Source organism: Prionailurus bengalensis, chromosome D4 (assembly GCF_016509475.1).
Source record: "Prionailurus bengalensis isolate Pbe53 chromosome D4, Fcat_Pben_1.1_paternal_pri, whole genome shotgun sequence".
Lineage (NCBI taxonomy): Eukaryota > Metazoa > Chordata > Mammalia > Carnivora > Felidae > Prionailurus > Prionailurus bengalensis.
In genome coordinates, this window is record NC_057359.1 from 92,019,707 (window position 1) to 92,296,153 (window position 276,447).

The following is a 276,447-nucleotide window of genomic DNA, read 5'->3' on the forward strand; positions in this document are numbered from 1 at the left end:
GACAGCCTCCCCCAGGGTCACACCCAGTGAGGCACCTGGTGAGGCAGGAGGGTCTCTGCTCAGGTCTGGCTCATCCACACCCTGCCGTTGGACCTCTTCCCTCAGAGGGAGGGTCCTTGCTCTGCTGACTGGGGGTTTGGGAGGAAGACAGGCCAGCTGTGGGGGGTGTGTGGGAGGGGGTCGGGCTGGGGGGACGGGGAGCAGAGAGGGAGGGGCACTGGCATCTCCGAGGCCTTCCTGGCTCACCTTCTTTTTTCATTTTCATTTTTATTTTTTTAAAAAATGTTTTTAATGTTTATTTATTTGGGGGGCACACACACACACACACACACACACACACACACGAGTACAAGTGGGGGAGGGGCAGAGAGAGAGGGAGACACAGAATCAGAAGCAGGCTCCAGGCTCTGAGCTGTCAGCACAGAGCCCGACGCGGGGCTCGAACTCACAGACCGCGAGATCGTGACCTGAGCCGAAGTCCGTCGTTTAACCGATGGAGCTCCCCCCGCCCCCGCCCACCGGCGCCCCATCACCTTCTCATCTATGTTCTACTGGGTTCGTGGATGAGGGGTCCCTCTTCCCTGCTTCTCAGATAACAAAACTGAGGAGCAGAGGGGAGAATTCACCTGTGGCTGCCGCTGGGGCCCTAGCTGAGTTGGCCGCTCCCATCCCAGGACACCACCTGCAGGTGTGGGATGCGGGGTAGGAGCGTCATCCCTGGGTGGCCGGAGGGAACCCAGCCCCAGGCTGTGGACAGGTGTGGGGGCCACTCATCTGTTGGGCGGCAGCCCCCCAGATGCCTTGGGCCCACCTGGGTGCCCCAGCGGACCGTGAACTCTCGGAGGGCAAGCAGACACCCGGGTCCCTCCCACCTGTCCGTGGGGCCCTGAGCTTCCACCCGCAGCGGGGAAAGGAGGGTGGGAACCCGGCTGCCTTGGAAGGCTTCTCGGGAACGGGCCGGCCCTTTCCCAGCCAGGCAATGACTCTGGGAGGCTGAGTGGCCCCTTAAGATGGGAGGCTGGCGGCCGCAACAGCCCAGGGGAGGGCGATGATACCTGGTGCTCGCGTGGACGCTCTGTGGAGAACCACAACTCCGCTGCGTAGATAGTCAGTAGAAGAACTTACGGCAGCAGGGGGCGCGTCGGGTGGTCGGATCGCAGGTGCAGAGCTCGGGGCACATCTGGCCTGTCCCGTTCTTCACCGGGCACCGCGGGAAGTATACTGCGACCATGGCCGGGGTGCACAGAGCCCCGGATCTTGGTGAGTCCCTCCCATGGCCAAGTGCCACGACTGGAGGTACAGGCACCGGGATGGGCCAAACTGGAACCTGGCACGAATGACAGAAGATGTGGGCTGACAGGCGGCCACTCCCCACACAGGTGATGACCGAGTCTCTGTGCAGCTGTCAGGCCCACGCCAAAGGGACCCGGGTGTGTTGCTCACTGCAGACTCTCTAGGGCCCAGAGCAAATTAAACAGTTCTCAAAGGCCGTCTGTTTTAATCCGTTACGGGAGGGTCCGGGGGATGCTGGGCTTGGGGTCAACCACCACCAGTCACTGTTGCGTGAACCCGGGCGAGGTGATCAGCATGTTTCACACCCAAAAGGGACATCTGGGTGCAAACTCTGGCTGCGGCACACATGAGCTGGTACCTTGGGTAAGTCCCCGTACCCTGTTGGGTCCCCTGTGGGGTGGCTGACCTTTTCACTGTGCTCACTGGAATTCAAATCGTGACTCAGACAGTCAAGTTGTTCTAAGTCCTGGCCTGGCAGGTCAGGCCGCTCAGTTTAGGGACTTTTCTCTGCATTTCCTGGCGGCATGGAAACTGGCCTCCCCACCCAGCTCCGGGCTTGGATGGAATGGAGACGCACCTTCATCAGCTTGGCCAAGACATCACACCCCTTGCTCTCCAGGGATAGGATAACATCTGTCCTGTCTGCTCAGGGCCACGAGGGGCAAGCTTTCTGCGCATCACTGAGAGGGACTCCGGGTGGCTGCCTGATGGAGGCGCACGTGACTGAGAGGTGCCATATGTCCTTGGGGAAAAGCTAGAACCCCGAAAGTTTGTACTATTTCCTGGTAGCCAGGCCACTGACCTGTGTCAGCACCCCAAGTCATGGAGAGAGGCTGGCCTTCCCACTGGTGGGGGGCACTCTCGGGGCCTGACAGGGCTGGGGCTGGGGGCTGAGAAGCGTCAGGTAGAATCTCATTAAGGTGCATACAAGTAAAGGACCAGCTCTAGCTTGCACACACACACACACACACACACACACACACACGCCCCTCATGCATAAACACGAGCATGCACACCACTCACACAATTCCCATCATACATACGACTTACACAGAAAAAAACAACAGCAAAGAAATATAAAAACCGGAAAGAACAATTTGCTTTACTTAATGCCCCCCAAACATCTCCCCGTCTCGTCTGTCTGTGCGGCCCTCCCCGCGCATTAGTGGCACCAGGAAGGGCACATGCGGCAGATACCGAGCCGAGCTGCTCAGCGGTCAGCCGCCACCTGCCACCCACGCAAGAAGCCGCACGTGGCCATCCGTCCCAGCAAAGCTAAGTACGCCCCACCCCCACCCCAAGTCCCCGTTTCTGGAATGGTGGGCAGGACAGGGCGTTTGGGGAATCTCGCACCAGTCTGGAGATGTAACAGGGAGCAGCTCCGGCCCTGGCCCAGCACCCCTGGGGGAACTGTGTGCTCTAGGGGGTCCGGATTGGACGACTCAGGAATGGCAAGCCCCTGAAAACGCCTTCGCCCCTTCTCTTTGTAAGAAGGGCCCTGCAGTTGTCCCTGACGGGAGGCTTTCTGGGCTGAGGAGCCTCGTAGAAGGGGCAGCCTGCCGTCCAGTCCAGCGGGCCCTCCCCAAGGCTTAAAGAAGTGAAGGCGGGTGCCCGGCGGGAGTCCCCAGGGCAGTGGGTCCCGACCCCTCACCCCTTTGCCCGCTGTCACCTCCCCGAGGGGCACCTTCCCTCTGATTTCCTTTTGTTGCAGAGGGGTCACGGGGGAGGGGGGAGGGCGCGGGAGGGAGCGAGGAGGGGCGTGGTGGTGGTGGTGGTGGTGGTGGTGGGTTGCCGGCCGACCTCGCCTGATTAAGATCCCAGATGTGCAACCTCCAGGCTCCTTCTGGGACCCTTGGGAGGTCAGACCCTAACTTGGGCTCCCACGCCCAATCCTCAGTGAGGGGGAAGGTGGAGGGCGGGTCCTCCGGGCGGGTTGACAAGTCGGCCTCAGTCTTGGGCGCCCCGATCTGGCTGAATGGGAAGTTCAGTCTCCACCCAGAAGAGGAGCTCGGAGCTCGTCCACGTAAAAGAAAAAGTTGGGCTGAGCAGCAACTTTTTTTTTTTTTTTTTTTTTCGCAGCCCAGAGTGAGCAAAGCCGGGGCCCCTCCACGCTGGCTCCCCGGGTGGGCCAGGTGCGGGCACCTGGGCGGGGAGAGCGGGGGGCCCGGGGGAGCGGCGCGGGGCGCGTCCGCGCGCGCTCGCCGAGAGCCGGCCGCCGCCCCCGCCCCGCGCCCGCGCCCGCCCCGGGCCCGCCCCTTCCTCGCCGCGACTCGCCCGCCGGCCCCGCCCCCTCGCCCGCGGCGCCCAGTGGGAGGCGGGGGCCGGCCCGGCAGAGCGCGGCGCCGGGCTCTGATTTGCTGCGGGCGCGGGGGATCGACAGCCGCGGCGGGTGCCTTCCAGGGGGGAGGGAGGGAGGACTAGGGGGGAAAAGAGCACGGCGCCCAAGGCGAGGTCGGCACTCCCCGTCCCCGCGGCTGGCGCAGGACCTCGCTCGAGCGGAGCGCGCACGGGGAGCGGGTCGCGGGGCGGCGGCGGCGAGGAGGCGGCGAGAAGGAGTCGGAGGGGGCGAGGAGGCGAGGGCGGCGAGCCGATAGGGGTCCCGGCCGCCCCGCGGGCCAAGGTCGACCCCCCGCGCGTGGGCGAGCGCGCCAGCCGGCCCCGGTGCGAGGGCCACCGCCACAAAGACAACGCCGGCGGCTGCTCCCCATGACTTCCTAGAGCGCGCGGTCCCCGCCGAGTCCGCTCCCTCCCGGGCCGCGCCCCGCGCCCCCGTGCGTCCCCGCGCGCCCCGACCCGCGCCCCGCCGGCATGGACGTCCACACCCGCTGGAAAGCGCGCAGCCCGCCGCGCCCGGGCGCCCCGCTGCTGTCCCCACCGCTGCTGCTGCTGCTGCTGCTGCTGCTGTGGGCGCCGCCTCTGAGCCGCGCAGGTAAGGCGCTGGGGCGCGGGGGCGGCTGTCATCCCCGGCCTCCCGGGCGCTCTCCCCCCTCTCCCCCCCCCCCCCCTCCGCCACCCGCGAGCTCGGGGAACGCGCGGGCCGCCTCTCCGAATGCCAGCCTTGGGGCCCGGGGAGGGAGACGCGCCAGCGCGGTACCCCTGCGCGCCAGAGGGCCGGCCGGGTGGGGCCGCGGCGCGCGCGGAGGAAGGGCCTGGCGCTGGATCGGCGAGAGGGTCTGTCCGCGAGGCCGGCAAACTTTGTCCCGAAACTTAGTATCTCCGTCCCACATCACTCGCGCCGGCAGAACTTCCTCTCCCGAAAACTGGGAAGGGTCGCCCCCTAGAGTCGCAGCCCGTCAATTCCGGCCGGGCTCCTGGGGCGGGGTGGGGGGAGACACTGGCCCCCGGCCTGGGAATCCCAGAAGCCCCAGCCCCTCCAGCCCTGCTCCGAATCCCCCCCCCCCACCTCCTGTCCCCCGGGGAGGCAGTTGTTCTTGGGTTTGCCTCCCAGAGATGGGGTTTGCGGGGCAGAGCTGGGAGGTGGTGGTGGCGTCTGGGCAGAGAGGCTCAGATGGTCCACAGATGGGGCCCTTGCCTGCCAGAGGTCTGACTTGGAAGGAGCCCCCTCCCCTGGGCGCCTGCCTGGACTCTTGTAGCTCTGACTCCCTCCCACTCAGCTCCCTGATGGGACCGTGGCTTCTAAGCATCATCTTGGTGGTTACCTGTGGGATGGGTCTTTGCACAGCCTCAGACATCGGAGGTCTCAGAATGTCCCAAGTCCCCACTAACAAGCCTGGAGACGAGGCTCAGAGTTGCTGGTGCGAGGTCAGGGGAATTGGGGGGCACAGCTGGCCAGCCGCTCCACCGCCCGCCCCCCTTGTCCCCGCCACTTTGTAATTTGAAGCCATGTGGGAAGAATCACTTTCCATGCTACACTTCCCGGTGGAGATACCCTTTCCCTTTTTCCTGGCGCGATGGGTGTGTGGTGGGCCAAAGAGAATGAGCAAGAGTCGGGGTGTCCAGCCAGCACTGGCCTGTGGGAGCCGAGGGGTGCCTAGCCCAGCTCTGGGGACTTGCTGTCTCATCCCTGGGCTGCCACCAACGTGCCAAGGTCCTGGGCTAAATGACTCCCCCCCCCCCCCCCCCGGGGATCAGTTGAAGGCAGGGTGGGGGGGACAACTGTGGCCTCCGGGAAAGTGAGCTGGAGTCGGTGGGGGCCCCATGGTGGCCGAGGGCCTTAGCCCCGTCCTGCTCCTCAGATGGGCTTTCCCCAGGAACACAGGACGGAACCCTTCAGGGGAGTCGTCACCCCCAAAAGCCGGGGCCGGGTGCAGGCTGGGGCTCATGCCTTTGGCGGTTTTGCAGTGGGCCCCCAGCTCCATTCCCGGGCTCTGTCTGCGCCTGCAGTCCCTGCCCCCTCTCCGACCCCCTCTTTCCCGAGGGCGGCCCCTTGGAAGCAGAAACGTGGCAGAGGGGATGGGGCAGCAGCCTGGCCCCTGGCCCGGGAGTTGCTCATTTGGCTTTTGGTCAGAAAGACCGTTAGAAGCATGTGAAGAAGCCGCTTTCCTGAGCGGGTTTCCCAGACCCGTCCCACCTCCCAGGGCGGGACCCGTCTCGAAGTCATGGGCAGTGCGTGGCCAAGGAGGGCGGCTGTCCACCGCAGATGCGGGCAGGCTGGAGCGGTCCTCCCAGGCGCCTGTCCTTTTCTCCGTTGTGGGATGAGCCAGATGTTTTCCGAGTTTTCTCTGAACATGGCTCTTTTTCCTACCTTCTCCTTGGCCAAGTGTGTGAAGGAACGAAAAGTTAGGATTGCATTTGGGGCCCTTTAACATTGTAACGGGTGGAGGGGAGTATGTGAAATGAAACGTGACCCCAATATTTGGAAATTGAGGTCATCTCCTCGGCCCGTCATTGGTTGAGTCCAGTCACGTGCCTGCTTCTTGCAATAATTTTGTGGGAAGAGTCGTCCAAGCTTTGTGGGACTTGACAGATACGAAACGGTTAAATTTCCTCTGACTCAATCAAGTTGGCTGGAAAGACATCCTTTTCCATCCTTCCCCCTTTCCCTCCTCCCCAGAAGCGAGCAGTCAGTGGGAGGAGTTCAGAGGCCAGGCTGGCTCCCTGGAGCCCTGTCCCTCATCTGGTCCAGATCTCAGTGGCTGGAGGGGCCGGAGCTGTGGTCACTGCCCAGTGGCTTTGACCACCCAGCGGGGGCCCCAGGCAGGAGTTTCTTCGGGTGCGGGGCACGAGGTCCCTTCTCCTGTGATGTTGCTCCAGGGCTGTTCCTGGGGTGCCGGCCAGAGCCTGCCCCGTTACCCCACCCTTCAGATATTTCTGGACAAGCACCGTGGCCACGCCCTAGCCCAGCACAGCTGATGCCCGCCTGCCCCGCCCCTGCCTTCTGGCCGTCTGGCCCTGCCTCCTCCCTGGATCACAGACACTGTTGGCTGGAGCTGAGGGGGTGGGGAGCAGACTGTCCCCCCCCTCCCTCCCCCCACTTAATAACAGAACAGTTAGAGGGCAGACTAGCGATGATCACCTACACCCTGGGGCGCCCTGGGTTTGCATTTAAGGAGCAAAGCAGGGTCCCCCCCCCCCCCCCCCGGCCCCGCTCCAGACCACTGCACGTGTTAACTGCACATCACAACGGATGTGCAGGCATCTGCCTGGCCCTGGGCCCGCATCATGTCACCGGACCCTCCCACAGGCCTGCAAGATGCGGGAGCCCAGGTTCTGGGTCTGTGTGACCTCTGCATCTGGGCACTGAGCGAGGGTCTCCTTTCTGCTTAGCATGGCCGCGCCTTAGCGCCTTTGACTTAAGGGGGGCGGGGGGGATACCTTTTCACTTCACATCCATTTATCAGCTCTCCCTGGGGGACGCCTGGTGCCCAGAGCAGCAGATGCGGGGGGAGGGGGCGGTCCTGCCACATGTGCGCCCCCCCCCCCAACCCTGGGGCGAAGGATGAGTTGCCTTTGGCCAACAGTGTTTAGGTCCCAACTTCCTCCGTCCCTTATCCCTCCCTCCCTCCCTCCCTCCTTTTTCACTGGAATGCCTTCAAGAGGAACCAGATTGCAAGCAGTCTACACTGTCCTGTTCCTTCTCTTTAGTTGGCCTTTCGCTCATCTGCATGACCTACCTGGACCCGGAAGGCCTTTGCACCCTGGCCTGGAGGGTTATGGGAGGACGGAGGTGAGCGGGGGCGGGCTTCTCGGTGCAGGAGCCCCCAAGTCCTCTGGGCAGCACGTGTGTTTGTTTCAGTGTTCATTTTGGTGCCAAGTGTCACTTTAAATCATCTGGGAGGGTTGGTCCCATTGGGGAGACCTGGGGAAGCTTCCTGGAGGAGGTGACACTAAACTTGGCCTTTTCCTTCTTCTTCTTCCCCTCCCTTAGCAGGTGCCTTCATCCACCTCTGGCTTCACTCCTGTCCGCCCCTCCTTCTTGGCAGGACATCCCAAACTCTGCTCTGGTGTTCCGTGTTCTCTGGGGCTGCTTCCCTTGGCTGGAAAGCCCCTCATTAGCTTGGTTGGCAGGGCGCCCCCAGCACCGCTTGTCCAGGGAGGCGGTGCCAGCAGAAGTGGCTGCAGTGACAAAAGAGGGGGTCTCTTGGGGGACGAGTGGAGACCTGGGGGGCTGCCCTAACCCTCTCTGCCCGTGCGCGGGGGCCCGTGTGCCAACTGACAGTCTCGGCTCGGGTGGGGCGCCTCTGGCCACGACTTTGGGTTCCTGTGCGGGGGATGGGCAGTTAGATGTGAGGGGAGATGAGCCCCAGGAGCAGTGTGGGCAGCTGGGAGGTCAGTGCCAACTGAGCATTTGCCTCAGCTTTCCCCTCTGGAAAGTGGGGAGAATTTGCTCCCCACTTTGACGGTTGCTTGTGTGGAATGTGCCTGATGCACAGTGAGCCCCCGAGTTACGTAGGACGTTATTCCGCGAGCTCTTCTGGGTGGTATTTCTGCAGAAGGGACAGAGCACAGTTGCCACGATGGGCTTTAAATGTGACTGCTCCCGAAGAAACGCAGCGGAAGGAGGCTCGGTCATCCCGCTGAGTCAGGGTGGGACCCCGTCTGCGTGGTGGGGACGCTTTCCCACCCGCGTCGCCTCCTGGGCTCATGTGGCCAGGCCACGTGTGGCCACATGTGCGGAAATGTGCTACGAGCCCCTTTGAGGGCGGTACACCCGTGTGCGTGTGGGAGCAGGTGCGTGTGTGTGATGTGCCCACGCGCGGGGACCCACGTGTCCGGGCGAGTGTCGGTGCGCCTGCGCGTGCCTGTGTCTGCGCGGTTTCCCGAGGCTGTCCTGTGTGCCGGGCCTGGTGTGTGTGGGGAGCCGGGGGCCAGGTGACATTTCTCTCCTTGCCGTGAGCCACGCCCGCCCGATGGGTGGTGCTGAGATGAACCGTGGCCGTGGAGCCTGCGGGGGGGGGGGGGGGGGGGGGGGGGGAGGGGAACGCCGGGGCTGTGGGTCCTGCGGTGGGGCCAGCGGGGTCCTGCTGGGCCTGATCATTTGAGGACATGTTTTTCCTCACGGGGGGGGGGGGGCGGCGTGACACCAGGGTTTCTCTTTTCCTCCTTATTTTTGTTCCCCCGATGAGCCACTCCTCCGGTGTCCGCACTTTCTGGCCTGGCTCGGCGGGAGGGGAGCCTGAGGTCCTGAAGGCGGAGCCTGCTTTGGCCCTTCTCGCGGGCAGACGTGCCCTTGCTGCGGGCACAGCGTGAGGACTGGGGTGTGGGTGATGCGCGGGGCGGGCGGCTGGAGCCGGCCAGTCTGGGTTTGCTTCCCCGCGGCCCCCCTCCTACCAACCGTGCATTTAGCCTCCCCGTGCCTCAGTTTCCCTTTTTTTTTTTTTAGAAGGGGGTGATGATCACGTGTCCTGCAGGAGTTTTGGTGAGGGCTCGATGCATAACACGTGCAGAGCGCAGAGTGAGCTCAGTATCCACTTTGTGTTTCCCGGGCCCTGAGGCGACACGAAGCCGTGTTATGGGGTCTGGTGCCGGGCGCCTGGCCCTGCTCACCGGCTGGCTGTGTGAGTGGCTCCCTGTCTCTCCTGTGGGCAGTGGAGCCCGTGTCCCCCTCCCCGGAGAAACAGGAGAACAGGTGACACGGGAAATGTCCCCCCGTGAGTGAACGAGACCAGCTCACGAGCCTGTGTGACTGACCGCGATGGCTGGCGCACCGGGAGGGTTTTTTCTGCGGTGGGTGCAGGTGGCGGCTTTGCAGACCCAGACGCTGTTTTTGCGCCAGCCCCGCGGAGGTGGCTGGAGAGCCATTTATGGAACGAATGAACGCCCGGTCGGACGTGAGTGGATGTGCGTGGACGTGTGGTCGTGGGGGTCACACGGTCTGACGCATCACCCCATCAGCTTTGACTCACCCAGTAGTTTTTCTGGCCGATTCCCATCCTAAGTAATAACCCCACATTAGAAGCGAATGTCGCCATTCTTCGGTGACTCAGACCCAAGAGATGGACCCAGTCTGACCCAGTTTCTCCCAAATCTCCTTCTGCGGAGCTCCAGGGGGCGCTGCGACGTCTGCGTGCAGGACTCGGAGGGTCCCTTTGTTTTCTGATGCCAGGACCTGTGTTTCATGCCTGGGACTGTCACCCTTCTGGCCTGGTCTTCCCTGCCAGCACTTTGGCAATGGGGATCCTCATGTCTTATGTCGTTTTACCGAACGCCACAAATGTGTGCCTGCACCAGGAGTGACTTCCATGTTCAACCTCCCAGCCTGCGTTGTAAAAAGAGCGATCTCTCAATGACAGAAAGAGGGCGTTTCAACCCAACTGGAAGGTGGGAAGTAATCGTCTTGCATCCTGCCGAGGGTGACTGAGAGGCGCAGCGGGCGGCTCCGGGGGGGGCGCTGCCCGGGAGAGGGGTCCCAGGGAACCGCCGGAGAGGCTGGCCCTTGCCGGGAGTGGCCGCGCTTAGGCCGGAAGTGTTTGCGGACCTCTAACGCGACCTAGGTCTGGGCCGGGCACGCGCGGCAGGTGCAGGCGAGCGTCCCTGCGGCACAGGAACTTTCGGCGCGGTGCGCAAATCGGACTCCAGAACAGGTGATTGTGTCCAGGAAGTGCGAAGTGGGAGGTAGTGAAACATTGGCCAGCAGGGAGCGAGTGCTATCGACCAATCAGAGAGAGGAACTAGCCGGCCCCATTGGGGCGCTGGCCAATCAGAGGGAGGTACCTACCAGCTCTACCGGGCGCTGGCCAATCAGAGGCCAGCCTGCTTTGTCAGGCCCCGGTGGTTGTTGGGGTCGGGCCCTGGGTGAGTTTGCCCTCCTGCTGGTGTAGGACCCTCACGGGTGCTGGTGAGATGCCATTCTCAGATCCAGGCGAGGGGGTCTCGGCAGCTTCTGGCTTTTGTTTCTGGCCTTGTGCTTGAAAGCGAGGTCTGCGCCCCCCGCCCACGGTCCCAGGTGGGTAGCCTGGGAGCCTCTGCCTCGGGTCTCCTCCTTACTGATCCTGGGCTGGTCTGTTCCCAGGGCACTGCGCCTGGCTGAAGGCCAAGACCTTCCTGGGGAGGACAGGGGGTGGCTGTGCATCCAGTGGGCCCTTGGTGCCCTTGGCCAGCTTGGGTCGGTTCCCGGAACCCGGGTGCGGGGACAGCCGGGAGCCCAGAGCCCTGAGCCCTGCGCAGGGGCGGGCAGTGCAGGGAGCTGAGGGACAAGGAAGGGCCACCTGGACCTCAGTGTGTGGTTCAGGGAAGCCAGAGCAATGTTTGTGCCTCTGGGGAAGGTGTTTTCTCACGTTCTCAGGGTGTGCCCAGGCTGCAGTGACCGAGATCTCTTTCCTGTTCGGTTTCTTCTTTGCTTTTCCCAGTTCTGTGTTTCCTGGACACAGCGTGAGATGCTTAGGGGAGCCCCGGCTTCCTCCGGGGGCTGCTTCTGCAAGCCAGCTCCCTTGTGGACGCCGCGTCCTCCTGAGGACAGTGTGGCCCAGCCTCAGCCGGTTTCATGCAGGGGAGGAAGGGACGGCGTCCCCCGTGCCTCCTGGGCCAGAGAGCGCTCGCGCACCAGAGGGCCGGGGTGGCTGGCGCATTCTAGGATGGAGGTGCGGGAACAGGATTTCCAAACGGGGTTATTTTCCAGGGACTTATTTTGTTGTTCAGATTTATAGTTTAAATAAGGCCCGTTGCACTCAGTTCTGCTGGGAGAGTGGCTAGGTTTCACTGACCGCAGGGAGTGTGTGGGTCCTCCTTGGGCACCCAGTGTGGCGGGGCCGGCTTGGGGGGTGGGCACTGCTGATGAGGCGGGCAGGGAGCTCCAGGGGAGGCCCTGGGGTCAGCCCGAGCTGGAGAGGGCGGGACAGGCCAGCGCTCTCTCAGGGTCGGCCTCCCTCACCTGAACATGTAGGCCGTAGGCTTCCGCATAAATGGTGGGGGACGCCTACAAGGGGAGCAGGGCCGGGACGGATGAGGAGGGGGCAGAGGCTCCCCCCTCCCTGTGTCTGCCCCGCATTCTTCCGGATGGCCCCACCTTCCAGAAGCAGCGATTGGGGGAAACGTCAAAGGTAACACAACTCCCCATAATCCACACGGGGTCGAGTGGTGTCAGCGGCGGCTAACCTCGTGCCATCCAGCCCCCTCCCCAACCCCGGTGACCGTGGCGCTGGCCCCTGACGTCACGTCACGCTCAGCTGGAGACTCTGCCCAGCACGTTCAGCATGAGTACTTCCCTCTCTGTGACATGTCCGTGCGGGAGGGAGGATGCACGGATGAGTTCAGAATTCAGGGGCCTGGAGAGGCGGGTCGTGCGGCCGATGGCCATGCTCTCGGTTCCCTCGGGAGCTGGGAGGGCAGGGTGCTCGCGTCTTACCTATCCCGAGTGCCTGGGCTCAGCACGGGTGCCGAGGCACCTCTGAGCACCTCTTTGTGCCTCAGTTTCCCCATCTGTGAAATGGGCATAGAAGCAGCACCTGTCTCAGAAGACTGTTGGAAGGGCGGGGAGATGTCACACAGGAATTGCACCGTCACATTGCCGGCTCTCACAATTATTATTGCTCGGTGGTAAGTGCAGGTCGTCCGTGTATGTGGGTAGATGCAGGGGAGCTCATTCGGGCCGCGGAGCTGGGCCACAGGGGCTCATGAAGGTGCCGCGGGAGAGAACTCAGACCTCACCCTTCTTGGTGCTCCTTAGGCCCAAGGAAGACGTGGGCTGGGCTCCTGGGCTCTGGACTGTCCACCTGTTCCAGGCCCTGGGTGGGACACTCCCGAGACAGGAGGACACCGGCAGTGCTGTTCCTGCGTGGCTCCGCGTCCCCGGGGTGCGCCGGCTGCCGCCCAGAGCTGGCTGGGGCCAAACAGCAGAGCAGGGTGCGCAGGCAGGCGAGGCTTGGTCTGCAGGCTGTGGGTGGGGTCCCCTCCCGGCCGCCCCAGCGCCTGTGCGGCTGTCACTCAGCTGTAGCACGGCTTCCCCCAACCCTCAGGAATGTCCTCGCCCCAAGGGCTGGTCCCAAGGCTGCAGCTTTGCTGGCGTTTTGCAGAGGGTTGGAGTTCTCTGGGTCTGGGGCCCTGGCTTGCCTGGTGCTTTCTGGGACTGACCGGGAGCCAAGGAGGCGGGCGGACAGGTCTGGTTTCCTGCGAGGTGGGGCTTTGAGTGGGCTCCACCGGGGATCCCCGAGGACGAGAGCAGAGAGCAGACGACGGAGCCCGGGTCTGCACCTCCCCCGGCCCCCGCTCTTCCCGTCCCTCCCGAAGTCTGCCACGTCTCTGGCTTTGAAAGGGAAGTTCAGGGGATGAGTGTGGGAGACACCGATGAGCCAGCACACAGGGCCTAGGACAGCGGCTTCAGGCCGTCCACCCTTCTATGGCACTGAATACCAGGGGACTACCGGGGGCCCATTTCCTTGGCCCAGCAGGGCGAGGCCGGGACGGCGGACATGCCTGGGCTCCTGGGGAAGGAATGGGATGTCTTACTGGGAGTCGGTGGTCTGGCCTCTGCCCTCGGGGTTGTTTTGCAGATGGATCAACTCAGAACTAGAGGGCTTGGGGGTTCCTGGGGTCGAAGGCTGCTGAGAAGTGGTGCCCTGGCATCCAGGCCCCATGTCCCACGGCTGGGAGGGGAGCCCAGCGGTCTTGGGTGTGCACCGTGAGGGCATGGCATTGAACCTCACAGATTCGTCCTGGGGCCCGCGGGGCTGGAGCATCTCAGGTCTGCCCAGGGCGGGTTTGGTGGCTGCCATCTGCCAGACGCCTCACGGCAGCACCCACGGTGGAAAGTGCTGGAACCCAGCCTCCAGAGCCTGTGGGTTTCACCCTTATGCCACAAACTGCAGGGCCTTCGAGCTTCCGAACGCTTCCTTGCTCACCGGAAATAAGTGAAAGTCACTTCAAGGTGGAGACCCTCTCCGTTTCCCTCATTTCGTTGCCTTCTGATTGTGTCAGTGACACGAGGACCGGCATGGGGAGGGGGAGCACGCTGGGGGCAGCGCAGGCCAGGCCCGAGGTGGGTCTCCCGGGGCCTGTCCCTGTGGACAGGTGCTGGGGGGGCTGCTGTGCGGGGGCTGGAGGGCACATGCTGGCGGGTTCTTACCACCCCCCCCCCCCCAACCCCGAGAGGGCCGGGGACGTGGGGACAGGCCGTCTGGCCTGACTGTCCTGCAGGCCGTGGGGCCCACCCGCCATTCTGATCGGCCGGAGGGCAGCTGAGGGACAGTCAGACCCTGGGCTCCACAGGCCTCTCCTTGGGAACAGAGGCGGGAACAGCATGTGGCCCAGATGTGACCCAGGTGGGAGGTGTGCTTGCTTGAGAAGTTTCTCTGAAGGCCAAGGGTGAGAGTCTCTAGGACTTTTCTTCCTTCTGTTTCCCGTCTCCTGGGGGCTTCTGTGCATCGTTTTATCCTGATGGCATCCTTCCAAGGGAAAAGGTGTCATCTCTATCCCCCAGGCCCGGAGACTGAGGCCCACAGAAACCCCAGCGCTAGTAAGTGGCAGAGTTGGGGCCCTCGATAGCGTTTCCGTTATGGAGCTCCCATGTATCCAGGCCCTGTCTGGGGAGTCGGAGTCCAGAGGGTAGACCTCACAGCCAGGGGAGGGGCTTTCGGCCCCGTCGGAGGCATGATCGCCGCCTTCTTCTCTGGGGTCTCCATCTAGGCAACAGGCGGCTGACGGGGGAGGTTGGTGAAGCCTGGGGACCACCGTGGGTGACCTCTCTGCCCGCCGTGTGCCTCCCCAGGTCCTGGTTGGTGGCGGGTGCCGGGCCCGAGGGCAGGACGAAGCCAGCCTGGGTCCTGGGCCCCACGGCACCCTTCTCATATACTTCTTAGATGAGGTCTGTGGGATTAGGTCTTGCGCCCTGCGTTCGGCTGCGAGGCCAGTGTTTGTACGAGGGGTGAGCTGCCCTGGTCTGACTCATTCTTTCCATTTAACTGGGAAGGAAAGAGAGGGGGAGAGGATCCTAGCCAGGTAGGTCTTGCCTGTTTAGTGTCAGTTGACGCCCGATGAAAGGGGCACGTGGGGGTCTATCTGTGCCAGCCACAGCCAGATGTTGCGAAAGATCAGGGTGGGGTCGCTTTAAGCAGCCTTGCCCTCTGTGGGCAGCGTGGGGGTCGAGCGGTCGATCGGGTGTCCCAAGAGGCAAGGCGCTGTGGCCCAGCCGCAACCTCTCCTAGGTCAGGGAGGCTGGACCAGCACCTCATCTACATCTTTATAAACTGTCAACATTCCAGGAAAGGAAACTAAAAAGCCCCGAGGAAACAGATGCCCTGAGCCCTGATTTCTGGGCCCAGACTTCATCTTATTGGCAAAATGCCTGTGAGGGGTCCCAGCAGCCAGGGAGGGTCTGCGGGCTTGCCAGGGACCGGGGATCAAGAGAGTTCTCCTCTTGGTTTGCTCTTAAAACGGATCATGCCTCCTCGAGCACCGTTCTGCTGCCTCGGGAACTTTGCTGCTTGGGTAACACAGCTGCCCCACCGCACGGGCCAGTCCCCTCTACTTGGAAGAGTCAGGGGTTTCAATTTATTTGAGACCAAGGGGGCACGGTTCTAGGCACCCCTAGGCGTGGGTTCCGTCAAGGGGCACGATTCGCCACACGCGGTGTCGGGGGTGGGGGTGGGGGGCTCTGTAGGTAGTCGTGTGGGCTTGAACCCAGAGGGCTTCCCAGACCCTGAGGGAAGGATGGGCAGGCGAGAGGGGGCCCGGGGCTATCCTGGGGGAGGAGGAGAGTGCCATGCTGCTGGCAGAGACGGCCGTCCCGGGTGTGGTACCCCTGGAGGGGCCCAGGGAGAGAGGAGGCAGAGGGGTTGGGATTTGGCCACGCAGGTGTGGAAGAACATCTCGTCTGGGTGCCCAGCCTGGGGAACGGGGCCCGTGGTTTGGCGGATCGGAGTCTGGGCTCAGGGCTCCCCTGGGTTGTCCTGCCCTGACGTGAATCTGCACTTGGTGACGCTTCACACGGCAGTCGGACCATCCCAGGTCTCTCGAGGTGTGCCCCAGCAAGTGACCAGCTTGTGCACGGTGTGCGCCTGTGTGTACGTGTGCCCTTAAGCGGGTGTGAGCACTGTTCTTCTGGTGTCTCTGGTCCCAGGGACTCGTAGCTGGCTGGCGTGCCGAGCGCCTCCTCTGTGCTGGGGGCTTTCCACCCGGGATCGCTTGCTCCCACCAGGTCCGTATGGTGGGGATCCATCCAGTGACTCAGCTAACGAGGAACAGACCTGAGATTGGAACGTGGCTTTGAGTACCCCAGGCCGCCTCCTCTGGCCAACCCCTTCCCACTTGGTCTTCTGGAAAATTTCCCAGTCGTCACCCAGCTCCTTAGCTGCCAGCTCTCCAGATGACCCTCTCCAGGCCTCCTTTAATTCTGGGATCAATCATCTTACCCCGTAAATCACTTCCAGAATCTCTCTCCACCCCGTTTCGGAATTCCTTAAATAGGCTCTGCCTGCCCTTCTCCAGGCCTCTGTTTCTTTCCTGAGCCCTTACCTTGAACCACTTCGGTTCTGCGGGATGTCCAGGGGGGTGACGGGGTCGGTCCTGTTGCCTCCGGGACGCTGCCTCCCGCACGCGGACCCCAGGATCGCAAGCGCGACGCTCCGAGCCGTCTCCCCGGGGCGGCTGCTTTTGCAGAGCCCGGGCTCACTCCTCTGTCCACCTCTTGGTTCCCATGACCTAGTCCTCCCTGTGCTGAATTTGAGCCCCAGCGAAAGCCCCGGCCTCCAGGCTTGTGCCTTTCTCCATAAACACTGGTGCCTGGTCAATATCTCGGCAAGAAAATAAAGATGAAAACCCTCCGAAGAGGGGTAGTCTGGTCTTTTTCCAGTCACTTGTTAAAATATTTCCTGATCTGATTTCGGCGGTAGTATAAACAGCCCGTGAGCGACTGCACCCGAGCAGGGCCCTGAGGCCCGTGCTGTTCAGAGCAGCGGCCCGTCTCTGGGGTATGTCAGGCACCAGGCTCTCGCACATTTTTCTCTGACGACTCATGCTTGCTCTCTGTCCTGCCGCCCCTTCCTCCCCACCGTGACTTCTCTTCTCGGCCCCTTGGGAAACTCTGAGCTGGAGGGTTGGCCCAGCGGGGCCCAGCTGCACGGGGTGAGCTCCCTCCCTGAGTGCTCCTGACCTTGCCCAGCGCACAGCTCAGGGCCCAGGGCCCGCGGGGAGGCCGTGGGGCGGGGGTGAGCACGGAGACGGACAGCAGGCCCGAGGGAAGGGCTTCCGGGGTCCTTCTCCGCCCCCACGTCCCACGGCCCCTGGGCCCTCCTGCCTCTTCCGACCCGGGCCCGGCCTCAGCCGTCACTTCTCTGGAAGGAGGGGGCAGTGTGGCAGCTGCCCCGTCGGGATGGGAGGGAGCTGACTCTCCCGGAGCGCTCTGGCCCGGAAACGGCGCCCTGGACCTGGCGTCCGTGGCGTCTCTGCTGGGCCGCAGACTCCGCGTCCGAGTCTGTAACTGGACTCTGGGGCTGTGGGCGAGCGTGCAGCTCGCCTGCTCTGTGCGCTTGCCCGCTGGGCGGGCGCCGTGCGCAGCTTTGCCCAGGGGCTGGTTGAAGGCAGCTGGGCACTTACCGAGCACCAGAGCCTGCACACGGCTGTGGGGCTCAGTTGGATGCAGGGACACGCCGCCTGGCCCCGGGGCGAGGGGGAGACCCAGGCTGCCGTGGTCAGTGCGTGGCAGGCCCTGGCGTGCCTCAGTCTAAGCAAGGCTCACCTCCCTCGTGCTGCCCCGTCCCGACCCCCCAGCCCCCTTCCGCCCCGAGAGAGGAAGAGCAGTGCCTGTTGAGTGCTGGGGAGACCGGGGGTCAGAAGCCGGTCGAAGACCCCCGCTGACGGCATGGGCCGGGCCAGGACCGGGCTGGCCCCCGGCCTGTTTCCGCGTCCCCATCCACGTCCTTCCCGAGACCTCCCAGCTGTGTGCACGGTGGCTCCGAGGGCATGTTGTGGCCAGGCTGCTGGTGTGCCTGGACTTGGGACTTGGGACTTGGGGGTGAGCTGTGCCGCCCAGGGCGTCCGGGGGACGCGGTGTGGATGCTCAGAGGAGGGGCGGGGCCGGGAGGGGCGGGGGAGCTCCCACCAGGCCGGGTGTTGGGGGGGGGGGGCTCTGCAGAGACGCCAGCTGTGTCCCGTTGAGGCCATGTCCGGGAGGGAGGGGCGCACCCTCTCCTTAGATGCCTTCCCCTCCTCCTCCTCCTTTAATGGTGTATGTTTTTTGATGAAGGAGGATGCATTTTTGTAACAGTCCTTGTGGAAAAAGAAAAGTATAGAGAAAATAAAACTCACTGGTAATCCCCACACTCAGACTCTACTGGGTCTGAGCGCAGAGAGGAGGGGACTGAGGGAGAGGCGTGGCGGCTGGCCTGGAAATCAGGGCGCAGCCCCGGCCCCGCCCAGCGCCCTCCCCCGCAAGGAGAAGGCTGAGGAGTCCCAGCACAAGTCCTGATTTGGACGTTCTCCCCTCACTCTATAAGGACAGCATTCCGTCCTCCGTCACGGCCGCCGTAAAAAGCCCGATTCCCTAACAGTGTCTCCTGTGGTTGGACGTGGGTCGTTTCCATCTCCTGATATTGTAAGGGACTGTGTTCGTGGGGCACGCTGCCTTGGACTTGACCCGAGCTGCATCTACCCCGGTGGCTCATGCTTCCTCCCTCAGGCTAGTCTCTGGTGGGGAGGAGAGTGTGCTGGGGGCTAGGTGAGCAGCAGACTCCCCCCCGCCCCACGTGGGCATGAAGGGGGGCTCTGGGTGGCCTTTGCTCTGTGGGTGTTAAGGCACAGCCCCCGCAGGAATTCAGGGCTTGATAAAGGTGGCCTTCACGTTGGCCGTTGGCCGGGAGCGAAAGGATTAGTCACTGAAATGGGCTGGAAGAGCGAACACACCATCTGGACCCTGCCTTCCTCTTGCATCTAAACGCGTTCCAGATGGATCAGAGATGGGAACTGTGCAAACGAAATCGCAGAGCTCTCTCCCAGAAGGAATCATGGGAGACTGGGTGTTACAATCTGGGGGTGGGAACGCCATTCCCAGTACGACAGAAACCCCAGAAGTTGTAAAAGAAAATAAAAGTTTTATTCCGTAAGCGTCAAGAGTTCCAAAACAAAACCCAAAACAACCAATCAGAAAGAAAGAAAGAAAGACTGAAAGAAAGAAAGAGAGAAAGGAAAGGAAGGAAGAAAGAAAGGAAGGAAGGAAGGAAGCCGGAAAAAGAAAACGGAACGTGAGCGTGTGTCACAGAGAAGGGGTTGATCTGCTGTAACACTTACAACTCCTCTAAGTCAGTAAGAAAAGGCCAGAACCACCCCTCCCTCCTCCAGAAAAGGAGTTCTTAGGAAGGAGGATACGGATAGGCTTTAAACGCACGAGCGGATGCTGGCTCCCTGGCAAGGAACGCGGGCGAGACCCCGGGGGACACGCTCCCCCCTGGGCAGGCGGACGAGGACCCAACACAGACAGCACACGCTTCGGCTGCAGGGAGGGAGGCGAAGCGGGTGCCCGCGCACGCTGTGCGTCCACGCCAGGCGGTTGCGGTATCTGTCAGAACACGAAAGCCGCCTGGCAACTTCCGCGGGTCTTGGCTTTTTCCCCATTGATACGCGAATGTACGCAGACACCTGTAGCGGGCCGGCGGGGTGGCACGGGCTGGCAGGGCAGGGGACCGAGGTGGCCCGTTCCCGTCGCCAGAGCCGCGTAGACCGGAACGTTCTGCAGCCACAGCACGGAACACAGCGCGGCAAGGAGGAGGGCCGGGCTTCCCTGCCTTCCTATTTCCTGCAACCCATTGGTCTCCCGGGTCTGAGTCCGTCACCATTAAAGGGAAAAACACATCCGTGGGCTTGTGTGCGCGTGGGTGACGAGGACGGAGGCACAGACGTGGGGACCCGTGGTTTTTCGCTGGAGTGGAGGGCTGGGTGCAGCCCTGTCAGCATCTCGTGAGTCGGGTGAGGGCTCATTGGAGCACGTGGGTGGCGGCAAGGTGGGCAGGTGTGTGGCTAATGGAGACGGGGGACAAGGAGGTGTGGGCTGGCCGCTCCCGGAGGAGCCGCGGGCCTTTCCTGCTGGCAGGCGGCTGCTTTGGGCCCCAATGCCTTAGTCAATTGAAAAAGTTGTGGTTGAAAAGAAGGGGAGGGGCCCGGGGGGCTCAGTCGGTTGAGCATCCGGACTTCGGCTCAGGCCACGCTCTCACAGCTCATGAGTTCGAGCCCCGCGTCGGGCCCTGTGCTGACAGCTCGGAGCCCGGAGCCTGCTCCGATTCTATGTCTCCCTCTGTCTCTGCTCCTCCCCTGCTCGCGCTCTGTCTCTCTCTCTCTCTCAAAAATAAATTGAAAAACGGTGGGGGGGAGTGAAAAAGAGACAGAAATGAGCAGTTCGGGAAGGGACTCTTACTAGATGGCTGTGCACGTGACAGTCGGTGATCTTTTGACGAGAGGAGCACACACGCATAGATCTGTGGAACCAAAACTGTCCTCACTCATTGTGCAGGTGGGGAAACTGAGGCTGGCCCGTACCTCACCTGGAGTCCCACAGCGGGTTGGGGGCAGAGCTCCAGAGGCATCGTCTGGTTTAATCCTCGGAAGTAGGTGCTGACAGTGTGTTCGCTTCACAAACGTGAAAAAGTGCCAGCACTGCGTGGCTGAGAGCGGGGTCTGAGATGTGGCCCCGTTCCTGTGGGAACCGCACAGCACGTGGAGGGCCGCACACCCGCCTGGGGACTGAAGGCTCGCGCATCTTGCCTTCTGTGTGGGTGGCAGCGTTCAGGCTGTGAATGGCACCTGCCCCGCCCCCCAAAAACCAGCCGGGACATGAGACTTTGAAGGTCCTTCATCTGGTGAGTTGGGGGAGGGGCACTGTGACGTCAAATGACAACGGAGTCCCCTCTGCCCTAGAAGAGCTGACATCCCCACTTGTCCCTTAGGGCCCTTTGTGTCCTGTTCCCACAAGGTCACTGCTGGGAGGTAAACTTTGGCCCCCAAACCTTAGCCACTCTTATTCCCACCGGGGAGGTGGTCTGTCCTGGCAGAGCACAGAACTGTGGGGGAAGGAGCTGAGACCCCTTCATTTGCTTGCCCATCGTGAGAGTGTTATGGGCGTGCCAGGCTCACTGGCAACTCACAGGAATGTGCGACCGGTCTGTTCGGTCGAACCATGGGGAAGTGCCATCTTGGGGGCCGAAATGGTTCGGCGTCCATTTCGTTGGTTTAATCTAATACTCGAAGATTGAGTACAGAGGAGGGCCACCGGTTCCCCCACGTGGGGCCTAGGGATACCTTTCCAGAGGTGACACCTCTAAGGTGAGGTCCACAAGATGAGTGGGGGTTCGCCACGAGTGGCAGTTGGGGCAGCAGGAAGATTCCAACTATAGGGAACAGGATGTGCAAACCCCTTGATGCTGTGTGACCTTGGCCTTTGAATTCGGAGTTGGTGTGACTGAAGCATAGTGAGTGGAGTGGCAGAGAAGAATGTCGAGAGATGAGGCTTTCGTGCCTTTAATTGGGTTTTCGTTGGCAAGGGCATATTGCCGTCTTTATCCACTGATCCATCCATCCACCTACCCAGTGTACCCACCCACCCGTCTGTCCATTGCTTATCCGTACCGTTAACCCACCTGCTCATCCATCCGTGTATCCAGACCAGCAACCCATTCCACCACCCACCATCCATCCAGACCATCAACCTATTCCACCACTGACCATCTATCCAGACCATCAACCCATTCCATCCATCCATCCATCCATCCATCCATCCATCCAGACCATCAACCCATTTCACTACCCACTGTGCATCTAGACCATCAACCCATTCCAGCCTTCCATGTATCCATCTACCCAGCCCATCAACCCATCTACCCAGCCCATCATCCCATTCCACCACCCATCATCCATCCAGACCATAAATCCATCCACCCACCCATGAATCTGGACCATGAATCCACCCCTGACCTCCATCCCGTCTTCTGTCCTGGCACTGCGCTGCCCCGTCCACCACACCACGGCCCGCTCTAGTGTCAGGGTGGTATGACCACGCAGACGTCCACTTTGAGGCTCCCTGAGGGCGAGGAAAGACTGACTCACTTGAGCTTCTGAGTGCTTACTTAGCACGGTACCAGGCACAGCTGGAGTCTCAGGCTGTGTGCGTTGACTTGAATTGAGACACAGGATGCTTCTGGCTGTAACAGCAGCTGGCAGAGCAGCCAGGATAGTGGTGAGGAGCTGACCGTGTCTTAGGAGTTAGTGGGGGCAGGGGCTGGCTCTGGAGTAGCTGGGGATGTGGAAGGAATAGGGGCTCTCAGCAGAGGCGGGACGTGGACAGGGGGCGAGAAGGAAGGAAAGCCGTGTAATTGACAGTAAATTGTCAGAGAAACATCATCTACGGAACAGGGAAGTGGCGAGTCAGTGTTTCAGGATCTTTGGTTATAGATTCAGAGATTCTACTAATTCCGCAAATAGTCTTGTTAACTGTTCTTGGCCATGAAGCATAGCATACTTACTACAGCAAATTGGGAAAATACGCAATCTGCTTTTACTTTTCCATTCTGTCTTGGTGTGTGCGGATTGCTATAACAGGACACCACCAACTGGGTGGCTTATAAACCACAGGAGTTTATTCGTTCCGATTCTGGAGGGTGGGAAGGTCTAAGGTCAAGAGTCGGTGTGATTGGGGGAGGACCCTTCTTCCACTGTGTCCTCGCGCGCTGGCAGGGGTGAGGAAGCTCTTTGGAGCCACCGTCTTTGGGGCTGACGATTTCACTATATGAGTTCTGGGGGGACACAGGCATTCAGTAGCCCCGTCCTCACGCTTTCCCCTTTTCCTGGCTGAGCTCGGGCAGAAACAGTATGGCGCCTGCCTTGGTCGTTACACTGTAAACACCGCCATGGCTGCTGGTCACGGACTGTATACGCCCGCACTGGGGTTCATGTCTCTGTTGCTCTAGTGCTGGACTTGGGTCACTTCCAATTGTTCGCTTTATACATAACACCTGGATGAACATCTTTCTGGTAAATCCTTTCTGCCTCTCTTATTATTTCCTTGGGGTGGATTCCTAGACGCTGACTCACTGCATCAGAGCACAGGAACGTTTTAAAGCCCTTTTGTTGCAGATGACATTCCAGCCAACGGCAGGCATCTGTCGCCTGAGCCACTGCACCCTGGGCAGCATTATCCCCGGGTACCGACCCCCTGGGGGGCCCGTGGGATAGACCTGGGCTACCCACCTGCTGGAGGCCGGTCACTGCCTCCTTGCTGCTCCTGGGAGGCAGTGGGGGGCTGTCGTGTAATGCTCGGGACCTGGCTGGGCTGCCTGGGCATTGGGGCTTCAGTTTCCTCATCTGGAGAACAGAGTGGTACTTCCTACCCCACGGTGTTACCGTCAAAAGTGGGTTATTGATAACAGTTATGACTCACATGCATCCAGAGCTCCTCCCATTGAGTCAGAAAACGTCAGGGAATCTTCTGGAACCGAATGGGCAGTCAGTAGTTGCTCACTGTCACCCCTCTGCTCCCCCTTCCTCTCTTGGGTCGTCTGTGCTGTGTCCCTGCTGTGGCCCGCGGAGTAGACGGTGATACCAGGTCCTGCTGCTGGAAGGATCTTCTCCCCACCAGGCGGTCACATGGGATGAGCGTGGTCGGGGCGTGCGCTGGGGCACTGGGGAGGGGGGCGGGCTGGAGCTGGTGTCTGGGGCGTCCCGGGCTGGCCTGGGCGGGGAAGGGCCGAGGCATGAAAGGAAGGGACAGCAGCCTGGTGTGGGGCTGCGGGATGAGTTCTTGCCAATGATCCGTCCCGCCATGCAGGTGGCTCCACGTAGCCCTGCCCGCTCTGCACCAGGGTCTGGAGGTGCCGACCGAGCCTGGGGACCCGGAGTGCAACTCTCATCCCTGGCGGAGGGGTGGCTCGGAACCCCAGTTCATCAGCACATGGAGCGTGGGCCCAGGGTGTTCCGTGGGACTGGTGGCCAGACTGGGGCGTGACCGTGGTGCATACCAGTTGTGAGTTCTGCCGCCACTTTGTGGTGCCTCCTTTGAGGGAGTTGATACAGTTTTGCACCGTTAAGTGCTCATTTTGCGTCCCTGTGTCTGGTTTTGAGTCATCGTCAGAGTGTTCTAAAGACTTGCTTGGCTCTAGTAATTGAAAAATGCCTTCTGGTCCTGAGGGAAGTCACGTAACGTATCCCTCCAAAGGTCAGAGTGACCCAGTGCAATACTCTTTTCCTTGGATCGCACAAGCCAACAACATGATTTCAGCGCCGAGAAAGATCTACTAGCAACAGAACTCCACCAGGATCCTTCCGCGGCCCGCGCTCCGAGAGCCGTTCCATCTGGGCCGCGTGAGGAGCATTTGGGCGGGTGTGCAGGGCTCGCTCGCACAGACGGTGACTTCGATTTGTAACAGGAAATATTTCTCTTACCTTCGTTTATCACGTTGTTTGCTTTGTGACATTTAATAGGTGTTACACCACCTCCAAGGGCTCATTTTCTTCCATTTCTAAAGTTGTCTCTTCCGACGAGGATTTCAGGGCAAATGCCAGCTGATGTCAGTGTAGAAAACCGGTGAGCCAGCAGATACATTTGCCTTTTGTCCACATTTCAGTCCGGAAGGGCAGGGGTAAGCTGGACTCGGGCCTTAGCAAAGGGGGGGCCCGTGAGGATACGTGGTGTCGGGTGGCTCATTCCAAATGCAGACTCTGGGGAATGTTCCTGAGAAGTGCAAACACAGTTTTGCTTTATAAAGTTAAAAATTACCCACCACTGGGACGCCTGGGTGGTTCAGTTGGTTAAGTGTCCGACTTTGGCTCAGGTCATGATCTTGTGGTTCATGGCTTCGAGCCCCGTGTCGGGCTCTGTGCTGACAGCTCGGAGCCTGGAGTCTGCTTTGGATTCTGTGTCTCCCTCTCTCTCTGCCTCCCCCCCCCCCTTCTCTCTTTCTCTCTCAAAAGTAAATAAACATTGAAAAAAATAAAAAAGAAGTATCTTAGCTCATATATCCTCCTATACTGTTGTCTTTACATAAAAAAAATTGTCCACCATGAAGGCAAAGGTGAAAAGATCTGTGACTGACCTGCGGGTTTACTTTTAGCTGGACATGGAGAGAGGACAGTTACTTGATCATAATGCCATTTCCTGTTGGACATTAATTGGCATTTATTATTCTGTTGATTTGTTATGAAAACAATACACACCCATCACAGAAACATTAAAAGCTACTGAGCAGTACGAAGAAGAAAATAAAAATGAACCTTAATCCCTTCCTTGTTTAAACCATGATCCTGGTGATAGTTTCTATTCAGTGAAGCCAAATAAATTACCAGCTGAACATTTTGATGTGTTTATTTTCCAGTATTTGTTCCATGCCTACATTTACAAAATTGGGATTACAGGCCACTTTGTAATAGTCTTAAAATATGAGCGAATCTCAATAAATGAGGAGTAAAACGAAATTCCCTCAATCTGATACAGGACATCGATGTAAAATCTACTTCTGAGTTCTTTCCCCCCCTGGGATCAGGGACAAGGCAAGGACATCTGCTCCCACCATGCCTAGTCAGCATTGCATGGCGAGCCTTAGACAGTGGAAGAAGGCGAGAAAAGGGAATAAAGCATGTGAACTGGAAAGGAAGAAGTGAAATTGTCTGATTTCCAGACCACATGATTATTGGTGTTAAAAATTCTGAGGACTTCACAAAAAAGCTTCTAGAAGTAATAAATGAGTTTAGCATGGCCACAGGAGTCAAAGTCAATTCAAAAAGTCACTTGTATTTCTAGAGAGTAGAGGTGGACAATTGGAAATAGAAATTTAAGCAGCCATTGCAGTAGCATCAACGATATGAAATGTTTAGAGACATATTTGACAAGATACTTGTGCACTGAACATTGTAAAGCATTGCTTAGAGGTCTTAAAGGAGGTCTCAAGAATTGGAGAGGTATACCATGCTCATGGACAAGAGGCTGTAATATTTCGAAGGTATCATTTTCATCCAAAACTGACCTCCAGATTCAGTGCAATGTCAGTTAAAATCCCAGCAGACAGGGGCGCCTGGGTGGCGCAGTCGGTTAAGCGTCCGACTTCAGCCAGGTCACGATCTCGCGGTCCGTGAGTTCGAGCCCCGCGTCAGGCTCTGGGCTGATGGCTCGGAGCCTGGAGCCTGTTTCCCATTCTGTGTCTCCCTCTCTCTCTGCCCCTCCCCCGTTCATGCTCTGTCTCTCTCTGTCCCAAAAATAAATAAATGTTGAAAAAAAAATTAAAAAAAAAAATCCCAGCAGACATTTTCAAAAATAGACATTGATAACACGATCCTGAAATTTGTGTGGAAGGGCAAAGGACCTGAAAGAAAGAGAATGTTGAAAAAGAAGAATGCAGAGGGCTCCTTCTGTATGATTTTAGGACTTACTCTAAAGCTACCACGATCAAAGCATTCTGGTGTTGACATAAAGACATGTAGACCAAGGGAATGGAAGAGAGTCAATAAATAGTCTTGTTCATATGTGATCAGTTAATTTTTGACAACGATGCTAAGGTATTTCACTGGCAAGAGGGTAGTCTTTATCAGCAAGTGGTGCTGGGAACAGCTAGACATCTGTTTGCAAGCAAACAAACAAACTTGGACCCTTATTTCAAATCATATATAAAACTTCGGATGGGTCGTAGGCATACACGTAAGATTTAAAACTGTAAAGAATCAACGAGAAAGAAAACCCTCTGTTTAAATCTTGATTAGGCAAAAATGTCTCAGAAAGCACACACAAAGTACGATCTATAAAAAAATCGACAGGTTGGACTGGATCAGATTAAAGCTTCTGCTCTTAAAAGAACCTGTTACGAAACTGGGAAGGTAAAGCCACAGATTGGAGCAAAATGCCTGCAAAAAACACACTTACATCTAGAGGAGAGAAAGGAATGTTGTAGCTCAACGGCGAGAAGATAGACGGCCCCGTTTGAAACTGGGCAGAAGGCGGGCGCAGACACCTCATCAGAAAAGATGTAAGAATGGCCCATTTGCAAATGGAAAGATGCTTAACAGCTGCGGGCGTCGGGGAGCTGCAAACTAAAGCCAAAAGCCAGGGCGCACACGAGCATCGGCGACGACGAGGGGAAAGTGCCGTCCGGGGTCGGCGGGACTACCAGCTGGGGCCATCCACTCGGGAAGACGGTTCGGCAGGTTTTTATAAAGCCCATCATGCTTAGCAGGGGACCCAGCAATTCCACTGGGACGTGTTTACCCAAGAGACGTGAACGTATGACGTCCGTGGAAAGACACGTGTGAATGTTCACATGCTGCCTCGTTACCCCCCAAAACTGGGAACAACCCAAGCACCCGTCAGCAGGGGGATGGCTGAACAAATTGTGGTTCACCCGAGCGGGGGGGATCCCGCACGGCGGTAGCCAGGGTGCGCACGTGCAACAGTGCGGGTGCAGACGCGTTTCGTTAAGTGGAACACACAGACGCTAAAGATTGTATGCGATCCGATTCTATTCGCGTGGCATTTGAGGAAAGGCAAAATTGTAGAAAAAAGATCACTGGTTGCAAGGGGCGGGGGGTGGGAAGAGGGACACGAGGGGCCCTTCTGAGGTGATGACAATATTCTGTATCGTGACGGTGGGTGGTTCCTGGACCACACATTAGTCAGACTCCCTGGACCGAACGCTTAAGAAGAATGAATTTTACTACGTGCGGATTATACCTCCAAAACCCTCACTTAAAATAAACAACAAAACCCAGGAGCATTTCCCCATACAATTAAATATCCCTCAATCAAAGAAATATCACTTAATCAAACGTTAGTAACATCAGCTAACATTAATGTGACAACAAATGAAACTCATGAGTGTGTGATGTTAATGTTATTTGGATGCACAGTAATATTTTTGACACCCCCCCCCCCCGGTTGCAACATTTACTTTCTTTCAACGTTCTTGGTGTTGTGCCTGATTTCACGGCAAGCGTCTCTAAGTATTTATACTTCTCCCTTACTCGGTGTTGGAGGTAAGTTCCCACTGGGTGAAGGGAGTGAATGCTTCGCGCAATCTCAGCCCCGAGCATCGCACTGTCTCCTAGAAAGCTGCAGTTTGGTACGTTAAAAAAATATATCTATACTTGCCAGTTTGGTGGGAAACAAGAGTCTTGCTTTAACTTGGGTTTATTGAACTCCTAGCGACATCAGACATAATGTATTTGTTTGTTTCCCTCCTTTGTAGCTGTGAGAGTTTCACATACGTCTGTCATGAGTATTGCTGTTAACAAATTTCCCCTTTGTTGCTCGCTTGGTGTGGTTATGCTCTGCCGCCTTAAAACCACCCAGAACTTAGCACTAGCTCTGCGAAAGATAGCAGTCTTCTGCTCGAGCAACCTTAGTGGGCTTGGGAGTCCGCGAGGGGGAGCGGCCAGTGGGGACCACGCGTCTGCCACTGGTGTCCCGTCGAGCTGCTTTATTGGAGCCGAATGAGCCGTTCCCAGGGTGGTTTCCCACACGGCTGGAGGGCAGCCCTGGGTGTTGGCCGGGGGCCTGGGTTTCTCCGCACATGGGCCCGTCCGGGGGCCGCTTGGGCTTCCTCCAAGCATGGAGTCTGGTTCTCGGCGTATCGCAAGCCGCTCAAAACCCAGACCCACAAGTTCGCACCCAGCACCTCCACCGCCTTCCCCTGGTCACGTGGTCCCAGAACCCACCTTGAGTCAAGGGAGGGGACGTAGACCCCGCCTCTTAATGGGCACTCGTGGTAAAGAATTTGTGGCCATTTTAAAACTGCCACGCTTAAAAAACACATTTTGGTATTTCGTGGGGGTTCATAAAATTACGCGGGTTCTATGTGGCTGTGGACTTCGAGCATTTTTCAGAAGGGGAGGTGGAGAGAGAGAGATGGGCAGACGTCGCCCTTCACCCGCTACCAGCGCTCGCCCCTGCCCGGACAGAAGCCCCTCACTATCCGGCTGGAATTGCTCTGGGCCTTTCTGTGTGTGCATTTATACGATGTGGTTTGCGATTGCGTAGACAGCTTTTATTTAACAGGAGAAGGGATGGGACTCTTGCTGTGTGATTTGCTCTTTTCCCTCAGTGACCTGTCTCGGCGGTCTTCCCGGGTCAGGCCGGCTGGACCAGCCCCTTCCTGTCCAGCCTCTGCGACGGGTTTCCTACACGCACTTTACTTTACGTGACGGGCCCCGGCCGGTGGGCACTTACCTGCTTTCCATTCTTTGCCGTCGCAGACGCCTCCGCCTTTGCGAGCTCCCTGCAGAACTCAGCCCTGAGGGGGCGATGGCGGGTCACTGTGCCTGCACATCCTGGTTGTTGCTGCTGGACCGCCGCCCCCACCGAAGGGTTCCCTCCCGCTCCGGATTTATCTTGGATCCCTAGAGCACGTCTCCTCTCCACTCGTACGTTGGTTGGTTCTGTTCACCATACGCATACGCTCTGGGCCAAGCGCTCCCCTCCCGCCGCGATTACGGGCGACACCTTTCTGACCGGGATCTCACAGTCCAGGAGACGGCAGGCCCCCCGGGTCACCTCCTGCCAGGCCAGTGGGGGGAGGGCGTGGCGCGTGCGGGCTGGGGCCTCTTGTTCTCCTGGAGTTTCGTTAAGCCAAGGGGTCTCTTCTGGATACCGCGTTGACTCGTCACAGTCGCTCTTGAGGGAGGAAAGGAGCCTGGATCCGGTGTCCATGCTGGGGACTCCAGCTACCGTTCCTGGCCCTGTTATTACAGCCCCTTCGTAGCAGGGGGACTGAGGCTCAGGGTCGGAAATGCTCGGGCCAGTGCAGCCTGCGGATTCCGGAATGTCGGGACGGTCAGTGCAGAAATGGTGCAGGCCCCCCATAGGTGCTGGATGCCCGGTAGGCCTCGGAGAGCGTCGCTGAACGAATGGGGTGCCCGTAGCCCCCCGGGCCCGCTCCAGTGACGGGTGTCGCTCGTCCATCACCGAGCCGTTGGCGAGTCCGGTCTGGAGCCGGTGCCGATCTGTCCCGCGCCCGCCCTCCCTCCTCAGCTCGGCGCCCTGGGCCCCACTCCCGGGGTGCCGGGCCTGGGCGAGGCCGTGGATGCAGAGGGCCCCCTGCCAGTGTGACCCCGGCTGGCCCGATGGCAGCCAGCCCGCCCTCCGGGCCTCGTGGAAGCAGGTGGGGCGGTGCGGAGAGCCTCTTGCCGCAAACACGGCCGGCCCGGGCCGTGAAGTCTGGCGCTTGGTGCCATCCCTCCCCCGCCCCTTCCCTCCAGAAAGAGGAGATAAATTACCTCCGGGGAAACTCAGATTAATCATCTGGTTCCCCCTCATGCCCGCGGGCTCCGCTCCTGGGCTGGCTCCTGCCGGCAGTGTGGGCCGGCCGCGGCCCAGCCCGCCCCTCTGCCCCACGCCATCCCTGCAGTGGGCCGGGGGTTCGCGTCCAGCTCTGCTCTGTTCCCAGCCCTTTGTGGGACGACGGGAGAGATGTACATACGTCCCTCTGTTTCTGGAAAGCCAGATGGAGAGCAGGGGGGGGCGGAGTGGAGCAGGCACGCCCCCCGGTGCTCGGGTCGGCGGGAAGATTCCTCTCGTCCCTCGGTGGTGCCCCGTGGGGCCCTCCCCGTGTGACCCTCCCGTGTGGCCCTGGCAAGCCCGGGCGGGGGCTTCTGCCGGCCTCCACGCGACGTCGCCTTCCCGTCCACTCCTCCCGTGGGACTCCTTCCCACGTGCTCTGACCTGCCAGCCGGTCCTCGTGGGAGTCCTGGCAGACAGCAGGACTCCCTCCCAGGAGCGTGAGAGGGTGTGACTGAGAGTGTGTGTATGAGTGTGTATGTGTGTGAGAGGGAGTGAGTGTGAATGTACGTGAGTGAGTGTGTGTGTGTTGAGAGTTACCTCCTGGTGGGGAGGGGCACCAGGCTGGACCGTATGTAGGTGCCCTCGGCCCAGGTGATGGCACGTACGTGTGTCTGGGCCCCATGAGGGCACCTGGCCAGCATTTGGCCACAGCGTGGGGTGACGTGCGGGGGGCAGGTGTCCAGACCCTCGGGTCAGCCGCGGTGACGGGTGGAAGATGGGGGTCACGGTCCGGGGCAGGCTAGGAGTTACCTCCCCCCTGGGGCCCTCCTTAGCCACACTGTGTTCCTAGGGAGGAAGCGACGTAGGTGCACGGTGGGTGTTCGGGGCCTCAGCTGCCTCCCTCCCCAGGGTTTGTGGGCACGCGGTGGGTGCCCAGAGACTCAGCTGCCGCCCTCCCCCGGCCGTGGAGGTGCACGGTGGGTGTTGAGGGCCTCAGCTGCCCCCCTCCTGGACCGGGACCACTGCACTCACAGCCCCAGTGTGCCCCCTGTTGGGAGGCCCTTCAAGGAAGGGGCATGAGCTGGTGCCAGCTCAGGGAGGCTGTGCCTGCCTCTCTACCTGCTGCCCTCCGTGGGCTTCCAGAACCTGTTTGCGTCCTGGCTGCGTCACCCGCTCGTGGAATCCCCGTGTGCTGAGGACTCACGTCCCGCCCCCCCCCCCCCCCCCGCCGCCCCCAGGACCACAGTTGCTGCGTGGACGGAATGCCACGGGCATCTGCTGGAGGGAAAGGACCGGCCAGGCCACTGCGAAGGGACCGGCACCAAGTGTGGTCCTAACTGGACGGCCCAGAAGCGCCCGCTTTTCCCAAGGCTGAGCTGCAGCCTGGGGGGTTTCTGGGCCCCCGGAGGACGGAGCAGGAACGAGGGAGGTCAGGGTCTCCCGCCAGCGGGACGGGTGCGGCCTGTGGGCCGAGGGCGTCCCGCTTATGAGCGAGGACCCGGCCGTTTGTGTGCGCCGGCCGAGCGAGGTCAGGCTGGGGGGCGCCCCGCGCGGTGGCCCTGGCCCTGGCCCTGGGGTGGGCTCCGGGTCCCCTGTGCCCTCTGCTGTCTGCAACGCCGTCCGGCTTTCGGTTCTGACGGGTTCTTAGCTCACCCTGCCCCCCGCCACGACTGCACTTCACCCTTAGCGTGACACCATGAGGTCAGAGTGAGGAGCAAGATGCGGCCTTCCCGCTCCCCGTCTCCCGGCCCTCGTGTCGGCTCACGGAAGGAGTGCTCCCAGGGAGCCCGTCCTGCGCCCCACAGTCCCTGCCCTCCTCCCCGCACACGGTGGGGGCGGTTGGGGGGGGCACGGGGCAGGTGCCCCGTGTCGTCCAGCAGTCCGATCTCAGGCCGGGTGAAGGGAGTCAACGCTGCTTGCGCCGTGGCCGTGGCCCCTGCCGGCCGGCATCCCGGTGCCGGCCACCCCTTGCGGTGTCCCTTCCCTTTTGCCGATGGTGACGGGGAGCCTCCGGATGGAACCCACTTTCCCCAGGGCCGTGGGGCTTGTGGCGGGGGGGAGCTGGGACCGGAGCCACATTTGCCGAGCCCTAATCCCGGGGCCTTCGGAGGCCCCCCGGGGGAGGCGGCTCGAGGAGGCCCGTCCTGGCCGTCCGGTCGAGGACACAGATGCTGCACAAATAGTCACATGCCACGAAGCTGAGGCCGTGTCAGCGCCCCGAGCTCTCGCTTAGAAACCGGAAAAGGGGCCAGAAACACCTGACAGACGGTGTCATTGGGCACGACGAGCTCCGTGCTGGGCTCACCCCCAGGGAAGACAGACTGGCAGGGGGTCAGGGATGTCGTAGGGGAGGCTAGTGGGGTCTCTCGGTGGGGGAGGGACGATGACAGCGAGCCCCCGCCGGGTGCGCCCTCACATCTGTTCCCGCATGGGACCCTCCAGTGCCCATAGGGCAGGGTGGGCAGAGCCAGGCTCCAATCCAGCCCCCTCTAGCCTCAAAACTGCCTGAGTTGGGGTCCAGGGGTGCTAAGGCCCTGCGGCAGGTCCCTGGGGGCTCAAGCAGGGCGGTCGTGCTGCCCGCCGCACAACCCCAGGACTCTCTCCTCAGGGACCGTGTTGGAGTGGTCCCCGCAACGCCGTGGCATCGGTGGGGTGGCGGCCGGTGAGAGCCGGGGCCTCCTGGACGGGACCGGGCCCTGATGTCCGCAGAGGAGTGATGGGAGCCACCGAAAGGGGTCACGGGGCGGCTTCAGGCACAAGGAGCCCGTCTTCCCCGTGTGGCAGCGAGCCTGGCCTGCCCCCAGTTGATGTGAGCTCCAGGGCTCTGCCCTGTGGCAGCCCCGGGGTGCCGGAGGGGGAAGGACTTGGAGGCGGTCTGAGCGCATTTTCCACCCCTGCCTGTTTGCTTTGTTCCCACAGTTTGGTCACTGAAGAGGAATTTCTGTCGGAGCCTCCGAAGGCCTGTTTGTTTTCCGACCTGCTGGGCTGACCTTCCTGATGGGGCCACGGAGGGCTGGTGGGAGGAGCCTCGGCCCTGGGTCGGGGGGGGGGGGGGGGGCTCTGCCCCCGCTCCCTCGCTGGTGTCCCTCGTCCTTCTTGCTTCCCCGAAGCGTAGGAGGGAACTAGTATGGACAGGGCAAGGGCTGGTGCTTCCGCGGGTGACCGTGTGGCGCTCTGCTGACACGGGACAAGTGGAGCCCTGGGGGGCAGTGGCCGTGTCTGCCGGGACCAGGGGTGCGGGGCTCCTCCTGAGGTTTGCAGCCCAGGGGAGCAGACCGCACACGGGCCTGAGGTACCTGAACTCACGGAAGGGCGCATCTCTGAGAGCAGCGAGGTTACCGCACGCGGGAGGCGGACGCGCCGTGATTCGGGGACCGCGTCCTTGAGCTCCGTGTGGCCCCTGCCTGTGCCGAGTGGACGCGGGTTCGGGGCTGGCATGGATCAGAAGCTGTGGATGGCTCTGTCGTGGCCCCAGCCGGGTCCCAGCCTGCTGGGGCCACTCAGGGTGGTCACTCCCCGTGTCCGCCCGTCTTCGCTCTCGGAATCAAGGGCGCCGGCACCCAGGTTATTTATGACTCCTTCTAGCTCTAAAATTGGACGGTTCTGAGAATTTTGAAGATGTAAACCTTGGTGGTTGCTTAGAGAACTCTTCACGTTTTCTTTTGGCGGTAACGGTGTTGACTCAAGGGTGCAGAGCGCCCGCCACTTGGCTCGTCCCATCGGGTTTGTCCGGCAGCCCGCAGACACCTGGCAGGATTTGGCCCTGGTCTCCGTTGAGAGGAAACGGTGGGCTGTGGGCCTTGGAGGGTGAGCCGTGGCGTTCTGGGGCCGGTGGCGGGGGTGGGGGGGTGGCGCGGGGCGGGGGGAGGGAGTCCCAGCACGCGGATGGAGTCCCTACAGGAAGGACTGTATCATCCCCACCGGGGTGCCGAGGGCACAGGCTGCGTGCCCCGCTTCTCCCAGCAGCACTGTCTGGAACCTGGGGCCTTCAGCGCTCCATGCATGTGTCACAGGAGGGCCGCAGGAGGGCCACCAGTGAAGGCAGGGGGGCGGACAGGGGCTGCGCAGGTGAGCGCAGGGCAGGGACAGAGCCGCCCAGATCCGCGCCCGTCCTCAGAGATCCCCGAGCCCAGGGGCCGATGGAGCCGGTCACCGTGGGGGACGGCGCTGATGGTCACCTTTCGATGAGGTAAAGGTGCTGTGATGCCCCCGCCCCTGCCGCCCGGCGCCTGGGGTCTGGTGGGAGCCCGTCACCCGAGAAGGGGACCCGGGGTCCCGGAGACGTGGCAGGTGGACGGGACGGCACAGGTGCACACTCCCTGGTGATAGAGTCACGGAGGGCACTGCTCTGGCTTCGGGCCCCGGGACTCGGAGGACTGAGGAACAGGTCCTCTCCCACGGGGCCTCTGTGACCTGGTGGAAACCAAAGGCCCCTGATGGTTCCAGGTCCAGGGAGAAGGTTCGGACAGCCCACGAGCTCCTCCCCGAGCCCGTAGGACGGGGTCAACAATCAGCCGCCGCGCCGTCCGGCCGGGATGGGCAGAGCGGGGGCTTCAGAGGCCGTCTCCACCCTCAGCAAGTGTCTGAGAACATGTGTGGCCTATTTAGGGCAAAGCGAAAAGCGAAAAGCGAAACAGAAGGGGTGCAGTTTGAGCCGAGCCAGACACAGGTGCCCTGTGCAGGGGGTCTGACTGTCGGGGCCCCGCGCTCGTGCCTTCTGGGCAGACTTGGGGGCTGTGCGCCCCCCCACCCCCCCGACGGCTGGCCAGCTTGGTGTCCGTGTGGCCCGCTGGCGGTGGGGCCGCACGTGCCCCGGGCGTGCCGGGCTGTGGGGTCACTCCCGGGGGCCGCTTTGGGGTCTCGCGCCCTGCAGTGTGCCGGGGGGCGGGGGCAGGAGCCCCGGTGGCGTGGGGCACCCTGGCTCTGAGTCCCCAGGGGCTCTGGGCAGATGGCTTTCGGAGTGGCTGTGGAGGGTGCAGAGGCCGCCCCGTGTGGTTGGTGGCCGCGCCGGTTGATCCGTTAGCCAGCCGGTTGTGAACCGTGTCCGTGGCGCCTCCGGGCCCCGATCCGGGCCGTTCGTTTCTGCTTTGGCTCCTCGGTAGGCCACTCGGTCCCGTGTTCCTTTCCAGGCTCCTGGTGCCGCCTTTTGGGCACAAAGCGCCTGTGGCTCCGCCCCCCGGGTGCCAGGACCTGGTTTGCTCCCCGAGACCCCAAGACCGCCCAGGAGTCTGCCGAACGCGGTTTTCGGCTCCCTGGGCTCCGCAGAGCCTGAGTGGGACGCGGGTGCCCGCTGCTCCCAGCGCACGGTGGCCCGCGTGCGGCGAGGGTGGCGCCGTCTCACCGTGGTGGCGGTGGCCTGGTTTTCACACTGGCGGCCTCAGGCGCCTGAGCGGGCGCTGGGTGGGTGCCGAGACGCGGCCAGTTCCCTCTGTGTCTCCACGGGGTGCTGAGACGCGCAGGGGGGAGGCCCGCCCAGCTGTTGTGGAGGGAGGAGGAGGGAGGGCTCGCGGACTGTCCGGGGAATGTGCCCCGGGCAGCCTTTGCTGGCAGAAGTCCTCTCATTGGCCTCAGCGAGGCGGTGACCTCAAGACCTTCTCCCTGGGGATGGTGGCGGGGGGGGGGGGGGTGATGCTGGTCTCAAACCAAAGGGCACCTGTCCCCAGAGCACCGTTTCCTGGGGGCGTTCTCATCCTCACGGAGGCACCGAGGACCTTGGTTTCTTAAGAAACTGCCTTTTGACAGGGAGGCTGTGTCAACGGGAGGGAAAGTCCACGGAAGCTCTGTCCTGCCAGATGCCTCCCAGGCCCTTCCCACACCTTTTATAAAACTTCAAAGTATTATTTTTTTTTTAGCTCTGGCACAGGGAGCCCCTGGCCGGCAGGAGGGGTGGCGTTGGGCCTGGATGGTCTGGTGGCCTTTTCAACTTGTTTAGCAGAGGCCTGTGAACATGTCCCGGAGGCTTCTGGAAAACAGCTCTCCCCCGCCAGCGATGGAGAAAACAGGTTTGCGAGCTGCCCATCTGGGAAGAACACGGCCAGCTATCGGGATGGGGGCCCCGAAAGCCCAGCCGGGATCTCTGGTCCCTCCCCTGGCCACCGCCCGTGCTGGAACCGAGTCTCAGAGATGAGCCAGAACTGCGTGCCATCACTGTGGCAGGTGAATGGGCGGCTGGCACCGGCCGTCCCTTCCCACGGCCCGAGTCCAGGTCTGGGCTCTGCCAGCGCCTGAGCCCGATGTCAAGTGGACAGACGTCCGGCAAGGGTTGTGGGCAGCCTGTAGGACGGTCGCCAGGGCCGCGAGCTTCAGAGGCGCCGCCCCCGCCGTGCGAGGGGGTGACCGCGCCGTGTGGGGGGCTGGGTCCTGGCAGGAGCCGAGAGCCACCCAGGGAAATCACAGAGGCCACAAGAGGCAGTGATCCCGTCCACGAGCGGAGGTCAGTCTGGACCGAGAGTGTCCTGGGTCCCCACGCTGTCCCTTCCCCCACCCACCCCTGCATCTCCTTGGTTACAGCGACAGGGGTCTGTGGCAAAGCCGAGTTGTGCAAACGGCCGCTGGCGGCAGAAGTCTGGGATCGAGGTGACATGGTGCCTTGCAGGGAACTGAGGGTGGGGGCGTGCTTCGTGCTGGAGAAAAGCAGCTTCTTCTCCTTGTGGCCCCGGTGTTCTCGGAGCCTGGCCCGGGCTGCCGCTTCCCCCATCCCGGCCCGTCGCCGTGTGGGGAGGGTAGCCCACGGGATGCCCTCTGCACCTGCCGCTGCCCTGGACACTCCCCTCCGGGCCTGCCCTCTCGGGCACGGGGTCTCTGTCAGGGCCTCGCTGGGCACGCACTGAGGCTGCCCAGCCTCTGGGGCCCCCACGCTCTCCGGCGGTTATGCTGAGCTCCCAGTGAGGCGGCTGGCTGCAGGATTCCTGGGATGCGGGAAGGGGAACCGATGCTGGGGGTCCTTTCTCACCTCCACATCCTCCACCCTTGTTAGGAAAGTGGGACTTGCCTTTGGAGCAAGCCTCGGGCCTGTGGTGAGCCCTCTGGGGAGGAAGGCTGGGGAGCTGATGAACTGAGTAGTTGAGGAGGGCCCAGGATCCAGGACAAGCCTGCGTGAGTCCACTCAGTGGGGGCTGAGTTTTTAGTAGCAGGTGTCAGAGTCTAATCCAAGTTGTTACGAACATAAGGACGGATGTATTGGCTCATGTGGGCGATGGCTTCAGGCACAGCTTGATCCAGGAGCAAAAGCCGTGTGGCAAGAGTCTGTCTCTGCTCGCTGACACTCCCCTCAGCCCTGGCAGAGGGCTGCCTGAAGCTCCTGCCTCATGGTCCCCAGTATGTGGGGCCAGCAGAGAGGAGAGGATTCCTCCTTCCCAAAGGAAAAGCCCCAGGATGGAGCTCGGTTGGCCTGGGCCAGTGTCTGGTCCACTAGGGCGCCGACCATCTGGGACCAGCTGGTGCTGTGCCCTCATTGGCCTGGTGGCAGGGGTGGGGCCAACCCCCTACTCCCTACCCCCACCCCCATCCCCACAGGGAGGTGCTGGGGCTGGGCTCCCCTAGCTTGGGCATCGCCCACTGTGATGTGGAAAACGTTGGGGTTCGGAGCCTGTGGCCGAGAAAGAATTCTCGAGACGTCTTCAGTGTGAAAAGGTGGCTTTATTAAAGCACGCGGACAGGTCCGGGGGCAGGAAGAGCTGTGAGAAGCGACTGCTTACCCACCGCCAAGTCGGGAGGGGGCTGGGGACAGCACAGGCCTCCAAGGGATTTGGGAGCAAGGTTTCCAGGGCCCCGAGAGGGCTCACTATTGTTGGGAAAAGGTCACGTATTACTGTTTAGCAAACCCTCAGTCATGAGACCTTTCAGATGCGTATCAGGGGACCATACGCTTGGAGTCTGATTTGCTACCTTGTATCTTGGGGGGTAGAGGTGAAGGAAGTTTCCGAAGGGATTTTTACGCGATAAAGGACACTTACAGGATCCCGGAGGTCGGGATGAGGTCAAGCTAAGATCGCCGTTTGCCCTTAGCGAAGTGTCATCATCGAGGCAGCTGGGCTCCCAGAGGGCGGTGACTCTGCCTGTCCCAGGGACTTGTCCAGGGGCTGGACGCAGTGAGGAAATTTAAGGTTTTCCTTCTGACTCTAAGTTGGAGTTTGTTTTCTCCGCGGGGACTCCCGGGGCCTCTTGCAGTAACGTGAGCTGAGCTTTCCGTAGGGAGCCGCCTTTGTTTGGGGCAGGTGTGTGGACAAGCCCGTGGTCCTCACAGCCTGGAGGTCCCTGCTCTTTCTGATGTGAAGGAGGGAGGCCACGTTCGGGCCCGAAGGCCCTGGGGCACCGCTGCCCTTCTCGGAGGAGCCCCCACCGGAGGGCCAGGAACTTTCCGGAAGGGAGGCAGGGCCCTGCTCCTCGCTCGTTCTTGGTTCTGCTCTGTCTTGTAGGCAGAGGTCTTCTGGGGGCAAGCGAGAATTGCATCTTTGCTGTAAACAGTTATGGGACAATCGTGTGTTAATCGGGTGACAAGGGGGATAACACGTGCTCAGGGCGCGTGGGGTGTGCGGGCTCCAGCAGAATCCGTGCACGGTCAGTCTGTGTTCCGCCACCAGGGGGGTCCCACCGGCCCCGCAGCTGCCGGTGGACGAGGGAGCCGGGCAGGCGAGGGTTCGTTCCTGCGACGGGAGCTGGGCCTGGAGCACGGCTCTGGGGGCCGCAGCGCACGTCCCCCCAACACCCGGCGTCTGAGCTGGTTCTGAGCCGCCTCCAACTCCCCTGAGCCCTCCGGGCGCTCCTGGGAAGGTGGGGGTGCCCTGTGCCGCTCCTTCCCTGCCTGTCTAACCCCACACCTCCCTTCCTTTGCCATTTCAGCTCAGCCAGCAGATCTCCTGAAGGTTCTAGATTTTCACAACTTGCCTGACGGAATAACAAAGACAACAGGTTTTTGTGCAACGCGGAGATCTTCCAAAGGCCCAGATGTCGCTTACAGAGTCACGAAAGATGCTCAGCTCAGCGCACCTACCAAGCAGCTGTATCCTGGTAAGAGACGGGCGTGTGTGTCCTCGCTGGTGGGTGGTGGTGAGGGGATGTGTGTTCTGGTGGAGGGCACGGCTCTCCCCTCCTGCCTCCCGCCCGGGCGCAGAGCTGGAACCCCATGTGGCGGGAGAAGCACCCTTGATTTCCCAGGAAGCTCTTCTGAGGAGGCCGGTGTGAGCTCGTTATAGTGAAAAAACCCAGCAGCCATCACATGAGCCCTCACCACCGAAGGTGGGGGCGTGAGGCCTCGTCCGTCCGCCTCGCTGTTCCAAGCAGGTGTATCTCCAGCTGTAGACAGACTGCCAGGACCCCAGGTGCAGAAAGGTGATGGACGGTTCTCCGGTGAGGTGGAGAGAGACCCAGGGTCATGGGAAAGGAAGCCCTCGCACACAGAGGCTTAATTGGGGGCAGTGACATTGAGAGACGCGTGAATCGAGCATCACGGCTCGCAGCAAGAGGGTGCAGGCTTTTAATGAGAGGTGATTGCCAAGCGCCAGGCCTCTGCTTTTAATGACGCGCCTGGCACGGGGAGCGCCGTTGGCTGCTAAGACGTGGCATCCGAGTCGTCCCGGTCCCCCGGCTGCGGACCAGTGTGGCGCCCCCTCCCCACGCGCCAGAGTGAGTTCAACCCTCTGGGCTTATCTGGCCGCGGGGAGACAGCCGACGGTCGGTCGATAAGCTCTCCCCCTGCCTTAAAGGAGCCCTTTTCGCTTCGGGTCCGAAAGGGGCCGGGGCTCCAGGCGGATCCGTTCACCTTAGGAGATGCTCTGTAATTATTAGAAAACTGGGCGTCATCTGTTTGGTGACCTGGCTGTGACCCCAACCTTGGGCGGCCCTTTGACAAATGGCGGTGTCTCTGCTCCCGCGTCCCCCCCCCCCCCCCCCGGGTCCCGAGGGACACATTCTTCCGGGGGCTGCTGTCCGCTCCCTGGACCCCTTGGACTCAGCCGGCCTTTAATCCGTGGGCCCTTAGGAGGCTGTCCCTGAGAGGGCCCGGGTCGGCCCTTTACAAGAAGGTCACTCTGGGTAGATGAGGTCAGCCAGGGACACCGCGTTCCCTGCGGAACCGTCAGGAGCCCACCTCTGGGTCAGGGCCCCCTCGTGCTCCCAGCAGACGGCCGCAGGGGCCTCCGTGCCCAGCATCCCGGGAGCACTTCCTCACCTTTGGGGCTGAGCCTAGACACGCGTCTTAGGATCGCCCTCGTTCTCGTCTTCTCCCAGAAGCTGCCTACATCCTGCCCCACGTCCCCTGCCCTAGAGAGACTTGGGGGGCTGGGACCAGAGAAGGGCTCGAGGCGGAGCGGTGGGGGGCTTCCCCAGGCCCCGGCGGCCGCGCGGAGCGTGTGTGATGCTGTCCCCGCGTAAGGCCTCCTGGGGAAGCCAGGTGGGCCGCCTGGGAGGTAGCCTGCTGGACGCCCGGCTCGGGGGGTCTCTGTCACGACAGACTCCTGGGGTTTCTTTCCTTCTGTCTTCCCGGCCTCCTTACGTCATGTCAGAGAGATCGCATGGACCTCAGAATAGAGACTAATTATCGGAGGTCTGGTCTGAAGTCAGGAGTAAGGCACGGCACGGTTTTCAAGCCCTTGTTTTCCCTAAGCTCTCCAATTAGTAACTTGATTACACAGTTAGCGTTTGAACGCTCCGACGGGGTGCTCTGGTTGCGATTAGCCTGTGGAGTCGAAGGAGCCTAACAGAGCCAGACAAAGCTGGGGACTTGCCTCGGGCTGATTGGAGCAGGGGTTTCTGTGGGGTCCCTTCTCTGAGTGTGGAGCCGCTGCGGTTTGCTGACCCCCGTCAGCCAGAGCGGCCCAAGGACGTTCTTCCGGGTCCGTGTCCTGTGACCGTGGCCTCGGATGTGAGGAAGCACACGGCTTCTGTCCCTTCTCGCGGAACCTCTGAGCGAGCCAGACGCCGGACGTCCTTTGCGCTGTGACGCCCGCCTCCCGGGTCGGGGGACAGTGTGGCTGCTCGGAGACGCCTGGGTCAGCTGGGCCGGCCGTGTGGTCCGGTGGCCACATGCACGGTTTTAAACGTGTCTTAGAGCAGAGGGAGGTCGACGTCCAGGTGATTGCTTCCATGAGGAGAAGGCCCCGGACTTGTCTGCAGCGGGCCACCTGGATCCTCTGGGGAGCAGTGGCCCCTTCACAAGCCGGTGGCCAAGGCTCGCGGGTATTTGGGAGCCCTTGTGGGGACTCTTCCCCCAGCGTGGGCCAGACACGGGTTAACCCAGGTGCCCGCCTCGCCCGCTCATTTATTCTGCGGCTACGTACGAGCTTCCGCAGCACAGGCTTCTCTGGGGAGCCCGGGTACCGTCGGGGAGGACCGCAGGCGGGCAGCCTGGTGCTGTGTGCACCCGGTAGCCGGACAGAGACCCCTCCCTGACCCTCAGAGGTCTTCCTCGTCTCCTTGGGCCCAGGGGTCTGGGTCCTGAGGTCAGTGGACCCGGGACGGCAAGCGGGGACCTGTCCCGGCAGTTGGCCCTGGGTGGCCCTGATGCCGTGTAAGCAGTCTATAGGGATTAAGGCAGAGCCCAGAGCTGTGACGCTTTGGGGGGCAAGCCGGAGAGGGTGGCGCTGCTTGCCTGGGGGTCCCCGGGCCTCGCCACTCTCTGCTTGCAGGAGGGACACCGTGTCAAGGAAGACAGGCCCGAGACCCTAGAAGATACCATCATGGATCCCCGTGAACGCAGGAGACCAGTGTGTCCCATCAGGCTGCCCCCACTTCCTGGACGGGCGTCTGCCCTGGGGCCCCAGTGACAGGGGCTCCTTTGTCCATAGAACCAGCTCGGCCACATCCACACTGTGCCCTCTGAAGGCTTCCGGAACATGGCACGCTTCCTCATGATCACGGGCCCCCTCCTCTGTTCTTGTGCCTTGGATTGGGGTCCCCTCTCCATTTTGTCCTCCACCTGGTACCCTCGGGGCCCCTGAGACTCCCTTCATGTTCCGGATCCGAAGCAGGGGCGGGGTGTCACAATGTGCCCCCACCCCCTTTTGCCTCCCCCCCCCCCCCCCCAGACCTTCCCTCCTGGTGGGCCTGGGGCTCCGGATCAGCCTCTGTCCAGAAGAACGTCCTGTCCGGGAGCTGTTGGCGAATGAGGATTCAGTTTAATAGTGATGCCCTTATTAAACTCCTACTGTATACTCAGACTGCCCCAGTGCCTTTGGGCCTCAGCAAAGTAGACAGGAAATGACTCAAGGAAGTCATCCCTTAAGGAAGTCATTCGTTTGCCCTCTGTCTCCACCTTGGGACCCCCCCCCCCCCCGAGTTGGCCTTTGGGGGCTGGTTGGTTTCACCGGTTGAAGCAGCCACAGCACCTTCCTGTTGGCTCGCCCTGGCAAGATCTCCGCACCCTGGGTCCTGCAAAGGTCACAGAGGCTGCAGCATGCAGTTTTCCGGCCCGCCCCTCCCCCCTTGGCCTGGTGCCCTGGAGGTCCCCTTGTCCCCAGCATGTTACCCTGCAGCTAGCTCTCTGCTCCAGTGAGCAGAAGCAGGGGCGGTGGCCTGGCCGTGCAGCTCTTCCGTCAGCAGAGGGCGCTCACGGATAGCTTCTGGGCTGGACGCGGCCCCCCACCCCAGCCCTGCCGCCCCTCGGACCTTGGGGCGGCTGCTTGACCGGGTTGCCATCCCAAGGAGCGGTGGGTCTGATAACAGAGTCCCTCCGCGTCCAGGTCCGTGAGCCGGGTCCACAGCCCCGCGTGACGCTTCTCGCCCCCGTCAGTCAGGGTGCGGGTGCCCCACACCTCTCCGGGTGCCGCTCCTGCCGGCCGGTTCCGCAGAGCATTTCTGCGTGGCTCCCCTGTGTCAGGACCAGCCACGCTCTCTCCACGCTCCGGGCCCCGTGCAGAATTGCGGGCTGTGCCACTGTCGCGGCCAGAGAATGGCGCGTGCGAGTGGGGAGGTCGGGAGCACACGGAGCGGGCCTGCGCGCACTCAGCGGGCCGCGTGGGTCTGGCTGTCAGTGACCTTGTGTTGTTTCCGTCCTGAGGTGTAAAGTGTGTTTTCTGCCATTAACATACAGGGTTGGTTTTTTCCTTTCTTTTTTAAAAGTTTGGGTTGAAGTCCTTTGATTTCTTTCTCCCTTTCTTCTGGTTTGCACGTCAACCGGGAAATGGCAAAAAGTATGGTCCCTGCTTCTTGCCTTCCTTTCCTCTGCCCTCTCTCCCCCTCCCTCCCTCCTGCAGGCACCAAATGAGACACAATCTGCCAGGTCCAGCTTTAGGAGCAGTGATGCATCTGGAACAGCCCCTGCTCAGAGGAAGCTGACATTCTAGGAGGTTCTAATTAGGATTTATACGCAGTATGTGTTGAGGAACTCAGGAGATGACATTGAAGGCTCACAGCTGGAAGGAGCAATCAAGTTTGCCTTTACTGAGCTTCAAAGAGGATGGGCTCGGTCACGTGGTGATAGGGAAGGGCTACAGGAACGGTTTGATCAAGGGGCAGATGTGTAGCAGATGGCTGTGCACCACCATATGCGTCCGAAGTTGCCAGGTCCCGAGCTGGTCTGTTTGCAGAGCTGTGGCTGCGTGCAGCTGAGGGCTTCCTGACTGCCCTCTCCCCTCTGTTTTCTGTTACAGCGTCTTCATTTCCCGAGGACTTCTCCATTCTAACCACTGTGAAAGCCAAGAAAGGCAGCCAGGCCTTCCTGGTCTCCATCTACAATGAGCAGGGCATCCAGCAGATCGGCCTGGAAATGGGCCGCTCTCCGGTTTTCCTCTATGAGGACCACACAGGGAAACCAGGGCCAGAGGACTATCCCCTCTTCAGGGGCATCAACCTGTCGGATGGCAAGTAAGTGGGCACCGCTCGGCAGCCCAGTCCTGCCCCCGCTGGAGGGTCAGGGCAGGCCGCCGAAAGCCTGCTGGCTGCTAAGGGACCTCACGGCAGGACGCGCTTTATAAAAAGCAGGGTAGGGCCAGATGCGCACAGGCGGGCGCCAGGCAGAGGGAGGACGGGGCTCGAGTCTGGAGGCCTGGGTCCTGGTCTCGGGTCGCCCTGCGTGCCTTTGGGGAACGCTTTCTTCTCCCTGGGCCTCTCTGCTTCTCCTGTGTAAAATGCGCTGAAGTATCTCAAATGCCAGGCTCCTGGTCTCAGCAGGGACGTAAAAAATTGTGTGGTTATACCCGACTCCTTCCAGAAAAGATGTAAGATACCCTTAAGGACACAGACACATCAGAGGCGGGAGCACACGATTTAAGAAAAAACAAAACAAAAAAGACAGGTCTTTCCAGAATTCTCTGCTGGGGGCATACCTCCACCCTGGTAGTTTGAAAGTCAGCTCGTCCGTGGCTGACACGTCTGAGGCCCTGTGCGTGATCTTCGAAGAGCCTCGGGATGTGGTCCCTGTGCTTGTCGCTGAGAACTTCACACAGGCCCACCCATCCTCCCCCTCCCCTGCAAGCGCCGTCTTCTCCAGCAGCCCGCAGTCTGCCGGAGGGTTCGGGGGGCTCTCGCGAGGCAGGGCCACTGTGTCTGCCTGCCCTTGACCCGCTGGAGAGCCCGCGGAAGGTTCCAGAGCCCGTGCCCAGGGCTTCCCAGGGAGCTCACGGGGGCAGACAGCTGACCTGGTGAGAGGTGAGAGACGTGGAGACCTCCACGGCCCGAGCGGACCTCCCAGGGCCACGCCGTGTGGCCGACATCTGCACCCAACCTGGTCTGATGGCAGAGGCTCAGCTCGGAGCTGCCCGGCCCCGCCCTGACGGTGCGGGAAATGGCCGTTTGCCGCAGGGCCGCCTGTGCTGGCCTTCCGCGACACGGGCCCCCTTCACCCGCTGGGCTGTCTGTTTCTCTGCAGGTGGCACAGGATCGCTCTCAGCATCCACAAGAAGAACGTCACCTTGATCCTGGATTGTAAAAAGAAGACCACCAAGCCCCTCGACCGCAGCGACCACCCCGTAATCGACGTCAACGGCATCATCGTGTTTGGAACCCGGATCCTGGATGAGGAAGTGTTTGAGGTGAGACGGGGGAGGGGAGGCCGGCCCACGCGCCCCCTGGGCCCAGCGCTGGCGGGTCGTCACTGCTAGATACGGCCGCCGCGGCTGCCCGGCTCCTCCTCGGGGACGCTGGCATCCCAACACGGCCATGCTTCCATCGGCCGAAGCCTCTACTGTCCCAGATGGGGTTGTGGCCTGTGGGAGCGGAGAGGCCCCTTGAGGACAGCAGTCCCCAGCCCCATCCAGGGGGTCCAGGGACAGGCTTGGGAAGGACACGGACTTCGGTGAGCGGGGCCCGAGGCTTGTGGACGCGTGCACGGCCCTGCCTTCTGGTATCTTCGGCCGTTCTGGGGAGGGGGCGGCTGTGACCGGGTGGACTGGGAGCCAGAGCCGGGCCGGTGCATGGGAGCTGCCGGAAGGCACGAACCGTGCCACCTGTGGCCTGGAGCCCAGCTTTCCGGGAGAGCGCCTCAGGGACGGGGAAGGGGCTGAGCGGAGCATCCCATGGAGTTCTGCGTCTCTGTCCTCCCAGATGGGGGTTCAGCGTCAGGGTGTTAAAGCACTCTGTCCCGCTGGTGACCAGGGGCAGGTGACCAGCGGTTTCCGGATGCCCCGGGGGAGCGCGGTGGCATCACCTGGGGACCTTTTAAAGCACAGACGCTCGGGCTTTGCCTCCTGAGGTGCTGGGGCACAGGCCTGGGATCTGTCTTCTAGAAGGCCCTCAGGAGACCGGTGGCCCCTCCGGCTTGGGTGACGTGACAGCCAGGACCCCTCCGCTGGACGTCTTTTCTTTTATGTTTTGCTTGGGCTTTTTGCGGAGGGAGGAGGTTCAGCTGCCACCAGGGCCCCGTGGCTGGAGCGTGTTTGGAAACAGCTGTGCTGGATGGTCTCTGAGGGCTTTGCCAGCTCTCAGGGTTCGCCCGTGGGGCCCCCAGAGACGGGAGGATGAGGCAGCATCTCCTGGCGGAACTCCCCAGCGCCAGCGTGAGCTCCCTGCTCACACACTTGGCCGCGACTGAGAGGTCGGCTCTGTGCCCACCGCTCCTGTGCTCCCCCCTGAGGTGGGGTCTCCGGGTCGGTGCATCTGCTCCGTGACTTGGAGACCCCCCCCCCTCGCCCAGGGCTGGACGGGTGTTGACCGGATCCGGGGCTCTGCGGGGGCCCCCGGAGGGCGAGAGAACACACGCCGGCCACTTCTGTTTCTGTGCCAACGGCAGGGCCGTCTGCTGCCGATTCCAGGCTCTTCCAGCGGGGAGGGTGGTCACACTGCAGCAGGCGAAGAATGACTTTCTGAAAGTGTCATCCTTCCATAAAGTCATAACGGTGCGTGTGGCATCACCGCAAAACATTCGGGGACGGACGGCGGCCGGTCCGCTGCTGGCTCCCCGGGGCCACGCCCCCTCCTCGCGCGCACGCTGGATCTGGGGCCTCAGGCAAGTGGCTCTCGCATTTCCCGGCCTCGGCTTCCCCATCTGTGCAATGGGGTCACGGATCGTGAATGCAGCCGCGGCAGAAGTGGCCTGAGGTCGCACGTGATAGCGCGTGTCACGCTGTGTCCCTCGGAGTAAGCGCTCGACGAGCGTTAGCTGCTCGTTCTCGATTTTAGTTCAGCGCCAAGGCAGGTGCGGAGGGGGGACAGAGCCCAGGGGCATCGGACGCGATGCACCAGCAAGGAAAGACCAGAACGGCGGCCTCTACGGGAGGGTGGGGCGGGAGGGTCCGCAGAGGGAAGGCCGGGGAGCCAGTGCGTGCAGGCGGGGCCGGGGGCCCTGCGGGGTGCGTCCCGGGACGGCGGGGCGGGGTGGGGCCCGGAGCCTGCTGGAACCGCCAGATTCTGCAAGTTACGGAGATACACCCTTTGGGCGCATTTCTGACCAGACTTGCCCAGAAACCCGGGATGAACTGTGAGACAGCCGGGGCCGTGAGCCAGGCGGGAGGCGGCTGTGGGGTCCCCTGGGGAGCTGGTGTCAAAGGCACGGGGGCCACACAGACTGGGTTGAGCTGTCGCTGGTTCAGGTCGCCTGCTGGTGGCAGGACCCGGGTAAAGCAGATGAGCCACAGGAGCTCGTTTGTGTAATGGGGTCCCGGTAGCGGCACCTGGGAGGTGTCGGGGGTGGGGGCTGCTTCCCTCGGCTCACCTATCGGAGCCCTGGCTGTGGGTGCCCGCTGGGCGACGGGGAGCCAGGGCGCTGGGACTACCCATTTCTCCGTTGGTTAGGAAGTTCTGGATAACCGGAGGCGGGAAGGTGTGCTGAGGGAGGGCAGTGACCGCGCGCGTTTGAGTTCATTCGTCGTGCGGCGGCTTTTCTGTGCCGGGCAAATTCTTGGTGATTTCTAGTGCCCTTTGTGCGTTCACGGCGTAAAGATTCGGGAACAGGCTTTATTTCTCTTTAAAAAAAAAAAATGATCCTAAAACCAATATTGCTTCCTTGATATCCCGACCGAGCCCAGAGGCGCTCAGGAACACGAAATACTGAGACTCCGCGGCCGTCGGGAAGGGCCGGGCGGGGCCAGGGCGGGGGCAGAGTCCCAGCTGTACCGCTCACCAGCTGGGGGACGCCGGGGGAGTTGCCCGGCCCCTCCGAGACTCGGGGTCCCCATCGGCACCGCGGTCGACCCCGTTGTCACGCGTGTGCGTGAGGCAGTGCGGGGCTCGCGGCGCGGCTGAGGACGGGCCACGTTCAGTGGCAACGGCAGCTCACGAACCCTTGCCGTGGCACTCGTTCTGAGCGGGAGGGGCTGCCGGGGTCGCGAGGGCTCGTGGGCCACGCACGAGGCGTCCGTGCTCTGTGGGAGGTGGTCCCCCGGACCTTCCCGGCTGGGAGACTTGCTCACGTTGGAAAACGTGACCTGTCTTCCGCAGTGAGGACTGTGGGGTGCAGTGGTGCCACGCTGGGGCGGAATCTGTGTGAAATGCCTTCACCCGCCAGGCCACGGCGGACCACACTGACCTGGACCCTGGGCCGTTGGAGGCCAGGCCGTGCCGAGGCCCTCTGGCCCTTTGTCAACACTGACCAGCCAGTGTGCTCCCCGTGTGGCGGCTCGGGGTCGAGAGCTGTCCCTTGCCTCCGCTTTCCCAGACTCCCCTTGCAAGTTCAGTGCCGGGACTCCTGCCTTAGAGACCAGGGCCTCCAGCTGGGCAGGGCCGGCCGAGGGCGTGCAGGCCTGAGCCCCGGGCCCTGCGCTGGCCCCTGCCTGCACACCGCCGTCTCGGCGCCCTGGGGGCGTGACAGCTGCCGGCTGCTGTCCTCGCCTCTCGGGCAGAGTCCTCTGGCCAGGCCGGGCCTAGGGAAGGGTCAGGGGCGGGCTGGCCTGGCCACTGCCTTCCACCCACCTAGTAGGTCCCTGCCCGCATGTTCTCAGGAGGAGAGTGAGCCCACAGGGCTGCTCAGGGGCACCGTCCACCAGAGGATTCCTGGGAAGTTCCGTGTCCTCTTCCTTCCCCGGGATGTGCCTGTGTCCTGGGACCAGCAGGCAGCCGGGGTCCCGGGGCATTGCTCCTGTCCCCCGAGGTGGAGTGGGTGCCGGGCAGGCCGAGGGCCCACTGTGGGGAGGGGCTGGGGAGCTGTTCTTTCAGAGGAGTGGTGCTGCGGCCTCCCCGTGCAGAGAAAAGTCTTGTTTTCGTCCGGGGCTCAGGAACGAGCTTTGTGCGTTTGGAAACACGCACAAGGGTGCCAGGGGGAGCGAGTGCGTCTGGCAGGAGGTAGGAGTGGTTGTTTCCTTCAGTGGTAGAGCTGGGAGGGAGGCCGGCCAGGTCGGCACTGGCCAGCAGGGCCCCGCGACATCACCCGCCGGCCTGCTCTGCCCTCCCATCCAGCCCGGCCACTCCGGGGACACCGGCACCAGAGAGGCTGCATAACCTGGAGAAGGTCACCCAGCAAAGCTACAGCGGAGCAGGGCCGGCCCCCAGATCTGTTGTCGCCCAGAGTATGTGACAGGATGCTGTCGCAATGCACAGCAGGTGCCACACTCCCAGCAGCCCCTGCGTGTCTTCAGCGACCCGACCAACAGAACTGGGTCCTCAGAAACTGGGTCACGACCTTCCCCAGCCAGGGTGAACCCCCGGTGGCCCAGACGATGCTGGTGGGTGCTTGTTCCCTTGGCCCCACACGGGCCCGAGGACGTCGGAGTCCCCTGACCTGTGGGGTCTGTGAAACCCCGGAACCTTCCAGGAAGGGCCAGCGCAAACTGGGTTCGCAGGCTGCCCCACCTGCCCGGCACCCTCCCAGCCCCGTCTCTGAACCGTGCGGAGGGCCCGGCATGGCCCTCCCCACCCTCAGCTCAGCTGCTGTTCCAGAAGGAGGGGTCAAGGGGTGGGGCTCAGTGGGGGTCGGGGGAGGGCCTCTGTGGTGGGAGGACCCTCGTCTCCAGGAGGGAGGCCCGCCCCAGGGGACGGGGAGCCAGTGAGCTCTGGGCCAGGAGCCAAGTCTGCTTTTAAAGCTGCTGAATGTTTCAAGGGGAAGCGAGACCAAACAGGCTGTCAACTGGGGCTTTCTCTGCAAAGCTCCGGGGGCCTGCGGGAGGAAGACAGCATCAGACCCGGGTGACGGTCCTGCCGTCTGTCTGCCTGCCGCTCGTTTGGAAAGACCAGCGATTTACCTCATCCCTGATGCCCATTTTCCAGAGGCCTGGCTTTTCCACTGACATGTTCTTTCCTGGAATTCAGCTTTTCTGGGGCAGGAGCGGGGCCTCCGCGGAACAGGGCTTCCCCAGCGATGCCCAGGGTGGCCTGGGATTCCTCCAGGGAGCACGGAGCCACCCTCGCTCGATGCGCGCGGGTGCTGGCCTCGGGATCTCGCCGGGCTTGGCGTCTGAGGCCCGGGTCCACGTGTTGGCTCTCGCTGGCCCAGCCGTGAGCTCTGCAGCCGTCCCGTCACCTGCCACAGGGGCGCAGGCGAGGGACCCAGGGCTGGGGAAACCGCAGTCTGGGGGCCTCTGGAGCCGCCAGACTCGTCATGGGGCAGCAAGGGGGGAGTCAGAGAGTGAAGAAATGCCACAGGGACGGCGGGGTGAGCCATTCGCGTAGCCTGGGACTGCCGGAACCGGCAGGTGGCCCCCGTGCCCTGTGACCCCGGCGACCGTTTGCAGGCCGCCTGGCCCTGCTGGATCCGAAGCCCCTCCCTGACCGGCGCTTTTGGTCATTACGCTTCTGCCAGCCTCCCCGTGGCGTCGTCGTCTCGACCCAGATGTCTCTGCAGAGCGGAACCGCGGACACGTCCTAGGGTGTGCTTTTCCTGTCCTTGGAAGGTGGCCGAGAGGGGCGCACTCGTGGGGCTGGCGGGGCCGAGTCCGCGTTGGGTTTCAGACGCCAGGTGGACAGACGCGCACGCGGTGGGAGGGGACCCGCCCGAGGCTCCCGGCTCTGCTGGCGGTTGCCGGTGTCTCCCATCCACGTCCCCACTGGTTGACGGTGTTGAGGGGCCAGTGCCCCTGCCCCCCACCCCTGTCCGCAGTGTCAGGCCCGGCGGGGACCGCGGCTCTGTCCCCCTGCTGCCAGAGCGAGGTCCGGGCCGCCCCAGACACGGCCCCCTGGCCTCTGCACGGAGCCCGAGCTGTGCAACCGTGCGGGACGCTCTGACTTAGCCCGTCATGACCCCCGGCGGGCTAGACCCCAGGGCTAGGTCGAGGGCCTGGGGGAGAGGGCAGCTCAAACCCGGGCTTTCTGACCGCAGATCGCATGTCCTGGACGGGCGCCCAGCAGGTGGAGCCTGCAAGGGCCCGGACCCTCCAGCACGTCCGCTCCCGTTCCCGCCTGCTCCTTCGGGCCCCTCTGGGCTCTTCCTGGGAGCGCCCCCCTGCCGTCCGGCTGTGTGAGGGGACAGCCCTGCGCCCCCGGAGGCGGTTCTCGGGCTGACCCCACAGGATGTGGGGGGACATGAACGAGCAAGGTCAGGGCCTCTTGACTGGGTCTTCAGCTCCCCCCACTTCCCAGGGACCTTCCCTAATTCCTGGAAGGGCAGTGATGTTGGTGTCCCCACGAGTCTCCACAGTTCGGTGGCTTAAAAATGCAGAAACTTATTCTCTCCCGGTTCTGGAGGCCAGAAGTCTGGCCTCAAGGTGTCGGCAGGGCTGTGGTCCCTCCAGAGGAGCTTGGTGGGGGTCCCCCTGCCTCTCCCAGCTCCTGGTGGCCCTGGGGTTCCTTGGCTTCTGGCCACGCCCTTACGGTCTCTGCTTCCATGCGTATACCCCTTCCCCTCTTCTCGTCTGTCTGCTCCTTCTAAGGACACTTACTGGATTCAGGGCCACCCTAATCCAGGATGGTCTCATCTCGAGAGCCTTAACCTTGTTACATCTGCCAAGTCCCTGTTTCCAAGTAAGACCCCGTTGGTTCTGGGGGTTAGGATTAACACTTGGAGCTGTCTTTTGGAGTCGCTATTTAGCCCGTTACCCAGACCAGTACGGAAGGGGGTTCGCCCATCAATTCCCGTAGGACACGTGTGGGTAATGACAAGCTAGTCCCTGGGCGTGGTTTCACACTGAGGCTTTCTTGGGCCGTTGAGTCGGGTCTGGCCAAGGCGGCAGGATGCTAAGGTTTTCCCAGCTGGAGCGGGTGGTCAGGGGCAGTCCTGTGCGTGGCTCCTGGCTTGTCTGGGCGCCTGACTGGCCAATGAGGACAATGTGCAGGGAGTTTGGGGTACATTTCTGTGTCCAGTTCAGGTCCAGGAGGGGCTGGGCAGCGGGCAGGTGCGGGCCTGGATTCTTGCCTGGTGGCCAGCAGCCTGCAGGCTGGGGGCCCAAGACCAGCTGGGCGGCGGGTGGGGTGGCTGCCTAGCGGAGGCTGGCAGGAGCAAGGGGGCGGTGGGTCTCAGGCTGATGGCCACGCCAAGGGGCTCTCATGTGGGATTGTGCGTCGAGGGGTCAGGGGTGTTCGGGGTGGGGACCGGGCTCTGGGATGTGCCCCTGAAGCTGGCCTGGGTCATGCCGGCTGCTCTCACGGTCCCTGTCGAGCCAAGCAGCTGGGGCAAGTGTCTCTACCCGGGGGTGGGGGGTGGGGGGCGAGCTAGGAGGGGTCAGAGAGACCCCGCGGGGTCGGACGGGGCTCGCTTCTGTCCCGCGTTGTGGGACCTGGCATTTGCTGTGGCCTGGCCGGAGAGGCCTTCAGTTTGTTCCGTGGAAACCGTGAGCGCAGGACCCCGTCCGGGCCCAGGGGGCTGATGCAGTGTTGGGAGCCCGGCCTGTGGGATGACCTTCTGGTGTGTGGGTCCCTGGGGAGGGCCGGCACCAGGGTTCCAGGGAGCGAATGTCATTTCGCGGTCGCCTGCGGTGCTGCCGCGGGTACGGGCTAGGGCACATCAGGGGAGGGGGGGGTGCATCGGTGGCTCTCCTGGAGGTGCGGGGCATCGCGGCCGATGCTTCTGGACGCAGGTAGTGGGGGGCAGTGGCCCAGGAGGGCCCCCTTGCCCAAGCTGGGGAGCCACCCGTGTGGGCAGCTGAAGGGCAAGGGGGTCCCGCTGTGTGCGGGGGGGTCTTTTTCTTGGCCGCCGCCAGCAGTCGGGGGGCGTGGGGAAGCTTCAGCCTCGCCCTGGCCCCCATGGACCCCGCACATGGACTCGGGTGGGCCTGGGACCCCAGGGCGGAAGATGGAGCTGTGAGGCTCGTGAGTGGCGAAGGTAATGCCTGACGAAGCCTCCAGCGCCGGGCATCAGTCCACCTCCAGGGTGCTGTCCGAGGGCCCCGGATGCGGGCGCACGTGTGGCCGTGACTTGTCGGACTCCCCCGACCTCCGCGGCGGGGGGTGAGCTGCTTGTATCCGGACCATGCCTTCGGAGAAAGAGCCTCCGGTGCTGGCGGGTCCACGCGTGCGCTTGTGGGGTGCCCCCTTCCTGAGCGCGTGTCCCAGCCTTGGGGGGACCCCTGGGCTCTGAGAGCCGTGAGGAGTGTTTGTTGGAGGGCGGTGCTGATTGGCCTCTGAGTCTGCGTCTCCAAGAACGTGGAAAGCCCGTCGCAGACGCATTTCCTGCCCGAGTCACCCCGGACTCGTCTGGAAGCTCTCGGCTCCGGGAGGGACAGGCGCTGGGGTCTCTGCATCGGAGGAGCCCAGGCACCAGGCCGAGCGAAAAGGCTTGTTCAGAAAACCCGAGGCCCCGAGATGGGGCAGGGGCTGTGCCTCCGAACGTGCTTCCTCTGTTCCGCTTGGAAAAGCAGATAATAGTGACGTCCCTCCCGGCGTTCCGGAAGGTGCCTCCTGCCCTAGCTGCTGGTGGTCTCATCCTGATAATTTCCTGACGATCCTTCGTAGCAGCCCAGGACACGCGTGGCGTTGGCTCTTCAGCGCTCGCGGGGTACCTAGAGTCCAGAGAAGTAAAGCCACCTTCCCCAGGTCGCACAGCCGGGAAGTGCGGGGCCAGACTTTGGGCCCAAGTCCGGACCCTTTTCCTGGATCCGAAGGGCATCCTGATTCTCAGATGACGTTGGGCCTCTGACGTCAGGCTTCTGTCCCTGTCCCTTAGGTCCCTTTAGGCAGCACCGCTGCCTGCTAACTTTCCTCTGGCGGGGACCCTCCAGCCGGCCTTCGTGGCCCCAAGGCCCTGAGTGCCCCACTCAGAGTGACCCTCCTCCTTCCTGCCCCGGCCGTCTCAGGCCCCGGATCTTCCCGACCTCTCCAGGCGGCATCTGTGCAGCGACGGCCAACCCCACAGTCCGTGCCCTTAAGCACGCCCTTGAGCAAGGTCTGGGAGTGACCAGCCGGCAGCCGGGGGTGAGGGTGCATCGGGTGCAGAGTTTTCTCAAGTGCGGGAGCGCCCGGCCCCTGAGCCCCCCTCCCGCCCCCCCGAACCTTCGCAGCAGGGATGTGCGTGCTCTGGGTGCAAGTGAGAACCTGACGGCTGTGGATGTGCCGAGGGACCCCGGTTAGGCCTGAGTGCCACACATGACCCCAGGTGACTCTCGGTTGACAGCGTGTGACTCAGAAAGGTCTTTGGGGCTGGGACCGTGCTCTGGAACCGAGGAAATGAAGTTCATTGGGGATGAGTGTTTCTGTATTTGGGTTCAAAACAACCCGCTGCACCAGCACGGGGTGGAGAGGAGTGGTGGCGAGGCATTTCCTACGGAGGGCGCGGAGGGGTACGTGTGTGTGCGTGTCCATTAGGGGCCACGGTGTGATGTGCCACCTTAGTACATTCGGGACAGAGGGCGGGGTGGTCGCGGGTGCGGGCCGTGCCCGGTGGAGGCTGAGGTAACGACCTGGGGTCTGAGCCTAGGGTTGGCGAGGCAGGGGAGGGAGAGAGCTGGTGCCCGAGGGTGGGGAGTCTCCTCCGGGGCGTGGGGATGAGCTGGTGGGCGAGCGAGGACCCGAATAGGCTCTGGACCTCGTCTGCCCGGGCCCAGCTCTGAGGCCGCTCCTTCCGGGGTGCGTTCCTTGAGCCCTCGGTGGTAGCTCATGACGACGTCACCTGGGCTGCCCCCCGAGGCAGCATTAAAGCCCGAGGGTGGAGGCTGCAGACGCCCACCCCCTCATCTTTGGGTCCGTAAGCCTCAGGACGGGGGTGCCGTTTGAACGAGTGAGAGCAGTGAGTGGTGGTGACGGCGGTGGCCCTCGTTCACCTGTCCCGGCCTCACTGGGTTCCAGGCCCGCCGAGTGTCCCACACAGGCCATCACGCTTCGTCCCGAGCACGCTCCTGCCCGGTGGGGCTCACAGACGAACACGCGGAGGCCCGGAGGGATGAAGCGATCGTGCTTCAGGCCCCGCGGCCGGGGAGGGAAGGACCCAGCGCCCCGGCCACCGCGGCCAGCGCCCTGCGCCTCCCTGCCGCGGTGCCCAGGGTCCACGCTCCTTCTGTGCAGGTTGTCACAGGGCGCCGTCCGCCGGGCTCGGAGGTCCCCCACGCCCCGTGGTTGGCCCAGTGGCGGCGGGCTCACTGCTCCCGAGGGTCCAGAGCAGGGAGGACGGGACAGCCTCCCTCGTGGGCCGCCCAGGTGGCGAATGGCTGTGCTGGGGGCCAGATGCCCAGAGCGAGGTGTCCTGGGCCACGTGGCTGGTGGGCGAGGGCGTGAGAGCCACGCCCTACAGAGAGTGGTGGCATACGGAGGTCATGGGCCGTCGTCCTGGCCCCTGCCTCTGGTTCTGCCGGCCTGTCAGTCTGGGGACGAGTTGTGCCCTCTCTGAGGTCACCAATCTGACCCTATGGTCACTTCGGCCAGTTTCGGCGTCTGACGAGGCTGAGGCCTGACCCCCCACCCCGGGCCACCGTGCCCTGGCCTGTCACGGAGACCTGTGTGTGTGCAGATGGGACCCTAGACACCCTGGAGCAGTACCTGCTGGTGGCAGAGGTGACCATTGGATCGGGACCGGAGGTGGCCACATAGCGGGGATGGTCACGGATGGGCCAGGGGCCAGGCGGCACCTGGGGGGCAGCACAGGGAAATGTTTCTTTAACACCTGCCCAGATAGTGTTAAACTCGCTCTCAGGCTCCACGGGTCCTCTGAAAATCATGGAAAAAATTATCTCGACCTCCTTCGGCTCGGGGCCTGCCTTTTCCATCGTGTGAGTCACGGGTCAGCAGTGTCGCACAGGGTTTTAAATGTGACTTGTTGGGGCCACAGGGGCTCGAACAGGGGCATACGGTGGTCTTTCACGTGTGGTGCCTCCCGGGGCACCGAGGAAGTGGCTTGTGAGGAGGGCCCCCCCAGGTTCCCCCGGCCCCTGTGCTCGGGTCGGGGCGGTCGGAGTTGGCCAGGGTCCCCGGGGGAGGAGCGCCGGGCCAGGGTAGACGCCTGCACGCATGCCTGGTGCTCGCTGTGTGCGTGTGCCTGGTCCCAGTACATGCTACCCCCCTCCTGTTCACAGAGGCCAGGGTGGCCCCTGCTCTCCTGGGGCCCCCCAGGCCCAGCACCGCTTCCCCTGAGGCGAGCAAACCGTGGCTCGGCGCCTCATGGGTCAGGATGGAAACCCCGGGGTGCTGGCCTCCCTCCCCCCGTGCCTGGAGAGCCGTGCTGGGACCCCCGTGGCCGTCCACGCGGCGGGTGGCCGCACCCCGTGGCCCGTGTGGGGCGGTGCCGGTCTGTGGCCAGAGCCCGTGGCCGGCAGCCGGGAGGTCGAAGCTTCCCTCCCGATTTGGCTCCAGGGACAGCCCGCTCGCCGAGCGTTTTGCCGGCCTTCTCAAATTATCTGTGTGTCTCCGCTTCCGAACATGAAGGGCTCTGGCTGAAATTCGACTACGCGACCCGCGGGGAGAGCCGAGCGCGTGGCGGGGCCCCCGCGGGGCCTGTTTGGGTTGGACGAGGAGGGCCGTGGCTCAGGCGGTTTTGTTGACAGGAGGGGAAAGAAGCCGGCGCGGGACCGGAGGGAAACATTTAGCCGATTTAGCTGCACGGATGTGCCAGGCGGGGACGTACCCCCGTTTGGGCAGACTCCGGCTTCCGGCTCCGCGGCCCCCAAGACCGCAAAGCTCTCCAACGAAAACTCTGCAGTTTCCTCAGCTCCTAAGCAGAAACACAGCCCGGATAAGACCTCATTATCGCAAGAGCAGAACTGGCTCCCTCAGCAAAACGCTCCTGGCTCGGCCGCGGCCAAGGGCAACGGGCACCCCGCTGCGTCCCAGTGGCTGCCGCCGGCCCGTCGTCGCCAGGAAGCGGGGCCTCTGATTGTCGCCTCAGGGTCGAGGATGCGCAGCGGAGCCCAGCGGCCGTAGCGACCGTCGGGCACCGCGGCCGGAGCTTCTCGGGGCTCGGCCCGGCTTTGCTGACCTGGCAGGGGAGGGGGGTGCAGAAGCGAGGCGTGTGAGGGCGGAAGACTGGTCCGCACCTGAGCGGGAGTGCACGGCAGGGTGGGCACTTGTGGGCCGGGGGCCCAGATGGGGACTCGGGGGCAGCGGGCGGTCCTGAGGCCGGGGCAGAGCCACGGTTGTCGTACGAGCCGGACGTTCCACGTGAACTCCGCGGAGGCCGGGCTGCTCTCGGGTGGCAGCTGCAGGACAGCGACTCCGGAGCCCCCGCTCTGCCCGTGCAAGAGGGACCCCGCCTCTCTGAGCCTCAGTGTGTGCGTCTGCGAAATGGGGGGGGGGGAGACAGGAGACACAGGGCGAGCGCACCCACGTGAGCACAGAGGAGCCACGGTGGGGAAGCTGTCATGGGGAGGGGGTCAGGGTCACCAGAGCCCAGGGACTGGGTGGCTGTTGGCTGAGGGAGGGGACCGGGGCTTGGGCCCCCTGGTAGGTCAGCTGCCTGGCTGGGGCTGGGCCACACGTGACCCCGTAGGAACCCAGTGAGGGTGGGGGGCATGTCACCCACTGTCAGGCCGTGAGTCCAGGGGCGTGTGCCTCGTGCTCCCAGAGGGGGGCTGGGGGCGGCTGGAGGGGCTGCCCCCTCGCTGGGCCCCGCGGACCGAGCCGTCGGGCGGAATCGGGGCCGGGGGTTTACCCACTGTGCAGGACTTTGTGGGTTCCCCGGGGGCAAAGTCAGGCAAGGCTCCGTGGAGGGAGAGGGCTTCTCCCGGTCCGAGGGAGAGCCGGGGCCATGCTGGGCAGGACGGAGGGGGCAGTCCACACTGGGGTGGGACTGGGGGGCTGGGGGGAGGGGCACGGTGTGAAAAGGCGTCACGCAGGGTCACTCTGGGGGACGGGAAGCCAGGGACTGCGGGGGGAGAACGCAGTGCAGCGTGGGAACGCTCCGTGGATTCCGGCCGCTGCTGTTGGGGAGGTGGCCGTGGCTCAACTGTGAGACCTTGGTGGAATGCCATGGGGCGAGGAGTAAGTACACACTGGGTCCTTCTTGGCTCTGGAAAATTCTCGGGTCGCACTGCCTCAGTTTCCCCATCTGTGAGTGGGGGTTGTGGGAAGGCTCAGGAGAGACACGGCCAGGGGGCCCCCAGCAGCGGCCAGGCCCTCCCAGACCTGGCACTGTGGTCCCCAGAGTGGAAGGACTCCTGGCCTTGGACCCCGCAGCCTTCCCCCCGCTGAGGTCCAGGGGACCCACCCCGCTGACCTCGCGCTCGTCTGTAGAATGCGACGGTTTTACTACATTGGGAGTTTGGACCTTTTTGAAACAACCCCGTAAACCCTTTCTTAACAAACATCCGGGGGGGCAGCCTGGCGTGTCCGGCTTCTCCACGGAACCCCTTTGGAGAAGCCCCAGCTGGGCTGAGCTCCCAGGTCCCCGTCCTGAGGGGGCGGTGAGGGGCGGGGAGGCCGCGGGTGCAGGACGCACAGGGCTCCCAGGAGCACCCGGCAAAGAGCAGGCACCGCGGCACACCTAGTCAGTGCCTTAGAGACAGGCCACGGCCGTCGGTTTTAGTTGAGCAACAGTATCGGTTATTGACGGGGAACACGGAGTCATTGGAATGTGAGTCTCTAGGCCTCAGAGGGAGCCCTGCAGCCTGGCAGGTGTCCTTTCCCCGCTCGACCCTCCTGGGGAGCCAGCAGGAGAGCGCCCCCGGGTGGCGGGGCCGGGCCGGGACGTGAGCCCCGACCGTCAGCACTTTGGGAGGCTCCCTCTCCAGGCCCGGCGTCTACACCCCTGCCCCTGCCGCCCCAGAGCTCCCGACATGTTCAAGGCGCCCGTTGGCCACAGGCAGTAATGTCCCCTCACTTTCTCCCAAGGGTCCCTAAGGACAGAAGCTCTCTGTTCCTGTCACCCCGCCCAGAAGGTCACGCAGAGGTCATCTTCTGCACTTCACGTACACACGTGTGTCCATGCACACACATGCACACGCACATGCACCCACACACCCCCTCACACAACTCCAGATCTTACAAGTGAGCCATGAATCTTTGAGTTTGGGGGTTGCTAGGCTGCCTCCGGGGAAGGGGGCGGCAGACTTCCAAGGTCAGGGCCAGGCTGGTTGAGGGTTCCTGGTCAGGGTTCCCCCACCTGAGAGGGCAGCTGGATGGGAAAGATCCCGGGGTGCCCTCCATGCTTCCGGAGGGTCAGGGAACCCACCGGCAGCTCTGACCTGTGGCCGGCCTCACGGAGCTGGCGGTCAGCTTCCGAAAGGCCCAGCCTGGCCCCCGAGGGGCTGAGGCTGTGGGCAGCAGGGGCCTCTGATCCAGGCCCCCCGGCATCTCCCACCAGCAGCTGCCGAGAAAGGCTTTGCCAGGAAGAGGGGGGCACACGGAGTGAATCTCAGGGTTTCCCATCACAACAGGTGTCGTGAAAACGCTCTCACAACCGACACAAAGTCGTGATCGTTCGCGTTACATCTGAAAGACACTACAGACCGGAGTAGGGCCAGTCAAGGGGCAGGCCGGCGCCCAGTCGTTGGGTGGTGGCTGCTGGGAGCTCCGGGTGGAGAAAGAGTCTGAGGTTGTGTCTGGTCTCAGCAGGAGTAAGTTCACTGGGGGCCGGGATCTCCGCAAAGGGCACACGGGTATTGGCGCCCTCCCCACCTGAGAAACAAACCGTCACGTGTGCAGGGAAGAGGTCGTAGCGGGTTGGAAGGAGCTCTGGATGAGGACCCGGGCCCAGATCTGACCCAGCTCCCGTGAGGCTCAGAGTGTGAGCCTTGACACCCGTGCCTCAGTGTCCCCTTCTCACAGTGGGGCAGGGGATGGGTGGATTCCTGCCCTTTGAGACGTGCACCCACAGCACAGAGGGGCACCTTTTTTGGTGTGGAAACCCACTCGGGGGGTTGTGGGCAAACTGGTTTTAACCAAGTGTAGGTGTCTGCAGAGGAGGGCGGGCCCTGGGAACGAAGGGGCCTTCGTGCTCGCAGGGACCCTACGGCGGGGCCCTCTGCTGCAATGTGGGGAGTGGGCGAGGCAGGCAGGGAACCGGGGCTGGCTGAGGGCCAGGTCGGCACCAACCGTGTGCTCGGATTCCCGAGCCCCGGGTGAGTCCCTAGGAAGCACCTGGTCCCTGCGTCTGTGCGTGGGTATTCGTGCCCTAGCCTTTAGCCTTGCTCCCTGCCTGGTGTCGGGGGGCTGCATGGACCCCCTTGCGGGGCCTGTGAAGCCTGGTTCTGGGCTGGGCGCCCTGGGGTGCAGGGACACGGATGTGCCGGATGTGGCCATGGCCCGAGGACTTGGGCTTCCTTGGGGGGCAGGCCCTTTACCAGACAGCTGTCGTCCCCGTGTGCCACTGCGCACGCAAGGGGTGCACCGATGCCAGCTGCCCCAGCCACCCCCAGAGCCCCCCGAGCCCCCTCTTCCTTACAAAGATTGCATTTGCAGAACATACATTCAGATGTCAAGCTGCCAGTTGAAGGAAGAAAATGTTTTATTTGAATTGGATGAAAGTCGAACTCAAAGTCCTGTTGCTTAATAAAAGTGTGTGGTTTTGATTCACTGTTCCTGTCACGTGGTTCTCGTCTGTTGGAGAGTTTACAGTGTGGGCCAGGAGCCTCTGACATCCAAAAGGAGAGGGAGAGGCAGAGAGGGACGAAGAGGAGGGAGAGGGAGGGAGAAGGAGCAGGCGGGCAGCTCTGTGAAAGGGGGGACAACTGAACTTGGGGAGGGGAGCCCTCTGCACGGAGACAGGTCAGCTTGGGGGAGTTCTGAGCTCCTTGCTGGTCCTTAGATTTTTCAAACTGAAGCTGGGGGGGGGGGTGGTCACATAGTTGGACCCGTGTCTCAGGCATCAGGTAGGATGGGCCTCTTCCGGACTCTAGGACTGTCACCCAGTTCTGCCACTGAGTCATTCCCCCTGTGCCCCGTATCTGGGCCAGTTTTCCCACAGAGCCTTCTGGGAGCCAGGGAGGACGGTTAGTGACTTTGAGCGGCACACCCTGCCAGCCTCCCATTGTCCAGCATAGTCCAGGATCCAGCACAGAGGAGGGGTTCACACACCTTTATCAAATGAAGGTCAAGGAGGGCGTGGCTTCCTTGCTTGGGCCCACGGTTTTGACATGTGCCAAATGAGCACCACCTCTTTGGGTCAAGCTCATGGGTACATGTTCTATTGCTTCACTCATGGCTCTGTCTTCAGGAGCAGAACATGCCTTTAGTTGGACCATGGGAGAGTGGGGGGGGGGGGCGGGTACAGGAACAGGACTAGTCTCAGGTCTTTAGAAAGGGACAGTGGGACATAAGAGGCATCAATGACGACCAGATGACTACGCGGTCTGGGTGTACACGTGATCTTACCCATGGGCATAAGGCAAGTGCAAAGTGTTAGGTAGAGTGTGGACACTGCCAGGCAGTGGTTCTGGGCCACGGCTTCATCCCTGTGTGTGATGCAGGGAGGGGCTGGCACTTAGTAGGTTCTCAATAATTGCTATTGAATGGATGATGGATGGATGGATGATAGATGATGGATGGAGGGTAGGTGTATAGATGGATGGGTGGATGGATGGATGATGGATGGAGGGCAGATGGATGGTGGATGGGTATACAGTTGATGAATGATTGATGGATTGGGATAGTGTATAGATAGATGTGCATGTGGCAGGATGGGCTCTGGGCCAAGGAACTCAACACCTGGCACAGCCCCTAATTATTCTTTCTTGGGCACCATCTCTAATGACATAGTTCCAACGTTTGGCATGCTTGTCCATACTCCTTTTCCTCCTTTTGAGCCCAGGCAGGTCGTATAAGTGATTGATATTGCGCAGGCTACATTGAGCTGGCCCCACCTCACCTGCTGTGTGACTGTGGATGCCAGACAGGTGACCTCAGGGCTTTGGGTTTCTCAGCTTCAGATGGGAATTAATAGAACATCATTCATAGGGTTCTTGTGGGCACAAAAGGAGTGAGAGCATGCAGTTTCTTTGTCTTGTATCTGACCTATAGTAAACATTACCTGTACGTTAGCCATTAATAAAATCATCATGACATCAGTTTATATCCATCTGGTTGGGACCCAAGGATCTTCTGCCAGGAGGACATCAAATGTTTGATAACATTCATGAGACCTATGGTTCTTGTTCCCTTTTGTTTGTCTGCTGTTGATACATCTTGATGAGATCAGCATAAAATAGAACTGCATGCTTTTCCTAGCTCGCATGGTGGGACTCTTGGCTGCCATGGCAATGAGCCAGAATGCCAAATGGTGGTTGGCAGCGTGGGCTTATCCAGGTGGTAGCATGGGTCTGTTCTTCATTCCCTTCCATAGCTGAATAATATCCCAGTGTATGGACAGGCCACAATTTGTTTATCCATTCACGTGCTGATGGACCTTTGGGTGGTTCCCACCTCTTGGATATTGTGAATAATGCTGCTGTGAGCATGGGTGTCTGTGGACCTATTTGAATACCTATTGCGATACTTTATGGGTGAATTGTTTACATGCCTTGCCTTAGTTCCTAGGATTGGAATCTCTGGGTCATAGGTTATTTTCCTCTTTAAAAATACTCCCCCACCATAAGGGTAACAGGGAAGGAGGCAGCATATCCTCAAGCCCTCACTATTTAGAGTGGAAGTTACAGCTTGCATTTATCACCCACAGTTCACAAAAGCTCTGAGAACATGGCTGGTACCTGGCAGGTGCCCAATGGGTGTCTGATAAATGGAAGTGGGTGGGTGGCTGGATGCATGGGTTAGATGGGTGAATGGGTGGGTGGGTACAAGGGTACCAGGATGAGTGGGTAGATGGATGGATGGGTGGGTGGGTGGATGGATGGAATGAGTGGGTGGATGGGTAGATGGATGGATGGGTGGGTGGAAGGGTAGATGGATGGATGGGTGCGTGGATGGATGGGTGGATGGGTGGGTGAGTGGGTGGATGGGTGGATGGATACATGGATGGACGGATAGATGGGTGGGTGGGTGGGTGGATGGATGAGTGGGTGGATGGGTAGATGTGTAGATGGGTGGATGGACAGATGGGTGGATGGTTGGATGAGTGGGTAGATGGGTAGATGGATAGATGGGTGGGTGAATGGGTAGATGGGTAGATGGATGGATGGGTGGGTGGGTGGATGGATGGAATGAGTGGGTGGATGGGTAGATGGATGGATGGGTGGGTGGATGGATGGGTGGATGGGTGGATGAGTGGGTGGATGGGTGGATGGATAGATGGATGGATGGCTAGATGGGTGGGTGGGTGGATGGATGAGTGGGTGGATGGGTATATGTGTAGATGGGTGGATGGACAGATGGGTGGATGGTTGGATGAGTGGGTAGATGTGTAGAGGGAAGATGGGTGGATGGATAGATGGGTGGGTGGATGGGTAGATGGGTAGATGGATGGATGGGTGGGTGGGTGGGTGGATGGATGGATGGATGGATGGATAGATGGGTGGGTGGGTGGATGGAAGGGTGGCTGTCTGTCTGTCTGGCTGGATAGATGGGTGGATGGATGGATGGATAGGTGGGTGGGTGGATGGATGGATGGATGGATGGATGGATGAGTGGGTAGATGGGTAGAGGGAAGATGGGTGGATGGATGGATGGATGGATGGATGGATAGATGGGTGGGTGGGTGGATGGAAGGGTGGCTGTCTGTCTGGCTGGATAGATGGGTGGATGGATGGATGGATAGGTGGGTGGGTGGATGGATGGATGGATGGATGGATGGATGGATGGATGAGTGGGTAGATGGGTAGAGGGAAGATGGGTGGATGGATGGGTGGATGGATGGATAGATGGATGGATGGATGGGTAGATGGATGGGTGGGTGGATGGATGGATGGATGGGTGGGTGGATGGGTGGGTGGATGGATGGATGGATGGGTGGGTGGATGGGTGGGTGGGTGGATGGATGGATGGATGGATGGATGGATGGATGGAAGAATGAGTGGGTGGATGGGTAGATGGGTGGATGGATGGATAGATGGGTGGATGGATGGGTGGGTGGATGGATTAGATCCATGGTTGGATGGGCTGGCCATCCTAGCTTGGGTGGTGATTCGAGGCGGCACCTCCCTGAAAGGAAGGCTGGTCCTGAGGACAAGCTCCTCCCAAGATTTGTCTGGGCTGCTCACCACCTCAGGGCATCAGGCTGGCCTTCCGTATCCCCATGTGAGTCCCCGGTGCTCCACTTATTCAAGGGCTTTTGTCCTTTTCCAGGGTGACATCCAGCAGCTGCTCTTTGTCTCGGACCATCGGGCGGCTTACGATCACTGTGAGCATTACAGCCCAGACTGTGACACCGCGGTCCCCGACACACCCCAGTCACAGGATCCCAACCCGGATGAATATGTGAGTTGGCCCCGTTGGTTCATGGCAGGGCTGTAGGCAGGCCCCTTGGTGGGGGGCAGGGCAGGCAGGCTGGCAGGAGTGGAGGGACACAAAAGCCGGGGGACCAGTGTTCAAAATAAACCCACTGGGCGAGAGTCAGAGGCTCGTGGTCTGTGGAATCCTGCTCACCCACCCGCCCCGCGTCGGCAGCACCTTGCTTAAGCCCACTTGGCGTTCTCCCCACCTTTTCCGAGTGGAGATCCTCCCACCTCCTGGTCACAGGTGACTCATGTCTTCTGTCGTGTTCAACCTGCTCTCATGAGTCCTCTGGCCTCCTTCTGTGGCGACCAGTCAGAAGAGGAAGGATGTCCCTCGTGAGGCCGAGGTCCCATGGCCCAGGCAGGTCTTTGAGGCCTTCTGGCCGGACTCCTGCCCCTGTTTTGAGGGTGACACCTTTCCTGTCGCTATGGTTTGGGCCTCAGCAGAGGGCAGGGGATCCTGAGTGACAGCAGTGTTGTCACAAGATGCCACAGTCTGGCCGGCTGTCCAGGCCCTTGGTCCTAAAGCATCAGCACGTCTGTACCTTTTAGGACTCAACTTTCTTTGAAGGGGACCTGGGGCCCCCATGTCCTCCCTTGTGCTTCTCGCGGGGCTGACTCTGCTGTCCAAGGAGCTGGAGGGGGCGGAAGCTGGTTCGGGGCCGCAGGCGGGTTCGCACCCAGAGTGGGGCACGACTCTCCGGTGCCCGCTGTTCCTGGCTGAACCTGGGTGGCGAGGAGAGCAGCGTGGCTCCTCGTGGGGCGCCGCCTTCCTCACACGGCCCCAATTTGCTCTCAGTACCCAGAAGGAGAAGGGGAAGGTGACGCGTACTACTACGAGTACCCCTACTACGAGGACACAGAGGACCCGGGCAAGGAGCCTGCCCCCACCAACAAGCCCGTGGAAGCTGCTAGAGAGACCACAGAGATTGCCGAGGTCTGGGCGCTGCAGGCCTCGGGGCCCTGGGGGGCAGGAGGGCACCGTGGCCGCCGGGAGGTGGCGGGTGGACGCTCGGCAGGGGACCGGTGACCGGGTGACTGAGTGACCTTCTGTGCATTGTGCTGCCGGGGAGGTTGGGCGGAGGGCTTTCCACCACGGCGTGTGGACAGCAGACAGAGGTGTGAAGGGGCACGTTGCTTTCAGTCTGGCGCCTTCCTTTTAAACCCGGAGATACAGGGGCACCTGGGTGGCCAGTGGGGTGGGCATCCGACTCTTGGTTTCGGTTCAGGTTACGATCTCGGGGCTTCGTGGGTTCAAGCCCCGCATTGGGCTCCGTGCTGACAGCGTGGAGCCTGCTTGGGATTCTCTCCCTCTCTCTCTGCCCCTCCCCTGCTGTCTCTCTCTCTCTCTCTCTCTCAAAATAAGTAAACTTAAAAAAAAACCCGTTTAAACCTGGAGATACAGTTCACCCTTCTCAAGTGCAGGATCAGGGGTTTTAGGCCACGGACGGCGCTCCCCTGGGCCCCCGCCTCCCTGACTCCCGCTCCGCTCCCCGCTCTCAGGAGCAGACCGCAGCCCCCACGGCAGCCCCCTCAGTGCCCGACACCAGCGAGGGGGCCGGGAAGGAGGACGACCCCGGCCTCGGGGTCTACGACTACATGCCCAGCGAGGACTACTACACGCCCGCCCCTTATGAGGACCTGAACTACGAGGACTTCGAGAATCCCGACCTGCCCCCCGATCGCGGCGCAGGGGCCGAGGTTCCCACCAGCACGACCAGCGCGGCCAACGCCTCCAATGTAATTGCTTCCCCTGCGAGCAGGGGGGAGGGAGGGGGGGGCTGGATGAGGGCCCGGGGCTCCCTCTTTCCTCCGCTTCTGACCTCGGGGGTCCCGGACTGGCTCCCTGCTCCCCGGCCCCCGGCCCCCGGGTTGGGGGCCCCTGACTTGCCGAGCCTGTGACACCGTGGTCTATTTTTTATCTGCAGATGGGCAAATGAGCCCCGTCTGCCTGGTGTCTTGGGGTTCCCGTGGGGACGGATGGGGATGCGCGTGTTTGCAGCGTCCCTGTCTGGGGCCTGAGGGGGCCGGGCAGGGCAGGGGCACAAGCTGGGGGTCTGGACCAGGAGGAGGCACGAGGGCAGGTTGTGCCGGCTGCCACCGAGGGCTTTCCCGCCAGGCAGACCGGGCTTGAGGCCCGTCCGCTGACCCTGGGCGGTTTCGCTGCCTCTTGATCCCTGTCCTCATTCAGGAGGTGGCACGACGGGTCCAGGCGCTGTAGGCGAGTTGTAGGGTCGGGGGCCGGTGCGGGGGGGATGTTCGTGCAGTGCGCAGTAAGGGCATCGCATGGAGCCTGAGTCTTGACGGCCTTGAGCAGATGCCTGGGTTCTGAGGGGTCCAACCCCCACCCCCATCCGTGGGTTGGGATGGGAGGCATGTTACCCCCAGACCGCGAGGCCCTGGGGCGGAGCCCCCAACACCACCCGCCTCCCCTCCCCACGGCGTGCCGATCCCGGTGCGGCCTTAGCTTCCCATGGGGTGCTGTGGGGCTTGGGGTGACGTCTCCCTGTGGCGGGAGGGGAGGATGTGTGACTTGCCTGCCCCAGCACGTTCGACCGGGCTCCTGGGAGGCCCCCGTCCCTGCCGTCCTCCGGTGACCCCCGCTTCCCCTCCCTCCCAGCCTGCTCCGCCTCCGGAAGATGACTTGGAAGGCGAGTTTACGGAAGAAACCATCAGGAACCTGGACGAGACCTACTACGACCCCTACTACGACCCCACGGTGTCCCCGTCGGAGATAGGGCCAGGCATGCCCGCCAACCAGGACACCATCTACGAAGGGGTGAGGGCTGCGGGGCTGGGGCCGGCCGGCCGTGAGCCATTGGGATCCGGTGAGGTCGGGCCTTCCTTTCCCTTCTCTGCCTCATTCTCTGCCCCCCTGTGTTCTGTGAACCCAGATCGAAGGACCCCGAGGAGAGAAGGGCCAGAAGGGAGAGCCTGCCATCATTGAACCAGTAAGGACGCTTTCTCGTCCCCTCTCTGAAGTCGGTGGGGGTGGTGGGTCGTGTGGATCATGCAGGACGCGGCCCGACCCACGGGGCCCCTCATGGACGCCTCACGTGCTTGGGGCGGAGGCTGGAGGAAAGGGCCTCAGGCGGGGGGATGTTCTAGACCTTGACGGAGGAGCCTGGGATTCCAGCTGGCGAGACCTCCGCGCTGTGCACGTGCGGTCTGAGCGCCTCACTCCATGCTGGCCGCCAGCACCTTGAGGAGAGGGACTCGGAACCCGTGGGGGGGAGGGAAGCCGCTGGAGGGGTCAGGGGATTGGCGGGGCCCCTCGGGCCGGGCCGGGCAGTGCAGGGGTTCAGCCACGGACTCTGCCGCTCCAAGGCCGGCACTGCCACCGCCTGGGGTCAGCTTGCGGGAACTGGTGAAGCCGCGTGCAGGGACTTTGATGAACTTTGCTTTAGCAGGCTGGGGTCACGGCAAGTACAGGGCTGTGATGGAATGAGGGGCTGGGGGGGGGGTCCCGGGGGCGCAGCGGCCGCTCCCTGCTGCCGGGTCCTCTGCCAGGGGCACCAGGGGCCCCCCGGTGGTCTGAGAGCTGCCGAGCTCAGGCCCTGACCCCTGGGCGGACGGGCCGCCACGTGGTCAGCCTGCTGGGGTGGGCCCTGCGGCCGCGTGTGGTGGCCACGGTGGTGTGGGCCGGGCAGCGGCCGTGGACACGACAACGGGGAGGGGCTGGCCGAGGTCCACCCTGCCACGTCGTCCGTGTGTCGGAGGGGAAGGCCGATGTCCTGCACCGAGGCTGGTCACAAGGGGGAGCTGGGCTAAGGCTTCTGCCGCCAGAACGTGGCTCCCGGTGGCTGGGCCTGGGCCGGGACATCAGGGCTCCCAGGGCCTCACGACCTCGGATTCCTGGGACGGGGAGTTTTGTGGCCTCTCTCCTCCGGTGCTTTTAGGACCTCAACCGCTGGTCTCCCCCAGAGGGACCCGAAGCCCCGTGGCTAGGGCAGGCGGGATGTGGCCCGTCTCTGGGGTGGAGCCCCCAGCGGGCGATTTGGGCAGAGCCCTCCGGCTTGGCGCCCTGCCCGGCCTGCGGAAGCAGCTGGATGATGGCAAAGGCTGTCCCCCGGGGCTGTGTGTTTTCCCTCCAGGCCGGCCCCGGGGATGGGGCCTGTCCGTCCCACTGGGCCGTGGCCGCTGGACACACATGCTTTTCTCAGGCTGAGAACACCCTCTCCCGCTACCCCCTGCGGGTCCAAGGAGGGCTTATCTGGGGGTGGGGGGTGGCGGTGCAGGGGAAGGTGTGGAGGTGCTGAGCGGGTGCCAGTGCCAGGCGGCCTCCTGCTCAGCAACACGAAAGATCCCGACACCAGGCCCAGGGGAAAGGTGGGCTGGGGCGGAGCGCGGTGCCGTGGGTGGCCTGGGTGGGGGCTCCCCAAGAGGACAGTGGGTTTGCCGCGGTCACTACGGGCCGCCCCGGCCAGAGGTGAGCCAGCAGTGTCGCTGAGCTGATCTCACTGACTGCACGTGTGCCCAGACAGTCTGGTCCCCGAGTGCATCCGCTCTTGACTTGGGGTGCCTTTTGTGGGGTCTGCATGGCCTTAGAGGCAGGCAGGGTGTCCTGCCTGGGAAGAACGTGGGGCCCCAGGGCAGGTAGGTGCCTGGCCTCCAGGGAGGCCTGGGGAGAGGCCAGGCTGGTACCTTCTGGGTGAGCTTCCTGTCTGCTCGCAGCTGCCAGATTGGTCACATGGAGGTGAGCTGCTGGGGGGCGGGGGGTGCGGAGGAGGGGCTGACAGAGGAGAGACGGTCCCACACAGACAGCGTGTCTACACAAAGTGAGGGAAACCGAGGCATCTGGGCGCAGTTAGGGAAGGGCTCCCTCCTCTGGCCCCAGCGCTGTGTCCTTCCCAGTCCCCAGTCTGTTCCACGTGTCCACAGGGCCCTCGCCGGTCCCCCAGGGACACTGTGTAAACAGTCACAGTTTCTCAACCCAGAGATGCTCTCAAAGTCTTAGCTCTGTAAACAGATGGCCGAGTCCTGGGAGCCGGCCAGCGTGGGTCTCACAGCTGACTGCTGACCGCAGAGGGCGGGGTGGCCCCTGTTTCCGCTCTCCCCGCCCTGCCCCAGCGCCCTGCCTCTGGGGAGGTGGACTCATGTCACAGGGGCTCTTGGTACCAGCTCCCTGGCTCCCTCTAAGCCAGGGACACGGCCGCCGTTTCCCCTCGGATCCACATGTTCCGGCGGGGTCAGGGGCCCCTTGAAAGGCAGAAATCCTGTCAGCTCAGGGGACTCAGGTCTATCGGCTCCTGGCTGTCCTGGGCCTCCGGGGACCAGTCCCCAGACTCCGTGTCCTGTGTTACCCGGTGGACGTCCCTCGGAGGCTCTGTTCTGTGCTGTGTAAGGGGGGGACGCCCCCGCACTCAGAGTTGTCCTGAGCTGGGCAGACGCTGAGCCCGTCACTCGCGGGGACTCTCCCCGCCGAATTCTGAGACTGGCGCCTGCACCCTGGTGGGGCGCGGACCCGGCTAGGGCCCCGCAGGAAGGCCACTGCTCTCCCCTGTCCAAGAAGCCTTCCTTGTTCCCTGGTGGGCACTCTGGGCTCCCTGTGCTGGGCCCCTTCGCCCCGGCCTCCGGCCTCCTTCCCCGCCCAGGCTCCCGTGAGATCTGTGGCCAGCAGCACCCCAGCTCCCCGAGAACAACGGCCGGCGTGTCTGGGAAGACGGCTGTGGGCCCCGGGCCCCGCCGCGGCCAGAGTTCTCTCGCTTGACCCCAGCCCGGTTTCTGAGCCTTCTCAGCTGCCTTTGTCAGAGGAGGAAATTCGAAAGCTATTTGGATGAACTGCCTGTGTGTATCTCAAGCACAAATAGTCCTCTGAGCGCACATCTGTGTAAACACGCGTCGGCAGTGACCGGGGAGCCCCGGCGGGGAGGCTGGGGGGTCGGAGGACCTCGCCTGCGCGGGTCTGCGAGCCTCGGCGGGGCGTGCCCCGTCCTCCCCCTGGGAGACCCCCCCACCCCCCCCAGGTCTCTCAAGGCCGCTGGTCACCGTGGAAGCAGAGTCCGGGCACAGAGGCACACGCCACCCCCGGGGGTGGGGAAGCAGTCCGCGCTCTCTTTGGTCTGGGGGAGCAGGGGCGCAAGGTCTGCCCCGGGGGGCCAGGGACATCCGACTCCCTGACCCTTGTCCCGGCAGTCTCAAGAATCGGGGGCGGGGGCGTGGCTGTGTCGCCAGCCCCGGGTGGCTGAAGCCTGCTGGTCCCGGGACCCCCAGAGACTATGCCTGCTGTGTTCTCAGCGAGCGAGGCCCCGCAGAGGCCAGGAGACCCCTTCCCTCCTACAAGGCTGTGCACTGCCTCGGAGCCCCCTGGAGTGGGAAGAGACACAGAGGGAGTTGGGGCTGCCCGGCCCGGGCATTGACAGCTCTCCCTCATCCTGCGGGAGGAAGGTCCTGCCCTGGGAAGGGGCTGGAAGCCGATGCCCAGGAGTGGGGGGCACGACCCGGGCCAGGGAGCTCTGTCTTCTGACCCCCTCTGCTACGCATCGGGCCTTTCTGGGGCCCAGGCTGATGGGGGCGGGGGGCAGGAGGCCTTGTCCCCACTTGGCCATAAAGGCCGTCAGGCAGGGGGCCTAGTGGCAGGGTGAGGGGCTTGGGAAGAAGGCGGCCGCGGGTCCCACGGTCTTGGCCACGTCCCCTCCTTGCTCTGGGCCCCTGGTGGGCATGCACTCCAAGGCCCAGGTCTGTGACCCTCACAGGGTCACCCTGCCGGGGGTCCGGACCCGTGCTGCGATCTCAGGAGAGACGGGGTCCTGGGGTCTCAGACGCTGTCTCCTGTCTTTTCCAGGGCATGCTTATGGAGGGGCCGCCGGGCCCCGAAGGCCCCGCAGTGAGTGTTGTGTTTAATTTCCTGGGCCTGTGGGGGGTGCTTGGGGGTGCGGGGTCAGTGACAGCCCTTGAAGGTCCTGGATGGAAAAGAGGGGGCACCCATCTCTGCAGACCCCCCGGGGCCCACCCCCACCCTCCCCTGAAGCAAGGCGGGAATGGGGTGTTGCCCTGCTACTGTATCTGAATTCTGTCCTGATTTTAATTCCAGGGTCTCCCAGGACCTCCGGGAACGATGGGACCCACCGGCCAAGTGGGTGACCCTGGAGAAAGGGTAAGGGGTGACTCCGCTCCTTGGGACCACACGCTCTGTGGGCTTGTCCGCGTGCCTTTCCGCTCCGTAGCTGGCCTTGTCCTCGCATGTGCACGGGTATATCAGCTTTCTTCTCCAAACTGCCCCTGGTCCCCTCACCCCTCCCGCCACCCCCTCATTGCGTCCGTCTTCGGAAATTTAGGGAGCTCGAGTGCTGCCCAGCCCCGAGCCTGGGGCAGATGGCACCTGCAAGGGCAAGAGTGTGCCAGGCCTGAGTCCCGCTGAGGCTGCTGCGACCAGCTCACAGGGGGCCCTGTGGCCTGCGATGTCAGGCTGTCCACGTGTTGTCCACGTCACTTGGGATTGGGACCTACATCCGTCCTTCCTTAGTATGTGAGCTTCTTGGGCCTTGATTTCCCCGCACTCTGTCTTCCTTGTTGGAAATCAAGCCACTGAATAGGAGGGCTTGCCCTGGGTCAAAGGGACTCGTTCCGGGGTCTCCCTCGGTCAAAGGAACATGTCCCAGGATCCTCCCCAGTCACAGGGACCCGTCCAGGAGTCCCCCTTCCCCCGCCCCCGGTCCAAGGGACATGTCCCTCCCCCCTGTTCTCCCCCCTCCTCCGTCAAAGGGATGCATCCTGAGGTCCCCAGAGCAAAGGGATGTGTCCCCAGGTCGCTGCCCTTGAGGTGAAGGCTGAGCCACAATGTCTTTCTGACACCTAGTGGAGTTTTGGGGTACTGCAGCCATGGGGTTCTTGCCCCGCTTGTCTCCTTTCTTCTTTCTGGTCCCGTGAATATCGACGTGGGCACAGATAGTTATCGGGTGGCCAGGTTGTGGATGGGAGAAACCAGGAGCGTGTGTGTGTCCTGATGGATGGCTGTCCCCAGGGCCCGGCACACCGCCCAGAGAGTGTGGACCTGACGTGCAGGGAGGGCGCGTGGATGGGGCCCGGTGGCCGCGTCTGGTCGTGTGGAGGGATGGCTAGGGTCTGCTTCCGAGGCCACGTGGCAGGAAGTCCATCGGGGTCTGGCGGTCAGGCTCTGGAGCGGTGCCGGGCACGTGGGGGGGGGGTGCCCGCCGACAGAGCAGGTGAGCCCTGACCGAGGGGGTTGGGGTTAGCCGCGTTCTGTGCGGCGGGGGGGCCTCTGAGGACAGATCGCATGGGCAGCAAACAAGATGGCCTGCCACGCTGGTGGCTGGTGGCCTTCCCACGCCTCCCGGCCTCGCCGCGTGCGGCCCCTCCTCTCTGCCACACGGCACGACTCCAGACACGGGGCCACTGCTCTGCCCTGGCCACGGGACCAGACCATAGGGTTCTGCTGTCCCTCCCCCAGCTCGCTCTGGGGGCCCTTTCCCCAAAGATCTGTATGACCAAGTGCCCCCACGGGGGCCGTCGTGAGACGGCCCCACAAGCGTGCCTGAGCCCAGACGTCAGCGAGGGGGGACCACACGGCGTGGCAGGTGCTGTCATCTCCGTTAGATGCAGGACGGGATGCTATCCACTGGGTGCATGGGTACTGATGGACCTTGGTCAGCCTCGGTGTTGCTGCGAGTGTCCGTCCCTCCACCCGCCACCTGCCCATCACCCAGTTCCACGTGCTGTCTGGCACTGAGGACTCCTCCCCACTTGGCCCCTGCCTTTGGGCTGAACCGGCTCGGTGCCAGGGGTGGGTGGTCTCGTTGGTGACTGGTGCTCCGTACCTGACCCAGCGGCTCTGTTAGAGGAGCCAAGGCCGCTCCTCTATGTCGTTGGTTTAAGCAACTGGTGTCTCTAAATTCAAGCCAGGATCCAGGAGCACGGGGCCTGGGGATGGGGTCGGCAGAGGGACCCGCTCCTCTGAAGCATGCTGTCCTTGGAGTCAGAGAGAAATCTGCAGCCCACTCGGCCTCCCCAGTTCCTTTCCGAGTGGGGAGGGGGAGCCGATTCCAGGAGCCGAGCGCTGCCCACCCTCTGGGCCCTGCGTAAGCCGTCATTGTCTAAGGAGATGTCCCTGCTCAAAGCTCAGCATCCTCTCTGTGCCCACGTCTCCCGGATACGCAGCTGATCAGCTGGCAAAGGACACTGGATGCAGAGTCGGGATCCTACCCTGCCACCTGCCAGCAGGGGGACCTCAGAATCCCTGTGTAGAATGAAAAAATTTCCCTCCATCCTCTTATGTTGGGTGATGGGGGCCTATCGATTAAACGGACAAAAAGAGGGCATCGATAGGAGAACAGGCACACGCTTTTATTACTGTTTTAAGTTTTACATGTACAGGGACCTGAGGGCTTCTGTACCATTTCAACCAAGGGCGATAAATTGTGGGAAAGTGACTAGGAAACATACAGGGAAACGAACGGAAGGTAAGGGTCGTTTTGGTAAGATTGCTTGTGCAGCCTTTTCTCAGTGCCTGCGCTCGGTCCCCGGTCTCCAGTGATCAGGAGCGTCCTCATCCTGGTACAGATGGGGGTGGTGGGTAATTCGTGCCATCTGTCCAGAGGGAAACTTACGCGCTCCTTTAAGGCAGGTGAGGGGAGGGCAGAGAGCTGTTGCTGATGCTCGGTTACCGTCAGCTCGACATCGTCCTCAGAGCAAAGTGGCGCATTTTGGGGTGGCACGTTCTGATCCCCTATCTGCTTGGCCCCATTTGCTTGTCTGGACGTGACAGGTTTTCACTGGGTCATCTGGAAGGATCCGCCCCTCCCTCCCACTCCAGTTCCACCGTCCTGGGATTCTGTAGCCTTTCCTGTTACTAATTATTGGTTACTTCGTATCTGGCCTGGACTAGTTGAGCCTGTCTTCCTAACTGGGTGGCTGTCAGCTCCTCCGAGCTGCTGTTGGGCTTGGGCGGTGTCAGAGGTGAGAAGGGGCCTGAGCCATCACCCCGTCCAGCGCCCCTTAGTGACAGACGGCCGGGCCCAGGTGGGCCGAGGGAAAGCTTGTGAGAGCCACGAGGCGGAGGCAAGGCAGGGGTGGGCTTGATCCGGGCCAGCTGTCCCGGTCCCTCTTTCATCCTCAGGCTCAGAGGGAAACAAGGGACAAGAAAGCCGGGTGTCCCGAGGGCCCTGTGGATCCCCCACGGGGCTGAGTGCTCCCAGGGAGCCCGGATCCCACGTGCAGGTTTCCTCTCAGGACCCTTCACGTCCAGAACGGAGGCCCTTTCCCACGGAGGCACCTCCCTCCCTGCAGAATCTGATGCACTCAGTGCCCCCGGCAGGGTCACCCCCCCCACCCCCACCCTTCCTTATCTTTCAAGGGTCGGGCTTTCCCGTGAGATTTGCTTGGATGTGTTTTCTGTGCCTTACAAGGTTCGTAAGCCCTGCCCTAAGGAACAGCGGTCGGTACCGCCTCCCCCACGAGAGAGTGTGCATCACGGGTGCCGTGTGGGGTCCCCAGTACCACCCTGGGGACTGCACCCCACTGTGCCACCGCTTTACCCCCGGGTGGGCAGGATTTATGCCCAGCGCTGGGGGAATGGACCCAGGCTGGGTCCCTGGCACCTGACAGGCAGGTTCCGTTGCGGATTGTGTGAGGCTGTGTGAGTGAGTGAGGCTGGCAGGGCAGGTCTGTTCTCTCCCGCCTCCTGGGGCGGCCGTGCGGATTTGTTCTCTCCTAGTGCTCCTAAGCGTCTTCCATGGGGCCACCACTCAACCCACCACACCTGGTTATTCGCAAATTCCCCACGGCCGGTGTCTCTGCGCGTGGACACAGGACGCGGTCACAGATGGGCGTGGGCCTCCCTCGCCGCTCCCTCCCCGGAGGGCACTGAGCGCGTCCGATTCTGCAGGGAGGGAGGTGCTCCCGTGGGAAAGGGCCTCTGTTCTGGACGTGAAGGTGTCCCATAAGCCACAGGGCCGCGAGCCACGGTGGCATGGCCCTGCCCTGGGCGTGGCGGGCCATTGTCCTGCTGTGGCTTGAACATCCCCCCTCTGTGAGACATGGCTAATCCCTTGAGCCCCCCGGAAGCCAGAAGGACCCACTTTCACATCAGGGAGCATGCTGGGATGCTCCTTCTGAGAGGGGGCAGGCTGGAATTAGAAATAGTCCTGGGCACATCTCAGTGCCTCCGTCCAGCTCTGCCAGCCTCCCGGGGCTCGGAAAGCCTCCACGGGCAGAGCTCGGGCGTTCCTCCCCATGCCCGCTCCCGCTCCGGGCGGTGGGCTTGGCTGGGGCAGGTGGGGTCAGCGGGGTGAGGGAGAAATGTGCCAGCTTCACTCGAGGCTGTGGCCCCAGCTGCGGGCACAGCTCCCGACCCCAGTTTTCAGATGTGCTGCGGGAAGGGGCCGTCCGGAGCCACTCCCGAGCTCCTGTTGCCCAGGCGCTGGCCTAAAAAGGAGGAAGGAAGGGCACACTTACTGAGAATCTAGAGAATTCACGCCACGGTCCTCTCCTTTTCTAGGTCTAAGAGCCAAGCAAAAATATCTCAGCGTAAAGACTTCTCTGGCCCTCGGGGCCCCCTCTCCCCGACACCCTGCTGCCCTTTTCAGGAAAAAGGGCTCGGGCTGCCGCGTGCTGTGTGCACCCACGCCGCAGCCCGGAGGCGGGCCCTGGGCGGCTCATCTGGCCCTGAGTGGAGGGCTCACGGGCCCAGCTTCGGGTCTGGGTCTGCAGCCGCGGCTGACGGCGGCTTTGCCAAGGATCCAAGTGCCCTTGGCCTTTATCTCTGAGCAAACGCAGGGCCAGCAACGGCCTCCAGAAACCCCGTGAAACAGCAGCGACTTCTTAACACGGAGGTGGCCGCCTCGTGTCTACGTGTAGGTGTGACCAGAGCCCTGCCGTGTCACCGCTTGGCAACCCTCTCCTCCGAGCCAGTTAGGGCACTGATTTGGGGGCCAGCTGATCAAATGACACAGGAAAGGTGATGTTGCTTATTTCACTTCTAATCCGGCGGCTGGAGCCGCGCAGGGTCCCCGCGACCTCCCCGCCCGCTTGCCGGAGCGTCCCTCGATGTCCCACGCGGGCTGTGGAACCGAGTGAGCCACACTGGGGGCCCGGGGTCAGTGTCCTGAGAAATGGGAAGATGCCTCTGATGTAGCCCCGCCTTCCAGCTCAGGGGACGAGGTTGCAGACCTGGGCACCGGGCAAAGGTTCGCGGACAGTTTTTCAAGCAGTCGTGGGTTAGTTGCTCTGTGAGACTCACGTTTTTAAAGCTTTGGGTGGATTCGTGAGGGCGGGGCATCACTTTTCCCTCCAAAGCCCCTCTTTCCGCCAGTTCCCGGGTCGTTCTCTGCCCGTTCCTTGGCATCGTCCCGGTTGCGGTCGAGAGGGTGAGGGCTTTCCCACCAAGGCTGCAGTCCCGGCACCGTGGCTCAGGAAGAGCAGGGGTGGGGGGCATGGCAGGAGGGGCTCTGGAGGCGGAGAGTGGACGAGGGGCCACCCCCAGTGGGCCCCCGGCCTCCGGTGCTACACAGGCCCACGCACACCACGGAGACCCCACGTGGCTGGCGTCTCGTGCCGGGGAGGCACGGACCCTACGTCTTAAATTGGGGTTTGATTTGGGACCGACGCCGTGGCGGAGGGCTCAGCAGCGAACGATGTCGGCACCGAGTTTCCAAGCGGAAACCCCAGGTGGCCAAACCCGTTCCAGATGTTCCTCTTTTAAACATGCTTTTTTTTTTTAAGCAAGGGTTTGTTTTTTTTTTCCCCCCGAGATGCGGGCAAGGGCAGCGTGGCTGTGTCCATCAGCAGTAGAAGAAAGCGTAGCCCTTTGGCCCCACGGTTTGCTTGCGGGACTTCCCTAAAAAGCCGCCCGCGGGTCCACGGCCACAGCACGTGTCACGGCGGAGGTTGGAAATAGCCAAACGCGCACCAGTAGAGGGCGGGTGGGTCCACGATGGGCTCATCGTGCGTGGGAAACTCCACGGCCGTTACACAGAGCGAGGCCAAGCTCGTCAACGGGCCGCCGTGTGCCGTGGAGAGAAAGCACACGGCAGGACGGTGTCGCAGGACAGAGAAGCGTCTCCCGAGCGTAGACCCGTAGTCACGTGTCCCATCACCAGCCACCGTGCGTGCGGCCCACTGCCCCGCACGGGCAGTTTAGCCCTGGAGACTTCTGCGGCGGGGACGGGGGCTTTCACTTTCCGTCTCGTGCAACTCCGTGGTCCACGACATCTCCCGAGGACGGGGACCACTTCTGTGGTCAAAGCAACCACGGAAGAAGAGAGGAGCCCGTGTTAGTTCGGGCGCGGACGGTTCCCAGAGAGCCAACGTCCCCCGGCTTCTGGGCCGGGACCGGGGGAAGTGATCTCCATTCCCTGCCTGGAGCATCGCGCTCCGGTGGTGGTGGTGACCTTGCCGGAGCGAGGCTGTCCTTGGTGCCGAACGCGGGACCCGACGCCCATCGGTTATGCCGGGTGTGGCCGGTGGGAGTCCCTTTCCACTGGGAGGAGGGAGTCACGCCCCCATCTGTCTGCAAAGCAAACCTCCTCTGCCTCAGGCTGGGTGGGGATCTGCCAGGATTTGTGAAGAGGCTGGCTGATAATACGGTTTTTTTTAAATAAACCGTCTCGTCCGTTTCACATTGGTAGCGTTCTGGAGCGGCCAGGGTCAGTCTAGAGAATCTGTAGGGGGGTGTCTGTCTGCGGCCTGCTTTGGGGACCAGATTAATAGGACGTGTGGGGGCCACCGTGTCATCTGGACACACGGGCTCTTGAGATTGCTCGAGAGGGGTCTGTGTCCCACGGACGTCCCCCCGTTCACTGGGGTCCCTTGTGTCTGTCCAAGCAAGGGGAAGCGGTCACCCCGACCGCCTTCTGTCTGAGCCACCGCACGCAGCGTCGTGGGGGCCGGGTCACTGGCAGGCGGAGGAAATGGGGGAACGGGCCTGGGTCTCCTGGGCTGCCCGCCAGTCGGTGTGCAGGCCCGGAGGGGGCGCTCCTGGCTGCTGGGGGCCCTGGCTCGGCCGACTGCCCGCCTCCCGGGGTGGCCCCTCTGCCCCCTGCACTTGGGTCTCCCACCTCTCCCTGCACATCTCTGTGGATCCGGCTCAGAACCTCTTCCCTCCTCTTTCTCTCCCCCTGAAGCCTTTCCTCGTCCTCAGCCCACATCTCTCAGGCCCTTCTTTCCTCTGTGCTTGGATTCTGGAACATTCCGCGCCATGGGGTCTTGCTGGTCCTGTGCTTGCCTTGTGGGTTTCCTCGTGGGCTGCGGCTCCGCCCTCCTTCTCTGGACACAGCCCTGCCCCGTCCCTGTTGCATCCTGACCCAGCTGTCTTGGGCCCTCTGTCCACAGGGTCCCCCTGGACGCCCAGGCCTTCCAGGGGCTGATGGGCTGCCCGGCCCTCCTGGAACCATGCTCATGTTGCCCGTGAGTATCATTTGTGGGGGTGGGTGGTGGGGTGCACGGCAGGGTGTGTGGGTGGCAGCGTGGGTGGGTTTGGGGCTCAGAATTCGGTGGAGAGGGGGCCCCAGGCTCTGTGTTTGAAGGGGACCATCCCCTGGCCACAGGCCACTCCAGTGTGGGACAACTGTCTCATAGCAATAGGCCCTCCTGGGGTGTTTCCAGGGTCCCAAGTGGCCCACCTCAGGTGCAGGGACATTGGCTCTGAAAGCCTGCTCCTCTTGTCAGACTCCCACCGTCCCCGCGGGGACCCCGAGCGGGCATGCTGCCAGCTGGTCCCTCCTTGATCTCGTGGGAGCCCAGGCCCGGGCCCGCTGGCCCAGAGGTCAGTCTTCTGGCTGGCGACCCGGTGCTACCCGGGAGGCCAGGTGCAGCTGAGGGTACCCTGTGTGCAGCCAGGAGCTAGGGCTCCTCAGCACAGGCATTTGCACTGGGCCCTTGGCTTTTTCTTGCAATAAATAGGGGCTGTGGGGTCTCAGAGTGAGATGCCGTGGAAGTCAGAAAGGTCTTTCCAGACTCGGGGCGGGTCTTCCGGTGGCCCTAGGGCTGAAGCCGGCAGGCGGGGCTGGGGCAGCGTGTCCAGGGAGGGGGCTCGGGCCAGACACTGTCCAACCAGTGGCCTCCCCACCCCCGCCAGGCTCCGCTGTCACCCGGGAAGCCCCGGGGTCCAGGGTGGGCACCCACACCGGTGCACCCTTGGTGACCCCCTGTCTTACACCTGCAGTTCCGCTTTGGAGGGGGCGGTGACGCCGGCTCCAAGGGTCCCATGGTGTCGGCTCAGGAGTCCCAGGCTCAGGCCATCCTGCAGCAGGCCCGGGTAAGTGATGCGTGGTACCTGGAGGGGACAGGACACGGCTGGGAGAGGGGCGCGCCTCCCGGGGGATCAGGACACTGTGTGAGTGTGCACTCGCCAGTGTCTGGGGGCCCAGGCGAGCACTGGGAAAGGTCGGGGAGGTGTCTCAGTGCTTCTCTGTGTATGCTGAGGGTCCAAGTCCCTGGATACGGACGTGCGGGGCCGTCTGCTGCCCTCCGCTGGGCACGGGGGATGGAGAGACAGACCCCGTGTGCCCCTGGAAGGGCTCCCAGTGATGGGGCGGGACCGAGATAGAGCCTCTGGGACGGCACCCGCGGGCCCCAAAGCCCCTCGCCTGGCCTGGGGGTCCCGAGGAGCATTTGCTTCCTGACGGTTCTGCTCTCTGCTAATCGGCTGGTTAGTGAGCCGAGGTTTTGATTGATGACGCTCCAGATTGCTGATGGCCGGTGACAAGAGTGAACCCCGGTTCCATGAGGCCGGGCGGGTGGGTGATCGTTTGGTGGAACATCACCTGTAATGGGGCATCTCGGGAAACTAAGTAAGCCCTCGTTTGGGCGGTATTTATGTGGCTCTGGCACCGTGGAGGTGATGTTAGTGATCACAATGTGAGGATAATTAGAGGACAGCTTGAGCGTCGAGCTGTTGCCGTGGGACAAATTGTCCACGTGATGCCACGAGGTGCGCGAAAAACCCCAGCGCCTGCGGCTGGAGTTACTGACGGGGCCTTGCCTGGCTGTGCGTTTTCATGGAAGCCGAGTGGGTCGTGGGCTTACAAGGTTTTGTAACTGAAACGAATCTTTTCCAAAATGAAAATGGCATCGTGCGGGGGAGGGGGAACTGAGTCACAGGATAGAAGCAGAAGAGGTCCTTTGGGGAAAGGAGGCCGAGCTGGGCTGTGGCGGGGGTGGGGGTGGGGGGTCACACTCTGGGCGGGGCTGGGGGACCTCCAGAGCCGAGGGCCGGCTGGGGACAAGGAGGAGGTCAGCACCCGAGGGGGTGGGACGCCCATCCCCACCGTGGGGCAGGCCACCCCCGGGTTCCACCTGCACGGCCTCCGTTCCGTTCGTGTTGGCTCACAGGTCCCGGAGGAGCTGAGGTGCCAGGTTCCTGGAGCTCCGTCAGAAACCCCTCCTGCAGAGGCCCCCGTCCTCGGTGCGCCCCGTCGGGCCTTTCCTGCCCGGCTGAGCCCCACCTGTTAGGACCAGCACCCTAGCCGTTTCTCAGTGTGCCCCATTTTCCCTTGCAGCTGGCGTTGAGGGGGCCAGCTGGCCCAATGGGTCTAACGGGGAGGCCCGGCCCCATGGTGAGTCCTACGTGGGGGACGGAGGGGGAGCGTGGTGGGTGGGGGACATCCTCAGTCGGTCCCTTTGGGCTCCCAGCTCACCCAGAGAGAGCACACTTTAAGCTCTCGTCAACCACTCATGTTGTCAGTGGCACCCCAGCGGGACTGGGGGCCTTCGGCAGGGGCTTGGGGGGCTGTGGTGGCCTGGGGGCTGGGCAGCCTCCCCCACCAGCTCTGCTCTGATTCTGCCTCATGACCCAGGGAGCTCTGAGCCTCTTTCTTTCCGGGCTGTCGTCAACTCTTGATGGTTCTGTTTCCAAAGTCAAGAGCCCTTCGGTGAGGTGAGGGGACGGACAGACCCGGGATCCCCAGCCCTCCTCTCCCCAGCCGCACAAGCTGTGTGTGGTGTGTCCCCGGGCACGCTCAGGGCCCGCAAACAGGAGCCCCTGGGAGTGCCTGCGGCCTTTGCAGTTTGCAAGGAGACGGAGGATTTAACCCCCCACCCCCATTCCCTAGGGGGCGCCTTGGCTCTCTGCCCCCCGGTCTGCATTCAGCACCTTCCTCGGCCATGCTGGCTCGGGCTGCTCCCCTCCGTCTGGGGCTCCTGCCTCGTCGTGAGGGTGCCCGCATGCTGGCCTGAGCTGTGGAACGTGCCAGACCACCGTCACCTTCATCCTGGAGAGAGAAGCAGACTCTGTGCTGGGCTTTCCGGCTCTCGTGCCGTAAGTCCCACTGTCCAGAATTTGGTTCAAAACTCAGAGCAGATCCAAACAACTGGAAAGGTCCTGCTCAGCCCCCAGGCTGTGTCCAGGGCAGGCACGCTGGGCTCCGTGGACCGTGAGCTTTGCTGGTTCGCAGCGGGAGCCCTGCCCCACGGGGCGCCCCCTTCGCTGGCATCTGATGAGCATTTCTAACCCAGACCGTGTCTCCCTAGGGCCCTCCGGGGAGCGGAGGTCTGAAGGGCGAGCCGGGAGACATGGGGCCTCAGGTACGTGGGCACCTCGCCCTTGCTGCTTGAAGGGGCGCGTCCTGCATGTCGGGGGGCAGAGCTGCATTTCTTTAAGGAAGCGGCAGAGATCTGTGGCTCTGTGCGCAGCTTTGAGGGACAGAAACAGCCTCTGCCTTCAGGGGAACTCGCTGGCTGTGCCCTGGGCAGCCCTCACTCGGGGGGCAGCAGACCCTGTGCCCTGCCCGGCAGTGCCCGCTCGAGAGACGGCGAGCCCCCGGCTGGGCTGAGGAGCAGGGGTTCAGGGCTTTGCTTTTGCCTCTGAAAAGCACGGATGCCCCCTGACACTCTGCCCTCTCTGATTGCGGACAGGGTCCCCGAGGAGTGCAGGGCCCACCTGGCCCGGCCGGAAAGCCTGGAAGAAGGGTAAGCGTTGTGGCTCAGTGGGCCGCAGCTGGTCCCCACGGGGGTGGGAGTCTGCGGTGGGTCTGCCCTGCCCCCACTGCCAGGCTCGGGGCCGGAAACCCGGTTGGTGGTTCCCCTCTGTCGAAGGGCAACTTTTCACAGCCGGATCCCCTTCCCTGGGGTCGCGAGCTGAGCCGGAGGGTGCTGTGTGTCCTGGGGCAGGTGTGCCTTGCGGGCCTCTGGCAACCTGGTCTCTGGCCTCCGTCCTGAGCTTGTTGCTGTTGTGGGTTTTTTATTTTTATTTTTTATTTTTTTTTAATGTTTATTTTTGACAGAGAGAGAGAGAGACAGAGCATGAGTGGAGGGGGGGGCAGGGGGCAGAGAGAGAGAGAGAGAGAGATACAGAATCTGAAGCAGGCTCCAGGCTCCGAGCTGTTAGCACAGAGCCTGACACGGGGCTCGAACCCACGAACTGCGAGATCATGACCTGAGCCGAAGTTGGCCGCTCAATCGACTGAGCCATCCAGGTGCCCCTTGATGTAGTTTAACAAACATTTTTTTTTTAATTTTTACATGTATTCATTTTTGAGAGACGGAGAGAGACAGAGAGAGCACAGCAAGGGAGGGGCAGAGAGAGAGGGAGACACAGAATCGGAAGCAGGCTCCAGGCTCTGAGCTGTCAGCAGAGAGCCTGATGCGGGGCTTGAACCCACGAACCGTGAGATCATGACCCGAGCCGAAGTCTGACGCTTAACCGACTGAGCCCCCCAGGCGCCCCTAACAAGCATTTTTAATTAAGGCAACTTCCGCGGCCCCTTGGGCGCAAGCGTGGAGAACACGAAAGGCTCGCCGGGCCTTATGTCCTCCAGGCGGCCTCGTGTCTCCAGAGACGGCCTCGGGTTTGGAGGAAGTGTCCTGTCGCTTGCCCGCTTTCCCGGCCCCCCGGGACTCTGGGAGGGTGTTCTAGTGTGGGGGACCCGTTTGTTTCCCTGCGGCCGTGGCTGCTGAACGGGGCGTACGTCACAGGTTCCTATCACTTAAGCCTCGCCATGCGGACGAGCCAGGGAGAGCGCGGCGAACCCACGCTGCGCTCTGATGAGTGGATCTACTCAGCCAGAGACGCCTTACGCGGGCGAACAGAAGCTTTGGGGTTGTTTGCGGTTGACCCGGTGCGGGTGTGAGCCTCTCCGAGGCGTGCTGAGCCCTGGGCCGCCCGGGCCGCTTGGAGAGTGTGTGGGGCAGGCAGGACGCCTCCGTGGAGCCAGCGCTAGCCGCGAGCGGGGACCCCCGGGGGCCGTGCTGGCCTGGCCGCCGCTCGGGGGCGGGGGGCTGCCGGCCGGAGCCGGGGTGCTGGTCGTCGGGAGCCGCTGCCCGTCCTGCCGGGAGGTCACGCGAACCGTTCTGACCAATCTCCCTTGACTCCGGGGGGTTTGGACAACTGCGGAGGGCGGGGGCCCCACCCGTGTCTCCGTTCTCCTGGCCTGGCTTCGGCGTTTTGCCCCGGAGCCGCGTTGCTTGGGCGCCTTTCCTGACGGAATTTTCATCCCCGCAGCTCCGTGTAAACTTTAACCCCGGGCGGGACAGACCAGCTCCTTTGGGGTCCACCCGGGTCCCCGGCTTCTCTCTTCTCTGCTGCTGCCCTGTCTCCCCTGTACTTTGAGGCCGAAAGCTGTCGCTTTCCAAATGTTCCCTGTGCTCGGCGGTGGGGGCCTCGTTTGATCAGGTGCATGCGGGACGAGGGGAGGAGAGAAGGCGTTCTTCTGGGCCAGGTCTTTATTCCCAGCGGGCTGGCATTTCCTCGTTAGCAGGGCGGCATCTGGCCCTGTCCCTGTCCAGGAAGCCTCAAGCCTGGCTCTCCCAGGGTGACCGTGGGGCCTTTGTAGTGGGCCCGACCCTTCAGCCCCGTGGCCAGTCGGGTGGGGACCGTGGGCTTGTCCTTGTCACTTTCCTGGAAATAGCTGGAAGTGATGGCCCCAGGAGTGGCCTCCACGGATGAGTGTCTTGCTAACGGTGGGCAGCCGTGTGGCTTTAGCGAGACAAGCCACCACTGTGGGGCTCGGTTCCTTTGGTAGCCAGTTGGACTGGCCCTAGGGGCCTCCTTTCTGTGACTCTCCTGTCCGTAATCTGGCTTCCGAACGGTGCAAGGGAAGCGGGCTGTGGATTGCTGCCCGGGCACACTCTCTCCAGAGCCTGAGACCCACAGTCCCGCAGACTCACAGAGCTGCCTGGCCGCTGCTGGTCTCGCAGCCTGGTCTCATCCCGGACACAGGCGACTGGCATTTTCCCCATCTGGCATTTCAGACGGCGAGGCTCAGAAAGACTGGAGTCACGTGAGAGGCACGCAGCAGCCCCGGGAGCCCGGTCGGGGTCCTCCGGACCAGCCTGGCCACGCGGGGCCGTGTGACTCTGCTTCGCATCGCAGGAGGCCACGACTCCCAGACCCCGGTGACAGTTTCCCTCCTGTGTTCCAGGGCCGAGCTGGGAGTGACGGAGCAAGAGGGATGCCGGGGCAAACGGGCCCGAAGGTAGGCTACGCTCGCCGCCTCCTGGCGTCCTGCACGCGGCCGCGGTCGCCGTCACCGTGTTGATGGCACGGCCAACATGGCGGCGGTGCGACGAACGTCACTGTGGTGACAAGTAACGAGTCATGACGTTCGTGCTCATCTCGGGGGGACCTTGGGGGTGGGGAAGGTTCTGCTTGGGTCCGTGTCTCAGCTGGGTTCCAGGCGGTCGAGGACCACGGCTGCCGGGGTGAATGTCACAAGCCAGCATGGCAACTGCAGCTAGTTTGCTGAGGGGGCAGATGGGTCCCTCTGAGCAGGTGGCGAGCATTGGGGGAGGGGGGCGCGTGGAATCTCGGCTCTGCCAGCCGTCCGTGAACGGACAGACGGCAAGAGCACGCACGTGGGGGCTGACGCGAGGAATGCCAGGTGCACGAGACGGGGAGCCTTCTTGACCGGTTTTGGGGCGTCTGCTCCCCGGCGTCGCAGGGAGCGAGTAGACGTTGTGTGTGAGCTGACGCAGGGTCGGTCACGTGTGCGCGTGAACGGAATCTGCAGCCGGGCCACCCCTCCGCCCCCCGCGTCGGTGTGGAGCCCCCTCCCCTGTTCTCGGCCGGCCCTTCCTTTCCCAGCTCTGGAGTGCCGTCCGGGGCCGTGCGCAGTGCCTTTCTCCCGCGTTACCTGGAGGGGGTGGGGAGAATGGGTCACCGCACCCGCCAGCGGCCGAGACGCCTGTTCACCTAGTAGCTGGTGTGGATGAGCTCGGGTGCTCCCCGCGCGTCCCGAGCTCAGGGGAGGAGGCTTTGGTCTCGAGTCGCCCGAGATGCAGGAGGGAAGAAGGGCCTTCTTGACTCTCTCCCTGCAGAAAGTGGACTTCTTCCAACAACAGAGGCATCTTAAGCCTGAACTAGCATACTCTCGACCTCCCCCACGTGCTTTGCAACGTCCGCGAGGCAGGGCTGTGCGCCCCGACTCCAGGAGGCAGCCCGGGGTGGCCCGGGGCGCCAGGGGGCCCCCGTCGGTGACGAGTGTGCCCGGCCGTGCCGGGCGCTGAGGGTGTAGCGGTGAGCGAGACAGGCACCCGTTTGACATCGAGGCTCGGAGCCTGTGGCCCTAGGACCAAAGTCAGCTCTGTGTTTGTAGCCTTTGTTGGTGTTTGGGGGAAAAGGGCCCCGGAACACAGAGCCGACAGCGGAATTTGTGGCGAACGCAGGCCGGTGGCCGCCACACGCGGAGGTTCTGGGGCCCGGGGTGCGCGGATGCTGCCCGAACCGCGGCCCGAGGAAGGGCGGCCAAGCTGTGTGCAGTGGCGCCCCTGAGCAGGCCCCTCTGTCCCTCGCAGGGCGACCGCGGCTTCGACGGCCTGGCTGGACTGCCGGGGGAGAAGGGCCACCGGGTAAGTGTTCCCCGCGTGCGCGTCACCGGCACAGAGGTCCCGATGGCTTCCGTGCAGAGCGTGGAGGTGTTTCTCGGGAGACCCTTCCGGAAGGCCTGGGATCTCTCGTGTGGGGCTGGGACCCCACCTTTCTGGGGTGGTCATGAAAGAAACTCCCAGAAACCAGTGCCAACGCGATGTCCTTGCGGAAAGTCAGCGCAGAGAGAGTGGGTTTCTCATGGGCCGCTTACAGTGAGAGAGCCCGTCAGGCCCCCCATACCCGAGGCACGTGGAAGGGGGAGGGGAGGGCCCTTCCTTAGAGAAATCCGCTCTCACTGGGGCCCACCGCGGTTCCAGAAAGCCTGGTTGGCCACCGTTTCGCTGCCGGGGACCCTCTGCACCACTCAGGCGGAGATTCCGGGAGCTGGTGGCAGCTCCTGGGGCGGGGCCAGGGCGCGTGCTGTGGCCCAGAGCCCCCTGCTTCCTTCCTGCGCGGGCCGCCTCCGTGGGACGGCTCTTTGCCGTTCCTCCGACGTTTTCTGCCTCTCCTGTTCTCTTTGAAGCAGAGCGTGTCTCTTTCGGGCTCCGGCACAGTGAGGGCACACGCAGGCACGCGTGTGTGCACACACACCAGCACACGCGCTTGGGGAGGGTGTCGGGAGGGTTTATGTGATGCGCCCCGCGGCCCGTTGAGGAATGACGTAGTGGTTATCAAGGCGTGTTGTCCACGTTCTCCAGCCACGGTGTGGAGGCTGGGTCGAGGGCAGCCGCCGGGCCCGTCCGTTTGACGGATGAGCACATATTAGGCACCGACTGCACGCGAGGCCCAGAGCTGCGAGAGGCGGGAGGTGGACCAGTGCTGACCCTCAGGATGCTCACGGTCGGGGGCGGCAGCCCTTCCTTGGGGACCCTGTGGGGCCGGGGCTGGTGCCCCGCTTCCCACGGAGAAGCTGGCAGGGGGTCGCTCAGACCCCCCCCCCACCCCGCCCGCAGTGTCCGGGGGCACTGCCTGCCCGTGGGAGCCGGTCGAGCGAACCTGCCTCCCGACACCAGTCCCCAAAACCACCTCCTGTCACTCTGGAGTCTTCAGCGGGCTCGGGGCTTCTGGTCTCAGAATCGCAGAAAGACGGACGGGCGTTTGAGACGGCTGGGGGTGACTATTCCAAGTGCCTAACGCTGACACTGCTTGACGTCCTAGGGTGACCCTGGTCCTTCTGGCCCACCAGGACCTCCGGGAGATGATGGAGATCGGGTGAGTAGCCACCTGCCCATCCCCTCGGGGGGGGGGGGGTCTGGGCTGGAACCGCCGGGAAACGCAGGCAGTGCTGTCATTGGTTGGCAAGGGTGGAGCTGGGGAAGGAGGGGCTGTGGGTGGGCGAAGCCACGGGATGTGGGGACAGGCCGCACGCCACCTCTGAGACAAAGCAGGTGGAAGCATTTAGCTTGACCGCTGGGCCTGCGTCCGGGAGCGGCTTTCACCTGCCGCTGGTCTCGGAGAGAGTGCCCTAGTTCCGGGAGGTGGCTGCCCGGGTCGCCGTGGAGGAGGGGTGTCGGGAGAGGTCATGAGCTCCGTGTCTCCTCTTGTCACGTGGTCCGGGTGGAGGCTGTGGGGTGGTGGGGCCCGGGGCTTAGGGGCGGGGGTGGGGAGTCTGGGAAAAGCCTGTCCTTGGCCCTGGAGGTGGAGGGAGGCGGAGGGCTGGGAGCGTGCAGGGGTGGGGGGAGCACAGCTCTGCCCGAGGTTGGAGCCCGGGCCGGGGGTGGGCGTCTCACAGGGGGGCTCTGCGGAGGCCCCGGGGTTCGTCAGGTGCGTCTTCCTGGGAGAGTGATGCACAGTTACGATGCGCAGAGAAACTAAGTGGGCTTATGAGCCCCTCCCTCCATTCACCCCGGTCACTTACACAGCGTCTTAGGGTCTCGGGGGTGTTTTAGGAAGAAGGTTGGGAAACTCTGGGAAGTGAGTTAGGGCCTGGCCGTGCCTCTGTCCTCAGCGGCTCTCAGGTGCCATTGCCAGGGTCCCCTCTCCTGTCTGGGCCCCAGCGCACTTGACTGTACTATGGGAAAGGAGAGACGGGTCTTCCTGGATGTGTGTGCTTCTTAGCAGGGGAGGTGTGCGTGTGTGTGCGTGTGTGTGTGTGTGTGTGTGTGTGTGTGTGCAGGGCCGGCCGTGCGTGAGGTGAAGAGGAGGGGGCAGCGCCCTGACTGGGAGAAGCGGAGTTGCCGATGGCAGCTCCTGATCTGGAACCTTTGGAGCCGGGACAGCATTTCCTTCTACGGCTGGAAGGAAGGGGCCGTGTGTAGGGCCCGGGCAGAGAGGTTAGGCTCCTGGGCGTTGGCCCAAGGGTCTGGCGATTGTCCGTGAGCCTCCGTCGTTCCCGCTCCTATCATTTCCCTCTCTCGCTCCCTCCCTCCCTCCCTGTTATCTGCCATCTCCCTCCCTCCCCACCCAGCCACCTGTTTTCCAACTCAGTCTACCTTGTATCATTCTACCATTTATTCCTATCATGACCCATCGAGGTCACCAGATTCTTGGCTGCCCTGATGTTTCTGTGCAGCCTTCCCCTCACCGGGGCTGTGGTGTGTGAGCTCCTGAGCAGAGCGTCCCAGGGGCTCGGATCCTCCCAGTTCCCTGAAGCTTCCCGGGGTGGGGACAGTCGGGCCTTCCCGGCTAGTACCGGACTAGTAGATCCGGCAGAGGCTGAAGCAGCCCCGGGCCAGAGGGTCCTTCCACACAGCGGGAAGGCATGTTGTCTCTCTGTCCAGGCTTCAGAATGTGTCCCTAAAATCCTGCCTCTTTTCTCCCCCACAGGGTGATGATGGAGAAGTCGGGCCCAGAGGGCTGCCCGGGGAACCCGTAAGTCCCGTTCGGGTGGGCTTCTCTCTCCTCTGCGTGGTGACGGGCTGCTCGAGGAGACCGCTCTGGGTGGAACCAGGGACCAGCCCAGAGCATAAGTTAGAGGGGAGGTCAGCCTTGAAACAGAGACATCTGGGGGTTTCTTGAGCAAGGAAAAGAAGGCCGGTAGGGCAAATATGGCCTTCCCCAAGGGAAGAAGACGAGACCTGGAGGGCTGTGGTTGGAGCTCCAGGCTGCAGGTGTGGGGGGTGTCCAGTGTCCTCATGGCGGGTGTCCAGGGTCATCATGGAGGGTGTGCAGGGCCATCATGGCAGATGTCCAGGACCATCATGGTGGATGTATAGGGCCATCCTGGCAGGTGTCCAGGGCTATCATGGCGGGTGTGTAGGGCCATCCTGGCGGTGTTCAGAGCCATCATGGCAGATGTCCAGTGCCATCATGGAGGATGTCCAGAGCCATCATGGTGGGTGTCCAGGGTCATTGTGGTGGATGTACAGGGCCATTATGACAGATATGCAGGGCCATCATGGTGCGTATCCAGGCTGAAGGCATGGTGGATGTCCAGGACCATCATGGTGGGTGTCCTAGGGCCATCATGGTGGGTGTCCAAGGCCATGATGGTAGATGTGCAGGGCCATCATGGCGGGTGTCCTAGGGCCATCGTGGTGGGTGTCCAAGGCCATGATGGTGGATGTGCAGGGCCATCATGGCGGGTGTCCTAGGGCCATCGTGGTGGGTGTCCAAGGCCATGATGGTGGATGTGCAGGGCCATCATGGCGGGTATCCTGGGGCCATCGTGGTGGGTGTCCAAGGCCATGATGGTGGATGTGCAGGGCCATCTTGGTGGGTGTCCTGGGGCCATCGTGGCGGGTGTCCAAGGCCATGATGGTGGATGTGCAGGGCTATCATGGCGGGTGTCCTAGGGCCATCATGGCGGGTGTCCAAGGCCATCATAGTGGATGTGCAGGGCCATCATGGTGGGTATCCAGGCTGCAGGCATGGTGGATATCCAGGGCCATCATGGCGGGTGTCCTAGGGCCATCATGGTGGGTGTCCAAGGCCATGATGGTAGATGTGCAGGGCCATCATGGCGGGTGTCCTAGGGCCATCGTGGTGGGTGTCCAAGGCCATCTTGGTGGATGTGCAGGGCTATCATGGCGGGTGTCCTAGGGCCATCATGGTGGGTGTCCTAGGGCCATCATGGTGTGTGTCCAGGCTGTAGGCATAGTGGACGCCCAGAGTGCACCAGGCAAGTGCCCAGCAGCAGTTGTGGTGACTAATCAGACGGTTTACCATCCCTTCTGGTGTCTACACTTCCCCAAAGTGGAGCCTTGCATCAGGGTGGCCCTGCCATGGCAGCAAACGGCTCTTTTCCCGAAGCTGACTTCTCTCAGGGCCCAAGCAAACTTCCTCAGTGACAAAGGACACCGTTTACATCTCACCTGTGGTTACTTCCGAAATGGCTCATTTTTGTTGCCCGTGTCGCCACGGCGGTATGCATCTGGCGACGTTAATTGAGGAGAAACCTTGCAAGCGGTACGCGGAGAGAGCCTGGGCTTGGGCTCACACATTCACCGGGGACTAAGTTATGCCCTGGATGCCTGATTCGCCTCTAAGGAGAATCCATTACGCAGTCCCCTCCTTAACACACGCCGAAGCATCCCCTTGCGGGTTGGTAACTTCTAGAAAGCATTTACAGGGCTAGGTTTTTAAATAACGACAGGGATAGTTAAGTGGCACTGAGTGTGGGAAGGAGCCCTCTCCCTCTGAGTCTCAGGAGTTTCCGTCAGAATTCAGGGCACTCGTGCCTTGGTTAAAGGCTGGAAAATCCCCCCAGGAGTGGGGCAAGTGTGAGGTTCAGGATGGGGCTCCTTTGGGTGACGGGCGATGCCTCTGCTGTGTTACCTTCTGAATCTCGTGAACCGTGCTGGGAACGGCGCTGCCTTGGGGCTGTGTCCCTCCATGTGCACACGGGCCGTCCCCTCACGTGACCTTTGCTGCAGAGGGGGGAGGGGCTGAGCTCTGGGCCATAGTGGCGCCCCAGAAAAAAACCCCGAGCCCCGTGCTTCAGCTCTGCCTTTGGTCGCGACGTCCCCATCAGAGAACTAGTTTCTCCTCCCTCCACCCTCCGGTGGCAGAAACGCAGTCACATGTCACTGCGCAGAGGGAGCCAGTAACGAGACGTGGACAAAAGCGTTCCATGCAGTGGAGTATCGCCGTGGCCTCCGCTGGGAGAGCTCTTGTGTGCACCTGCCCCGAGCGAGTGTGAAAGGGCGCCATTGAGCTGAAAGGCTCCCCTTCCTCTGAAGGTGCCCCTTGATCCCTTGTCTAAGCTGCCGGTTCATTCCATGCACCCGCCCCTGCTTCCCAGAGCTGGTGGAGAGGTGGGGCGGCTGAGGAGGCGTCGCGGGCGAGGACGGGTGCTGCCCATGCTTCCCGGGACGCGTGGACACCTGCGTTGCTGCAAACACTCTGGGGGTGGGGGCGGGGCTGCGGGGTTTGCCTGGGGCAGGGCTGGCGCCGGGTTCTTGGCCAAGTGTGAACAGTCCTTTGCCCTTTCCTCTTGCAGGGGCCGCGTGGTCTGTTGGGGCCAAAGGGGCCCCCGGGCCCTCCTGGACCTCCGGTAAGGCCTGTCACCTCTGCACGTCTGTCCCGCTCGGACACTTGCCCGGGGCTGGTCGAGGTGTTGCCGGGGCTCTGAGGCTCCTAGGCAGACAGAGCCCTCTGCAGGCGTGGGTTTGTGGGAGGAGGCACAGAGGCCCGTGGGCCATACTGCTTCTCCTTCTCACGCGACATGTGCTGTTTTAAACGGTCCCCAGGATGCCTCATTTTCTCCTTTGAAGGCACTCTAAGCAGCTTCTGGAAAGTTCTGGAAGCGAGTAGCCCATGGTTCTGTCGGGGCCCTGTCCCGGTGGGTGGCTTCTCTGGGCCTGGCCCACCCGATGCTCGGGCCCGACAGCTCCATCGACCCCTGGCCGATCGAGCCTGCAGAATTCTTTAATATCAACCCCTGCCCCTCCCCAGTAGGTTTGCCGTCCCCCGACACGGTGAGGGCAGGACGCCGAGCAGAGTTGGGTGGGATTTTCCCCGTGACTGTGGTTGATTCTTCAGCACTCTGTTATTTTCTTTCCAATGCCATCCAGGGTGTCACGGGTATGGATGGCCAACCAGGTCCGAAAGGAAATGTGGTAAGTCTTGGGGGTCTGATGCCCACTGTTACCGTCAAACCGGAAGGGGGTCCGAGGTGGAGGGCACAGGCCCTGAGCCCTGGGTCCAGGTGGAGTCTGAGCGGGAGAGCTGGTGGCCATGCTTATTCCGACCGGAGCCAGACCGTGTCTGTGCAGGTGCGGAGGGAGCTGTCTGTCTCCCTGCCCTGTGCTCCGGAGACGAGCACTTACTGTGAGCCAGGCCAGCGAAAGATAGGTCCCCTGGCTCCACCGGGAGACTTTAGCGCGACGTCTTGGGAGTTTTCCACCAACTAGAGTACTTTCTGGTCGCTTCCTTTCACGGTCGCTCCTTCCTGGCGGCTGTCTGGGTGTCCCGGCAGAGACGACTGGGTGCCCCTCACGTCCGGGTCAGCGTGGGGATCCTTGCAGGCGCCCAGACCCGCTTCGTCTCTGCCACGGGGCCGCCTGCTTCTCCCCGTCTGGGCGTCCTCTTCTGACGCTGGTGTTGGGCACCTGCCTGCCCTCCAGAGTCCCCATCAGTGCCTTGCTTGTGTTTCCTCTAGGGCCCCCAGGGAGAGCCCGGCCCCCCGGGACAGCAGGGCAATCCAGGTGCCCAGGTGAGTGAGCAGTGGCCAGCGGGGGGGGGGGGGGGGGGGAGTGCGGGTCTCGGTGGCGTGTCCTGGGCCCCAAGGGACCGGCAGCCCGCGTGTGACCTAGAACGGAGTCATCCCAGATGAGGGAGAGGGTGCAGGGAAGGTGGACGGGTGGCAGGGAGGAGCCCGGAGCCGGCCAGTTCCCTGACCTTGCCTTCCTCTCCTAGGGTCTCCCAGGCCCCCAGGGTGCAATCGGTCCTCCAGGGGAAAAGGTGAGTGGCTGTGCAGGTATAGGGACGCCCCCACCTGCCCACGGGGTGCGTTCCGGCCCCTGGGGAGCTCCCTCCACCGCAGCCCAGGCCGCGGAAGTGGCGGTCCGTCCCCAGCTTGTGCGTGATTCCGTTCTTTTCCCAGAGCCAGGGAAGCTCAGGGCCCTGCGCACGCTGGAAAGGAGGCCAGGGGGAGATCGGGGACCTTTGTTCGTCACTGATCATAAGTTCATTCATTCACTCATCCATCCGTTGTCTAGCTGTGCGGAGGGTTGCCGGATTCAGGACCAGACAGAGAGGGCGCTCAGTCGAATTTGACTGTTTGTTGTCAGCCTGAAGTCTTGTTTTGTTGTTTGCTTTCCGTGTTGTTCTTGCTAAATCTGGCAAACCCCCCCCCCCAATCTGCATCCGGGCCCCTGCTGAGTCCTAGGTGCTGGGGGAGAGCAGGGCCACTGGAGCACCCGCCGAGCTCGTGCTCGACCCCAGATCTTTCCGCGAGCGCAGGCCCTCGGCTGACGGCGGGGTCACCTCCGAGGTGTGGTTCTCACACCTGGTTCTCACACCTGGGCACCAGCTGAGAAGCCCTCCTGCCTCCGCGTGGGATGATTTTGTTCCATTGGCAAAACCGCGGGCCCAGGAAGCAGCAGAGGGGGAGGGTCCTCTCCTTTGGGGGGGGTTCGGTTGCCGGAAGCTCCCGTGCCAGGGGGCGTTCAGTGCCTCTGAGCATCCCTTTCAACAAATGTTCTTTGGGCGGAAATGTCGGGAGGTGCCCTTGGGGTCGGCCTAGGGAAGAGGTGGCCCCAGGGCTCAGGGGGTCTCTGGTTTGTTCTAGGGTCCCCTGGGGAAACCAGGCCTGCCAGGAATGCCCGGTGCTGACGGGCCCCCGGTGAGTACCCTGCCCACCTCACCCCTTCGGCACTGCCTGCCCCGTGTGCCCCCAGGGATGGAGAGCCCAGGCCAGCGGCCGCCCCCCTCGCCCCTCGTCCCTCGCCCCTGGTTGCAGTGAGGCACCCCTTCCTGTCTCCTCTCTCCCACCTCCACTGATAAAGAAAGACCCGGCTGATTGTGTGACCGGTGGCCCAGTGATTATGGGGCTCTGGGCGCACTTTTCCGTGACGGGTTCCGATCAAGGGGTGGAAACTACACGACTAGCAGAAGGAGTTATTTGTTGGGAGCGCTGTTTAAGGACCAGAACCCAGCCTGCATTTCCAACCCCGAGGAGGGCTGGGCTGGGCTCCGAGCCGTTCCCCGTGTCGCTGGTGTTTGAAGGGAAGGACAGCGCGCGCTGAGTGTATTTTTAGCCATCACACACTGCGAAGGAGGGTATTAACCAGTGCGTTTGCCATGTGTGAGCGCAGCTGTGGAGCCAGATCAGGGACCGCCTCGAAATGGGGAGCCAGTGACAAGTCAGCCTGTGGCTGAGCTGGCCGAGGGAGGGGTGGGGAGGTGGCACACGTTCGAGGTGTGTGTGTGTGTGTGTGTGTGTGTGTCCATCTGTACCCACCGCCCTCTTGCAAGCTGCTGGTGGGATTTCTGGTTTCGCATTTTTTTTAGAGGATTCAGGTGATGCTGCATACACAGCACATTTCCAAAAATAGGACTATCTGAACCATTTATTTCAGACACGGCGTATCTTATCGTTCTAATAATGCTGGTCAAACCTAAGCAAGAGCTCAGTACGTTGACAATTAACTGGGGACTGTTTAAGGTACGGCTTCCCTTTTCGGGGCTGAGAATGGCGGGGTCCAGGGCATCACACACCAGCAGTCGCCCCGTCCCAGGCTGAGCCAGCGGCCGGTCACCACCCGCCCCACGCAAGCCGCCCCGGGCCTCCCGCGGCCTCCCGTGTTCCACGCGTTTGGCGGTGGGGATGCAGTGGTCGCTTACCTCTCTTAATTGACGTTCACGCTGAATTTCCTCTCCTGACTGTAAAATACCTTGTTACGGAAAGTTAGCAAAATAGATGAAGAGACGACAAAACGGAAGCCACTCTGATCCCACCCCCAGGGCTTACCCCACCGATGGCAGGTGGGTGCATCTCCTTGCATGCATTTTCCTGCGTGCAGGGCGTCCGTCACGGGCCAGGCCCGCAGCCCTATGGGGCAGACAGTGCTGGGGAGTGGGGCGGGCTGCAGGCCCCCACCTCCCTGACCTGACTGCTTCTGCCCTGGAGACCCCGCATCCCCACAATGACACCCCTGATGCTCCAGAGACCCTGAGGGGTCCAGGCTCCTTCCTACTTAGACCTCGAAGACTCCCCCCCACCCCCGCCCCGTGCCCGTGGAGCCATGGGCTGCCTGTCCTAGACTTTGCACTTCCCCCCCCCCCCCCCAGCAAACACTTAAACTTGAAATATGAGCGCACGGCGGCCCGTCTGACCATGGCCGGGCCAGCTGCTCACTGAAGGTGCTTAACGCTAAAGATGCGAAGGGGAACAGGTGCCTGTTGTCGTATGTGAATTTGCAGGAACAGAGAGATTAAAGCACATGCTCCGAACGGGAGAGGGTTTTCTTCCCTTCTTCCCTCGAGTTGGTTGGGTCTGGCCTCGGCTGCAGAAAGGAAGGTTGATTTAAAGCCCTTCGGAAGGAGGGAGCGTTGGGAGCAGACGCGCACTGAAGCGTGTTGTTAAATCATCCCGGAGAGCTCACCACGGGGCGATGGGACGTGAGTTATGGTTCGAAGGAGTATTACGGAGCCAGTAAGAACCAACTCCGGGCGAGTGTTCTGTGACATGAGGACAGGCCCAACACGTCAAATCAAATTAAAAATATGCCACGTGGTGCGTGTGGCGTGTGTGTGTGTAAGACGGATCAGAGGAGCCACGTCACGCAATTAGCCGGGGTTGCTGCGGGCGGTGAGGTTATGAGGGACTTCATCGCCTTTCCCACTTGCCTGATTGGTCTCCAAGGAACATATATTGCTTTTTTAATCAGAGAAATATCAAATACAAAAAATTTAAGCCTTATTATTTTTCCATCATACGAGCAGAGCTCGTTATAGAGCATTGGAAAAACGCAAACGCGTAGAAGGGAACGGAAAATGGCCGGCTTTTCACTGCGGAAAAATCAATCTCTTAGTCTGGTGTATTTCCTTTCATTGTTTGTTGGCACATTGTTTGGAACTTTTTTTTAACGCTTATTTATTTATTTTGAAAGCGAATGTGAGCAGGGGAGGGGCAGAGAGAGAGGGAGAGACAGAGAATCCCGAGCAGGTTCTGAGCCATCAGCACAGAGCCTGACGCGGGGCTCCAACTCCCGAGCCGTAAGATCATGACCCGAGCCGAAGTTGGACGCTCAACCGACCGAGCCGTCAGGCGCCCCTGTTCCCTCGTTTTTAAGTGAGCTTTGAGCTCTCCCCACAGTTACTCTCATTCTATAGATGCAACTTACAACGGACGTAAATAAATTTGGCCTCAATTCAAATAATGCTGATAATTCCGATAACCGCCGACGTGAATGGCCCACGCGCTTGCTGCCGGGCGCAGTCCAGAGCGCTTTTCAGACCAGCTCTTGGCAGTCCCTGCAGGGACTCTGTCCCTGCCGCCCCGTGAGCGAGGACAGTACCGTGTGGAAGGGCCTTGCTCGTTCTCCGAGGGACCAGTGTGGCTCTGTCCCCAGCGTGTGTGGCACCCGGAGCCCGGGGCTCACGCATCCACACCTGCCCTCCCTGTTCACACGGTTCCTTAACAGAAAAACGTCTGTGGTTGCTGGAAGCTCCAGAGAGCCCATGTGGCAGAGAGGGGACAGGACCCACCCGTTCCTGGTCACCCTAAAGCAGGACACCTTCTCCCTGGCACTGTTGGGGTCCGGCTCTGCCACGTGAGGCATTGGAGCCGTGAGCCTTGTTTCTGAAAGGCCGTGTGGCGGGTGGTGTGGCCCCCGCGGGCCAGAGCAGCAGGTGCGGTCCATCTGGTGCCCGATTTCCCTCGAAGGCGGGGGCGCAGCTCCCTAAGGGCGCCCCCCCACCCTGCAGAAGGACCTCGCAGGGTCCTTGCTTTGTACTTCGGGGCGGGCTATTTGCAACGGTGTCAAATCCAAGCGCATGACTAGTAAAGATCAGAAGGCAGACGCACAAATCATTTATTCAGAGGGACCAGAGTGTCGGTGCCTGTGATGCTGCTGCGTTCTAGAACACGCAAGCTGAGAGAGCACCTGGCCCACCCTCTCCTTTGACCCATGAGGAGGTGGAGGCCCAGAGAGGGCAAGTGACTTCCCCAAGACCACACTGTGGGTCGGACGTAACCAGGTCGAGAGTCAGCGCCCTGCCAGTGTCCTCGGCGAAGTGTGTCTCTTTCTGCTGTCATTGTCTGTGTTTGCCTCAGGAACTCAAAGGCCTGAACCTAGTGACCGACCTGGGTTGGAAAGTCAGAGAGCTCGCGTTCCTGAGAACTGAATTGCTTGGGGCTCGGGTAGACGGGGCAGTGACCCGGCGGCCATAACCATTTCTACTGGGCGTTGGTTCCAAACCTGTATTGTGGGAGTAGGTCCTCTGCTTTGGCACGCGCCACCCGGGAGGCTGGGAGGCACCTGCACACAGACCTGGGGACGTGCTGGGACCCCAGTCGAATGACAGGGCGTGGCCTCCACCCCGGCACCAGCCTGCCATCCCCGACGTGAAAGGGTCTGTGTCCTGCAGACAGCATGGCACCTGCCCTTCCGGGAAGCCAGATGTCCAGACCCCCTGTCCCGCTTCATCTGTCCTTGTTTGGCATAGAAGCCTTCATGCCAGGAGACGAGCAAATGCCCTGTGGTCACTGTCCCGGCTCACCTGCACTTGGGGGCGGGCTGGGTACAGTCAGGTGACATGATGGTGCCTGGATCCCACCCGTGGGCTTCCCAGCACGTTCTCCTCCATGCCACCCCGGGTCGTGGCCAGGCCTGCCACCATTCCCAGGTGACAGATGGGGCAGCTGAGGGTCAGGGCTGAAGGACTGGCTCGGGGCCCCGTGGCTGTGAGTGCCCCCCGTGCCCAGCTGCCTGATGCCTTTGACTTCCTGCCTCTCTGGTTCCTGTTTTGTATTTGGGGGTGTGGGGGGAAGGCGGTGGGAGGGGCCCGGCTCTCCCTCCCACATTTGAAGACAGGGGTGGGGGGCGGCCGCTGCCTAACGCCTTCTCTCTCCTGACAGGGGCACCCTGGCAAGGAAGGCCCTCCAGGAGAGAAAGGAGGCCAGGTGGGTTCAGAAGAGAGTGAGCAGAGACGACTGTGCCCTTGGTCTGCTGTCTGTGCCCCGGGGTCCCGGCCTGGGGCGGCAGGGACCTCCGCCTAAGTCCCCCGTGACCCCTCCCCACCTCGGTTACCACACATGGGGGTGCAGGCACCGCCGTAACCTTGGCCACACGCAAGCTGGGTGACTGTGCAGGTTCTCGGCCGGGGGCTCCTGCTGACCTATGGCCCTTGTTTGTTTGGGGGCCAGGACGTGGGGCTTTGAGGCCGGGATGGAGTTTCGAGGTGGCCTGGCCCCCAGGGACTTGCCCGCTGCCCTGTCTGTGGCAGAAGTCGGCCTCTCCGTCCCTTCATGCTCCCGGCCCTCCCCAGGCCCGCACCTGCTCGGGGAGCCGGGGCAGTGAGTGGTCAGCAAGGCCCTCACGCCGTCAAGGGCTCCCTTCCCCAGACGGTCAGCCCTCGTCCCCTTCTCCCAGCCGGAAGCTCTCCCCCGTCACCCAAGGTGCCTCTGCTGGGAGCACACTTCTTTAAGGGCAGCCCGAAGCAGCAGGGCCCCTCCCCATCTCACGGCCCCCCTCGCACTCCCGAACCTCTGGGCGGCGGCCGCACCTCGGTCCCCGGCAAAAGCCTCAGCAGGAGACACAGCAGGCGTCCCCCGCCCAGTGGGAGCCCCTCCAAGGGTCCGATGTGCGGGGTCCGCTCCGCACGGAGCGTGAGGAATTGGCTGCTGGAGCGGAAGCTTTCCAGCTGTTGTGGGAGGACCCAGAGCGGACCGGACACGACCACACCCCAGATGGAGCTGACGGTCTTTCCCCTTTCGTTTCAGGGTCCACCCGGCCCCCAGGGCCCCATCGGCTATCCGGGTCCCCGAGGAGTCAAGGTGAGGTTCTGGCAGCTTCGCGCCCTCCTGGAGGCCAAGGCTGGGATGGTGGGCACAGCAGTCCCGGTCCCCCGGCGCTCCTGAGGGAAAGGTGGGATCCCGGGACAGGGGGCTGGGAGAGGCGAGGGAGTGGCCAGCCAGGGCCAGGAGGGGCCGATCCCGGAGCAGGGGACAGCTCCGGGGCGTCTGTGACGATGTAGGCGTCAGGGCGGTGGCCGCCTGTCCGTCTGTCGGGATGCTGCTTTAGCTCTCACCCAGAGCCCGCCCCCTCCCAGGCCCCGCACGGGCACGCACCTCAGCCAAGGGGCACAGCCTGTCCCTCTTTTCCCGGGGAAACTCAGAAACGTCCCTTCCGGGCCATTTGCACATCCGGAGCGAGAGGGTGCGTCCCCATGGATAACACCCGGGGGACCGAGCGCTGGCGAGATGCTCGTGGGAGGTGTCCACTTACCCGCAGTCGTGTTTGTGGTGCCAAGGGGCTCTGGAACCTTGTTAAACGGGGGCACGGAGCTCCAGAGCGATACCCAAAACACAGGCCCGCCTGTTCCGTCACAGCTAACCCGGTTTGCTTTGAGTTGTGTGATTTAATTTCCAGTCATGTCGCTGTCTGGGCACCTGGGGCACATGTATACCGAGAGGGATGTGCCCTGAGGAACGTGTTCGGGGGCGGGGGGGGGGGGTGTTCTTTCCTCCGTAGCGTCTGGAAAGCTCTAGGTGATGCCGAGGCCTTAGAAAAGCCAACGGCTCACTTTGTTCCCAAATGACTTCAGCTTGACGCGAAGGGAAACGTATAAATATGTGCACAAACACAAGTAGCCCAGCCTGAGGAATTTGCGTGGACACACCCCTCAGCTCCTGTGCTCGGTCCGCACCGTTGACCGCGCTTCATCCTCCTGGGCGTTTCTGCCCCTCGGACGTGTACGCGGCTGGCCTGCGGTGTGGGGGATGGAGAATCCAAGACCTCAGTTTTCAGCACCTTGCCCCAAGTTACCCTAAAATCGATGGCTCGGTCGGGACTCAGACCCAGAACTTGCTTATTCCGAACCAAGCGCCCCGTGCCGGACCCCGAGTGGCCCGACGGCATTTCCCCGGAATCATGATGTTCCGAGGGCCCGAGGGCAGACAGACTTCCCGGGGGCGGGGGGCCGGGGGCTGGGGGCCCGAGGCAGGGCAGGTTTCTCCCTGAAGTGGGCTCTTACTAGCATGCCTTGTGAGTTTTATCAGGATTGCCTGTGTGGCAGAAATGCCGATTATGTGAGCTCTGTGCGTGTTTATTTTATAAATTCTTGTCGCAAAAGCGTCTGCTGGCTCTGTACGGGGCTAATTGCATAATGCTGTGTCTGTGAGCTAAAAGGTGTTTGCTTTAAAATGTTTATGGGGAATGCTCTTATCTTGTCTATCTGATTAAAATTCATTCAGGCCGTGAGCGATCCAGTTAGACTTGGAAGCAGGGAGTGGGAGAGAGATGCATTCTCATTCCCTGTGCTCTTGAAAATGGCAGTGGAGTCCGCAGCCTGAGGGACGGCAGGCCCAGGGCCGATTCGTGCCCCCCCGGGGACATCTGGAGACGTTTCTGACTGTCACAACTTGGGGGGAGAGACTACCGTCACGTAACGGGTGGGGGGTCAGGGATGCTGTGCGCAGGGCAGCCCCTGTGACCCAGCCCCAGATGTCAGCCGGGCCGTGGCCGAGAGATCTGGTCTGTTGGTCTCCTGGGCCGCGTTCCCCTGGCCTCTGACCCGGGTCGGGAAATGGTAGGACTTTGGGTCTGGGAGGGCGTGGGCACAGGAAGCCCACCCCACCAGCACGGCAAGAGGGAGGAAGCTGGTGCCAGAGCCCCCAGGGCATCGAGGTGTGGGGGTAACCGCGCCTCCCCTCTGTCCCGAGGCATCTGGCCGCCTGGGGCCACTGGAGCCCGGGGTGCATCTAGGGGGCGGTTGCCCCCCCCCCCCCGGCCTGGGGGGAGGCCGTGCAGCCCAGGCCCCGCCCAGCTCTCAGCGCCTGGCTCCAGCTTTTCTTAGGGCTTCTCCTCAGTTCCTGGGAAAAGGCTGAACAGTCTGTGCACAGTTCTTGCCCCCAGAGGGCATCTGGCAGCCCGAGGGTCCCTGCGAGGTGGCCCGGCCGCCCTGCCCGCCGCCTCGGCCGGAACCAGATGGGAGGCCTGGCCTCTCTCTGGGGTCCCGTGGGCAGCTGGCCGCGGTCAGTGTCTGCTCCCTGCTCGGAGGGCCGAGGCTGTGGCCAGTTCCCTCCACTCCACGGGTGGGCTTACCTGGTCTGGGCAAGGTGCTAGCGTGGCAGGGGGCGGGGGGGGGGGGGGCTCAGAGGAAAGAGGGTGTGTCCCACCCTTACAGTTCTTGTCTGGCGCAGAGATCTGTCCTGAGCTGACGTTCGGTGGCACTGGTACCACTCTTATCAATCAGTCTGATGAGCTGATGCCTATTGTCGCGTGTTAGTAATAATAATACAGAATGACAGTGGCCAGACAGCACACAGCTGTTGTGTTTTGAGCACCAACTATGTGCTGGGCACTGTCCTGAGGGCTCGTCTGCATCCCCCTCCCACCAGCAGTAACAGGGCAGTGGTTGTCGTCACCCCCACTTTCCAAATGAGGAAACCGAGGCACTAGGCACCTGGGACGATGTCAGAGGCCATGAGCAGTCTGCTCGATTCCAGAGCCGTGCTGAGGCCTCACATCCCACCGGCTCCCCAGACCTCAGAGAGACGGATGTTTCTGGAAGAGGGCAGATGTCAGCGGGGGACATCTGGGAGTCCTTGGTGGGGGGAGGCAGGGAGGCAGGGCTCACGTAGGCGTGAGGAGAGCCTGCAGGGTCCTCCCTCGGAGACTGGGAGCGTGAGGGAGCTTGTGTGGGTTGGGGGGCTGAGCGCTCAGCCCTCCTGGTATTTGGGGCTTAGACCCTTCCCTTTCGAGAGCTCAGGAGAGGCTCCGACCCACCCGACTCACTCTCTTCCCTTCGTGTTTGCCCAGGGAGCTGATGGCATCCGCGGCCTGAAAGGTACCAAGGGAGAGAAGGTGAGTGCCCCCCGCCTCTTCCTGCCACAGAGCTGGAGGCCCGCTGGGTGGCTTCTTCCGTGGCAGCCCTAACAGCTGCTGAGGCTCATGTGGCCTCTGAGTGTGGAGGGACGTGCTCCCCCCCGCGGGACAGACTGTTTGCAAAAGGGCAGGCTGTGGGCGCACCTCCTGGCGGGGCTGAGGGTCGGGGGCTTGGCACCCCGCACCCAAGGCCAAGTCCAAGGCTCGCCGCTCACCTGCATTGGCCAGCGGACACCCCAGGCGGATGCCTCGCAAGGCAGCTGGACAACGGGGCCATTGGGGTGCTGGGTGTTCTTCCCTGGGCGGCCCCTCAGGCTGGAGCAGAGCCAGGCGCGGAGGGAAAGAGGTGTCGCCGTGCCCCCCGGCCGCGCCCGGCACGGCTCCTTCCCCGTGGCGTCTGCCTGTTCCCGTCCCTGAGCTGGCTCCTCACATGGCCACACCGGACAGGGACGGCGCGGACGCTGGGCCCTCTGTGCTGTGGTGATGGCTCAGCCCCGGCCCCGTCTCCGTGCTCAGCCTGGGGAAGCAGGCGCACGCACACTGCCTCGGCTCCCCCTGGAGAGCCAGCGGAGGAAGGCAGACCCCTGAGCCGTCATCCTGTGGCCCCTGGAAGCGTGGGGACTGAGGGCCCTCGGGGTCAGGGCCGAGCACACTCCCCGCGGGACAGACGAGGTCCCCACCGGCAGCTCCCGGCTCCCCGAACTCCCCTCATCCCGTTGGCGGGGGCTCCCCAGAGCCCCAGGTTTGCCACATTTGTGCCATCACTTTTGTCCTTTAGCCAGAGACAGGGCTGCCTGAGCGAGTTCTGACGGGGAAGGCCCCTTCTCCAGGAGGGTCACCGCCCCTCTGAGGGCCCCCGGGGGGCAGCTTGCGGGGTGGGGGTGAGGAGAGCCTCCTGGGACCTCAGTGCCCGAGGCCGCTGTGGGTGAGTCCCCGGCATATCACCGGACATTGGACGTGCACTGCGGGCTGGGGAGAAACGAGTTCGCCCCAAGTCCCAGGAAACTGCCTCCCTCTGCGTACCAGCTCCCGGCCGGCCTGGGGCGCAGGACCAGGCCCCCCGATGGGCAAACGAGGTCAGGATGCCGGGCCTGGATGGAGAGGGAGGGCGAGCCAGGCCGCCCCGTGCAAGTACCTGAGGGTGTCTGTGGTTGTCTGCGTGGGCACTCGGGCGCACGGCAGTCCCTGACCCTTGTGGATCCCCAAATATGCGAATAGCAGGAATGTGTCCCCCTGGCCTGGGGGGTGCAGGACTGTGTCACTGAGGGCTGCCCCGCAGCCAGACTGCCCGAGCCCTGGGCCCTTCCGTCCCCTCCAGCTCTTGCTGGGCCGGTCTGTGGGGCCCACCGTGGCGGCCGGCTTCTCTGGGGCGTCCTCTCTCCAGCCCCGCCCCCGTGCTCGCCCATCAGCGGCTACTGGGCCCCAGCGGGGCCCAGCTGTGCACAGCTGCGCGGGGTGCAGGGGTGTGGGGGTGGGGGCGGCGGACCACGAGCTCGACCCCACGACTACAGAGGGTTAGAGGGGCGTCCTTCACGAGGGACGGGACTCACGCTCGGAACCCCCCCGCCCGGCATGCCCAGCGCTCGTGTGGCGACAGCGGCTCTGGGCTGGGGGCTGTGTGCGGAGTCGTGGGGGGAGGGGGGCCAGCCGCCCCGGAGGTGGGCTCTTTCGTGCCGACCCAGGCACTGCCTTGTCCTTTGTCAGGGTGAAGACGGCTTTCCTGGGTTTAAAGGCGACATGGGAATCAAGGGCGATCGGGTGAGTGTTTTGGGGTGCTGGCGGGGGTCGGGGCTGGGGGTGGGAGGCCAGGGGAGGGCTGCGGCGTTCGGGGCCGCAGGACAGCTTCTCCTAACGAAGGGGACGCCTCTGCGGGGCGGGGGGCTCTCGGCCCGCAGGCAGGAACAGCTGGGAGCCCAGGGGCCTGGCTCTGTGCTTGGCCCCCCACTGGCCCTCAGCTTCCGGCTCGGAGCCACGGCAGCTCTGGGTGTGAACACCCAGTCACTGGGGTCACCTGGGGTCGCCTGGCCCCTCTGCCCTGTGCCCTGACCCCCCTGCCCAGGGGGTCCGTGGTGACTTGTCTTTTTGCGGCCGACACCCGGGATGGCAGAGTGCTTCACTTGGTTCGGAAGAGATGGAGGGAGGGGGCTGCAGAAATGCCGTCCGACCCGGGAGGGCCGGGGTCCCCGCCCACCCCGACGGCATCTTGGTCCCCCGAGCATCCTCCCGTGATTTTCGGACCCCGAGCAGCTCCTGTGTTCTGTAATCTCATGCTCGGGCATCAGAAGCTGCGACACAGCAGTTGTTTTTTTAATGAATAATTTACCTCCCCACCGGAGGAAGCTGCTCATGCTGCAGGGGGATGGGCTTGGCTCCCACGGCAGGCGCCCGGCAGAAAGCTGCTGGCCGTGTCTTCCTCTAAGCGGGGAGAGGGCAGAGCAGATGAAGCGGGAGGAAGGTTCCGGGTCGTCGGCCGGCCGCCACCGCCAGGGTGCGGGCACTTTGAAGGGCCCCGACCCCCTTGAGAGTGAGCGCGGGCCCCGGGCAGGAGGGCGGGAGGTGCCCGAGCCACCCGCGTGGGCACAGCCGTGGCGGCAGCTGGACGCACACCTGGACAGACGGCTGTCGGCCGCCGTGCCGCTGCCGTAACTGTTCCCCGACAAAGCTGGCCTGCAGGTGCCTTTTCAGAACGTGCCAGCCCCGGAGAGCCCCACGCGCCTGGCGCCGTGTCACAGACTAAAAAGGCAGAGGCAATCTTGGCCTCTATCAAAGGCGGAGGAACGAAAGAGATTCATTTCACAGTCGTGTCCCAGTTATGTTCCTGCTAAAGACAGCCCTTCTAGAACTTTCTCCATGGTGACGGGACTCTGCCCCACATCTGAGGGGCCTCTCTCTCTCTGGCTGGCGAACATCCTTTTTATTCTGCCTCTGACAATGCCGTGCACACGCTCGGGGTCCACATCACGGGGGTCCATCTCTGAAAGAGATTGCACAAAGGATGTCCGGCGGTCACGCTCCAGGCTCCGCGGGCAGGCCTGCCGTTGGAATTGGGTGAGGGTGGGACTGGCAGCAGGGACCCTTCCTCAGCCAGGGAGCAGAGAAACTTCTGCCCCGAGCGTGACCTTTCCTAGGTGCTCAGTTAATGTGTGAAGGGTCCTTTTGTTGGAAGAACATTTCTTAGGGACCGAGAGTCCTGGGCCCGCGGACACACTGGACATTACGAATAAGGAAGTTATTGGTCCTTCGTTTCCCGTGGGACACCCTCGTTGCTGGGGGGGGTACGGCTGTCTCCCAGCTGCCGCTGGAAGCCAGTGATCAGAGCGAGACCTGGCAGCGAGCAGAGGGCCGGGGCGGGCGCTCAGAGGCCGGGCCGGCGCTGCCGTGGACCTCGGCAAGCCCCCAGGCCCCCGGTCGTGTCCGGGCCCAGCCTGGACCACGGCGAAGTTGGTTGGGGCAGCGTTAAGGACCCTTCTGTCTCTGGGACACGTCACGTGGTCTCCCGTGTGCCTGCCATGCCCAGACCCCTGGGCGGCGGTGGCTGCGGCCCATCCCTGCTTCGAGGAAAAAGGCAGCGTCCTGCGCACGGGTTATCCTGATCTATTTGGGCAAGGAGCGGTTGAGAGCTCCGGGGTTAACCAAAGTCACCTCGACCGAGAGGGACTCATTTGGAGAAGCAGGAGCGTGCAGCCTGGAGAAGGAACTTCCCACCGCCGTGCAGAGGGGCGGTGTGGCCGTTCGGCAGAGCCCCGTAGCTTGCTCCACGGTGCTCCGGTCTCGTCAGACGGGAGCGGGTGCCGTCCGCTCGAGGCCGCCTGGTGCGCCAAGCGGGCTAAGCGGCTCCTACCCCCAAGATCTGACCTGGGACCCGGACTCTCGGGCCCAGAACGGCCATGGGAGTCATGTGGTGGGGGGTGGAGACTGGGGGTTCTTCCTCACCTTCTCTTTTCTGACCTGCAGGGGGAGATCGGCCCCCCTGGTCCCAGAGGAGAAGATGGCCCCGAAGGCCCGAAGGGTCGTGGAGGTCCAAACGGCGACCCGGGTCCTCTGGGACCCCCTGGGGAGAAGGTATGTGACGGGAAGGATGCTCATTGCTTCCCGGGGACAGACCCTTCTGACGGCCTTGGGTGGCCAGGCTGGTGACTCTGCCGGGCTGAAGCCCCCAGATGGGGCTAGGTGTAATCTGAGTCGGGTCCTGTCCCACGTGCTCCCCCGGCACCCTGGCCACCCTTCCTGGCGAATTCGTCTATTGCTAGATCAGTCCTTTCCTTGGCCCGAGCTAGGTCTCTCTGAGCACCTTGCCAGGCCAGTGCCCTGAGAGGGCTCCTTCCTCCGGGTGCCCCAGAGCTTGGGGACCGAGCCCCGGCACCCAGGGCATCATCTTTCATGCAGGGACTCTCCACAGGCCCCTGTCCTTACACCTGTGCCCCCTGCCCCCCTGCCCCCTGCTGTGGCGCTGGCCCAGGAACGGGCGCTCAGAGTGCACCAGACATCCACCCTGCCTTGCCCTGAGGACTCTTTTACAAAAGGGCTCGACAGAATCTCACAGATAAAGAGTTCCTCCGTTGGAGATTTGCCTCAGCCACGGCCGTGTCTCCTCCTGCCTCCCGTCCGGGCAGGGATTTTCGGGGGAGACGGCTTCCCAGGGGGCAGGCAGCGGCCTCTCCGTGTCCTTTCTCGGCTGGGAGAAAATGGATGGAGAGGTGAGGTGCTGGCCAGATAACACAGCCCCTTCTTTTTCCCCAGGGAAAACTTGGAGTGCCGGGATTACCAGGTTACCCGGGAAGACAAGGGCCCAAGGTAACTTATGAGCGTATCGGGTGTTCGGACAGCCACGTCCCGGGGGAGGCTGCTGTGGCGAAACCCAGCGTCGCCCCAGCTGTCTCCCCCAGGCTCTGCCCTGGCCACAGCCTGCGCGTTAGCCTGGTTGGGTTGGAAGGAGGGGCTGGCAGTCGGGCCTTTCAGAGAAGGGGGCAGAGCCGGCCTGAGCCGAGGGCCGTGCGAGGCGAGGCGTCCCCTGCACCTCTGCCCGCTGCCTTCTCTGCACCGAGGACTCGTGAAGGCCTCTCTCACCTCTGCTCCGCACTGGAGATTTGAAGGTTATTTGCTCATAACAGCATAAAGGGAGATGAAACCTTCCTTCCACGAAATCATGTTCTGCGTTAAGTGAAACATCTCCTCCAGGCCTTGGAAATCATTTAACACGTTATTTTTCCCCCCACATCTCACCTTTTGTTATTCACGGTTCTTCCTTAAAAAACAACCAGCTGTCTGCACCGGAGACATAATTCGCGGTGGAGGAGAGCTCCTGTCTCTCCCGGCTTTGCTTGTGTTGTTCTGCCTCCCCGGCTTCAGCGCCTTTCCAGGCTCCCAGGCTCAGGCTCGTTCCCGGGAAGGGCCCCGTGGGCTGCCTGTCCCCCTGGGTATTTCCATTCTGGCCGAGGAATCAGCATTCTTTCCCGTGGAATGCTAATATCCACTTGGGGCGGGTAGGCCCACGCCCCGTATGCGGGGGGCAGTTTGCAGTGAAACGGGAATTTGTTCAGGGTCCCCCAGGAGTGTGCTGAGTGCGGCTGTGATGTGGCCGTGCCCCCCGCGTCTTGGAGCAAGAGGGGCTGACGGACGGGCCTTCTGTCCCGAAGTATATGTCCTCTGAGGGGAGGAGAGGAGGGAAGTCTGGGGGTGTGTGGGCCAAGTTCAGGCAGTGTCCTCGGAAGGCAAGGGTATAAAACTTTGAGCTGCCTGGCAGGTTTTTTTTTTTAATTAATTAATTTATTTATTTAGAGAGAGACAGAGACCGTGCCAGCAGGGAAAGGACAGAGAGAGGGAGAGAGAGAATCCCAAGCAGGCCCCATGCTGCCAGTGCAGAGCCTGACGCAGGGCTTGACCCCGTGAAACTGTGAGATTGTGACCTGAGCCCAAGCCAAGTCAGACGCTTAAGGGACTGAGCCACTCAGGCGCCCCGCCTGGCAGTTTTCAAGGTCCTCAGGAGCGTCTGGACATGCCACCGTGTCCCAGCACCCGCACTGAGCTCTGTGGGACCTGCACCCGGGTGTCCGGGGCAGTCTCCTGCCTGGATTGGCAGGTGGACGTAGGGATGCGAGGTTTGGAAATTCGCGAACTTTTCATGGTCTGAGCGCACACTCAGGTCAGGATTTTTAGCCACAGGAGAGTCGAGGCCCGCTGAAGACAGTAGCCACCTCCCACGGGCACGGGAAGTGCCCGAGTGTCGCAGGGAAGCTCACGTCGTAGTTGTCTGGGTATTACCCACATCAAAGTCCCCAAGTGTCTCTTTTGTCTACGTGCCCCTTGTAGGTTTCTAGAATTAAAAAGCTGTTAGTTGTTAGAGTCAGTGCATAGATTTGCATTAATTTCTCACTCTACAAGCTGCCATGCTTTATTTAGAGGTGTTCTGGGAAGACAACAAAACATGACAACAAGACGCAGCAAACAAAATGTCACGAATGTGAGATCCACACATCCCTTCCAGTTCATTCTCCGGAATCTGTGTGCCCTGTTCTTCGCAGATCCCAGCATTCGAAGACATGGGTGTTCAGAGGGGGAGAAGGGGGAAGTGTGGTTAAGACTCGGCTTTGGTTTTTAGATTTGGACTCTATGAGATGCCTAGGAAATATTTCTTGAGTGAGTGGGTGACGGATGGATGGTGAATGGTGGGTTGGTGGGTGGGTGGTTGACGTTTGTATAGGTGGATAGTTGGATGGATGGATGGGTGAGTGGATGGATGATGGGTGGATGGATGGTTGAATGGACAGGTGGTTGGATGGATGGATGGATGGTGTTTGAATGGGTGGACAGATTGGTGGATAGTTAGACGGGTGGATGGCTGACTGGGGGCGGGGTGGTGGGTATATGGTTGGACAGAACGGATGGATGGTTGGCTGAGTGGATGGAGGGGTAGGTGGATAGTTGGATGGGATGGATGTATGGGTAGATGGTTAGATGGGTAGATGGATGGTTGGGTGGGTGAAAGAGTGGGTGGGTGGGTGGGCGGACGGATGGATCAATGGATGGATGGAAGGGTAGAAGGTGGGTGGATGGACGGGTGGGGGGTGAGGGGGTGGGTCGGCGGAGCTCGTGTCTGAGGCCGTGAACCGTAAGCTGCTGCTGGCACACGCAGCGTAGCTGATTCTCTGGCCCAGCTCTTGTGCTTCCTTATGAATCACCTCTCTTTCAGGGTTCTATCGGATTTCCTGGCTTTCCTGGTGCCAACGGAGAGAAGGGCGGCAGGGTAAGGACAGCCTGGCCTCCGGTCGGGTGGCTCGCTCCACTGCCTTGGTATTCAACGGGTGCATTTTCTGGCACGTCCTGTTTACTCTCACCCACTTTGCTGCCCAGACCGCTTTCCAGGTGGCTGACCTTAAGCCCGTGGCCTTCAGCACCAAGCGCTGGAGACTCCCCGCACACGGGGCTGGGTGGTGGTGGGCTGCAGGGCAGCGGCGGGAGGGGAGGGCATGCTTTCTGACCAACACCGCGACCCCGACAGCTCCTCAGGCCGTGAGCGAAACCCGAGTCTTTCAACCCGAGGGCCTTTCCTCCGGGCGAATTTTTAAAGGAAGGGAAGGAGAAAAAAGCGTGTTGCCTACCCTGCCGGTCCAAATTCAGGAAGCTCTTCCCCCTCGTCATTCCCAAGCTGCCGCTGCCCCAGGGCACCTGCCCGGTGCCGGATGCTGTGGGTCACTCCATTGTCACCATGGACAGTGGCGTTCTGAAGGGCTGGGCTGAGGAAGCCACGCCCCCCACACCGCCCTGACCGCCCCCTGGTCCGGGCCTTCTGTCGGGGAAATTACAGGACGCTCTCTGAGCATTGCTGCCCGGGACGCAGGATCGAGGGGGTCCTCTTGGCCGTTCAGTTCTGAGCTGGTTGTCCACAGGCATGTGGGGGCAGAGGGGCCGGTTTGCGAGACGTGTGCAGGGCATACCTCGGGGCGGGGGGGACCCCAGACCTCGGAGGAAGGACTGCGGCTTTTGCGGGAACTGGGACAGGCCCGGCCCGTTGCCCCGCGCCCGCGCTGTTGCTCCTGGCACAGGAGGGCTGCGTCTTCCCAGAGAGACCCCTGCCCCGATCTGTCCTCACCGCGTCTGAGCAGAGACGGTGAGCTCTCCTGAAAAACGGAGAGAGACCTCAAGCCAGCCCAACCCGTGTAAACAGACGTGTACGTGCCCGATGCCTGAGACAGATAGAAAACGGGGAACTGCCCTCAGTGCGAGGAGACGGCGTGAACACAGGGACGCTGTCGTCATCTGGAGCTGGACCTGACCTCCATGCGTATCTACCTGTTTACCTGCCCGTACATCCTGTCTGTGTCTGTACCTCTGCGAGCGTGTCTGTCTGGCTCTTCCTTGTCTGTCGCTGTCCGTGTATCCATCCGCCTCCCTACCTGTCTATCTGACCTCCAGAGAGAGTCTGACGGACGCCTTTGGGGAAAGGTGCCCTCTGGAATACTCACAGAGGCCGCTGTGAAGGGTGGGCCAGGGTCCGGGAAGCGTTTGGGTGATAAGGGAGTGGCTTCTGTGCTGGTGGCGGCCTCGTGACCTTTGACACCAGCTCGCGGTGAGACTCTCCCAAGAGGGGTCGCGATGTTCGGCATTTGGTCGTGTGATTTGGCCACAGCCCCTGTCCGTGGAGGAGCCCGCTGGGGCCAGGGATCAAGGCCCCGTTGGGATGGGTCACGTGGGGCCGTGGAGGCCTGGCCGGCGCCCTAGGGTCAGCACTCTGGCCCAAGCCCCGCTCCTCTCTCCCTGCCCCTGCAGAGCTACTCAACTTCCCACCCCTGAGCTCAGAAGGGCAGAGAGATGCCCGGGTACCCCCCACAAGCCCCACGGGCAGTTATCCCCATGCGTCGGTGCTGGGGGTCACCAGGGACGCCACGGAAAACAGATGTGGTTGCAGAACGGGGGAGCACGGGTCCAGAAGATTGCTCTTGTGAGGTTTGGCTCCTGGTTCCCAGGACCTGAAGCACAGACACAAGGAAACTATGCTGGGAATTTACGGGGCTTTTCCAAGCTGCCTGTGGTGGTTGCTGTATTCGGAGGCCACCTTGGTGGGGGCAGGCCCTGAGGACGACGATGTCAGCTTTTACAAAAGGCAACGGCTTGGGCAAGGGCCAAGTAGGACCGGCAAGCACGTTCGCGCATATCGTGGGAGAAATATTCCCTGTGCCCCTCCCGGGTGTTGGGGGCACGGAGGCAAGCGGAGGACATGGGATCTAGAGGAAAAGGCCAAGTCCGTCCCTGGGAAGCGTCCGAGATGGCCCTGCACACGAGTGAACCACAGATGGCTGCAGTTCCACAAGCATGTCCTGGCCGGAGACCTGGACCATTCACGGCTCAGCTCACGGGCTCCCCACGCCCTCCCCGGGGGCGACTGAGGACCCACATCCCTGCACGGGAGAGGAACCCCGGAATTATGCACGTCTATCCCCCCCACGTATCTCCTGAGAGAGATGTCTTTATTCTGGAACCTTCCCCAGGAAAGGAAGAAGAAATTTTTTCCCAGTGACAGTGGCCTTCCCCGTGCCCTGGTGGTTTGCACCTCTTCCTTGATCGCCAATCCTGGCAATCCGGCCGGCTCGCTGACCCTTCTCCATCCCTCCATCCACCCATCCCTCCCTTCATCCAAATGGCATTAGTTGAGCGCCTCCCCTGTCCCCACATGTCAGGTGCTCTTGGAGCCCTGGGGACAGAGCCACAGAAGCCCTCGTGGGACTTGCCTTCCAAGGGTGGGGACAGGGAGCAAGTCTATAAGCAGATGGTGTGGCGGATGGCGGTGCGTGCTCAGGGACAAACCAGATGTGCGGGGGAAGGGGGGGCGGTTGACTGCAGAGGTAGGGAGGGCTCAGGGACAGCCTGGAGGGGCGGAGGTGGGCTGGGCCTCACAGATGCCCGGGACAAAGGACTGAGGCCTGAGCAGGGGGGAGAGTGGGGGGGAAGAGGCAAGGGGACGGTGAACAGGTGGTGGGGGCGAAAGGCTGGCGTCCCCGGGGCCTCAAAGCCACCCCCATGGGGCATGGTCTGTCTTGCCACGTGACTGAAGGCACCAGCCACACTGAAAATGTCATCCCTGAGAGTCCCAGTGGGAAATTATGGAGGAGAGGGACACAGGCAGGGGTTCCGTGGTGCCTGCTCCCGCCGTTCCTGAGCCATCTGCGGACCGGGAGGGCGGCTCTGCGGGGCTGGTGGCTGAGGGGCCCGGGAGGCCGGAGTCCAGAGATGCACCTGTGCTTGGCTTCTCGGCCGGAGCAGGGCCGTTTCTGGGACTGTCTGCGCGTCCCCCGTGAGGACATGAGGACAGGCGAGTCACCGAGCAGACCGTGGACGGGGCGGTTCCTGTTGAGCGGCGTCCGTCCCTCTCTGGTTCAGTTTACAGGGAAACCCTTGGGCAGCAGGCTCACCCGGGAGGCCGGGGCCGAGCCTCGGTCCTGCCCTCCGTGCCCGGGCTCACGGGGGTGGGACTTGGTGGAGAAGACTCGCGGCTGGACGCACCCACGGCCGCCAACAAGTAGCCGGGGCTGGCCCGGCGTCCACGCTGGTGAAAGCCAACGGCGCGAAGAAAGCAGATGTTGCATTAATGTGCGTATGCAAATATTTATTTGGAGCCAAAGGCTATCGCCAGGTAATTAGAGCAGGGACACCAGAGTGCATCGTTGGAAGGAGACGCAATCGCCTCATCACCGTAAACCGTTGTATTAACTTCACTCCGAGCAATTTTGATTCCAGCAGCGAACAAGTCAAAGCCGGGGAGAGACGGTGCGGCCGGCGGCCTTCGCGGCTCAGCTCCGTCTTGGGCTTCGTCGCCCGAAATCGGCATGAAGTTCTGGAAGATGAATCGAGAGGCGGTGGGGACACCGGGGGGGCGGTGCGCCCGTTGCTTCCGCGCGCTGCGGGTGAACCGCGGTTACCCGTTAGCCAAGCTCTGCTTCCGAGCAAAACAAATGCGGCGCATCTGTTTTCCGTGGTTTGGAAAATGCAAAACAACACCGCCAAGAGAAAGGAGTCTAAGTTCTACGAGAAGAGAAGCCAATGACTTTGGGTGTATGATTTATGCGTGGGGCTGCAAGTTTGCTCGTCTGTGGGGCCTGTTGAAAATTTAATGGCTAATATTCGGAACTGTAGCAAAAGTAAATTATGTATGAAAGGGGTTGCGGTAACGATCCCCCTCGCCCCCGCCGCTGAGAGAGATGGGGAAAGGGAGGGAGAGGGCGGGCGGGAGGGGAAGGGGGGGTGTTGATGCTTGCGGAAAGGAAACCAGATAGGGCGGTAAACATCCATCAGACTGCAGGGAGAAAATTGGATTTCTACAGGCCTGTGCGGAAACACAAAGCTCTGTGTATCGAATGTGCAGTGAAGTCCCCTCGGCCTGAAAAATCTCCTGGAGAAGCACAGATAAGGAGAGCAGACCTTCCCGGCTTCTGTTTCCGAGCTCTCTCCCCGTAACCCAGGAGAGGGCCACCACCCAGGCCGTGGCAGGGGTCTCTGGCAAGTGACTCACCAGCCGCTTCTTTCTCTGGTTCTAGGGCACACCTGGGAAGCCAGGACCACGGGGGCAGCGAGGCCCGACGGTAACCACCCTCTGGGCTTCCAGAAGCGGGAGCACGTTGCAGGGGGCATGCTCGGTGGGAGGGGGAGGGAGGTGTCCAGGGCTGGGAGGATTCGAGCTCACCTTTCCTCTCTCCCGCCCGTGCAGGGTCCGAGGGGCGAACGGGGCCCCCGGGGCATCACTGGGAAGCCTGGCCCCAAGGTAGGTTTTCAGTGACTTCTGGGGCGTCAGCCACACCACCCACACGTGGAGCACCTGTGGGTGATCCGTGGCCTTTTTGTTGGGAGAAAAAAAAGGAAGTTTGCTTGAGGGTATTGAAGAAGGAGCCGGGCCAGCAGCCCTCGGACAGCTCAGGTTGAGTTGCATCACGTGCCTCGGCCCCAACGGAGCCATGGCGGGAAGGGCCACCCCACACTGGGGCCTCCGCGGCCTTAGGGGACCGGGCCCCCGGGCTTTGCACAAGTGCTGAGCCATCCGGGTACCCCACCATCCGGTTCTGGTGGGGAGGGCCCGTTTCTTCCTCCTGCCTCAGAGGGAGAGCCCGAGCCTGTCCCTCACGTCCCCTCCTCCCGTTTTCTCAGCGTGGAAACGTGTGACAGCCAAGCAGGCCCTCACCATTCGGCCGGGACCCCATTCCAAAGTGTGCTCCCACCAAGGGACGTGGGCCTTCTGCTGGCTGGGGTACAGAGCTGGCCCCCGGCTAGTGGGATGTGCCCACCGGCAGGGTACAGAACATTCTCCCGCGCTGAGTGCCGGTGCGTCCCACGTTCCCGTACAGGGATTAACGCTCCCCTGAACGAGCGAGGGATACCACGGCATAGCTGTTGTCACCACTTGTGGGGGCCCTGGGGCAGATGCCTGGGTCCTATCGCCATGTGACTTTTCAACACACTTCCTGGTGGGAGCATGGCCTTTGTCCCCCTGCAGAGGGCTCTTCTCGGGGAAATGTCACAGCCCCGTGGATAGCAGCTCAGGGTCTGATGACAAGACAGGTGGCCTTTGGGAGCGTGGATCGGTGGCTGGCGCCCTCTGCCCTTTCCTAGAAGTCCTGGTGACCCGCGCCTGTGCCCGTGTGCCGTGTGTGACTGACGTCCCGTGACGTCACGGGCCAGTGTGCTGTCACAGGCAGTGATAATAAAGGTGATCATAGTGAGGCTGTTTTTTCTGTGTCCCTCCCTTCCTAGGGCAACTCTGGAGGCGATGGCCCCGCTGGCCCTCCGGGTGAACGGGTGAGCACCGTGGACACGCGGGCCTCTGCCAACATCTCTGGGGAGGCAGCCTGCCTTAAATGTCCCTCCCCGTTTCTTCCCGGGGTGGGCTGGGGAGAGGGAGGCGTGTCTCCAGTCCTACTGAAAGAGAGGGTTTTCCTAGGATCCCAAAGCGGATGAGTGGTAGCCTTTGCTGGGAGTGAGGTCTCTTGCCTGTCGAAGTGGGCGGCCCCCTCCCCCGGCCCTCGGCCCCAAGCTGCCCCCCTCAGCTCCCCGGACTGACCTCCTTTGTTGCGTTGGGGGGGGGGGCCTGGAATAAATGGAGAAAGGGTCCGGGGGAGCACAAAGAGACTTTGCTCAGAGAACCAAGGACTCAGGGGAAAGGACATCTGTGCTCAGCTGGCCGTTCTCTATCCACAGGGACCCAATGGACCCCAAGGACCCACCGGTTTCCCTGGACCCAAGGGCCCTCCTGTGAGTAACGTGTTTTCCTTGCTGGGCCGGTGGGAGGGGCGTCGGCGGGGAAACCGGAGAGAGCCGCTTTTTGGAAGCGCGGACCTCTCTCTCCTTTGGGCAGACGTGATAGTCTAGTTGGGTCCAGTATGAGTGTCCCGGGCCACCGTTGCAAATTACCACCGACTCGGCCACTTGAGACAGCAGAAATGTGCTGTCTCGCAGTCTGGAGGCCAAGAGGCCAAGATCGGGGGGTTGGCGGGGCCGGTGCCTCCCGGGGGGCTCTGGGAGAGACCGCCCCCCTGCCCCGCTCCCGGCTTCCCGTGGTTGCTGGCCGTCCGCGGCTTGTACGCCCTTCGCTCGGGCTCTGCCTGCATCCTAACGTGGCGCCTCCTCTGGGGGTGTCCCTGGGTCGTCACGCCCCCGTCTTGCTGTGAGGACACCAGCCACTGACTTTGGGAACACCCCAGTGCGGTGTGACCTTGCGTCGGTGACGTCTGCAAAGCCCCCGTTTCCAAACGAGGTCACCTTCGCAGGTGCGGGGCGGCTAGCACTTCCCCCCGTATTTTGGGGGCACAGCCCAAGTCAGCACAGGCAGAGCGCACTCTGTTACACCCCGGAAGGAAAGATGCCTGACCGTGGGCACTGTCGCCAGACGGACATGCGGGGGGTCAGCGGCCAGGACAAGGCGGACCCGGGTCCCCGTGCTGCTGCCTGTGCGTCCCACGGCTGCACCTCTCCCTGCCTCAGTTTCTCCCCTGGGAGGGGAAGTGTGGCGCTCGGGAAGGCTGTGCGGGTTCGGGAGCTGACGCACAGGTGCTGGGTCCCCACGTGGCACTTGGTCACCGTGACCCTTGCAGGAGCTTTCTCTGAAGCGAGGTGGCTGTGTTCGTCCCCTGGTTTGGTCTGAAGTCCCAGAGGTGCGCGCCTCTCAGAACCGAATGGAACTTCTTCCCTTTGCCTCTTCCTTCAGGGCCCTCCGGGCAAGGACGGGCTCCCGGGACACCCTGGACAGAGAGGAGAGACCGTGAGTATTGGCAGCGTGGGGGACACAGGGACACGGGGACGCAGGCTGGCCCGGCCTCTCCCACAGCCCCGCCCGTGGGCACGCCTCCTCGGCCCCGTGGGCTCGGGAGAAAGTGGCCAGCCTCGGGAAGGCCCCTGAGGTGTCGGCCGTCTTCCGCTGACTCGGGGGGAGCCAGCCTGCCTGCGGACGGCCCCGTGCAGGCCTGGGGCGGCTCTGTGTGCGCAGAAGGCCGGTGCCGGTGCCCGAGGTGTCCCGGCAACTTCGGTCCAGGGTCACGTTTAGAACCATCGTGGCAGACAAAATGCCATCCGCACGCTGAGCCGTGTGCGACCAGCCTCCTGTTCCTCAGTGAGGAATCGTGAGTGCGGCCACGCTCGAAGTGTGCGCATTCGGGCCAGAGAGCGAGCCGGAAAGGCCCCGTGCCCTTCTGCTGTTTCGCGCTGGGATGTAGTAAGAGGGACCCGGCCTGGCGCCTTGTCTGTGCGGGCCCTCCCGGCCCCGGGGCTGATGGCAGGGGCTACGCGGGGCCCCTTCAACGAGGCAGGTGGCCCGCCCGGGTATAGCTTGGGCTTTCAGCCAGGCTCGTGATCGGTGAGCGATTCTGCCGTCCCGGGTGCCCCGCCCACCTCGCCCCTCCCTTTGGAGAAGCCCGGTGCAGGCTGCGTCGCTGTTGGCCGGAGGTTAAAGCACCCGGCGTTTTCAGTGGGAAGAAAAAGCGTCTTTCAGAAATAAGGTCCCTTCCTGGCCCTGCAGGCCAGCCCACCGCGCCCACGGCGGGCGTGTCCGCGGGAGGCCGTGGGCGCGCCTGTGACCTTGAGGCTCCAGGCTCGGACGGGTGGGGACCTCCTGGTCACCAGAAAGACGGCACAGGCTGCTGAGACGGCCCCTCTGTCTCTGCGGCCAGTTTTCTTTGTAGTCACAGGCCTCTGAAAGGGTCTCACAGCAAACCCCGCGTCCCACGAAGCTTTGAATGCCGCCCTTAACATCTTCTCCGTGCCTGCGCTAAAAGCATCCCTTTGTCTCCCTGGTTCATTGTGACAAAGCTTCTATTAATTGTACCTCCCCGGCGTTCTGCTGCGAGGCGCATGCTGGCTGATGAATGCACATCACCTCGCTCTTTTGTTTATAGAGAAAAATTAAAACATTTCGTTTGAGCTTTGCCTGTTTTTCTCTAATGCTGTTCTGAGGAGACAAGACAGAAGGTTTTGCCAGGCGTGTGCCTTTCTGCCTCTGCCTCACCCCAGACAGAGGCTGGTGGAGTAATTAAGCTGCTCGTCTTTGCTGGGAAAGTAACGTAGGGGCTTTCCAGCTACCCGTGCCGTGCCTGGCTGCCCTCGTGGACGCGGGGGCACCCGGTCTCCAGACCCAGGCAGGACAGATGTCTCCGACACGGGGCGTCCAGACAAACCTTCCAGAAAGGTCTTCCCTCGGGTGTTGACTTTGTTCTTTAGAAAACGGATGCAGCAAAGGGCATCACTTCTAAACGTGAGCCCAAAGCTCATGTCCCAGCCAGGGGCTCGACACCAGCCAGGGATGGTCCTGACCCTGGCGCAAACAGAGGGGCCTTTCCTGCCTTATACTCAGGCTCCTGCCTGCACTTGGCACTTGTGCCACGGCCCCCCAAGTGAGGGTGCCCTTGACCTGTCCACCACCCCTTGTTTCTGACCCTGTAAACGCTGCCTACAAAGGTTCTGCTTGAAAAATGGCCATTTCCGGGACGGCTGGGGGCTTCAGTCGGTTAAACATCTGATTCTTGATCTCGGCTCAGGTCACGATCTCACCGTTCCCGAGTCCGAGCCCCATGTGGGGCTCTGCTGACATCGCGGAGTCTGCTTGGGATTCTCTCTGTCTCGCCCTTTCTTTCTGCCCTTTCTCCGCTCGCACGCACGCACGTGCACACGCACACGCCGTCTCTCTCGCAAGATAAATACACTTAAATACGGCCATTCCCGTGCACTGCATGCAGCTTCCCTTGGGCCTCAAGAGAAGAGCCCCCGGAGAATTTGCAGAGACGCTGAATCCGCCGTGGGCCCTGCACGGTCCAGCGGCTAAGCGTGAAGTCTCCGGTGCTGGCCCGGCGGCCGTCCCGGCAGCGAGGCAGGGAACCGCCCTTGCCCATCAGCCACGCGGGCCAGCCCGCTCGCCCCCCAGGTCTCCCTGTGGCTTAAGACGCCCCCCTCCAGATTCTAGAGCTCCCACTAACAGCTTCCTGGGCGTCACATCTGCACGTTCCTGCCAGCGTCTCAGGGCACCTGCAGAGGGCATCTTGCTGGCATGTGCAGGGCTCTGTAGATGCGCCTGGAAACGAAGCATCCCTGCTTCGCAGCCGCAGCCGCCTCCTCGAAGGGAGGACGCGTAGCAGAGCCACCATCCAAACTGAAGGCGGGGCCGTGGCACACGAGCCGTGTGCGGGCAGAGGCGAGGAAGCCCCTGAACCCAGCTAACCGCGCGTTCGAGTTGCCGGGTTACGAGAGCGGCGAAGACCCCCGCCCTGTCCCGGTTCCCACAAGTGCCGAGGAGCGGGTGAGGTCACCTGTCACTCGGCAGAGGCGTTAGCGACACACGTGGGACCGTCTCCCAAAGTCGCTGATGAGAAACAGCCCAGAGGTAGCTCCCGAGTCGAGCTCCCGGAGGCTGAACAATGGCGCCGAGTCCGCCGGGAAAGTGAACGCTTAGTGGCGCTGTCAGGATCGGCGGCCTTAAAATCTGTCTCCACAAAAACCCGGTGGCGGAAAAGCAGCGAGCAGAGCTAACCTCTCCGGCCTCACTGTGTTCGCGAAATATACGCACAGATGGAAGAGGGGAGACGGGCCCTCGCAAGCGCGGTGGGGAACGTTCGCTGTCGGGGGTCGGGGTCGGGGGTCGGGGCGCGAGCCTTCTGATGAGAACCGCTCGGCCATCTCGGCGTGGTGACTCTCTCTCCGCAGGGTTTCCAAGGCAAGACCGGCCCCCCAGGGCCCCCGGGCGTCGTGGGCCCTCAGGTAAGCAGCCGCGTCCCCCCCGCCTTCGTTGGCCATCTGTGCGGCGCCCACACGGGAGGGAGGTGCCCCAGGGTTCGGATGGCGTAGGTGCTGCTGACGGAGAATCCCGAGTCCCGCAGCTTGTTAGCGTTCAGAGATGAGCTCCGCACAGGGAGCCAGATGGGGAGAACGGGGGACGGTCTGTTGAACAATCAGCGCGAGGCAAGCTGGCGGAACGGAGCTGGCTCGCGGGCAGCCGGGGCCAGGCCCGGCTCAGGCCGGCTCTTCCCTGCCCCCGAGCCCCCCGGCAGCCTGGGCCTCCTGGCTCCGGCCAGTGCCGCGGCCCGTGGGTCACCGCACGGTGGCCTACAGCCAGGACCGATGGCTTGGAGCAGCAAAACTGGGCAGCGAGTTCCCACCTGATGCAGCGGGAAATAAGACACTGACCCGCTGCGGCCGCGGACCGCAGGGGTTGTAGGCACACCGCCCACCTGTCGCGTGGCCACCGGGCCACCCTCACGGCACGCAACCACCCCGTCCGCCCCGTCCGCTTCCGCCTGGATTTTTACCAGAGGGAGGACACTCGCAAAGCACTGTGGGGTTTGCAGGGCACACCGCGGGCCCTCTGCCTCCGTGCCCAGGGCTGTCCTTAGCTTGGGAAGGCAAGCGTGTCTCGAAAACGCTTGGGGCTGACGTGGACTCTCCCCGCAGGGTCCCACAGGAGAAACGGGCCCAATGGGCGAGCGTGGCCACCCCGGGCCCCCAGGCCCCCCCGGTGAGCAGGGGCTCCCCGGCCTTGCCGGGAAAGAAGGGACGAAGGTGAGTTCGTCGGGCCTCCCTTGCCGGCCCGGACTTCGCGGAGGGATCTCTATTCTCTCCGGCTGTTTTCTGATGAACGAGTGGGGGGTCTCAGACCAGTGCTGTTCGTGCCGGTTGGCTCCCCAGACGACCACTTTTGCCTGGTCTGAAGGAAGATCTGGGCTGTGTTGCCACAGAGGGGGATGGCAGCGGGGGCCGGGGGTCAAACCATCCTTGGCCTTCGGCCCCGGGGCCGTGGCCGGCTGACCTCCCCTCCCCCGGGCTGCCACTCCGGCTCCCAGACGCACATAACCCACACTGACGTTTCGTGTCTGAAACTGATTCAGCAGAAAGTGACCCGTTAAAAAGTTTCCCACCACAAGAGGCTAAAGAATAAATAACGAAAACAGAAAGCGGACGTGTTTCTAGCCTGCCTCTTCGCGTGGGTCCTGCGTCCCGTCTTTGTTCCCCAGGAAGCCTCCCCGCGCAGCCGGAGCGCACGCCCCTGGTTGGTGGTCGTAATTCCTGGGTATCGGCTTGAAAAATGGCAAGCTTCTCCCCTCGCAGCTTTTCAGGGAGGGACGCAGCAAACCCAGCCGTGCACGCGAGCACAGGCACAAGAGTAAACCCGCGAATAAGGAAGGGGAGCCAGTAAAGCGTTGTTGGAAGAATTACACGTGTCTGTGCTGGGATCCACATGTGTGCGCTTAAGGACGCGTACACGTGTGTGTGACTGTGTGATGTATGTAGACACACGCGTAGATGTGGGTGGGCACATATCCCCTCACCGACAGAGCTGTCCGAGTTTGGAAAGGTCAAGGGCGTGCTGGTCGGAGATGCCCTCTGCTCCCATGCCGGGCCCTGGAGAAAGTTCTGGAAGATATATCAAAGCTTTCATATGCTTCGGGGAAAACGCTCAGCTGGTTTATCTTTTCAGGAAATGTGGTTTCAGGCTGGGAACAAGTCTCTCGGGAGATGGGTCTGTTTTGGGTGATGTGGCCAGTGGTCTGGCCACAGCCTCCTTTACCTGAGCAGTCTTACGAGGAGCCCCAAGTATACGGAAAGGGTAGACATGGGGGCCCTCGGCTCCCGCTCAACCCACCCTGAGCCCAGAGGGGTGGAGTCTGTCCCCAAACCACACGCAGAGCCAGCCCGCGGAAAGTGCCTACCAGGCACGAGCACCGGTCACGCTCCTGTGCACCGAGCTGCCCGGGAGCACGTCAAGCCGCCACTCAGAGGCTCCTTCTGGAGCCAGTGCCTGGGGCTGCCCCACCTCGGCTTGAGTCTGGTGGATCTGGGAGAGGAAGCCTCGCCCCACCTCCCCGGCCACCCTGGTCCCGGGCATCGCTCAGAAGCTCATCTGTGGCTCTGATTTCAGGGTGACCCAGGTCCCGCCGGCCTCCCTGGGAAAGACGGCCCTCCTGGACTGCGTGGTTTCCCTGGGGATCGGGGGCTTCCCGGTCCAGTGGTGAGTGAGGGGCCGGGCGGGGTGATGGAGCTGGACGCTGCCCAGTCCGGGGCCCTCTCTCCGCGGTGTCCTGAACGTGTTGTCATTGCTTTGCAGGGAGCACTCGGACTGAAAGGCAGCGAAGGCCCCCCTGGCCCGCCAGGCCCCGCGGTGAGTGCGGCCGGCCAGCACAGACACTTTACCAGACCTCTTCCTCCAAGCCTGGGGGGCAGGCAGACAGGGCGGCCCTGAGGGCCAGGAGAGCGTGCCCACCGACCTTGGCCCGCTGTGGGTCCTGGGCAGGCCACGTGGAGGAGGCGGACAGCGGGCCCCGAGCTGGCAGCCGGGGTGACCACGAGCGGGGGGCACGCATTGTGAGGACAGGCAGAGGGCTCGGCGGTGTGGAGGGAGGGCCGCGTGTCTCCATCCTGCCTTTGGAGGAGCAAGGCAGGTGCTGACGAGCCGAGTGTAGGTCTGGGCCCGGGGCTGCGAGGAGGGAAGGGAAGGGGCACAGATCTCCCGTCTCTGACTGTGGATTGGAGAGTCAGGCTGCCCGCCTGCCCCGGGGCTGCCCATGCACAGGTCAGCCAGCACAGGTGCCGTCTGTTGCCGGAATGGTGCCTCCAATGTTGGGAGTCCAGCTAGGAGAGGTCTGAGGACGCAGCGTTCCCAGAGCCGCCTCTGTGGTCTGGGGGAATCGGGGACCGCGCGGGGCCACGCCCACCCTCAGGAGGCATGCCCACAGACCCCTGTTCTCGGCTGGCACTCGGTGGAGGTGTAACGGGGGCCGCATCTCCCCCTGCCCTTCAGACGGGGCCCCAGCTCTGCTGCACAGATGTGGGTTTGTAGGACCCCCCCCCCCGCTCTGGGTCTGAGCACGGACCACACGGTAACCCCAGCTCTCCCCACCCGAGTTACGGACCGTTTCAGGGAAGCCAGGCGGAAATGAAAATGGTACCTTTCTTTCCGATAAAGGCCAGTGCGGAGCGATGCCTGGGCAATGGTGGCCTGCCTGTGCTGACCCTAGGACTAGGCCGGTTCCCACCCGTCAGCGGTGCTCTGGGCGGAGGGGGGGGGTCAGCGGGGCAGAACATCCTCCACAGAGCATAGAACATGCGACATCAGGAAGCGGGATGGAAAGGGAGCCTGATGTGGGCAGGCGGACCCGGGGGGGGGGGGGAGAGGATGGGGGCCCAGGGCCAGGAGATCACCCCAGACAGGCACTTAAGGAGGATGTGTTCTCAGACCCTGGGGACGAGGCAGGCATCTGCTGGGAATTATGGGAAGGGAGGAGCCAGGAGGGGCCCAGAAACCCAGAGCCTCGAACGCTGGTCTAAGTAGTGTGCACCGTGAAGGGCCCTGGGAACCACTGAGGGCTCTGGAGTGATAAGGCTTGGCGGCACTTTGGAAGATTGTGTCCGTGCATTTGGGAGCCTTGGAAATGAACCATTTTCTTGCCCGCTCCAGGGCTCCCCCGGAGAGAGAGGCCCGGCCGGTGCTGCTGGGCCCATCGGAATCCCAGGGAGACCCGGGCCCCAAGGACCTCCAGGGCCGGCTGGGGAGAAAGGAGCTCCTGTAAGTACCGCCTCGGGGGCGCAGGGGCCCTGCCCGCCAAGCCCCATCCCTGCCACGGGCGTGCCCCAGGGGCTGGCGGGAGCCGGGAGGTGGGGAGGTGGGGGGAGGGTGTGCTTGTCCCCCAGGAGAGTGGGTGTGTCCCCAGCGTCCTGACTGAGGTCCGAGGATGGGTTCCCAGCGCTGGCTGGCTTCTTTCAGAGTCACCTGAGCCAGAGGGTGCCGGGGAGCTCACCTGCGCGGCTGTGCCCCAGCCCGTGCACACAGAGGGAGGGGCTGAGGACCGTGTGTGTCCCAGCGTGGCCTCAGCCTTGGTCTCGGCCGGGCTCTGGGCTCCGTGTGTGGCCGGGTCCCAGTCACCCGAGCCAGGCTGGTCTTTGTGGGAGAAGGATGGGTGTTTGGGATGGGAGCCCCCTCCCCTGGCCTGGGGCCGGGAGGCGTGTGCCAAGAAGAGAAACTTCTCCCTGGACCCCCGACAGCCGGCTGTCAGTGACCCCGAGTGTGGCCCAGCCCAGCGTGGAGGCTTCGTGAGGCCTCCTGCCCCAGCCTTGGTTTCCAGGAAGGAGATTAACGGGTCCCTTCATGTGTAGACCTCCCGGGAAGCCAATGGCCGCCCTCCGCCAAGCACCTTTCCCGGAGTAACCACAAAATGCCCCTTGCTGCCCTGATGGGCCCCCACCCCGACCGTATTTGGTGTCCACCGTGATTTTGCAAACCCCCCACCTGCCCCGCATTCAGTCGGTCCCGGAGACAAATTTCAGCTCAAACTTCCCTTTGGGATTTAGGTGTCAGAATGAGCAGGGCTCCGGGAGGGAAGGGCAGACGTGCTCACGGACCATCCCCGACAGAGTTGGGACGCCCGCGCTGACGGATGTCTGTTAGAAAGACCTTCCTCGTGCGTTCCGCGCTTGGCGCGGTTCATGGGTGGCAAGGGCCCGGTTCCCTTCCCGGCCGAGCGCGATACCACGCAGGGAGCACCCGCCCCGGCAAACATCCGTTCAGTGTGGTGTCGGCTCTGATGGCGTCTCGTCGTTTCCACTGAGGCCATCGGACACTGACCCAGCCGAACTCGGAGCCAGAAACCTGCCTTCTGTGGTGCATTGAATGCGTGTAGAGCACAGTTGTGGTTGGAGACCGTTGAGAGACGGTTGAGTTCGTTGCCTGAAGAGAGTAAATACTTAAGCAGAAACCTCCCAGGAGTACAGAGCTTGTCGTTCTCCCCGAAGAGCCCCAGGGAGAGGAGGAGGCCAGGTGTCCCCCAGCACTGCCCGCCTGACCAGCGATGTCACACGGGAAGGCTCCAGGCAAGCCACAGTCGGCCTGGGCCGCTTCTGGCTCACCTAGGGTTGAAGTCTATATTGGCAGGAACTAAATTGAGGGGCAGGGAGGAAGCTGTGCAAGCCGGAGAGGTCGAGATGGGGCAGCGGGGTCCGGGTAGGTGCTGGCCACACGTGGATCTGGACACCGAGTGCACATTTTTCTCTCCCGTGTCCCCCTCCCCAGCACACACCCCCTCGGTCTGCGCCTACAGCGTAATACGGTGACCCAAGCAAAGCAAGGACTTAGTAAGGACACTTGAGATTTCTAGGGGCAGTTACGAGGGAAGTGAATCAGAATCACGAGAGAAGAGAGATGCCTGTGTGCGTACGCGCCTGTTTGGTGGGGGAGGTGTTGGCCGAGAATTAAAACGGTACGAACATTGGTGGTGGCCGGGGCTCAGGCCCTCCTGGCCCCGAGAATCCGTGATCCCGCATGCAGCCTCAGGAATCTGGCTGGTTGGCTTTGAATTTGGGCGGCACCGCTCGCAAACTGTGCCTCGGTTTCCCCATTTGTAAAAGAGGAGCCCTTCTTCGGAAAGGCAGCGGTGTGCGGGATGTGAGTGGCGGGGGGCCGGGCTCAGAGTGATCCTCGGCGAAGCGGGCTGAAACCCGTCAGGACTGGCGAGGCCCGGAACTGCCCACCCCCCGTCCGGGGGCCTCTCCTCTCTGGGCTGATGAGCTGGTGGCAGGATGGTCCCATGACGGAGCCGTGTTTGACCGGGAGTCTCCTCTCCTCTTCAGGGTGAGAAGGGTCCCCAAGGCCCAGCTGGCCGAGATGGCCTCCAGGGTCCCGTGGGGCTCCCCGGTCCGGCTGGCCCCGTGGGCCCCCCCGGAGAAGACGGAGACAAGGTAAGAAGAGTTGGGGCAAGTGCCCCTGCCCGCGGACGACCCGCGGCCCAGACTGCCGGTGCGGGGGGCACAGCGGCCCCCGCCCCCGCTCACTCGGCGTTGGTGCAGGATTTCAGAGAAGCTCCCAAATAGCGCGGTGACGAATGAGATCTCTGGAGTGCTCGGGGGGCTTTGAAACTGCTTTCCTCCCGTGCGGTTCTGCCGTTGCGGGGACGTTTGCTGCCAGCCTCCTGAGCGAGGAGAGATCCTCCCCGCTCCCCGGTGCGTCACGTCGGTGCTGAATGTGCGGAGCCCGACACGAGATTTTACTCGGTGTCTATTTTTAAGTGTAGTCGCTTGAATCATCAAGGCCCCCGTTCATTAAGAGTGTGCTTGATGATTCTACCGCTGTTACTTCCGGAGCTGATATTTCACCCCTCGTTTAATGAAGACGGTGGAATCTCGCTCTTTGGCCTGACTTTCCATTTGTGATAACTCGGGTGACGTTTCCGACTTCGTCACCTGTGCGCAGATGACTCCGCCTCTCAGTGCGGGGGACAGCTCCGTACGACAGGGACGCTGGGCACTTTCATAATCCCTCTGGAGCCCGGTAACCGACGTCTCTGTTCCTGCGTCGCTATGCCTCCCGATTTGACAAACAAAGTAAATATTTCCACCGCGATTCTCACCACGTTTTAAAATCCGCTAAAATCCTGTACCGTGTGAGATCGAGGCCGCGTCCCGTTCAGTATTGTATTAGAAGGGAAATCAATTAATCTGCGGAAATGTCTCTTCCTTGGAAAGTTATCTGCCCCCCCCCCCCCAGAGAGGAGATGATTCTTCATCTCTAGGAAAAAATAATTATGGGGAGCAGATAACATGCAGAGGGTTCGGGGCTAACAGATCTTCCTGGTCTTTCCGCAGGGAGAGATCGGGGAGCCTGGACAGAAGGGGAGCAAGGGGGACAAGGGCGAGCAGGTACGGGGACCCCGCGCTCCCTGCTGGCGTTTACGCCGTCCTCAACGCGGCAGCATCAGCAGCCCGGAGCAGGACACGGCTGCTGGAACCCGCGTGTGGGTGGCGTGCATGCACACGTGTGCACACGGGCGTGTGTGTCTGTGCGTGCACGTACGTATGTCCCTGAGTGAGTCCCTTGTGAACAGACAAGCGGGAGGCGTTCACGGGTTTTGGGAAGTAAGGCCAGTGGAGCGTTTGGTCCTCGAGGCTTTCGGCTCTGCAGGCCTGGGTCACGGCCGCCCTTCGGTGCTCAGGGCCACGGGCACCCTGACCGCTGCCTCTTTGTTTTGCCCCTTTTTCCTTTGCTCAGTCTGCTCAGGGGCCCTAGTGTCTTCTTGAAAAACAGTGTCACTCGGGGCCAGCTCCTTCCTGGTACGGGTGACACCTGTCCACTCTGCTGGGCGGCTGGGCCTCTTCAGGGGGGTCGGTGTCCCCAGGCGGTCAGTGACCGTGTGCCCGTGGGGGCCGCCGCCCGGGGCTGCTTCCCTTGCCTTCCTCTCTCCCTGGCTCCCTGGGCCGACAGTGGGCTGTGCCTGGGGGCGCACCGCCAGCCTCACGGTCTGGAGCTGGGTCCTGGCCCCGTGTGGGGGGCGGCGTGGCACCCATCCTGTGTTTAACGCAGGGCCTCCGGGGTGGGAGGCCAGATGATGCACGGCGGCCGCCAGCACCGCCCCTGCCGCCGGGCCAGCATCCTTCCACCGACGGCCACGCGTGGGGGCTGAGCTGACGGCCTCGGACCGCGGTCTCTGCCCCGACCGGCCCTCCCCGTCGGCCTCCGCTCTGGCCCCGGGAAAGCAGCCGTGTCTCTGTCCTTTCCCTCCAGGGTCCGCCTGGGCCCACCGGTCCTCAGGGCCCCATCGGACAGCCAGGCCCCTCCGTGAGTATCCGTGCTTAATCCCGAGCCCCTCGAGCCGGCGGGGTACCGGCAGCGGCTCCTCACCCCCGGCTCCATCATCCCCCCCCACCCCCGCAGGGAGCCGACGGCGAGCCGGGCCCTCGCGGCCAGCAGGGCCTTTTTGGGCAGAAAGGTGACGAAGGTCCAAGAGGATTTCCTGGGCCCCCCGGGCCAGTGGGGCTGCAGGTAACTAACCACAGGGTTTGTGCAAGGGCGGTGGTCTCCTTCTGAAGGGCCCTCATCTTTGCGGTGGCAGCCCCTCCCGTCCCCCTCCTCTCGTCTCCCCTCTCCCCTTCCTCCCCTCCCCCTCTCCCCTCCCCTCCCCTTCCCCTCCCCTCTCCCCTTCCTTCCCTACCCTGTCTCCCCTCCCCTAGTCCCTCCCCTCCCCCTCTCCCCTCCCCTCTCCCTCCCTCATCCCCCGCCCTCCCCTCCCCCACTCCTCCTCCCCTCCCTCCCCTCCCCCTTCCCTTTCCTTCCTGTCCCTTCTCCCCATCCTGGTCCTGATTCCCTCTCCCCTCTCCTCCTCCTTCCCCTCTCCTCTCCCCTCCCCCACCCCTCTCCTCCTGACATTTCAAGAATGGGGAATCTAAGACCAGGCTCTGTGGGCCTCCCGGGGCTTCCTCATTAATCGGAAACAACGCAAATCCCCGTGACCGCAGACGTGCCCGTATTTGCTCCTCCTGACCAGCGGTGTGGGTTGCAGAGATGGTGGAAATGATTGACCCACTGTAAGAACTGTAGGTGAAAAGAGTGCCTGGCAAACGTACGACTCAGGACTGATGGCTTTAAACGCCCGGGCGCGTCTTACCTCCGTGGATTCGCACGCACGCGCGCGCGCGCGTGGTCTCCTTCAGCTTTTGCAAAACCGGAATCACGCGGAGCGTGCGGAAAGTTTGAGCACAGCTCCTTGCGTCTCGCTTTACGTGTTGTGTTCGGGTTACTAAGCATTCTTCAGACGTGTCCCTTTTTGTTTATCTTGAAAACGTGATTTTTAGTCACTGCCAGCATATGGTGGCGACATAATTTATTCCGACATTTCCCTGCTGTTGGCTCATTAGGTTTTACTGTTTAATGGGACAGTGTGGCAAGCGCCTTGGTCCATAAATCTCCAAGTACTCTCTCACGATTTCCTCCGGCTAATTCCGAGACCTGGCATCACGGGGGCGGCCTCGCATTTGGCTATATACGCTCAGAAGCACATTCTGAGGCTCTTGGATGCTTGCTTGGCGCGGTGGTGGGGAGACCGTGAAGGGCTCGTGGGTATCGGGGTAGCATGACACCGACCTGCTAAGTTTCTGCCGTGTTCCTGTCCCCAGGGTCTGCCGGGACCTCCCGGAGAGAAGGGCGAGACTGGGGACGTGGGTCAGATGGTAAGCGTGACCAGGATGCGCCGGCCCGGCCGGGCGTGGCGGCTCCTTTCTGTTTCGGCCACAGTTTGCATTTTGTCTCTGCTCACTGGTTCTCCTTCCCCTAGGGACCCCCGGGCCCCCCCGGCCCCCGAGGACCCTCTGGAGCTCCAGGCGCTGACGGGCCACAAGGGCCTCCGGGTGGCATAGGCAATCCCGGTGCGGTGGGAGAGAAGGTGACTCACGCCCCTCGCTGTTCTGGCGACCGATGTGTGTGCGTGTGCGTGTGCGTGTGTGTGTCCAGCTGCGGATACAGGCGTGCGGGGCGCTGCTGGGTCGTTCCCGTCAGACGCACCTTGACACTTGGCAGACCTGTGCCGTGGAGCTGGGGGCTCCGACCCCTGTTCCCGGCGGCCGTTTGCAGAATTTCCGAGCGCTACAACCGGCAGGGAGGCCCAGCCCCCTCCCAGATCCGGCTCTGATGGGTCTTGTCCGTTCCTAGCAGTGCGGGCGGGTCCACGTTTACCGACCCTGCTTCACGGCCTGGGGTCCCCCTCATCCGATCGGATGAGTTGCAGGGCGTGGGCCCTGGGGATGCCTCCGTGAGCAGGGCGGGCTCTGTGTGTGCACTCGTGTGCGCGAGCAGGACTCCACACGGTGCCCGTGACCTTGCTCCGCTGCTAAAGCCCTTGCCCACTTCCTCAGGACAAAAGGGCCGAGGCCGACGTGCTCCTGCCCATTTGCAGTCCCTGGACACCATTTCCAGAACTTTCCGACATCAGCCCGTTAAATTGAAAGAAGTTCTCCGTCACTGCCCGTTTTTTTTTTTATTTAAAAATTTTTTTTTTCAACGTTTTTTATTTATTTTTGGGACAGAGAGAGACAGAGCATGAACGGGGGAGGGGCAGAGAGAGAGGGAGACACAGAATCGGAAACAGGCTCCAGGCTCCGAGCCATCAGCCCAGAGCCCGACGCGGGGCTCGAACTCACGGACCGCGAGATCGTGACCTGGCTGAAGTCGGACGCTTAACCGACTGCGCCACCCAGGCGCCCCTTCACTGCCCATTTTTTACGATACGAACCTTAACAGAGAAGCATCTCCTGCTAAAGCCCGCGAACTAATGATGCACTGCCTCCGCTCGGAGGCGTCTCCCTCCCAGCACGCCCACCTCCGCCCAGGGCGGCTGCACCCTCTGAGCCTGTGGTGCTGTGTATTCGCTGCCTGGGCCCGGCCCTTCCCCCCTGCGCTGTCCCCTGTCCCTCCCACTGCCTTCCCTTCGTCGTCCCCCAGAGCTCACCCGAGGCCGTCTGTGATGCCCAGCCTGCTCTGGTCCCCTCCCCTGTGTGAGCGGCACAGCCTGCGAGCACCAAGGTCAACACACGCCCTGACAGGGACGCGTCTGCCCTCCAACCCCACACACCGTCAGAGTGCGCTGGCCGCTCGCTCGCCCCGGGCCCCCACCTGCCCGACGGCAGTGAGGGTCTGCTAAGCGCTTGGAGCCGGGGCCCCTGTTCTCGGTGCCACCGTAACCGTGTCGCGTTTCCTCCTTAGGGTGAGCCTGGCGAAGCCGGAGAGCCTGGCCTGCCTGGAGAGGGGGGCCCTCCGGTGAGTGGGCTGGGGGCGCCCCGACCACGGGCCCCTGCCGGGTGGGAAGCTCACAGTCTGCCCCAGTTGTCCCGTCCACGCGACGGGAGCCGTGTTTCCCCTCACGCTTACCTCCGTGGGGTTACCGTACCAAGAGGGCGTGCGTGTGTGCGAGCCTGCCCGTGTGTGCGCGCGCGTGTGTGTGTGTGTGTGCGAAGACGTTGGCGGTGAACACCCGCGAGCGAAGGCCGTAAGTCCGTCCGCCATCTGCGGTGATCCAGACCTGCTCGTGGGCTGCCACAAACGTGGGGGCAGTTGTCCCCTCATCAGCCCAGACTGGAGTGTTCTGACCTTCGCAGGTCAGACGGGCGTTCTTTCCAGGACGGCCCGTGGGAGGCTCTCAGGCACAGAAGGCGGCTGGTGGACGGGGGTCTCCTGGCCTCTCGCTTCCGCCTCCACCTGCACACCGGGGAGTGGGCGGGTGTCCTGGGCGCCCGCAGCCCCTCCCACCTGGAAGCCAAAGGTCCCCTCCAGGGGCCCCAGAAAGCCGGTGGGCCCGTCAGGCCCACCTTGGAATGCCAGCGGGGCCAGGCCATCGCCGGGGGCCACCAAGGGCTGGGGAGCACGAGCAGTTTCGGGGACCCACTGGGCCCAGCGTGTCGCCCCCACCCCCACCCCGAGGGCACTCGCTTTCCCGTGCAAACAAGGGGGTTCGCCTGAGGCCAGCACGGCACTCCGCGAAACTGGGGCCGGCTCCGAGGGCACCGACGCTGGCCTTTCCCTCCAGGGACCCAAAGGAGAAAGGGGCGAGAAGGGCGAGTCGGGCCCTTCTGGTGCAGCTGGACCCCCTGGACCCAAAGGCCCTCCTGGGGACGACGGTCCCAAAGGCAGCCCCGTGAGTAACTCCGAGATGCCGGGGCGCCCCGAAGCTGGTGACCTCCGGGCCCGGGCCTTTCTCATTCTCTGCTGGCACACTAAAGCTCCCGACCACTATGGGTCTTGGGGTAACGTTTGTAAAGCGTAGAGGCTTTCGCACCAGCTGCTGGGCCGGAGATGTGGAGGTGAGGAAGAGGAGGGGTGGGGCGGGGGGGCTTGCGGGCCTCCTGTGCCCAGCCCGGGAAGCTTGCTAAATGGGCTGCAGGAGCAGCGGTCTACGCGGATGCCACCTTCCCGTGGCCTGTCCCACTTCGTCTCAGAAGGGACTTCTAGTAGCTTGTTCTAGAAGCCTGAAGGTCTGGGCCTGGTCTCAGCCTGGAGCCCCGGGAGCGGAGTCATGGGCACGGCGCCTGCCCTCCTCCGTGTGCCCCGAAAGCAGAGCGCTGAGCCTTCCTTGCCCGCGTGGGGTGGGGTGTGGCTGGGATGAGGTGGTCTCGTGGGAGCTTCCGGGCCGTGGGCGCAGTCCTGGTGTCACACAGAGGGCATTGCAGGGGCTGGGTGAGGCGGGGGTCCTGGGGATGCGGCGGCAGCCCCCCCGGTTGCTCGGGGCCCCGACGTGCCTCTCTGTCTGTTTCAGGGCCCTGTCGGCTTTCCTGGAGATCCTGGTCCCCCCGGAGAGCCTGGCCCCGCGGTAGGTGTTCAAGGCCACGGAGCCCCCACCCCCGCCAGCCCTCGCCCTGCCTTTGCCATCCGGGTTTTGCCTTCCCGGTTGTCTCCTGTGAATCCTCCTTGGGACCCGGTGCTCTCCCACGTGGCCTCCAGGCTGTGGTGCTTAGGAGTTCCCGCTTGGCCGCCCAGAGAGGGTTGGGTTCTCGGGAAGGGACTGGGGACACGGTGGGCATTGGCGTGTGACTCGGGAGACAGGAGGAACTTGCTTTTATCCCCTCAGGGTCAAGATGGCCCCCCTGGTGACAAAGGGGACGACGGTGAGGCTGGGCAAACGGTGAGTCCACTCGTGACCTCCAGGGACCCCGGCTACCTGGTGGAGGGTGTCGGGCGCTCTTGGGGTTTGCGACTTGCTCTGTTCCTTTCTGAGAAAAAGCCGAGCCCAGTTCCCTCGTAGGAGCCATTCTTCCCCGCGAGCTCCCTGCAGGGCCCTGGCGGAAGCTGGGGACAGCTGTACTGGTGATTTGTCACTTGTCACCGGGGAGCCCCTGCCCACCCCAAGCCCACCCGTGAATGTCAGGATGGCCTTATTTCTGCCTAATTGGTGCCTCTCCCCCAAAGGGCTCTGCCCGGGTCAGCCCCCTGGGCTGGGATCACCCTAGACTTGCCTCTTATCCCCGACACTGAGTTTCTGAAACATCGCTTCCAGCCACGTGTGCCCGGTTTGGAACCGACCCCAATGGGCCTCCCCTTCCTCGGGGACGGCCCCAGAGTCCTCACCGATTTCCCTCACCCCCACCCTGCACCAACGAGGCAGGTCTCTGCTGGGCACTTCGACCCTCGGGCACAGGCTGGCGTCGCCCGTGTGAGACGAGCAGCAACCAAAGCCCCGGAGATGCCCGAGTTCCCCTGCTCCCGGGGCTGGGACTCGGGGCCACCCTTGTCCTCCCCGTGCCTCGGGGTCCACTCCTGTCGCCGGGGATGTGGGCAGGGGGTGGTGTGGACGGACGCTGGGCATCCAGAGTAATTGCTACGCGGTGGGGAAGTGCTGGTTGAAAATGCAGCAGAACCGTGGCCGCGAGCCAGCGTTCCCGGTCCCGCTGCTGCTGGAACCCCGGTGCGGGATGACTTCACCTGGGACTTGTGGCAGCTCCAGAGGAAGAGGGAGGCAGCCTCGGGGCCGGCCGAGGACGGGGCGCACACGCCGAGAACCTCGTGCCAGGCGTCCGTCTGACCGACCCTGATTCCCAAATTCTGTGTTCTTTCTCTGACCCCAGGGATCCCCGGGCCCTACTGGTGAACCGGGACCGTCTGGGCCACCAGGAAAAAGGGTAAATAAATAATCCTGTACGTCGTCGCCCCGCCTGCGAGATTTCTGCATGAGGCCCGCCCCTCCCCTCCGCCCTTCCGCCCGGCCCCGCACCGCTAGGCGGCCCTCGCCGGGCACCTGCTTCCGGTTGAGGCGTGCTCTCCAGCCCCGTCGTGTCATCAAACCTCAGACCTGCTAGGTCGGTCGCCCCGTGCTTTGGGGGGAGGCCAAGTGCTGATGCCATCGGTGGTGCCCGTCGTGGGGGGAAAGACACCCACGAAGCCGGAGAGGGCCTCGCCCCCTGCGTCAGACCTCTCTCAAAAGTCAGAGTGGGCGAAACGGGCCTTTCTCTGCACATTGAAAACTTAGAGTCTGGGGGGTGCTGTGGTAGACTGGCCTGCCTGGCGTGTGAGCGGCAAAGGGGCCCCAGCACTGCGGGCTTCCAGAGGCCTCCCCAGACTGACCCAGAGGCCTTTTCCAGAACTGAGACCACTGGGACTCATTCCGGGGGCCTTATCCATACTGGCCAGCGGCCCGGGAGCCCCCCACCCCCACCCCCGCCCCCCGGCCCGTCTCCCTGCAGACACAGACCTCATGGCTCTGGCTTCTTCAGGCAGCTCCTCACACGCTGTTCCCTTGCTCTGTTCCAGGGCCCCCCCGGCCCCGCAGGCCCCGAAGGCAGACAGGGAGAGAAGGGAGCCAAGGTAATGTGCTTCTCTGCTCAGCCGTGACTGTCGAGCTTCCCAGAAGAGCCGCCTGCATGGCGGCCGAGTCGGGCGTGAAGTGGAGACGTGGGGACACAGGAAAGCCACAGAGGCAGCGGGGAGCTGGGGCCGGCTCAGAGGGAGGCCTGGCTCTCGCCGCAAAGCGGGAGGGAGACAGCTTGTGGTGCCCACAGGCCCGCAGGCCGTCCGCCCCTCCAGCCTAAGGAGAGGGCAGCTGGTGCTGGGGTACCCGGCCTGGTGCTTGACCCAGTGCCCACCGCGGGGCCGGGCAGAAGGCGGGGCGCCCAGAGCCCTCGAGGGGCCGCTCCCTGTGACTCTGATGGCCCTGTGGGCCTCCTGGAGCTTCCCTGTCGGTAACTGATGCAGGGATAGGAGCCCTCCAGGCCCAGGCCTGCCCAGGCAGTGGTGGCTGAGCCAGCCATGAAGGCAGGACCGGCTGGAATGGCCATGGTGGCCGAGATCGTTGGAGACTGGGAAGCCCAGACAACCGAGGAAATTAGGGGGGTGGAGAGTTGGTCAGGGTGGCTTCTGTAAAGAACTTGGGACAGCCCCAGATATCTGAGGGCATCTGGGGTCCTCTGGGCGGTGATTGTGGGCCAAGGTGGCCACAGCCTCAAGCATCTGTGTCCCTGCAGGGGGAAGCCGGCTTAGAAGGCCCTCCTGGGAAGACTGGCCCCATCGGCCCCCAGGGGGCCCCTGGGAAGCCTGGCCCCGATGGCCTGCGAGGGATCCCTGGCCCTGTGGTGAGCGAACGGGGGCCGGGGAGGGGCAGCGGCTGCCGGGTGGGGGCGTGGGCACAGGACGGGCCCTGTGGGGCTCACGCTGAGGGCCCGTTGCGTTTCAGGGTGAGCAAGGTCTCCCAGGCGCCCCAGGCCCCGACGGCCCCCCCGGCCCCATGGTGAGTGATGATCCTGAGGGGCTCCCCGGCAGGGATGGAGGGTGGGGTTGGGGAGGAGAGCTCTGATCCCTCCACCTGTTCCCCGCAGGGTCCCCCAGGACTCCCCGGCCTCAAAGGAGATTCTGGCCCTAAGGGGGAAAAGGTAAGACAGGACTCCGGTGCCTCTGAGGCTGTGACTTGGGGCCCCTCACGTCCGGGATTTCAAACTATCAGCCGCCTGTCCGTCCAGTGCCCGCTGCTGGCCGGAGACAGGTCCTGGAAGGCTGGGAACGTAACCAGTCTGTGCTGTATGGGGGACTCGGTCCCTGTCCTCGGTGGGAGACCGTGGCCGAAGGGTGCGCAGGGCCCGAGCAGTGTTCCCGCTGTGGATTCTGCAGCACAGCAAAACCTGCTCCTTTTCTCCAGCTGGGGGGTGATTTTTTTCTGCTCACACCGATTTATTGACAGGTAGAGAGCACACAAACCAAATAGTTCTTTCTTTTTACAAAAGTTTTTGTTAATGTTTATTTATTTGAGAGAGATGGACAGAGCACAAGTGGGGGAGGGGCAGAGAGAGAGGGAGACGTAGAATCCGAAGCAGCCTCCAGGATCCGGGCCGTCGGCACAGCCCCACGTGGGGCTCGAACCCGCGAACCGTGAAATCGTGACCCGAGCCGAAGTCGGACGCTCAACTGACTGAGCCCCCCAGGCGCCCCCCAGATAGTTCCTTCTAAAAAGGACTGGGGAGTCTGTTTCTTTTCTACTCCGTGCCTATCACCACTCAATCCCTAAAGTAAGGAAAACTGGAAGAGTCCTTCTAGAACTTTCCACAGGCTCCTACGACACGAACACACGTAAGCCTGTGTAGAGAGCGTCCCTTGTAGAGGAACATGAAAAATTGTCGTATCTATAACACCCTGTAACTTTTTCCCTTAAGTCCATAAATGTCTCTGTGCCCGTAACAAAAGGCATACACGGTGGCCGTAGAAAAACTGGGCAACGCACAGCAGACGCACAAAACAGCGTCACCCAGGAAACCGTGTTATCACCTTGGTCTGGGATCTGTGTCTCCCTCTCTCTTTAGACCATGATTTGACCGAAGGCCGACTGTGTCAGACCTGCTCGTCTGTCCCTTGAGCTGTCTTTGGGCCGGTTTCTACACCGGGAGGTGTTGGCCGGTGACTCCGTGGCTTCCCGTGGCCGGGACGTGCCACGTCCCGCCGGCTCACGTGGTTGGCAGGGAGGCGCGGCCACAGCGAGCGCCGCCTCATGCCTTTGTTTCCAAACAGGGTCATCCAGGCTTGATCGGACTCATCGGACCTCCGGGCGAACAGGGTGAAAAGGGCGACCGCGGTCTCCCCGGCCCCCAGGGCTCCTCCGGCCCTAAGGGCGAACAGGTGCGTGAGGTGGGGCCCCCCAGTGAGCATCCTCGCGGATGGTGAGAAGCGGCTTACGACCTGGCGCTCCGTGCCCAGCGGACCCGGGGCCGGTTAAAGCTGCGAGGACGTCCTCACGTCCGTCGCGTCTGGAGGGGAACAGCGGAGGGGACGCTGCCCTGGTGGCCCCAGAGGGGGCGTTGCTTCACCCCAGTCGAGGGCCTGTGACCCGGCTAACTGCCCCCAGGTCATTGGCAAGTCTCCACCACGTTTGCGAGACCCGCGGGCCGGGCTCCCCCCGACCCCGGATATGCACGCCTGGCCCTAGACTTCCCTGGGAACCACAGTAGTGATGGGCACTTGCACCCCCAGCAAACCTTAGCCAGAGAGATCCTCCCGGCCCCGCACCACTGAGCCCCGGGAGGGCAGGGCACAGGCGGACCCCGTGGCCGGGGAAGGGCGATGTGTGCGTGGCAGCAGGATAGGGGACGAGGCGGGCCTGCCGTGGCTGTGCGCTTCCCCGTGTGAGCGAGGGCTTCGTTCCGGGTATAACTCTCTGCTTCCCAAGGTGCTCACGCCCTTGGCTGCGCCCACCTTGGCCCCCGCCTGACCCGCAAGGGGGCAGCACTCGTGAGGCAGAGCCGCGGGGGCAGGGAATGAAGTGGGACCGCTGACGGCCGCCTGTGGCTGTAGGGTGGTGTCCTCCAGAGCCCCTGTTCCATCTGCACCGTCCTCCCCAAATGGGAGCTCTCCAGGGCGTGGTGACCAGTGACCTCGAGAATTAGGAGGGTGTCCAGGGTCTCCACCACCAGAGTCAGCCCTCACAGCAGACCGGTCTCTGCAGCGTCCCGGCCGGGGGGAGCCGGCTTGAGAATTTCTGGGATTCTGACAGCAGTGAGCTGCCCCGGTCCCTGTGTGGCAGAGGGGGAGGGGGAAGGGCGGACTCTCTCAGCCTCCCTCTGCCCTGGCGGGCGCTTACGCCCCAGGGGGAAGCTCATGTGGAGTCAGGGCTCCAGGTGAGCCTTGGGCGCCCTGCGGCTGCGGGGGTGCCGGAGGCTAAAACCAGCCGGGCTGGCCTGTGTGGACGGGGGTCTGGCTGCAAGCTCTGAGTGGGGAGGAACAAAGGGGAGGCACAAAGGGACCCCAGGACACTGACGTCCCCCGCCCCCCAGGGCCTGTGCTCACACCACGAGTGGAAATCAGCAACGGGGGGACCACTGGGTGTGGGGCTTGTGTATTTCAAGTCGAACGTTAGAAGGGGTGACGATACGAAGTCACCTCCCCGTGGCCCGAAGATGCCAGAGTCTGGCCGGGCCCCGGGCAGCCGGGCGGGCGTGACGGGCAACCTCCCGGCACGTGTTCGGGCCCCTTGCGGGCCGTGTCCGCTGGAGGAGAGACCGTGAGAGCTGAGGAACTCGGCTTCCAGCAGGTGAGTGTGTCTGTGACCTCCCTTGCGTGATGGCCTGTGTTTTCTGCTCCTTTTCAGGGCATCACTGGTCCTTCCGGCCCGATCGGCCCTCCGGGCCCTCCTGGCTTGCCGGTGTGTATCTGGGAGGGGTGGGTGGTCCCTGGTCGTTCTGGGGGGAGCAGGGAGGCGGGTGAGCCTGGGCCTGGGCCTCAGTATGTGGCGGGACGGTCACAGGACAGTCAGGAGACCCGGGGTTGGGTCCCACTGCCGAGTGGACGTTGGGCCCAGGGTGGATTTGCCCATATCTCCACATCAGGGCCGTGAGCCACACAGCGAGGTGGGGTCTCTGGGCCTCGGGTCCAGGTAGGGGAGGCGGGCATTTGAGGGAACGTGGTTGTTCCACCACACACATCTGCGGTGGGGGGGGGGGGAGGGGGGTGAGGACAGTGTCCCCATCAGCGTGAGCAGGACTGCTCGGCCCGGACAAGGGGTGGGGGGCTATCCATAGGGCACCCCCGATTCCCAGGGCACCCTGCACGCCAGGGTCCTCCCCCACGGCCTCCAGCCTCCGCTTGCCCCTTGGGTCCGTGTGGCCCAAGGTGGCCCCGTGGATCTGACGCTGGCCCTGCTCTCCCTCTAACTCTGGCTGCCTGAATGTGTGCTGTCTCAGCTGGGGTGGGGGCGGGGTGACCACGTCAGACAGGCCCCTCGGCCTCCCAGCGGGTGAGCGCCAGCCTGCCCCCCAGACAAGCCAGTACAAGCTCAGGCTCCTAGGAGAGGGACTGGGGCGCAGGGGAGGGGGAGAAGGCCCAGCCCGGCCTGAGCGGGGCTGTGGGTCGAGGTGGGTGCCTGGAGGTGAAGGGGTGCCCGCTCCCTGACGCTCCGTCCCCCGCTCTCTGCAGGGTCCTCCTGGGCCAAAAGGTGCTAAGGGCTCCTCGGTAAGTGGCTTGCACCCCGAATGGGCCCCCTCTGCCCGGGGGAGGAGGGGCGTGCATCCCCCTGGATGACCGCTTTGGGCCGCCTTCGCCCCCTCGACCCCTGATGGCTTGGTCTTCATGCTCCTCTCCCAGAGCTGAAGGTCCTGAGCACGTCCGCAGCCTGGCTCGCTGCAGACAGAGGCATTCGGGCCGTCGCTCCCCACCTCAGCAGGACGGTGCGCCTAAGGTCCCGTCTCGGGGCGTCAGGCTCTTACAGCCGGGACTGTGGACAGGAGGGTCTCTGCCGTCCTCCCCCCGGCACGCTAGACTTTGTCCCTTGCTGTCTCCATGCAGGTTTCTGGAGATCATCCAGAGCACGAGGTGGGGTTAAGTCACATCCTGGTTCTCTTTCCTTTTTCCCAGGGTCCCACTGGCCCGAAGGGTGAGGCAGGCCACCCAGGACCCCCCGGGCCGCCGGTGAGTCCCCTTCGAACACTTGAAAGTGGGGTGGGGGCTCTCCTGACGCGGAGGCGGTCGTGGGGGCGTCTGTGGGTGCTGTTCGCTGTCCAGGACTTGGTGGACGGGGTCCAGTTGCCTCTCTCTGGGAGGCCTGGTTGGGCAGAGGGGGAGAGAGTGCACACGTGCGTGTGTGCGTGTGTGCGTGCGCATCCGTGTGCGTGCGACAGCGGGCGGCACCACACGAGGCCGCCGGGTGATGGGTAGAGGCCCTGACGAGCCAGATTGTGGGGCGCGCCCCCCCGGGTCACCCCGTGTTGGCAACACAGCCTCTCGATTCCTGTGTCTGTCCTCGGCTGGGGCGCCCACACGGCCCCCGGGAGGGCTCCTCCCACAGGTGTTAGTGTGGTCCCACCGTGTGCAGCCCCAGGCTGGGCTGCAGAGGCGAGGGCAGAGCCGGTCGCTCGGGGTCCAGCCGAGGCTGGGAGGAGGCAGGCGGGTGCGCACGGGAGGCCTGGCGGCCGGGAGGGGTGTGCCACGCTCCGGAGCAGGAAAGAGGGAGCAGAAGCCCCCCGAGGTGGCCCGGGGTCTGCGGCCGGGACGCGGAGCCCGGTCCCCCCCCCCCTCGGCCCCCCGGCCCTGCTCCCGCTAGAGCCCCTTGGTCCTCTCTGCACACAGGGTCCCCCCGGCGAGGTCATCCAGCCCCTGCCGATCCAGGCATCCAGGACCCGGCGGAACATCGACGCCAGCCAGCTGCTGGACGACGGGGCCGGCGAGAGCTACGCGGACTACGCGGACGGCATGGAGGAGATCTTCGGCTCCCTCAACTCCTTGAAGTTAGAGATTGAGCAGATGAAGCGGCCCCTGGGCACGCAGCAGAACCCCGCACGCACCTGCAAGGACCTGCAGCTCTGCCATCCCGACTTCCCGGACGGTAGGGGCGCACGGGGGCCGGGACGGGGCAGCCCGCGCGGTGGGAAGGACAGGCCTCGGGACCCCCATCCGTGCGTCAGCTGCGGGCCTGACGGAGGCGGCGTGGGACGCGCCCCGGGAAAGGGGGGCCGGGGAAGCAGGGCCGGGCTCCGAGGTGGCCCGGGGCCCGCTTCCAGTCCCGCCTCAGCCACCGTCTCGTGCGTCACCTGTCACCCTGAGCCTCGGCTGCCCCGTCCGTGAAGTGGGGACAGAAGCGCGTGCCCTACCAGAGGCAGAGACGGTGTGCCGTGTGCTCAGCACGCCTGAAGTCAGGGCTGCCACGGGGGTCACGTCCCCTCCCCGTGCCGTTGGACGCGTCCTAGTGTCAGGATCCGGGCGCTGCGTGGGGAAGCAGCCTGCGAGACCCGGACTCTCCGGACTGTTCCGGAAACGCATCACCCCTCCCGGGCTCACGGCCCTAGGCCACACGCAGCCCACGGCCCCGTTAGCCGGCCGGCTGCTGCCCCTCTGGGAGGTGTGAGCGCTTCTCCCCCGAGGTCCCCGGTCCCCGGCCTCTCTGACCCCAAGAGCGTGAACCTCCAAGCCCACCTGGAGCATCTCTGTACTCCCGTCCGCCTGCCGCGGGGGCCGTTCGCCAGCGCTGACGGGCCCTGGGCTTCACCCTCCTGCCCGGTTCTTGGTGGCGGGTCCGTCGTGCCTCCATGTGGCTGCAGCACGGGAGGCAGAGCGCGAGCACACAGACCCGGGGAAGGCCCGCCCTGGCGGCCTGTGGGCCGGGCCGTGGGTTTTGAACGGCTGAGCCGACAGGGTGCGGATGCTTCTGGAACCACGCAGGGAGCAGCTCACGAACCCACCTCCCCGTCTGCCGTCCAGGTGAATACTGGGTAGATCCTAACCAAGGCTGCTCCAGAGACTCCTTCAAAGTTTACTGCAATTTCACGGCCGGAGGGGCGACGTGCGTCTTCCCCGACAAGAAGTCCGAGGGGGTAAGTGCCTGCCTCCCCGACTGCCTTCCTGTCACCGCACGGCCGGGCTGACGGCTCCGGCGGTTTCCAGGTGAAGGTTTCTCCCCCGGAAAGTAGACCAGAGCCACGGGACACGGTGGGCACAGCCTCGTGCCATGGCAGGGCGGAAGAGGGTAGCTCCCGGGCATTTCGCCCCCCTCCCCCGGGCTGGGATTTCAACCACTGGTCGCTCCAAGCCTTCCTCAGATGACCCTGTGGTTCTGACCCCAGGCCGACCTGAGGCCCTTGGCGGGGGGGGGACTTTGGGGGCAAGTACGAAGTCACCCGGACACGTCTCTTAGAGGCTGGCGTCTGCCTCAGTTCTTAGTAGGAGCTTCCTCCTGGGCACCTGCTCCTGTCTGTCCCGAGGGCAGCGTGTCTCTCTGAAGTCTGTTGGGTGCAGGGTGTCGGCGGGCGGGGTTCTGGTTCACGGAGACCGCGTGGGCCATCAACATCAGCCGTCGCCTCCGTGCCGGGAGTTTGTGTGTGTGCACGGGTGTGTGGGGTGGACGCGGGCTCCTTTCCGCCTTGGTGCGGGACAGGTAAGGTGAGCGAGGTCTCTCGCTGAAAGATGGCACAGAGCCCTCTGCGTGGGGCCTGCGTGGGGCCTGCGTGGGGCCTGCGCAGACCTCCACGGCGCCCCTCAGGCGGCCAGCCGTGCAGACAGTCGAGGCTCCGATGCAGGAGAGCTGGGCAGCCTGAGGCCTGCAGCTCTTTACTGGCCACAGCGCCGAGAAGCAGATCCCCTGGGAGAGAGCAGCGGCAGGGCCCCCTTATCTCTAAATCTTGCTGAAACTGGGGGGCCCCAGCACCCCTGGACAGAAGGCCCGGCTCACAGGGACAGGAGCTCCACCCTGACAGGCACGATTTGGGGACCCCTGTTTTGTTTTTTAAATTTTTTTAGTGTTTATTTTTGAGAGAGAAAGCCAGAGCATGCGCGGGGGAGGGTCAGAGAGAGGGAGACACAGAGTCCAAAACAGGCTCCAGGCTCCGAGCCGTCAGCACAGAGCCCGACGCGGGGCTCGAACCCACGGACCGCGAGATCATGACCTGAGCCGCCCCTATCTTATACACACTCTCCCCAACCTGAAATTTGAAATCCCTTTATGCCCAGCGACAGACGCCCTGAGGTTCAAAAAGACAACGCAAGCCGCAGGACCCTCCCGTTTGGCAGAGGCCCAGGAGGAAATTCGGGTGGAAAAGATGCTGGTTCTCATCCTTTCTGTGGCTCTTTCCCCGCCACGCGGCCTCGCCTCTGGAGAACCAGCAGATACCCCTGGGGGCCCGAGCTGGCGTCGTAGCTGGGCGGACAGCGGGCCGGGGGTGCTGAGTGACCCCCACTGCTCTGCCCTCTTCCTCGGACTGAGCCTCATGCAAATCGGGACCCTCGGCCTTCCGGCCCCTCCCCGTCAGGCAGCGGGAGGGCGGGGGGTTAAGGCAGAAGGAGTGCCCACCCGCACCTGCCATCTGCTTCCCAGAGGAGGCCAGGTGCCCGTTCGGAAATGCACAGGAGGGGGCACTGGGGTGCCTCTTCCTCCCCGAGGCCCCTTCCCCTCCCCGGTACGAGGCCAGCCCAGAGGGGAAGCCCGGGGGGACAGGACAGGGAGTCAGGCTTCCTCTTCCCCTGCTGTGCACAGCAGACTGTGGGGCCTGGGTCCCGTGGGCCCTCCCGCTGGGCTCCCCGGCTCTGTGCCTGCAGCCAGCGGCTCCCCGTTCCTGCTCCCGGAGCCAGGGGCGGGCGTCCTCCCCGAGGAGGGGTCGCACGCATGCATTCGTGCACTGAGTGTGCACTGGGTACGAGCCCGCTCTGTGCTGGGCCCCACCTTGGGAACAGCGCCTCGGCCTTGCGCTGAGCACATGCCAGCTGGGGGCCCTCCTCTGCCACCGGGTTGGCTCCACGCCGCGTCTTCAGGGAGGCACCGCCCACTGCACGTACACGCACACACACACACACACATACACGCACACCACATGCATCAACCACCTACACGGCTCACCCCCAGCTGGCCCAGCCCTGGCAGCACCCCTGCCCACCCCGTCCCCAGGCAGAGCCGCGGATCACATGGCGGGGTGGCCGAGTGTGCTCCCCTTGGCCCATCAGCAGATGCTGACCGTCACTGTCATGACTGCCTTCATCTCGGCCCCCGGGAATCCGTTCGGTCGTCCGGACCCTGACCCCGCGGCCCCACCAGGCACTTGGGAAGTGCCAGGCCCCGCGCTGGCGGCTGGGTGTGCACAAACGGAGAGGATACCGAGGCCCCCGCTCTCCCCTTGTCCCCGCCGTGGCCCCCGGGCTGTCCCCGGGCGAGCAGAACCCCCTTGGCCACGTGGGGCGCGGCGCAGGGGCGCGCCGCGGGCGGGAGGAGGTGTGTCTGCAGGCGGGGCAGGCTCCTAGTAACCCTGTCGTTCTGTTTCTCTCCCTCCCCACCTCCCCGCTCGATGTTTAGGCCAGGATCACTTCTTGGCCCAAAGAAAACCCGGGTTCCTGGTTCAGTGAATTCAAGCGCGGTAAACTGGTAAGGCGGCCTCCGACTTGCGCGTGGTTGTCCTTCAAACGCGTCCGTTTCGTATCTTACAGAGTAAAATGGCCCGCTGGCCCAAAGAGCAGCCTTCTACCTGGTATAGTCAGTACAAGCGAGGGTCCCTGGTAAGTGGCCGCCGGGGCGCTGCCTGCTCGCGGCACAGCCTGGCTCGCGGCTCTGCATGGCACTGACGGCCGCCGTGCGCCACCCCTGCTCGAGCCCCTCCAGCCAAGCTGCTCCGCGACACGCGACAGCCAGACCCAGCCTGGGCGCCCGCCATCCCCGACGAGGGGTCGTTCGGCCTGGGGGCAGGCGGGCGGGTTTCCAGTCGGTCTAGGACAGGAGGTTGGTGCACGGGCCGCCCAGAGCCACAGCCGGGCGCCGCTAGGAGTTGGGACCAGAGACCCCAGGAGCCGGAGGGGTTTATAGAGCGCTGCGTCCGAGCGGGCAGGCCAGACGAGGCGAGTCCTGGGCCGCTGACCCACTGAGTTCTCTTCGGGACACGGGCCCCTGCGGCTGCCGGGCCAGGGGCCGTCCTGATGGCCCACCCGGCCACGGGCGTCTTTGCGCATCCCGCACGACTAGGCTAGTCCCTGCTTTAACTCCCGGGGAGCCAGTCCCAGTGACCTTTCCCAGAGATGGAAGGGCATGGAATACCCTGAAGGAAGCCAGTGATGTTCCGTCACCGGCACAGAGACCGAGGGCCGGTCTGGGCTCCTTTACGTGCGGCCAGCGGCCAGCATGTTTCTCTGACCGTCCCAGGGCTTTGATCGGACCCCTTTCTGGAATACAGTGCACAGAGTCCAGTGCCCTCCCTCTAGCAGGCGAAGGGGCCGAGGGCCCAGGACGTGGGTGCGTAGCAGGGGTCCAATCTCGCTCCCAGCCTTCACGTCCTCAGACCTGGTTGTCCCCTCTCCACGCGCCCCCGGAGAGGGTCCTTCCCCTCCCGGGAGCCATGTCGTGGGAGCTCCGTGGCTCCCCACCTGGCCGTCCGCCATCCGTGCCGGCACCACGGCCCTGCCCACGGGCGCAGAAGCCACGTCCCCCAAGGACTCACAGAGCGGTGGCTTCCCGCTGGCCTTTGCCCCGTCTCCGCCCTCGGGGCCCTTCGTCCTTACGCCCTGCGGCACTCCACAGCTAACAGCATTGCATGCTGCCCACGTCCTGGATTTCCAAGCCACTCTCTGCAGACACTCCGAAGGCTCGCGCTCGCCTCGCCACGTCTGCGGAGACCTCTTTAATCTCCCTGCGTGGACGGCGGGCCCCCCACCTGCTTCTCCACCCCTGTTGTGCTCGCCTCAGAAAGAGCAGCCAGCTCACAGAAGGACCCGCCTCGTGGCCCCGCGCCCTCTCCCCTCTCTCAGAACACCGTCTCCCGCCACCCACCCCGGTAGCCGGCCTCCTGCCTCCGGCCCGTCTCACACACTTTAGACCGAGGTGGGACCCAGCGGAAGCACCTGCTTATTTGGGCTTACCCGCTGAGGCACTGCCAGCTGCCCGTGACCGTCCTGGCGGACCTCGAAGCGGGGCCCTTCCTAAAGGAATAGCCTCTCTCTCTGGACGGGCTGCCCGGGACCCAGCCCGTGGAGATAACCCCGAGGAGCCCCTTTCCCACTGGGAGGTGGGGACTCGCGGCGGGATTCGGCCGTCCCGCCGCCCCGCTCAGCCCTGGGGGCTTCGGGTCCTTCTGTGTCCCGCGCTGCTCGCTGGCCTGTCCCTGTGCATGTCTGCTTCCTCCAGTCAGTCAAGCTTTCCTCCCAGAAGGAGCACCCGATGGCCCGGACTGCCGGTTGGTATTCGGTCTTCCTCCTCAGGGTCCGACCGTGAGGTGTCCGGTCGCCGCGTGCAGAGCCGGAGCTGGCGGGAAGGGGCCGCGTCGCCGGCCAGGCCCCCCGCCTCCGTGCTCGCTGGTTGCGCGTGTGTGGATATAAGCGAGTGGGCCTTATTTTCCTTCGCGTGTTCAGCCGGCTCTTCCGGGGCCAGCCTCAGACCCCGAAGCCTGGCTGGAGCGGGACGAGGCTCGTCTGGGGCGGTGGGGGGTGGGGGTGTGTGTCAGGGCGACGCCCACGTCCCCTGGCCGCGTCCCGCTGTTCAGAAAGCTGGAATCTGCTCGGGATGCGGAAACCGAGGCTCGCCTCTCGGGACGCCCCGTGCCTGCCCCGCCGAGCCCGGTAGCCCTGTTTGGGGTAACCAGCTGGTGACGCTGGAGAGAGTCCCTGAGAGCTGACACGTTGTCTTTCCCTGACGCCGTGCCCGGGGCTTGCTGTCAGAGAGAGGCTCTTCTTGGGAGGCTCACGTCCCCAGGGTGTCCCGACTGCCCCCTCGAAGTGTGGGCAACACTGAGCCCCGCCCCAGGCCGCAGGAAGGCGTGCTCTGCTTTCCCCTGGATTCTGAGCCCCGGGCGAGGTGGAAATGGCCTTTCCCGAGTGCCATCCTGTGGCTCCCCTGTGCCTCCAGGAGGACGCCCGGTCGCCCTAGCCCTCGAGCACCCCGTGCCTCACTCCCCACTGGCCCAAGTTGCCCCTGAGGCCCCCTGCTCTCTCTGTCTGCAGTTCTCACGGCTTCATGGCCAGGGCCTAGTACGTGATAGGTGCCCAGCGAAAGGTTTTCATTTATTACCATGATCTCGTGAGCACCTTCCTTTGGCCGGTCCCCAGGCACAGTGACTGGACTGTGGGCCATGTCTCTGCCCTCGGGGTGCTCTCAGTCCGGGGCGGGCTGCGGCCACGCACCGGGAGCCTGTGACACGGGGTCCAGCGCTGGCATGGAGGGCCTTCCAGCCCAGTAAGGAAAAGAGACAGCGAGCTAGGCTAAGGTGGGGAAGGGCACCTGACCTGGGCAGGCTTCCTGGAGGAGGAGGAACATGAACTGAGCCCTGGAGGAGTAGGGACCCGCCAGGCCAGGAGGAGTGGGAGGGCTGTGTGGGTGTCTGGAAGAAATGAGGTGTGTCGAGCTCTGTTCCAGGGAGCCCCCCGGGAGCCGGTGCGCCCTGGCCTCGGGGGGCGGGGGCCCGGGAGTGTGGCCCGTTTCCGGGGCGCTGCCCTCGGCGTGGCTCTCACTCTGGAGGAGACGGCACGTGGACAGAGGCGGGCCGTGCAGGAGGCCGTGTCCCCCCGCTGCTGAGCGCCCTCCCTGTCTCCCCCCCCCCCCCAGCTCTCCTACGTGGACGCCGAGGGCAACCCCGTGGGTGTGGTCCAGATGACCTTCCTGCGCCTCCTGAGTGCCTCCGCCAACCAGAACATCACCTACAACTGCTACCAGTCGGTCGCCTGGCAGGACGCGGCCACGGGCAGCTACGACAAGGCCATGCGCTTCCTGGGCTCCAACGACGAGGAGATGTCCTACGACAACAGCCCCTACATCCGCGCCCTGGTGGATGGCTGTGCTGTGAGTGTCACACGCGGCTGGCCCGGGGGGCGGGGTGTCACCCCCCAGGCCTCTGGTGTTCGTCCTTCAGTCCACGCCAGGTCGGTCACCGGGCGCCTCCGGGGCCGGCCCTGCGCGGCGTGCAGGGGGCGGCGAGGGCGCCCGACCCGGGAGAGCTGAGCCCTGACATGGGAGGCCGGGGAGCCGGGTCCGTGGCCCCATCCACATGTGACAAGGAGCCCCTGTCAGCACGGCTGGGAATCAGAGGCTCTCTCCTTGGACAGGGCTTTCCTGGGAACGGCCGGGACCCAGGCTGGGTCTGCTCCCAAGTGCCGGGCCGTGCTCTGTGGGTGCAGGGTCAGGCCCGGGCCCCACGCCGCCCGCCAGAAAGGGCCGCTCTGCCTGCAGGCTTGACGGGGGGCTTGCTCAGGCCGCACGGCCAGTCAGGGCTGGAGTTGCGCCTCGCTCTTTGGGCCCCGGGCCCCGGAACAGTTGCCTTTCTCTGCACGCCCGCCTGTGCCCCCCACCCCCCCAGAGCGAGGCCTGGGTGCCCACGGGAGGGGCAGCCCTGGGCAGCCCGCAGGTCTGAGCCGTGTCCTCGTGTCCCGGGAGACGTTTAAGGTGCAGCCGCACACTGGGGGCCCGGTCCTGCTGAGATCCTCGGGCGTGCCCCTCCTGGGGCCTTTGAGAGGCTGGAGGCGGGGGCCGCCAGGAAGCGTTGCCTCTGAGTCTTGCTGTCCCCTCCCGGCCCCTGTTCTTCAGGGACCTGCCCGAGGTGCCCAGGCTGGCTCCCGCGGGGCCAGGTAGTTTGGGCTGCACCCCCGCTCCACGACCAGGGCCGGCCCTCCGCGGGGCCTCCCTCCAGGCATGATGTTCTTCTCCGGAAAGTGCCGTGCCGGTCACCTGGTGGCCATCCCCGGCGCCAGCCCCAGACAGGGCCCTTCCGGAAGATTTCTGGGTGGAGCAAACCATCTGCGATTTCCAATTCTTCCGGTGGTTCCGCCAGTTGCCCCCCCCCCCCCCCCCCCCCGCCGCCCGACCTGCTCTTTGAACGGAGCAGCGAGGGCGTTTGTGAGAGCTGGTCACAGTGTGACCCGGGCCGGGGAGGGCGTCCCCCTGCACTGAGCTGCCACTAGGTGCGTGTGACAAGCCCGTGCTCTCGTCTCTGTGTCCGTCCCCGCAGCTGCACACTCCCACCCCATCCTGTCCCGGCGTGCCTGGGACCGGTCCGCTGAGGGTGGCTGGCGCCCTCTGGGCCAGGCCAGAGTGTTGCGGACGGCTCTGCGGTGCCACCTGGGCCCAGAGGGAAGGTGGGCGGGCAGAGGTGCCCGGTGCTCACCGAGAGCGGGACCCAGGCTCGGAGCTTGCCTCCGCCCCTGGCTGGTGCCCTGGGCGGGACTGCCCCCTCCGGCCCCCTTTTCTCACCCACCCCCCCCCCCGGGGCCACTGTGGGGATTACAGGGGAGGGAACGGGACCGAGTGTGAGGCCAGGATGCCCAGGGGGGCAGGCTCCCCCAGGCACTCTGCCCCTGGCCCCTGCGGCCCCGAGCCCTGGGATTTGTGCGGGTCAGTCCTGCGGTCTGACCGGGGAATGTGCGGGACTCGTCCCTGCTTAAGAGCAGAGGAGTCCAGTCCCCTGGGGAGGGGTCCAGACGCATCGGTGGGGGGGGCGGGAGGGGGCCTTAACCTCCTGGCATCTGTTCGCGCTCCTGACACACGGGAGCTGCTGTGAGAAGGTCGTGAGGCGGCAGGTAAAATTATCCCTGCCTCCCCGCCTCCCGCGAGTAGAGACAGTAATAGCATCTGCTTCAGAGGGTGGCTCCAGGAGCAGTTCTAATCTTGCCTTAAAAGCGCTCGGGATTGTGTTCAGCCCGCCATGAGCCCCAGAAGAATCCTCAGTTCCTGTGACTGTTTTTGACAACAGAGGCCCGCTAGTTGTAGGCAGTAAAGGCAGAGACGTGAAGGGCAAAGAAGTGTCTCCTAGAGCAGAGTGTCCTTGGGGAAGGGGCTTGGGTGTGGCTCGGAGCCTTCTGGAGCATCCTGGCTTCCATGGCAGAGAGGGAAACAGTCCTCTGGGGCCAGCACAGGCCATCCGGTGAGGAGAGCAGCCTGGTCCTCCAGAAGCGGGGGGCCGTCCCTGCAGGGGCGGCAGGGGGCGGGGAGGATGCTGGAAAATGCACCTCGTGGGCCCGGGACCCTCAGCGGCTACAGTGCGGGCCGCCTGGCTCCCCGCTCCAGCTCAGACAGGCTCCAGAGAGCTTTCCGGAAAGATCCAGGGGCCCCCGCGTCTCTTTCTGTAGACGCTCCTTCCCCGACTCGTTGCGACGGCAAAGCCGGGAGCCGCCAGGAGGTCCCCGCGATGCTGTGTCACCGGGAGCCCGCCTGCCTGGGTCTGCCTGCGTCCTGGCACGAGGTCGAGCTCCCGGCTCCTTAACCCCAGAGCCAAAGGCCTTCCTTGTGTGGCCGTGTCCTCTGGTGGCGTGGGTGTGCCGGCGGCATGCGGGCAGCCGGTCACCACTAGCCTCCACGCTCCAAAGGCCACTAGGATGGCTCCCGCTTCTGGGTAAGAACCCCTGATTGGCCCGTAGGATGTGACAGAATGGAGTCTCCTAATTCCCACCCCCTTCCCACCGTAGTCCGCGTCTGGCACAGCTGCACCTCGAATGCCTCCATTGACAGGGAGCTCACTACCACCCGAGGCAGCTCTCAGGCCGTGGTGGCAAGGTGTCAGCATCAGGAAGCTCTTGTAGGAATCGAGCTAAAATCTCCTTGCCCGTAGTTTCCACCGCTCCTTCCTGCTTCTGCCCCTTACGTCAGGGGCAGGAGGAGACCTGGGGCCAGATGAGTCTTTGGGTGTGTGGGGTTGGGGTGGGGGCGCCCTGTGCATTGTCAGATGTTGAGCAGCGCCTCTGGCCTCAGCCCAGCAGCTGCCAGGCCCCCACCTACTTGTGGCAACCAAACGTGGCTCCCGACGTTGCCACATGCCTCTTCTCCCCACGAGGGCTGCCGCCCTACGGAAAGGGCGAAGATTTGAGGGGAGCCCCCATGGCTCCACCTTGCCCAGAGCTGGAAGGACCCGGCTCCTCCTCCACCACGGGGTCCGTGGAAGCCAGTGCCGCTGGCCCGGAGCCCGAGCCCGAGCCCCAGCGCCGTTGCAATCCCGGCCACAGTCCTGCCCCTTAGAAAACAGTGCGCACGTCGATCGGCTGCCCCGATCTGCCGGAGAGAGGAGATCGTGCCCCGTCCTCACGGTGGCCGTTTCTGAGCTCTGCGACGGCCCTCGGGTATCTCTGGCTGCCGTGGCAGGACCCGAGAGGATGGGATATCCAGACCGGACGCTGGGCCAGGAAGAGTGGCAGCTCCCCCCTCAGACAGGTTTACTCTGGAAAGAAAAGATCCTATCTCTGTGGAGAGACGACGTCTCCAAGGAGAGAACCCTGCGGATGGGGAGAGTGGGCCACGCAGGCAGGCCAGAGCTGGAGTGTGGGCGGAGGGCAGGGCCGGTGGAACGTGGAGGTGGGGCACGGGGGGCTCCTGGTGAGCTGTGCTCAGCAAACCCCAAACCCCCAAAAAGTTCAGGTTTGCCAGGTCACGTGCCTGGCACGATTTGCCAGGTCACGCCCCTCCCACGTAACTGTTCAGGGGGCCCCGCTGCCCCCCACGCACCTCCTGGTGGAAGAGAGGCCAGCCTCGGCCCTCGGCCCCCGGAGGCCAGCTGGATTCACGGGGCATCGAGGGACCAAAGACTGGGGTTCCCGCAGACGCTCTGTGGCCATGTGGCCGGACTGAGGGGCCACTGAGCGGGCCCAGTCCTGTGCACAGACACGGATCACCTGGCAGGGGGCCCGAGGAACCGTGCCGCATAAATCCCGTTGTTTGTGAAGCTCCGTGCACCCTCGGGGGCCATCGCCAGCCCGTAACGGTTATTTATGCCTCAGGAATATCGGGGTGGCGGGGCGGCTGCGGGCTCGCGGCCTGCTCAAACATGCCCTCCGTAAGTGCTCCGATCACTGCAGCCGTGGGGCCCCGTAAATCCAGGAGAGATCACCCTGTCAGCTCGGCAAACGCTGCCGTCCCTTGGGTGGGGAGGAGAGGCCGTTCGCCGGCCCTCCCGTGGCACTGCCCCGCCGGCGTGGAAAGGCACGGGCCGCCCGTAGCCGAGGTGGCATGGGGCCCGTGGCAGCCCCACCTCCCAGCGGCCCAGCGAGGGCCAGGAAGCTGTTGAATCTGACTCCCTGGTGCTCAGGGGGGCCGACGGTGAGGGCGGAGGCCCAGAGACACAGAGCCTGGGTGGACGGCCGCGGGTGCTGGCCTGGCCGGGGGAGGTGACGGCATAGAGCTCCTCGCTTCTTCTCACACCTGTGGGTGTGGCCTCCTCTCACTTCTGGGGGTCACTGCCAAGGGCAGGGCCCACGATCCGCTGTTCTGTCTTAGAATTCTGCGTTTTGAGCGTGGAGCCCAGATGTAGAGCTGTGTTTTCTGTAGCTGGTCCTGGAGGGGCTGCCTTGGGGTGTCCCAGCTGGCGGGGGGAGGGCGTGGGTCCGGGACCGTGGCCAGAATTAAATGGCCGGTCATGGGGCGGGGGGGTGGCGGGGAGGCGGGGCGCTGCCTGCCCTGGTCCGGAACCTTCCTTCCCTCCGCCTGCCTGAAGACGTGGCAGAAGCCGGGCCGTGTCCGCGGCCGCTCGTGCGCGTGCGTGGGAGCCCGGGAGCCGGGGCGGGTGTGGCGGGTGGGGCTCAAGCGTGAGAGGTGCCCCCGGCGCCCTCTTGCCGACACGCGCCTCTCTTGTGCCTCCCAGACGAAGAAAGGGTATCAGAAGACCGTGCTGGAGATCGACACCCCCAAGGTGGAGCAGGTGCCCATCGTGGACATCATGTTCAATGACTTCGGTGAAGCGTCACAGAAATTCGGATTTGAAGTGGGGCCAGCTTGCTTCCTGGGCTAGGAGCCGCGAGCCCGACCCCCGAGAGCAACCTCGTGACCTCAGCGCGCCGTCTGCGGGCGTCCTGGACAGTGAAGGCCCCTCGTCCCTCCCCCGACCTCGTCTGCGCCCGGCTCCACGCCGAGCCGGACCCCAGACCCACAGAGCAAAGGAAGAGAGCTGAGTCCCCACCCCGGAGCCGAATCACATGACCTAGACGGCCCACCGCCACCGGCACCCCGCTGTCTCAGCGCCCTTCCGTCGCCACCACGCCACGGGGACGGGAAGGGGGCCGCACTTCTTGCCACGGAGCGGGGGTGGGGGCTGCACTATTCGGAGATCCCTTTTTTTGTTGGTTTTTTTTTTTTTTTTTTTAATTCAACTTGAAGATGTGTATTCCCCCTTCAAAACGTGTTCTGAGGTGAGCCTTGTAAGGGTCATCCCCACCTTGCCAGAGCGTCTGTTCTCAACTACACGATCCATTCGCGGGCGAAATGTCGTTCCGCACGTGCCTTTCCGATGGATTCAAGGTGCTTCCGTTTTTGTGAGTTTTAAGTAAATATTTGTATTGTATTGTCATAAACGTGCAGTGTCCCTGACTTTCGATCACGCACGGAAACCCAGCTTCAGCCCCGCTGGAGAGTGGGGACAAGGGGTGGGCGGTCCGATCCCGGCGAGACCTGAGGAGCCCCCGTCCCCACCCTGGCCAGGAACGTGCAATAAAGTGGAATATTGCCCAGGGCGGGAGGTCGTGCTGCCGTTCGACCAGCAGGCGTCCGTGCCCCTCTTCAGACAATTTTTTGATGCGCTCTGGAGGTGTTTTTCTTTTTTAACGGAGAGGAAAAAAAGAAAAAAGAGCGAGAACTCCACGCTTTGCCTTTTTCCTTCATGCACTTAGGTTAAAACGCAGGCATAAATTAATTTTAATCGCTTCCTTTCTCCATTCTTCTTCCCGCAGAGCCTGACGGGAGAGCGTCCGGGGCAGGGAACCCACACTTTGTGTAGATGGTCCTTACGTGATAATTGGTGCTCACTTTTAACTTGTCCTTTGTGGTGCTATCTGTTCCAAGGTCTCCTTGAAAGGCGACGCGGGGGTACCTGGCCGTGCCTCACCCTCCCGCCTTGCGTGGTCCCCGTCTTCGCCTCCACGGCGTGGGTCTCCGCCAAGGACGTTGAGGTAGACGCACGCCACCCTCCTGCCCGCTGGGCCCACGCGCTTCTGCGCCCCCAGGTCGCGGCGAGGCCCGTTTCCGGTGTTAGGCTGTGGTTCTGTGATTTGAAAACACACACACACACACACAAATAAAAGCTGCTTCCCGCACTGTCTGTGTCGTGACGATAGCAGGTTGTATCTGGTTGCCAAACGTTTGGTGCTAATTTCTGTGTCTGTGCTAAGAACTGAATTGAAGCTACGGGCGTGGCCCGGCGGGGTGGCCCGGGGGGCCCTCAGCGGACAGGGAGGAGGGCCGTGAGTTCTGCGGGTCTCTGCAGGGCTGCCTCAGGGCCTCCTTCCCACATGAGCGATTTGGATTCCCATCTGCAAGCATCCTGGGCGCAGGTCTCGGCCGCACTGGAGCTCGGGGCTGGCGGGGCTCTGTCCGGGCACCGTGCCTTCTTCCCACGAGCGAGGGCCGGGGGCTGCCTACTGTGGGCGGGGGACCCGATGGAGCGGCGAGGATTGGCTGTCCCTTTACTGTGAAAAGCTGCCCTCGTGCCCTTTCCCTCCGTGCTGGGGGAAGCGGGTGGGGCCCCCGGGCCCTGCTCAGCCTCCTCGGGGGGAGAGGTGACCAGTCCGGTGCTGTCCCTGCCCACCCCGCCCCGCCAGGGAGACCACAGCAGAGAGCCCTCCGACCCCGGGCGACACGAAATCACCCACTGGGATTTCCCGAACTCCCGCGGAAACGGAGTCTCGCTGTTGCCAAAGAAAAGCCTGGCTTCGAGGTCCTTTCGCGCCTGGGATGCCGGCCTGCGCCAATGACTCTCACGTTTGTCTCTTCCAAAGCAAAGCCATACGCGAGGACTGCCGAGCGGTGCCCTGCGGGGGTTGTCTAGGTCATGTGATTCCGTTTTGATTCCTCGCCCCTCCCGAGTCTGCTCTTAGTCTGTCCTCCCCATCTTCGTGGTCCCTTCAAAGCTGTCGTCATTTGTACTGAAGCCAAATGTGTCCCCTTCTCCCCCGACCACTTTGCTACGGTATATTGCAATAAAAATTACTTGTTATATTTGCAGAAATTCTCCTGGTGTGATTCTTACTTCTCCTTGTCGGTATAACTGGTCACTTGTTGATGGAAAGGGAAAACACGATCATCGGAAGACCCACAGAAAAGGTTCTGGGACGTTGGGCCCTTTACAATACGATGTCCGATGACGCCTTAAAGCCCCACAGACACGATCCTAAGTTTAACTGTGACGTCCAAGGAAGGGCGTGCTACGATATTTTATTTTTATTTAAAAAAAATTTTTTTAACGTTTATTTTTGAGACAGAGAGAGACAGAGCATGAATGGGGGAGGGTCAGAGAGAGAGGGAGACACAGAATCTGAAGCAGGCTCCAGGCTCTGAGCCATCAGCACAGAGCCCGACGCGGGGCTCGAACTCACGGACCGCAAGATCGTGACCTGGCTGAAGTCGGACGCTTAACCGACTGCGCCACCCAGGCGCCCCATCGTAACGATATTTTAAACCTGTGCAATGAATGAGTCCCTGTAAGAATTTTTCAATAAATCAAGTTTGCTGTTTCTACCATAAACAGACGTGTTTGGCTGTCTTCTTAAGGGCGACAGGGCCGTCCCCTGCACCGAGCCCCTCCCGGTGGCCGCGGAGAGCCGAAGGAGGCCGTTGGCGGCCAAGGGGGCGCTTCCCCCAGAAGACACAGCCGTGCGCCCGTCGAGGACGGAGCCGTTCCGTGGGGGCTGTCAGGATGTGGCCAGGCGCCAACCCGGGGGACGCTGTGGCCACGCCTGGGTGTCCGGGCCCATCCTGGGCCCTGACGCACGTCCCCGGGGCTCCCTCCCCACCCTGCTGCCCAGCTGCACCTCCGGACCCCACTTCTCGGCCCCTTGGAGCTGCTCGGGGCGTGGGGCTCGCCCGGCCACTGACCACGAGCTCCAGCTTCGACCCTGGCTCTCCCAGTCTGCAGCAGGGGCTCCCTCTTGTCGCCGGCCTTCTCGGGAGTGCCGCGTCCCCGGCGGACCTGGAGGGGGTTCCCAGCCCACCTGAGATGAATTTGCAACAGAGTCGGAGACACATGTTGGTTGCTTTAAGCCAGTGACGTGCGGGGCAGTTAGCTGCTGCACCAAAGCCTGGACTGGTGTTTCTCAAAGTGTGGTCCTTTGGCGCAGAAGCAGATTCTCGGGCCCCGCTGCCGACCTGCTGAATCGGACTCCAGGCCTCAGGGGGCCCTGCTGCGGCCCCCGGCTCAACGCCCCCTGGCCTAGGCCATCCTGAGCTCGACGGACTCGGCCCCTGAGAGCGGGGCACTCCTCTCGCAAAACCTCGGCGTCGTGACGGCAGGCGTGCAGCCCGGACTGTCATCCCAGGACGGGAGGCTCCTGTCTCCAGGGCGGACGGAGCATTTGTCCAGGTCGTCGTCTGCTCCCTGTGGCCTTCGCAGGCAGGTTATTCCCGAGGGAAGAAGTCACAGGTGGGAGGGCGGTGGCCAGGCTGGTCGCCGGTGACCGCGCTGGAGGGCGACACGGGGAACAGATGAGGTCTGGAGAGGGCCGGCGGGGACCAGGACCCCCAGGGGCTGAGGATCAGCGCTAACACCGAGAAACACTGAGGGACACGCCGGGCGCAGCTCGGCCGTCCCCCGCGTGAGCAGCCGCGCTTTGTTCAGAACCTGGATGTGGATGACGAAGGCTCCAGATGCACGGCTCAGGCGATGACCACGCAGGGTGGGGCCCCCTCAGAGCCGGACGGGTCTGAGGGCCGCCACAGGGACTCGGGAGGCAGAGGGGACAGGCCGGGCGTGCGCGCGCCGAGGGCACAGGTCGCCGGCTGAAATCCAACAGGCGGGAAGCTGGTTCATCCACTCGTTCGTTCATTCGTTCAGGGAGTTCATTGGCCGCATGCTGTGTGCCAGGCTCTGGGGACCGCGGAAGAGTCCTGTCTGCACAGACCTCTCGTCCCAGTGGCGACGGACGTGAGCAGACACAGGCACAAAGCCTGTCGAGAGGGATAAGTGCTCAGGAGAAGTAACACGCATAAGGGATAAAAGTGTACTTTTTTAGAAGCATAAAGAAAGAGGCACAAAGTGAGAGAGAAAACGTGTGCCCGTGTGTGTGTTGTGTGCCGGATGTGGGACGCGGCAGGACCCGTGTTTGGCCGGCTCCGGGCCCCGTGTTAGGACAGAGCCAGCGTCGGTCGTCACCCAGGTGAGAGCTGGCCGTGCAGGGGACACACCGAGGATCGCAGTCTGGATATTTCCAGCGTGGAGTCTGCAGGGCTTGCCGAGAAGGGCAGGAAGCGAGCAGGCCGGGACCCCAGGGGGACGCCGGCTCTGGGACGAGACCCCCAGTACCACGTGCGTGTGCAGGTGTGGGCACACCTGTGCACCCAGGGACACAGCTGTGGCCTGGCCAGAAGAACGCAGTGAGGACAGCTGGCTCCGGGACCCAGGCCCAGATTCTGCCAATACCCAGCACTCAGAGCCCCTGTCCGCCCCTCTGTAAGACGCGAGACGCGTGAGGGTCACCGCCGCTCTGTGACCGGAGGTCCCTCAGAGCCTGAGACGGGCTGCCTGTGTCTTCCCATGGAGAAGGGGCCGAGGGGACAGGAGGTCGACTTCACAAATCGCTTTGGCCCTGGGGGAGGGGACCGCTCGCGGTCATGAAAGGAAATGGCCCCGTCCCGGAGCAGGAAAGCCAGGGAGGGTCTCTGGTTCCTCCTCCACGGAGAAAGGGTGCCTGCTAAGCCCCTGAGCGGGGAGCACGCTCATAAGGCAGCCATCGCCGTGTGCGGGGACAACGTGGGTCCTGCTGGTGACGCCCACTGACGTCTGCTCACCGGCGGCTCCCTAAGCCGCCTGTCCGTTGAAACCACCTGCACAACTTCCTAGAGATCCAAGACCTAGACCTTCTAGGATATGCGCTGCCGAAGGGAGCACACGCCTAGACTTCCAACCCGAAGGCCACCGGGGGCGGGGGAGGGGGGCAGCTAGAGCCCCGCAGCCTCGTGATTGGCAGGGGCTCGGGACCCCTGCAGATGCAGCCGTGTCCGTCCCACCCACACGGGCTCCTGCAGGTGGGGCCCCCCTCCCGTCCTGACCCCCACCCGACCCTCCCCGCCTCCACCCCCGGGGCCCCCCTCACCGCGCAAAGCGGGCTGAGCCAACACCCGCGACGAACTCCCGCGCTGAAAACTGACCAGCGGGATCCAGGAACTCACTCTGCATGAGGTCAGAGGTGCGTATGCATAAAGTGACGTGCAGCTCAGATACGCGGACGAAATAGATGTCACAGAGATGACCGATACTAGAGTTAAGCTATAAAACAGCGCACGTGGACGTCGCCCAAGATTTAGATACCTCTAACCCAGCACAATCTGTCTGGAGCCTTCCAAAGTAGTCACCCGGTCTGATCTAAAAACCTCGCAAGCGAACTTTATCACGCGGTCGGTTTCAACAGAAGAGAGGAGAACAGTCCAAGGGATTTCCCCCCAAAAGGGTGACAAGGACTGTAGCTGACAGGGGCCCTCCCCTCACCGGCCACGCCCTGGGAGCACACGCGAGTCGGCGTCTGTCCCGTCGCTGGGGTCTGTTTTTGTGCCGGAGGCAGGAAAACACTGCTTTCCGGTAATGTCCCAGGAGGAAACCCTTCAACAAGCGCCACGCGCACAAAGCATCCCGCTTCCCACCCCCGACCCCCCAAACCGACACATTTTATCACGTGGGTTTGGGAGAAGTCCGCTTCCCGGGCGTGTGTTGGGAACCGACATGTTCCCCGGTGCAGGGATCTTCTCAAATTCATTTTAAACCTAAGCAGCCACTTTGCGCATTCGTAGTATTTCTCACTACGGAAGAAACCACCCCGAACTAAGAGACTCCACACAGCACGTGTGCGCCAGCTCACATTCTTGCGGTCGGGCGTCTGGACGCAGCTCACGCGGGCCCTCACTTCGGGGCCTCCCCAAAATGGCAGGCGCGGTGCCGGCCTCGGCCAAGGTCTCATCCAGAGACCTGACCGCGGAGTGATCCGCTGAGCTCAAACGCATCGTTGGCAAGATCTCTTGAGTACCGTTGGGCTGAGGGCCTCCGGTCCTCGCTGGCTGTTGGCTGGAGGCCTCTTGGGGCCACACTGTGTATTTGTCTGTCTGCTTGTTTGCTTGCTGCCTTCCCAAGAGTGTACTGACCTGTCCGCTTTGTCACCACGGTGTCACAGGGCACAGAGCAGCCCTGGCACTTAGTAGGTGCTCACTAAACATCCCTCTTCTGTCTTGCTTGTGAGGCCAACACAAGGGGGAGCCAAGTCCCGGTGCACCGGCCCAGGAAACGCTCGGCGGGGACCAAGAGTGACAGGCTTCTGGAAAGTTCTGGAGCAGGGGGAGCCCAAGGCAAGGAAGCCATGAGAGGACTTCTGTCTTTGATCCTCGTGCCTCAATGGGTCGTTGGCTTGCCATTGAGTGGTCTTTCCACTCTGGCTGGGAGCCTCTCGAGGGCGGGTGGGGATGTCCGATTTCTGCCCGGGTGCTGTCACAGGTGAGGGTTGGGCAGGAATGAGTGGAGCCCTGAGCCTGGAGCCCGAGCCCAGGTTTCTAAGCGTCTCACAGCCAGGAGCCAGAGGGCAGGGGCGGGAGGCTCGGGACCGAGGGAGGGGGGCAGAGGGAGGCAGAGGGTGGGGATGAGAGCATTTCAGGGACAACGGGGAGCCGGGTTCTAATCCTGGCCCACTAGTGACAACCTGTGTGGCCCCCCCACAGGCAGCCCCTTTCCTTCTCTGTGCCTCAGTTTCCCCATCCACAACAAGAGATGCCCTCAAAGTCGTAGTAGCATACCTGGGCCTGAGCCTTGCGATGTGGACTCATTTCCTCTCTGTGGTGCCTCTCGGTTAGGTTTCGTCTGGTTTCTTGCACAGAAAGGACTTCTCAGTGTGTTCCTGTCTTTAAAATAAACTCAAACGAGTCTGGTGAGTCTGTTACAATGGTGACTTCCAAAGCCCAGTGATTCCTTAGGCTTTTAAGCTTGATTTATAAACCTTATTCCGTAGGTAACAGGCACGTTTTAATAACTCTCGTTAAGGGGCCTGTGAATAACTCTTGTTACGTTTGCTGACTTAGGAAGTTTAAAGCATCACGACTGTCTTACGATGGGGGTCGCGACTCCAGTGACACACTGGGACAGGGGCTATCGGGCGGGTGGGGTTGGGACTTCTGGCTCTGTCTCGGAGTTGCCCCTCCCAGGGGCAGGTGACAAGTGGCCGGGGCAACTGGGTGGGATCCTCCTCCCCCTCCCCCTCCCCCGCTTCCCCGAGCCCGAAGACGCTGCTTGGTGGTCCAGGGCCTGTCCTCCGTGCAGGGCCAGCTAGACTGGCTCTTGGTGACATCCCTGGCCGGGCCGCCCACCCCCCTTTCCCACTGTGGTTGGTCAGAAGTCACCCCCCTGCACCCTGGCCATGACCCTCCACCTACAGACACTCCCCGTTGCCCCCCCCACACACACACACCTTGTACCCGCCATAGGCTGGCAGACCACCGTGTGCAAATGATTGGTTGTGCAAACCTTGCCGACCTGGGGCGGCCTCGGATCATTGTCCCACCGAGCTGGGGAATGAGAGAGGGCGGCCAGGGCTTTCCCTCACGACACAAACAGGCAGGCTGCCCTTCCCCCAGGGCCGTGGGGTCTTCGCTGGGAAGAGCGTCCCAGCCAAGGGGCAGTGAGGGTCCTTACACAGGATGCTCATTAACTAGGCTGTGAGGCTATCTTGCCCTCCCGCTGGCGCCCCAGGCCTCGGGAGGAAGCGGTCACTGACGTGAGAATCAGACCCGGAGGTTAAGGTGAGCAGCCGCGGCCTCAGAGAGCCAGGGAGCGTCTTGAGCGGCACAGACGGGAGCCACGGAGCGGGGCAGAGCCGCCGTGGCCGCGGGACCTGCCGTCCTGGCCATCGTCGCCCTCCTGTGCGCTGTGGCCTGGACGGCCGACACCTGTCCGGGTGAGTCAGACTCCAGCTGCGCAGGCCCGACGTCGGCCTCCGCTCGCCGGCCACGGGCTGCGTCCCAGCCCTCGCTGAGCACGTTTTCAGCCTCATTTTCCAGACGAGGAGGCTGCCGGGCACAGAAATAGATGCAGCCGGACCGGAGGGAACGGGAGCTTCTCTGGAGCCCGACCGGCTGGGCCCAAGCCCCGGGAGGCTTCCCCTCCGGGCCTTGGGGTCCCCGTGTGGGGGCGGCCGTCGGGTCCCACACGGGCGCTGAGTGTGAAGGCAGAGCGGGGAGGGCCGCCCAGGTCAGATCCCTGCCGCTGGCACTGGCCCTGGGGGACTCGGAGGCTCCGGGGACAGCTGAGCCCCCCTGGGTCGCGGAGGTGGCAGGGAAAGGGAGGGGCCGTCACAGGCTCCCGATCACCTTTCCCCGGCCAGCGGCTGTCCCCAGCGGTTGCACCTCCCCGATCCCGACCCGTGGGAGGTTCTGGACGAGGCACTCTCTCAGTGGGCGGGAACTTCCAGAAGCTGCTGCCTTCACTAGCCGAGCCCGGGAGAGGAAGGACGGGGACAGTTTCCCCTGCGTGACCCTGGAGAAAGGTCTGGAACAAGTGGGGCCGGAGGCACATGTGGCTCTTGACTAGAATATCACGGGATGCTTAATTTGCCCCCAATTTCTTATAAATATCTATTGTCATTATTTATTGAAAGTCCCCAGCGTTTATGAAGCTCATTCTCAACACCGTGGATGCTACTCAGGTTTTAAATGTTTGCGTCGTCTAATGTAGCCTCCCCCGAGGACAGAAGCCCAGAGAGGTTGATGTCATGCCCGAGGACACACAGCACTGAAGAGCTGGGCTCCCCCTGGTCAGGAGGGCTCCCAGGCCATCTCCTCGCACCTGACCAGCACCCATGGCCGGGGGGGTGGGGGGGACAGAGAGGCAGGAAGCCCCAGTTCCAGCCTGACCCTCCAGTGGTCCCCTGCGGTCTGCTCAGGCCCGAGGTCACCTCACGGGCAGAAGCCTGCCATTGGGTGGCCTGACAGTGGGATCAGGTGAGGAGCCCTGCCGGGCACTTTGCGTTTCTCTGCAGGGGTGAAGTGGCGGGTCTGGAGGGCTCCGACAGGCTGACCGTCCTCCGAGGCTGCCCGGGGCTGCCCGGGGACACAGGGCCCGAGGGAGAGGCAGGGGTCGATGGAGAGAGAGGTACGTGCCCCCGGATCGGGTGGGGTCACCGAGCCCCCCCTCCTCCTGTCAGACCCTGGGGTGGGCACGTCCCCTGCTCGTCTCTAGCCAGAGCCCGGGGACCGGGGCCCTGCTCAGAAGCAGCGTCAGACGCCGACCCGAAGGCCCGTCGGGCCCTGCGATTCCCCTACGAGGGGTCTGGTCTCCGGAGTGTTTCAGGAGCTCACATGTGGGGTACGGTTGACCCGGGAGCGACGTTTGGGGAGGGAGGTCGAGGCTTCCACACGAGCTTTCTCCTGCACCTGAGGGGTCGGCGCCCACCCACCTGACTGTGCAAAGACCAAGTGTCTCTTTACGGAATATCTGCTTCCTGGTCCTCGACCCAAGGCCGGCTTTCGAGGCCACGGGAAGACAGAGGTCCGGCCCTCACGTAGCTCCCTGATCTCACCCGAAAATTGAGGCCACCGCGTTCTTCTAGGTTTCCCTCAGATGAGGAAACGGAGGCACGCGGGGGCCAGCATCCTCCCTGAGTCCCACACCAGGAAGGGGGGAGAGCGGGGCCTCGGTCGGCCCGGGGGGGACTGGGGACGGGCCGTGGTGTGGGCGGACCTGCCGTGTGCGGGCGCCTCTCCCCAGAGCGGAGGCCCTCCTGGCGTGGGGCCCGAGCCTTCATAGAAGGCAGATGCGTGCCAACAGCCCGTCGAGGGGGCTATCGGTGGGGGGGGTGCCCCAAGCCCGCGGTGATTAGGTGCACGCTGAGGGGCACTTGGTGGGGAGCCTGCTCTGGACAAGGAATCAGATCCTATGTGGAGGGGCTCTTGATGACCCCGCCCTCGACGGCATCCGGGGGCTGGGGCTCAGCCGAACCTCCTCGCCCTGCGGGGACACGCTGCAAGAGAGGCCGGCCGTGTCCCGGGGGACCGGTGTGTCAGAGTCTCGGAGGAGGTGTCCATGTTCCAGGCCCCTCGCCAGACAGCAGGGCTCTGAGGGTGGCCCGGGCCTGGGCGCAGCACGCAGAGGTCAGCGGAGGCAGGAATCAGCGGCAGCCCCGGGCCCGGGCCCCAGGGGACGGTCTGGTCCCATCCTGCGGCTGCTCCGTGACACCAGGCAGTGGTTCTGAGGACAACGGGGGCCGGGTGGACCTTCCTACTTGGGGCAAAGATCTCAAGTGGAATTTTGTGGCCGTCCTTTGTCCATGACACATGTGTGTTTGGAATTTGCAGGAACTCCCGGTTCCCCTGGAGCCCCTGGGAAGGCAGGACCACCCGGGCCCAAAGGTAACAACGTGATGAAGAGTGAAGGCCCCTGGGCGGGACCTGGGTGTCTGTCCATAGAGAAATGAGAGAGGTACACAGACAGGAAGATAGGGGGACAGGGAGACAGAAGGACAGGGGGACAGGGGATGGGGAGACAGGGAGACAGGGGATAGGGAGACAGGGGACAGGAGACAGGGAGATAGGGGACAGAGGGACAGGGGATGGAGAGACAGGGGACAGGGGACAGGGACAGGGAGACAGGGAGGTTGTAGGAAAGGACACAGGGAAACAGGGAGACAGGGGACAGGGGACAGGGGATGGGGACACAGGGAGATAAGGGACAGAGGGACAGGGGATGGGGAGACAGGTGATAGGAGACAGGGAGACAGGGGATGGGGACACAGGGAGACAGGGGACAGGCGGACAGGGGATGGGGAGACAGGTGATAGGGGACAGGGAGACAGGGGGACAGGGACACAGGGAGGTTGTAGGACAGGAAACAGGGGGACAGGGGACAGGGGATGGGGAGACAGGGGACAGGGAGACAGGGAGACAGGAGACAGGGGATGGGGAGATAGGGAGACAGGGGACAGCACACAGGGAGACAGGGAGACAGGGGACAGGGGGACAGGGGACGGGGAGATGGGGACAGGGGACAGGGAGACAGGGAGGTTATAGGACAGGACACAGGGAAACAGGGGACAGGGAGATAAGGGAACAAGGGGACAGGGAGACAGGACACAGGACACAGGGAACAGGGAGACAGCGGACAGGGGGACAGGGGGACAGGGAGCAGGATCCCATGCCTAGGCCCAGGATCCAAGTCCCAGGGCCCACCCTCCTCTCGAGCAGGCGATTCCCTTACACCCCAGCAAGCACGCCTTCTCCACCAGCGACCGGGACAGCGATTCAAGTCCTGAAAACTGCGCTCAGGTGTACCAGGGGCCTGGTGGTGTCACAAGTGTCACCTGTCAAACCTCGACGGCCAGCACCTCGGGGGCGCCACAGACGCGAGGTCTACAGGGTGTGGGAGCGAAGGAGCGGCTGGCCTGGCGTGCCCCCCCCCCCCACACGGCGGCAGGGGGGACGGCTGGTCCGGGGCCCGCAGGCAAGGGAGTGCGGGCTCAGGGTCCCCGCCCTGCTCCCCAGGGGGGCCCTCTGTGCTTCGTGCCCCTCCGGGACGCCGACGCCTCGTCTCCCCGCCGGCTCTCGCCGACCATGCGTCTTCTCCATACGCACACTTGCTTCCTCGCTCAGCACACGCGGGTGTCGCCGTGGCCTGCGTTGCCCCGACCGCTGGTCACGCCCGCCCCTGTTCACCTGCCTCACCGCCGCTTAGCGCGGAGGGGGTCTGCTCAGGGGTGAGCCAGTGCAGGACTGCGGCCCCAGCCCTGAACGGGGTGGAGGGGTGGGGGGGTGCGGGTAGAGCAGAGGAGGACGGGCCTCTCCTGGACCGAGCCCTCGGCGGCGAGGACGGTGCCCCCGCGTGCAGCCGTAAACCCGGAGCTGAGGACCTCACCGTGCCTCGACCTCCCACCCTAGAGATGGGGTCCTCCTGGGACTGATCATCCTTCAGGAAGTCGTAGTTTCAAAGACACCACGAAATCTTGAGAGAAAAACCGTGACCTCCTGAGGGCCCTGTCCCTATGGTAGAAGGCCCGTGAAGACTGTTAAATCCAGAAACATTTTTAGCCTGGCAAGCCAGGAATTCTTTTTAAGTGTTGTTTTAAAAAAAAAAAAGTCTGTTTAATCGGGGCGCCTGGGTGGCTCAGTCTGTGGAGCGTCCGACTTCGGCTCGGGTCACGATCTCGCGGTCCGTGGGTTCGAGCCCCGCGTCGGGCTCTGGGCTGACGGCTTGGAGCCTGGAGCCTGCTTCGGATTCTGCGTCTCCCTCTCTCTCTGCCCCTCCCCCGCTCATGCTCTGTCTCTCTCTGTCTCAAAAATAAATAAACGTTAAAAAAATTTTTTTTTAAAAATCTGTTTGAGAGATGGGCTAAGAGCTAAAAAAAAAAAGTGATTTTTATAAATATTTAATTTGAGCCTTGTCGTGCGTCACTTATAAATGCTCTCATGCTTCCAACACTTGATAGTGTTGCATCCACAACAGAATGCTACGGGCACCGGTGACAGTCACAACAAAGTTTATGACAACGAGAGGCAAGGCCGACCGATCGGGACCGACACTCCTGATCAGGGTGCGGCCGCGAACAGCCGGGATACAGAGTTTTATCGTCACCTGGGAACAGAACAGAGAAACAGTTGCCAGATGAGTTAGAAACAGTTGCCAGATGAAGTGATCATTTTAGACCTTCTGCCGCCAAGTTGCAACCAGTGGATCTCCTTGACCTTGCCTCTGATGCTCTTTTCTTTGAGCTTTTGTTTCCTTCGTTGGTGAAGCCTGATTTACAAGAGTAGGAAGTGTAATTTACAAGAGTAAAGCAAGGCTGGTATCTCTTGACCTTCAGGGTCAGAACAAAGCTGTTGTTTTTCAAGCTACGCGGTAGCCCTACACTGCAATTTAACCCTCACGATAGGATTTTTTTAAAAATACTTCTATGAATGCAGTCAAAGATATTTGGGAGAGGAAGGGGCTCGTGCGATTAACCTGATGGGATGACAGGGATTTATTTGCATTATATATGCGTGTGAGTGCGTGAACCCGCAGGGGCTTCGGGAAGGTGTAACCCGGCTGGGGGGCCGCTGAAGGGCGGCCCCGGCCACCAGAGCAGGGGGCTGGGGCCAGATTGGAGCCTGGGCCAGGGCCGGGCGTGTCCCCTGGGCTGGACTGTCCCCCGGGAAAGGGGGCAGTGGCCTGTGGGGTCTATGCACACATCCCTTGGATTCTCAACTGTGGCTGTGACCTCTGTGCTCATGGCAGGGCACGGGGTCCCGCCTGGGAAGCCTAGCTTTGATGGGAGTGACCCCTGAAGACTCGGGGAGCAATGACTCCACCCCGCGAGGTCAGGACAGCGCACCCGGAAGTCCCGGCTGCAGGAGGGAGGGCGGTCGTCGGATCCAGGCTGGGCGGGGGACGCCCGTGGGAACGGGCCTGAAGCTGTAAGTTTGGTGGCAGGCGCCCCTGTCCCCTGGGTTTCCACCCCATGACGTGTCCCCTCCCCGGTCTGCTCTCCGTGCTGCTGAACCCCTTCCAGCTCCAATGCGATTTCTGGTTTCGTCTGCCCTGTGCTGTCCCTCGGGGAGGAAGGCCCTTCTCCCTTCCAGCCGGGTGACATGGACCTTCCATCATCGCACCCAGCGGCTCTGGGACCCCTGGGCTCCAGCCTCCCCCCCCGCCCCCCGCCCTGTCGGCAAATCCAGCACATGCTGGGGGCCTGGCCTGGGGCTCTGTGGGGCTCCCTGCCCGGGTCGGCTGTCAACACACGGCTCGTGGCCGCCCAGTGCTATCTGTGAGCGCTGGGGTCTGGGACTCCCAGGGTCAGGGTCCCAGAATGGAGCCGCCTCCCTCGTGAACAAGCAAGTCTCTGTGTCACTGGTGAGGTGACAGGGCTCTGTGTCCACACAGACCTGGGTCTCCCTGGGCCCGGTCAGATCCAGGCTGCGTGACCTTGGGCCAGTCGCTTGACCTCTCTGAGTTCTCTCTAATGTGACTGAGGATAACGGGGTGGATTTGAGGACTCCGGAGTAAGGACGGTGCCCACGGTTTGGGTCAGCGATAGACCAAGGGGTCAGTGAACAGGGGCGTTGGTATCGCCCCACCCCCACCCCCACCCCCGCACCTGCCCCTCCCGGCCGCCCTCCCTGGCCTGGCCGCCGTGCCCAAGTCCGGCCTCTGTTTCTGGTCCGCTGTTTCACAGCTGAGAGGAGGAGCCCCTTGGATTCTAGGTCACTGTTGTAAACTGAGGCAGCCCTGGCCCAGCCCCCACAGCTTCCCTCGTGCCCCCCGCCCCTCTGACAGCTGGGCAGGGTCGTGGCTGTTGTGCTGGGCTCCACTTCTGCCCGGCATCGCCGGCTGCCCACACTTGCCCCGGGGCGTGCTCTGAGGGGCAGAGCAGACGCTAGGCTTCCCGGAGGAGGAGACACCTTTGGCGTCAAAACCCACCATGGAGCCTCCCGGCCCGAGGCACGTCGCCCCCTCCCCAAAGAAAGCTGACCTCTGGGGGCTGTGAGGGGCCCCAAACCCTGAAACCAGCACGGTGCTGTCGCCCCGGTCCACCAAACCCACTTGCTCCGGTCCCTCCCTCCCCTTCGCCCGGGTTCATACGTCCTTCCAAGGATCTGAAGCCTTGAGAACCATTTGCAAGAAAAGGGCTTGGAAGGGGCCACCTGGTCAATTTCAGGCTCAGTCAGGTCTGCGTGGAGCACAGTGTGGCTCTCCAGAAGCGGGATGATGTTTAGGGCTGCATTAATGGAGGCATGCAATCTAGAACTGAGGAGGAGGACAGTCACACTCCTGTCTGCACAGGTCAGACCGCACCTGTGCCTTAGGCCCCGAGTGTCCCACTTCAGAGGACCCAGGGAGGGGGCACAGACCTGGCAGCAACACCGTGGGAAGTTCCGGCCAGCCGGGGAGAAGAGCAGTGGGCGACACTCGTGGCCCCACACTGGGAGGACTGGCTGCACTGGGGGCTCCTGGGCCCCAGAGGCCCCTCCCAGCCCTCGGGCCTCTGTCCTCTCCCAGTGACCTCCCATCACAAAGGGTGAGACTCGAGCTGGTCCCGGTTCACTGGGACTCCCGGTCTCAGCCCTGAGCACCCTACCTGCTGGGAAACTGAGTCCGGGGCAAACCAGGATGGTGGTCACCCTGCCAGGAGGTCAGCGGCCTATTAAAACTGCCCCAATCATTGGCACGGACGAAAGAAACCGGATTCCCCGCAGGCTCAGGGAATCCCGTGGGCTGGTGCTCCCTTCCCTCTGCTTTGCTGAGTCACTGGCGCAGGACAAAGCCAGGCCACGCCCCGCTAGCCCCCCAGAATGGCTGCGTCTGCAGGTGCAAAGCCCTCTCCGGGGTGCAGGCGGGTCAACCACCCCCAGGGCGCCCCCGGCCCAGACGGAGGGATGAGACCGTTTTCCACCAGAACTGAGCAAAGTCCTCGCAGGGGCCAGGGTTCCCCCACTTGCGCCTCACTGCCCGGCGGCCTGGGGGACATCTCAGCACAGCCCTTGTAGGTAGGACCCGGCCCGCTCGCCTGGGCTGTGTCCCGCTGCACGACCCCGAAGCCCTCGCCGGCCCGTGCGTGCACCCCGCCGTCCTACACAGCGCGGCCCCACACGTCCAAGGTCAGCGGGAGGGCGCCCCGTTTTGTTCGGTCGACGTCCTGCCCCCGCTCACTTGGAGGGCAGCTCCAGAGAACAAACGTCCCATGTCGCTCCAAGGGAGGAGCTTGGGACCCGGGCCCTCAGTAGCGCGTGGCTGTTACCTGTGGGCCGAATGGACCTCACGAGAGAAAGAACCACGTAGGGACGATCTTAGCCATTTGCAAGCGGCATAAAATGCAAGCAAAAGCCCAGGAATTCGAGGTCTTGCAGACCTGGAAAATACCAAACATTTCCAGACCCCAAACAGTGACAGATGGGATTTTTGTTTTAAAGCCCTTGAGTAGAAGACCAGCGGAATGTGGTTGGGAACGGAGCGACTCAGCCTGTGTGTCACGTTCTTTCTGCCCCAGCTTGGGAGCCCTGAGCAGGCCTCCCTGTGACGCAGACGGCAGGAGGGGCAGGGTCCCCGGACGTCGAACCCTCGCCTGAGGGAGAAACAGGCCTGCTGGTTTACAGCCCTGACGAACGGAGGCTGCTCGGTAAAATCTCCAGTGGGCACTCACCTTCCCAGAGAGGCGGCCTCGGTGAGGACGGGCGTGGAAGGCTGCCTGTGCGCCCTGGTCCCAAAACCCACCCTGGCTGTCATTGTCCCAGTGACTAATCGGCCATATGGGGAGGGGGCGGCCAATTATCTGATTCCCGGAGCCTCACAGAAGGCTGAAAGCCCCTCCCGCCCACCCCGCTCGATGGCAGGAGTCCCAGTCAGGAAGCCAGGAGAGCCACCAGCCATCTGGAAATGTCCATCTGTCCCAAAGCAGCGAAAACGGCCCTCCCAGAGGCCTCCCCCCGCCCCCACTCCTTCTATGACTGCAGAGGGGCGTTCTGCATTTTAACTGCGGTTGAACCATCAATGGTCAGATCTCGGGACTGGAAACTAAGGCCCGTCCTGGTTCCCGCTTTCACACAGAGCAAGAGTCGGCGGCCCCGCAGCCCCGGACAGAGGCCGCTTGTCTTTCCTTGACGATGTGCAGGCGTAAGAGGCCGGCTGCCATCTGGGACCGCGTGGCCTGGGGCCGTGGTCCCTGACGTCAGAGCTCTCCCTCCCGTGGAATCTGGCCCTGCTTCCCTGCGGAGCTCATCCACGGAGGGGCCAAGGGGAGGGCGCGGCGGGAAGCTCCAAGGTGTTCATCCAGGGTGCTCAGAAGGGGCGGCACCGGGCCGCTGGCCTGGCGGCCAGAGTCCAGGGCGGGGCGCGCACCCAAAGAAAACAAAACAGCCTGACGCAGAGGGACACAGCAGGCTCACGTGGCCTTAGGTGCAGTGGCCTGCACACCTCCGTGGTTTCCAAGTCTGAGAAGCTCCGAGGGGCCTACGTGCCGCCCAGCTCTGTCTGGCTGCACCCAGGGCTCCTGTCCTCGGGCCGTGTCAGCACGAGGTGTGGGACACATCCCCGCACACTTGCTCAGGTCTCTTTTTCTTCCCGGCTCCACTGTCCTCTTTATTTTAATTTTTTTCATTTGACACAGAGAGAGAGAGAGAGAGAGAGCAGGGGAGGGGCAGAGAGAGAGAGGGAGACCCAGAATCCGAAGCAGGCTCCAGGCCCTGAGCCGTCAGCACAGAGCCTGACTCGGGGCTCGAACTCACGCACCGTGAGATCATGACCTGAGCCAGAGTCGGCCGCTCAACCGACGGAGCCCCCCAGGCGCCCCTATAGGGTCACTTTTATAAAGAAAAGCTTGTGTCCTTGTAGTCAGTGAGCTCACGAGGGAATCGATTTCTAGAGAAAATTTCACAGATGAGCAACAGCCACTACATCACAGATGTGTTAAGGACCCACCGAAAGGAGGGTGGCCCTGTCCTCGGATGAATGCAAGGCGGCCGTTTAGAGCGGGTCACGGGGTGGGGGGAATCCCTCCCGGGGAGACCGCCACAGTCAGAAGAGACAGCCACGGGCCCAGCCTTGCGCTGCCCGGAACGCACAAATCGGTAACGGGGACGAGACTTCCTTGTGAAAACACGGGAAGAGCAGGACCAAGTTCAGACATCGTCTTCCCAGGCGGCGGAGGCGACGGGGGCGGTGAGGAGCCGCGGGAACCCGGTGTCGCGGGGACAGCGGCGGCCTTGCCCGGGGCCGCCCGACGGGCACAGAGAAGGCCGGAGGCTGTGCAGGGCTCTGCGCCGCGCGGGCGGGGGTTTCATCAGTGCCTCGAACAGCGCTCCACAGAGGGCGTCCGGGCTGAGGGCGGGCGAGAGACGTGGGGACGCGGTGGGACACAACCGCCCGCGCTCAGAACTGGCACGCGTGGAACAGCAGAGCGGACAGGTCCAAGCAAGCCTCACGTGGGCCTCGCCTCGGGCTGCAAGGCGAAGAGAAAAGCTTGCAAACCGCCAGAGGAAAAGAGGCATGTGCTTCAGAGGAGCTGCCACGAGACTTTGGGCAGAAATAAGGGCATCTACGCCCGGGGGGGGGGGTGGGCTCAGCTGGTTAAGCGCCCCGCTCTTGGTTTCGGCTCAGGTCGTGATCTCACGGTGCGTGCGTGAGTTCGAGCCCCGCACCGGGCTCGGCGCTGACGGCACGGAGCCCGCCTGGGATTCTCTCTCTCCCTCTCTCTCCGCCCCTCCCCTGCTCGCTCATACTCTGTCTCTCAAAAGAAAGAAAGAAAGAATAAAAGACATAACGGCATCTCGAAACGCCAGACACGTATTTTCCGGCGCTGAAAAAAACCTGCCAAGCTAGGATTTCACTCCCAGGGAAGACGCTCTTTGAAAGGGAGGCAAGACGAAGGTGTTTCCAGAAGACCTCTGGGCAGGGACCTAATTTACCACCCGCAGACCCAGATTCAAAACAAGAAAAAACAAACACGGGAAAAGAAGCAGGAGTAGGGAGAAGCCACACGGGGTGAGGACGCGGGCAGGCGGGGGCGGAGCCAGAGGCCCCGTGGCACCTGTGTCGCTGTCCCGTGGGGCTCTGGCCGGTGACGAAGCAGGGGCGGGGGGGGGGGCAATGGCGAGAGGCAGGAGGGGATGCGGGCGCGGGCTTTCAAGGTCTTTGCTGGTGGCGGGATACAGGGGCCATCTACCTTGGCCGTAAAAGGTGTGGGGAGGATGCTCAGTCTCAGCCGTGGAAGCGAAGGGGAGGAGGAGGATGTACGGATGAGAAGCCGACGGAGAGGTAAGGGGGATAACAGAGGTGCCCAGCGAGTGCAGAAGGCCCGACGGCAGGGAAAAGGCCAACGGAGACAAGGCCGCCTGAACGCCTGCCTCCGGCACCTTCGGACGGGGCCGTGCGCTCATGACGGGCGCCTCCAGAGAGTTCTTGTATTTTATTTCATTTCCCCAAACGCCCACACAGAACAGTTCTCCCGGCCACTGAAATGTACTGATGAAAAGAAAATTTTGTTTAATGTTTTATTTATTTTTGACAGAGAGCGAGTGAGAGACAGAGCGCGAGAGGGGGAGGGGCAGAGAGAGAGGGAGACACGGAATCTGAAGCGGGCTCCAGGCTCCGAGCCGTCGGCTCAGAGCCCGACACAGGGCTCGAACCCACGGACCGCGAGATCGTGACCTGAGCCGAAGTCGGCCGCTTAACCGACTGAGCCACCCAGGCGCCCGTCTACTTTGCTTTTTAAAATTATGGGTGATTTCTGAAAACTAAAAAACAAACCAAAAAAAAAAAAATGTAGCTTTCCCCTGATCTCTTACATTTGGCTGATAGACATTATTTTTCTATTCGAAAGACCTCCAGATCTTAACAGTTGGCTTTTAAGGGCCTTTGAATGCTACAGATTTAATTCATTAAATACTTTCCACACTTCAGATTGTAATAGTAAGTGTAATAGATCCAAATTCTTTCTTGGGTAGTGCAATTGTCTAACGAACAAAATCGTCCCAGTGCTAATTAATTTTTAGGAATCTAATAATGTCACTTAGAAACGCAACAAGCCCAAGGTCTCTCCTGTATTTCAGCACTGCGTAGACGTGCACTGAGATTTCCATGTAACGTTATGACTAAGTCAATCAGTTAATCACATGTCTGAGTCGGGGTTTGTGAGACGTTCTTTATAATAGGCCACGTGGTTCGAACGTAAGACCGAAACGCCAACCCTGTCCAGATTCCTTAACACAAAAGTCATAATTCTGTGACTTGTTGTATTGACGATTTGTGCACTTAATGTAAGTCTTCCTGGGTTTCTAGGATGCTTATATCTACTCAGGAATAAGGTACCGTCCCAGTGGATAGACTTGGCTTTCGCTGGAGATTGCGGCCAGGACCTGGCGGGATCTCGTCAGCCGGGAGGGCGGCGGGGGACCTCGCCGACACATTGACCCCCGATGTGAAGGAAAGAGGTGGAGGTCGCCCACATTCCTGGACTCAGAGAGTGCATTTTCTGTGAAGGTCGCTTTGCACTGTGAACATAGCACAGACACAAAAGTGTAAGCCACGAAAAGCGTTGCCCGCGTGTTTTGTCCCCGTGCAGCCCGCACAAAATCGCCACCAGAAAATTAGCAGGTAGGGCCGTCTGCCCGCTTTCCCAGGCACCACCCCGTCCCGCCCCCAAAAGCAACATTTTCTGGTTCTCCTGGTGTCTGCTGACCGCCTAAACGAGCGTCCCCTAATACGACGGGCCGTCTTTACTTTGGGGAACATCTTTATGCTGCCCGGGGTCCCCAGCACACGCTCTCCTGGATCTGCTTCTTCACAGCGGTGCCCCCGCGCTCCTGTAGTCGGTCCCCTCCTCGGCCGTGCTCCCTGGCGCAAGCCACAGCTCTCTCCACGTCGGGGAGCACAGTGGCCGGCCGGGTCGTGGGGACGTGTGTCTCCAGTTCCCAGAGTTAATGCCGAACTCTTCCCCAAGTTCACGGTGCTTCCAGCACCAGATCGCCATACGATAGCATCCTAATTCCAGCCGTCCGATGCGTGTGGACCTGTCCCTGTTTTGGGTTAGGATTTGCATTCCCCAGAGGACTAAAACAGTAGACCACGTTTAAAAAAATATAGCCACTCCTGTGGATATCATGTTTGTGAAGTTATCTGTTCAAATCCCTTATCCACATTTTACTGAGCTGTGATACTTTAAAAAAATATTTTTTAACGATTATTTATTTCTTTAGAGAGAGAGGCAGAATCGAAAGCAGGCTCCAGGCACTGAGCTGTCAGCACAGAGCCCGACGCGGGGCTCGAACCCATGGACTGTGAGATCACGACCTGAGCCGAAGTCGGACGCTTCACCGACTGAGCCCCTGTGATACTTTTTTGATTGATCTGTAGGCGTCCCTTAGATATCCCGGAGAGGAGAATGTGCTTTTTCTTTTAATAGTTTGTGATAGGCAGAATTATATGCCCCTGCCAAAGATTCTCTGCCCTCGTCCACCGGAGCTGGTAACTGTGTCACCTTCCATGTCCAGAGGGACTTGGTAGACGGCATTAAGTTAAGGACCTCGAGCTGGGAGATGCTCCTGGATGGTGCAGGGGCCCAACCTAATCTCCTGTGTCCTTCGAAGCAGGGAAGGGGGGTCTGGGAAGCAGATCGGAGAGGTGACATAGCGGCTGGGAGGCTGGGGGAAGGGACCTCAAGCCAAGGAATGGTGCGTCCTGTGGAGGCTGGAGAAGGCAGGGACACAGATTCTCCCCAGCATCTGCAGAAGGGACCCGGGTGGGACTTCGAATGTGCAGGACGCCTTCCTGCCACTCTAAGCCGCTACGGTTTTCGGCAGCTGGCGGCTCTGTCCCTCTGTGACCTGCCTTCTGTTCTCCAGATTTCAAGGTGGTCGAACAGATCGACCTGCTCCTTCGTGTCTGGTGTTCTGAAGTCCCAGTGAAGAATCTTTCCCCGGCCTCAGCGTGGAAAACCGTCCCCTGTCACCCCCCGCCCCCCGTGGGGCTTGCTCAGTGCGGCCCAGTCAGGTCTGCAAGTGTCCCGAGGCACGTGCCGGGTGGGGTGTGGCCCAGTTCCGTGGGGCCGGCGGCCCCGCTCCCCGGAGCAGGTGCGGCGCGACCTTCCTCAGCTGTTGTCGGGGGACAGCTGGCCTGAGGTCCACTCTGCACGCTTGAAAGAAGCAGAAAGTTTCCCATGTAGCTTTTTCTCCCTTCTTAAGGAGGGTTTTTTAGGCTGTGCGAAGCCGCTGCAGAGTGAGACCCGGGGTGAGGGAGGGGCCGCCCGTGTCAGTTACCGGGGGGCCGGAAGCTGGGGGCTCCCCCTCCTCGGACCCACTCAGGGACCCTGGCCCAGGCCCAGCGAGCTCAGACGCTGAGCCCAAGAGCTGCGCCCAAGGCTCTGAACGGCCGGCATCGAGAGAGACAAACGCACGCTGGAAGCAAACCCGGGTTTGTCGGGGAGCAAACGCTTTTAAAAACTCCCTCTGCAGCCCAGTGAGGCTGTGGGCACGTGCGCGGGGCGCCTGGAGGGGCCAGAAGGGGCTTTGACGAGCGGGGGGGGGGGGTCCCGGGGCTGGGACGCAAAGGGGCAGCAGGGAGCAATGACGCACTCTCTTCCCCCAGGGCCCTGGGGATGGTGTCCCTGCGAGGGTGGGGGCAGACGGTGTCCCCGCGAGGGTGGGGGTGGGGCCCTGGGGACATCAGGGAATCACCTGCTCGTGAGGAAAGGGGGCGGTGTTGGTGCCAGAAAGACCTGTGCCGTCCGGGGGCCTGCGCCCTGAGTGCAGTTAGCGCCACCCTCACTTTGGAGGTGCAACAGCGGGGCTGCAGGCGTGTCACAGCCCACCGAGGCATCGCGGAGGAGGGAGCAGGACGCACAGGACCCAGCCCCCCTGTGCATTGACCACCCCGCCGCCCCAGCCATCCTGGGCTCCCCCAGGACCCTCAGGACGGCCAGCACAGTCCTCCTCCCTGGCCTGCGTCTCTGCTCTGGGCTTTGTCCCCTCCCTGAGCTGCCCTGGGCAGCATGGCCGTCGTCCGGGGCCCCCTGCTCTGTCCTCAGCCCTGCCGGGAAGTTCACCTGCGGGTCCGGCAGCCTCCCTTCACCACATACAAAGTGGGGGCCATGGGCCCCGCGCCGTGCCCTCTTCGGAGGTCTCAGTGAGACCCTGCGAGTCAAGGGCATACAAGCTCGGAGCCCGTTTGTCCCAACCTCCCTCCACCCCGAGGGCATTCCTCTCTGCAGCTCTGGGCCCGGCAGTTAAAGGGCCTCCCCCAGCTACGATTCCAGGTGCCTCCAGTGCGCAAAATGCTGCGGGCTCGTGTTTCACAGAACACGGTTTGGAAACCGGGCTCTAAGGACCGGTGAGAGTCGATGGCCCTCTTCCACGTGCCCACAGGGACGAGGGTCAGGGAGTTCCAGCCCCACGCACAGTCAGCTCACTGTCCTACAGAGTCACAGCCTCGGGAGCAGGGACTGACTCTGTCACCCGTCCCCACGCTCACAGAGACGCAGAAATCACAGACGGAGAAGTGGGGAAGCCGGGCCGGGGACACAGAGCCGGGACGCGAAGCCGGCTCTCTCTGCTCCGAGGCCCAGGCCGCTCGGCCCAGGGCTGACACTCGCCTGCGCTGTCCCCAACCAAGTCCCCCAGGACCAGCTTGTACTTCTCGGCCTCCCCCGCCAGCTTGAACGAGCTGCACTTAGCAAATCGGTGGTTGCCTTTGAAGTCCACGATGTCTGACGGAGCTCACTGGTTCCTGCTGGGAAAAGGGTCCCAGCCTTGACAGTCCCTCTGCCTCCAGGCACGGGAGGGGCCGTGATTAGGAACCTTCTTACAGGGTGTGGGAACTTGGCACCCAGAGAGACTTCAGGGGGAATGTATGAAAATCCCCCCACGGATGTGAGACCCTCTGCTAGGAATCTCCCGCGCTAGTCCGTAAACCATGCCTAGAATGTCAAGATCGGCGTCCGTGTGGTGGAAGGAAACATTATTCTATTTCAAAAGCGTAACTTCTCCTGCACGCGGTTGCTAAGCCACTAACACACCAGTTTGAGAAACTGCACCTGTAGACTCTTCGGCAAGAATTTGGGGCACGTGAGTGGATCCCTTAGAGGCCCTGGGGCTGCAGGGGGAGAAAAAGTGTCTGCAATTTTGCAGTGTCCCTCAGGGCCAGCCATGAACGTCCTGTTACAAACGGGGGAACATGGGGTGAAGGCCTCCTTCTCGGGGTGTGTGTGCCTGTGGGCGACCTGACCGTGACGGGCCCACAGACAGGGCAGGGGTCTCCACGGACCCGCGTTCCCGTTTCAGGGAAAGGCCACCAGGCAGAAGTGGGAGGCGGGCCCACCCGAGTCCCAGCCGCCTCGGGCTCACTCCCCCTTCCAGACGCCCGAGGCCCGAGCCGTGCTCACCCCCAAAACACTGGTGCCTCTGATTCCAAATGCGGAGATTCTGAGACCTTGCCTAAGACACGCCCGTGCACACGCACACCTATGCACACCCACACGTACACACACATTCATACACACACAGGCAACCACGCACACACGGGCAGACCCACGTGTGCTCGCGCACAAACACACGCCCATGCACACATACCCCCCATGCCCACACACGCGCGCACGCACCCATGCACACACACGCACACCTCTGTGTAAACGCACACGCGCACACACCCATGCACACACGCACACGCACGTGCACAAACAACCAAACTCTCCTCTCCTGCCGGGTCCCGCGGGTCCCGCTCGCCATCTCCGCACACCATCAGCCGCACACACCGGGACACAGGTGTGGGCTCCTGCCCTCCAGGAGCTCGGGTCCGGCTGGGGAAACACGGCAGGTGACAAAGCACCGCGGCGGTAAAGGAGCAGGCCGTGCCTGGCATTTCTCCCTTCCAGCCCCGGGGCCTCACGTCCAATCTTCTGGATTCTTCCTGGAGCGGCGGAGGCCGGGCTGGCCAGTCTGAAAGGCAGGAAGAGACCTCGTCGCCGGACCCTGACGGTGGGCATCTCTGGGGACGTCCCTCTGCCAGGTAAGCTCTCTCCTCCTGGCTGTGGGCCCCCGAGGCCGCCCGGGGCCAGGGCGAGGCCAAGAGAGAAAGAAGTCTGCGCTCCTGCCCAGCTTCAGGCAGGTCTGCAGCCTCAGGGACACCCCGGCCCTCAGAGCCTTCGTGTCCCCATCTACAGCGAGGCGTCTGCACCAGCTGTCCTTTCAGACCCTGTCTGCTGAGGCCGGAGGGCCGCCCCGCCCGCCCCCGCTGGCTCCCGGCCCCGCGTCTGCGACTTGAGCCTCGAGGGGCAGGGGAGTGTCCCCTCTGCGTGTCAGGACGCTGCTGGGGGGAAAGGGTCCCCGTTCCGTAGGAACTGGGGGCAGTAAAGATGTCCCTGCCCACGGGCACTTTCTCTCCACGCCTGAGGCAAAACAGAGCAGCAAGATGGCTCGGGTCGTGAGATGGGCGGCCACCCGGGGACCCGGCCGTGGCTCCCAGAATGGAGAGCCACCGCGTGGCCCAGGCGTTCCGCCCCGAGGCCTCCGTGTCCACGCGGAGCTCGCACGCCCGTGCTCACGGCGGCACTCTCCAAGCAGCCAACGTGGAAAGAGCCCACGTGTGCACGCTCACGAATGCATAAGCAAAGCGTGGCCTAGCCACACAAGGGACGAGTCTTCGAGCGTGAGAAGGAGGTGTGATCCCACTGATGTGAGGTGCCCAGAACACACGAGGCCACGGAGACAGAAAGCAGATTCGTGGTTGTCACGGGCCGGGGGGAGGGGGACAGAGAGGGGACAGCCAAGAGTATGGGGTTTCTTCTGAGGTGATGACAGTGTTCCGGAACAGAGCGTGGTGACGATCTCACAACTCTGCGAAGATGCCGGTGAGCATGGACGTGGGGAGCGTGTGTTAGATCTCAGTAACCCCCTGACCCGCTGTCAGGGTGCGGCGACGAGGTCTCTTCCTGCCTTTCAGATTGGCCAGCCTGGCCTCTGCCGCTCCAGGAAAGCCTCAGTAAGGCTGTGCGGCACCTGCAGGAAGAGGACGGGGACCCTGGCACCCAGGGGCTTAGATGTGGGGACTGAGACCTGGAAGGGAGGCTTCATCTGCCACCAGAGTGGGGACAGAGCCCCAGCTTTCTTTTTTTTATAAAAAAATTTTTAATGTGTTTATTTTTGAGAGAGAGAGAGAGAGTGGGGGCGGTAGAGAGAGAGGGAGACACAGAATCCGAAGCGGGCTCCGGGCTCTGAGCTGTCGGCACAGAGCCCGACGCGGGGCTCGAACTCACGAACTGCGAGATCACGACCTGAGTTGAAGTCACATGCTTAACCGACTGAGCCACCCGGGGGCCCCCAGAGCCCCAGCTTTCTGCACAGCACAGCCAACTAGGCCTCCCGTTTCTTGTCTCCCCATTTCTGGCCCCGTCAACCTGTCCTTGGCCTGGACTGGACCCCCAGGCCGGCCGCGGCCAGGCTTCCTACGGCCCCTTCCAGCTGCAACCCATCTGAGCTGCCCGGCGGCCTTTGTGGGGGCAGGTGGTGGGAGCGAGCGCAGGGCAGGGGAGAGGGGGGAGCCGGGCGGAGGTCAGGTCAGCCGGCACCTGCCCGGCAGGACGCGGCCCTCAGCCTGTGCGGGTTTAATTTCCCCGAGATAATGACGCTGGCGAGGAGTGCCTGCCAGGCACCTGAAGACAGATGACCGGTGTTTGCAGGGTAATAGTTTGTGTCAGAGTAAATTGGAATTTATATCTCAGGAGGCAGATAATCCCCGTTAGAACTCTCTGGCGTCCCCGGGGCCGGAGCAGTTTGCACAGCGCTGCTCGCCGAAGCCGCAAACAAAGACAGCCCTCCGCGGAGGAGCCCCGATGCCCGCGCCCCATTTTAATATCTTAATTGGGTCTGCAAGCCCTCAGAGCGCCGTGGAGAAAGCAAATCGCACAGCGGGCTCCCCTCCCCCCGCCCGCCCCGACTGGCGCAGGATAGAGGCCATTTTCACCTTCTGGAAATTAGAGGAAGGCAGAGCAGGAAAGGATCTGTCCTGTGTTGTTCTGTCTTCTGCGGTGTTTGTCTGCTTTTGCGTGTAATTTGAAAGCTTATGAACAGACGAGACAAGAAATCCAGGAGCGCGTTCCCACCTAAGCGAAACCGCTTCGTAAAATCCCAAATCCTGCCACTGCTTTTTGTTCCCAGGGACCGGTGCACAATCCGATTTGCTCTTGATTTAATGTGCTGACAAGCGGCTGCCGGCTCGCCAGCACGGTGGCGGGGCCGGCCGGGGACTGTCATATTTAATGCACGAAATGAGCGGCAGAGGGACCGAGGCCATGTTGAACACGCGTATTATCCGCTCTGGAGCTCTGTTCCCGAAGCCGCTGTGCAAACATATTTGCTCTGCGGGAAAGAATTGGGATGAGGCTGCCTCCGACATTTGCTCGCTGCGGCGGATTTCATTTCTAAACTTGCATTAGGACGGGGTTAACCTTGCTGAAGGGTCTTGCGATGCGGGTGGAATGTACTAGAAGAATCCGGGATGCGCGTTGCTGTGGGTGAAGTGCTGGGGAGTTATTGTTTGTTGCACGTAAATACCTTCTCTGTGGCCTCCTGGAAGTCACCCGGTGGAGCGGAACTCAGGGCGCGAGGTTTCTGCCGCGGCCGTTCGGCCTCCACCCTCTCAGTATCCCAAATTCTGCTCATCCCACTGACGAGGGGTGGCTGGGGCAGGTGGCTGGGTTTACAGACACACGCAGACACACCCGTGGCTGCCCTGCCTGGGCTCCTTCTCACCTAGGACAGCAGAGGACAGCTTCCTAGAAGGCACGAGACCCTTGCTGCGGTCACAGATGTGTCACCACACCCCACCCTGTGACTGGAGAGGCAAGGGAGAGTATGACCTAGCAACCAACCGAAAGCTCCCAGGGAAGCCTCTGATCGGCCGGCCACCAGCCAATCATCATGAGGGAGGGAAATGGGGGCGGAGCTGCTGGGTGACCACCATGGACATTGACCTGGGCTCAAGCAGGCTGACCCACTGGTCCCTCCTGCCTGGGACCGTCCCCATATCAGCAGTGAAGTTTCCAGGACCCTTCTGTCCTAGGCAAAGCCCAGACGGCTGGTCACTCGAAGAACAAGAATCTATCTAGAAATTTCCAAACACCATTAGTGATTTGGGTGAGCAAGTGGTAATCTGTTTCTCAAGCATTTCGTTTGGGCGATTTCCCCACCAAGTATTTTAAGAAGAGACATTTCCAAAGGGACAGGAAACAAGAACTGAGACAAGGTCGGGGTGTGGCCTGTGGGATTTTCTTGGACAGAATGCAAATCCCTGAGTCACTTGTGTTCCCCCGAAACCACCAGCTGGGAGCCCTGCTGCAGCCCAGCCCCAGGGCGGCAGGTTCCTCTCCAAGCACCCAGGTAAGCTTTGGGGTCACACAGTGGTCTCTCCACTCCCGCGAGCCCTCCTAGGAAATATCAGTGAAGTGGCCGTAACAGCCCCCGTTCTTGATGGGGTCCATCCTGGGTTCCAGAAAGGTCTACACGTCGAGATATTTTAAGTTCCCTTCCGTTCAGCATCAAGACACAAGCAGCCCTGGTCTCTGTGGGTGTGCGGGTGGCAGGGGTGGCCCCGAAGCCTCGGGTCGCCCAGGCACGACCCGGGGGGCCGGCGGGCTGTGGAGAGCATGGCACACGGCTGGTGGCACTGCCCATGTGCACGTTTCAGCCGTCCTGGTGTGAAGCATATTCAGGATGACAGGACGAGAGCAGGTGACAGTCACCGAGTGACCGGATGGCTCCAATACCCTAGCCTCTTTCTTCACCAACCCCACCCCGGGGGGTGGGGGCGGGAATCTCCCATCTACGGTTTACGGTCCAGGAGCCCGCGGGAGCCGGGTACGCATCACGGAGCCGGCTGCAGGTAGCGAAGCACGGGACACGGGCTTTGCCGGGAGGCAGGTTCCCGCCTTTTCCAGGGGGCAGGCGCTGTCCCCTGAAGCCCCCCCGCCCCCCGCCCCGGCATCTGGAAGGCTCCTGCGGTGCTCCCCTGTGAGGCTTAGACTTCAAATGAGTTTTGCCTCCTCCGACCAGAGCTCTCTGGTTTAGCTCAGCTGAAAGCATGTGATAATTACTTGATAATTTGCACTCTCTCGTGAGGGCTGACGCCCTTCCCCTTCCAGGGACGGGTCCCCCTTCCTTTTGAACCCGCATCCGCTGCGGACCGGACCTCTGAATCGGGGAGGCAGCTGACTGGATCATTGTATCCCTGCCCTTCTGCGTCCTCTAGTCCCACGGGCTGCCGAGGGCACTCTGCAGCGTGCATCCAGGATTCTGGGATGTCGCCAGGCCCCACCCTCGGAGGTGGGCTCGTTTCATGCTGGTGCCGCGGGTGGCTGTGGCCCTGACTGCCTCCACCGGGGGCTCCCTCCCGGGCTCCCTCCCCGCTCTCTCCGGGTGGGCTGCCCTGGGCACCCCCCGCAGTTGCTGTCAGCGACGGATGCCGCCTTCGGAGCAGGAACCGGACAGCGACAAGCCGGGGTTCCCGGCCCGGTCAACTCAGCATCTCGCTGCCCTGCTCGGTGCCTGCAAACCCAAGCCTCAGGCTCCTCGGCCTGTCAAACGTCTGTGCAGGCCCAGGGAGGTCCGCCGATGCCTCTCACGGCTCCGGGGCAGAAAGGGCAGGGGTCTTGCTCGTGGACGCGCAGGAGTGATGGCTCAGCTTTGTCACGAGGTAGTCGAGGAGGAGGGAGGGGCGTTGTCCTAGACCCATCAGCCCTGGACGCTTGAAGTTGAGGGTCATGGCTCACCTTTTGAGAAGATCCTCTTGTTATCCCCGCTTTCCAGGGGACAAAACTGAGGCTCTCTTGGGGGAGGCTGTCTGTCATCACTGCTAGAAATGGGGTCACCCTGGCTCCTGGGCCCGCATTTGGAACCAGGTTCTCCAAGTTGACCTGGCTTCTGGGCATCCGTCTCATCCGGTCCTATCTGACTTTGAGGCTAATTCAAATGTCCCCTTTCATGTAAATGAGAAGACAGGATAGTTTGGAGAGGGCAGGGGTCTCTGCACGTGTTAACAGGTGGTAAAGCGTGTCCACTGTCCCGGGCAAACTGAGGCACAGGGACCCTTCTTACCTACAGAGCACGTGGAGGGCGCTTGCTCACGTGTGAGCGGCGTTTACAATTTAAGGACTTTGACCCACATCTCACAAGCCCTCAGAAAGGAAAAGGCGGGTGCCCCGGGGCTACCACGTCAGGAAGGGTGAACAGGGCAAGTCTCTGCCCCCCCAAATCCTCCATGGTCCGAGTCCTGTCCCCAGAATCTAGCTGGAGGGCGTCAGCTCGAACGCCACGCAGGGAACAGATCTGAGAGCTTGCACGGTCGCCCCTGACCCCTTTAGGAATGCTCCCTGCGGGGCCAAGGACACGTTCAGCCAGCTTGGGGGTGAACACGGTCAGTCCTGTTTTAGAACCACAGAAGAAGAGCCATTTCTGTCTGTCCCCTGTCTGCCTTCAGAACCTGGGAGGCCTCCCTCCATCCGAGGCGCCTTTTGTTCCCCCTCTCATGGCGTGAAAACCCTTCCAGAGCATTTCTGCTGCTGCAAAGGAGAGCTTTGATTCTCCGCGAAGCTTCTGCTCCACAGGCTCCTGAGGGGAGCGAGGGGGGAGTCATTCTGCCGATTCCAGGTACTTAAGTCCCCTCGCCGTTATGGAACATGCGTTATGTGATGATTAATCCCTGGGACGGTGAGGATATTTTCCATTCTCAAAGCTCTCCTGGGTTGCTCATTAATCATCTCAGCCCCCGGGGACAGAAACGCTGGTTCCTTTCCCAAGAGCAGGGAAACTGAGGCGCGGCCGCCCCCACCCCCGGCCCCTCGCTGCCGAGTGGAGACGGCCCCAGCCGGGCACGCTCTGGCGGGCGTCTTGTCCACACGGCACCTGCTCGCCTCTGCAGCCTTGCCAGGCACGAGTGCAGGAATCGATAAAAATGTGATTTTGAATAAAAAGAGAGCCACCCAGTGCTTCTGGCGTTTGCTTTTGGTCCCTGGGACCTGCCTTTTCAGCTCGCGGGGCCCCTTGGAGTGCTGACGGCTCATCATTTCCTCGGCGGGCGGGCGAGCGCGAGCGGCTGAAAGAAAAGTGCTTTTTTGCTCTCCCGAGCTGGCCCTTCCCTCTCCAATTGGGACAAACTGCTATAAATACAGCGCATCCTGTTTTGCATTCAAATTGTTGTGAAAGCTCGAGGCTGTAAATAATATTCTCCCGGTGCTCCGACAGAATTATTATTATTTTCCCCCCATTCTTGGAACGGGTGATAAATTAAACATTTCTTTCGCTCCCCCGCCCGCAGCCCGCCTCGCACCTGCCGCCAGGGATTAAAGGTGGCCCCGCATCCCGCGTGCGTCCTGCGGGCGGGGCTGGGCGTGCGCAGGGTTGGGGGCGCGCCTCTCCGAACCCGGCTTCTCTTTGAGGCCTCCTCCGGGCACTCTTCCCGTGATAGGGGACCCTCAAAGCCCAGAGGCTGTTTACCGATGCTGGTCATTTTACACGCGGGGAAACTGAGGCAGAGAGGAGCTTTTTGGAAAGAGCCTCCCTTCTCCTTAGACACTGTTCTGCAGCACGGTCTGCCTGGGGTCCCACAGGAGGCCTCACCCAGATCCTGGGGTTGCCCGCCGGGGCGGATCTGCTGACTCACGCCTCGCTGGCCGTAGGATCTCAAACGGTTTCTGGGAGACTCGGTTTCCCGGCCTGCAAGTGGGGATGAGAGCCGGCCCTCCGTGGGCCCCCGAGGGCTCAGTGAGGTGCCCTGCACACGCAGCACCGAGTGGACAAACAGCTCGGGCCGACGGCCACCTCCTTCTCCCACGGCCGCAAACCCGCGTCCCTGCCAGGCTGACAGTTGTCTGCTGAAAGCAGCTAAGACCTGGAAGGACCTGGAAGGACCTGGAAGGACCTGGAAGGACCTGGAGGTCCCAGCCCCACATAAAGCCTGTGGGTGCTTCTCCCTAACGGTCCCAGAACATTCCCATGGGGCCATCCGGAAACTGACCAGGAGTGACCTGCTCCAGGCCCCCTGGTGGGCAGGGCTGGCGGGGGGAAGGGGGAAGGGGGGCCGGGGGGGGCGCGGGGGGGGCGGGGGGGGCCTTCACACCCAGGTCTGTTCTGCCTCCACCTTCACCTCTGTCCCCACCCCCAGGGCCCCAGCTGGCCTGGCCTTTCCGGGGGTGGGGGCTGGGGAGGGCCCTCCTGCCCTCCACTCCCTGGGGGTTTCCCAGAGGCAATGAGCCCCCCTGCTTGGATCCCGAGTGGGCTGGGTGCTCAGATGGTCTGGGTGCTCAGCCTGGGTGCTCAGATGATCCTTCCGAATGGGGACACTGAGTCGGGGCTGGTGAAGAATTCCGGCTTCCCTGAGGCCTGGGCAGGAGCCAGGAGAGGGGACCTCGTCTAGTGAAAGAAATACATTGAGCAGGCGACACCGTTTTCCCTCCGGAAGCGTACCCTCGCCTGCGAGCCTGGGCTCCCGGCGCGGGCCTGCAGTGGCCTCTCCCAGCGGCCCTGCCTCCTGTCTCTGTGTGACCAGCCCCCCTGTGTGCTTCACTCCCCCTGCTCGCTGGCTCTCGGGCCACCCAGAGGAGGAGGGAGAAGAGCCGTGGGTGGCCTCCCGCCCCACCTGGCCTCGGACGACAGCCGGCTTAAGCCCAAGGTGTGTGATGTCAGAAACGTGCTCCTGGGTTTTGGGGCCGGGCCTCTCCGCGGGACTGACGCGGGCATTTACCCGCAGGCTTGCGGCACCCTCTGCCCCTCCCGGAGGAATGACAGACCGGCCCCCGGACCTAGTGCACCAGAGGGGACACCAGACAGATGCACATGTATGTGCTGCCTCACTCAAGCTGTGACTCTGCGGGCCGTGGCCCCTTTCAAAGATGAGGAAACTGAGGCCCAGACAAATTGGACGGGCAGAGGCCCCGCCTGGCCCCAAGGCTGAGCTCGCCCCCCACCTCCGCACAGTCCATCTTTTGGACACTCCCCATGCCTGGAACTCGTTCCTGGCCAGCGCTCTCGAAGGGTGCAGAGCCCCCCTGGCCGGGAGCAAGGGCGTCACCCTCCCTTGCAGCAGGGCTGACAGTGAGTGGCCGGGGGGAAGCAGTGAAGCTTCACCTGTCCCCCCTTTTGTCACAAGGTGGCCTCACCCTGCCCTTCCACTGGTAAGATCTGACCCTGGAGCACAAAGAACATGGAGACCCTCTTGCACAAATGGGGAAACTGAGGCACGGGGTGAGAAATGGGTCCGCCCAGGCCAGCTGGCTGGACGCAGGTGGGCCGGAGTCCTGAACTCCTAATTTCTGCCGGGAGCCCCTGGATCCGTGGCCCGGGTGGGAAAGCTACGGGAGATGGAGGCTGCGGGGCCCGGGGCCCAGGGTGGGGAAGCCCCTCCTCCCACCTCTGCCCACACATCCGCTTTGAGGTGCTATCCGGAGCCCTGGCCCTCCCTCATTTGCAAGACGTGCTGAGGAGGCTCCTGCACTGACCAGGCGCAGGGGCTGGAGCCTGGGGTCCCCGGGGAGTCAAGGGCACCCCGGTAGGTGAATGGCCTCGCGGCCGGAGGGCAGGACTCGGGGGGCCGGGCACGCTGCTGGGTCCAACACGTGTGCAGGCACGCCCCCCCCCACCCCGCCCAGCTCAGAGCCCCCGCTTCCCAAACGGGCCTTTGCAGTGGCGGCCTCCCGCCCGCGTGCAGACCCTCCGCCCAACTTTGGCCGGGAGTGCTGTTCTGTTGTCCCAAATGCCACCCCTGGGGGCCGTGGAAAGGTGGCCAGGCCGCATCTTGGGGCCACGAGCCATGGTTCTGTGGTCGTGGCTGGGCAGGCAGGAGAGGGTGTCTGACTCCGGCAACGCTGAGAAGCCAGCAGCAGGGCAGGTGGGGGCACTATAGTGTCACACGCCCAGAGTCCCCTGGGGGCCCCTTCCGGTCTGCAGCAGCACCGGGCTGTCCCCAGAGGGGCCGGACTCCGCTGAACACAGCTCTTTGCTCTGAGACCCCAGCCTCCTCTTGGGCATTAAAGCGGACTTGCTGAACGAAAAGGCAATTAGGCCCCTTTCAGCCCCACTTCAAGTCCGTTCCACAAGAGTGGAAGGTGCTGGGTGCTGTCGGGCATCAGAAACAGAAACAAACTTGGTCCCCAACCTCGAGCAACAGTCCCCGCAGAGAGCTCGTCCTAGTGACAGTGACCTGGCCGCACCCAGCCCGACGGTGGGAGCAGAAGGTGCCAGAACTTCCATCCTGCTCGGGGGAAATGATGCACACACACACACACACACACGGGTGCACAGACACACGCACGCTTGCTTACCTCGTGCACACAGGCTCGCACACTTACACACTCACACTCGTGGATGGACGCACACACTCTCCCGCATGCATCCCTGTGCACCCTGCCGTCCGGGGCCCCATCACGCTTGCAGGAGCCTCCCCTTTAGCCAGCCCACGTCTCCTTCATGCAGGGCAATGCCACCTGCCCAGGAAGGACACCCGGCCTCACCTCCAGCCAGGGGTGCGGATAGATCCTCCCCTGCCCGCTTCCAGGCACTGGGGGTGGACAGGTGGGGCCGCCCGTGTTGAGAACCACCCCTGTGTGAGGCTGTCCCACGCTCTGCCATGACCCTCGGCCCCGTCCACCTCGACAGCACCATGGGGAGGAGGCAGCCTGGGGTCCTGGACTGACCTGACGGCCGAGGAGCTGTGGCCGCAGGAAGGAAGAAGGGAGCACTGGTCAGCTGCCTGTGTGCATCTGAATCCCTGGGCAGATTTCCTACATTCAGATGCCAGAGCCCCACCCGAAAGCCACCGGCCCCGGTGTCTGTGGGGCAGGGCCAGGAGGGCAGAAGGCTTTGGCTCCCCTGGAATGTGCTAGAAGGCTCTTCCTGCTTCGTGGCACCCAGGGGCACCCATAGGCCCAGACTGTTGGTGCGGCCCCCACCATCACCTGTAGCCGACCCTGGGTTCTCAGGCGGCTCAGGAGCCCGGCCAGGTGGTTGTGGCATTGAGGCCAGGTGGGCTGGCGGGAGGGACCCTGCCCTGTAAGACTCAGCACAGACTCAGCACCTGGTAGGTGCAGCACTGGGGCCTTCCTCACGGATCCCGCCTTTGCCCTCACGACCTGGAACATCGTGTAGAGCAACACGATGCCTTCCGTGGGTCACTTGGCCGGCAGGGCGGGCAAGGTGGCTTCACGGAGGACAGAGCCGTCCACGGAGGGCATGGACAGCAAGCCATGGGGGTCACACTCGGGCTCAGGCCAGTTGGCTACCCGCCCCGCCACACCCGCTCTGGAGCCCTGCCCCCAAGACATCAGCCGTGGGAGTCACATCCCATTCCGAGGCCCTCCCGGGGGCTTTGTCACCTGCCCTGGGTGACCCCAGTCCCGGCTGCGGCAGGGCAGTGCTGGGAGAGGAATCCTGGAGCCCCCACAGGGCGCCTCCGAGGAAACATCCAGAGGCCAGGTTCGCGCACACAGGCTGAGGTCACTCGGCTGACGGGTGCCACCCGCCCGGCCGCGGCGTCTCGTAAATACCAGCCGGAGCTGTTAACCAAGGTTACCTTGAAGGTCGAGGTGTCACTAAGAAATACGTTTTCATGGCAACGACCCGGGCAGCGTTCTTGCTCTGGACCGGAGGCCTGGCCGCTCTCCATGTTAGTACGTGGTGAGAACAGGGCTACGCCGTGTGCAAAGCCCCCCCGGGGCCGAGCAAGGGCAGCCGCCCACGGTCAGGGTCAGGGCTGAAGTGTGTGCCCTTGGTCCCCATTTGCAAAGAGGGCTCTGCTCTTATGAGCGATGCACTCTCATTACAGGGATTTTGGGGAAATGCAGAAATCAGAGAAGAGCACTGATAGCTACCCTAACGCCCTGACTAACCTAAGTTACCCCACACCCACCCCGACCCTACCCCTGCCCTAACCTCTAACCCCAGCCCTACACATACGCCTTCCCTTGACCCTAACGCAACCCCACCCCCAGCCCTCCCCCTCCCTCTCCCCCAAACCCTCACCCTAACCCAGGGCCAACCCCCTGCTCTGCCCTTGCCTTTCCTCCTCAGCTGGATCCAGCACGGCCCGTGGCGGCTACGGCCCCCGGGCTCCAGGTGGCGAGCACCCGCCAGACTCCTACGAAGCTCGGGGCCACGCGCCTGCCGACCACCTGCACCGCACCTGCCGCGGGTCCCCCACCACTGTCTGCCCGACGTGGGCAGAAACCTCAGCTCGCCCCTGACCACCCCGTGCAGTGGGACGGACCGGGCTGCCTTCAAACCCCACGGCCTCCCGCTCCCGGGAAAGGTCGCACGACCCCGAGGCGGCGTGCACCAGGGAGACGTCTCCCCGCCCCCCCACCGTGCCCAGGAGCGGCTGCCCGGTGGCTGGGGGGGACTGAGGCTGCTTCTGGCTTTGTCTGCGGCTCCCGGGGCACCCCAGCACTGTGCACCTGCAGTCGAGCCGCACAAAGCTGCGGGGGCCTCTCCCCAAGTCACAACAGTGCTTCCGGGGCGTCCTCTGCTCGCCAAGAACAGGAAGCCAAGGGTATCACGAGGGCAGATGGTACCTCCTGGTCACCCCTGCCTGCCGCCCGTCACTGCCAGGTGGCTGGTCCCATGTCCTGCTTGGCAGGTCTGCCTGGGCCCCCAGGGAACGGTGTCGACAGCCTGCCTTTGGGAGGCTCTGGACCGACGGGCATGGGAAAACAGCAGCAGAAGCAACAATAAAAATCCTCTTTCTCCGGGGGGGCCCGGAAGAGGCCCCGGAAGGCAGGAACCAGGGCCCGGCAGAGGAGGAAGCGCCACCCTCCCTGGAGGCCCGTCCCTGGGGAGCCTGCAGCCCCGGGGAGCGTGAGCTGGCGAGGCTGGCCTGGGGCGGGGGCGGCCAGGCACCCAGGGTCCCCGCTCACGGAGGAGACGTCCGGCCGTCAGACAAGCAGACGCACGGCTTTCCGAGACTGTGCCCCTGTGAGCCCAGAATTGGCGGGCGCCCTCCTCGCTCCCCTTGCGGGACTCAGGGCCCGGAGGCAGCCGAGGGAGAAGTGTTCAGGAGCTGCTGGATGTCCTCCACCCGAAGGACTAGCTCTCGGGGAGGGCGGATGTGTTCTCTTCTCTAACGCATCGGTGTCCGAGCTCTGCCTAGCCGTCCCGGAGGCTGGACGTGTGGCTGCCTTTCTCTCTGTCACTCTCCACATCCTCCCCAAACTCTGGTCGGGTGCTGGGGTCACAGAGATGCACCCCACAGACACACGGGCTGCCCCCCTGGGGCCAAGGCACAGCCACGAACGCCATGCCCCGAGGCCTCAATCAGCACAGGGGACAGGTCACCGAAGCAGGGATGTAGTGATGCCGACCCTGGGGTTCTGGACCGGGTCTGGGGACGGCCACCTAGGGCTTCCCGTGGGACGGCCTCCACCTCCGGCCACCCTCACCCTGCTGCCCTGTGCATTTTCTTCTAGACTCACGAGTATGGACGTGTGGTTTATTACTGCCTTGTCCACAAAAGCATGAGTTTGTGAGCACAGACAGTTGTCCGTCCAGCTCTTGGTACATGGTGAATGACGCGCGAGCTTCCTCGAGCGAGTAAAACGGACGCACAGGCTCCTCTTGGAGTCAGGTTGGAACGAGGCACCTGCCACAGAGGCCCGGCCACGAGGGCGCCCGCCGTGAGGGGCTCACTGCGGGGGAAGCACCGACAGGCTCAGCGACGCCTCTGCACGTCCTTCCCAGGAGACACGGAAAGCCACGTCCGTGAGAAGACGGAACGGGAATATTCACGGCAACGTGGTCCATAATCTTCCCAAACCAGAAAACCCAAGTGTCGGGTCAACCGGCCACGTGGTGGTTGCCCCGGCAATAAAGAGGAACATGGGACAGCAGCCATGAGCCTCCCGACTTCACGTGGAACAAAGCAAGTCAGCCACGAAATGCTGTGTCACACCATTCACGTGATCTCCGAGAACAGGCACGCCGATCCGGGTGACGGCTGTCAGTGAAGGGACCCATGCTGCTGGGGTGTGGGTGCCCGGTGGCAGGGGAGGGGCGGGGACTGCCGAGGGCCCCAGGGAACTGGCTGCAGTGACAGAAATAGGCCCTAATTTGGGATCTAGGGTGGCCGTCACAGGAGCACCTACAGTTGTCAAAATTTATGAAGTTAAAACACGTAGTGTTTGCTCATTTTTTTCTCAGATGAAGAAAGGACAGGAAAACAGCACACGTTGACATGAAATCCTCCTGGGCCGCTCCCAGGCCACTTTCCCCCTCACCCACCCGCACGACCTCGACCGCAGACCGAGTTTGCCTGACCTAGCGTGGCGTTTCCGGGGCTCCCCCGCGCTGCAGGGGGCTCGGGGCTTTGCTCCTTTCCTGCAGGGACTCGTCCACGTTCCGCCCGTCTGTCCATCTGGGGGTGGAATTCGGGCTGCTGGCACGTTTTGGCAACTGGGAACAGCGCCACCATGAACCTTCATGTGCTGAGCTCAGCTCCCGGTTAACACCGTCCGTGTGATCCTCCGGGCCCGGCCACAGGCGTCACAGAGGCTGTCCCCAAAGGCCACCTCGTCCGGTGCCAGCCTCTGAGGGGCTGTGGGTCGGGACTCGGCTGGCCAGGCCTGTGCCCACACGTTCCTGCCTCGGCCCCGCGCCTCCCTCACAGAGCTTTGGCAGGGTTCTTCCTCAGACCCCTGTGCCCAGGCCTCCTCGTGGGGAGAAGGACAGGTGAAGCCACCTTCCGCCGCTGACTCGGTCCCCGGCTCCCCTGCACTGCCCGCCGGACCCCAGAGTCCCTGACACCGTTGGGACCCTGGTGCAGAGCTCCCTCGCACCTGCAGACCCCGACCTGGGCACTGCGTCGCGGGGGGTGAAACGGGGCAGCTCCCGCTTCAGACTCTGGCCGATGGCCTGGCAGTTAGATTCAAGGTCCATCGCTCGCATCGGCTGCCCTGACTCCCAAGGCTCCACTGTCTGCCCGCCACGGTGGCTCCAGGCTGCCGTGTGTGTGCGCCCGGCTCAGGGCCCCTCCCACAGCGGGGGTCTGGTGCCTCCCAGCACCTGCCACCGTGCGTCTTAGATCCCGGCCGGCCCTCCCCGCGGTGCGGGGCGCAGAGAACCACGGTGCTTTCCGTTCACATCGTCCTGACGGCTGACAACCTTGAACATCTTCCCACGGGCTGGTGGCCTATTTGTATATGTGACTTAAAGAAATGTCGATTCAAAACCTTTGCCCTGTGACACACGGGGTTCGCCGCCCTTTTAAACGACTATCGTGTCGAAAGAGCTCCTTCGGTATTTCGGCTACAAGCCCCGTGTCAGGCATTCGCACACATTTCCTCCCATTCGGTCAGAATCACCGTTCCACACCTTGTGTCCTTCGATGTGCAAAAGTGTTACATTTCAACCAAGTCCGACTGCCTATTTTTTTCTTTTGTTCCTTGTGCGTTCGATGTCACGGCAAAGGAAGCATCGCCCGATCCAAGGTCACGGAGACGCACCCTGACGTCTTCTGAGAGGTTCACGCTTCGGCTCTGACAGTTACAGGTCTTGGTAGATTTTGAGCCGCGTCCTCATGTGTGGATGGTTCTGTACGAGCGCGTGGATGTCCAGCCTCGTGTTTCTTTCCCTCCCGGATGCGCCTAGAGCCCTTATTGGAAATCGGCTGAGCACAAGCACCTGCTTCCTGTCCGTGGTTGTCTTGGCTATTCTGGATTCCTCGCATTTCCTCGGGAATTTTAGGATCTGCTTGCCTCTTTCCGCAAACAAAAGCCAGCCAAGATTTCGATAGGGATCACCTTGAATCTGTCGATGAATTTGGGGAGTATTGCGATCTTAACAGCGAGTCTTCTCTGTTGAGATCACGGCTGTTCCCCCCGTTTGTTTACGTGGCGTTCGATTTCTGTCCATGTTGTCCTGCGCTCAGCGTACAAATCTTGCTTTCTTTTTGCTGAGTTTCCTCGTCCATCGTGTGTTCCTCCAAAAGCTACCGTCGGTGGAATTGTGAAATCTTCCGTGTTGATTGTTCACTACAAGCGTGTAGAAATATAATGGGTTTTTGTGCATCGCTCCCGTATCTTGCTTCATCGCTGAGCCCTTCATCAGTTATGGGTTTCTCGTGCACGTCTCTGTGGATTTCTCGGCAACGGGCGCCCGGCCGCCGCCACCCCCGGTGCTGGGAGCTGTCACAGATCGCTCAGGAGCGCGCTGTTGGGCCGGTGGCCGCACGAAGATAGAGGTGCTTGCTGATTTCACGACCATCGAGCGTCAGGAGGGAGAAACGGAAGTCGAGCAGCAGCACCGACTCTGGCGGAGTTTCTGTTAGAATCCACGCCGAGTTCAGAGTCCAGGAATAATGACCGAGCTCGTCTTATGCTCCAGGCGCTGGGGAGGCGAGAACGGAGGAGACACACAGAAGGCCTGCCCTTCGGCGAGGAGGGCCCCGTGAGCACCGGGGCCTGAGCCCGATCTGGGGGAGGGGAGCCAGGGGACTCGGGCCACCGGCACCCCGGCCGCGTGTCCGTGCCACGGAGCACCTGCACACGGACGGTGGGCGGGGGAGAGGCGGCTGGGTCCGCGCCGTCTCGTCCGTGCCCTGATGTGACGCTGGGCCGGGGGCTGGAGGGGGTGTGCACGGGAGCGGAGGCTGGACTCCGGAGCCCTGAGGGCCGGTTCCGCGCTCCCGCTCGGGCCACGGGGCGTGATAGCGTCAGAGGGGGTGGGCATCAAACACGTTCATTAAGCACAAGCACACGCTTTCCCCCGTCAGCCTGGCCTTCAAACACACTTCCACGTTTGCACCGCCGAGCCCCAGAGGGAGCAAAGTGACGGAGGCACGCACGCTGCTGAGTTACGGGGGTGGACGCAGGGAGAGGCGGAGCCCGTTCTGTCCCCCGCGGAATGGCTCTCCTCCCCCTGGGGGTCCCCGGCGCCCCGGCCGTGTGCTCTGTCCACAGGCAGACCCCGCGTCACCTGGAGGAGACCACACTCCAGCACGCCCGCCACGCCACCGCCGACCCCGAGCCCCGGGACGCCCTCCCCGTCCCAGATCCCGCCTCCGCCGTCCTCCAGGGAGGCTGCAGCAACACTTTCCGAGAACTCTTCCCCTCCTAAAATTTCTAAGGACCCACGAGAATGACGAGAATCCGCCAAGTTTCCCTCGAGGAGCCATTTTTCCTGGGATTGGGTTAAGACTTTTAAATGGGGCTTCAATAAGCCTGTGTGTGTGTGTGTGTGTGTGTGTGTATCCATGTGGGTCCGTACATGTGTGCCTGTGTGTTCGTGCACGCACACACGTGTGCTCTGGGCACAAGCCTAGCCCTCAGGGTGTTGATTTGTTGAGAGGATCTACCCGGGGGCACAGGGGGCCTCCTCTGTGTGTTCCGAGGGGGAGAGCTGATCCTGCCAGATGGCTGAGTCCTAGAGGTCGGGGGCACAGCTGTGCGTGGGTAACACAGAGCCTACAGTTCACAGTGTGTGTTGTGCACGTGAATATGTTAAGTGTTCCTACGGAAAACCACACCCACCCCCACACACACACACGCACACACACACGGAAGTTTTGGGAGGTGTTGTGACTGTTTCCTACCTTGGTTGTGATGATGCCACGGGTATATACACCTGCCCAAATTCATCGAGATGCTTACCTTAAATGTATGCAATTTCTTTTTTTTTATGTTCATTTATTTTTGAGACAGAGACTGAGAGAGCAGGGGAGGGGCAGAGAGAGAGAGGGAGACACAGAATCCGAAGCAGGCTCCGGGCTCCGAGCCGTCAGCCCAGGGCCCGACGCGGGGCTCGAACCCCCGAACCGCGAGATCACGACCTGAGCCGAGGTGGGACGCTTAATGGACCGAGCCACCGAGGCGCCCCAAATGTGTGCAATTTCTAGGTATCAATTAGCCCCCAGTGGAGGTAAAATGTTACACAGGGATGGGAGGCTGTGACACCCCCAGCAGGGTTTGCAGACGTCCTCAGAGGCGGGGGGGGGGGGCCCTGCTTCCGGTCACGTCACAGTGACACCAGGGCCACTTCAGGGTGTGCACGACCCACTCAGGCACTGGCCACTGCAGACAGACTGTTACCCGCCCACTCGTGACCCCCTTGGCCCCGAGACGCCCACACCGGCTCCCCCGGGAGCACGCAGACGCCAGGCCAGCGGGACCCCACACGCAGGAGTCTTAGCCGCGGGCCGGTGCTCAGAAGCAGGAGATGTGTTTGCCTCACCTGCTCTGGGGCCCAGCGCCCTTCCTGGGAGGCTCCCAGGCAAGACGAGGATTTTGGGGAGCACGCTCCCAGGACCACTTCCCTTGGTGACTTTACCATAAACGGGAAGCTGGTCCTCTCCTCCAGGGCCATAAACTTAGGTTGAGCTTTATATTATGTTTAAGTTTATTTATTTTTGAGAGAGAGAGAGAGAGAGAGAGAGGTCAAGAGCCGGGAGGGGGAGCTAGAGAGAGAAAGAATCCCAAGCAGGTGCTGTCAGCGTGGACACGGACGCGGGGCTCGATCTCACGAACCATGAAACCATGACCTGAGCCGAAATCAAGAGTCGGACGCCCAACGGGCTGAGCCACCCACGCGCCCCACAGCGGAGCTTTTTAAAGGACGCAGAGGCAGACAAATGCCCTTAAAAAGCCCCTCCTGCAACTTGCTCAGAAATGAAGGTGATGGTTAGGATGTGCTCATTTAAAATGCGGAAGGAAATACCTCCCTCGGGGTGAGGTTTGCTACTCTCGCTGCGTCCAGCCAGGCGGTAGCTGTCACCTGTCTGAGACTGGGGCCCCTGCTGCCTGTCCCTTGAAATCAGAAGCCTGTGTTTGATTCCCGGGTCAGCACACCCGTTGACATTTCCGACCTCACTTTTCTCCTCCGTGTCATGGGCACACGGGCTGGACATCTTCCACCATCTCTGGGAGCTTGTCGGGAAGAAGCAAGCAGCTGGGGGTGAGCAGGACCGCCGCACTGGCCGGCTGTCGGCTGGGCACGGAGCCCATCTCTTTCTACACCTGCGGTGTGATCGCCACTGCTCACGCGGATGGGGAAACTGAGGCCCAGGGGGAGCAAGTCACCCCCGATTGCGCGGAAAGTGGCGGAGCACAGATTCTGCCACACGTCTTCAACCCCAGAGCGTGAAGGTACTTGTTAGCACGAACCAGAGGGTGCTCATGGCGTGAGTTCCGCGCTGGATGGCACGGGTCCCACGGTGCTCGGATGCACCCACTCGTGCCCGCGTCGCTGTGCACCGTTTCCCTATGACGAGCGCAGCACGGGGCGAGACTTCTCTCCGAGGTGCATGGCATAAAAAAAGAAGTTTGTGTGCGAGGTTCTGTGTGCCGAGGACTTGCCCCAGTTGGGGAATAATTGGCCGTCCGGCGCCCGGTGCCAGCACCGAGATGACACAGGCTGACAGGTCACAGATGCAGAAATGAAACCACTGAAAGTGAGATCCAGGGCGGCTGACGAGGGCGAATCTGCAGGGTTTTAGACACAGAATAAGGATCGTGGGCGCAAGCCGCGGCCAGGGCGTCCCACACAGGCAGATCGGGGCCGCCGGGGTCCCCTCGGGTCCTCACAGCCACGTGGCCGCAGCTTTCCACCTGCCACGGCCAGGCCACGAGCCGGCGTGGTCCACCCAGCTCTCGGCATCAGTGGGCTCAGAGCCGTCACCAAGTGCCACGGATGAGCGGCTCGAACGGAAGCTCCCTGCCTCACAGCCCTGGAGGCTGGACGTCCAGGGTCAGGGGGCTGGCAGGGGGTTTCCTTCCAGAGCCCGCCTCCGTGACTCACAGACACCGTCCTCTCCCCGTGATCTCCCGCTCTGTGCGCCTGTGTCCTAATTCCCCTTTTTGATAAGGACTCCAGTTCCGCGAGGTGAGGCCCGTTCTAATGGCCTCATTTTAGCTCGATCCCCTCTGCGAAGATCCCGCCTCCAAACACAGTCACCCCCCAGAGTTCCGGGACTCTGGGGGAGGCTGGGATTCGGGGGGCTGGCAGGGGACACAGGTCAGTCCCAACGCACGCCTCGGCCATACGTTTGCTCATCGTTCTTGTTTGCCTTCGTTCGCACGACAAGCTTCACCTGAGGCTTCTGTGTGCCAGGCTGGAGCAGAGAGGCCCTCGGGACGCCCAGCGAGTGGTGGACATGCGAAGGGGGCGTGGCCGTGCCCAGCAGGGGCAGAGCTAACCCTGGCCCGAGGGCAGCGCCGGCCTGGGCGTCCATCCCTCTAGGCCCGGAGCAGACCGGGCTCTCCGAACGTCCTTGCATTGAAAGCTGAGTCTGCTGGGGCAGTTCACAGCGCAGGAGGGAGGGGACGGCACCGAGACCCGAGCACCGGAAGGGGACAAGCCCTGGTGAGTGCATCTGGGCGGCCCGGCTCCCGCCCCGTCCGCGGAGCCCCTGCAGAGGCTTCGCCCGACACACAAACCCCCAGCACCTGTCAGGACCCAGGTGCCCCGTTCGCGACCCACCTTCCCGGGCTCGGGCGGCGGAGGGGAAGGGTGATGTCCTGGCCCACCCGGGAGCGGAACGCGGGCCTTCCCCTCCGTTCGCTTGGCCAGGTCCCACTGGACCCGAGCCCACCGGGGAACCCTGGCCCTGGGGGAAGAGGGCAGCTGGGACACGGTATCCACCTGTGGCCTGTTTGAGATCCTGAAACACTGACTCCAAGTTGAACGCCCTCCGGGACGGCAGTGAAAGCCGTTTAATGGCGGCACCGGGCTTTCGTCCAGGACCCGCTGACTCTGGCAGCCCTTCCTGGGACGCCGTGGGGCCCGAAATCCTGTGCGGTCGTGGGAAAGTAACTGTACATATCTGCTCACCCCACGACGCGGTGAGTGACCGGGTGAGGGGTGGACGATCGATTATGCAATACAGTCCAAATTCTGGCAATTCAGCTATTTATATCACAGGTACAGGTAAGCACGGAGAAACACGGAAAGGTTCTCGCAGAAAGGCAGAACTATGTTCGTTTCTTCGGTAAGAGGCGCGGCCTGGGCTTCTAACGCGGGGAACGTGGAAACGAGATAGCACGTGGCTCTGGGGCCATCACCGACTTGTGGCCTGCCCCTTCCTCCCTCCCTCGGACCTTCAGCTCCTGGGGATGCCAGCTGCCACACGTGGGTACATACACCTCACCGGCCTAGCGCGAGGCCCGCGTAGCGAGAGGGGCTGAAGCCTCCTTCCTGCCCGTGTGGATGGACCTTCCAGCCCCTGCCAACCCCTACATCTTGGGCTCTGTCTCTGCTGCTCCCCGCCCGGCCCCCCCGGGGTCCAGAGCCTGTTTGGAGTCATGGGGGGCGGATGTGGGTGCCCCCTCCCATAAAGAGAGCTCGTCCAGGCGGACTGGGAACCAAGAAAGCAAGGTTAATGGATCCAGACAGGGAGCGTCCTCCTCCGTCACTGGACTCCCCGGGAAGGCCGCTCCGGGGGTGGCCCTGATGCTCTGAGATGGGCCGCACAGGCACTTAACGGCCCGAGGCCACGGGGTGTACAAGAACCGCTTTTCCAAGCCCCCTGCATCCTCACGACACGGAGAACTCGTTTCATTTGCCTCCGGGGCCCACAGCCTCACTCTGTGGGATGGTCAGCACAGAACAGGATCCCGGTGGCCTGGGGCCTGGTCAGCTCCGCCCTGCGTTTACCGGCCGCAGCCCTGGGTCCCGCGGGGCTCGGTAGGCCGCGTCACGAGGTCTGGGCTGGGCAACCCCCCCCGCCCCGCCCCCGGCGACCCTGGGCCTCGCTTTCAAGTCTGGGTCCGTTTTCTCCTTTGTGACCCGAGGCTGTGGGCGAACTCTGTGGGTGCAGGTGTCCCGTGAGGGGACGAGCCCAGGGGACGGCTTTGGGGCCGGACATAACAATATGAAAGCGGTAACTACGTCCTGAGCGCTTCCCAGCCCAGGAAGGGGTCGCCCAGGATGGAAAGCTCAGTCTTGGGGGAAAACAGTGACTTTGGGGGGAAAGCCGCTCGCCGGGTGGGTCCCGATGGCCTCCTCCGGGGACGCTGGGCACCGGCGCCCCGACTCCCAGGTTCCTCAGCTGGGACGGCGAGCTGGCCCTCTCCGGCTGCCCGGCTTCTATAGAGAAAGAACATGAGGACCAGGCAGACGTGAGCCGCAGGAGGGACGCTGGGGGGACCCTGGGCCCCGGAACCTCCAGGGCCCGGAGGGTGTCTGGCCGGGGTGACCCTGTCGGGGAAGGTGGTGGGACACACACGGGCCCTTCGGGAGACCCTCTGTGCCAGGCCGGAAGCCGGACATTCAACACGTGGGCCCCAGCGCGGGCCCAGAGAGGCAGAGCGAGCGGCTCGGGGTGACACAGCAGATGAGCGGCGGGGCGAAGCCGCCCCGCTGCCAGACCCCGGCCCTCTGCACGACACCTCGGGCGCCCCAGCGTCACCGCGCCCAGGACCCAACGCAAAGGGAAAGTCCCCTGGGGGCACCCAAACCTTCCTCTACAAGACCCAGCCGTCTGGAGGACCCAACTTCCCCCCATCAAAGCAGCGTGACCTTCACCTGCCTGGAGCCCCGTTTCTGCCTCTGCAAGAGGGGAGCTGGGTGCCGTGAGCCGGGCCGCTGACAAAGACCAAATCCTCACGATTCCGGGCGGGGGCGGAGCTCCAGGGTGGCTGTCCTGGGTGCGGACGTGGCCCCTGCTGCCCGCACCAGGCTCAGGCCAGGAAGGGAAGAGCGGCCGTCCATCCCCCGTGCCGTCCCGCCTCCCCACTGGGCACACAGACTGGCGGCAGCCCAGGGAAGGGGCCGGGGCGGAGGGGAGGGGCCGGGCAGGGGGCTCAGGTGGCAGCCCAGGGTTGCGTGGCCGGAGAGGCCCAGTGGGGTCCAGTTTCCTGGGGGCTCTGCCTGGAGACCTGCCCTCCCTGGCGGTGGGGGGGGGGGGCGGGGGTGGCGTTGCACTGCCTTCCTCCAGAAATGCTTTCCCGCCGCCACCCAGTGTCCCGGGGCAGGGTCTGGTCCTCTGGGGGCTTATGGGCGGGCGCCGGGCTGGGGTCTCCCCGAGGGGTCTTACCCTCCCGTGGACCGAGGAAGGCAAGCGGTGGCTCCAGGCTGCACCTGTTTTCTGTTGGCACGTTCATTCATTCCTTGATCACATGTGCGTGCGTGCGTGCCTCCCCGGATGCCTCCTTCAGGCTGCCACGGGCTGGATTCCATGCAGTCCTCTCTAGTCAGACGGCATTGACGTCGCAAGACCTGGGAGGGCCGTCTGCCGTCTTCAGCCTCCATCAATCTGCTTTTAATGACGAAGTGACATTAAACCACACACGACATCTGTCTTACCACCTTGAAATTAAGTTCCTCCTGGAGACGTTACTGTGGACCGAGAGCTTGGTGGCCGTGAGAGAGTCCGCGAACACTGGGCTCAGGCCCCAACGTCGGGCCTCGCGCCTTTGAACCCCACACGCGCCTGATTTGCAGACAGAGCTCTGCCCGCCCTTCCCTGACTCTTCCCTGCCCTCCGGGTGGGAGAAAAGGGCCGGCCGCCTCTCCGCAGGCTCTGGGGCCAGCTCAGAGGAGCAAGGGCGGAATCGTGTGTCATTCAATTAACGGTGTCAGCAGAGCCATTATTTAAATGACCAGCCACACGTGTAATCAATCTTTAATGAAATAATAATTGTACTTCCCAGTCAATGAGAGCCCAGCCTCTCCTAAAACCTTCTTGGCATGAATAATAAATGGCCGTGGGTTCTGCCAGCAAGGGCCAAGTGTTGACGGGTTGCTAATTTCAAGGCGGTTTGAAGCAAGAACATAGAAGCTATGGGGACTGGAAGGGGCCGGCCGTGCACGGGGGTTATTGAGTGCGTGCCAGGACCCAGTCCCGCCCACCTGGCCTCGTGTCCCCACTGAGGGCAAATTCCCCCGCCAGACAGGTGCCCTCTGGACAGGTGCTTTCCAGACAGGTGCCCTCCGGACAGGTGCCCTGCCTCAGGACTCTTCTGGCCAGCTGGGCAGGGTGGAGAGGCACTAGGGATCAGCCATCGGGGATTTGGGCATTGAATTCCCTGTGCAAACATCTCTGAGCCTCGTTTTCCCGCCTGGAGGGTGGGGGTGGGTGCTGCTCTTGCTCTGATCGCCGGAGCGTCTGGGCTGCGAAGGAGGGGGAAGGACAAGGGTGACTTGTCCCTGGCCCCGGCGACCCGGCTGAGTTCGCTGTGGGCGAGTTGGTTTTCTCCACGCAGAGGTCCCGGACCCTCCCGAGGAGCAAGCTTAGCTTGGGAGCACAGGATGGGCCTGGAGGGTTCTGGAGACGGGCCTCTGTTGTCCGGGGCGGGGGGGGGGGGGGGGGGGACATGCCGTCCTGGCCCATTTTCCGCCTCCTGGAGCCTCTGGGGCGCGGCGGGAGTTGTGTTTAAGCCCCTGAGCATCACGGTGCTTTCTGTCCTTCCTGCTGAGGCCCGTGTGACATGCGGGCACGCGGAAACACCTCTGGCCGCATCACCTTGACCGCAGGCAGACCCCCACCCCCCGGCGCGTCCTGCCCCTGTTCACAGCGGGGAGAAGCCTCCCCTCCCGCCCTGGCCCTGGCTCCCCGTGTCCTGTCGGCCGCTGCCCCCGGCGCTCAGAGGAGGTGTCCCTCTCAGCTGTCACCCGGCTGTGGGCTTTCTGGGGCACGGTGGCTTCCAGTGCCCGGAGCGCGCTCCTGCCCGGAAGGTCGCTACACAACCCACTGAAATGCTTCTCTAGCTGAGCTCCAATTTTGAGATGACCTAGAAAGATGAGGGTGTTAACCCGTCTAATCCCACGTGCCTCTGACCGGCCCCTTGCCCCAAGCCAGCGTCGCATTCCGCCCACACCCTGGTGGTTCCTGCTGCCCGTGGGTGCTCGGCACTGGAAGCCGGAGGTGCCCAAGTGAAGGCAGACCCGGGGCCCAGCCCCCAGCCCTTCCCGGGCGCTGGCTCCCCCCTCTTCCTCCCGCATGGCACCCCCCCTCGTGCCCCCTGCCCCGGAGCCCCCGCCGGCCCCCTCCACCCTCTGTCCTCTCCTTCCCTGTGACCACTGCCCCCTGCGAGCGGCAGCCTGTCCTGTCCTCGGCCCCTCCCCAGACTCCAGCCCCTCATTAGCCCTCATCGGGCTGGTCCTCGCCCCCCAAAGAGCTCCGTGGTCTCCTCTGTTCTCTGCGCGTTTCGTTTGCTAGGTGCTCTCCTCTGTCCACAGCTTTTAGCGGCCAGCCGGACCTGTGTGTGCGTGGACGTCTGGCTGGCTGCTGGCTGCGGCGGGATGTGGCCGCGGGGAAACCGCCTCTCCCCGGGGATTCTGCAGGGGGGCAGGGGGGCAGGTGGTCCAGAGGCCCCGGCCTCCGCTCGCCGTCCCCACCCTCAGCCAGGACGTGCCTCCTTCCCACCTGGTGAAGCCCGTGGCCATTTGGACCCCTTTCTGTTCTGCCTGGTTCTGCGAATGAACTCATTATGTCATTTCCCCAAAACGTACATTTCATGAGTGATCGCGTTGACTTGATCCCATCTGCTTGGATGTTGTGAGCTTTTACAACCTTCGGGTATCACGACTGTGACTAAAGAGCCGGTTATGCAGTTCAGGGGATGCCTCTCTCGCCTCTGAGGGCCGTGATCCCGCCTGTCTTTGCTCCCGCTCCGTCTCCCCGAGCCCCGTCCACTGCCCGCCATGTTTACATTCAGTGAATAAATATTTGTGAAGTGAATGTTTCTAGCAAAACCTTTCCTCCGCTGGGAAAATTTAAAAATTAACAGCTTCCAGCCAAGAAGGAGTAACAGGAACCAGATTACCCTCGCCCTCCTGTCATGACTAAAAGAAAAAGAAAAGAGAAGAAAACAAAACAACAGAACACTGGGAAAAATACATCAAACAACGGTTCTAAGGAGTTTGGACATTAAACAACAAAAGAAATATACCCTGGAAGATGTGAGACAAAGAAAGGAAGCCCCAGGACATTTGCACCTGCCTACCCAGAGAGAGTTTTCAGGCTGCAGGCAAGAAGGGGGAGCTGGGAGGAGCCCCGAACTCCTGCAAAGTGGAAGAAATGAAGCTGGGAGTTGGGGGGGGGGACCCAGGGGACCACCATCCATCAGGCAGTGCACCGAAGAAGGGGGAGATCAGCATGGGAAATCACGGGTTTTCAGTGGCTCAGCACGTGAGGCCAGGGGGTAGGATCGTGGGGAGCAGTCCTGGGAACACAAGACCAGGAGTGAGGCCTGTCGGAGGTCACCAGGAGTGACCCCCCAAAAGGGTCAGTCACTTCCCCCAGCGGCTGGCGGGTCAGACGTCGTGAGTCACAGGGCCTCGGATGGCACACCCAGAGTGTGGCCTCCACGGTGAGGAAAACGTGCTCTGGACTGCCCTGCTCTCGTCTGGAAAGGCTCCCCGAAAGGGTAAAATGTTCCCGCATAACTTAACTGTGTCCTAGAATAAGCTCATGAATATTTATGGATTCTGTGCAACCTTGAGCATCCCAGAAGGTACAATTCGTGATACCTAGCAGCGAACCAAAGTGCACCAGGCGTGCCGAAAGCAAGGAAACGCAGTCCACACGGAGAGGGCAAGGTCGTCGATGCAGTGTGACCTGGCAGTGACACAGAGGACAGCAGTAAGCAGTGAGTGTCGCTGTGCCCCACGGGTTCCGGGGGCCACGGGAAAGAACGGAGGCACCCAGCAGACCCACGGGAGGTGTGAGGGAGCCGAGTCGAGGCTCTCGACGCAGAAACCGCAGGGTCTAAGGTGAAGTGCACCCCGGGTGGGACCGGTGCCGGAGCTGACGCCAAAGAGCAGGCACCGGGTGAAACGACAGACGAGCCGCGGGGACGTCACGAGGTAAAACACAGAGAGAGTGAGGGGCCAAGAACAAGCACAGTGTCAGCGACAGCAGGGAAGCCGCAGCCTCCCCGGCAGACTTGTGACTGAAGTCCCCGAAGGAGAGACCAGACAGGGGCCACAGAGGGATTCGAACACATAAAATGCAAACGCTTTTTTTCATTTGGAGAAAACTATCAGCCCACAGATCCAAGAATCCCAGTGAGTCCCAAGCACAAGAAACCCCAAGTGCAGCTTCGCTGACGTACAAAATAATCAACTGCGGGCGCCTGGGCGGGGGGCTCAGTCGGTTGAGCGTCCGTCCCGCCTCGGCTCAGGTCGTGACGCCGCGGCCGGTGAGCTGGAGCCCCGCGTCGGGCTCTCTGCTGTCAGCGCAGAACCCACGTCGGATCCTCTGTCTCCCTCCCTCCCTGCCCCTCCCCGGCTCAGACTCTGTCTCTTTCAGAAATAAACAAACAGCAAACAAGAATGAGTTGCTTGGAACCAGGGGTGGAGCAAAACTCTCACCGGTCGCCAGAGCGAAAAGGACCCAGGGTACGGAGAAGGATGGGTCGGGTCTCCCCCGAGATCCGCACCGTCGGAGCCTGAAAGGGCACGAGGCCGGCAGGCTGTGCGGGAGCTTTCCGGCTTGGTGTGGTCCCACTTGCTACTTTCTTACTTTGTCGCTTTGTGCGATTTCCAGAAGGGCCTCTACCGGGCCGGTGCCAAGGTGCTTTTGTTCGTGTTTTCTCCCGGGAGTTTTGTGGTCTCGGGTCTTACACTGAAGTCTGTAATCCATTCATTCCAAGCTCACTTTTGTGAGCGACGTAAGTAAGATCGGGGTTCAGGTTCATTCTCCTGCACGTAAGTACCCAGATTTCCCAGCACCACTCCCTGAAGAGACCCCCTTTGCCCCACTGGCTATCCTTGGCCCCCTTGTCAAATATTCGCCGGTCCTGCGTACTTGGGGCTTGGGCGGGGGGGGGGGGTGCTCTCAGTTCTGTTCCTTGGACTTTTTTGCCTATTTTTATGCTAATGCCACACTGTCTTAATTACTACAGCTTCACAGCAAAGCTTGAAATCACGAAGTGTCACGCCTCCTGTCTTTTCCTCTTTCTCAGGATTGCTTTGGCTATTCGGGGTCTTGTGTGGTTCCATATAACTTTTAAGGTGTTTTTCCTATTTCTGTGAAAAAAAAAATGCCATTGGCATTTTTTTTAAAATTTTTTTTTAACGTTTATTTATTTTTGAGACAGGGAGAGACAGAGCATGAACGGGGGAGGGGCAGAGAGAGAGGGAGACACAGAATCCGAAACAGGCTCCAGGCTCCGAGCAGTCGGCACAGAGCCCGACGCGGGGCTCGAACTCACGGACCGCGAGATCGTGACCTGAGCCGAAGTCAGAGACACCCAACCGACTGAGCCACCCAGGCGCCCTGCCATTGGCATTTTGATGGAGATTGCATCGAATCTTTGCATAGTTTCCAGGGGTAGTGACACGTTGGCAATATCAGCCGTTTCAGTCCGTGAGGGACTGAGCACAGCTATCTTCCTATTTATTTGTGACTTTGACCTTTTTGATCAATGTCCTGTAGTTTTCAAAGTAAGAGATATTTCACCTCCTCGCTTAGGTTTATTCCTAAGTATTTTATTGTCTTTAATGCCGACGCAAATAGGATTGAATTATTTATTTATGCTTCAAAAAACGTCACTCTTCAGGGGAGCCTGGGTGGGTCAGCCGGTTAAGCGTCTGACTCTTCATTTCAGCTCAGTTCGTGGTCCCGCAGTTTGTGGGTTCGAGCCCCACTTCAGGCTCTGCGCTGACAGCTCAGAGCCTGCTTGGGATCCTCTCTCTCCCTCTCTCTCTGCCCCTCCCCTGATCTTTCTCTCTCTCTCAAAATAAATAGAATAAACTTCAAAAAAAAAGACGGGCGCCTTTGTGGCTCAGTCGGTTGAGCATCCGACTTCGGCTCAGGTCGTGATCTCGCGGTCCGTGAGTTCGAGCCCCGCGTCCGGCTCTGTGCCGACCGCTCGGAGCCTGGAGCCTGTTTCAGATTCTGTGTCTCCCTTTGTCTGACCCTCTCCCGTTCATGCTCTGTCTCTCTCTGTCTCGAAAATAAAATTAAAATAAAAAACGTTTAAAAAAAATATCACTGTTCAGATACAAAAAAATGCTCCCGATTTTTGTGACGAGTTTTTACAAAATGAGGGTGAAATAAGTAATTGTTTTCAGCCATGCAACACCTGAAACAATTCATCACGAACAGGCCTGCACTACAAGGAGTTTTAAAGGCAGTCTTTCAAGCGGAAGGAAAAGACCATATGAAAATCCATTGAAAGCAAAAACAAAAAAGGGTTATGACGTTTGTAACATGGGAGGGGAGAAAGGGAAAGACCCAGATGGAAGCCTCTTACCCAGTAGGTGAAATGACATATTACTTGGACCTAAGCCAAATGTGTACATGAGAAATCCCACAGCCACCAACAAAATACTACGATGAGGGGTTGTAGTTCATCAGCCAGCAAAGGAGTTAAACTTTTCCTTAAAATCACACCCTGAAGGGGGGCTGGGCGGTGCGTCTCTGGGCCCACCCCCGGGCCCTGGCGGCCGTTGCGTCCAGCCTGGCCGGGAACCAGAGGGCCTCTGCTCACTTGCCCCGGGACCGACCAAGGACAAGATGGGTCAGGTAGGGGAAGAAGGCTGGGCTTCCTTGCTCCATTTGGACATTTACTTCAAGCTTTCAAGGTGCTGTTTTCTTTTGAAACGTGTGCCAAAGCCCTATGCAGACCTGTTCAAGCCCCAGAGCTTGGAGGCGGCCTCCTCCCGGGGGTGAGTTCCCCTCCCTGGAGTGGGCGACAAGGAGTTACCTGTGGGGACATCACAGGTGCGGAAGGAGCCCTTAGCTGGGTGCGTGGAAGATGATAATAGTACTTGCATGGAAGGGTATTGTCGTGATTTAGCTTATGTACGTGAAGTGCTCAATGCGTGTGGATGGACCTGTGTGAGTTCGGACCAGACCTCACTTCATTCCTTCTTTTCGCTCTCTGACTCCACAAACATCGTGCTTGCAGGGGTGGGAGGAGCGGAGTCTCTCCGACTCTGAGTCAGACCCCGGACAGCCCCTTGGCACCAACTGATCGCCCACCGTTTCCTCAATTCCCACCGCCTCCTCACACCGAAGCCAAGGTGTCTCCTGGGCTGCCAGCTGGCGACCCTGGAACTTTGCCTTCCCGGCCCCACCAGCCGGTGGCTTCTCACCCCCTGGTGCAGGTGCCGCATGCCTTCTGTCCAGGTTCACTCCTTTCCCGGACAGTGTGGTCAGGTCGGAGTCTCGGGAAGGTCCCATCTGACCCCAATGGCTTGCAATGCTGAGGCTTCCCCGAGCGTGCCAGCTTGCTTGGGGCGCGGACGCCTTCCTCCCCGAGCGCGGGCCCCTGTGTCACGTGACTGCAGACCCTTCATCGACAGGTGCAGGCTCTTCCCTGCCTCTTGCGTCCTGGCTGACGTCCAGACCCGCTTTGGCCACTACAGGTGGTGGAGAAGGGGCCTCGGGTGTCTCTCTCCACGTTGCTGTCCCCAGACACCACGCGAGGAAGCCCCAGGGCACGGGAGAGAGAGGCCCCGCTAACGTCCCAACCGCCCGGCCGGTGAGTGAGGCCACTGGGACCGTCAACTCCATCAGCCGCCACCGGTTTGCAGCCGCGTGCGGGGTCCCACTGGCGGCCGGCAGAGAACAGCCCAGCCGAGCCCGGCCCAAGCTGCTGACCCGCAGACTAGCGAGCAAATAAAAGGGTGGCTGCACGAACCCCGAAGTGAAGGTCTCCTCTCCCAGGATACTCTCCGTGCACACACTGGGGCCCCTTCCTCCAAGCCCCTCTCCTTCCCACTAAGAACCACACTGGCTACTAGTCGATCGCTTCTCAGCTGTGTTATTTGTGCTGTCTCTTCACGGGTATGCGTTTCATCTCCACAGCCAGATTGTGAATGATCCAGGATTAGGAACTTACACAGAGTGGGGACACAAGCAGTGAAGGGCTGGACTTTTGGGATGGGTCAGCCAGCATCTTCGGGGGTTGAAGGTAGCTAACCACAGTGCCTTTGCACGGGAGGTCAGTGTGGAAGGAATGGGACCGTGTGGTGGGATGTAGGCGGTGACCTCGTGCTTTGCATCTAGCTTTTCGGGAGTGAGGGGTTATTCACAGCCAGCTGCCAATATGGATTACCCCAGGACTTTGTTTTTAAGAGGGCGTTTCAACTTCTTAATCAAATTACGCCCGAGGAGCTCCAGTAAATGCAGCCCTTGCTGAGCAAGCCTTGGCAGGGCAGATCCCAGATACAGAACGAGACGGTGGTGGGGTGCCTCCGGGGGGTCCCAGCTTTCCCCGTCTGGGGTCAGGAGTCAGGCCGTGCTGGCACAAATTCAGAGGGGCAGTGTGGGCCCGTCCCCATCTAGAGATGGCAGGTGGAGGCCGCAGGGGCGCAGCGGTGCGGGAGGAGGGGCAGGACAGCAGGTGCACGGCGGCATACCCGTGCGGACGGGCCGTGGAGCGCCGTGGTGGCCGCGGGTCTGAGTCCGGACTCGGAATAAATCCACAAGTTTTCACGGTGGAAAGTTGGGTGCCCTGCAGCTTGGTTCTAACCTTGGTGTCAGCTCCGTGGGGGCACGAGCTGTCGGAGACGGGGCCCAGCCCCTTTCCTGCCGCCGGGGACGGCATCCAGACCCCGCTTCCCCTGAGACCCGGGGCGCCACCTCCCCAGCGGGCCCCGGGCCCCAGCCGTGGCCACCGGACGTCAAGCGGGGCCTTCTTCCACCGCTTCGCAGGGAGGGGGGCAACGGGGCCCCCCGGAGCTCGGGCTCCCCTCCCCTGCCCGCCCTGGCCGTGCCGTCGGTGCCTGCCTGCCCCGCAGCACTCACGGCTGCTGCTTCCAGGCCACCAGCAGGACTGGCGTTTTCAGAATTGGGATGGGAACTTAGAGGCTTTGCGGGATTAGGCAGAGCAAATAGAGCTCCTCCCTCCTCCGTTCAAGCAGCGCCTTGCTCTGGAAACCAGATCCGGCCGTGGAGGCCAGAGCCGTCTTCCTGCCATGTGGCAGCCCGGCGTGGACGGGACACCGGGCCCTGAGAGGGTGGGGGGCACGGCAGCGCGGTGCCACTGCCCCTCCGTGCGCCTCCGTTCTCTCCGTGCCCCGGGAGGCTCAGGGGACCTGCCGCGAGAGGTTTGGGGTCATGGCGGAGCCGGGGCATGGCCAGCGTCCGGCCCCCGGGGTCCTGGAGAGGGGGCTCTTCTGAGTTCGCCCCCCGTTCTGGGGGTGGCACCTGTCGACCACCTAGAGATGCCCGGGAGCCCCGCGGTGAACCCCACCATCCCCATGGCTCAGCCACGACCTCATTTCAATTTGTACAAAAGGGCTTTACGGATTTTCTCATAATTTAACTTTAAGACTCGATCCTTCCTGAAACAGACTCTCTCAGCGGTTCTCGTCGTGTGTCCGTGTTCGCCAGAAAAACAACCTGAAGTGTCAGGAAGGGTGTCCGCCTCCCCCCTGTCACCTGCAGTCTCTCCCCGCCCGGCAGCCGAGGGTTTCTTTCCAGGCCTGGCGGCGGCCTGGCGAGTTGCTCAGGACACTGTCTTTTCTTAGCACAGGCGCCCGACGGAGTCCCAAACACCTGCCCACAGCACTGCCCTTCAAGGGCCCAGGGAACCAGCTGCCGAGGAGGCCAGAACAGAGGAGAGCCGGCCTCCGCCTCCCGGAGCCCGGGAGCAACAGACACGGCAGGTGCAAACGAACGGGGGCCAGAGCCCCCGGCCGGGGGTCCATTCTCCCCTCGGACTCCCTGCCCCTGGGGATGCCGAGGCGGGGACAGGGTGTGCAGCCGGCGGGAGGCAGCAACTTCCAGGCTTGCTGGGCCTCGGGAAGGGCAGGGAGGCGTCACAGCTGGCCAGGGGGCCTCGCCGACACGAACGCTTTGTCACTTGGCACCGGACGCAAGAGCGTCACCAGGCGGGCCCCAGGAGGTGCATTCCAAGTTTTGCTCACGAGTCTGTCAGAGAGCCCAGAACGTCCCCGGTCATCGGGGCCCATCCGCGTGCGGCTGTGCGTCGCCTGAGCGTTAACGCCGGGAGACGAGCATCTAGAAGGTTCCGACTGAATCTCCTCTGCAGCGAGAAGTGCCTGTGAGGATTCGTTCTCACTGTCGTTCTGCCGATTGATCTGAAGCTCTGACACCCGACAGCGGAGCCCCTGCCCCCGAGGACCAGACCCCGAGCCCACAGAGGGCCACGCGGGAAGTCGAGCTGCCCAGGGCCCCATTGTGGGGCGTCGGGGGGGCGGGGAGGGGAACTCGTCTGTGTTCTCCACCTCGGGGAGCCCTCTGTGCTGGCGGCACCCCGCGGAGGGCAGGTTCTACCCTGAGTGAGGTTCCTATTTCCCTTACTGTCTTCCTAGCCTTGTTCCAGAAAAATCTACACCTTCCACGTGTGTCGGGAGAGATCTTAATAAATCACGGCCTTTCCCCGAAGCGTGTTTGTTCAGCTCCTTGTTCAAACGCACCCCGCCCCCCCCCCCCGGCGGGCCTTCTCCGTGATCCGGACCCGCGCGGCCGGGCACTGGCTGTTGCCACCCGGGAGGGACTCCAGGGGGCTGGGATAGAGCTCAGCCAGGGTGTGGTCTGGTGGCCCCGTGAGCATGTCCCCGGCACCGGCCTCAAAGCCGCACTGTGACAGCAGGGAGACTCACACTCAGATCTGCAGGCGCCTGCTTGCACAAAGGGGACGCTGCTGGCCCTACACTGTGTGCCCCCAAGGGTTCAAGGGGACTGACAGATGGGGGCACAAGGTCTCCTGTCACTTCCATGACTGTCCCCAGGTCCCCGTGAGCCGGAGGGCCGGAGGTACAGCAGACGGGCCCACCTCCTCCCCCCACCATCCCGATGGCGGAGGAGAGTGGCTCTGGGAGGTACAGGGCTTACCCAGGCCATCTGCCCAGGGGACAGCTGAGGCTGGGCCGGAGGCCAGGCAGGGCCGAGCTTTGCTCTCGGTACAACCAGACCCACCGGGGGCTTGGATTACGGCTCGGGAGGAAAGGCACGCTGGCATCTCAAGGTGTCTTAGCTGGCTCTCGGGAGCAGGTGCAGCCCCAAGCTTCGCAGCTCAGGTGTCCTTGGGTGAGGCTAAGTGTACCCGCGTGATGCAGCAATGGGGCATGGGGGAGGACCTGGGAAGCCACCCTGCTTCCTGCTTCCCTCCCTCCTCCCTCCTCTTCCTCCCCCCTTCCTTCCCTCTCCCTCCATCCCTCTCCCCCTCTCTCCTCTCTCCTCTCCGCTCCCTCCCCACTCTCCCTCTTCCCCCCTTCCCTCCCTTCCTCTCCCCCTTCCTCTTCCCTCCCCCTTCCTTCCCTCTCCCTCCATCCCTCTCCCCCTCCCTCCTCCCTCCTCCCTCCTCCTCCCCCCACCACAAATACTTTCTGAGGATCTGTCAGGCACAACATCTAGGGAACACGGTGTGGGGAACCCTCCTCCCAATCCCTAGCATCGCTCCGTGAATTAATCTGCTCACTCGTCTATTTTATAGATGCTCCCCGAGCTGTGCACGAGGCCAGCACTCAGGACACAGACATCAAGAAGTACAAGCCTGGCCAAAGCCCCAGTCGGGTGGCAGAGTCCACACTGGGCAGAAATTAGGCCAAGCAGAAAGTCAGTGCCGGGCAGAATACAAGGACTCCGTTGGCCCAGCCCTGCTTCTCTGGACCAAGCCCCGGGGGCTGGGGCGGGCGCCTGGCCTGGCCACTCACCAGTGATGTGCACTTGACCCCTCGCCCCCACCTTCCCAACTCACAAGCGGGCTGGTGCGGCCGCAGCCGCCACGAGCATCCAATGAAAAGCTCCGAATGAGCGGGGCCTGGCCGGCCGTGAACCTGCACCTGCTGAGCCCCGGGTCCTGAACCTCCACCAGCCACCCGTCCTTCAGCGCCCGCCCCTCCTCCCTTGGCCTGCAGAGTCGGCCTCGCTGCCCAAGGCCGCGTGGGGGACACAGGAAGGACCATCCGCGGGGTCGCCCTGGGGCTCTCCTTGGGCCTCGTCTTGTGACTTTGTCTCTATGACTCCAAGAGGAAAAAACAGGAGCTGCTAAGCCCACCGAATGGTGTTGGATGCTGCTATAACCAAAATTGCTCAGGCCTCCACGAGCTGAGCCAAACCGGCTGCTTTTAGCAAATTAAAGTCTTTTCTTTTTCTCCTTAGCCCTTGCTTTGGGGAACAGGGGGGTAGGGACAGGGGAGCAGGGGGCAGGGGGAGCCGGGTGGGAGGGGAAGGGACAAGAGCGAGCACCGTGGGGTGAAGAAGATAACTTCCCCAAGGTGTTAAGGGCCAGGAGACAAGCGGAGGTTGATCTGAAAATGACCAGCTGGGTGCAGGTGACTTTAGATGTCCCTGAGGAGGGGGCGGGAGTGGAGAGCTTCACCCTGGGCAGGAGGGGGGCTGCCCGGGGACTGTATGAGGACCTGGGCTTTCCCGACTGCCAGGGGGTGTCCAGGTACCCAACTGGGGGCCGCTGCGGGAAGAGAAGGAGGAGGAAACCCGGTTCCCGCTGCCATTGGGGAATCTGACTGAGGCTTAAGATAGGAGGAAACCCCGTGGCCGGAGCTCCTGGACCCCCATCCCCGCCCGGCTGTGCTGCATGTACAGATCTGGGCCGGGGTCGTTCCCGGAGAGCCACAGGGAGCCGGGTACCCAGTGTGCGGAGGGAGGAGCCTGCCAGCGAGCAGGAGGAGACGGAGGGCTTCCTGGAGGAGGCGGTGGGAGAGGATCTCCGGTCTGTGGCATTTCTGGGTCAAGAACGGGCGAGAGCATGAGGCAGAGGGAGGGCTCTGGAGAGAGGAGCGTGTTGGGAGCGGGAGGTGGGGTCTGAGAACCCAGGAATGAAGCAGAGGCGGGTGGGGGCGGCCACGTGCCACGGGACGCAGGTGAGTCTGGAAGCTGGAGAAAGAAAGGAAGCCGCTTCTCCCTGGAGCCTCTAGGGGTGAGGACGCCTTGATCTCAGACTCCTGGCCCCAGGAGCCTTTCCCTGGCCACCTTTCCCCCGCAGCCCAGCGTTTGGTCCTTGCCGAGTTCTTGTGAGCGCCGAGCCTCAGATGCCCTGCAGGTTTCACTAAACTTTCCCCAGTATTTCTCCCACATTACCAACATCGCTTTGTCCTGGCCGCTCGTCAGTATCAGATTTTTTCTTCTTTTTTAATGTTTATTTATTTCCAAGAGAGAGAGAGAGGGAGACAAAACAGGGCACAAGCAGGGGAGGGGCAGAGAGAGAGGGAGACACAGAATCCGAAGCGGGCTCCAGGCTCTGAGTTGTCAGCACAGCGCCCGACTCGGGACTCGAACCCCCACACCGTGAGGTCATGCTCTGAGCCGAAGTTGGACGCTTAACGGACTGAGCCCCTCGGGCGCCCCGATCGCTATCAGAATGTTAAAGAGAAGCAGCAGTGTGATGCAAACCACGTCTTGGAAAGAGCTCTGCAGGCCCAGTGCCGGCAGCCCGAGTGGCTCCTGGGCAGGGGAGCTCGCGTCTGGCCCGCGGCGAGAGCATCCGCGGAGGCACGGTGGCCTGGAGCCCCATCTGCGCTTGTGTTTCACCGAGTGAGGTCAAGAACACGGCTGCGGCAGTCTTTTCGGGCTGGGCACTCGGGGGCCCTCGCTGTCCCTCGCTGGTTGCTGTCATCGCCACCCAGGGCCTCCAAAGTCACCGTGTTGGAAAGACACACGGACACAGAGGACCTGACTGGTCCCGTGGAAGAGGCTCATCACCACCACGACCCCCGATCTCGCGGCCACGCCCGAGAGCATTGAGCCTGGGGGTCGGCGGGCAGTGAGCCAGGGAGCAGAAGCAGCTTCGACACCCTCCGGCTACATCTGCCACATGTTCCGGGAGGACTCTGGGGGGGCACGTGAGCAGCGAGCGGGTGCAGAGGACCCGGAGGCGGCTTCAGGGACCCTGAGGACCAAAGAGGGACAGACGGTCTGCACGGCCACGAGAATTTGGAGCAGGGGTGGGCGCTGCGGGCTGGGAGGGCCCGGAAAACTCGGAGGAGGAAGGCTCTGGCCGTGGCAGTGTTGGAGCAGAAGGTGCCGGGTCCCAGAGGCACGTCCACCCGGGACCTGGAATGAAACCTTATTCAGACAAAAAAAAAAAAAAAAGAAGCAGTTTTTGTAGATGTAACTGGAGGTCTCAGGGTGAGATGGTCCTAGGTCGCAATCCGGCGGCAAATGTCACAGCAGGAAGAGAAGCCGTGTGAGGACAGAGCAGAGACGGGAGGGACGCTGTCCAGAGCCAAGGAGCACCTGGGAGCTGGGGGAGACGGGAAGGACCCTCCCCAGAGCCTCCGGAGGGAGCACGACCCTGAGAGGTGCTCCTGGCCCAAGAGCCCGGCCCGGGGCAGCCCGGCACCTCCTCTCTCTCCGGCACTGAGGCCGATCGGCGCTCGCTGGTCGTGGACGGGAGCCCGTGGGCTGGGCCCACAGCCGACACCCGAGACTTGCTTTCAAACATCGGTGATGTTGTAACTAAGGAAATAATTTCCCAAGAGGAGCTCCCTGTCTAGCCGTGCGCTAAATAATTTGTTTTTTTGAAACTCCTGCAAGATTTGTTTGATTAACAAACCCTCGACTATGGCTTTTAATCCACACATCTCCAGAAAATTCTTGAAGCCTCGATCTTATTAAAACGGAGAAATGAGGTTCACGGCGGCTCAGGCGACGCCCGGTCCCCTCCCCGTGTTCAATTAGCCAGCCGTCCCCAACAACTCGGGATGCGTGTGCAGGACAGAACTGAGATTAATTTTTCATGGGGCAGCAGACTCTAAATGATTTTTCTATTTACTTATGTAACTCGTACATAAAAGATGATGGTATTTAATCAAATACAGACCGACTGCAGATTATGCTGGATAAACAGGGTGAAAAAATTCAGCATGTTTCTGTTGCCTGTTTGCACACGCACACGTATATATTATTGATGCCTGTTTGAGAGTCGCGACGCAATTCATGCTGTTAACCCTTTGTGAAGTTGTCCGTTTCCGAGGTGTTTGCTCGTGGTTTACAGGGCCGCAAATAGTTTCCTCTCTAGCCTCAAACACAAACAGTCACACCTAGGGGGCGACGTTGTCCCCAGGGGACATTCGGCCGTGTCTGGACTTACTTTTGGTTGTCACAACTCCTCTGGAAGCCAGCGGGCAGAGGCTGAGACGCAGCTAAAAAAAAAAGAGCGATCTTGTCTAAAACTGTCAGCCATGCTGGGGTGGAGAATCGGGACCCCGACGCGATGGGACACAGCCCGGCCACCTCCGGGGACTGGACCCCGGTGCTGGTGTGAAAACCTCCATGGATGCCTGCCCCTGCTGCTCCTGCTGCCTGGACAGCCTTCCCCTGTTCCCTTCCTTCTTACCAGGTGCCTCATCTCCTTTAAGACACAGCCCCAGGACCACCTTCGGGGACAACCCTTCCCTTCCCCAGAGCTTAAAACTCTCCACAGTTCCCAGGGCACTGCACACCCACTGGGGTTACAGCACCAGAACACTTGGTACGTAGGCTGCTGGTAGGCTAGAGTCGGCTCCCCCAGTGGCTCATGAAGACCACATGAGACATAAACTCCATCTTGTTGATTTCTGTTTCCCCAGTAGCTGTACAAGGCCCAGAGCTTAGTTGGCTCTAAAAAAAATGTTTGCTTGCTGGCTGGCTGGCTGGCTGGATGAATGGATGGATGAAAGATTGATGGTGGATGGATGGATGGGTTGATGGATGAATAGATGGGTGGATGGATGGTGGGTGGATATATTGGTGGTTAGATGAATGGACAGATGGGTAGTAGTTAATTCAAGAGATGTGCCTCTGTTGTCTGTCTGCCACCAACTGGTTATTTGACTCTTGGAAGGTCAGTGAGACTCTCTAGGTTAGCTTCCCCTCTTGAAAAGAGAGTGCACGGGCTTGTTTCCAAGCAGTGCAGTGAGCCTCGTAAGTGCCCTGTGGAGGTGGCCTCCATAGGACTCCTAATTAGATCTGAGTTTTTGGTCAGAAAAATAACCTTACTTTTTAGTGTAAGCATATATTAAGTATCATATGGGACACACTCACACAAAAATATTGGTCGTCTGAAAATTTAACTAGGCATCGCGTATTTTTGCTTGCTAAATCTGCGGAGCCTATCTGCGAGGGAGGAGGGGGGGAAGGCGAGTGTCCATGGTTTTCTCCTTCGTGTGCTGTGTGAGTTGAAAACTGCCAGCAGAAAAGATCTTTGGGTCCCTTGTGGCAGCCCCCAGGTCTCGCGAAGCTGGCGGGAGGAGCCGCTGTCGCTGCGTGTGCGACACGCGTGTGCACGGCTGGGGGCAGGGAGGGCGGCGCCCTGGCCCCCACCCCGTCCCGCGCGGTCCCATCCCGAGGTCTCCCTTCACCGTTGGCCGGGTCTCCAGCCCTCCCGCTGATGGTTCCAAGGCTTCTGTGGGCAGAGGAGGGACCTTTGTTTGAGCTTTTGAGGACAACTCCAGGCCCCCCGTCTGCGCCGGCTCAGCTCTGCTTTAAGACGGTGAGTAATTAAGCGCAAAGCAAATAGCAGGAAACCCGTGGCCGATTCCTGTTTGTGTGGGGATTTTTAGGTGCGCTGGGAAACCAGCATTTAAAGGTTTGTTGAAATCTCTAGGCCCCAGAGGGTTCCTCCAGCTGGAAGGCTGGCAGTGTGGGAAGCAGCCCAAGTGAGCAGAGATGGTGGCCAAGGACACGGAGCAGAAACAGGAGGGCTCAGGGCACAACTCTGTCAGTGGGGGACAGAGGACAGAAGAACCCCCGAGTCTTCCCTATGACACCCCACCTGAGCACAGGGCACCCCTGGATTTCTGGGATCACAGCTTTGCCAGATGTCACCCATTTCCTGTCTGTTCAGGAAATACCTGCAGAGGCCCCGCTCCAGGCCAGGTGCCTTGAACACCCGCTCCTGGCCTTGACCCCTGGGGAGCCAGAGGGGCCCTTGAGGGTGGGTCGGAGCCTGGCTCAGCCTGAGAAGGTCAGGGGGTTCTCCCCAGGAGGTGGCTTCTGAGCTGAGTCCTCAGACCCGGGCAGGGGGCAAGGGAGCGGGGTGCGGTCAGGGCCGGCAGGGGACCCGCATACGGGGTCCCGAAGGAGGTGGGGCTCACAGGTGGGGAGGCTAGCTCTGACCTGCAGGTGGCCGAGGGTGTGGCGAGTGGAGGGACAGGAGTGAGAGGTGGCTCCCTGGTTTCTGTCTTGGGGGAGCCATTCCCTGGATTACAGTCCCCGGGAGGAACAGTATGGTGGGTCTGAGATGCCCATGGTGCATCCAGAGGGACCCATCCGGAGAGCGGAGGGTGCCACCCCTGCCCCCCTCTCCAGGCTTTCGAGCTAGTGGCACGGTAGCATCATCCGGGGGGTTCTGAGAAAGCTCAGCGCTGGCCCACGCCTTCGGAGCGGGATGGGACCCAAGCATCGTGAAGCCGGGGGCGGGGGGGGGGGGGGGAACGCCGACCGAGAGGGACCACCGAGGCGCACCCGGCCTCCCCTTGGCTGAGGTGTGCACCAGCCCAGGGGGTTGGGGGGGGTGCAGCCCCAAGCAGGGAGGATCTGCATCCCAGCCCGCGACGCCTCCCCTCCTGGCCCCACGGCTGCTACCCGTTACCCGCTGGCTGCCTTCACACCGGGACTGAAGGCGGCCGTCACCCTCGGTGCGGGCCGAACGTCGCTCTCCCGATCCTGATTCTGGGACTTAACGGTCCTCCTCTGCTGAGCTGTAGGTAACGGCACACAAAACTGACGCTGGGGCCCCGAAAAGATAAATCCGACCAGAATGTGCGAGGGTTCTGGCTTTACAGGAGCAAACAGGCATCGCTTTTTACAACCCCTAGATAAGGTGGGATTAAGAGCGCCAGAAAAGTTCTCCAAAAATAGACTTAATAACGGATGCGGTGTGCAATTACCTTCCTCGGGATCTCAACAGTTCCTTCTCACGAAGGTATTTTTTGCTTGGCTGGAAATATCCTCCACGGAGCAGAGACTCGGCCTCCCAGCCTTGACTGGCCTTGTCACGTCAGGAAGGCTTAGGTGACAGGGACAGGCTTGCGTGGGGTGGAATGGGGTGTGGGCTGGCGGGGGGGCCGTGAGGGGTCAGGGCCGCGGCTGCCCCGCCCGCGGGAACTCAGGAGCCAAAGAGCCACCGAGGACACGAAGGCACATTAAGAAAGTGTCCCAACCCTGGCTGTGTTGCCCAGAGGGGAGAAAAAGCAAAGAGAAAAGTGGTCTTTGACAAAGGGCTGGGACATATGTCCGCAGCGTGAGGCTCGAACGTGGCCCCGGTGTTGTGAGGCGTTGTCTCCTGCCCCCGCGCTGTGTGCTCAAGTCCTGGCCCCCCGGGACCTCGGGATGCAACCTTATTTGGAAACAGGGCCACTAGTTAGAATGAGGTCACACTGGAGGAGGGCAGCCCGGATCCCGTACAGAACAGGGACGCACGCAGGACGCTGACGTGTGAGCACAGCAGACACACAGAGCGAAGAGGCCAGGGGAGGACAGACAGAGCCCAGGAGGGGTGGTGGGGTCTAGGAGCCGGAAGAGGCAAGGAGCAGACCCTCCGCTAAGGCCTCTGGGAGGCGCCCACCTCGAGGGAACCCGGACCCGGGGCTTGCGGCCTCCGGACTGAGTGCGACTCTGCTGTTGCTCTGACTTGTCACGGCAGCCAGGGGACGTGGACACCAGCCCCCTCCCTGGCCCGGGGGAGCCGGGCTCCAGGCGCCAGGGCCCACAGCCCCCACCATGGCCCTCCCCAGGTCCGTGACGAGCGGCCCCGGCAGCGAGAACAGAAGGGACAAGAGACACGGACGAGGCCCTTCAGCTCCGCGTCGGCTCGGCGTGGCTGGGAGCTTTGGACAAGGCGCTGTCCTCGCACCCAGCAGACCGGGACTCCTCGGGACCCAGGGCCCTCGGCCGCAGGCCGCGCCCTCCCCGCTGGGCTTTCTGTGATGTGGGGGGAGCACACGGGGCCTGGAGGAGCTCGGGGGCAGGGAGGACTCTGAGGGAGGCCTTCGTTCTGGGAGGTCGTCGTGGTCGGCTCCCCGCGTCCCCTCGATGCCCCGCGTGTAGCTGGTGTGCCCGGCATCTGGCAGACCCGGAAACGGGGAGATGGGGGCCACTGGCCTGCGTCTCTGAGACGGGTGGCCCTGGGGTCTCAGCAGAACAACCCTGCGAGGGACAGTCGGTCAAACCCGTCATCCCCGAGGGTCCTGGCTCCGTGCAGGCAGCGATGGTCCTGCAGCGGGAGAAGCATGTTTGGGGGGGGGGAACCTCTGCCCTTGCCCCTGCACCCTCTGCCCCCTGCGCCCTGCACCCTCTGCCCCCTCACCCTGCACCCCTGCACCCTCTGCCCCCTGCATGCTCTGCCCCCTGCACCCCTGCACCCCTGCACCCCTGCACCCTCTGCCCCCTGCACCCCTGCACCCTCTGCCCCCTGCACCCTGCACCTTCTGCCCCCTGCATGCTCTGCCCCCTGCACCCCTAAACCCCTAAACCCCTGCACCCTCTGCCCCCTGCACCCCTATACCCTCTGCCCCCTGCACCCCTGCACCCTGCACCCTCTGCCCCCTGCATGCTCTGCCCCCTGCACCCCTGCACCCTCTGCCCCCTGCACCCTGCACCCTCTGCCCCCTGCACCCTGCACCCTCTGCCCCCTGCACCCTGCACCCTCTGCCCCCTGCACCCCTGCACCCTCTGCCCCCTGCACCCTGCACCCTCTGCCCTCTGCCCCCTGCACCCCTGCACCCTCTGCCCCCTGCACCCCTGCACCCTCTGCACCCTCTGCACCCTCTGCACCCTGGCCTCTGTCTCCCAGGCCTGTGCCTAAAGCTCCGGCTCTGCCGAGGTGACGTGCATCAGAGGCCAGGGGTGGGCACACATGAAGCCCAGAGCCACGCTGATGGAGCCTGTGCGATATCGTGGCTTCCCTGCCCTTTTCATGTATTTATTTCCCAGTCTTGCCGTTGTTCACTTTCAAGGGGCCTGTATCTTAAAGCGGGTGCTGGATTTAACGCGAATAACGGCAGCCGTCTAAGCCGTGGCTAGCCCTAGCTTTAATTACAGTGACAAAGGAGGGCCTGGGCTGAAATACGGAAGGCAACGCTCTGTCTCCTCCGGGCCCTTAACCGGAGAAGAAGGCGGGGCCGTGCAGCGAGCGCTGTTCCCTCGTGTTCCCTCGCTGTTCCCTTGCATCCTGGGTTTAGAAAGGCTGGCACAGGAGCCCCTCCAGGGCATCCGAAACCAGGTCTGCTGTCTCTGTGGTGCCACTTTGGGGTTTGGCCTCCGTACGGGCTGCCTTTTGGCCCCCAAATCCACATCTTGAAGTCCTGACTGCCGGGACCTCAGCACGACACCGTATGTGGAGGTAAAGCCTTTATTTTTATTTTTTTATTTTTATTTTTTTTTCAACGTTTATTTATTTTTGGGAAAGAGAGAGACAGAGCATGAACGGGGGAGGGGCAGAGAGAGAGGGAGACACAGAATCCGAAACAGGCTCCAGGCTCTGAGCCATCAGCCCAGAGCCTGACGCGGGGCTCGAACTCACGGACCGCGAGATCGTGACCTGGCTGAAGTCAGACGCTTAACCGACTGCACCACCCAGGCGCCCCTGTGGAGGTAAAGCCTTTAAGGAGGTAACTGAGTCCAAATGAGGTCCGCAGAGCCGGCCGAATCCACTCCGAAAGGTGTTCTGACGGGAACAGGAACCTGGGACACAAAAGGCAGAAACGCACACACAGAGAAAGGCCACGTGACGTGACCGCAGGAAGTTGGAGCCAGGCCTGCACCCAGCTTGACCGGGCCTCCTGGCCTCTGGACCGGGGAGGGGGGGAGGAGGGGAGTCAGTCTGCTGTCCGAGCCACCCGGGAGCCTCAGACGGTCCGTGGGTCTGGGAACGCCTGTGCCCTGCTCGGGCTGCCTCTGTGTGAGGGCCCAGGGCAGACGCTTCAAAGTGCCCCCCTCCTCTCCCGTGGGCGAGGCTCGCCTGGGGTCCGCGGCGAGGGGCTCTTGAGCAATCGGCTAAGGAAGAATTCTTGAGACGTCTTTGGTGCAAACACAGGTGATCGTGTTAAAGCACGGGGGCAGGAAGAGCCGCACTGGCCTTGCACAACGGAGTGACTGCTTGTGTACTTTCAAGGCAATGGGGCAGGGATAGCCTGAGTCTCGAAGGGATCTGGAAGCAAGGCTTTCGGGACCTTGAGGGGCTAGCTACTGTTAAGACAAAGTGGCTTTTCGTCTTTAATAAAGCAAAAGCATCCAGGGCGGCCACGGTGCATGTTTCAGGTGTCAGTGGGCCACAGGCTGTAAGTAAGGAGATTTAAATTAAAGCCATAGTAATTTAAATTAAGCCACATTTCCCTTGCTTTTTTTTTCCCTCATCACACGGGACCCCGCAGTGGGGCAGGGCTTCTTTCCGAGGTGGATTGGGTTCTAGACCCAGGGGAGGAGCCCGCCCGCCGGGGCAACAGCAGAGGGTGTCGCCCCCCACCTGCCCGGGAGACACTGCAGGGGCAGGGGCCAGAGCGGCCAGACGAGATCCAGGACTTCCTGTCACAGCCGAAGTGGAGTCATGTGACCCAGCCAGGCCACTCCTCTCCTGCGGTCGCCCCCCCCCCCACCCGGGACAGATGGAAACAAAGTGTCCTCACAAAATCTGTACAGGAACGCTCGGAGCAGCGGGGATCCGCACAGGCTGAAGGTGGAAACACCCCAGGCGTCTGTGGTGGCAAAAGAATTTGTACCAAGCACGTGTTAAAAACAGCAAGGCAGATTTTATTTGAGCCGCTGCAGGAGGGGAGAGAGGCGTCAGCGGGGTGCTGAGCTCTGCTCCGAACAGAGCCAGGCGGCTGGGGGTTTCGAGCGCGTGAGCACAGAGAGGGAGACGTGAGTGCCTTTGCCCATGAGCTTCGAGGAGCAGAACAGAGCTCAGAGGAGCTGCCGCTTACTGACGCTGGACTGAGCTCGGTAGTCGTGGGTGGCGGGCTCACCAGGCCATGACAGCCTAGAGCCTCGAAGCATAATTCGGACAGGCTCATGTGCCGGCTGATGGCCCAGGCCCGGGAGGGCTGGTTGAGGTCGGAGGCGGGGGGAGCAGAGCACAGGCGTGAATGACTCAGTTCGTCTCCTCCCGGACCTCGTAGGGCCAAGGACCCAGAGATGCCAGCTGCTGTGTCAGCAGGTCTCACGAGGACGCACCTGCCGCCCGGCAGACGTCAGCAGCCTCCCCCCTGGGCCTTCCCGAGGGCCGGGGTTGGTTGGGTTCCCGATTCTGGAAGGCTGGTGGAGCTCCAGGGGCAGCCAGCTCGAGTGTCACCAACATGAACCTTAAGACGCGGCGGCAGATCACAGGGTGGCCTCAGGCTTCGGGGAGGGGCGCGTGCCTGCACCTGCCGCGTGCCTCCGTGTCCGCCCCCCGGCTCCCAGGCTCAGCAGCACACACGGCCTGTGGTCAGAGGGAGGCCGACAGCCCCCTGACGTCTGTGAAGGGAAAGGAAAACACAAGTGATTCTCTAAAAAGCGGCCATCGGGAGGGAGAAGCCCCGTCTGCCCCAGGCGCGCCCCGACTCCAGCCACCTCCCCCTGCGCCGCCCCCTGCGCTGCCCACGTCCCCCCCTGGCGTGGCTGGGTCGGCGCACAACCCATCACGGCCACGTCGTGCCTGTGCCAGGGCGGGAAGGGTTGATTCTAGAGCCCAGACGGCGGCGGGCAGTTGCGGGGTGGCTGATGACACGGGGAGGAAACCGCTGCACCCCTCTGTGCCCCTCTGTGCCCCTCTGTGCCCCGCCGTGCCCCTCTGTGCCCCTCCAAGGATGGGGAGGGCCTTGCTGCCCCAGCCCACGCACCGGCCCCAGGAGTGCGGGCCACATCTGTCGCTCTGAGGGTCGCATGCTCATTATGCTGCATTATCTGGTCCGCGGCTCCCCTAAACCAGCTCGGCGTGTCCCTGCATCTCTTCCCAGATGAGACTCCGCCTACGGTCGGCGCCGTGCTGCCCTCCTCCTTCAAGGAGACCCCACTGTGTCCCGGGCTTTAGATCCCGCCAGAGCGAGGGCCACCTCCCGGTCTGGGTGACCCGTCAGGCCCTTGACTCGCCATCCGGTGAGCGCTTGAGGTCACGGGAGAGACGGGTCAAAGGGCCCCGCCGCCTCTGATTCCGGCGCACGTCACCCAGACCCACCTGCAGCCCCTCCCTGAGCTGCAGAAACCTGTGTCACCCACAGAGCCCGGGGTCACCGTCCCCCTCGAAGGGAGTGAGGTGGGCAAGGACTGGGGGCTGCCTGTGGTCTGTGTGCCCAGGCCCCCCCACCAGGGCCAGGCGACCCTCCTGGGAGCAGAAGGGCTGTCGGTGCCCCTAACCTCCCCTTTCCAGTGACCTTTTCCCGGGGAGCACTTTCCGCCTCTTAGCAGCCTCTCAGAGGCGCGTCCCCACCAGCGCCGCCTCCGGCTCAGATCCACGGCCCCTCCTCGCGGCAGGAGGAACGAGTCCCCCGAAAGTGGATCCAGGGGGCCCATCAAAGTGCAGGGGCGCGAGAGAGCAAGGGCTGTGCACTGCGGAAGCCCGCCTGTCGCGGGGAAGGTGGCGGCCCCTGGCTGGCCTGCGGGCTGGGGCGCCAGGGGCTATGGGCCGGCCTTGCTCCCTTAAGAAGGACCCTCAAGAGGACGTGTCCAGAGGGAGCTGCATCTCCGGGTCCCAAGCCTCGGTGGTGTGGGCTGCAGGTGGACATTTGTGGATCGGCCTGTGGGCTGGAGGGGCGGCCCTGTCGTGGGCGCCGTGGGCCCGTCTGTTAGGGCTCCAGTGGGGCGTCCCTGGAAGGGGATCAAATCCGCACGCGCGGGAGAGCCTGCTGGGTCCCCGTGGACGACGCTGGCCGGGGGGGGCAGGGGGGGGAGGGCAGGCTGCTGGGTCCCCGCAGAGACTGCCGTTCTCAGGCCCCGGGATGAGTCCTCACCCGCTGGCGCAGGGGGCCGGCCCTGCAGGTGGGACGCTCCTCGCCCAGCCCCCACCCCGGGTTTGTGGAGAGCCTCGGAGGTAGCAGATGTGTGGCGCCTCGGGAAGCTGGTATTCGATATACTAACGGTGAGGGGTTATTAAATCAATTTATTACCTGGACGTCCCTTCCAGCCAAATCCATTTCAAACCAATTAAACTGAAAAATGGTTGCAGAGAAATACTCACCGGGGCTCTGTCAAGTCAGGAATCTACTTCTGTGGGGCCGGCCTGGGTCGGCTCAGCCTGCCCGTGACGCCCGAAGACAGCAGGTCCCAGCTCCTGGAGCCTGTGTCACGTCGCATGGAAACTGGCCCTTTGAGATGTGACTGAGGGGCCTGAGATGGGGAGGGTGCCCTGGATTATCCAGGGGGCCCCACTGTTGTCACAAGGGGCCTTACAAGGGACAGATGGAGGGACATTGGACCCGGAAGCAGAGAAGCCGCGTGAAGACGGGGCAGAGGCTGGAAGGTAGGGCCACCGCCCGGGGGCACTGGGCCCACCAGGAGCCGGGAGAGGCAGGAGGGACCCTCCCCTGAGCCTCCGGAGGGAGCTGGGCCCCGCGACACTGTGATTTCAGACTCGCGCCTGCACAGTTGGGAGAGAGTAAGCCCCGGCCCTTCAAGCCCCAGCTGCAGGGGCTTTGCACACACTGCTCTGGGGGAAGGAGCCTCTGGGCCCCGAGTGGACGTCTGTCCCATCCCGATGGCCTGGGGTTTCCCAACCGCAGGCCCGGACAGCTGACGGAGATGGCATCCTGTGCCCAGGCCCAGCGCCCCCGAGCCTGCCCACGGCCTCCCCTCCCCTGGCCTGGGTGGTGTGGGATCCGTGTCACTTCGTGTTTTCTCCACTGGGTCCCGCTGGTCCCGTGCATTTGAGGCCTCAGCGCAGCCCCTTTCCCAGGCATCGAGAAGATAATGTGACACACACCTGAGCGAGGAGGCTGGCTCCTCAAATAAGACCCAGAAAGCCGCGGAGGCCTGGGGGCCTTAGTCGGTTAAGCCTCCGACTTCGGCTTAGGTCGTGATCTCACGGTTCCTGAGTTCAAGCCCCGCGTCGGGCTCTTTGCTGACAGCTCGGAGCCTGGAGCCTGTTTCGGATTCTGTGTCTCCCTCTCTCTCTGCCCCTCCCCCATCATGCTCTGTCTCTCTCCATTTCTCAAAAATAAATAAACATTAAACATTTTTTTAAAAAGACCCAGGAAAACCTTGGTAGGCTGGAAGCCGGGTGCGAGCCAGCTGCTGCACCCCGGGTCCCGGGCTGAGGCCACCGTCAGCTGTGGTCTGGGCAGAGCTCCGCACGGCCGCCCCCTCCCCACGGGCCGGGAGCCCCACGTCGCCATCTGGCCCGAGGGCAGCGATAGCAGTGGGGACTAGGAGTTCGCCGGGCCTCCTGGTGGGTGTCTGGGGCGGGGCGGGGGGCACATGCCCCTCGGCCCCTGTGTCCTGCACTGGGCAGCCACAGTGCTGCCTCTGGTCTAACCCTTCGGTGACCTGCCCACCTCGGGGAGCCCAGTGACCGAGTGTGCGGTTGGGCACAGGGGGCAGGACAGAGCCCCGCTCCTGGGCCCTTGGGGCTGAGGGCTTTGGGATCATGGGGGACGTTGAGAGCAGTATTGTAACGGAGTGTGACGCTGTCTCCACGGTGGCCGCCTGATCCCCGGAACCCCTTCGGTGCAACTCCTGAGAGGCGGGCGACGCTCCTGAAAACCTGTCCTGGGCCAAAGAGGTGTCTTACGGCCCCAGATGCCCATGGGAGGATTCACCGCGTGGCTGGGCTGCACACACGGCAGGGAGACAGCATCCAATTCAGATTCTGAGTTGGGTGATTGGCAAAGCCGGGGCTTTGATCCCGGCTTTGACCCCGCTGAGCTGGGCTCTGGGCACCTGCGGTCACCAGCCCAGGGCAGTCTGGCCATCGGGCCGGCCTTGGCTGGGACCTGGGCTTGGGAGGGTGCTAGTGATAACTCACTCTTCCCTTCTCCCGAGCCCGAGCCTGTTAGGGGGAAAAGGCGGTTCGCCAGCTGCAGGAAACCTCTTCCTGATGGGTTCCGAGCTCTTACCTCTTGAGCCCGGAGTCTGGCGGCAGCGAGGGCTGGGGGAAAACCCGACTTCATTTTTTGTGGATGACTTTCCTCCGTGTGAAGTTGGGTCTCACGCGCGTTAACTCACACACAACGATAACCAAATGCCTTTGGTTAGAAGCCTCTTTCCTCCGTGGATTTCGGAGCATTTCAGTGCTAAAATACGAGGATGTCTTGGCAGACTGGACCCTCCCGGCGGGCCGTCCGTCATCTGTGTGCACTTGGAACAACAATAATTATGGCAATAATAATAATATTAGCTTGGGTCGGTGCAGTGCCTGACGGCTTCCAAAAGCACTTACACATCCCTCGTGGCGTTTCGTTCCCACAAAAGGCCCTGGAGACGGACGGGGAGGCACGAGAGCTTCCACCAGAGAGATGCGGCTGGAAACCCACGGGGGCAGAGAGAGGGCCTCAGGTGCGTCCAGGCTGTGGCCCTGGCCTTCGGACGCCTGCACCGTACCAGGGACCCCGCCCGATCCCTGTCCAGGCCCTCAACCCCCGCCCCTCCCGGGACCCCAACACCCGGCACCCTTCTTGGTCATTCTCATCCTCCACCCACGTCTCTGACTCCTCCTGCTCAGGCCCAGCGGGTCCCCCACCCACGAGAGTTCACCTGCGCTCTGAAGGCCCCGCCCCCATCACGCAGCTGGGTGGCCCCTCCTCCACTGGGGGTGGGGCCTCCCCGAGGCCATGAGAGAGGCTGGTGAGGGTTCCCTCTTCCTTCCCCCCCACCACCCCTCGCCCAGGACAAAGCCGGCCCTGGTCTAGACCTCCGCAGGGTGCGGCTGGGTCCTCACCTGGGCCCCTGCGGGGCATGGCTGGGTTCTCGCGCCCTCTCTGCCTGGCTACCCGGGGCTGGCGGGCGGCACCGTCTTCCCAGCACTGGAGGTGGCTGAGCTCCACGCTGATCAACCCAGCTCTGACCTGAGGGTGGTCCCATGTCCTTTCTGGAGACCCGCAGAGACGCCCCTGTCTGCAGGCTGGGAGGATGGCCTGGACCCTCTGAGCAGCCTAACCCGCTCCCGCAGCGCCCGCGGGTCTCAGGGCCTGGAGCCGCTCCCGCGCACCGAGGGGTTCCCCGGGAACGGCCGGCCCCGTCTTTCCACTGCAGACTCACCACGAGCGCCTGCGCCTGGGCAGGAGGACGGCCAGGAGGCCTCGGGGTCCGTGGAATCGCAGTGAGTGTGGGCGCCGGGCAGGAGGCGGGAGCAACCGGCACGGCCGCACCAGCGAGGTCGCGCGGACGTGGGGGGATCACGGGGGGAGCAGAAGATACAGCTGGTGTATGTGCCGGGCAGCCTCGGCTTTGTCACACGCAGGCACACGCGGCAGGGAAAGGACAGGACACGGTGTGCTGAGCTCTGAGCCCGAGCACAGCCGCCCCGGGAGGCGTCCCGGGCCGAGGTGGTGGAGGCCCCCAGACGTGCTCCCCGGTGCCCCGATCGTGGACACGGGACCTCACCTAGCTTGGAGCCTCCCCGCCGGTGCAACAAGACCAGGGTGGGTAAGAAAAGCTCGTGCGGTTTGGGGGCGTCGGGGGATGGGCGCCCGGCACGGCTCACCCACCCTTAGCCCACGGCAGCCACGGTCGTGATCCCCGCTTGGCGAGATGGCGGGCTCTCGTTTTGGTCTTCACGACGCGTGTGTTTTCTAAATTCTCCGTCAGGATTACCTATTCCTTTCAGGTCAGGAAGGACCATACGCGACTTGAAGCCTCACTGCCGTCCCCGCCCGGCACGGTGCCCGCGTGGAGCCCAGGATCTGCGCCCCGTGCGGTCCCTCCGGGGGTCCCACCGCAGGAAGCAGAGCCGGGGGCCCTTTCTAGGCCGGAGCCTGACCTGCCCTCCTCCCTCCCGTTTGCAGAGGGCCTCCCGGCTGCTCTTGCTAACTGGGGCCTGGGGTCCGTTACCGCGCTTCCGAAGAGAGCACCTGTCCCCTTGCCGGCTGCGGTCGGGGCCTGCGACCTGCTCTCCACGCGCCACTTGATAGCAGCAGAAACGGGCGGCCGCCTTTCTGAAATGGAAACATTGACCTACGTGCTCCCGAGCAAGCACAGATGTGGCGCCTGCTGGCTCCGCCTTCCCTGACCCTGGCTTTGCATTTTTAAAGAGCTGCGAAGGGCATCTGCTCCCAGAATTTCTGACAAATCGGCGCCTCCCCGTCTCCTCTTCGGGCTCACACAGGCAACACGCGTGTTACCCAGCAGCTGCAGACTGGAGGGTCCCAGAGAGCCTCGTGCAGGGGCCCCTGCGGCCGGGGCAGGGAGGGGTGCGACTTTGAGGGTGAGCCAGGGAGAGCGCGTTCCTGGGACAGGCCCGGAGTGTGGGGACAGCAGGAAAGCGCCCCCTTGGTGGCGGAAGCCAGAGGGGACCGCAGAGGGGCTGGAGCCCAGGCTACCTGCAGCTGTGGGGGCTGGCGGGGGCGTCCGTCCGGAGACCCGTCCCCCGACTGCAAGTCTTGCCCTGGCTCGCCCTGCCCGGGCGAGGCCGGCTGCATGAGGCCACACTGACCCAAGAAATGACGGAGTCGATCAACGAATGGGGAAGAAGAGACACATTGACAGAAGAATCCCGAATAACGTCTGGGGCTGCTGGGCCCTCACGCCCGCGAGTGCGGGCGGTACATTGAGACTTCCTTCCGCGGAGAACGGCCTGCCCCAGCCACGTGGGCAGGGCTCCGCGACACGGAGGCCGCTGCTGCCCCACGACCCGGAAGTCCCTGAGCGCGGGCCCAGGTTGGCTTCCTCCGGGGCTGCTCTTGGCCGCTGGAGACGCGCGGCGAGGGGCTTTGGCCAACCTTCCGCCACGAGCAGCCTCGTCCAGGGCCTGCTCCCGCCACGTCCCAGCCGTCGGGTCCGCGTGTCCCCCACGCACTCGCCGAGTCCTCCACGCGGAGGGCAGGGCCGTGGGTTTCTGCCAGGCCGGGACTCGCCCCGACAGGGTCTGAGGGGACAAGGCTGTGTTTGAACACGGATATTGGCTGGAGCCGCCCGGTCCTGTACCCGCCCTGCCGCAGCAACCCCGGGGGCAGCCGGAAGGACGTGTTTCCCATCCGGGCCATCTCTGGGGAAAAGGTGGCCCGGGGGCTTGGCAGGCCACAAGCATCGTCTCCAGAAGGTTCCGAGGGAAGGTCCCAGTTGTCAGCACAGGAGATAGGATGTTCTGCAATCCACCACCGCTGCCCCCGCTGGCCAGTCACACGGCCATCTCTGCCTGGGGTCTCCACTTGGCCTCCTCCTCCAAGAAGCCCTCAGCGACCCTGCTCTCCCTCCCTGAGGAACCCCGCCAGCTTCCCTAGGGGGAGGGCATATGACACGTGTGCCCCCATCCCTCCTCCCGCCGGCCGGCCCCCTCTCCCAGGAGCTGGTCACCTCTGTTCTCGGCTGAGCCCCCGCGTGACAGGTGGGGAGAGAGGGAGGCTGGGGGAGCTTCGACGAGGGTTAAGAGAAGAGAAAGGCTGGAATTGGGGCACCTTGGCTACTGGCTACTGCTTGGCGGGGCCCTGGGAACCTGGGGCCAAGCCCCTCTGGCCGAGGGAAAGAGCCAGAGGGCGGCCCTGGGGGTGGCCCACGGGCCAAGCTGTGCTGTGCAACCTCCCGCCTGGTACCCAGAAATTCCCCGTGTGCTTGGAAGTCGCCCCTGAACGCCTAGGCGGGGCGCCACTTGTCACTCTTCCCCAGGGGGGTTTTCCAGAGTGTGGTTCTCATTGCAACCCAACTCGGCTCCGCGTAAGCATGAAATACGGCAAACAGAGGAGCAGGGAGTCCCTGAGCTTCTGTCCGTCATGGATATGCAGCGGCGGCTGCCTCGACCCCCCTCCCCAGCAATCCCCGGAGCAGGGGGTGCCCCCCGCCGAGAGAGGGGAGCGGGGTCTGCATCCCGGGGTGCGCCGGGCGCTGCAGACCCGCCCGAGTCTCCTGCTGAGGCCACTGCCCTTAGGGACCTGATCAAAGCGGGGAAGGGAGGCTGCCTTCGTCTGGCACCTCCGTTCTCCCCCAGAAGCGGGCGCTGGGGACGGGGTGCAGATCCAGACTGTGCATTTGGCAGGAAAGTCCTACAAGGGCCCCCCCCCCAGGAGACCTGTTTCCAGGCCGGCCGTAGCCGTGACAGTGGATGTGCCCACACATCCAGGCAAAAAGCTTTTCCTGAGGCATCCACCTTGCGGCAGAAACAGCCTAACTCCCCAGTGACAAGGGGCCATGGGCACTTCGGTCCACGCTGGTGCCTCAGAGGTTCCAGAGCGCTGCCCAGCTGGCGGTCCGGACGGAGCTGGGGAAGCCCCGGAACCCCTTCCCCCACCCCCACCCTGGCCTGAGCTCCCGCTGCGCAGCCCGGCCCTGGGAGGGGACGCACGGAGGCGTCAGGGTGGGAACCACGAGGCTGCTCAGTCCCCAGACGGGGCTCTGCCGCCCCTGCCCTGCACGGGGCAGACCCTTGCCCTTATCCTCGCCAGGGCCTGGCGCATGTGTGGACGCTGCCCCCGCCACGTGCGACCCTCTCTAGGCAGGCGCCTTGACGCCTGCCCACAGCCCAGATCCGCGGGGCACGGGCGCACCAGCTCCGGGGCTCCCCGAGCCCCTTGTCCCCTGCACGTCCCCCAATTCGGGGAGGTTTTGCTCCAAGGACCTGTACCTGACCCTCTTATGTCAGACACTAGAGCCAATCTGCCTCCTTGTGCAACTCCAAGCAGCTCAACTGTTCTGCCAGAAGCTTCTAGAAGACACAGTGCTACGTCCCCGATTCTCTTCTCCAACGTCGTCCTGCAGAAACCAAATGGGCCGGGAACGGACCTCACCTGGAGGCAGCCAATTCCTCTATCACTGGGAGACCGATCGGATTCTGTCTGGGGGATTGGTGGGCTCGTCCCCCGGGGAGGGCGCAGGGCGCAAGAGACAGGCAGGTGTCCTGCCTGCACCCAGGCCTGGGTCCCGCCCCTCCGCCGCCGTCCCTCCACAGCGGAGGACCCCCAGCCTGTGCTCCCCGTCAAAGGGACGCTTCCTGCCCCAGTGGGGCTGTCCCCCCACCGCCAGATGGGGGTCAGGTCTTGACCGGGATCCGCGTCACCCGCATCTCAGCATGAGTGGGACAGCCAGTGCCGGTGCCGTTCAGGGGGTGCCTTTAGCTCCTTGCCTCGCCCCCGTCAGCCTCAGGAGTTTGCTGTTTGTCCCCTCACAGGCTTACGGATCAGGGCGCTGGGCTCCCCTCCCGGAGGTGACAGCGCTTCGGAATTGTGGGCTTGAAGCCCTCTGGCAGCGGGCTGAGCAGGGACCCAGGGCGCCCACCGAGACACAAACCATCTTCCGGAACGAAGAGGGGTCTGGGGGACCAGGGAGCCCTGAGGGCAATTGATGGTGACGCCGAGCAGCCCCGTGCACAGGCTCAGGGGCACCTGGGGGACCCCGTCCTCCAATGACTTCCGTCCCACGCAGAGTGACCCGGGACGGCCAGACCCGCGGTGGGCACGGGGTGCAGAGCCCGCGAGCGAGTGGACGAGGACGACGAGGGCCACTCGTGTCACTTGTTGGGGTGACGGCCAAGCTGCCGGGGAGCAAGGTCCTTGTAAAGGGGGACGGGCCTCCTGGGAGCTGGGCTATGACCCGTTAGCCCCTCTATTGGGCCCACACAAAGCGTGCACGGGAAAGGCGACCTTGAGAAGGACCGTACCGCTCCCAGCGGTTTCGGTAGACCCAGCGCTCGCTCTGGTCCCGCACTCTTGCCCTGCTTTTGCCCGCAGCCTCCGCGGAGCCACCGCGGGGTGAGCGCCGGTGAGGGGGGTCCGGCTCGTCCGTGTGCGGGCTCCCCGAACCTCACACACGCCGGGGGGGGAGCCCCTGTTGTCTCATCTTGCAGACGAGGAACATCCCAAGGCGGCCCGTGAGACGCTGACCCCGGCCCCCACCCCCTGCTCCCCGTGTCTGTGGGTTCGCCTCCTCTGCGTCCTTCACGTGTTTGGAATGGAGGCCGACTTATTTCGCTCAGCGCCCTGTTGAACCTCCTCCCAAGGCTCATCCACGTGGTTCCGTGGCACAGAGACGTGCCGTGGCGTGGACGGACGACGTGGGACTGATGCGTCACCCACCACAGGACACCGGATGGCGTCCGCCTTCTGGCTGTGGCGAACCCTGCGGCTGAGAACGTCTGGGGGTCTGCTTGTGAGGCTGCCACGACTCTGCTGGGGACACTCCCAGTTGGGGACACTCCTGGACGCAGAATGACATGCCCGTGTGATGGCAGTTCTGCTGCTCTGAGGGAGCCCGGTGCTGATCTCCAGAGCGGCCGCAGTGCACGGGCCAGGTGCCCCGGGTCCTTGCCACCTCCTTTTCCTGCCTCTGTGTGTACGTGTGACAACAGCTCTCCCGCCGTCCCGGGTGGCCTTCTGGACATTGTCCCTTTGTTTGGCAGGTGTCCCATCTGCGGGCGGGAACACTTGGGTCAGAGGGGCTAGGAGCGTCCCATGTCACATGGCCAATGAGCTCCCGGTGGGCCCCAAGCCAGGCACCAGCCTCCGGCCCAGCGGGGACCCTTCAATTTCCCCCCCCCAAGAACACCCTCAATCTTGTCTTGTCCGATGAGCACGGACGTGAACAGATGAATGAATCGTGGATGAGTGAGCACCACAGCGTGTGTGGGACCAGCCAGTGGCCACCACCGAGGGTGGCCTGGGTCTGCCCGGGGGAGGTCAGGCTGATAAGACGGGACAGCCAGCGGCGGGGGCTCGGGGGTGACCCTCAGGCGTGGAGCCCCGGGAAGGCGGGGTGCAGACAGAGGGGAGGAGGGGTGAGAACGCGCGTCCGGGCTGCGGGCCGTCAGGTCGAGGCCCCAGCAAGGCGGGTGAGGAGCCCGGGCAGAGGCCAGGGGTCGAGCCCCAGGTCGGCGAGGGCCAGCGGGCAGCGTGGAAACCCATTTCCCCAGAGACCCCGGCGGACATTTTAGGGCCAAGAAAGGGAAGGATCTTAGAGGAGAAGGAAGAGAGAAAGGCAGTTCTCCGGTCAATGAACGAGTTAGCGACCTCGATTGCAAGCCACTCAGCCTGCACGCGCCTGGCCTACCTTTGCGAGCTGCGCTGCTGTGTCCGGAACTCGTCAGCGCGGCCAGCGCCCAGCCTGCTGGCGGCCCGGGTCAGGGTGAGGTGTCGCTGGGGGGACCGTGGGACGCCTCCCGTCCCTGGCGCGGGGTGTGCCCCCAAGCCGTGTGCGTGCACCCCTGTGTCTGGGGGAGGCCAGCCCAGGAAGGAGCATTTGGGGCACACGCGTTGGGCAACCTGTCTTGGCCGAAATATTCATCGCAAGAGCCTCAGCTGGCCAGGGACTTGCCAGCAGGGGGGCCGGTTTCCAGGGGAAGGACGGTGGGAGGGAACCTCTGTGGCTAAGAGCTTGGTTCACCCGTCCCGAGTGTCAGGCATCACCTGGGGGTCTGTCCCACCGACCTCGGGAAAGGATGGGGTGAGAGGGGCCAGAGGATCTCAAGCTGATCCCAGCGCCTGAGCCAACCCCTCCCTGGCTGCACTGCCAGCAAGGCTTCGGGCCGGAGTGGCGTCCCACACCCTCCTCTGTCCCTGGGGAGACACGCACTTACATATCCAGGCGTGTCCTTGTACACGGACACACACAGCCATCTTGAATCTCCTCCCTGGGCCGCGACGGCACCTGCCTTCAAACCCTCAGGGATGACGGTCCTACGCCCCCTGAGGCCGGCCAGTCTTCGGCGGCCCAGACACATGACTGCCGCCTCCCCCGAAAAACAAGACCCCGCAAGGCTTCCCGTCACGTCTTGTCGTGTCCGTGCGTGGACCCCTGGGCCCGGGAAGTGCTGCGTCCCCTTCGGGGGAAGGCCACGGGGCGGGAGGCAGGACGCTGCGGACAGGGTTCTAGCCGCGGGGAGAAAGGGTCTGCTGACCAGCTTCCTCCCCGCCCCAGGCCACACTGCGCAGATGGCACCCGCTTGGGGTCCCGGGGGGCCCAGGCCGGGGAGGGGACGGGAGGAGGCAGTCAGGGCTGCACACGTGTGGCCCAGGGACCTGGTCTCGGCTACGGTCGCACAGGGTAGTCCTCGGCGAGCCCGCCTCTGTGCCAGCAACGGCCCCAGGTGCTTTGTTAGCCTTAAGTCACCAAGAAGCTGGAGAGGAGCTCTCGACACTCAGGTGGTGTCGCCCCTCGAGGCCACGGAACGGTCAGTGGTCGGGATTTGGAGTCAGAGCTGCTGGAAAGGGAAGGGGCCTCTGCTGTCCGCCGCGTTGGAGGGGGGACCCAGGACGGGCCAGCCCGCAGGGGCTCCGCGCACGGCCGGGCGTCCAACCCCCACGGCCATCTGACGGTGCTCGCGTTGCCCGTGGTTCCTGAACCTTCTCTACAACACGTGCGCTTGAATTAGGCTCCAAAGCCCGCACAACTGCCACTTGTCGGCAGGTTTCCCGGGGGCTCCTTCAGCCCACAGGAGTTCCAGGAGGACCTTTCGTGCCCCCCCACCCGATTCGTATGTTGAAGCCCCGGCCCCCGACGTGATGGCGTTAGGAGGTGGGACCCTGGGAGGTGATTAGGGTTTGATGAGGTCCTGAGGGCGGGGCCCCCGTGACGGGAACCGTGCCCTCGTGCGAAGAGACGCCGGAGAGCTCACTCTCTCGCTGTCTCGCTCTCTCGCTCTCTCGCTCACTGTCCTCCAGGTGCAGACACGGGCCCGGAGGACACACCGACACTGCTGTTCAGGCCGCCCCCGGCCAGCCGGTGTCCCCGCCCCACGCCGGGTGGCATTCTCGCCTTTCTCTTGGGTCAGAGGAATGGGATCTCTTGTCCCCTGGGGTCCCCCCCAGGCCAGAGTCTGCCGACCGCATCTTGGGCACCTCTGTCCCCGTCCTCCCTGTCACGTCCTCTGACCCGAGTCTTGACGAGAGCCCTCTGCCCCGGCTGTCATCCTCCGGCGCCGTCCCCGGGAGGCTCCGTCCCCACAGGAAAGGCCAGAGGGACGCGTGGCTCTCCCCGGTGCTCCCGTGTGTCCAGAAGGACCAGGATGGCCTTCCTGAGCTGAGTTCTGAGCTCATAGGTGCCCACGTACTTGCTGTGTTTCGGTCTTACTACAGCTGTTATTTTGGGGCCCAAATGTCTCATCGTCCACGTAGTGGGTGTACCTACAAGCTGTGTCCTTTTCAAAAAAGGTTTTCTTTGTTTAAAAAAGGCCGTACCACTCTCTCACAAATGACTTTCCAGTTTGCACAAAGCCAGCGTCGAGGGGGACGCACGGCTCTTGATTCCCGCGGCCCCTCTGCCTCTTCCGCATCTCCAACCCGATCCGTGGACGCCGCATCCCCCTGAACGTCTCCGGCTCCTCGGTGCTTCCCTCGTTTGCCGGGGACCCGGCCTTCACCACCTTCTCAAGGGCTGAGCTGAGACGATCTGAGCCAGGCTGTCCCAGGAGCAGCTCCATGGTCCCCAGGACGTGGCCTCTGGGCGACACGCAAGGCCCAGTGGTTACGGGTAAGCCGGGTCTCACAAGAAGGATATGGCACAACCTCTCCTGGGGTTTCGTTAACAGAACAAGAAATGGGACATCTTCTCGGCCTTGTAAACACCTGCTCATATCAGGAGAGTCCCGGGTGTCCGTCCCCTTGCTGTCCTTTGTCCCCCTGAGGGGACTGGGGTCAACCTGTAGGGACTGTAGCTTTCTCGGGACAGGTCTTCGGAGGCTCCACAGCCCCACCTTCCTCTGGGACCCCCGGGCAGAGGAGGGGACGACGCAGACCTCCAGCGTGGCCACAAGAATGTGCACAGACGGGGCCACACCACTGCCACCCCAAGGCCACGGCCCGGCAGCGTCCCGCCTGCGGCTTCCGGTTCCCATGGAGAACAGGAACGGCTGGGAGCTGACAGTGACTTCACTCCCCCTCAGACTCACAACCCAGAGCCAAGGTTGGAAGATTCTAGAAAAGCGGTTGAAGACATGGAGTTTCCCCATACACCCCGCAGCCCGTCCCGCTTCTGCTTCCCCAGGCGGCAGCCGGAGGCCAAGGGCAGGGAACTCGGGACAGCCGGTGCACAGGTGCACGTCTCAGGGCCCAGCTGCGCACCGGACACGCCCCCCAACGTGCCACAGGTCAGCAGGCAGCATACGGAAGCCGCCAGCCATGACTGAACGCCACGTGCCCGGGGACACACGCTCGGCCCGGACGTGATCACTTTTCTTTTTAAATGTTTGCTTTTGTTTAGTTTTGGGAGAGAGCGTGAGCACGTGAGCAGGGGAGGGGCAGAGAGCGGGAGAGAGACTCTCGAGCAGGCTCTGCGCGGTGAGCACAGAGCCCGACGCGGGGCTTGACCTCACAAACTTAGATCATGACCTGAGCCGAAATCTAGAGTCCCGAACGCTTAACCGACTGAGCCCCCCGCACGCCCCCAGGCGTTGTCACTTTGACCCGGACCACCAGCCTCCGGGCCAAGCTGAGGGGTCTTCGACGGTCCCTGAGTTCGGGGTGGGGAGGGTCTCACCTTCCAGGCCCAGGCCCGCACGCCTTTGCCTTGAGCCCCCCCCCTCCCAACTCAGGCAGCCAGTTCCGCAGGGATCTGGAACCCACGCCAACCTCTTATTTAGAAAGCTGAGATCCCGTCTTCCACCCGCTCCCCCCGCCCCCGCCTCCCTTGATTGCATCTCTAGCAAAAGTCCGATCAAAATAGCAGTGACAGGCTTGCTGGCCGGTGGTTTTCGGGGGCCCCCATTCACCCATCACCCAAAATTCCACTCAGCACCTGCTCCGTGCAGAAGTCTGGGTCCTGAAGCCAGCAGGAGGGACACACACACGCCAGTTAGCTTTCTTCCCTCGTAGATGAAAAGCACCGAGTTATTTCCTTTCATTTGAGGCACAGCATTTTATTTTAAGCGTGGTGAACAATATTTCAAAAAGGGAACTACAAAGATGCCTATATTTTAAGTTCTGTAGCACATACCAAGATTATAAAAAGAGGAGGGACCAGAAAGTATTTTCATTACATAAAACTGAAGACCTCAGCATTAGTCATTCAGAGGAACTTCCTGTCCCCCGAAACGTCTGCCTGTAGGACACAGAGTCACCGAAACGTCAGGGTCGCGTTCTCCCGGCCTGTGCAGCCCAAGGTGGGGAGTGGGCTCCTGGTCGGTATCCTCGCGTGCAGTGAAGGGAGGGGGAACCCGCTGGGGGCCTGGGCTCCCCCTTCGCTGGGGCTCCGTCCTGTTCCCTCCCCTTCACCACGTCGCTCGCGGCCCCCCCCCCCGATGGAGGGGCGCCAACGCCGAGCTGGTCCCTGGCAGCACGCCGGGAAATTGCACGGGCTCCATGGACTCCTCCCTTGTCTATCTGGGCAGCCCCTTCTCTCCCAGCCCCTTCCCCTAAAGGCACAAGTCGGCGCTCCCTCAGGGTCGCATGCGCGTGTGGCTCCCCGACAGGATGGTGGGTCCACGTGCTCCCCACGGAGCCTTCATCAAGAAAGGACACTTGCAATTTTAAAATGTCCTCTTCTCTACGGGGCGCCTGGGTGGCTCAGTGGGTTGAGCGTCCGACTTCGGCTCAGGTCACGATCTCGCGGTCTGTGGGCTCGAGCCCCGCGTCGGGCTCCGTGCTGACAGCTCGGAGCCTGGAGCCTGCTTCCGGATTCGGTGTCTCCCTCTCTCTATCTGTCCCTCCCTGACGTATGTGCCCTCTCTCTCTCTCTGTCTCAAAAATAAATAAGCAGTAAAAAAAAAAAAAAAGAAAAAAGAAATTATAGAAAAAAATCATGAAAAATTTCAGAACTCCGGCCACAGAGCCTGAAGCCAGATGGACACACGTGTTGTGACGGGAGCATCACTGGGGTCTGCTCATGGATTGGATGTGGGAAGAGAAGCTTCTAGAACAACTCCAAGGTTTGCACTCGAACACCTGGAGGGGTGGAGCCGGTGCTCTCTGCGGGGCGTGGGGGGTGTGGCTGACTTGGACGTCCCGCTGGGAGGGGTCACCATGCCTGCAGTGCTGGAGGCCTGGATCGGATGGGGTGGGGGCTCAGGGGGAGGGGAAGGACAGGGAGGGGCAGGCCGGGGGCGTCCCTTGTTAGGGACGAGCCAGGGAGGTACGTCCCGAGGGGCCACCTCAGTGACACCGGCAGGAGACTGACCAAAGCAAAGAGTCAGTGGGCGCAGGGTCTCGGAGGGGACCCGTGAGAAGAGAGAAGGGGGCGGAGCAAGTCTTTGGACTCGGTTTGGGATAGAAAAGGGGCAGAGGAATAGTCTGGAGGGACAGGCCGTGGTTGGTTCCGTTTGGGATTCTCCCGGCTGGCTTTGTGACCCGGGACACTCAGCATCCTTCCGGGGCTATGGACGGAGTAGGGGCGGCCGGGAGGGGGCATTTGCCTCCAGCCGCCTGCCCTGCACTGCCGTGAGGACCCAGGTACGTGCAGCATCAGGCGGCTGCCGTCAAGGGCCACCGTAATGAGCCGATTGTCCTGTGATGTGTACGCATGGGGTCACCTGTGTGATTCTGCTCCCCGGCTCTCACGGAGCCGCTGCGGGCGGGACCCTCACCGCCAGAGTGCTGGTGACAACACACCCTCTTGGGCAGGACCCCGGCGGAAGGGCGCAGGCTGAGGGACCGTCCCTGCTGTCTCTCAGGAGTCCCCACCCGGGCGCTGGGCTGGCCGGCCGGACGTGCTGGAGACGAGCTGGTGCACCCGCGGCCACGCAGTCCCCAGCCATCACTGCCTGCCGAGCGGTGATGGGCAGGAGCACACGGTCCCCACGCATGCCCGGAGGCGCTCCTGTCCAAGCCAGACCCTCCTCTGCTGCCTACAGGTCATCTCTGAGAAGTCCACACTCTCTTTTGAATGGAGATTTTCAGGTCACCCGAGGGCCTGGAACGTGGGACGGGCAGGCGTTGAGATGGATCAAGGGTCACACCTGAGTGCGGTGGGGGACCCCGTGCCGGGCCGGAGAGCCCAGGGGACCTAGCGTGCTGGAGCTCCTCGGCGCCCACCGAGGGGCTGCGGAGGTGCCTGGCTGCCCGGGGCTGGTGCCCGAGCGCAGGCTGCACAGAACGAGGGCGCCAAGGGCGGGGCACGGCACTGGGAGGTCCTCCGAGGCAGGGGACACTTGAGCCACAGACAACTGCCTCCTCTTTGCAGACTGATGCTGGACAGCCCAGGCAGGGGACAGAGGCGCGTCCCCTCACGCCGGGTGGACACACGGGCTGGGGATCGCACGGGCACCTCCAGGGCACAGCCACATCGTATCACGACCTTGGAGGGCAGACGCCCTGAAAACAGGAGCCTGAGAAAAAAAGACGCATAAACATGCTGTCCCCAGAATGTGGTCTTTTCACACATCAGGAAAGGCCCCACGGCACCCGGGAAACTGAGAATAATGTGTCTTCAACACACGGCAAAGGGTTACTACCCGAGCATTCAAGGCCTCTTGCAAATCCATTGGGGAAGGACCAAGAAGCCCACAGAAGAAATCAGAAAAGTGCACGAATAAATACTCAACACAAAAGGACGCACAAATGGCGTCTCGACGCCAAGAAGATGATCACGGACTATATCAGAAATGTACATCAGCCGCACCATGTGCTGGCCGGAGCCTCGCCCGTGGAACTTTGGAGCGGGTGTGGCTCGGACGGCATTGGGTGGCTGGACAGCGGCCCTCAGAATAAGGAGGCACGAGCTTGGGGGGGGGGGGGCTGACGGGTTGGGTCCCACGCTGACATTGGAGGTACCACGTCCCTCCCTTCCCTGCTTCCGGGTGCCTTTCTATCTGCATCAAGGCTGGGGGAACAGGGTGAGCACCTCTGAAGGCTGGGTGGAGGCCCCACTGGAGTTTGGAGGGGGAACAGTCAGCCCCGTGGAGAGGACCCGGCCCTGTGAGTGGTGTCCCAGCCCCGGATGGGCCGTGTGGCACGTCCGCAACAAAGGGATCAACTCGTGTGGGTCCCCAAAGCAGATGCCCCAGGAGTACCCCTGCTGGCCCGGGGAAGATGCCCCAACACGGGTCCTCCCTGAGACAGGCCCTTGGCCCGGGACGCCAGCTTGGGAGAGGCCCTCGCACCCCTGACCCCGCGTGACGGCTCCCGGCTCCGTGCTCCTCTCCGAAGACTCGATTTCAGGAGGAACTTGGCTGAGTGACGAATGCCTGTCTCCCCTCCTCTCTCCACGCCCCCCAATGCGCCCGGGTGGGCAGTTCACACATCAATTTTCTCCGCCGTTTGCAGGGCAGCGGGCTCCGAGGGGCAGGACGGGAAGGAGAGGCCTCCGACCTACAAACGCGGTGGCCGTTTAGACAGCGCCGTCCGCCGAGGGAATGAATCCTCCGTGTTGCAGAAAATGGGGCTAGATTGAGCCGCACCTGCTGGGACGATTCAGCTGTTCAATCGATACGGCTCCTCCGTGACCAGACACAGTCTGTTGCAGAAGCCAGCCGTCCTCCGTGGACGTGGGCCCGGGAACAGGGCGGTGGGGGGGGGGGTCTGGAACCGGTCTGGCGGCTGCTTGCAGAAGGGAGCCTGGGCTGGGCGGCCCCACCTCGGCTGCCCTCAGGCCTGGGCGGAATCACGGTGGGGGGTCCTGTTAATTCTGTCCCCTTTTCCAGGAATAAGTCAGTCCCCGCCCCAAACCCCGCCTCCACATCACGTCCATAACAGATCGTCGGCAGGACGCAATACTCAAGGGGCGCCACAGTCCGTCCACCGCGGTCCCTGCGGCCTCACTGCCCGGCGCCGTGTGGCCCCGCCATCCGCAGTCCCCACCCCCCGAATCCCCGGCTCAGGCGCAAAGCCAAAAGCTGAGTGAGGGCCCCGAGACCAGAAAGCGGGAAGCCCTCCGTCCTGGATCAGCAGTCACGGTGCAGCGGGCAATGCGGGCGTGATGCGTGGAGGGGTGGCCGCCAGACCCCGTGGGACATCCTTCCGCAGGCACATTTGTTGACAGAACCCCGGCCACGGAGCCAATCCCTTCCCCGCGGAGGAAGGGGGTGTCTCTCATTCACTCCGGGACACCGGCCGCGATCAGGTGTGGAGGGTGACCCTGGCCTCGGGCGCACGGAACGAGGGACAGGGTTCTGAAGTAACAAGCAAGCTGTGCAAACCGGTGTGGAAGGAAGACCCCTTCCAGGCGGCCACACACCGGGGCGGGGGACGGAGAGGGGTGCAGGGCGCCGCAGGGGCTCCGGTCACCGTGCCCGGTGACCGAGGACTCCGTCCGGGTCTTGGTCTCGGACGGGCAGGATGAGAGAGACGGTGCTCCGGGTCGGCGCAGACCCGGCCCCTGCCGCCTGGGAGGAGCCTGTGGGGCCATCACAGACGTCCCCCGACGCATGCTTGGCGGTTCGGCACCTGCTCCGGACCCCAGGCACTGGCCCGCACTGAGTGCGTGGAAACAAGCTGCCCTCCCATCTCAGTGGACACGGGAAGACCCAGGTCTCTCTGATTCTGGTCCAGAGCGGGATACAGATCTGGAAAGAATCGTCCAGACACGTTCAGCTAAATGCCCCTCCCACCCGACTCCCCTGCTCTGCCTTCCCACGGACTCTGCTCCGCCCGGCCCCGAGCCCTCGCCTCCCACGGCAGATTTAAGACAGGCCTTCCCTCGGACCGTCCCCGGCTCCGGCCGTGATCTGGGCCTGACGTACTGGGTCCTGCACACTTTGGGTCATCAGCTCGCCGGGGGTGCAGACCCTCAGGACCGTGAGGGGAAAGGAGCGTGGTGACCCAGACGCCGGCGCCGGGAAGAAGGATCCCTAGTGACGTGTGGTCGCCCATCGCCTGCCGCACGATGTGCAGACGTCACCCGCGGGACGAGCGTGTGGTCCTCAGAAGGCACAGGACTAGATGAGGGAACACCCGTGAAACCCTCTCGAGGGTCCTGGCCCGCGAGGATCGCGACGCAAGCCCTGTGTCATGTAAGAACGGGTTGCTACTGGCCGTTGGAGACCAGGAGCCTTGAGGGGCGCCTGGCGGACCCTGCAAATAGGAGATTTGTTCGGACAAATGAGTGTTTTTGCACAGTCCACCCCGAGCTCTTTAAAGCGGCAGACGGAAGAGCTCCTCATTCATCAATAATTGTTAACATTCCCTCACTCGTCAGAGGATCTCGGTGGCAGATGCTCTGCTGGATGTCATCACCTCCTGCATCCCATCTCCTGTGCTAAAATGGTAGACAACGATGCCGTGTAAGTCCCGGGTTGGGGTGATGTCACGCGCGGTAAGTGTGGGGCACAGTGTGGCTCACAGACGGGGCGGCCAAAACTCAGACCTGACACATAGGAGGTCGGCTTTGGCACCAGGTGGCAAGAGGGGGCGGCGGGGGCGGGAAGCTCGCGAGAACCTGGTGGGCCATAGAGTGCCGGCGGCCAGGGCGTGGGAGGTCAGCGGATGCCACGCGGTCTTTGTGACGCCCGGGCAGAAGTCTGGTACCAGTGCGGTGCCCGTGGCTCGGTGGAAAATCAGAAATACGCTCAACGGCCTCCAGGAGTCTCCAGGCAGAATATTCCAAGTGCCGCCTGGTCACTCATGCGGGCCGGCAACAAAATGCCAGAGGAGAGGGGAGAGGGGAGGGGCGAAGGTGGGCCTGTTCCACATAAGGGCCCGGGACGAGCTACATCTAAGCACACGATGAACTCTCCTCCCTGCCCCTCTGGCTGGTAAGCACGTCGACAAGTAAAAAGTGGCTTCCAGGGTTCCATTTCCGGTGTAGATTACCTAACAAGCCAATCTTCTCCCCCAAAGCTTCCGTGAACGCTGGTGCCCTTCGGGTGGGCCCCCGAAGCCACATGCACCGGGCAGAGGGGAAGCTGACGGAGCCGAGATTTGCACCCCTGCCATTCGCAGGTGTGGCCGACGGTGCTGCCCGTGTCCATCCAGGTAAGCTGGAGCGATGTCACAGAATCCAGAGTCCCGTAAGAAAGCAGTAGTTTCCAGAAGCGTTGCACAACCGAGTCGTGAGGAGAGTGACACCCTTGCAAGGGAGAAGAACCTGAGATAAACCCAACGCTACTATGCTCCACGAAGGAAGAGAACACAGCCTCACCGTCAATGGAGAGACAGAAAATCAAGCAGAAAATGTCAAAAGCACCCACCTGGAAACTCTAGCAGTGAAAAATAAAGTATCATGAATGAAAAAATTTACCTGCGGGGCTTAATTAGCAGATTGGAGATGACGGAGGAGAGACGGAGTGAAGTAGAATATAGACTGAATGATAGAAATCGCCCGACGTGACGAAGAGAAAGAAAACCACCGTGAGAATGAGTAGCCTCTTAGCAATCTGCAAGTTCTGAGGGAAAACCTTCTCGGCCAAGAATTTTACGTCCAACGAAAGCAGTCTCCTCAACAACGAATAAACATGTTCCCGCTGAGGGAGAATCGAGAGAATCCTCCTCTAGGACCCTATGGCGCAAGAAATGTGAAGGGGCTCCCTCAGGGCGAGGAAAATGATACCACGTGGACATGTGGGTCTTCAAGAATGAACAAAGAGCATCGGAAGTGAAAAGTACATGGGTAAATAGAAAATGAGCATTCCCCCTCTAATTTCTTGGAAACACCGAAAACTAAGACTGCCTACAGCAAAAAGTAGACGTTGTCTCGGGGGTTTAGCACGCGTGCGAAGTAACACATTTGATGACGATCCCATGAAGGATCAGGGTGTGAACACCCTTCTGGGCGGAAGGGACACAGCATTAACCAGGTGGACTGAAAAATTGGGGAGCGGGTGCTGTATCCCGAGAATAACCCCCAAAATAAGGACACAAGGATGTGTAACGTAAAGGTCAAGACACAGATCGTGGCGGAATTATTTGTGAAAATAGTCACGTAATCCGAAAGGAGGTAAGAAAGTATAAGAGCAGTAGCAGACAAAAAGAGGAAAAAATAAATACAAAACAACACACCTAAGCCTTGATAGAATAAGTAATCCAATTAAAAAGGCAGAGGTCATCAAATGGATAAAATGCAAAACAAGACCCGACTTCATACTGTCTGCAACAGAAGCACCTTAAGTATGAAGGCAAAACAGGTTGAAAGTGAATGGATGGAACGCATACACCATGCAGACAGTAAGGATAAGAAGTTAAGGTGGCTTGGGGGCACCTGGGTGGCTCAGTCGGTTGAGCGTCCGACTTCAGCTCAGGTCACGATCTCACCACTGGTGAGTTCGAGCCCCGCGTTGGGCTCTGTGCCGACGGCTCAGAGCCTGGAGCCTGCATCCGATTCTGTGTCTCCCTCTCTCTCTCTCTCTCTGCCCCTCCCCTGCTCATGCTCTGTCTCTGTCTCTCTCTCAAAAATAAACATTAAAAAAATTTTTAAAAAAAGAAGGTAAGGTGGATTTGCTCACATCAAATACAATAACTTCCAAGACACAGAACGTTGCCAAAGATAAAGACATACATTTCATGAAGATAAGAGGGTCCATTCGCCAGGACAAGGAAACAGGCACAAACAGAGCCTCGGGGTACATGAAACATAAAGCAAGTCCCTAGTTGTAACAGCAAAAGGGCTGGAGAGAGAAGTCAATAGAAACACAGAGGACCTGAAAAACATCATCCATCACCTTGACAAAATTGATATCGAACAGTAAACCCAACAACTAAAAGATGCACGTTCTTCCCAAGTGCAGATGGTCTGCTCACCAGACGGACCACATTCTGAGCCACGGAGCAAACACACTTAAGTGTGAAAGAATCGAAGTCAGACAGAGTGTGCTCTCTGGCCACAGAGCAATTAAACCAGAAATCAGCAGTGAGAGACCTAGGAAACTCCCAAACGTATGGATGCCAACAACATCTAAATAACGCGTGCTCAGGGAGGACATCACCATGGAAATTAGAGACTACTTCACCCCGAGGGGATAGCGGAAACACAACAGGTGACAGTTTATGGGGTGCAGTTAAAGCTGGGTGTAGAGGGAAATCCATAGCTTTAAGTGGCTTCTGTCAGAAATGAATAAAGTTCCAAAATCAAACACCAAAGTTTCTAACTCAAGATTAAAAAAAGAGGGGCGCCTGGGTGGCGCAGTCGGTTAAGCGTCCGACTTCAGCCAGGTCACGATCTCTTGGTCCGTGAGTTCGAGCCCCGCGTCGGGCTCTGGGCTGATGGCTCAGAGCCTGGAGCCTGTTTCCGATTCTGTGTCTCCCTCTCTCTCTGCCCCTCGCCCGTTCATGCTCTGTCTCTCTCTGTCCCAAAAATAAATAAACGTTGAAAAAAAAATTAAAAAAAAAAAAAGATTAAAAAAAGAAATCAACTCAAACCAGGTGGGTTGGAGAAAAGAATAAAGATAAGAAAAGATAGCAGAGAAACAGGGAAGCGACAAAAACCAGAAAATGCAGACAGAGCCAGATGCTGATTCTTTGAAAAGATCACACAGTTGACCAAACCGGAGGCAGACTGACTGAGGGGGAAAAAAAAAAAAAAAAAAAAAAAAAAACACAAGAAAAACACAAACGATCAATATCAGCAGTCAAAAAATTGCTATTTCAGGGGCGCCTGGGTGGCTCAGTCGGTTGAGCGTCCGACTTCGGCTCAGGTCATGATCTCATAGTCCGTGAGTTCGAGCCCCACGTCAGGCTCTGTGCGGACAGCTCAGATCCTGGAGCTTGCTTCGAGTTCCGTGTCTCCCTCTCTCTCTGCCCCTCCCCCATTCATGCTCTGTCTCCAAAATAAATAAATTTAAAAAAAATTTTTTTAATTGCTATTTCAGATCTTAAGAACACAAGAAAGTGTTACAAATATCTTCATGCCAATACATTCAGCAACATTAAAAATTTGATGAGAGTTTCACTCATAACTTTACGCTGATGCTTTGACAACTCTGGTTCACGGGACAAATCCCTTGGAACATACCAGTTGCCGAAATTCGCACTAGAGGAAAGAGAAAGTCTGTGTATCTCTACAGCTTTTTTTTTTTTTTAATGAGCTTTTAAATTAAAAACGAACAAACCTTCCCACCGGGAAAATTCAAGGCCCTGAAGGTCTCACTGGTGAATTCTATCAAACTGTCGAAGAAGTGACGTCAGATTTCGCAAACCCTGTCGGTAACAGAGAAGAGGGTCCTTCCCAACTTGTACGAGGCCGGCAAAACAAAACAAACAGCCACTGAAAACCAACACTCCTCAGGGACACGGATGCATAAGAACAGCTCAGAAAAGCCAGCAACACGGAGAAGGGGCGATGCGTTACGACCAAGGAGGGCTTCTCTCGGAAAGCAAGGACGGTTTAACATTTGAAAATCAGTTCGTGCAGTTGACCCGTATTAACGGTATAAAGGAGGAAAACCAGATGGTCCTTTCAGTGGACACAGAAAAAAATTCCTGGACAGAATTAAATTTCCAATCGTAATAAAACCCTCGGCCAACGAAGGATAAAGAGAACCGAGAGGGAGGCTCTGTGAACCTGCGGAAAACCTCCGTGCGCGTGAGGCTCTATGTTGGGACCAGATCTTCATCGTGTTCGGGGGACGGGGACTGAACTACCGAACAGGAGACTGCAGTCTATGTGCTCCTCTGTGCTCTTGATGAAAAGCGGGACGTCCCGCCAAAGATAGTTTCCCAGGCGGTGACGCGGCACACTGCGAGGCCAGCGGGCCGTGGAAGGGCATTCTGTCTCCAGGCCTCTCTTTGGGAGACCGCCTGTGTGCCTTTCCTGCCAACGTCGGCAGTTCACCGACAGGGACCCCTGGCTTCTGCCGCCGGGGGGGACACCAGGCGGCGGCTCCCCAGACCCAATTCCGCGACCCCAAAGCAGCGCTCCTGTTCTTATCCCAGAGCTTCCTGTTCTCTCGGTTGACGCTAAACGGCGTCAGCATCCTCACTGTGGCGAATGCCGTCTCCGTAAGGCCGGGCACGGGGCAAGGATGCGGCTGTCCCCTCGTCTGCTCCGCATTTACCGGAGGTCCTAGTCATCGCGAACGGGACAACAGAAAGGCAAAGTGACTCCACACGGATCTGAAGCAAACCGTCTCTGAGCTGCAGCAGCGGGATGGAAAAAGGGCCAGAGGCCTCTGCCTCGGTGGCCACAGGCCTCGCGGACCCTGGCCGCACCTCTCCCGCGCTCTCCAAGCACGCTCCCGCAGCGAGGCTGTGCTGTGCACGATTCGGTCCAGCACGGGTGGGACAGGAGCTCCCCGGTGGAAGGCCGCTCGTTTGCCCTTCCCGGAGACAGAGAGCGGCCCCAGGGTGGTCCCCGGAACCCCGGCTGGACTGGGGGAAGGGCTCTGCTGAGAGACAGTGACAAGGGCAGGAGCATCACACCCCCACGAGGCCCCGGGGACTCCGTGGCAGGCACACTGAAGCCCTTAGCACAGGCCAGACACCCAGCAGGGCCAGGGATGGTGGTGGCAGTGTGGTCTGTGCTGCCGTGACCGGCGTCTTCCCGGTGACAGGACACCCAGTCCAGGAGGGAGGCCGGGTGGTCCTGAAGGGCCAGCCCCCTTTTCTCCCCAAAGGCCAGCAATGGGCGAGGGAAGCCGGCCCTGGGCGGTGGGTGAGAACCCGTCACCGTGGCTCAGGGCCCGGTGACCACACCCCCGGGAGGCCGTGGGTCTGGCCCGCCTGTCACATAGCGGGCTCTCGGTCAACACCTGTCACTCCCCGGAGTCAGATGAAGCAAAGCCACCGAGGGCCCGGAGGGGCTGGGAAGGAACGGTGGGCCCTCAGCTCCGTGCCCGGATGAAGGCGAAGCCGGGCGGCCTGCCCGCTCTGAGCACAGGCGGCCGACACCTTGCGTGGGTGCAGCCCCATTTGCTAGGAAATTCGCAGAGAGGAGAGGGGAGAGTTAGTGCCGTTGCCTTGGCAACCACTCTGTCACACTCTAATGAGCAGAAGGAGGCTTGTCTTAAAGGAGCGCGAAGCGTATCGATTCGCCTTCCCGAGGGGGTCTCGGCAGGAGCTCGGCGGGCTCTCGCTGGTGGCGCCAGTGCCGTGGGGAGGACAGCAGCGGAGGGGGAGGTACCCGGATCCCACCGCACCCGCCAAGGAGCAGAGTGGCGCCCCCACGGCACCGCAGCCCCTGGGCTCCCGGCTGGTGTGAAGGGGCAGGGCCCTGGGCGCCAGGCTCCGCCCCCACCTCCACCTGGAGCCGAGGCTCTGAGGCTCCCCGCGATTCCCAAGTGGGTTGGAAGGAAGACTAGAATCTACTCTAGTCGGCATAGAGACGTGTGACAGCGCCGCTGGCCGTGGCCACCCTGCACCTGACTTCAGCCCCAAAGGGGAGAGTCAAAGGGAGAAGCCCAGGGGGCGCCTGGGCGGCTCGGTCGGTTACATGTCGACTCTTCATTTCAGCTCAGGTTCGTGGGTTCGAGCTCTGGGTCTGGCTCTGCACTGAGAGCACAGAGCCTGCTTGGGATTCTCTCTCCCTCTCTCTCTGTCCCTCTCCCAGGCACATGCGATCTCTCCCCCCCCCACCCCAATAAAATAAATAAATATTAAAAACAAAAACCAGAGCTAGGACCAGGTCACAAGGGGACTTTGATGCAAGAGTCAACAGAAATATTATAAAACCAGGATGTGTCCGATGGGGTCACAATGGCAACGTGGAATAGAAACACGTCCAACCCAACAGCTAACAGGGGTTTCTCTCTCTCTCTCTCTCTCTCTCTCTCTCTCTCTCTCTCCCGATTAGCAGGTCCTTCCGGGACACGTGTACTCGGACGGTGATGAGCAAGCTCCCGGTTCCCAGTTTCTTCTGTTCCACTTTGGTCTCAGCCTTCTGTCAAGTTCAGGTCCGATCTGATACCTCCAGGCTGCAGAGCATGTGGGGGATGATCTCATCCTTACGCATCGGTGCCTGCTTATCCCTCCTGCTTGCGTCCAGCCGCTGAGCGTGTGCGCGTGTGTCCGGCACGGTCCCGGGCGTTTCCCTCGCCGTGGCCTGCACCCCGCTGGCGGGTCGGCGCTTGGCGTTGGCACAGCCGCACAGGCGGACGGCCGCCCCCGGGGACGACACTGGCGGTTCCGGGCACCGGCTTCTGTTGTTGTTCTGATCAGCGTGTCATCTTAAAAAACCTGCTTTACCAAGATGTACTGCACGTAGTGTACAATTCACCCAGGGAAGCGTGTGATTCGACGGGTTTTTGGTAGATTGCATCGTTTTCAAAGCGGTGCGTGTGTCGACCCCTTCACCATCTTCGCGTGTCCAACTCGGTGGCGCTAATCCCATACATGATGTCGCACAGCCGTTACCTTCTTCCAGTTCTGGAACTTGTTCATCACCCCACACAGAAATTCTGTCCCCATAAGTCATTACTCCCCGCCGTCTGGCCCCCGGCCCCGGGCGGCCTCTGCTCTGCCTTCTGTCTCTACGGCCTGATTCCTCTTGGGCCTCGTGGGAGTGGATCCCACAGGGTCGTCCTTCGGGGTCTGGCTTACCTCTCTTGGCACCGTGTCCTCTGGGCTCACCCGCAAGCCCGGGTCAGAATCCCCTCCCTTTTAAAAATTTTTGTTTGAGGGGCGCCTGGGTGGCGCAGTCGGTTAAGCGTCCGACTTCAGCCAGGTCACGATCTCGCGGTCCGGGAGTTCGAGCCCCGCGTCGGGCTCTGGGCTGATGGCTCGGAGCCTGGAGCCTGTTTCCGATTCTGTGTCTCCCCCTCTCTCTCTGCCCCTCCCCCGTTCATGCTCTGTCTCTCTCTGTCCCAAAAATAAGTAAACGTTGAAAAAAAAATTTTTTTTTAAATTTTTGTTTGAGAGGCAGAGAGAGAGAGAGAGAGAGAAGCTAAAGGAGACTTCATGCTCAGCACGGAGCCAGACACAGGGTAGGTCCCATGACCCGGGATCATGACCCGAGTTGGACACTGGACACTGGACCAACTGAGCCACCCAGGCGCTCCCCCCTCCCTCTGAAAAGCCGATTAATATGCCGGCACCCAATCTACTACCTTGTTGATCCACCCTCTGTCGCTGAGTTGTTTCCATTTCTTGGCCATTGTGCATAATGGCGTGGTGAGCTTGGGTGTAGACATATCTGTTCCAGACTCAGCTTTCCATCCCTTTGAGCACACCCCACGGTGGACTTGCTGGGCCCTTAGAGTTGTGTAGTTTTGAAAATAAAAACAATTCCTGCTCAAGTCAGACCTTAGGTCTCAGTCTACTTGAGGAAATCGACACAGCCTAGCCTCTCTGTTCCACAGGAAGAAAAGCCCCAGGACTGGAGCTCACATCCCTGACCCGCGACCGTGGCCTGAGCCCCTGACCTCTTCTGCACACGAGGACACCGGCAGCAGCCCCAGGGCATTGACACGGAGGTTGAAGGGGACGCTCAGGCAGTACGCCCAGGGCACGGAGGGTGCTGGGTGAACTCTCAGAGCCTCCCCTAGTCCTTCCGAGTTTACAAAAGGTTTTTTTTTTTTAAGTTTATTAACTTTTGAGAGGGAGAGAGAGAGAGAGAGAAAGCGCATGAGCAGGCAAGAGGCAGACAGAGAGGGAGACACAGAATCCGAAGCAGGCTCCAGGCTCCGAGCTGTCAGCACAGAGCCCGACGCGGGGCTCGAGCCCACGAACCGAGAGATCATGACCCGAGCCGAAGTCGGACGCTTAACTGACTGCGCTTAGGAGGCCCTGGTACGAGCATCTTTCATTCCCATTCTACAGGAGTGGAAACTGAGGCTCGGAGAGCCACCCCCTGGAAGGGCCAGGACAAGACACCGGCCCCTCCAGCTCCCCGAGCAGCCTTCTCTCCACCCCCCGCCCCCCTGCAGCCTCTCTCAGCCTTCCAGGGAGCGGAGGGGCCAGGGGCTCACAAACAGCTCGCTTTCACTCTCAGGCCAATGAGAGCCCAAGAGGGGCGGAGAGAACAAAGAACCCCCAGGGCCTCACCTCGCCTCGAATCTTCTCCCAGGGCCACCTCCTCTGGGTTCTCGGGCCCACCCTGCCGGACAACCTACCCCAGGAGCTCTCACCAGGGCCCAGGGGGCACAGCCCCTCCCCCACCTTCTCTTCCCAAGGTGCAGGAGCCCAGCTCCTGAGCCGGTGCCCACAGGGTGCCTCCTCCGTCAGGGGGCTGCACGGGGAGTCCCCGCTCGTCCCTGCTCACCCCTGCTCTGGACCTTGCTGGGTGACACATCAGTTGCCCCCCACCACTGTCCCCCTCTGTGATGTGGCAAGATCGGACGGGACCACCCCCAGCCGCTCTGTATTCTGGGATTCTCAGGCCTGGAGCCTCCTTCACAGAGTTTATTTCCAAAAGGCTGACCACTAAGCAACGGGACAGAGACCAGACAGACGCCTCTAAACTCCTGTGGCCACCTTCACTTCCCAGAAAACAGGTGCCTGGGGACTCTCCTCCCCAGAAGGGAGCGTTTAAATGGAAAACGTGGCCCCCACTCCCCCGCCCCGCCCACAACCGTGAACACAAGGACGCGTCCTCACCCCCACACCCAATGGGACAGGGGCCCCAGCACAGGTTCCGTTCCCCTTGCACCCCCACACTGATCACCCCCGGCCGACAGGCCTGAGCCCCGGTTGCCCTGCTTGCAGGCTCTGTCCCCAACCCGCACTCCCACCCCCGGGGACATCCTTCCTGGGTCTGAGCCTTGCTGGGTCTCATTAAAAGGTGACCCCCAAGGGCATGTTCCATCCCTTTGAGGACACCCATCTCTGCCATCAGCTGCCATCTCTGTCCCTCCGGGAGATGTGAAGCCCGCCTGCAGATCCTCCCCCAGCGGCCAGGCCAGGCCCCCCACCCCCACTCTGCCTTTCCCATCCCAACCCCAGGGGGTCCGGGGCCTCCCGCAGCTGCCGCCAGCCAGGATGGACTCTTCGGTCCCAGTTAAATTTCCCCCGCCTTTTTGATGTCACATCCTGTCCCAGCCTGCTTCCCCGCCGCCGCCGCCTTCCCCACTCCCGCGCGCGAGCGTGGCGCGCGGGTCCCTCTGCGCCACCCGGCCGCCTTCCTCGCAAACTTTTGGCACCCCCCGCCCAGGCGCGCCCGTGCGGGGAGGGGGGGTGGGGGGGGAGCGCGGGAGGAGGGGCCGCGGAGGGCCGCGCCCCGCCCGCCCGGGGACAGCGGGGACAGCGCGCAGGACGCGCTCGCCATGCAGAGCGGAGGCTCCGGGTGCTGAAGGCGCGGGGCCAGCAGAGCCGGGAGCGCGTCCGCGTCCGCGTCCACGCAGCGCCGGCGCCAGCACCGGGGCTCCTGCATATGCCAGGACGGCGGCGGTGGCAGCCAGACATGCAACCGGCCCGGAAGCTCCTCAGCCTCCTCTTCCTCGTCCTGATGGGCACCGAACTCACTCAAGTACGTGCGTCCAACGCCATTTTCCTCCTTGCGAGCGAGGGAGCGCGGCGTCCGCCCAGCGCGGGGCCGGCCAAGTCGGGGAGCGGCTCGCAGCTCCGCGCCCCGGGTGGGGAGGGGGCCGGAGCGCCGCGCACCCGGCTGGGAGGGAGGGGTGCAGGCCGGCGGAGACCGCCGCCGTGCGCCCCCACCCCCGGAACCCCCAGCGCCGGCCCAGCGCCGCGGGGGGAGGGGGTGCCCCTCTCTCCTAGGACCCCCAGCCTCCCACCGCCCCCAGAAGTTCAGAGGGCGGCATGGTGGCACCCGGGTCGGGGGAGACAGAGCAGGGTGTCCGAGCTCCTGGCATTTCCAGCCGAAGCTCTGAGTCCCACCCCCCCCCCCCCAGCCCCCTACTCTGGAGCCTCCTGTGTCTCTGCCTTTGGGTGTAATGCTGCCCTTGGGGCTCCCCTGAGCAGGGGGTGGCAATTGTGTCTCCGAGGCCAGACCGGGAAGGACAGGCGGCGGGAGCAGGGCTGGGCGCATTGTGCACTCAGTGTGGAGGCTTGGGGGGTTGTGGCCACATGCGCGGCGTGAAGCGTGAGTGCCAAGCGAGGGCCGTGTGCGCGTGTGGGGACCGCTGGGCGTTTGAAGCGGGCTCGCTTGCCCACCCCCACCCCCCCCCCCCCCGCCCCCGAGCAACGTATCAATAGAAAGCCCGTCTCTGGCTGGTATTCTCCATCTTAAAAATCCGTTTCGGAGATGGCAGGTCTGGGAGGAGGAGAGGGCTGTCTGGGAGCGCTGGAATGGGGGTGTCTCCTTGGCAGCGGGGTGCTGGGAAGACGCTGCCAGCTTCAGGAGCCGGGCTGCTCGGGGGTGACATTAAAATGCCCTTTCGATGGTGCCGCCGTGCCACGCTAGGAGCTGGAGACACTGGCCCTTTGGAGCTGCAGGTCCAGGGGGCGGACGGGGCCGCCAGCACCTTGCCGCAAGCCCCCAGCGGCCCCTGACCCTCCCTCCCTCCCTCCACCTCTCTCCATCTCAGGAGAAAAGAGGAAACAAAGAGAGAAGAGAGGGCAAGAGGAGGATCACGGAAGAGAAGGCTCTGGAACAGTGTTCCCTTGTTCTGCCTTGAGGCCCTTGCCGGCTCCCTGGCTCTGCCCGGGAGACGCAGCCACCACCCCGGCGTCGCAAGGGTCCTGTCCCAGCCGCCCTCAGAGACCCCTGCCCCGGTGCCATCGGGCGGTCGGGTCCCCTAGAGAGGTGCCGCGTGGTCTCCGGGAGAGAAGTTTCCTGGGCGGTGGGGAGAGCCTGGCCGAGGCCGGGCTGGTATAGCGTGGATGGACAGTTGCACACGCGCACGCACGTGCACACTCACACATTCACACTCCACAGACGGGAGCACACGTGGGCAGCAAGGAGCCAGGCAGGTAGTGAGTAGAATGTGCCTTATTTAGACGTTTTGGGAGAGAGAATGCTGGTTGTCCGTGGCCCTGGACGTGGCCGCCCCCAGCGCCCTCCGAGCCTTAACGGCCTCCTCACTTCCAGGCACCCCGAGTCTCCATTCCCAGACCACGCAGGCTTTTTCCTCGAGAGGTCTCCTCCTCACGTCTGTGTAAAGATCCCCTGTTCTTGGAAGAAACTTTCGGTCCGACTTCAGCTGGAAGCTCTGTCTCGGTGGCGAAGGCGTCTGCCCGGCCACGCTGCCGGTTCCGGCCCCCGGGGGGTGTCAGCCAAGCCCTGTGCACGCACACGTGCCTCCTCCTCCTCCTGCTTCCGGGTCCCCTTCAGGACCCAGGTCAGCGCCCCACGACCGCGCCCTCCCCTGGGCCAGCCAGTGGGGGGGCTGATGTTTTCTGAGGCCTGAGGCCGAGCTGTGGGATGTCTCAGGGGACTGTGTCCCTCGGTGCAGCCAGGAGGCCCGGCCCCTCCCTCCCTGGGAGGTTAGAGAGTCCCCTGTGGGAGGCCGATCGTCCCGTATCCCCGTGGGATCTTAGAACAAAGGCTCAACCAGGTAAGCTCGCTCCTGGTTGTTCCCAGCCTGTGAAGGGTCAGAGAGTGGCCACCAGTAACCTGTGAGGCGGGGAGTGGAGTGGGGAGCAGGTGTGGGCCAGGGCTGGGCTGCGGTCAGTCTGAGAACTACTGGCACAACCGCGCTCCGAAGTCTTGCTCTCTTGATCCCAAAGTAATCCAGCCCCAGGCAGCCAGGTGTCGTGAGCAAAGCCAAGTGCGCTCGTCAGTGGCTGAGATAAGCAAACAGAGGGCGGGCCGAGCACCGGCGGCTGAGCCGCGGGGTGTCTGTCTCCCCCCCACACCCCCCTCCGTTTCTCTCCCACTTTCTGTAAGTGGCCCCCATGGCCACACACACCCCCCTTCGAGGCCTTTCCAGGGACGTGCCCGCAGGGCTCCAGGGCCGCTGCGTTCGCGGGTTAGCCCGCGTGGAAGCGGGAGCCAGTCAGGAACGTGGGGCTGGTACCCGCGCTTCGCGGACGCTGCTTGAAGGGTGCTCGCGGCCGGGCGGGGGAGAGGAGCGCGTGGCCGAGCCACCTGTTTTCCCGACAGCTCGCGGATGATGAGCCGCGCCACCGAATGCCGACCAGTGACGGACGGCCTACTACGTGCCAGGCCGGTGGGTCCAGGTGAAGCTTGTCCTCAGACAGACAGGCCTTTCTTGGCCTTATTCCGTGATTTCCAAAGAAAGGCTGGTGCTTCGTGCTTCCTGGGAAGGATTTTGGGAGTGTCCCAGCAGGGCACGGGGGAGCCGCCCCCTCCCTCTTGGGGGAGTCAGGCTGTGGGGCCTCCTGGGCTCAGGCCTACCTGGTCCACCGATAGAAGCGTGCTGCCTGCATACGAAGCTGTGAAATGGCCGGGGGCTCTGCAGCAACGACCTTGACCCCAGCTGCCCGCGCTTGTCCCCCGACCCCACCAGGCGCCATCGAGGTGACCTTGAGGGAAGCTCTTAACCTCTCAGCCCGCACGTCCGCCTTTTCGTAACCGGATGATTCTGGAAGAGGGGGCCTCACACAGACCCTGTCCTGCTCGGCCGCTGACTCGCCCTCCCCGGCTCGTGCTGTTCTCGGACGCCAGCTGGTCGGGTTTAGCGCAGTCAGACCCGGGCTCGGGGTGTGGACGCGTCCGAGCCCTGTGGTCTGGCGTCTGGGCCGACAGGCTTTGTGGGACCCGAGGCTGTGCAAGGGGCAGGAGACCGTGTGGGCCCAGGGCTCTGGGGTCGGAGCGGGGCTGAGCGTCGGGGAAGGTGGCGGCCTCGGTCCTGAGGCCGCTCGAGCGTCCGGCCGTGAGCAGGCGGGGAGGGGGGCGGAGGGGCTACACGGAGGCCGGCCGAGGCAGGAGGGAGGGTGTGTGGAGGAATGGGATTTGTTGCAACAGAGACGCAGAGCTTCTGTTGTCACCGCGAGCCCCAGGCCGGGCTTGGCCTTTCTTAAGGACGCGAGCCCCCCACGCGCACACCCGTGACGGCCTTCCGGCCGTGAACAGTGAGCAGAGTGCCCTTGTGGCCTGCCGCCGCTGTGGCTGGCACGGCCGGGCCGGGAGCCGGAGCCCAGATGAGAGCAAACCCCGGCCCCCTTTGGGGAGGGGTGGGGGTGCTGTGGACGGACAGGGCGGGTGTCACAGAGCAGCTGGCGTGGGGGTTAGCCCCCAGAATCCCACCGGGACCCATCACTTCAAATCCGTTCTCTCCTCCTGAGATCCCGCCGGTCCCGCTGTAGAAAACGCAGCCCGCTCCCTGAGCCGATGTAACTAGACTGCAACAGCCCCATTGTGTGGCCTGCTCTAGACTAACCTTGGGCCGATGACCCCACTCACCTGGACTCCCCCACGGGTGCCCTGGACGCTGGAGTGCGAGCGGAGGCGGGGTGGGGGTTCAGGAGCACCGGGGTCTCCTCCCAAACCGGTCAGTTCACGACACACGGCATGTAAGGCGGCCGGCGGGTTGGTAGGCCACCGGAGAGGAGCCCTCCGGATTCCCAAGTGGCCGCCTTCCGGGCAGGAGGGCGCCGTGACACCCGGGGCGGGGGGGCATCAAGCCGTAGATCGTCCTCGCTGACGGCTGCTTCAAGTCCGAAAGCAATGTGCTCCTCCCCGCGCTGACTTCAGCCTTCCCCGATAAAAAGAAAGGTAATTTTCTGCCTTGGGTTGTATGTATTACTAAAGTTATCAGGCCCTGTAATCAGTATTAACATCACCGTGTAAAGTAATACAAAACTAATTACAAGCTAAACTGAATTAGACGCATATGGCAACCGTGAGCCGGACTGACAGGGACAGGAACCGATTTTCGGCGGTGGAAAAAAGCACCGAGGACGCCCTGCGTACCCCGAAGCCGGCAGCCTGAGGGTCCTTGCCATGGCAGGGCCACTTCCGCTGGCCAGTGCGGCTCCCACTGGGGCTGAGGGAGGGGGCAGCAGGTGGGACCCGAAAACACCCGTCCCTTCACCTCTCAGGCGACCCCCCACACACACATGAGGAACAGGGGCTGACACCAGCAAGGGGGGTTCCTGCGCCACGCTGCCCACCAGGAGCGTCGCCTGGAGCAGGAGGCGGTGAGGCCAGCAGCCCGTGCCGTATCCCCGCCCTCAGAATTAGGGAACCGAGGCTGGGGGAGATGACGCGGCCCGTCTGGCGGCCCAGCGTGTAAGTGACAGACCCCTCCGTGTGCTCCCAGGTCCGTCTGACGCCTGAGACACCCGAGCTCGTGTTTCTGTTAAGACGGAGTGAACACATGAACTGCGGAGGGGAGGCTCGGTGCCACTGAGCAGCGAGCAGGGAGGCGCCTGGGGCCGAGGCGCCAGACCCCCCGAGCTTCGCGGAGCGCCCCTGGGCAGCCCGTCGTCTCCCGCGTCTCCCGCGGTGGGGCCCCGTGCGCTGCCTGCTCCCACCTGCCAGCTCGGCTTCTAGAAGGGGGGACAGCAGGGCACGGGAGCGTCTGGCATGACCCTGACCTTGCAGAGCCCTTCCCACCGCGAAGGGCGGGTGGCCTCGAACAAGTCCCCGTGTCCACCCGCCGGGCGTTGGAGAGTGCACGCTCTCAGGGACAAAATGGGGGTCCGGGAGGGAGCTCTACGTCTGCTTGACGGCTGAGCCCAGGAAGCGGGCAGGGACACACACACACACACACACACACACACTCAGCTCCGTGCGGCTCTGGGCGTGATTCAGACAGCACTGGGGAGGAGGGACCAGGCCCCGCTCGGGGGCTTCTGGCAAACGCAGCTCCCCCTTCCTCTGTGCCCAGGTTCCATCCTGGGACACCTGCCAAGTGACTGGGGTGAAGCTGCCGTCTTAGCTCTCGGGCAGTGTTGGAAGACGCAAGCTTTCCAACCCGCTTGCTCTGATCCTGGCCACAGGGGTTTGGCCTGTGTGCTCCTTGTGTGCGGTTTAACGACATCTACAATCTGGCGGCCAGGAGGAGAGTGGGTGGCCGCACCGAGGCGCATCTCCTGGCTCCGTCCCCATTCAGATGCGCGGGGCGTGGGGCTCACAGAGAGCGTCTCACTCCGGTCCTGCGGGTTTAGGGGTTTAGGGAGCGGGCGCGACGCCCTCCGGGAGCTTGGACTTCACGGCAGTGACTCCTCCAGTGTGCAAAATGGCTCTCATGGGTGGTTCCGGAAGGACACGAAGTTACTCCCTCTGGCTCTCAGTGATGGTCTGGGTGTCTGAGGGTCGGAGAGGAAGCAGAGGTATATTTATAAATATTATCAGTAGTGGACTCAGCACCCCAGGGTGTTGGTGCTAAATCTGACAGCGAACAAGGTCCCGGAGAAGAAACAGAGGCAGGCTTTCAGAAACAATCCGCGGCTCTCAGACCTGAGTCCCCGAGCGCCGGCCCCGCCAGGTGCAGGAAAGTTCCCGTTCCCTGCCTAGGGGCAGAGCGAGTGGGGATGTGGCATCCAGGTACTCGATTTCTCCAGACACGACACCTCCCTTTGGTAGAGCTGGCTGGGAAGGTTTCTGAGGCGGAGTTCCCGCCCCCCCATCAGGCAGAGTCCTAATCTCTTGGAGGCGGGGCTGGGGGCGGAGCGTGTGCTCTGGGAGGGAGGGGCATCGGGCAGCACCCTGGTCCTGCAGACCTGGCCTTCTGAGCCATGTTGGAATCCGTGAACCCGTGTCCGGATCAATGACTTAAATTCAGCAGAAACCAGACTGCTCTCCTCAGTCGGTTATGGTCACTTCCCTTAAGGGGCGATAGGAAGCGGTAACGTCTGGGGGGCCCCCAAAACCCACGTGCTCAGCTCAGAGGGCAACGTGCCTACAGGCCATCCCGTCCAGGGCCTCCAAAGCGCCACTCCCAGAAGCGGACCCCATTTCCGCTGGGCAACTGAGAGGACACATGGCCGTGGCCTCCCGGTCTGGATGCAAGTCAGTCTGAGGCAACGTTTATGAAAGCAGCATGGAACTTTCCGGAGGAGGAGCAGAGGGTGTGGGGGGCCGCGGGGAGGGACCATGGGAGGTCAGCTCTCTGAAGGACAAAGAATCGGGACTGGGGGCTAGAAGGGGGTGTCGTGGCTGAGGGAAGAAGCGGCCCTGGTGACAGCTGCGGGTCACAGAGCACTGTCCCATGGGGAAGTGGCTGCTCTTTCCCGGGGGGTTGGAATAGACACCGTGAGTCCCAGCTCCGCAGGACCTCAAGCCCGCATGCATGGACGGCGGAAGGAAGGGACCCGGGAGGAGGCTTCGCAGCAAGGTGGGTCGGCTCTCTGCTCTGCAGCCGGGCTAACAAACGTCCCAAGGTGCCCGGCTCCAGACCAGACCTTTCGCTGTTGCACAAATGTTCTTCCCCAGCAGGAGAGTGATGGAAAGGGCGCACACAGGGTGAGGGAGCAGAGTAGCCCCACGTGGCCCCCTAACCCTCTCCCATTTCCGTCTGCCCTCCCTCTCTCCTCCACCCCGGCTATGTGCGGATAGCTTCAGAAAAATATGCATGCTTCTTCAAAAGACTTTATCTATTGGGGCGCCTGGGGGGCTCCGTCGGTTGAGCGTCCGACTTCGGCTCAGGTCGTGATCTCACGGTCGGTGAGTTCAAGCCCCGTTTCGGGCTCTATGCCGACAGCTCCCAGCCTGGAGCCCGCTTCCGATTCTGTGTCTCCCTCTCTCTCTGCCCCTCCCCTGCTCATGCTCTGTCTCTGTTTCTCGAGAATAAATAAACATTAAAAAAAAATTTTTTTTAGTGTTTATTTATTTTGAGCTAGAGCAAGTGAAGCTGGGGAAGGGCAGAGAGAGAGACAGAGGGAAAGAGAATCCCAAGCAGGCTCCTTGCTGTGCAGAGCCCGACACGGGGGCTCGATCCCACGAACCGTGAGATCATGACCTGAGCCAAAACCAGGAGTCCACCACTTAACTGAGGCACCCAGGCGCCCTGGGAAAATGTGCATGCTTTTCCACAGCAAAAGGGCATCCAAATTCTGCTCTTTGGGGCTGTCCCTTTGCCAAGGCCCAGACCTGAGCGAGTCCCTACTCTGGGGACCTGTGCTCTGTCTGTAGAACGGAGATGCTCCGACGTCGTGCCTCCTCGCGGGCCACAAGCCGGGAGGCAGGACCTCCCAGGGCTGGACCATACCACGAGCGGCAAATGCCTGCCGTCATAAGCTGCCAGCCGGCAGTGTTTTGTCATAGCGGCCGGAGCAGACGGACCCCGTGACGTCTGACAGGCAGAGGTGTGCCACGTTTCTGAGCTCGGTCCTGGAAACGGCCGGCTCCCCACATGACCTTGACGGTCTTGCCGTCTTCCCGAGCCTGACGCGGCAAGAGCATCGCCCATGGGCGGCCGCGAGGATCAAGGGACATGATGCAGCTGGCGTGAGGGCGTCTGGGGCACAGCACCTGCTCAGTGAGTGTTACGGTGGCTATTGAGAGTGGTGAGCGTAAGTGAGCCCTTGCTTCCAGCGAAGCCGTGTGGAAATTGGGATTTAAATTCCTCCTCAGGAACATTTGGGGTTGGCCGACGCCAAGGATCCTTTAATCCAAATGCCTCATTCTTCCACAATGCACAGTTTGCTTTCGGAAGTACTGTGTGGCCTCCCAAATCAAATTACACTTGCTCAAGGCTTCTCGGATGACCCTTTCAAATGCATTAAAAGCAAGAGTCTCTCCTACTGAGTCATGGATTCCAGTCCCTGGAGAGGACTTTGGTTTGGGATTAGAGGAGTCAGAAGTGACTTACCTCCAACCCCCAGCTTGTCAGAGCAGCGGTGCAGGGCAGGGCATGGGGTGCAGGGCAGGGTGGAAGGGGTGCAGGGCAGGGCGGCAGGGGTGCAGGCTCACTGTGGGTCAGGAGCAGGGCTATACCCACCACACACCCCTGTTCTGTCTACACACGCCCTCTGGGAGGGAGGGATGTGAATGGTGCCTCTGTTTGCGCCTTTGTAAACACTGAAAGGGATGCAGAGGTGGTGAGGAGGGACTGACAGGCGTCAGGCTGGGTGCGAGCCAGCTGTCGCCCCAAGTCCCGCTCAAATTCTCTGACCTCCAGGGTCGGCTCGGCTCCCAGGCAGCTGTAGCACTTCCGAGGCACCGTCCACAGTTGGCAAACCCCGTGGGAGTCACCCAGAGCCCGATGTTTACAAAGACGGCCTCCCAGCCACGCCTCAGGGGACGCCACAAACGCTCCCAGCTCCCCGGCATGGCTGCAGGGCTCACGTCCCCAGGCCGGCCCCCAGTGCCCGTGCGCGGAGGGTCGAGGAGGGTCGAGGGTCGGAGGGGGTCCCGGGCGGGTGGAGCCGAAGCAGCTCGTGGGTCCCGGGGTCCTCCCGCCTCCCGAGTTCCCCGGAGCAGCGTCGGCCCCGTCGTCGCAAACTACCTGGTCTTGGGTTTCTCAGTTGAGGAGCCCGACGGACGTGGTGCCCTTCAAACTTCCTTTGCTTCCTTTTTTAATTCTTTCTATCTGCCCATCTGGACCCTCATCCTCCTCGAATGGGGCTCTGGTTGGGGGGGATTACTTTCCTGTCAAGCAATACCTCCTGAGCACTTGTGCGTCCATATCAACAGCAGCAGCTGTCACGAGGGGCGGCAGGGGTCCCCGGGGGCACGAGTCCCAGCCCTGCCATGCACTTGAGCCCTGGTCACTCAGCGGAGGGGGCCTCCCGAGTGCGTGCTGTCTCCTGCCAAGCGGGGGTGACTGGGAAAGGCACCGTTACCGGGCGCCAAACCCGCTCCCGCACTAACGCGCTCCGTCTTCACGGTACCCCGGAGAGAGAGGTTACTGTTACCGTTAGCGAGCCCGTTTCCCAGATGGGCAAACTGAGGCACAGCAGGCCCAACCCCTCGGCCGGGGGTCTCACAGCTGGTGGCAGAGCCAGGGCTCAAACCCAGGCCGCCTGCCCTGAGTCTGCGTTCTCCGTGCTGAGCGGCTCGCCCGAGACGCCTCTCTCTGGCAGCGGCGTGTTCGCCACTAATAATAAGAGAGTTTTCATTCACGCTCGGTGCCCGGCCATGGCGAGTGTCCAGGAATCGGCTCCCGTGTTGGCGTCGCTCCTGTCCCGGGCTGCACGGCAGGCTGTATCCAAGCCCTTGCCGCTTCTAGATGCACGGCCCGAGAGTTCCGTAGACTGGGTTGGGCTCGACTGGAGATTCTTTCCGCCAAGGAAGCGGCCACTGCCCGCAGTGGGATTTGAGCGCGAGTGATCTGGGCCAGCGTGGCTCGTGGCCCCGAATCTGCTGGTCACGCGCTGGCAGGGGAAGGAGGCTGAGCTCCGGTAGTCGCGTGAATGCTGCCTCTGGCACCGGCTTGCGCGTGTGGCCTGGTGTGACCTGCACGGGCGGGCTGGCCGCGGAGCCTGCAGTACCCGCTCACACTGGGAGGTGGCGCCCTTCCCCAACGGTTGGAACCGGCCACCTGCACTCCCTGGTGCCCCTGGGGAAAACAAATCAGGAAACCCTTCAGTGGGGTCTCACACAGGACCATCCTGGCTGTCATCGTCCCCTCTCCCGAAGGGGATGGAACAGAGACAGACGCCCTGGGAAGGTGGTGTCCATCTCCGATGGCCCCGGGAAGGCCGGATCCTTCCAATCCCCGTTCGGGAAGGGAGATTTATTTTCACCCAGGCAGAAAAGAGTGTGGTGAGTGATCTGGTGAATGCTTCCCAAACTTCCGGGGGCGCTTAGTGGGAGGGACTGAGGACAGACGGACCCTCCATCCCCTAAAGGCTCCTACAAATGCTAAAGCCGCGTTCAGGTGTTCGACCCAGTCAGCCCCGTGCCTCGGAGACGTGCGCGTGTCCTGCCGTGATGCCGCGGAGGGCTGGGGACTTAGGCCAGGCTGCCCTGACCCTCCACTTGGGCCCCAGGACTCGGGCTCCTCTCTTGCCCCCAACCACACACCCCAAGGCCCCGCCCAGCTCCACACTCCTCATGGGCCGGGCACCTTCAGCTCTCCTGCCCCGATGCCTGAGCCCAAACCTAAAGGCAGCTCCTGCCCTGCCCTCGGACCCCTCCCACCCCAACCCAGGGGCCCACACTGGTGGGTGCTGCACCTGCCAGGAGGCTCCTTTCCTCCCAGAGGCCTTAGAGCGCCTGCCCCACCTCCCACCCCCCATCCCCCATCCCCCGGGATTCCAGAAAGCCCTCCCCTTTCCACCCTTTTCCTCGCCCCTCCCCTCCCGGCGCTGGGGCTGGAGACCCCTTCCCGGCTGGGCTCCAGTGCGGGGGCGGCAGGGTTGGCGGGGAGCGTGGAGCCTCCACCCCCCAAGTAGGTCCAGGGCAGCGAGGGCGAGGGCTGAGCGCGCGACGGGGTGGCCAGCGAGGGTCCCAAAGGGGTGCCCAGGCCTCGCTCAGTCCGTCCGGCCGTCGGGAGGGAGCAGCGGCGCCACCAGTCTGGACGCTAAGGCCGCCGCGATTTTAGGACTTGGGGGCGGTGGTCGGCTCTCCTCCCTGAACACCCATCTCAACCCCTTGGCGACTGGGGTTTGCAGGCCTCGCTGCCAGCAGCCAGGGGGCGGCGGGGAGCCGGAGCGGAGAGGAAAAATCCACCCATTTCCTGGGCAGATTGCGTCGGCCGCCGCCCGGCCGTGTCCCCGCCTCCCGGCCGCGGCCCCCGCGCGCAGCCCGCGCGGCGCTCAGAGCCCGAGCCGGAGCCGGAGCCCGAGCCGGCGGCGAGGCGCGGAGCGCGGAGGGGCGGCGGCACCGCGGACACCGGGCAGCGGGCAGCGGCCACCGTCCCCGGCGCCCGGGGCGGCGCAGCCATGGCCGGGGCGCGCGGGGCGGCGGCGGCGGGCGGGCGGCGGCGGCGGGCCGAAGGGGCGCGGGGACTCGGCCGGGCGCCCCTGCCCGCCGCGGTGCCCGCCGCCTGAAGGCTGCCCGGGGGCGCGGAGCCGGCGCCGGCGCGCGCGGGCGCAGGAGGCGACTCGAGGCGCGATGTCGGTGCCGCTGCTCAAGATCGGGGTTGTGCTGAGCACCATGGCCATGATCACCAACTGGATGTCCCAGACGCTGCCCTCGCTGGTGGGCCTCAACACCACCAAGCTCTCGGCGGCCAGCGGCGGGACGCTCGACCGCAGCACCGGCGTAAGTCCCCGCCGCCACCCCGCGGGCCCTCCCGCCCGCTCCCTCCGACCCCGACCCCTGGCTGGGCGGCGCCGAGCGGGGGCGCGGGGGCGCGGGGCCAAGGGCACGGGCAGGGGTCCCCGGCGGCGGCTCCCCCCCACGCTACCGCCGACGGGGGTGACCGTGCCCCCCGCGCTTGCCCCGCCGGCCCGCACCCCGCCCCGGTCCCCCAGGGGCGCGCCTCCTTCCTTTGCCGGGGTTTCCTCTCGGGGCAGGGGGCCTCAGGGACTCGGAGGCCTGGAGTCCGCATCAACTGATATTAAGTCCCTCGCGGACAAGGTCAGGAAACTGAGGCAGGGGACTTGGGGACTTGTCCAAGGTCACTCAGCAAGTAAGGGGTGGGGACGCGGTGCTCCGCCCTGTCAGGGCTGGTCCAGCCAGGGCTCGAGCGGAGCCCGCCCTACTTTGTCAAAGCCAGACGGACTGCCGGAGTGGGCCAGCGGCCGTTGGGGGAGCTGGCGGCTGCGAGTCCCCAAGCCAGGTCCCTGACGGTCCCGGCCCTGGTGGCCAGGGAGGGTGCAGTGGTCCTGGGGGGCACTGCCTGTGGAGCTGGCCCCTCCTGTCCCCTCTGCCCCTCTGCCTTGCCTCCCAGGTGGCTTTTCCTCCCTCATCAAGGCCTTGGGGGGGGGGGGGGGAGAGGGCGGGTGGCGAGTGGCCGGGGCGCCTGTGGGCAGGCCTGAGTCGGATGTTGGCTGGAGCCACTGGGAGGCAGGCCGAGCGGGAAGCAGCCCTGAGGGGAGGGGAACGGAGGAAGGAAGGACCCCAGGCGGGCCCCTCCTGGTGGGGAATGAAGGGGGGCGGGCAGGAGGCTCCTCTCCCACCTGGTTTTTGCTGCCCTGGGCACAGGTCTCCGTGTGAGCCCCTCCTGAGACCCTTGTCACGTTCACCTGCCGTTTCAAGCGCTTCCTTCCAGCGCTCTCATAATGACTTTGCTCCCGGGTCTGGGTCCTAAGCCTCTGGGGTTGGCAATGAATGAAACAAATGTATCCACTACTATAGGTTCTCCTCCCGGGCCAGGCTAAAAATAGCAGGGAGGTGACCTGAGGCGCCCGGGCAGGCTGCCGGGGAGGGTCTGTGCTCAGGGAGTGTTTTCCCACAGCAGCGTCCACCCTGTGCCCCTGGCGCTCGGGACCCGAGCCGGGCGGCAAGGTGACACCGGCCACACACGGCTCCGGTTCCTTGGTGGGTCCTTGGGCATACCCCGGGACCGAGGCTGGGTGTGAACGCCATGCCGCCAGAAACTTGGTGACATCCACCGAAGGACCGCGTGTGGCAGCTGGGTCGGAAGCCTGGCGCTTCCTCCGGCGGCCTCTGCCGGGGTGCCGGGGACGGTCGGGGCTCGGGGCGTTGCGGCTCTGGGCTGACGGGCGGCTGGATCCCGGGTTCTGCCGCGGGTGCCACATCCCTTCGCGTCAGGGACGGCGGAGCGAGGCTGCGCCAGCCACCCCTGCGTGCCTTGTGGGGAGGAGATCTTCTTTCCGAATTACGTGCTGCGAGTGAACCAGCCACTTGCTTTCCTGCCTGGCTCCTCGCCGGCTTGCGGCCTCTTCCCTCCCGTCCTCCTAACCTATCAATTTGGTCAGATGCCAGAACTCCAAACATTCCTGGAATTTAAAAATCCCCTGGATTGGAAAAAAAAGAATTAAAAGAGTCGTGTCGGTTTCACTTCCTTCTGGCCCTGGGGACCCCGATAGGAGATCGCCCCTTTGTTCTCGGGGGCCCCTTTCCCTCCCCGTGGTCAGAACGAACGCGTCTTTGGACCGTGTCTGCCCTTTTTTCCCGGAGGCTGGACTCTGACAGTCCTCCCCGGGTGTCTTTCCTGCTGCACTGCCTTATGGTCTGACCTCTCTCTCCCTCTCACTCCCTCACCACCCCCCCCCCTCCAGGTGTTGCCCACCAACCCCGAGGAGAGCTGGCAGGTTTATAGTTCTGCCCAAGACAGCGAGGGCAGGTGTATCTGCACAGTGGTCGCCCCCCAGCAGACCATGTGTTCACGGGACGCCCGCACGAAACAGCTCAGGCAGCTGCTGGAGAAGGTGAGTCCGCGTGGGGCGTGCGTGTGTGTGTGTGTGTGCGCATGCGTGTGTGCGTGCCCACACCAGCACCAAGGCTCGGCCAGCCTGCAGGGTCTGTCCTGCTTCGAGACCTCCCTCTTTCGTGGCACGTCCACACTCAGAATGTTTGTGAACGCGTGACTGAGTGAATGGATGGGTGCAGAACCCCCAAGGATGGCCCAGGAGGAGACGAGTAGACCCCGCCGGTCGCTGCAGGCTCCCCTGAGGAGCCACGTGCGCGCACTGGGTCCTCACCTTTGCACCCACTGCGAACGGCACCGTGTGGCTCAAATACACACTCGGAAGCCATCGTTGCAAATGATCTCCACGAGGATCATGTAAACTTGGTGAGATTTTTCACCCCGTTTTCAAGAGTGGAAGTCAGAGGGTGGACCACCTGTCCCGAGCCAAGCAGCTGGCTCTGGGGGGGAGGTGGGGGCCGGCACTCAAACCGCGGAGCGGTGCCCCCGCCTGGCGTCCTCCGCCCCCCTCCCAGAGCTGTGCACGCACACACACCACCCACGGACACACATGGACACAACACGCGCAGGCACACGCACACGCCATGCACAGGGCCACCTACACACCCCCCCACACACCACACATACCCTGTGGACATCCCACGTACACATCACACACGCCAGTAAAACTGTACGTTGGCCGTTTTTGAGGACACGAGGGGAGGCGCCGGCCGAGCCGTGAGGGTCTTGGGGCAGGTCAGGGCGCTGGCAGGGGGAGCGCCTTGTGGTGCTAGGTCAGGACCTTTTCGTTTGGGCCCCGCCCAACCACCACCCCTCACAGGACCACAGGCCAGGCAGGTCCCAGTTTGGCCTCAGTTTCCCGAAGTGTGGAGGGAAGGGGGCGGTGAGCGATTGGGGGGGGGGGGCGCTCCCAGCTCTGCTCGTGGGGAGGAAGAAGGGAGGCGAGGCTCTGGGCAGCCCCGGGCTGTGGCTCCCGCTCCCCTTTAAGGACAGTGTGGTCTCTGTTCTCATCTCTAGCCCACCCAGTACATCACTTGCAAAGAATTAACGTAAAACGCATTTAGCAGATTCCACAAACGTTCATTAACACCAAACTAGACCAAAGCCTAATTGGGCCTTTAATTATTCAGAATTGCAGAGGCAGGAGGTGGAGCTCGAAGGGGCCTCTGGGACAGCTGAGGCCGGGCTGGGGGGCGGGGATGGGGCGGGGCCGAGATGGGCCGAGGGGGGCGGGGCAGGGGGGTCGGGCGGAGGGCTGGGCTGGGGTGGGGGGGCCCTGTCTGGGGGCAGGGCGGGGGGGTCCGGGCTGAGGGGCGGGGCTGGGGGGGCGCTCGGGCTGGGGGGCGGGGCTGGGGGCGGGGCTGGGGGCCCGTGAGGAAGAACTCCCAGCTCTTGGGGGAGGTGCTTTCTGGATTCCAGAAAGCTCTCAGAGCCGGTGGAGCGCCGGCCTGGGAGCCCTCTTTTCTGCCCACAGACGCCACCGCGCCACGGCTTAACGATTTAAGGCCCTATTTTATACCCCGGTGGGCACCGTGTTTTCAGAGGGCAGCAGCTTTTGTTGTAAGCGAGGGGGCTTCAGCGTTCTCGTCGTGGGGCCTCCCTCCGGTCGCCGCCCCCCCCCTTCTCTTGCCGTGGGGAGCGTGCACCGAGCTGTGCGGGTCTGGTGGTGCGTGCCGTCGGTGGGGCCGGGGTCCCAGCCGGCCACCTCGCGTCTAGTTCTGTGTCTCCCCGGCCTGGCTTCACGTGAACCCACCCGGGGGGCTTCCCGCGGTGGAGGCGTGGGCCGCACGCCCGGGGCTCTGACTGTCACTGGCCCGGAGCCCTTGGGAGGGGCCTGGCGGCAGCAGGCAGTGCCTGACCGCTAGCTAGCCCGGTTCTGACACGGGGCCGGGGGCGGGGGGGGATGAGGGCCCCCGGAAACCCACAGAGTGGAAAAGGCCTGCAGGGGGGGCCGGGGGCTCTGTTTCTGTTCCCCTCGAGGAAGCCACCTGCCCTGAATTTGGCAGCGTGGGTTTTGGAGTCCGCCCAGGCCTTGAATCGTGGCTGGCCGCCGTGTGGCGGCAGACAGTCTGCTCGACCTCTCTGAGCCTTATGCAGAAAGTGGGACCGGAAATAGTGTTCGCCAACCGGGGTTTCATCGAGTTTGAACGGAGTAGTGACGTGATGGGCTTAGCCCACTGCCTGGAACACTGAAGACTTTCAGTAAATAATTAGTGGTTCGTTAATCCCTGGAGGCCGGGTGTGTCTGTTGCTTGTCGCTGCCCCTCCCCCGCTTTCCCAGCTCCTGCTCCCACGCTGGGCAGAGCATGGGGGGGGGGGGGTCGGTGTCATTTAGCAGCTGCGTGACCTTGAGCTCGTAGGTCTGCTTCTCAGGGGCACATCCAGGGGCAGAGAGGGTGGGTGGCCCCGGGCCGGTCTTCTGGCTCACCTGGGAGTGGTTGTGCCCTCCCGCTTTGTGACCCGCCAGAGAGGAGGGTCCACCCTCCCTCGAGGTGGGAGAGGCAGAGGGAGAGTCGCGTTTTGTGTTAAGGCAGCTGGGTAGCTTGGCATCCTTAAATTTTGTTTTCTAAATCTTAAATTTGATCTTATTTAAAACTGGTTACAAGCCTTCCTTCCCTGGCAAATGAAAAGCCCGTTGTGCAGCGTGTGGCCCCCCTGTTGGCGGTTCGAGACTGGAGCCGGCGGACCCAGTGGCTTCTGCTCTGCCCACGGAGGCCCTTGCTCCTGGGGAATCGGATGTCCCAGGAGAGGAGGGGAGAGGGGTCTGGACCAGAGACGCCATTTGTGTTCCTGCTCCCAGCATTGTGGCTGCTGGGGGGACACTCCCCACGTTATGATGTGTGGGCCTCATGCTGTGGTTACAGGAGTGAGTGAGGCCCAGCCCCCTCCCACCCCCCGGCTGTTGAAGCAGATGAGTGGGTTGCTGCCCTGCAGGCATGGCGCCAACAAGGTAGTGCTGTTTCCAAGCAGTGTGCAGCCACTCCTGGCTTGGCGCATCCTGGAAGCCTCCCCGGAGGAGGTGGTGCTCGGGCTGGGCTTTAAGGTAACCAAAACTCACGACTCTTCTCAAAGGGAGTGCTGTAGTCACTCAATGTGAGGAGGTGAGACAGCTGGTTATTCAGCGCGAGGAGGGCAGGGAGAGAGAAGGTAAGAGAACAAATATATTCCAGGTCCCCGTAAAACGCCTAAAGAGAAAGGATCAGAGAGAGTCAGAGTCACCCACGTGTTGTATTTTACAAACGTGAATTTTGAAACTGAGTTTGTGTGTTACTTTTAAATAACTAACCAAAAAATTGCAGCATTTCAAAGTGCTGCAATGAGTAATATCAATTTTTCTCCCACTGAGAAGTCTTTTAGATGTGCTCTTTTATTTTATTTTATTTTATTTTATTTTATTTGTGGGGGTGGAGGATGCACAGGAGGCACAGAAACCGAACCACTACCAGCTTTTCACTGGCCAAGTCCGGCTACGTGTCATACCCAAATGATTCAGTTTCTAAAAGGGAGAGAGTTTTCAAAGGCAGTGGAATATCAGAGCTGAAAGTTCGCGGTTGTAAAGGTGTCGTCCTCCCTCGTAATTGGATTGGACTCTGGGGAAAATGACCCAAACACCGCTGCAGCAACCCTGAGCTCCGTTCTGCCTCCCCACCGCCCCAAATGCCTGTGCCCAGGAGCACGAGCCACTTTCCCGAAAAGAAAACGCTCTGGCAGGTGGCTGCACTGAAACTGTTTTCTTTTAAGCTCCCTGGAATCCTGTTGAATATTAAAGTTCCATCTTGAGGCTCGACTCAATTCTGATCTGCCTGCAAAGATGTAAAACAGTGATTATTCATTTGCTGGGTGATCGATTCCTGACTGTATGTTCGGAATGTACATGTTTGCAGAGCAGTCATCTACCTGTGATATCGCGGGGCGTGATGGATGGTGTGCAGGATGGGGAAAGGGGTTGATAGAGAGGCAGGGAGAACAGTTCTCTTGTTCCTTGGTTCCACGCTCCTGCCATCAGCCTTGGCAACAGGACGGCTGGGAGATTTAGGAGGAGAGAGAGGCTCTCCCTGGGGTGGGGGCAGCCCAAAGGCACTATTCGTCTTTCTTGGTATGCGTGCCTGCCTAACTGGTTTCATCCTGCAGAGTAGAGAGACTTAAACACAATCCCTGACACAGGGAAGAAAAAGAGCCACCCAGAGCCATGTGCCTGGAGCCGTGACCAGGGAGGACCTGACGCTCCCGAACCCCTGATTGGCAGCCCTGGCTGCAAGGAGCAGCATTCCGGAACGTGGCAGGCGAAATGTTTACCAAAGCAATTTGCTCTGTTTGGGGAGTCCTTGGTCATAACACTCCCCAGTGTTGGTGATTAGCTAGTAAATGATGTGTGGGCCGCTTCTGGTTCCCTGTGTGTTGGCCGTGTGGAAAAGGTCGCCGTCGTGCCTTAGAAGGCAAACACGATGGGCGGGCACCTGCTACGGCTCCTTCCTTGAACCTGTTGCCCTTTTTGACAGGTGCAGAACATGTCTCAGTCCATAGAGGTCCTGGACAGGCGGACTCAGAGAGACTTACAGTACGTGGAAAAGATGGAGAACCAGATGAAGGGGCTGGAGTCCAAGTTCAGACAGGTGGAGGAGAGCCACAGGCAGCACCTGGCCAGGCAGTTCAAGGTAAGTGTGTCCCTCCTCCTCCAAGACCGGGCTTGGTTTCCCTTCAGGCTTCGCCCCTTCCCTCTGGAAATAGAAACCGGGAGCCCGGGGAGGAGCCCGGCGAGAATCGCCCTTTGCAAGGGGGCCGCTGTCCTTAGAAATAGACAGGCAGCCTGTCCCCGCCCTGGTTTGGCGAATGACACCTTGAAAGGGGCGGGTTGAGGAATGGCTTTCAGACCCCCCCGTGAGCTTCCGAGGCAGGGGGGGGGGGGGGTGGTGCGGGGGGATCCCCAGACCTGGCTTCTCGAGCCAGGTCACAGATTAGCCGGGAAGGGACATGATTGGTCGTTGTCATTCTCAAGCTGCGGCAGGTAAATCACATTAGCCAAGGATTAGCCTCGTTGATTAGAGCCGTTTCTGAGCAGGGATCACTCAGGGCAATTTTTCACATCTGACCTAATTTAGCTATGACAAGGCACACTGTAGATTTGCAGGGAAGAAGGAGAGAGACACCAACATCTTTTTCACTTCCTGGTAAGTGTTTCTCCCCCCCTCCCCCCCCCCCCCCCCCCGGGTAACTCTGGACATTAAAGCCAGAGTTGGCCCTAGAATTATATATACATATGTAGAAATATGTATATATACATTTCTACCTTAGTCAGCTTCAAAATGTTCAAATTGAAAAATTATACGCACCTCAATTAAGGTACACATGCATGTTAATTAGCAATCTAGCCCAGATATAAACGAACAGGTCAAATTACACAACCCTGCTTGACTAGAAATTGCTGATGCTCTGTCTTCCTGTTCTTTTTATGCTAATGTTTTCCTTTGATGTGCTCCCTGCATGAAGCAAGAACTAATCCGCTTGTAAGAGCGATACATTACATAGGCAAAATGGCAGGCTAACGAAGTCATAAATCTATATTATAAATAAACCGATAGCAGGCCTGAGCCTGTTGAGGAGAAATGAAGCGATCGCTCACGTCGGAGGCAGGTGAACACGTTGTCCTTGCTCCTGACACGTCACTGCGAATTGTCTCAGAGAGAGATTTTGACCTGCCTGACCAAAAAGAGTTTGTGTCTCTCCCTGAAAGGGCAGCATGCATTCCCTTCTCCGTGGTAGACTCGGATTCCCCCAGAGACGAGGGTGCCTTTAGCCGCCGAGGGCTAGCCGCGCGGTGCTGGTACTGTGCACACGGGCATCCCCCTTCCGGTTCCAAAATTGGGGGCAGTATGGCCCCGGGGGAGGGGAAGCAGCCCCTTGCCTTTGACCATGCTTTAACCGCACTGAGAATTTCAACAGGGATTGCGAGGGAAGCTCTTTAACTGTTAAGGCAGTTGGTTTGGACGAAATCTAGCATTGCAGTGTGATTTTTTTTTTTTTTTAAGTGACCATGAAAATATTTGTCTATTAATGGCTGTCTGTTTAAGGCAAGCTAGTGAGGCAGCTCTTCAACAGTATTTCATTTTCTTGCTTGCAGGGCTAACTTAAAAGCGTTTTTTCAATGCTGCACTGACTGAAGAGGCAGTCCACTCCCATGTAACCATGAAAGAGGGTCAGAGAGCTTGGGCACCATGCATTTTTGCTATTATTTTCCAATACTTAGCACCATATCACTAAGGAACCTTGAATACAACCAGGATCCTCTTTTGCATGTGACTGTAGATGCATTTCATGGATAGTTTGAACCCTTGTCAATGCATTTTTTGAAAAAGAAAAAAAAAAAAAAAAAGAAACTTTGTGTGTGTGACTAAAAGCATGTAACCTTAAGATGTTGCATTCTAAACTGACAATAAAGACTTTCCCAAATATGTTGGTGTTCCGGAGACTGTTTAATATGCTTTTCTACCCCGTTTGGACCAGAATACATAAACCTATAAAGAAAGCAGGAAGGTGCACACCCTCCCTCACCCGGGGAGAGAAGCCAGGCCAAGGCAGGGTGTGGCAAGTTTTTGCACGCAGAGCACTGAACCCAGCTTATTTTGACCTTGCAGGCGATAAAAGCGAAAATGGATGAACTTAGGCCTTTGATACCTGTGTTGGAGGAGTACAAGGCCGATGCCAAATTGGTATTGCAGTTTAAAGAGGAGGTCCAGAACCTGACGTCAGTGCTTAACGAGCTGCAAGAGGAGATTGGCGCCTATGACTACGATGAACTGCAGAGCAGAGTGTCCAATCTTGAAGAAAGGCTCCGTGCATGCATGCAAAAACTAGGTAGGACCAGAACCCTGCGGGGGCGCGGCTCTGCTCCGCCCACCTCCGCTCCCACACAGGCTTAGGGAGTGGTGCTGAAGCGGACAGCGCCCGCCTGGCTCCAGAGAGGCCCCGGGCAGGGCTCCCGCCTAGGCTCCCCGGTAGGCGGCACTCAGGCTAGGGCACTGTCCCACCCTGTGCAGAGAAGGCCAGCTCACAGACCCCGTGGAGTCGCACATCTGGAGAAGGCATCAGATGCCACGCACCATCTGAAGGATGTGTATGAGTGTGTGCGTGTGTGTGTGCGCGCGCGTGTGTCCCGGGTGAGTTTAGGACACGAGTTCGATAGGGCCGGAAACGGACACCTCAGATTCTCTCCGGGTTGGGGACAGGGGCTGAGGAAACTCCCGAGAGAACGCATCAGGCGTAGTTTGAATAAAAGAGAAGAGAAACTCCAGTCACACCACGGTAGAGGACTTGCCGTTGACGGGGAGTAAAGGCACAAGTGCCTCCTAACAGCCTGGATAGAGCAGCTCCTCTGAGCCCACCGGCCCCTCCACCCCGTTGTCCTGTTCCGGGAAGCACCCCTGCCGCTGGGGGAACCCCTTCAGGTTCTTGGGATCGAATACCCGCTCGCCTTGTCAACTCTCCCGTGGATTGCTTCCACAAGTCGTGGCTCGTTAGCGTCTGGGTCCGCTCTCCTGGCACATTTCGGTCTTTCCAATTAATTCTTGGGTTTTCTTACCGAGACTCGCTGGCCCTTCTCACCTACTGTTTTTTGACACCAAGGTGGGTCGTGTCCCTGCCGTGTACTTCTTAGCATGATGGAGGGTCATTTTGATTTATGAAGAAGCTTCCCTTAGGTTTTTTATCTGATATTCTGACTTGATTCCCTTTTTGTTCCCTCTCCCCCCCCACACAAAAACACACCCCAAATGCCTCTTTATGAACTTACAACGTCCCAAAGGTCACAAATACTTTTTAAAGTCCCTAGTGCTGTGAGGTGAAAGGGAATGTCCAGAGAGCGAGGAAGGAGTCGGCAGGGCCCCCTCCCCGCCGCCCCCCCCCCCCCCGCACCCGTTTGAGCCGGTCCGAACATCCAGATTATCTCAAATGCCGTTCTAGGCACCTCAGCAAAGGCAGACGCTTGTTACATACCTCAGCCCCGGAGGGGACAGCGAGAGGCGTTGGGAGTTTAATCTGGTTTACCGTGGGCACTTACGCCATGTCACATGAGGGATCGTCTGCTGCGTTTTTCCAGTGACGCGGTTCACCGCACCCCAGTGTCGGGGGCAGGGGGACCCAGGACCTGTTCTGACACTGCAGGGGTCCGTGGGGATGTTCGAATGTTCACAGTGATGGGGCTATGTTTAAGACGATGGGCTGTGTGGTTCTTACCATTGGGCACAGGTTTGGGTTTCTAGCCACAATTACCCCACGCTGACCATCGCCTCCCCCTGGCCACACCCTGCCAACACCCCACTGAGAGGTCTGTCCCAGCCTCTGAGGACTCTGGGGGTGGGAGAGGGCTCATTGACTATGTTTTCCCTCGCTGGGATATAGACTGTGTATACCAGTGAGAAATGGCGATGAAACCTCCATGCTTTCCGAGTCAGGGGTCAGGGAGCAAAACGGAAATTCAGAGTGGAAAGTTACCAAGGCAGAGAAGCCGCAGGCCTCTCCGAGGGGGATGCCACCCCCTAAAGACACTTGGCCTATTTTTAGAAGCTGCGTGAATTTTCCTTGCAACTGTGAACCTTGGGGCTTTCACGTGGTTCCCCTGGGGCTGCCAAAATGGTTGATTTGGGAGCGAAGAGAGAGGACCAGTCCCGGGGACCGCATTCTCTATGTGTCGGGAGTGCAGCCGTGTGGTCTCGCCTCTGCGTTTCTTTGTTCAGAAACACCTTGACTTGTAGATAGACCCACTGAATCGGAGTCTGCAGGTGGGGCCCGGGGATCTGCATCTAACCAGCACCCGGGCGATTCAGGTAAACAACGCCAAAGCGGGAGAACCCTCGGTCTGGGGCCGGCAGTGCGTAAAGTAGTTAAGTGCTGCTCTGTGGCCGGGTGACTCTCCCAAGGCACTGCACCTGTTTTATCTGTACGGTGAGGGTGTAGGAGTCCCCGTGCCCTGGGGTCACGGTGGAAGTCCAGGGACACCGTTCCCATCATGGCTGCACACTGCATCTGGCAGAGTAGGGGGTGACAGGTAGGCAAGCGGGCAGGGAGGGAGGGAGGGAGGGTGGGAGGTAGTAGGTGATAGGTAGGCAGCCAGTTAGGAGGTAGGTGATAGATAACTAGGTGGACAGGCAGAGAGCAGAGGATAGGTGAGTAGGTAGGGAGGTAGGCGGGCAGACAGACAGTCCGTCAGTCGATAGATGAACGGACAGGTGGGTGAGCAGGTGTGGGGGTGGGTAAACAGTGGACGATACAGTGAGCAGTGGCTGTCCCGTCTCCCTGGGCTGTCACTTAGGCTCAGTAACTTAAGGACCACACTCCCGTCCTGCGGCTGCTGCTTTGGTCTTTATTTCCGCCTTGCAAACGGGCCCCATCTTAGCGGCCCGTTTGCTTGCTTGGAGCTTCCGGTGAGCACGAAGCACAGAGCCCGCCTCCCGCTCCGTGGGGGCTGGTGGCTCCGTGGGGGCTGGTGGCTGGGGCTCCCGCAGCTCCCCGGCCGCCCCCCCCCCCGCCCCGCCCCGCCCCGGCACCTTGGTGCCTTGGTGTCCAGTCTGTCTCTTGGTCCTTGGCTTGCCAAACGGCACCTCGTTACCTTCCCCGTGTGACGGTGCAGCGCCTCTAATCAGGGTTCTCCCTGTGGCCGCCTTCTCTTTAGGTCCACGATGCTGGTAATCCCTGACCCCAAAACGTACACAGGGAAAAACAAACAAACAAGGTTCCATTTGTTTTGTGTCTGTTGGTAAAGATTTCTCTCTCAAGGGGATTGTATGTTTTTCCCGATGGCCCAGCCAGAGAAAAACGACTCTGAAACTCCTTTTCTAAAACTGGAGGGGGGCTCAGTGTCTCTGGGCATTCCTCTCCGGGGGGGGGGGGGGGGGCACTTCCGGCCACACCCCTGCAGCTCCCCTGGTTCCCAGATCAGCGAGCACCACGGTGGCCCAGCGGCCCTGTCCCCCGAGCTGGGGCGTGAAACTTCACTGCCTCCCTGGGGGGAGCCTGCGGAGTCAGGTGACCCAGCAGCTACACCAGCCGAGCCAGAGGCTCGGAATCCAGTGCAAAATGTTGTTCGTACATCAACGCATCCTGAGCGTGTCGTTTGCCTGCTAGCTTCAGGCCTCAGTTTTCCTGTCTTTAAGAATGGGGGGAGGGACAGCTGATTTTAGGGCTTCCCGCATTATACCATCCTGGGTGGGAAAGAAGTACCCAGACACCCAGAGCACTACAGTCTGGGGTGGCGGGGTGGGGGGGATTTTCTTGTCCTACGGAGAACACATCTGAGTGAAGCCCCGGGGCATCACCGACCCCACCAGCCCAGCGTGCACGTGGCTAGCCATCAGACTGTAGACGTTTTTGCCAGTTTTGGGTGTCGGGCATGGCGCTTTGCCTCGGCACTGTTTCCTAGGCTCGCTCTCCTGGAGGAGGCAAGCCTGAAGCCTCCCTCCTGTGCTCTGGCCCTGGAGGTGTGGCGGGTTCGGGGAGGCAGAGGGATCGGCCCTGACCTGCTCCCAGGGGCCTGCAGGGGCCGGTGAGCGAGCTGCTGGTCCAAGGGTGCTGCGTCCCGTCGAGGCTTGAGAGCTGAGTGTGGGTGCCTCTGCCTGCAGGAGACCCCGAGGGGGTGGCGGGGAGGAAGCAGACCCGCATCCGAGGCCCTCCTCACGTCTTGGCCTGGGTGGGATCCTGGCAGGGCCGGCGTCGCCTTCTGGAGTCTTCCCAGGAAGAGCTCAGGATTATGCCTGGTGAGAGGTCTCCTGACGCCTGCCCTGCCCTGCCCGTGAGCGGAGGCGGGGTGAGCGGCCCTCTCCGGGTGCCCCTCCCAGGCTCCAGGGCTGTGTGCAGCCTGAGCTCTGTCCTCAGGCTGCTCTCCCTGCAAGGACACGGGTCTGCCCAAGCTCCCAGCTTTGCGAACTGTTCCCAGTCCTTGAGGGTTGAAAGCTGGGAGCAAGGGAGACCAAAAGCCCGGGGGGCCCGGCCTGCCTGCCGCAGGGCCGTCGACCCCACGGTCTGGTCTCTCTTTGGCGGGCGTGTTGCCCCGGACCCGCTCAAGGCTCCTCGTGGAGACCGTCCAGGCTGTTGTCAGAAGCGAGTTCCTTCTAGGAATATGGCAAGAGGCGAATGACTTCGTCTGCAGGACGCTGCCTCGTCCGGGCTCCCGGCTCTGCGGGCATCCTCCCTCCTGAGACCCGTCCTGGGCTCTCGAGGGCGGCCGTGCGGGCCCAGCAACTCCGCCCCCTCCAAGCTGCACCTGCGCAGGGGCGCTTCCCGAGCCTCCTCCCCGCCTTACGCACATCCTGAGCCCTCGTGACAGAAAGGGACACCTACCTTCCTGAACTGAATGTGCCAAGACTCTTCCGTGAGGCCCTGCCACGGGGCTCTCTGAGATCATGTCAGCTCCTGAGGTCATGGCAGAACCCGTCTGGACAGAGAACCAAAAATAACTCCCTGACTCAAGCAGGGCTGGCTGCCTCCAGCCCCATAGGCCCTGCTCCCCTGCTCCGCAGCCCAGGCCGGGAGGCTCACGGTGGGCAGGAGGTGGTGCAGCGGTTCAGGGCAGCCGTGACCCCGACTCTACTGGGGACGAACCCCGTCTTCTCCACAGCCGTAGTCTGAGTTCACAGCCGTGATCGTGGCTGCTGCCCCCACTGAGCACTGATTCACATCAGCTGCCCTCCTGGACTCTCCCCCCTGGTCAGCCCCTTCAGTCTCCACTGCTCCCCTCTGAGTTCGTGGAAAAGGAAGAAGGTCTGTGCCTCACTCCGGGGAGGGTGACCCTCGCTCCCTTGCTGTCCCCTGTGCTGGGCACATAGCGAAGCAGTAGCCTCATGAGGATTTTCCGAGAGGAGTAATTTCACCTCTAAGTACCTGAGCTGAGCGATCACTCACTCACTCACTCGCTCGCTCGTTCACGGACAGCTCCCCGGGCTGGGCCTTGCAGAAAGAGCTTGAGTGCAACGGGCTTATTGCCTGGGGCGGTAAGACGGGGCCGCTCGGGTCCACGGCCCCAGGAACTGTGTGGTCGTGAGCATGAGTCAGTGGGGACCAGGTGGGCAGAGTTCAGAAGGCAGAGGCCTCGGGAAGAGGCGTGGGTTTGGGCCAAGCCACAGAGGACCGGTGGGAGGGCGGGGGGAGCCGGGGCGGGGGGGTGCATTCCAGGTGGAGGGAACAGCCCCAGCAAAGGTGTGGAGGCAGGAAGGGCCCGGCATCTGAGCCGAGCTGCGGCGTTGGCCCGCTCTTTGCCTTCTGAGTATGGCGTGGGGGACAGACATCTGTTCTCCTTCGGGCAGTCATCGTCCAGCACGGGGAGGGGGGGGCGGGTATGGCTGCACAGACTTGGCCGGAACTTCGGTGTGCGATTGGATAGAAACCCGCAGGCCCGCTGGGTTCCCCAAGCCGTGACATCCTTGGGGGCGATGGCCCCTTTGGACTCCTCCTTCCAGGCAGGACCGCTGTCCCCTGGCTCAGCGGTGGGGAGGCTGGAGGGGTCCCTGGTCAGCATCTCCGGATTCCCACCCAGTTCAGAGAAGCTGCTGTCTCCTGGCAGCCCAGAGCCCCCAGGTCACAGGAACCCTACCGGGCAGAGGGGGACACCAGCCTCGGGTCCTGCTTCTCCCACGTTCCCCCTCCTCCAGACCAAACACTTAGGGAACCCCACCCCGAATCCTCAAGAGGCGCGTTAGGTGAAAAGTTGGTACGGGCTCTCCTGAGATTTCCGAGAACCCGCCCACTTTTTCTTACTTCTGGTCCCTGTAGACGCTGGCTAACCTTGGACGGCCGTCCAGTCCCCTCGTCCACCCTCTCTCCTCCCGCAGAGGGGGGACAGGGCCCGGCGAGCTTGCTGTGATTCTCGGAGACCTGGCCCGCCTGCGGCCTGCAAGCCGTGACTGCTGCCCAGAAGCTCGGTCTGTGAGGGGACAGTACTTACGTGGGAGAGCACACGATTGCTCCTGAAGGCGGAACAGACAGGAAATCTGGAGAAGGGGAAGGGATAGGCGGGTAAAAATAGGTGTGGGCTCAAGGCAGCAGCCGGGAGCAGGGCGGCACCACCGAGGGGAATTCGGAGGCGAAGCCAGCCCCGCTCCTGCCTGCTGGTGGCTCTTACCTACCCCGCCACGGCCTCCGTGCTCCCGCCAGGCACCGGGCCGCGATGTCAGGGGTCTGTCTCGGCAGTCTTGTGCGATGGTGCTAATGTATATACTCACCCCGCTTTAAAGTTCGTAGAGAGA

General features: G+C 62.3%; 2 protein-coding genes across 6 annotated transcripts in view; both read left to right on the forward strand.

The window, feature by feature from the left end:
* Positions 1 to 3,718: 3,718 nt before the first annotated feature.
* COL5A1 (collagen type V alpha 1 chain) lies at positions 3,719 to 153,120 on the forward strand. Of its 2 annotated transcripts, none has more exons than XM_043565112.1 (66): positions 3,719 to 4,222; positions 38,702 to 38,869; positions 43,447 to 43,660; positions 44,664 to 44,826; positions 63,686 to 63,817; positions 64,634 to 64,771; positions 65,338 to 65,574; positions 66,455 to 66,613; positions 66,729 to 66,785; positions 70,619 to 70,660; positions 70,868 to 70,930; positions 78,121 to 78,195; positions 78,953 to 79,045; positions 80,289 to 80,345; positions 81,259 to 81,312; positions 81,643 to 81,696; positions 84,147 to 84,200; positions 85,519 to 85,572; positions 86,750 to 86,803; positions 88,358 to 88,402; positions 90,972 to 91,025; positions 91,546 to 91,590; positions 92,133 to 92,186; positions 92,390 to 92,434; positions 93,264 to 93,317; positions 97,557 to 97,601; positions 98,421 to 98,474; positions 101,461 to 101,505; positions 103,231 to 103,284; positions 105,481 to 105,588; positions 106,267 to 106,320; positions 108,716 to 108,769; positions 113,055 to 113,099; positions 113,225 to 113,278; positions 114,262 to 114,306; positions 114,706 to 114,759; positions 115,712 to 115,765; positions 118,693 to 118,746; positions 119,437 to 119,544; positions 120,902 to 120,991; positions 121,088 to 121,141; positions 122,438 to 122,545; positions 124,603 to 124,710; positions 125,614 to 125,667; positions 126,530 to 126,583; positions 126,680 to 126,787; positions 127,918 to 127,971; positions 128,076 to 128,183; positions 129,500 to 129,553; positions 130,320 to 130,427; positions 131,046 to 131,099; positions 131,358 to 131,411; positions 132,352 to 132,405; positions 133,034 to 133,087; positions 133,744 to 133,851; positions 133,953 to 134,006; positions 134,095 to 134,148; positions 135,275 to 135,382; positions 136,848 to 136,901; positions 137,672 to 137,707; positions 138,110 to 138,163; positions 138,821 to 139,076; positions 139,949 to 140,061; positions 142,527 to 142,595; positions 145,755 to 145,988; positions 150,766 to 153,120. In XM_043565112.1, the coding sequence occupies exons 1-66, from the start codon at positions 4,102 to 4,104 to the stop codon at positions 150,910 to 150,912; spliced, it is 5,517 nt and encodes a 1,838-aa protein (XP_043421047.1). In that variant the 5' UTR covers positions 3,719 to 4,101; the 3' UTR covers positions 150,913 to 153,120. The 2 variants fall into 2 exon arrangements, with proteins under 2 accessions (XP_043421047.1, XP_043421048.1); XM_043565113.1 differs by lacking the exon at positions 142,527 to 142,595 and adding an exon at positions 142,658 to 142,726.
* A 96,251-nt stretch (positions 153,121 to 249,371) lies between these two features.
* OLFM1 (olfactomedin 1) overlaps positions 249,372 to 276,447 on the forward strand; it is a 36,522-nt gene continuing 9,446 nt past the window's right edge. Inside the window, exons 1-4 of one of the 4 annotated variants that reach the window (XM_043567271.1) lie at positions 249,372 to 249,654; positions 263,070 to 263,219; positions 267,718 to 267,873; positions 269,851 to 270,070. In XM_043567271.1, coding sequence (XP_043423206.1) covers positions 249,559 to 249,654; positions 263,070 to 263,219; positions 267,718 to 267,873; positions 269,851 to 270,070 — 622 coding nt within the window. In that variant the 5' untranslated portion in view covers positions 249,372 to 249,558. Of the gene's footprint in view, positions 249,655 to 259,563; positions 259,702 to 260,916; positions 261,145 to 263,069; positions 263,220 to 263,473; positions 263,585 to 267,717; positions 267,874 to 269,850; positions 270,071 to 276,447 lie in introns of those variants that run through there. The other 3 variants (XM_043567270.1, XM_043567269.1, XM_043567272.1) reach the window with 3 other exon arrangements.

Coding starts and splice junctions, on each gene's coding strand:
- COL5A1 (XM_043565112.1), top strand. CDS start 4,102: ATGGACGTCCACACCCGCTGGAAAGCGCGCAGCCCGCCGCGCCCGGGC. Junction 118,747..119,436: donor CGGGCGTCGTGGGCCCTCAG/GTAAGCAGCCGC, acceptor CTCTCCCCGCAG/GGTCCCACAGGAGAAACGGG. Junction 134,007..134,094: donor ACGGCCCCCCCGGCCCCATG/GTGAGTGATGAT, acceptor TGTTCCCCGCAG/GGTCCCCCAGGACTCCCCGG.